Genomic DNA, 288,358 nt, shown 5'->3' with positions numbered 1-288,358 from the left:
CAATCCACTCAAACTGTGCATATGATGGTATGGAAGACCACAAAAATATTCTGTAATTGAATATCTTGGCAGAACTTCAGACTTGAAAATGTAATGGCTCAGTATATTTGTTTATTCAAACAATTTAGAGTCCAAAATTATGGTTCATGAACAAAATTCAAGTTTCTTGTTTCTTACAGGATTTACTTAGAATGTTTACTGTTTCACAGTATTTTCAAATATTTCACTTTTCAGAATTCTAGGATCTCTACAGTTGTCCTGTAATGCTGAGGAATGCACATTTCCAGAACACAGACAGAGTTTGGGGCACTGAAATACAAAGGTTGTGCATCTGTCAAATTCATTAGGACTGAGAATCATGCTTGTAGATCCTAATGGGAGATAAACACAGTGGTGATCTTTGATCACTCTATCTGTGTCAAAACAGTAATCAACACTCAAGGGAAAGGAAGGGCATGATAACAATTATAATGGCTCCTACTCTAGAGTAAAATATGTACCACTGCACCTAACATGAACATTGCCAAATATCATAATCTCATAGGCCTGAGTTTGATAACTCTGTTTTACAGAAAACTGAGCTTTGAACAAATCCAATATAACAGCAGCAGCATTCTCTAATGTGTTGTTGAATCTTTGGACATTAATGATGTTTTAGGTTCAAACTCCGAAACTTGAATAATACTGTCTATAGCAGTGGTCTCCAACCTTTTTACGCACAAGATCACTTTTTGAATTTAAGTGCAACCTAGGATCTACCCCGCCCCACTCTTGAGGCCCCGCCCCACTCACATCATCCCCCCCCTCTCTCTGTCGCTCGCTCTCCCTCACTCACTTTCACCGGGCTGGGGCAGGGGGTTAGGGTATGAGAGGGGGTGCAGGCTCTGGGCTAGGGCCGAGGGGTTCAGAGTGTGGAAGGGGGCTCTGGGCTGAGCCTGGGGCAGGGGGTGGGGTTGCAGGAGGGGTTGGGGGTGCAAGCTCTGGGAGGGAGTTTGGGTGCAGGAGGGGGCTCTGGGCTGGGGCAGAGTGTTTGGGTGCAGGAGGGGGTATGGGGTACTGGCTCCAGAAGGGGGCTCAGGGCTGGAGCAGGGGGTTTGGGGTGTGAGAGGGGGTACTGAGTGCTGGCTATGGGAGGGGGCTCAGCGCTGGGGTGCAGGCTCCTGCTGGGTGGCACTTATGTCAGGCAGCTCCCGGTCGGCAGTGCAGCGGGGCTAAGGGAGGTTCCCTGCCTGTCCTGGCCCCACGCCACTCCTGGAAGCGGCCATCATGCCCCTGCGGCCCTGGGGTGAGGGGGGGCATGTGGCTCCGCAGGCTGCCCCTCTCTGCAGGCAGCACTTCTGCAGCTCCCATTGGCCACAGTTTCCTGTTCCAGGCCAATGGGAGCTACAGGGGCAGTGCTTGCAGGCAGGAGCAGTGCACAGAGACCCTGCCCCTCCACCTCCAGGGGCCTCCAGGCGTGCTGGCCTCTTCCGGGAGCGGCGCATTGCCAGGGCAGGCAGGGAGCCTGCTTAGCCCCACTGCATCACCAGATTAGCGGCTGGAGATCGCGATCTACTGGTTGGTGACCATTGGTCTACAGGATAAAGAAATTACATGTGTTTGTTGTCACACAGCATGATCTTGCTGTTCTGAGCTGCAAAGTACAGGAAGTTTCTTAGTCTTAGGGTATGTCTACACTACGAGAGTAGTTCGATTTTAGTTAAATCGAATATGTGGAATCGATATTACAAAGTCGAACGTGTGTGTCCACACTAAGGACAGTAATTCGACTTTGTCAGTCCACACTAACGGGGCAAGCGTCGACATTGGAAGCGGTGCACTGTGGGCAGCTATCCCACAGTTCCCGCAGTCCCCGCTGCCCATTGGAATTCTGGGTCGAGCCGCCATTGCCTTCTGGGTAAAAAAATGTGTCGAGGGTGGTTTTGGGTAACTGTCGTCATCCAACCATCACTCCCGCCCTCCCTCCCTGAAAGCGCCGGCGGGAAATCAGTTCGCGCACTTTTCTGGTCAGTGACAGCGCGGACGCCACAGCACTGCGAGCATGGATCCCGCTGTGACCATCGCTGCAGTTGTGGCCGTTGTCAACGCATCGCAGCTCATCATCGACCTTTCACTGAGGCAGATAGAGAGAAATCAGGCGAGGAGGCTACGGCACCGGGGTGAGGACCTGAACTCCGAGAGTAGCACACGCCTGTCTGAAACCACAACACCCAGTGCCGAGGACATCACGGTGGCAATGGGTCTTGTGGATACTGTGGAACGGCGATTCTGGGCCCGTGAAACAAGCACGGACTGGTGGGACCGCATAGTGCTTCAGGTCTGGGATGAATCCCAGTGGCTGCGAAACTTTCGCATGCGGAAGGGGACTTTCCTCGAACTTTGTGAGTTGCTGTCCCCTGCCCTGAAGCGCAAGGACACCCGGATGCGAGCAGCCCTGACTGTCCAGAAGCGAGTGGCCATAGCCCTCTGGAAGCTTGCAACGCCGGACAGCTACCGGTCAGTCGCGAACCAGTTTGGCGTGGGCAAGTCTACCGTGGGGGTTGTTGTCATGCAAGTAGCCAAGGCAATCGTGAAGGTACTGCTGTCAAAGGTAGTGACCCTGGGAAACGCGCAGGCCATCATAGATGGCTTCGCCGCAATGGGATTCCCAAACTGCGGTGGGGCTATAGATGGGACTCACATCCCTATCCTGGGACCGGACCACCAGGCCAGCCAGTACATCAACCGAAAGGGCTACTTTTCAATGGTGCTGCAAGCACTGGTGGACCATAAGGGACGTTTCACTAACATCAACGTTGGATGGCCGGGCAAGGTTCATGACGCTCGCGTGTTCAGGAACTCTGGTCTGTTTAGAAGGCTGCAGGAAGGTATTTACTTCCCGGACCACAAAATAACTCTTGGGGATGTGGAGATGCCTACAGTGATCCTCGGGGACCCAGCATACCCGCTAATGCCCTGGCTCATGAAGCCCTATACTGGCGCCCTGGACACAGAAAAAGAACTGTTCAACTACCGGCTCAGCAAGTGCAGAATGGTGGTGGAGTGTGCTTTTGGCCGTCTCAAGGGGAGATGGAGAAGCTTACTGACTCGCTGTGATCTCAGCGAAACCAATATCCCCATTGTTATTGCAGCTTGCTGTGTGCTCCACAATCTCTGTGAGAGCAAGGGGGAGACCTTTATGGTGGGGTGGGAGGTTGAGGCAAATCGCCTGGCTGCTGATTACTCCCAGCCAGACAGCCGGGAGATTAGAAGAGCCCAGCGGGACGCACTGTGCATCCGGGAGGCTTTGAAAGACAGTTTCCAGACTGAGCAGGGTCACCAGTGAATTTTAAGTTTGTGGACTCAGAACCTGAACTTGCCACCGTTTCTTTACCCAGTTACCCTTGACTATCCTCTCCAGTTACATACCCCCTTCACCCCCTTCCCAAAAAATAAAATCTGTTCTGTTTTGTTAATGAACACCGTTGTCTTTATTACTGTTTTCGCGGGAATGTTTTAAACCTGGGACGCAGACTGTGGCGGGGTGCGGGTTTAGTGTTGTGATGCAAATGATGCTTCTAAACTCCAGGAATGACGGGTTCCGCAGTGGTGGACTGGTTGTTTCAACAGAGCCTGCCAGCCCTCCTGGGCGGGACAGCGTGTATGTGTCGGCTATGTGACTGTCTGGCAGGGGGAGGAGGGTTACAGCTCCCCTGCTGCGGGGCTCTGTGATGCATTAGATCTGTAACTGCCCTCCCCCGCCACAAAGTCACAGAGCAACCCCCCCCCCCCCCCCCCCCAGAACATGAAAACCACCTCCCAGATTGAACAGGGTCACTAGTCACTGCACTGGGTATGTGTCCTGATCCTGGACCTGACCCCGCCTCTGTACCCTGGTAAAGGTGACTGTCCTGTCCAATTACCATGCCCCTTCACCTCGTTCAGACAGACTCTCCTCCAAAATAAAATCATGGAAACAGTAATTAACAGAAACTAATATTTTATTATGAACCAGACATGAAACGTGGGGGTTGAAACTTGCACGGGGGCTTCTGTGAGGTGTGTAGGAAAGGACTTTTAAAATTTTGGGGAATGAGAGCCTTCTAGTGCTAGAGCAGTCTGCAGGGGTTGACTGAAAGTTTTAACGGCCCTTGCCGCCCCTCCTTCTTTGTACTTTGGGTGAGGGGGGTGTGGGACTTTGTGGCGGGGGAGGGCGGTTAGAGATAGACTGCAGCGGGGCTCTGTCCTCCTGCCTCCGGTCTTGCAGAACATCCACAAGGCGCCGGAGCGTGTCCGTTTGCTCCCTCAGAAGTCCAAGCAGCTTTTCAGTAGCCTGCTGGTCCTCCTGACGCCACCTCTCCTCCCGTTCCATGACTGCTCGGTGCATTTGGGACAAGTTCTCCCTCCACTGTGTCTGCTGGGCTGCCTGGGCTCGGGAGCAGCTCATTAGTTCTGAGAACATGTCCTCCCGCGTCTTCTTCTTCCTCCTCCTAATCTGCGCTAGCCTCTGGGAGTGTGCTGACAGGCTGGGTTGGGAGACAGTCGCAGATGTGTCTGTGTGAATGGGAAAAATGGAGTGAATTCCTGAGACAGATAAATGAAGTTGTGTACAAAGAACCTAGTCTTTCTCTGTGAACAAGACCATGCACTGCACCTCTCACATGCGCACTCAGGACAAGGTCGAATTTTCGGCCATCGCCTTCAGTGCCTGGGGTCCTGCAGTGGTCTTGCAGTTATCTGAGAAGCGTGGCAGGACACCTGAACTTCTGTAGCGTGCAATCATGGTAAGCCGTAGACTTCTGGCTGCTTAAAACTGTACTAGTAGCACTGGCCTCCTTTCACATTGAAAGCAATGCCAGTCTCTGCTGCCAGCAATCAGGACAGCACGAACTATGCCCCTGTCCCACCCCCTCGCGGCTGTTCCAGGGAAAGATCCCTGTATGCTGCCCCTCTCCCTCCACCGCGTGGCTGTAAAGCAGTCCCAATACTAACATTCCCCTCCCTAATTCAAAGCAGGGCGTAATGAGCGACATCACCCTGCTGAGGATCTCGGAGTCCCAGAGGGAAAGGATGTTTCGAGAAAGCCTTCAGAAACCAGGGCCGTTTGCCGCTATGCTCTGCAGGGCAATGATACCAGAGTATCTGATGGTGTCGTGGCGCGGTAACGCGTCGTACCACGGAGGGCCCACTAAGATCGCCCTACCCAGGAACCTGATGAACAGGCTGGAAATGTACCTTCATGAGACCTACGAGGAGTTCTCCTATGAGGATTTCGCCTCCATCCCCGGCCATATTGACCGGATTTTCGCGTAGGTGCACTGGGACTAAAGAGTGGAGCGTCTTGGGCAGCATAATCATGACTTACCGGACATTGTAAAAAAATTTTTAAATACTTGGGACTAAATTGTGAAGAGCCTAAGGCAGACAAATCATGAAAAACCCTTTGTTACTATTGTAAATATTCCAGTTTTTTTGCAGATAATTGTTTACATGTTTAAGCACTTTAATAAACAGCCATTGTTAATATTATAAATATTTCAGTTCTTGTAAAAATAAATGTTTAGATATTTAAAGCACTTACTGCTTGATCCTTCCCCTGATTCTGTCTCCGGGGTAAGGGATGGGGACGGTTGGTAGGGGATCTCGGTAAGGGTGATGAAGAGATCCTGGCTGTCGGGGAAATCAGCGGTGCCAGCGCTGTCGACTGCCTCGTCCTCCTCATCTCCTTCTTCATCTTCCCCGTCCGCTAACATGTCCGACGAGGAACCTGCCGCGGACAATATCCCATCCTCAGAGTCCACGGTCAGTGGTGGGGTAGTGGTGGCGGACGCACCTAGGATGGAATGCAGTGCCTCGTAGAAACGGGATGTGTGGGGATGGGATCCGGAGCGTCCGTTTGCCTCTTTGGTTTTTTGGTAGCCTTGTCTCAGCTCCTTGATTTTCACGCGGCACTGCGTTGCATCCCGGCTGTATCCTCTCTCTGCCATGGCTTTAGAGATCTTCTCGTAGATCTTTGCATTCCGTCTTTTGGAGCGCAGCTCTGAAAGCACGGACTCATCGCCCCACACAGCGATGAGATCCAAGACTTCCCGATCAGTCCATGCTGGGGCCCTCCTTCTATTAGATTGCACGGCCATCTCTGCTGGAGAGCTCTGCATCGTTGCCAGTGCTGCTGAGCTCGCCACGCTGTCCAAACAGGGAATGAGATTCAAACTGCCCAGACAGGAAAAGGAATTCAAATTTTCCCGGGGCTTTTCCTGTGTGGCTGATCAGAGCATCCGAGCTCGGACTGCTGTCCAGAGCATCAACAGAGTGGTGCACTGTGGGATAGCTCCCGGAGCTATTACCGTCGATTTCCATCCACACCTAGCCTAATTCGATATGGCCATTTCGAATTTAGCGCTACTCCTCTCGTTTTGGAGGAGTACAGAAGTCGAATTTAAGAGAGCTCTATGTCGAACTAAATAGCTTCGTGGTGTGGACGGGTGCAGGGTTAATTCGATGTAACGGCGCTAAATTCGACATAAAAGCCTAGTGTAGACCAGGCCTAATATGTGTCTTTCTATGGAAAGAATAATTTAATCAGTGGGTATTTCTATTCTTCTCATATTATGCAATGATTCATTTTTGGTTGCATGCCTTTCAGTTTTTGACTCTGTATTGTACGCTGTTCCATGAGAACAGTAATGCATTTGTAATATGAGTGTCCTTTGATTAGATTTGACATTTTTGATTATTATTTGTTAGTTATAAATACAACATAATAGCACACACTGAGATTCCCCCATCAGAAATCCTGCCTACAACTATATATCCACTTAGCAGCTTTCTTTTCTTCAGTGTTTAATGAATTAGTAGATGAGCTCATACTTTTCCATCACAGTGATCTACTGCATCAAGAGAAAAAAGCAGGTCACAGAAATATTTGAAATCTAAACATTTTAATAAGCTTTGCTAGAGATATAATTATTCAATCTAGTTAGAGACTAAAAGAAACTGAGTATTCAGTGAGCAATCTGGGGGATTATTTTACTAATCCGAAAAGGAACTGTAAAATACCACTAGCTCTCATAGCATGCTTAATTGTCTAGAAACCTGTTTTAAATTGTTCAATATTAGAATGTTAGATTTGATTATGAAGTCATAAATTGTTAATCTTTCCTGAGGTGAAAACTTTTTTACTGCCTGAAGAGGTTAATACAGCCAAGAATAGAAGGAAGATGAGAAACCATAAACACATATGCCAATTGTTTCCTCTGTGTCTATACCAGAACTAATTAACGATATAATTTCTAACTAGAATTTGTAGGGTAACATGAAGCATAGCAGTATTCACACAGAACTGGAGATAGATCACATTTACACTTAGGATGAACATGAAAGCATTAGGAGGGAGGGAAAAAACACTTTTTTTGCCCTATTACTATTTTATTATTTGTTTTCACTAGTGACCACAATATGCTAGGCACTGTACAAACACAGGAGAAGGCATGATCTCTTCCCAGAAAGCACATAGTCTAATACAGACAATGGGTAGGAGAAAGGAGAAAACATACAGATAAAGGGATTCATGTGGTGACTGACCAAGTTTTGATAGTCTATATATTAAGAAAAAAAAAATGTATTATCTCCAATTACCTCTCATTACCTGTCATTGTTACCTCTCATTACCTGTCATTGTTAGGCAGCTTGGGTGCCATCCACAAAGCAACGTAGGCATCCAAACTCCAGAGTTCAGCGCCTAAGTCACGGTACGCAGCACCACTGCAATCCACGAAACTCCGCTTGGCTTCCACCTACCCTGTAGGTGCCTATACTCACTCAGCACCTTACCGTCAACTGTAGAAGATCCCTTAGCCCCTAAGTTTTATATCCTGGGGCATGCTCACTGCAGCCTCCCTCTAGACATCTGGGTGCTTATCTCCCACCTAAGCCCCAGGTGATTCATAAATTGGAGGAAGATGGGTGGATGAATGCCTAAATCACAAATTGTGATCAGGTGCAAAGGAAAAAAGATGAGATAGAGTCTGATCCAGAGGGTGAGAACCATCCTGTCCAAGATCCCACCAAGGTGACCACTTCAGTGGAATTGGCCTGATTGCAGTACCTGACTGAGCCAAGGAAGAATGCTACCACTAGAGACTGATGGTGAATTGCAGATCAGGAAGACCAAAGCAGCCCAGGACACAGTCAAGACTAACAAAGAAGCTGAGGAAAAAGCCCACCAAAAAACACACGCAACGCAGCAAAGGCCAATGCAGAAGCTGAGGAGTAGGCACACAGGAGGCTGACAGAAGCTCAAGCAATGCAGCTCAAAATAGTGGAGCAGCAAAAGGGGCTTCCCCATCCAGTGAGTACATCTGCTACAACAAAATGGAGAGGGGAAAAGTCTGACCAATTTATAAAGATTATATAGAAGAGTACCTGTCTACCTTTGAGAGGCCATGTGGGATGCACAATATTCCAGAGAATAAACAGATGCCTGTCCTCTTAACCAGATTAGCTGGGAAAATGAGACAAGTTTTTAATGATATGGAGGAGGGTGATGCTAAGGTGCATGAGAAATTAAAAAAAAATGTATTGAAAAAGATTGAAGATTATCCCTGAGATCTATCAATTGATGTATAGAAATCTCAAAATGTTTGACAATATCACTCATGTTGAATATGTACATAAAATAGGTAATGGGGAGGGGGCTGAAGGTGATTATAGAAAACTATTTGATCTGTTGGCCCAGGAGCAATTGTTATAGGTAGTTACAGATGAGGTAAAGGCAGAATACTACCCACGGTTTTAGAAGCTGCAGATTTGCTGATGAATATATAGACTCAAGGGCCTTCAGGGAGCACAGATCCCAGGGGAAGGAAAATCCCCATGTCACCTAAGTTAAGTAGGAAGAGGGGATTGGAAATAAACCTAACCCCAACTGTGATTAAAAAAAAAAATAACCCGCGGGAGCCCTGGGTTTAAAACCTCATATCAAAAGGGAAAGCAATTAATCTGCTATAATTGTGGGGCTCCTAGCCATATAAAACCAAATTGTGAAAGGCTCAAAGTAACCTTATGATCCACACTCCCATCTTCTCCAGTGAATGCCACTACCATTGCTTCAGAGGCAGCGGTGGAGCAAAAGAATATCCTAGTGCAGTGTTTTTCAACCACTGTTCCGCGGCACACTAGTGTGCCGCGAGATGTTGCCTGGTGTGCCGTGGGAAAAAAATATTAAACCATGCTTGAATGTCGGAACTGGTTACTAAAATTTTTGAATCCCACCACTGATGTTAAGGACTATAAATAGCTCAGAATATCAGCTTTGTGTTCAGCCAAACAGGCCCAGGTTGCGCACTGAACAAAGTATTTTATAATTTTTCATATTTCTGTTTACTTACTATTTCATAATAAAGTAATTATAAAATACTTTCTTTGTGTTTATTTGATTCCTATTCAAGAGAATTACTTTATATATAGTCAATATAGGCACAGAGTTAAATTTTTTAACATTTTCTAATGGTGGTGTGCCTCGTGATTTTTTTCATGAAACAAGTGTGCCTTTGCCCAAAAAAAGGTTGAAAAACACTGTCCTAGTGAACTATATTAGGACTAAGTCCTGGGAGGGCAGTGAAGAATTAATTAAAAATGCTAAGGTAAATGGCATAGATTGTAAAGGCTGGAGGGACACTGCGTCCCAAGTCACTTTGGTCAGGAGAAGTTTGGTAAGGAAGGAAGACAGACTTCCTGGCAAAAGGTTAAATATATTAGTTTTGGCCGAATTCTCTGTAACTGTACCTTTGGCCAAGGTCTATGTAGAATGCAAGAATTTTAAAGGAGCTGCTGTGAGTATCAGAAATCTACTTCCCATTGATGTTTTCATTGGGAATGTTATATTAGCCATATCTGAGCAGGTTAATATAATTCGCAGCCAGAAAGAGTATGGATCAGCCTCACTTGGCTTGTCTGTGGACAGCAGGGAGGGCTGTGAAGGTAGCAAAAGAAAATTCCATCAGTCAGTCCTTTGTCAGATGAAAGTAACAGTTTGTTCCCAGAGGAGGGATTTGGGATTCCGTCATTTTGCCAGAATCTGCTCTTAAGTGACACTCAAAAGGAATTTATTGAGGCAAACCAGGCTGATCCTTCTCTGGACAAGGAGAGGGATGCAGCTCAGAATGCCCCAGCTGGGGAAGAAAAGAGTAGATTTTTTTCTAAAAGGAGGTTTGTTGAACAGGGAGGATCCTATAGCAAAAAAGAGGCACCCTGGTGAGATCTGCAAACAGGTGCTTGTGCCTGTTAAGTACAGGACAGAGGTGCTGCAGGTATCTCATGACTGTCCTTTTGCTGGACAGTTAGGTGTGGCAAGAACATGTGATAGGCTCATACAGAATTTCTGTTGGCCTCACATGTCTGAAATGGTGAAAGATTACTGTGTTTTATCTCAAAAGCGTAACAGATTAAAGGGACCCTCCAAGGCACCTTTGTGGCCTTTGCCCATCATTAAGGAGGTGTTTGCCAGAGTTTCTGTAGATATTGTGGGACTCCTAACCAGACCTTCCAGAAATGGAAAGAAATATATACTCGGTGTGGTGGATTCTGCCACCAGCTACCCTGAAGTTACAGCTCTATCTAACATAGAAGCTGAAACCGTGGCTACTGCCCTAATTACCATTTTTTAGCAGGGTAGGTTTTCCCAGGGAAATCCTGTCAGAGCAATTTTAATGTCTGTATTTTCCAAAAAGTTTTATGGGAGTTGTGTGGAATGTAGCATATAAAAGCCACCCCTTATCATCCAGAGACTGAGACCAAGGGTCTGATAGAAAAATTCACTAGAACACTGAAATCTATGTTGAGAACGTATGTTACTTGTCAAGACAATGATTTGGATGTGTTACTCCCTTATTTATTATTTTCTTACATGAGTATACTCCAAGAGTCTATGGGGTTTGCCCCCTTTGACCTCCTTTACAGGAGACAGGTAAAGGAAGTCCTAGATCTAATTTGAGACTCATGGGAGGTGTGGCAGAGTACCTTCTTCTCCTCAGCAGGCGGAGTCCTTTTTAGCCTTGGACACACAGGCTTGGGCAAAGCAAATCCTTGTAGGTAGCACAGGGTCTGGCTATTCCTTCCCTCAGTCAGTCCCTTGTGCTTGTTTATCTTCCCTTCTGGGGGCACAATGCGGCCTTCCTTGCAGGAAGGGTTCAGAGCCTTGCTGCTCCTAGCTTACTGGCAGCTTCCCTGCTTCTCTCGCTCTCTCTCCCCCCTCCCTTCCACGCCGGGGAGGGTTTAAAAAGGTCCCAAGCAGTTGGAGCCAGCTGAACCTAATCAGTTCCCTGGTAACCCCTTGCCCAGCTGAACCTTATTTCCCCACGGTTCTCTCTCCTCCGTGGCTTGGGAGAGGCCTTTTTAACCCCCTGGGACTGATTACTACCCCCCCCCCCCCTTTTGTAGCTGTTTGTCCTGGCTTTGCCACATATCCCCCCCCACTGCTCAACACTACGGGGTTGGGCTACTTGGGTCGGAAAGCAGTGCACTCTCGACGGGCCATCCGCATTGCCATGTTGGGTTCCAGACCTATGTCGTACTGTGAAGTGGAAGGGTTGAAGCGACACAAACCATCTTGTTACTCTTGTTTTGGTGCATCCACTGCAAAGGGGTATCGTCCGTGACCTGGGTAAACCTCCGTCCAAGTAGATAGTAGCGGAGGCTTTCTATGGCCCATTTCACAGCCAGGCATTCCTTCTCCACCACGGCGTATTTCCGTTCCCTAGGTAGGAGCTTCCTACTGAGGAAGAGGATGGGGTGTTCATCTCCGACCATTTGGGAAAGCACCGCTCCCAGCCCTACTTCAGAGGCGTCGGTTTGTAGGATAAACTCCTTCCCCCAGTCTGGGGCTAATAGTACGGGGTCTGTGCAGAGGGCCGTCCTCAGATCCGCAAAAGCGCCTTCGGCTGCAGCAGACCATTTTACTATGTCAGGGCCCCGAGCTTTTGTTAGGTCCGTTAATGGGCATGCCCTGGTGGCGAAGTGGGGAATGAACCGCCTATAGTACCCCACTAGTCCCAGGAATGCTCTGACCTGTTTCTTCCGGAGTGGTCGGGGCCACTTCTGTATAGCTTCTAACTTGTTGAGCTGGGGCTTCACCACGCCCCTCCCCCCTATATACCCAAGGTACTTGGCCTCAGCTAACCCGATCGAACATTTGGAGGGATTGGCAGTCAGCCCTGCCTTCCTCAGGGTGTCCAGGACCGCTTCCACCTTCTCCACGTGCGTCTCCCAGTCGGGGCTATATATGATGATGTCATCGAGATAGGCTGCCGCGTACTTTCCATGGGGTCGCAACAGTTTGTCCATTAGCCGTTGGAAAGTAGCGGGGGCCCCATGCAACCCAAAGGGGAGAACAGTGTACTGATATAGTCCTTCTGGAGTTGCAAAGGCTGTCTTCTCCTTGTCGGCCTTGGCCAGGGGGATCTGCCAATAGCCCTTGGTAAGGTCAAGGGTAGACATAAACTGTGTCTTTCCCAATCTGTCAATCAGCTCATCTATCCTGGGTATAGGGTAGGCATCAAATTGGGACACCTCATTGAGCTTGCGGAAGTCATTGCAGAACCTCATACTGCCGTCCGGCTTAGGCACTAAAACCACAGGACTGGACCATTGGCTATGAGATTCTTCAATGACTCCTAAGGCCAGCATTTTCCTGACCTCTGTCCTAATCTCTTCTCTCTTGGCCTCTGGGATCTGGTAAGGCTTAACGTTCACCTTCACTCCAGGCTCCGTGAGGATGTGATCGTGAACCTCCGTAGTCCTGCCCGGCTTTTCGGAGAACACATCCTGGTTGCGTTTGATCAGGCTGATCACTTCTGATCATTGTTCCGGAGTCAACTCCAGGGATATCCCCACCAGGTCGGGCTGGTTGCTTTTAGGGGATGGCGCCCCCAGCGCAACCACCGGAGCTTCTCTATCCTGCCAAGGTTTCAGCAGATTTATATGGTAGATCTGCTCCAGCTTCCGGCGACCCGGCTGTCGGACCTTATAGTCGACTTCTCCTACCGCTTCTATTACCTCGTACGGCCCCTGCCACCTGGCCAGGAGCTTGCTCTCAGCCGTGGGTATGAGCACCATCACCCGGTCCCCCACCTGGAACTTCCGGGTCGTTGCTTGGCAATTGTAGTTTGTCCGTTGTGCCCCTTGGGCCTTCTCCAGGTGTTCGCGCACAAGGGGGGCGACTTGGGCTATTCTGTCTTTCATCTGCAGCACATGTTCAACAACGTTTCTCCCAGGGTTCGGCTGTTCTTCCCAGCCTTCTTTAGCCAGGTCCAGTATGCCCCTGGGGTGGCGACCATATAACAGCTCGAAGGGGGAGAATCCAGTGGAAGCCTGAGGAACCTCCCATACGGCAAACAGCAGGTAAGGCAGCAGGGCGTCCCAGTCTTTCCCGTCACGACTAATCACTTTCCGTAACAGGTTCTTCAATGTCCTATTAAAGCGTTCGACCAGGCCATCGGTCTGGGGATGGTAGACCGATGTTCTAAGGGTCCGTATGTGGAGCATTGTACAAAAGGTCCTTCATCAGCTTAGACACAAAGGGGGTCCCTTTGTCCATCAGAATCTCCCTAGGTATTCCTACTCTGGAAAAAATCTGGACTAATTCTTTGGCTATGGTCTTGGACGTGGTATTCCGTAGGGGTACGGCCTCGGGGTATCGGGTGGCATAATCTAGTACTACCAGAATGTATTGATGGCCCCGGGCTGACTCTTCCAATGGCCCTACTATGTCCATAGCTATACGCTCAAATGGGACCTCGATAATTGGCAGAGGTATCAGAGGGGCCCTTAAGTGTGGTCGGGGCCCATGTATCTGGCATTCCGGACAGGATGTGCAATATCGCCGGACCACTGCATAAATGCCAGGCCAAAAAAACCTCTGTAGAATTCGATCCAGGGTCTTATCTACCCCTACATGGCCCCCGAACAGATGGCTGTGGGCCAGATCCATTACGGCTTTTTGATGCTTCCGTGGGACCAAGAGTTGTTGTATGACTTGCTCTTGGACCCGGACTACTCTGTATAGCAGGTCGTTCTTAATCATATAATATGGCCCCCGGTCCTTAACTCTCCCCTCCACGGGGACCCCATTTACCTCGACTACTTCTTTGAGAATATTGTGGTATATGGGATCATTGGCCTGATCCTGACCAAAATTCCCGCGTGCGGTCCCCATTTGTCCAAACTCGGGGGGGTCTACCTCCGTCTCCCCCTCGGGGAAAGCCCCTGGGGAACCAGGTCCGGCGATAGGGTTGTTGATCGCCGACTCAGTCCCACTGTCAGTCAAGCCCCTTCTTTCTCCTACAAGTGTAGACTTCTGGCACTGGGTCAGGACCCTCGTCCCCCTCCTTTTATCCGCCCTCCATTCCCTCCTAGTCTTCCTGGACTTCCCCGGCGGGGAGAACAAATCCTGGCTAAATTCCTGGAAGGCCGGGGGAGGGTTAACCATCTGGGCCACACCCTGGGTCCCAGGGTCATTATTTTCTTCTACCTCCTCCCCGGGGAGTAGGCTATCAAACCCCGGGAAGTCTCGTCCGATAAGGACAGGGTAGGGGAGTTTTGGAACTACTCCCACCGTCAACCTAGTGGGGTTTCCGAGAACTTCTATTTTTACGGGGATGGTTGGATAATAGTTGACATCCCCATGCGCACAGGATATTCCCGAGCGTTTGGCCCGGGATAGTTGGTCCTGCTCGACCAGCTTCCCCGAGACTAACGTGATTGCACTTCCCGAGTCTACTAAGGCTGTGGTCTTTATACCATTCATCTTAACTGGCCTAGTGTATCTATGAGGGACCATCGCAACCCCGACTAGACTTATTAGATCACATGGTCCCCCTATATCTCCCAGTTCGCATTGCATAGGCTCTCCTAGATTCGGGCATTGGGCAGCGATATGCCCCAATTCGCCACAGGCATAACATCGGTACCCCGCTTGGGGCAGCCCCCTATTTTTCGGGCTGCTGGGCTTTATCTCTCGAGTCTTTCTCCCCCAGTCCTCAAGTCTCTCCAGGACCGCTGGCTGCTCTTCCGCCTCCTTCCTCCCCTCCATTGTCCGGCCTGGCGCTAGGGCAAACCGGGGCCTCGGTGCAGAGACTGGTCTCCGATTCTGACGCCTTCCTTCCCCGGTGGTCCGAGAAAGTTCTTGGGCTGCTAAGTGTCTCTCTACGAGGGCAACTAGTTCATCATACTAGGAGGGATCATTTTGGCGGACCCACCCTCGTACGCCCGGCGGCAACCCCCTCATGTACCTGTCCAACACCAGGATTTCCACTACCTTCTCCGGCCCATGGGTCTCAGGGCGGAGCCACTTCCGGGCGAGGTGGATCAAGTCAAATAGCTGGGACCTCAGCGCTGTGTCGTCCCGGTACTTCCACTCGTGGAAGCGCTGGGCCCTTATGGCCGGCGTCACCCCTGACCTCGCCAGGATTTCCACCTTCAGCTGGGGGTAATCCATAGCTGCTTCTGTGGTCATATCGAAATAGGCCTTCTGAGCCTCCCCACACAGAAATGGAGCCAGGATGCCTGCCCACTGGTCTTGGGGCCAGGCCTCCCACAGTGCCGTCCTCTCGAATGCAAGGAGATACGCCTCTATATCGTCATCCGTTGTCATCTTCTGTAAATAGTTGCTTGCACGTAGCGGCCGGGTCCCCTGGGGCCCGTGCGTCAGCGTGGTCAGGGCTTTCAACTGGTTCACTACTTCATTCAGGGTGGCTCGATCTTGGGCCGCCTGGTTCATCAGCAATTGGTTTGTCTCTTGTTGGACACGTACTGACTCTTGCTCGGCCACCAGCTTTACTCTGGTAGCCTCTTGTTGGGCCACAGTGGCCTGAATCAACGCCTTCACTACGTCCTCCATTTTTGTGTGTGTGTGTGTGTGTGTGTGTGATTTACCTTGCCCTGAGATAGCTTGCCACAGAGCCTCACTACATCCCACTCCTGACACCACGTGTGGCAGAGTACCTTCTTCTCCTCAGCAGACTCAGTCCTTTTTAGCCTTGGACACACAGGCTTGGGCAAAGCAAATCCTTGCAGGTAGCACAGGGTTTGGCTATTCCTTCCCTCAGTCTGTCCCTTGTGCTTGTTTATCTTCCCTTCTGGGGACAGAGTGCGGCCTTCCTTGCAGGAAGGGTTCAGAGCCTTGCTGCTCCTAGCTTACTGGCAGCTTCCCTGCTTCTCTCGCTCTCTCTCCCCCCTCCCTTCCACGTCGGGGAGGGTTTTAAAAGGTCCCAAGCAGTTGGAGCCAGCTGAACCTAATTAGTTCCCTGGTAACCCCTTGCCCAGCTGAGCCTTATTTCCCCATGGTTCTCTCTCCTCAGTGGCTTGGGAGAGGCCTTTTTAACCCCCTGGGACTGATTACTACCCCCCCGCCCTTTTGTAGCTGTTTGTCCTGGGTTTGCCACAGAGGGTAGTACCGAAGAACCAGCCTGTCAGGGAACATGTCACTCATTTTAAAGCGGATGTAAAGGCAATGATGGACTTAATGCATCAGAACCTTTAAAAGAGTCCGAAATCTCAGAAAACATGATATGACAGGCATGCTGGAGAAAGATCTTTTGATACAGGTGACTTGGTGCTAGTGTTGATTCCAGTAAAGAAAAACAAGATGCAAGACAATTGGGAGGAACTTTTTGGAGTGATAAAAAGAGTGAATGAGGTCACTTACAATGCACTGAAGCCCCATGGGAGGGGAGCACTGCAGACAGTACATGTCCATTGGTTAAAAACTTAGCACAAAAGAGAGATGAATGTGAGTATGATTTGTTGTGCTGATGAGGGAACATTTTCTGTCCCTTTAACTGATTTAGTTACAGAGAGAAAGAACCATATTTCCCTAGAGAGCACTGAGATTTGGGAGGGTTTGGACTCAGCCCAAAAGCAGATTTTGGCCCTCCTGAAATACCAAAGCAGGTATTGTCCAACCTCTCCTGCCAACATAGCTACCACCACCCATTGGGGGTGGTTTAATTATGCCGGTCGGAGAGCTGTCTCCTGTCGGCATAGAGTAGCTACACGGGAGACCTTACAGAAGTGCAGCTGCAGCGGTACAGCGGTGCCACTGTAAGGTCTGTAATGTAGGCATAGTCTATGACTCTTAGGAAAATCAATTGTGTCAGGATGTTAAAATATATGGGAGAAAAATGGATAGTTAGTTCTGGTGAATTTAATTCTCCTCCTCCCCATTTCTTGGTGCTGCCAAACCAAATCTGCCAGGAATTACTTTTATCTCAGGCTCCTAAACAGAATTTTTAACAGCAAGTTTTGTGCCTTTAGAATGCATCAGATTATCCAAAATGTGCCTAGGGAACAATGCTCTTAGACATCCTGCAAGGGTGTTAGCCCAGTATTCTACCTCTTGAAAATGAATTCATTCAAACACTGGCTGGTTGTGAAGTTGGTTTAAAGACTTGATAAAGTGAATGGACAGTCTTTTGAATTAAATCTGACCTTTTTACCTGAAAGTGGGGAATGGAGGGGGACATTGGTAAGGTTTCCCGGTTGTCTCAAAAGCTGTTTCCCATATTTCACATATCCCAATTCCCCTCCCTTTGTTTTCTTTATTTGATTAAAAAAAATCAAGAAATATAATGTAGGATGTAAAGTTGTTCTTGTCTAATCTGTGGAATGAGTGTGATAGCCTATCCTGTCTATTATGGTATAATGGTTGCTAAGGAAATTATTCTTTATTGTTCAATAAGTCAACACTGAATTTAACAAATACAACATCTGCTTCATTTTCATACTATTTGCCATTTCAGAGAAGTTACTAAAACAAACGGTATGTCAACAAAAATGAAAGAGCACATAAAAAACTAGAATAAATTCAATTGTAAGACAATATGAGTTAGCTAAGGCCTGGTCTACACTAGCCTGTTATTTTGGAATTAGCCGAGTTATTTCGAAAAAAAAATGATTCCGTCCACATGACGAAACATTTTTTTTCGATTTAAAGGGCTCTTTAATTCGATTTCTGTATTCCACCTCGGCAAGTGGAGTAGCACTTAAATTGAGATCGCAATCCCGAGTTAAAGGTATTGTGGACGCAATTCGACGTTATTGCCCTCCGGGAGCTATCCCAGGATGCTCCCTTGTGACCACGCTGGTCAACACTCTGAACTCCAATGCACTAGCCAGGTGGGCAGGAAAAGCCCTGGGAACTTTTGAATTTCATTTCCTGTTTGGTCACCATCAGCACAGGTGACCATCAGCACAGTCCACCATCACAGGCGACCATGCAGAGTCCACCATCACAGGAGATCACGCAGTCCCGGATTCGCAGACGAGCTCCAGCATGGTCTAAACGGGAGGTACTGGATCTCATCGCATGCTGGGGAGACAAGTCTGTTATGGCAGAACTACATTCCAAAAAAGGAACGCAAATACCTACGCTAAAGTCTCCAGGGCCATGACGGAAAGAGGCTACTCCAGGGACACAGAGCAGTGTCGTACAAAAATCAAGGAGCTCAGACAAGCATACCAAAAAGCCAGGGAGGCAAACGGGCGCTCTGGGTCACAGCCCCATACATTCCGCTTTTACCGTGAGATCCATACAATTATGGGGGGTGATGCCACCACTACCCCACCACTGTCCGTGGACACCTGCAAGGGGGGAGTTGCACGGAGCGAGGAGGAAGAGACACTGGAGGACGAAGAGGAGGAGGAGGAGAGGACAGTGCACAGGCGGCAAGTGGGGAATCCGTTTTCCCCCCTAGCCAGGAACTAATCTTAACGCTGGATCCAATAGCCTCCCCTCACTCCCAAGGTGGGCTCCTGTTCCATGACCCTGGAGAAGGTACTTCTGGTGAGTGAGAGCCTGATCGGAGCCACGCGGTTGGGGGCGGGGGGGAACCCAGCTGCGCTGGGTTGTTCGCATTTAGAGTAAATGGCTCAGCTCATCCCTGCTCTGAGCCCGATCGGATTCACGTGGTGGGGGGCAGGGGGGGGGGTGTTGTGTGCAGTGATCATCCCAGAGAGCCTGCAGGCCCTCCTTTTATATGGCAAACCCACCAGGCATTGTTGCTGTGGGAAAGGGGGCCCAGCAGTTTGAAAGCATTGAAATGAATGTAGAAGAAGCAGAACCCCGTGTGCCCCTAGGGGCTGCCTGCAAGATGAATTCTGTTGCCCGGCCGTGTGTGATGCCTTACTCATACCAAAGTGCCCCCTTTGTTCTCTGCAATGTATCTTTTAAAATACTACCCTCCCTTTTTCTCCTCCCGCAGGTGCAAATGTTTCAACGCGGCCCCTATCTACTCCGTCCCGGAGGCTGGTCCAGATTAGAAGGCGGAAAAAACGAACTCGGGACGACATGTTCGCCGAGCTCATGCAGTCCTCCCGCATGAATGCATGGCGGCAAACAATTGCGGAGTCCCGTAAAGCATTACAGGAACACGAAGAGAGGAGAGAGGCGCGCGATGAGAGCAGGCAGGATGCTATGGTCAAGCTCAAACTGACATGCTCCACTCTATGGCGGATCTAATGCGGGAAAGGCAGCAAGACCACAGACTTCCGCTGCAGCCCCTGTATAATCAAACTCCCTCCTCCCCAAGTTCCATAGCCTCCTCACCCAGACGCCCAAGAACACGAGGGGGGAGGCTACGGGGACCCACACCCTCAACCCCAGAGGATCGCCCAAGCACCAGAAAGCTGGCATATGCGAACTTTTGATTTGTTTTCTGGACTTGTCCTTCCCTCCTCCACCCCCCTAACCCACTCCCCGAGTCTACCTTCTAATTTCTCTCAATGTTGTGCATCAAATAATAAAGAACAGTTTTAAAACAAGTTTGACTTTATTTCCTTTCATATATATAGGGTGCGGGTAACTTCAAGAGAAACAAACACAACTGTCACACCGTACCCTGGCCAGTCATGAAACTGGCTTTCAAAGCTTCTCTGATGCGCAGTGCACCCTGCTGCACTCTTCTAATCGCCCTGGTGTCTGGCTGTGCGAAATTGGCAGCCAGGTGAGTTGCCACAACCTCCCACCCAGCCATAAAAGTCTCCCCCTTACTCTCAGAGATATTGTGGAGCACACAACAAACAGCAATTACAATTGGAATATTGGTTGTGCTGAGATCTAACCGAGTCAGTAAACTGTGCCAGCGCCCTTTCAAATGTCCAAAAGCACATTCTACCACCATTCTGCACTTGCTCAGCCTATAGTTGAACTGCTCCTTACTACTGTCCAGGGTGCTTGTGCACGGCTTCATGAGCCATGGCATTAAGGGGTAGGCTGGGTCCCCGAGGATAACTATAGGCATTTCAACATCCCCAACAGTAATTTTCTGGTCTGGGAAGTAAGTCCCTTCCTGCAGCTGTTCAAACAGACCAGAGTTCCTGAAGATGCGAGCATCATGCACCTTTCCCGGCCATCCCACGTTGATGTCGGTGAAACGTCCCTTGTGATCCACCAGTGCTTGCAGCACCATGGAAAAGTACCCCTTGCGGTTTATGTATTGGCCGCCACGGTGTGCCGGGGCCAAGATGGGGATATGCATTCCGTCTATCGCCCCGCCGCAGTTAGGGAACCCCAGCACATTGAAGCCATCATCCACAGTGGTCTGCACATTTCCCAAAGTCACTACTCTTGATAGTAGCTGGTCAATGATTGCGTTGGCTACTTGCAGCACAGCAGCCCCTACAGTAGATTTGCCCACTCCAAACTGATTCCCGACTGACCGGTAGCTGTCGGGCGTTGCAAGCTTCCACAGTGCTATGGCCACTTGCTTCTCAGCAGTGAGGGCTGCTCTCATTTTGGTGTCTTTGCGCTTCAGGGCAGGGGATAGCAAGTCACAAAGTTCCATGAAAGTGGCTCTACGCATACGAAAGTTTCGCAGCCACTGGGAATCATCCCAGACCTGCAACACTATGCGATCCCACCAGTCTGTGCTTGTTTCCTGGGCCCAGAATCGGCATTCCACAGCATGAACCTGGCCCAATGCCACCATGATCTCCCAATCGCCACATGCCGTGCATCTAGGAACGTCTGTGTCCATGTCCTCATCAGTATAGTAATCGCACTGTCGTTGCTTCCTCGCCCGGTTTTGCAGGTACTGAACATACTGCTGGATAATGCATGAGGTATTTACAATGGTCAAAACTGCAGCAGAGATCTGAGTGGGCTCCATGTTTGCCACGCAATGGCGCCTGCACGGCTAATCCTTGAAAAAGGGCGCGAAATGAGCTGTTCAGTTCAAGATAGCTGATAAAAGGTGGTAAATGGTTGTCTTCTGTAGCTTCCTCGGGAGCCCAGGACAGGTTCCGCCGCTTTCTCCAGATTGTCCGTGGGCTCTGTTCACGATGGGCGAGAAACAGCAGGGAATTGTTGCCTTCTGTAGCTTCCACGGGAATCCAGGACCGACAACATGGAAAAAGCAGTGAGAGCAGAGTTTGCGGCGGAAGCATTAGCAGAGGTTGTGGCGGAAGCTGTGTGGCTCTATTCACGATGGCCGAGAAACGGCGGGGAATTGTTGCCTTCTGTAGCTTCCACGGGAGCCCAGGACACACAATATGGAAAAAGCGGCAGAAGCTGTGCGGCTCTGTTCACGATGGCCGAGAAACGGCAGGGAATTGTTGCCTTCTGTAGCTTCCACGGGAGCTGAGCACAGACAATCTGAAGAAAGCAGCGGAAGCTGTGCGGCTCTGTTCACGATGGCCGAGGACATTCGAAGTGGATTCAACATACCAGGAGACAGGCGGTGCACCGTGCTGCACCGTCTGCTGGCAGCATGGTGTCTGCTGTAGCTTTCACGGAGGGAAGAGCGAGTGATGGCACACACCCAGAAAAACCCGCGATAATGTTTTTGCCCCATCATGCACTGGGAGCTTAACCCACAATTCCAATGGGCGGCAGAGACTGCAGGAACTGTGGGACAGCTACCACAGTGCACCGCTCCGACATTCGATGCTAGCCTTGGTACTGTAGACGCATTCCGCTGAATTCACACGCTTTAGTGGGGACACATAACATCGAATATATGAACTCGATTCTGGAAATTCAAATAAAATAACTTCAAATTGATTTCGTACTGTAGACGTACCCTAAGTGTTAGCTGGAAGAGATTTGTCTTAAATAACAATTAAAGGGAAGACGCTGATGAGCTCTCATTATAATTGCAAATATAAATAAGTGGTTACCTCTACATTAAAAAAGATAACCATTACAAGTAAATAAAATGAAGACTGAAATGCATTCAGACACAAATTTAGGATTATCCACATTGTCAATTTGAGGGAGTCAGAAAAAAAATGGAGTAGCAGGGGCCACTTCTTGTTAGAGATCTTGTGCAGGATTCACTCAATATGTGACTTCGATGTAGTGACATAGGGGATGAATTTGGCTCCTTGGATCTCTTTTAAATAATAAATTAGTTCCTCCTTTCCCATGAAGTCCATAACTTCCACAATCATTTTTCAAAAGTATGAACCAATTCTTCCTGTTATGAATAATAAAGGATTCAGAGTAAAGCAAGATCAGATGTAAATGTAAAAGTAAAAGCATCTATTAGAAACTCCAAGTAGCATGGGACAATGGTGTTTTTCCACCACTTTCTCAATAATCTTTCCCCCCCAAAAGGGGCTCAATACAGAACAGTAGGTGGAAAGACTGTCAACATCACCTGGTGGTGGTTTTTTGAACCTTACCAGGGCCACCTTTATCATGTCTGACACCCTACCATCACAAACAAGCTGTGACCCAGTAATGCAGGGGTCGGCAACCTTTCAGAAGTGGTGTGCCAAGTCTTCATTTATTCACTGTAATTTAAGGTTTCACGTGCCAGTAATACATTTAAACATTTTAGAAGGTCTCTCTATAAGTCTATATTATATAACTAAACTATTGTTGTGTGTAAAGTAAATAAGGTTTTTAAAATGTTTAAGAAGCTTCATTTAAAATTAAATTAAAATGCAGATCTTATCAGTTTAGTGTGATCCTTCCCCTTGCTTTTCCTTGCTGAGTTTTCCAATGTCTGGCACGTATTTGGATATTTTAAGCTGCACACAGGCTTCTGAGTGATCAGTTGCTAACCGGCTCTGAGAGGGACAGAGGACAGATTTCATGTGTGAAAATACCTGTTCACACAGGTAAGTGGATCCAAATGCTGCAAGCATTGCAAACGCAATTTTCTTCAAATGGTTAAATTTCACTGGCAGGGACGTCCAGCAGGTCAGAATAGAGGCCCCAGGATCTCTCTCGGTATCTTCAAGTGCATTTCGCAGATCTCCAAACTTTGATGCCCACAATTCTGAGCTTTTTAACTGAATGAGCTGCATTTCAAAATCTTCAACACCCATCCACTGAAATACAGACAAATCCAAGTCGCTTTCGTTGAACTTTTCAGGTTTAATTAGAAAAGAAAGCATTGGCCAAATCACTGGAAATCTTGCAATCTGTCAGAAGATTCTGATTCCAGTTCTTGCATGTACATTCCAATCTCATCGACACTGACAGTGCAACGTGTCGATAGCTCTTTTATGTGTTGGAAGTAGCGGAAAGTCAAAGTTCGAATATCCCGAGAAAAAACTGCTAGTTTTACAACAAATGCCTTCCAGGCTTCATAAGGATCCAGAACCATTTGCCCTGCACCCTGGAGACAGAGGTTGAGTTCGTTTAGGTGAGCATTGATGTCAGTTAGAAACATGAGTTTACACACCCATTTGTCATCATCCAGTTCAGGGTAGTTTTGTGCTTTTTCCGACAAAAAGGCCTTGATTGCATCAAAACAGTTTACAAAGCACACCAAAACCTTGCCACGACTTAGCCACCGAATGTTGCTGTGAAGTGGAATGTCGTTATAAGCACTGTCCATCTCTTCTAGCAGTGCTTGAAACTGTCTGTGAGACAAAGCAGATCGAGCAACAAGGAAATTCACAATTCGCACCACTGTATTAATCACATTAGTAAGCTCTGAATTAGAAATTTTAGCATACAGGTTTTCTTGATGGATGATACAGTGAAATTTGACTGTCAGGCGGCCAATTTAATGTTCAAGTAACTTTACAAATCCCTTCTGGGAGGAGCATCATCTGTTGTCACACAAAATATTTTTCTGATGTCAACTCGTCGTTCTTCAAAATGGTTTACAAAACTTTCCACTATATCTTCCCCCTTTGTTGTGCCATGCAGGGGTTTCAGGCAACAAAGTTCCTCTTGGATTTCATCGGAAGCACAATATCTTGCAACAATTGCCAAACGTGGAACGTCGTTTATATCCACGCTCTCATCAACTGCAACGCTAAACACTGCTGTGTCTTTAAATGCAGTCGTCTGCTTTTCATTAATGTTTTCTGCCATTTTGCTTAACTGTTCTGGCAGAGACAGGCAGTTCTTTTATTCTAGATACGATCGTATTTTTATTTGGCAAATCATTGAACGAAACCTCCGAACTGCTGAGAAAAACTTCTTTTATATATTTCCCCATCTGTAAACGGCTTTCCTTTTTTTTGCAATGCACTGTGCAATCTTGTAACTTCCTTCTGTAGCTTGATTTTTAATTACACTTAAGCATTTAAAAACACTGCTTTGTTTCTCATATCCTGCTACTGCCTTTTTGATCGATTCAGTCTTGTCTGCTTCGTCAAGAAAGGTTTACTCGTGCTTCGTTTCAAAATGTCGTCGAACACTTGATGTGTGACAAACAACACTTTTACAACAGAAAGCATGAACAGCACGCTCCTTCTTTTGAATAAATCCAAATGTGTCTGTCCAAGAAGGCTGAAATGAACAGACATCTAACTTTGCTTTCTTAGGAGCTGACATTTTGTCAAATGTACCCCTCAACTCACAGTGGGGAAAAAAAAATCACGAGAGACGGCAAGCACGTCAAACGCAGTGTGCTGTTCCACGTGGCGTGGTATAAGCAGCAAATCAGGACTTAAAAATATCCCAGTGGCACTGGAACAATTTTTAAGGTGGGGGTGTTGAGCTGCGCCCACTCTTGTCCCTGTCTGCACCTCTCACTGCCCCAGGTTGGGGCCAGCGGGCCACAGCTGGGGGCGGCTGCAGAGTGCCAGGCCGAGGCCAGGAGCAGAGCCCCGGGCTGGTGGCTGGGACCCCAGGCCAGCAGCGGGCTGAGCGGGGCCAGCGGCCAGGACCCCGGCTGACAGGGGACCGGCGGATGGAACCCCAAGCCGGCAGCAGAGTGCCACTGAAAATCAGCTCGCGTGCCACCTTTGGCACGCGTGCCATAGGTTGCTGACCCGCGCACTAATAGATCACAATACTGTATGTTTTGTGGAAACTCACTCTGTAGTGTATTACCCTTTTGTTTTGTACAGTTCTGAGAAACTGGGAGATTGACCTACGTATGTCCTTTTTAGGAAGCTGTGACACCATGTATCTATCCTGTTCAGCAGGGGTTAACTGCACACTGTGGGCAAAGGAAGCCACACTCCTCACCCTGCTGGGCATGCTCCAACTGGAATCAGAGTATAAAAGGGAGTCGCTCAGCTCAATCTGGGCTGATTACCAATAAAAGCAGATGTGTGTTGCAGGCTTCTGCCAGGAAGCTACCAGAGCTGAACACTGAAGCTACCAGAACACTGAAGTAGCGGAAAGTCAAAGTTCGAATATCCCGAGAAAAAACTGCTAGTTTTACAACAAATGCCTTCCAGGCTTCATAAGGATCCAGAACCATTTGCCCTGCACCCTGGAGACAGCCAGGTTGAGACTCCAGTGGACCCCCAGCCGACTACTGATGCTGACAGAGGAGAGAGAGCGAAGGCCGTGAGACTACCAGCATCGGAAGGAAGGGTAGGAAGTGGCCGAGGGAATGGAACTCTAGTAATGGGTGACTGAGACGGATTACAGAAGTCCCGGTTCCCTACGACCCTGGGTTGGGACCTGATGGAGAAGGGTGGGCCTAGGTCCCCCTACCCCAGCTGCCCTGCCACTGGGGGCAACTGACACCCTGAGGGGTGAACTCTGAGCAGAAGGACAGTCTTACTGACTGGCCATTGGACCATACTGCCCTGAGCTACAGGGCTTTCACCTAGTTCCAGGCCATCTGGGCCACCAAATAGCCATTTTGATAACCCCCACAATCTGACACCCTGTGACAGAGTGTACCTACCCCATGACAGAAGCATTCATAGATATAAAAAAGTGGCCATATCTTTTTTGCAAACAAAAATAATGAATTCCAAGCATTTAATGAATTTGTCTATATTATACAGAGGTTGTGAGCTCCAAAAAGGGCAAACATCAGCCTTATCCTGTGGTTCTGGCCTTAACGGCTACTACTCCATTGACATTAGATAACTGCAGATATTATTTTGTACCCAAATTATAAAGACAATATATCTAGGAATATAGAATATAAGAATGTGGCAGATCTACTTTTTGAGAAACAGTGGATACTGAATTATAGCTGCTTTTTTTCTGTCTAATAGCAACATGTTAAGATCTTACTATAACTACCAATAACTTACATTAACATGGTACATCATCATGCAAAGCATGATGTTGTCTTCCACAATTCAACAAGGAAGACATCTTAACCAACCTACAAAGATCTACTAGTCTCTTCAGCTACTTAAAACTTCACTGAATAAGGACCTGATCAGAAGCCTATCAAAGTCAATAGGGGTCTTTCCACTGACTTCCATGAGCTTTGGCTCAGACCCCAGATTCTCATAAAGAATCATCCAGGTAAAATGCTAATTTCCATTTTGAAGGATTAAATCTATAACAAGTCACACTGAAGGCTCTCTTTTCCACACTATGATAACACCGCTAGCTGCTGCTCCCTCTGCTTTTCAGTCTACAGAAACAGAGGTGTTGGGAGAGAGAGTATAAGATGCTACAGCTGCGTTCACCAGGCCAAGAACTACACAGTGCAGAACTGCTAATCTTTTGGGAACAATCAATGGCCCTCCTCCACCAAATATCCCAAACAACAGATGGAGAACAGGGACCCCTCAACTGCATTTCCATCACACTAAAAATTCTATTGAGGGGAGAAGGGAGTGGGTTGTGGGCTCCATGTAGGCATTTTGAGTTAGCTGGGTTTTCCCTTCTTACAGTACAGAATTGCTTCTCTTCTTAGTAAAGCCCCACCCTTCATATCTCAATTAAAACATTTGGACAAGGGGAGAGTATGAAGAGGACAGTAGGAGTATCTCACAAAAAATGGATAGCTGGATATTTTCAAATATATTTTGGCATTCTATTTTTTTAGATATGATCTGTTTGCTTTTATGTGTTTTAATCACATATGTAACTACAGTATCTGATATCTTGTTGTTTTTGTTATCCAATATTCAAATTGCATGTGTACAAAGAGAGGCAGCAGTCAAATTTGAGTGAATTAATGTGGAAATTATACTAATTCGGGGAATTGTCCCCTACCTAATTGTATCACCATTTTTTATAATTGATCCAGTTTGGAATAAACTCAGACACTTTCCAATGCACAAGTTCTAACAATATGAAAACAGTGAAATCCTTGCTATGGTAAAATTTCACTCTATTAAAAATTCTACTATAGAAGGCTGGGAGATTATATTGGATTGTTTTGTGCTTGGGTAGCTCCAAATTTGGCAAAACTCTATGGGAAGTAAGGAAGTAAAAATCTCAAATAAATTCTTTGAATGTGTTGGGGACCATTTGTTCTTTCACAAGGTGGAGAAAGTAACTAGGCCACAGCCATTTTAAACTTTATTCTGACCAATAAAGAGGAATTGGTGGTGAATCCATAGGTAGAAAGCAATTTGCATAAGAGTGATCATGAAATGATACATTTCATGATTCTAAAGAAAGGAAGCACAGCGAGCAGCAGAGCAAAGACAACAAGTAAAAAAAAAAGACAGTTACCTTTTCCGTAACTGGTGTTCTTCGAGATGTGTTGCTCATGTCTATTCCAACAATAGGTGCGCGTGCTCGCCACGTGCACTGGTGCCAGAAGTTTTTCCCCTAGCAGTACCCGTAGGGGAGTGCCCCTAGTGACCTCTGGAGTGGCGCCTCCATGGCACGGTATAAGGGGCACTGCGCGCTCCCCCCACCCTCAGTTCCTTCTTGCCAGACAACTCCGACAGAGGGGAAGGAGGGCGGGATGTGGAACAGACATGAGCAACACATCTCGAAGAACACCAGTTATGGAAAAGGTAACTGTCTTTTCTTCTTCGAGTGATTGCTCATGTGTATTCCACAATAGGTGATTCCAAGCTATATCTGTTGGAGGTGGGTAGGAATTCACAAATTCTCGGGACGGAGCACAGCCCTGCCGAACCCGGCATCTTCCCTGGTCTGGGAGACAATTGCATAATACGAGGTGAATGTGTGAACTGAAGACCATGTGGCAGCCCTGCAAATGTCCTGAATGGGGACATGGGCTAAAAAGGCAGCTGACGAGACTTGCAACCTAGTCGAGTGTGCCCTCACAATTGATGGCGGAGGGATTCCTGCCAGATCATAACAGGTACGGATGCACGAGGTGATCCAGTTGGAAAGCCGCTGAGTGGAGATTGGCCGACCCCTCATGCATTCATAGACTCATAGACTCATAGACTTTAAGGTCAGAAGGGACCAATATGGTCATCTAGTCTGACCTCCCGCATGATGCAGGCCACAAGAGCTGACTCACCCACAACAGAATCTTCCAGCCTGCGACCCCTGCCCTATGCTGCGGAGGAAGGCGAAAAACCTCCAGGGCCTCTGCCAATCTACCCTGGAGGAAAATTCCTTCCCGACCCCAATTATGGCGATCAGCAGAACCCCGAGCATACAGGCAAGATTCTACAGCCGGACCCTCATTTTACCCGCGATGGCCCGTTAATGCCTGTTTGACTAAAATCACATTATCCCATCAAACCATTCCCTCCATAAACTTATCAAGCCTAATCTTGAAGCCAGAGAGGTCCTTCGCCCCCACCGTTTCCCTCGGAAGGCTGTTCCAAAATTTTACCCCTCTGACGGTTAGAAACCTTCGTCTAATTTCAAGCCTAAACTTCCCCACGGCCAGTTTATATCCATTCGTTCTCGTATCCACATTACTACTAAGCTGAAATAATTCCTCTCCCTCCTTGGTATTAATCCCTTTGATATATTTAAAGAGAGCAATCATATCCCCCCTCAGCCTTCTTTTGGTTAGGCTAAACAAACCGAGCTCCTCGAGTCTCCTTTCATAGGAAAGGTTTTCCATTCCTCGGATCATCCTAGTGGCCCTTCTCTGTACCCATTCCAGTTTGAGTTCATCCTTTTTAAACATAGGAGACCAGAACTGCACACAGTACTCCAAATGAGGTCTCACCAGCGCCTTGTATAACGGAAGCAGCACCTCCCTGTCCCTACTAGAAATACCTCGCCTAACGCATCCCAAGATCGCATTAGCTTTTTTCACAGCCACGTCACATTGCCGACTCATAGTCATCCTGCGATCAACCAGGACTCCGAGGTCCTTCTCCTCCTCCGTCACTTCCAACCTATGCGTCCCTAACTTATAACTAAAATTCTTGTTAGTCATCCCTAAATGCATCACCTTACACTTCCCACTATTAAATCTCATCCTATTATTGTTACTCCAATTTACAAGGTCATCCAAGTCTCCCTGCAAAATATCCCGATCCTTCTCCGAATTGGCAATACCTCCCAACTTTGTGTCATCCGCAAACTTTATCAGCCCACTCCTACATTCGGTTCCGAGGTCAGTAACGAATAGATTAAATAAAATCGGACCTAAAACCGAACCTTGAGGAACCCCACTGGTGACCTCCCTCCAACCCGACAGTTCCCCTTTCAGTACTACCCGCTGGAGTCTCCCCTTTAACCAGTTCTTTATCCACCTCTGGATTTTCATATCGATCCCCATCTTTTCTAATTTAACCAGTAATTCCTCGTGCGGCACAGTATCAAACGCTTTACTAAAATCTAGGTAAATTAGATCCACCGCATTTCCTTTATCTAGAAGGTCTGTTACTTTCTCAAAAAAGGAGATCAAGTTGGTTTGGCACGATCTTCCTTTCGTAAACCCATGTTGTAATTTGTCCCAATTGCCATTCACCTCAAGGTCCTTAACTACTTTTTCCTTCAAAATTTTTTCCAAGACCTTGCATACTACAGAAGTTAAACTAACAGGCCTGTAGTTACCCGGGTCACTTTTTATCCCCTTCTTGAAAATAGGAACCACATTAGCTATTTTCCAGTCCATCGGTACCTCCCCCGAGTTTACAGATTTATTAAAAATTATCGCCAAGGGGCTTGCAATTTCTCGCGCCAGCTCCTTCAATATTCTAGGATGAAGATCATCCGGTCCACCCGATTTAGTCCCATTTAGCTGGTCAAGTTTGGCTTCCACCTCTGATACTTTAATGTCAATTGCCCCTCCTTTATTCCCCTCTGTCCCGCTCCCTCTATTCCTAAGCCCTTCATTAGCCTTATTAAACACCGATGCAAAATATTCATTTAGATATTGTGCCATGCTTAGATTGTCCTTAATCTCCACTCCATCTGCAAGCTTCAGTGGCCCCACTTCCTCTTTCTTTGTTTTCTTCCTATTTATATGGCTATAAAACCTCTTACTATTGGATTTAATTCCCCTCGCGAGGTCCAACTCTACACGGCTTTTGGCCTTTCTCACCGCATCCCTACATGCTCTGACCTCAATAAGGTAGGTTTCTTTGCCGATCTCTCCTCTCTTCCATTCTTTGTACGCTTTCTGTTTTTTCTTAATCGCCCCTTTGAGACGCCCGCTCATCCAGCTGGGTCTAATTCCCCTGCCTACTGACCGTTTCCCCTTTCTCGGGATACAGGCCTCGGACAGCTCGTGCAACTTCAGCTTGAAATAATCCCAGGCCTCATCTGCCTTTAGCTCTCTAAGTATGTTAGCCCAATCCACTTCCCTAAGTAGTTGCCTTAATTTATTAAAGTTGGCCTTTTTGAAATCGTAAACCTTAGTCACAGTCATAGTTTTATTTCTGTTAACCCTTCCATTTAGTTTAAACCAAATTAGCTCATGGTCACTCAAGCCAAGGTTGTCCCCTACAACCATTTCCTCAACGAGGTCCTCACTACTCACCAGCACCAAATCTAAAATGGCATCCCCCCTCGTCGGTTCAGCTACTACTTGATGAAGGAATTCATCTGCTAGCACGTCTAGAAACATCTGAGCCCTATTATTGTTACTAGCATTTGTTCCCCAATCTATGTCTGGGAAGTTAAAGTCCCCCATGATCACACAGCTCTTATTAGTTTTTACTTCCTTAAAAACATTAAATAGTTCTCTGTCCGCATCCAGGCTAGATCCCGGCGGTCTATAGCACACCCCAAGCAGTATCTCAGGGGAGGCTCTAGTAGTTCTTTTACCCAGTGTAATTGTTGCCCAGACAGACTCCGTCTTATCCATTCCATCACTTATTATTTCTTTACATTTTAGCTCATTATTGACATACAATGCCACACCCCCACCTTTACCTTTTTTCCGGTCATTCCTAAACAGCACATACCCTTCCATACCTGTACTCCAGTCATGACTACCATTCCACCACGTTTCGGTTATTCCTACGATATCAGGTTTCATTTCTTGGACCAGGAGCTCCAATTCCTCCATTTTGTTACCTAGGCTTCTCGCATTGGTGTATAAACATCTTACCGTATGCTGTCTATCCTTTCTCCCATTAGTTATGCACTTTGGTACGGACCCCGTAGTGTCCATCTGCCCCCTCCTTCTTATGTCCAATTCCCTACCCCTACCTATATCTGTGCTTTTCTCCTCGCCCTCTTTTTCAGTGTTGGAATCTGGCGTGGAGATCAACTGGACATCTCCCAACCGTCTCCCCCAAGTTCCTAGTTTAAAGCCCTTTTGATGAGATGAGCCAGCCTCCCTCCCAGAAGTCTATTTCCTTCCCTACTCAGGTGAAGTCCATCCCGCGAGAACAGCTGTCTGTCCCCGAAAGCCTCCCCAGTGGCCATACATCCCAAAGCCCTCCTTATAGCACCACTCCCTTAGCCAGCTATTTATCCTCACAATCCTGTCTGCCCTTTGCTGTCCTTCTCTAGGAACAGGCAGAATCCCACTGAAGATAATCTGAGCCTTGACTTCCTTAAGCGTCTTCCCCAGCCTGGCATAATCTCCCTTGATTCTCTCTAGCGAGAACCTAGCCGTGTCATTCGTTCCTACATGAAGGATGATCAAGGGGTTCTTACCCGCTCCTTTTAGGATCCTTTTCAACCGCAGGTCCACATCCCGTATCTTAGCGCCCGGCAGACAGCACACCCTTCTGTTTTCCGGGTCCGCCCTGGTCACAGGCCTGTCTAACCTCCTCAGTAAGGAGTCCCCAATCACATAAACCTGCCTTTGCCTGGGGGCAGCGCAATCTACCAATCTATCCCGTTCCCTGCGGCCGTAACTCCTGTCTGTCTCTATTTTCCCTTATAGTCCCCCTATTGCCATCCTGTATCCTCCCGGGGCCAAGTGTTGATGCTACTTCCATCAACTCCTCCCCCCTGTGTATTGGACTAGCTGCCCTTCTTTTCTTCCTCTGCCTCCCACCATCAGGTACCACCTGCTGCGTCCCCTCCTCGTTAGCCAAACACCCAAACCTGTTCCTGAGTTCTATTTCCCCCTCACTAGCCCTCCTTTTCCTTGGCCTGCTTCTCACGGTCACATGCTTCCACTGCTCTTGTTCTCCCCCCGACATTCCCCCCTCACAGACCATAGCCCCCGCTTCCATCTGCACCCCTGAGCATGCCCCTTCAGCCACCCCTTGCCTTTGCTCCATTAGCTGCTCAAACCCCCTTCTAAACTCTACCAGGGTCTCTACCTGCATCTCCAACCCCCGAACCTTTTCCTCTAACAGGGCAAGTAGGCGGCATTTCATACAGACATACCTCTGCTCAGGTGCACCTGCTAGGACTATATACATACCGCAGCTGCTACATGCTTTCATCTGCATTGTGTCCCCTGCTGCCTGGCTCATGGCTGCCGTGGTCTCTGCCTGCAGCCTCTGAGGGAACAAAGCACACCGACCACCGCGCCCACCTGCCTCCCCTTCCACCTCCCCCTGTAAACTCCCACTTAAACTCCCCTGTTAGCAGCCCTGTTGGCCGGCTCCTGGGGGCGATGAACAGCTGCAAAGACTTCCTGAATGACTTAGTCCGGTCCGGGTAAAAGGCCAGAGCCTGCCTCACATCCAGCGTGTGGAGGTGGCACTCCTCACTGGATGCATGTGGCTTGGGCACAGGACTGGCAGGAAAATGTCCTGACCCATGTGATAGGCAGAGACCACCTTCGGGAGGAACAAAGGATGTGGGCGGAGCTGGACCTTATCTTTATGGAACACCATGTATGGGGGCTCGGAGGTCAGAGCCCTGAGTTCTGAGACCGGTCTAGCTGATGTGATCACCACCAGGAAGGATACCTTCCATGAGAGGTGCGACCAGGAGCAAGTAGGTAGCGGATCAAAGGGGGGACCTATCAACTGGGCCAGCACCAAGTTGATGTCCCACTGCGGAACTGGGGGCCTAACGTACAGGAAGAGACGATCCAACCCTGTAAGGGATCAGCCAGTCATAGCATGGGAGAATACCGTGTGCCCCTGCACTGGCGGGTGGAAGGTTGATATGGCCGCCAAGTGCACCCTGACAGACGAGGGCGCCAGGCCTTGGGCTCTAAGGTGAAGGAGGTAGTCCAAAATTGGCTGGATTGGGGCAGCCACGGGGGAAACGCCCCACTCAGCTGCCCACCGGGAAAACCGAGACCACTTTATCAAGTAGGCTCGGCTCGTGGAGGGTCGCCTGCTTTCAAAGAGGACGCGCTGAACCCCTTCCAAGCACGTCCTTTCCTCCTGGTCTAACAATTGAGCAGCCACGCCGTGAGGTGGAGTGCCACTAGGCTGGGGTGGAGGAGGCGGCCCTGGTTCTGGGAGAGCAGGTCCGGGCGCGACAGCAATGGCGGGGTGACCACCAGGCTCGTGAGGGTCCTGTACCAATGTTGCCTGAGCCACGCCGGGGCAATCAGAAGGACCCTGGCCCTGTCCATGTTTATCTTTTCTCGGACCTTGCTGATCAGCGGAAACAGAGGGAAGGCATAGAGAAGCTGGCCTGACCAGGATAGGAGGAAGGCATTGGCGATAGCACCCACTCCCAGCCCCCGGAGCAGACCCAGGGACACCGGCGGTTCTGCCGAGTCGTGAACAGGTCCACCTGGGGAGTTACCCACTCTTGGAAAAGCCTGTGCACCACTTCTGGGTGTAGAAACCACTCGTGCTGAGAGGAGAAGTCTCGGCTCAGGTGATCCACCCGCGAGTTCTGGGCACCTGGTAGGTGGTAGGCCTGTAGGCAAATGTCATGGGCTATACAGAAGTCACACAGCCTGAGGGCTTCCTGGCAGAGGGCAGAGGAGTGGGCCCCGTGTTGCCTGTTGATGTAAAACACAGAGACCATGTTGTCCATGAAAACCTTGACCACTCTGCCCTTCAGGTATGAGTGGAAGGCCACGCATGCCAGCCGAACCGCCCTGAGTTCCTTGATATTTATATGCAGAGCAAGGACCTGTGCGGACCACAGACCTTGGGTCTGAACATCTCCCACATGGGCTCCCCCCCCCAGGTCCGATGCGTCGGACACCAGCTCCACCGACAGGGGCTTGCCCCTGAACGGGACCCCGTGGAGCATGTTCCCCAGGGAGAACCACCATTGTAGGGAGGCGAGCGCTGCCTCGGGCACCGTGAGGACCCTGTCCATCCTGTCCCTGGCCTGGGAGAACACCGAGGCCAACCAGAGCTGGAGGGGCCTCATCCCGAGTCTGGCGTGGCGAACCACAAATGTGCATGCCAACATGTGACCCAGGAGCTGGAGATATGCTCTGGCTGTCGTCACTGGAAACCTTGTGACTGTGTCGATGAGTCCTTTCAGGGTCTTGAATCTGTCCAGTGGGAGGGAGGCCCTGGCCGATGTCACGTCCAGGACTGCCCTGATAAACTCTATGCACTGTACCAGGACTAACATGGACTTGGTGTCATTTACCAACAGGCCCAGGGTGGCGCAAGTGGACAGGAGGAGTGCCATGTGATCCCGCACCTGCGACTGGGAGCTGCCCTTGACCAGCCAGTCATCCAGATAGGGGAAGATCTGGACCCCACGATGTCTGAGGTAGGCTGCCACCACAGACATGCACTTTGTGAATATCCTGGGAGCAGTGGACAGGCCAAACGGGAGGACTGTAAATTGGTAGTGCTCTTGCCCAACTATGAAATGGAGGAAGCACCTGTGCCCCTTGAATATATGAATGTGGAAGTAGGCGTCCTGCAGATCGAGGGCAGCGTACTGTGACAGATTTTCATTACCAATCTGTCTGGGCCATAGTTGATCAGGTTGGGCCACAGGATCTTTTTTTGGGGAGGAGATGACGAGGCACACCAAGTGTCTAAATTTTAAAGCTTTATTGATAAAATAATAAAATAACAGCAGAGAGTGCTGGGAACTCTCCCATGTCACTCAGGGGAAGAAAGAAAGCATTAATGCCCCAAGCCCTAACCCACTTTCATACTCACATACGTCCAACCCAAAGCCGTCCAGGCCTGGGTGTAACGTGAGAAGAAGAAGGGGCGGGGGGAAAGGGTGGACGGGAGTGCTGTCCTGGGCCCAGGTCGTCCAAGAATCTGCTGCATTGCTGCGTTCTCCGAATTGCTCCAGCTCTCAGGAGGGTTTTAAGTCCTGGCTCCTCACGAGGGGGGGGGGGCCAGAAGAGTACTCCGTTCGGGGACCTCTGGTCCTGGTGTCATCTGTGCCAGTCCAAACCGGCCTTCCATGGTTTCTTCAGCTTTTCCAAAACACACCGGCTAGACTCTGTTGTCCTCTGTTTTCCTTTGTGCTGGCCTTCGCTTGCCTCGCTTGTTATGGGCTGGCTCGGCAGGTCTGTGTCTGTTCAGCTGAATCTTCCTTTCTCATGGTTGGTCTGTGGATTCCGGGCCCCCCACTTTCTTGGCCGGCAGCCGAGAGTCAGATGTGTGCTGTGGCCTTGAACTGGCTGGAGTTAGTGTCTTATCTTCGGACTGAGCTTGCTAGCTGCAGTGTTGAGTTAACCCATTCTTTGATTTCTTCTTTCTTCCCCCCCTCTCAGCCTCTCGTACCCTGTAAAGAAAACTTCCACTCCCCACTCGCACACTTTTGACCCTCCCCAAAATGCTTTGCATTAGCAATATACAGTGCTGATCTGCCTTCCCAGGGGACTTCCTAACGAGAGGGGGCCATTGGGTTGTGACAGTACCAGTCCACGGGATCCAGGGAGGGGATGATGGAGGCCAGAGAGACCATGTGAAACTTGAGCTTTACCATGTACTGGTTCAGGCCTCGCAGGTCCAAGATGGGCCTGAGCCCCCCTTTGGCCTTCGGGAGAAGGAAATAGCAGGAGTAGTTCCCCTTGCGTTTGAACTCCGCTGGCACCACTTCCACCGCTCCTAAGCCAAGGAACCCCCCCACCTCCTGCTCGAGCAGGGCCTCCTGAGAGGGGTCCCCCAGGAGGGACGGGGACAGAGGGTGGTTGGGTGGGGTAGAGATAAACTGGACGGTGTAGCCCCGGGAGACAGTGTTGAGGACCCAACGGTCCGAAGTCAGCCGCAACCACTCCAGGAGAAAAGCACACAACTGGTTGGAGAAGGGAAGCTTTATTGCTGGTGGATCCCTGGCATGAACTGGTAGGTCCCCCCCAGGCGTCCCGTCAAAACTGCCGTTTCCCTGCCTGTTTGCCCTTGGAGTACCCAGGCTAGGGGGCAGACCGGGACTGCCTCTGCGGGTGTTTTTTATAATCCCACGACTTTTTGTAAGGGGGCTCGTATTTAAAATGGGTGGCCTGGGTGGGAGCCTGCTGCGGCTTAAACTTAGGTCTAACTGGAGCCGGAACATAGAGGCCCAGTGTCTTAAGCATAGTGCGGGAATCTTTCAGGTCGTGCAGCTTCACGTCCGTCTGTTCCGCAAACAGGGCCTTGGCATCAAATGGAAGGTCCTGCAAGGAGTTCTGCACCTCACTGGACAGCCCAGACAGCAGGAGCCATGACACCCTCCTCATGGACACCGCGGAGGCCATGGACCGTGCAGTCGTATCTGCTGCATCCGACGCTGCCCGCAGGGTTGCCCTGGCAACCGCTGTACGCTCCTCCACCAGAGCCTTGAACTCCTTCCTGTCACGCTCCTGGAGGGAATCCTCAAATTTGGGCAGAGAGCCCCATAAATTGAACTCATACCGACCCAGGAGAGCCTGATGGCTTGCCACTCGTAACTGGAAACTTGAGGACGAATAAATTTTCCTCTCAAATAAGTCCAGCCTCCTTGAGTCTTTATTTTTCGGAGTAGGGGCTGGTTGACTGACTTGACTACCATGGAGTTGGGGGCAGGGTGGGTGTACAGATTTCATGCCCCTTGGAGGGCAAAAAGTACTTGCATTCCGCCCTCTTAGAGATGGGGGACAAGGAAGCCGGGGTTTGCCACAAGGCATTTGAAATTTTTGCCACCCCTTCGTGGAGTGGAAGGGCCATCCTGTCCGGTACTGAGGCGGATAGGACGTTGAAGAGGAAGTCCGAGGGCTCCTCCACCTCCTCAGCCTGAAGGTTGAGGCTTGATGCCACCCTTTTCAACAGTTCGTGGTGGGCTTTAGAGTCCTCCTGCGGAACAGAGGGGGGAGGGGCTGTAATCGCCTCATCAGGAGAGGGTGAGGAGGCAGGCGCGGTACTTTGCGTGTCCACCGGTACCGGAGGACCCACCACTTGGTGGCCCTCCGGGCACGGCACCAATGATGCACGTCCCACCGACTCCTTTCTCGGAGGCTGGGACAGGGAGGCTGACGGCTGCTCCGAGGCTCCGGCCACTGGGGGCTGCGTTAGTGGCCACGGGGCCCATTGGTACCATGGCGCTGGCCATGGAGTCCGGTGCCACTGCACCTGCTGTGGCACTGGGGGAGAAGGCTGTTCAGCCTGACTGGCCTGTCTCATCGATCAACGACTATGAAGGGAGGCCAGGCTGGCGTACGACCTGCCGCTGTCCCTGGACCGGGAGGAGCGGTGGTGTCGGGAACGGTGCCGACCACGAGACCGCGATCCCGACGTGGAGGAATGGTACTGCCAGTAGCAGCTGCTCCGCGATCGGCTCCAGCGGGCGGATCCGCAACGGCGAGGCACCGGCGATCAATGCCTGGGACTGCGGAAGCGGTGCCATGGCAAAGTCCTGGAGCGAGACGACTAACGAGAACGGTGTCAACATTCATGTCGTGACTGGCTACAGTAGCCCCCCAGAGACAAAGACCTTCGGTGTCGTCTGTCTCGGTCTCGACGGGGCCTGCTCCTCGAGGCGAAGCAGTGCCTGGAGCCCCTGTCAGTCGGAACCCAGACACACAACCTGGTGGGGGTCAACAGTGACTGGCATGGACTACGCACGGGATGGTCGCTGAGCGGCGAACGGCGTCAGGAACATTACCTCGACCACAAACGGTACCGAGCCGGCGGCAACTGCGGAGATCCCAGCGGTGGCTTGCCTCTGGACCGTGGAGCCAGCGTTGGTGGTGCCCCTGGTACTGGCATGGACATAACATTCCGGGCCGCTTGCAGGGCCTCTGGCGTGGAGGGCATCCGGACATCCGGGGAAGCCTGCTCCGAATGGGCCGGGCTACTCCGCTCGACCTGAGTCGGAGGCCTAGAGGCTGATGGGGACTGAGGACTGCCCAACATGGGTCTAGCCTCTCCCCTGGTTTTGCTCCAGTGCCACGGCGGAGAAGCCCTCTTCTTAGCCTTCTTGGCATGCCCCATGGAGGAGAGCGGTGCCGACTGGTAGATGGCACCGAGGGGTCACCGCGCACCGACGCCACAGTACCGGGTGCCGACTCAGAGTGGCGCACTGGAGTCGGGGACAACGCCGACTCCATCAGGATAGCCCGGAGCCGAATGTTTCTTTCTCTCTTGGTCCGAGGCTTGAAAGACCTGCAAATCTTGCAGCGATCGCTGAAATGGGTTTCACCCAAACAGCGTAAACAGTCCACGTGTGGATCACTCACTGGCATCGGCCGCCTACAAGTGTCACACGACTTCAAACCCGGGGCATGGGGCATGCCCCAACCCGGGCGCACTAAACTAAACTAAACTAAACTAAACTAACTAATCTAACTACTTCAACTACAGGTACTACTACACTGAACAAACAAGAGTTCTGGAGGAAATCTGCAGACAAACTGAAGCAGAGCAGTTCCGAAGCACCTTCACTGGCGGCAAGAAGAAACTGAGGGTGGGGGGAGCGCGCAGCGCCCCTTATACCACACCATGGAGGCACCACTCCGGGGGTCGCTGGGGCGGTCTCCTACGGGTACTGCTAGGGGAAAAACTTCCGGCACCGGTGCACGTGGCGAGCACGCACACCTATTGTGGAATACACATGAGCAATCACTCGAAGAAGAAAAGAAACTTTAACAAATCAGAGAACTGGAGGTAGGATCCCCTGGTAAGAAAATCTAAGGGAAAAATTTGCTCAGGAAAGCTGGCAGTTTCTCAAAGAGACAACATTGAAGGCACAATAGCAAACTAGCCCAGCATAAAGGAAAGATAGGAAGAAAGGTAAGAGGCCACTCTCTTTAGTGAAAATCAAAAAGGAATCCTAGAAAAAGTGGAAACATGGACAAACTGATAAACAAGTATGGAAAAAAATCAGAAAGGGTAAGGCACAAAATGAGTTACACCTAGCATTGGACATAAAAGGCTGTAAGAAGTTGTTCTGTAAATACATTTGGAGCAAGAGAAAGTTACAGGAATATGTGGAACCATTACTTAGTCAAGAAGGATCGCTAATAACAGACAACATCAAGAAGGCTGAGGTGCTTAAGGACTATTTTGCTTCAGTCTTCACTAAAAAGATTAACTGTGACCAGATGCTTAACACAATTAATATTAACAAGGGGGAAGGAACATAAATTAGAGCAGAGAAAGAACAGGTTAAAGAATAAGATAAGTTGGATGCATTCATGTCATCAAGTCCTGATGAAATTCACCCTAGGGTACTTAAGAACTAGCTGCAGCACTATCAGAAGCATATCGGGGGCCATTTAGGGAACTGGGACAAAAATCTGTCTGGGGATTGATCCTGCTTTGAGCAGGGGGTTGGACTAGATGACCTCCTGAGGTCCCTTCCAACCCTGATATTCTATGATTCTATGATTAGCAATTATCTTTGGGAATTCATGGAGGATGGGTGAGATCCCAGAGGACAGGAGAAGAGCAAACATTGGTCCCCTTTTTACACATAGATACTAAGAGAACCCGGGGAATTACATATCAGTCAGCCTAACTGCAACACCTGGAAAGATACTGGAACACATTATTAAGCAATCAATTTGTAAGCACCTAGAAGATAATAGGGTTATAAGTAATATCCAACATGAATCTGTCAAGAACAAATCATGCTAGACCATCTAATTTCTTTTTATGACAAATTTACTGGCCTAGTGGAGTAGAGTGAAAGCAGCAGATATATCTTGATTTTAGTAAGTCTTTTGACAGAGTCCCCTATGACATCCTCCCAAGCAAACTACAGAAATGTGGTCTAGGTGAAATTACTGTAAGATGGGTGCACAAATGGTTGAAAAAACATATTAAAAAAGTAATTATCATTGGTTTGCTGTCAAACTGGGAGGATGAATCTGGTGGGGACCCACAGGGTCTGTCCTGGGTCTGATACTATTAAATATTTCATTAATGTCTTGGATAATGGAGTGCTTATGCTTATAAAATTTGCAGATAACACCAAGATGGAAAGGGTTGCAAGCACTTTGAAGGGCAGGATTAGAATTCAAAATGATAAATTGAAAAATTTGAAAATTGGTCTGAAATCAGCAAGATGACATTCAATAAAGACAAGCATGAAGTGCTACAGTTAGTAAGGAAAAAAATAAAGGCAAAAAATACAAAATGGGAAATAATGGGCTAGGTGGTAGTACTACAGAAGAGGATCTGGGAGTTATAGTGGATCACAAATTGAACATGAGTCAACAACGTGATGCAGTTGCAAACAAGGCTAATATCATTTTGGGGCAGAGTGTCATATGTATCACACGGGACGTAACGGTCCCGCTGTACTCAGCACTGGTAAAGCCTTAGCTGGGCTACTATGTCCAGTTTTGGGTGTCACGCTTTAAGAAAGATGTAGATAAATTGGAGAGAGTCCAGAGGAGAGCGACAAAAATGATAAGAGGTTTAGAAAACCTGACCTATGAGAAAAGGTTAAAAATCCTGTGTACGTTTAGTTTTGAGAAAAAAAGACTGAGTGGGCCACCTGATAACAGTCTTCAATCAGGGCAGCCCAGAGGATTCAGGGGGCCTGGGGCAAAGCAATTTTGGGGGCCCTTCTATAAAAAAAAGTTGCAATACCATAGAATACTATATTCTCATGGGGGCCCCTGTGGGGCCTGGGGCCTGGGGCAAATTGCCCCACTTACCCCCCCTCCCCTCCCGGGCGGCCCTGTCTTCAATTACATTAAGGGATGTTATAAAGAGAAAGGTGATCAATTGATCTCCATGTCCACTGAAGGTAGGACAAGAAGTACACCTTTACCCTGATATAACGCTGTCCTCGGGAGCCAAAAAATCTTACCATGTTATAGGTGAAACCGCATTATATCGAACTTGCTTTGATCCGCTGGAGTGCACAGCCCCGCTCGCCCGGAGCACTGCTTTACCGCATTATATCCGAATTCGTGTTATATTGGGTCGCGTTATATTGGGGTAGAGGTGTATCTGGCTCAATCAGCAGCAAAGGAGATTTAGGTTAGATGTTAGGAAAACCTTTCTACTATAAGGCTAATTAAGCTCTGGAACAGGTTTCCAAGGGAGGTTGTGGAATCTCCATCATTGAAGGTTTTTAAGAACAGGTTAGATAAACACCTGTCAAGGATGGTCTAAGTGCAGGGGCTAGACTAGATGGCCTCTCAAATTCCCTTCAGTCTTACAGTTCTACAATTCTTTAAATATGACGCTCCTTCCAGCTTCTTGAGACCAGGCCACTCCACTTCTGCACACTCACAACACACAATTTCCTTCCTGCTCCAACCATCTTCAAATAGTGACAAACCCCTCTTGTCTGCTTGCAATGCCCCATGTCCTCTTGTGACACCTACTCCCTTTACGTAGCTCAGGAAGCCAGGATGTAGAGCTGAAGTGCAATTGTCCAAGCGAGGGAGGGAAGTTAAGAGATTGATTCTGTCATGGCTTGCTGGCACCAGGGTCAGATGGTACTGCAGCTGGAAAGTTAGGGATGCTGCTGTCTCTTGATAGCAGATCAAGGAGAGCCCCTGGAAGCATAAGGCTCTGTGCAGTTGCATAAATAACTTATTCCTAAGGCAGCTAATATTTATACCTCAAGTAGCTTCAAAAAATATCACAGACACAAACTGCATACTATTGGCTTTCACAAGTCATCCAGTTCACTAGAAAACTGAAAGTCTCTGAGATAATCCTGCAGATTTACTTACAAGCACTTATTACATTTTGGAGGATAGCACTTTGCATACATTTCACTATGTGTAAATTATGAGCACCATATGTATTTATAATGAAATACATACTCTACATACAGAAGAACAGGGCCAAAATTTAACTTCTGGCCAAAACCTGGGGTCCTTCTTCAGACCAAACCCAATGGGTGCAGCTAAAGAAAGGAAAAATGGGGAAAGTCAATCAGGATTTTACCCTTTAAGAGAGTTTCAATGCCTATGTTATTTTTGTTTAAGTACAACAAATCCAAAATCTAGTGTTGAGAAAACTGCCACTGTATGAGATACCAATTTAAAATGTAAAGACCAAATTTACTATTGGCATAAGTGAGCACAAGTCCATTGTTAACTGTTATGGATTTTCATCCACTTAATGAAGCAGTGAACTGGTAACAAATCTCTTAACAGTGTTTCCCTGTAATCTATATCCAGCAAAGCTTTTCTATCTCCAGCAAATATGCAGTCTCAGAACATTTCACAACACCTGCTACTTACTGTTCCTGCTTATGAAACAGCATAAACCATTGAATTAAAGAACTATTCAAAATGACCTTTAATTCTTAGAGCTAAGAAATTCTCAAAGCCTCAAAAGAGGATCAATCAACTCAGCCCTGCTCTATATTATGGCATTCTTGAAAATTTTGAAGGTTTTACTTTGCCAGTATAATAATAAATAAAATGTGTATACAGCAGTTCTCTCTTTTTGTTCCCTTCAATACTTTTAAGTTATTAATACATCTCTTTCAGAAATTACAGTAAGAAAATTTAGGGTTTAAATTCCCCTCACATTGAGTAAATCAGGAGTTACTCTATTAAAATAGAGTTATCCCAGGGCAAAACCAGCAGAAGTGAAAAGAGTATCAGACTCATTAAGTTTAAGTACACACAAACTGCACTTTTAATCATCAGTACTGCTTCTTAATTTCCTCTACTTGCAGTTTATTATTACTCCTGGGGGAAATCTGCACCAAAAAAAAAAAAAAATGTTGTGCTAAAGAATTAAAAATTCTGCACACAATATTTTAAAATTCTGCAAAACTCTGCATATTTTATTTGTCAAAATAACACAATATAATCCTGTCATTTTCAATTATTTTGGTAATTTATTTCAAAATACCTGTCAGCAAGTATGTCTGTAACAATAGAGACAACAAAAAAATTCAATGAATATTTTTTGACAAATAAATTCCTTATTAGGCATTTAAACTACAATACAGAAACATATTTCCCACATCCCTCAGAAGCAGTGCAAAGACTGGGGGAGCCAGGGGTAATGGGGGACAGGGAAGTAATTGCTAGGAAGGAGCCTGGGAGGGGACCTGGAGAGTTGTTGGGTGTGGATGGGAGAAGTATGGAACAGGGTTTGGGGTTTTTTTTGCAGGGAGAGACTGTTAGAGAATTGGGGAGCCTCCCCCATGCAGACCCTGGCTGACCCCTAGCCTCTCCCATTCAGTCAGGCACATCTGCCCCCTCACCGTGTGTCCCTGCACTCTCCCACCAGTGTCCCTGCACTCCCCTCCCCATGTGTCCCTGCACCCCCAATCAGACACATCCTCCCCACATCCCCATGTGGCCCTGCAACCCTTCCCATTCAGCCCCTGGACAATGCTGTTATCCCACTAGTTCCTGTGCCCCTACCTCAGTCTGTCCCTTCCACTAGCCCTTCTGAATCCCAGTCTCTGTTATCCCCCCAACAGCCCCATGTGACCTGCTCTGTCCATCCCCCCATATCCTGTGCCTCCTCACCTGGCCTCTGCCCCCTCCCTCTCTGGCCCGTGAGCTGAGTGTCCTCTCTTCTGGTGCCACAGTAGCCCCTGATGGGCAAAAGGTGTAACTGCAGCGCCTCTCCAGCAGAATGTATTTTCTGCAGGGGAAAAAATATCTGCGGGGGTGTGATAGGGCACCTGCCCCACACTGGCCAGTAAGGGGTTAACAGAGCCCTAGGGAGGCCGCACAAAAAGCAGCCAATAGGAGAGGGGCTGTGAGGAGTGGCCAATCAGGGACCCACAGGCCCATATAAGAAGAGCTGCATGACAGAGCAGGGTCAGTAGCTGTTTGGAGCTTGTGGAAGGAGTACTGTGTCTGGAGCAGGCTGCAATCCTGGAGCACCTTAGACAGAGTAGCGCAGGCAGGAACCCAGGGAGGGGAGAAGGAGCTCTGGACAGGTTCCTGAGACTGAGAAGGGTGCTTCTTGGCCATGCGGAAGTGGCCCAGGGAACTGCAGTGACAGTAGAGGCAAAGGAAAGGAAGTGACTGTGGTTTGGAGGGTCCCTGGGCTGGGACCTGGAGTAGTGGGTGGGCATGGGTTTTCCCCCGTTTGCCACTGGGGAAGTGGAAGGACAACTGAAGAGCTAAATCTTGAACAGAAGGGGGGAACACAGAGAGTGATGTGGCTGGAGGGCTGAGCCATGCTGCGGATCCTGAGGTGGCAAGCGGGGCTGCAGGTAGATGGTGGAGATCAAGTGATGGTGTGCAGATTTGAACGGGGATGTTGACCTTGAGCTAATCTCGAGAATGACTTGGAGGTGCCAGTCGGGTGATGAGTGATGCACACTGTGACAATTTGGTGGAGAATGCTGGCATATGGTCACCCCACTATAAGGGGAGGATAGAGGACTGTGGGGATGATTGCCTGTCATAGGGATTTGGAAGACTATTTGAGAGACTGTAAAGGTGGAGAGACAATGGAACCGCAATATGCGGAAGCATGTTTTGCCGAGGGATCATACACCCTCCCAGGCTGGACTCCAGAGTCGCAGCCCCTGCAGAAAGGGGCTGACAGTCAGCAAGGGTGACTCCAGACCCTGCTGCAGCAGGTACTTGAAACCCAGCAGATAGTGGGAGGCACAGGAGTACTTGCAGGCCTCTATGGCCCAGCTAGCTGAGCAACAGCTGTATGTATTCAGGCTCCTGTGGGAAGAGGTCACTAGAGGCCACAGAGCGTGAGTGGGAAGCACGGCATCAGGCCGGTGGTTGGGACAGGGCTGTGTTATGCCTGTGGGTGACAAGGACACTGGAAGGGAGAAAGCCCCTACCGAGATGGGGGTCAGAAGCCTCACCCAGAGAATGGGAGGAAGAAAGAGCCCAGGAGAGTCCCACATGTGAGGAAACAGGGATGGGCATGTTGGGCCTGTGAGCAACAGGGGCACCTGCAGCGGGAGTGCCCGTACATGAGCTGTAGAGTCAAGGCTAGCCCAGGTAAAGGGGCTGAGCAAAGGAGGACAATGGGAGGCCTATGGCCAAAAGGAGGCAAAAAGGTTGCTTTCAATGCCATGAGGTGGGCCATATAAAAAGACATTGCCCCCTTAGGAAAAGGCAGGATAGAAAAGGCATGCCCGGGAACCAGGCTAGGGTAGAGACTGTCAAGAGGGACCCTCCGAACCACAGTCACTTCCTTTCCTTTGCCTCTACTGTCACTGCATTTCCCTGGGCCACTTCCGCATGGCCAAGAAGCACCCTTGAGCTTAATGCATGAGCCTCTACCACATAAGCTAAAAGCCAACTGGTTGTTAGCTAAGGCTGTAGAGCAGACTCATTAATTGCTCTCTCAGTGGTCTCGGTGCCACTAAATGGGACAGAATACCACACCCAGAAGGTGTGTGGGTTACACTCACACTTTATAGATTGCAAGATCGGGGCCAAAGGATTGTGGGATTGAGGCAAATGTAAGATTGACTGCGTGGTAGAAACTGGTTCAGGTGATAATGAATGAGTAATTGTTACATGGCAGCAGATAATTAACTGGATTCCTCCAGACTTTCTAATGTTTAAGGCAGGGGTGGGCAAACTTTTTGGCCCGAGGGCCACATCTGGGTGGGGAAATTGCATGCAGAGCCATGAATGTAGGGCTGTGGCGGGGGTTGGGGTGGGAGTGCGGGGTGTGGGAGGGGTGCAGTGTGCAGGAAGGGGCTCAGGGCAAGGGCTTAGGGTTCAGCGGGAGCTCAGGGGCAGGGGGTTGGGGTGCAGGAGGGGTGTGTGGTGCAGGAGGGGGCTCAGGGCAAAGGGTTGGGGTACAAGAGGGGTGCGCTGGGGGCTCAGGTCAGGGGGTTGGGGGCTCAGGGCAGGGGGTTAGGGTGCGGCTGGGGGCTCAAGTTAGGGGGCTCAGGGCAGGGGATTGCGGTGCAGGGTGCAGGAGGGGTTTGGGCTCCATCCCGGCGCCGCTTACCTTGAGCGGCTCCAGGGTGGCAGCAGATCACAGCGGGGCTAAGGCAGACTCCCTGGCCCCGCCCCACTCCCGGAAGTGGCCAGCATGTCCAGCAGTGGCTCCTGGGGGTGAGGTGGGGCAGGTGGCTCCGCCACGCACTGCCCTCGCCTGCGGGTACCACCACGAAAGCTCCCATTGGCCGTGGTTCCCTGTTCCTGGCCAATGGGAGCTGTGGGGGGGTGGTGCCTACAGGTGAGGGCAGCGCGCGGAGCCCTCTTCCCCCTCCCCCCCAGGGGCTGCAGGGATGTGGTGCCAGCCACTTCCGGGAGCGGCACGGGGCCAGGGCAGGCAGGGAGCCCACTTTAGCCCTGATGTGCCACAGGGCTGGCATCCCACAGGCTAGATTGAAAGCCCTGACGGGCTGGATCCGGCCCGTGGCCATAGTTTGCCCACCCCTTGTTTAAGGGCTTGTTGGGTCCCTTATCATTGGTGCCTTCCGCATTTACACACCCACACTATGGGACTAATGAAAATTTGAAATATGTGTTGTAGTTATTTGTGTTTTAATTTATTGACATTTAGATATATGGATATTTTATTTGCATTTTTGTACACAAATGGACATGATGAAGTGGTTATTTAAAAAAATACGTGTAATTCATCTGTCAAGTATGGAAAATTCCAGATTTTTCTGACTCCCAGTCCTGAGCTACAGAGAATGTAATGTGATATTGTAGACTCTTATGACTCTTCCCCAATCATTTTAATAACATTCAGCCTTTCAAGAATACGGATGTAAAATTCTTAAAGTCTCATAAATAAAAAAAAAAAGGAAGAACCCGAATGGCGAAGACTGCCAAAATGAGATGACGTTAAATGCCACTGATTATTTAATAAGAAGAGTAGTCAAGTGGTTGGAGAGACAATTTGATTACCTTTTTTAGGTTTGTGCTTTTGTACATATAAATCATGAAACTCAGCAGTATACATGGATATAAACTGATGGATTACTCCTGCACTTGCTTCTTAATGAAGCTGTTTCAATTTTGTGATTGCAGTATACCAGAACTTGTCCTGTAAATCAAGTTTTTCTAAGGACACTGGATACTCATTCATTGACTTAGAATAAGATCTCAGAGCTCGATATGCTTGCAGCATTCATTCAGTCACTGACACAGCACAATACAGACATTGCTAATAAAATCTGCTGTTGGCAAATAACTGGTAGGTAAATTACATATTATATGATTGATTTCAATTAGCCAATGAATTTCATTTCTGGCATACTTAAATATTCCGGGGGCAAGGAACAGAAACCTTGACCAAGTGGTCAGTGCAGAGGATTTTTGTGTCAGAACTTATGTTTTTATTATCAGCTCTGCCACTGATATTTTCCTGTATCATAACTGCTCTCTAGGTGCATGAGTAGGTCAGCTGTGAGTTTGTGGCACAACATGGTCTGTACTCAGTTTCAGATAACTGAATGCAATTTTGTCCCATTTCTATTTTGGAACACAGGACAATCGTCCTCACCCCAGACAAGTCAGTCCACAAACAGGATAAAGAATATACAAACAACATTGCTTGCTAAGAGAGACTACACAACTGCACTAGAAGAAGAGGCTCTTACATCCTTTTCACTTCCCTCCAGCACACCCCTACAGCAAGGGAAATAGTTGGCCTTAATTGTGTAAATTTCAGTTTAACCTGGCCTTACCTGGTATCTTTCCTCTTCCTGGATTTGATAAATATAATTCTTATAGACAGGTTTTCTGGGGTGAACACTCATGGAAAGTGAATTTAATATTTGTTTACCATGAGTATTCAAACTTGCAAGTTTATAATGTATCTTTCATGATAATTCATACTAGTCAAACTCAATTGCTGTGATGTTGGCAGAAAGCAAACACAAAAAGGGCCAAATAAATTGGTATTTGAACTGAAACAAATGTTCCAGATTTTTTTATTATTTGTCCAGCTTTACTAATTCATTTTCACAATACCCCTGTCAGTTAGGTAAGTTATTATCCCTATTTTACATAGGGAATACTGAGGCAACGTGACTTGCCCAGAGTCACTCAAAGTCAGTGGCAGAGTTAGACCTCGGGGGGGGGGGGGGTTTAACTCTCACCCCTGTACTCATTCCTCTAGACTCATGTTACCTTTAATAATGTCAATAATTAGTTGGCAACAAACAATAAAAAATATTGGTAGAGCTTAATAACCATTAAACTAATAAACAAAGCCAACTACTTCCTTCTCCCAAATTACTAAACTAGAAAATAAAAAAACTACTCACTGGTCCTTACTATCATTCCAAAATCTGGAGCAGCTGATCATTGCAACAAGCTCCACACGCACAGGAGTCATCTCTCTCCTGACTGCTAGTTCCTCCCACAACATTCACAAACCACTCCCACAGACATCCATGGATTTGCATATCTGCCAATTTTAAGTACAGAATGGCACATAGGTCAGAACGTACACTGTGAGTATGATTTTTCTTACACACATTAGTAAATCCTAAGGTGCTATTTTTAAAAATATAAGTTGAGGCCCTAGAAGGTAAATTCTGTCACACATTTCTGTTCTCCTCTCTATAAATGTCTATAGCTCCCTCTACCAAAAAAAACCAACACTCCATGGTGACCCATGCCTTATCACTTCCAAGTAGGCAACTATGGAGGATGCCATTGAGGGAAAGCTGAGGTAAAGAGTCCTAGTAGAGCCACATCTGTGTGGAATCAATGGCCCCAAATCCTTCATCTCAACTGTTTGTTTGTTTGTTTGTTTGTTTTTAAGGGTTTTTACATCAAAATGGCTAACTTGAGTAAGCTATTCTTAGAAATTTTATTTATAGGTTTAGGTCTTAGGTTGTATTTTTGTGTGCATATGTTGAAAACAATACTTTAAATGATGCAGTTACTATAATGTTAGACTAAGCATCTTGTAAACATGGGCACCCTGATAGTAGAAGACTGTAGCCATGGACAGTCATCCATTTGGAGGCATCCTCCAAAGATATAAATCCAGTTTAAAAAAATCATAGGATGCAAATGTCTATTTACCAGTATTATATGTAGCTTCAAGCACACAGGCATCTTATGCATTCCTCATATTTGGTACAAAAACCTGTCCCCTTGACCTAGGGTTACCAGGCGTCCAGTTTTCAACCAGAACGCCTGGTCGAAAAGGGACCCTGCTGGCTCCGGTCAGCACCATTAAAAGTCTGGTTGGCAGCACAGTGGGGCTAAGGCAGGCTCCCTGCCTGCCCTGGCTCCGCGTGGCTCCCGGAAGCAGCTGGCATGTCCACTCCTAGGCACAGGGAGGCTCTGCACGCTGGCCCCACCCCGAGCACCAGCTCCGCAGCTCCCGTTGGCCGGGAACCGTGGCCAAAGGGAGCTGCGGAGGTGACGCCTGCAGGCAGCGCATAGAGCCAATGACCTGCACAGTAAAGGTATTGGCCGACACCTACTCATGCTATTTTTGACTGTTACCAAGTTGTAGGATTTTTCTTTTACTGCATATAGTGTTAAATGCTCATGTAATGCTTCAAGATCTATCAGCCCCATAATCGTGGCTATATTTCTTCTGTGACAAACTATCACTTTTTTCCATCAGTGCTACAGATATCAATAATAGATCATCATGAGATTACTCTAGTTGATGTTACATAAACAGATCTTACTCTTGTTTTTCATGTTATCATTAGAACAATCATGCAAGTCTGTGGGTTCATATTTAACAGCAAGTAGTGGATATTTTGTAATGAATGGAATCTAAAATCTCCATGTTGCCTTATTCTTTTCACTGGAAATGTATAAAGTACATTACATTCAAATGCTTCACACTAGCTTGCCATTTAGATTCAAGCTCAATAGCCTGTGTAATTGATTTGGAGGCATAAACAAGAATGACACATTCCAAAATGACACTTACTGAAATTATTTTCTCTTACAAAAATTAGATTTCTTATATATTTCTTACTTGTTAAATTTTTCCACATAAGACTAGGACAGCAGAAGGAAAAAATGAGAGAGTAGCAATCACTAGTGCTAGTGTGGCAGATTACCTCTTTGCTTGATTTGTGATCCCCCCCCTCCCCCCCCATAAGCTTCTCTCTCTTTCCAATCATATTGGTGTTTAGGAGAGCAAAATATTTCTAATTAGTCAATTAACATATTTAATTTAGCAGTTCATGACTGGCTCCATCTCAGCTGCATTAGATGGAGACTGGTAGAAGCAGCGCAGAGTTATGATTTATTGGTGTGACAAATAAAAGATTTACATTGCACACCTTTGAAGTGGATGGGTACATTTTTTTTCTGTAACAGCAATGGCAGAAAACCACAGTACTTAGGTCAGACTAGATGATCTAGTAGTCCCTTCTGGCTTTAAACTCAATGAGTGGTTTGATCTGGGAGAAATGTGCTGGAAGGTGTCCTACACTTGACTCCTTAAGAATCATGGTGCCAAATTCTTCCCTGATACCAAGCTACAGGTCAGATCCTGCCCTGAGTTAAGGCTGATTTGCACTACTCAGGGCAGATTTAGAACTATTGTGTGTGGCCAACCTACCCCTGCATAAAATAGTCCTCGTGTGGCACAGAGAAGTCATAGGAGCTGCTATGTAATTCTCCTTTTTGTGTTGGGAGCAAGACCAAGGTGTTTCTACAGCTATCTCCAGCTGCCAAAATTTCCCCCTGGAGGGTATCGGCAGCTGTCATAAAATAGAGCAACCTTCAGGCTCCTCTTTCCACCAGGGACTGCCCTGGTGGCCAGACAGCCCTAGGACTGAGGTCACAAAGGTGTCCTTTGTGCCATCTCTCCCCAGCTGTGATGAGTGCTACTTGATCACAGATGATTATCTAGCCCATTGACTTCAAATTATACACCAATTTCACCCTTGGTATGTAGAGTGTTCAGTGTAAAACCTTGTAATAGAGTTTTCCAAAATAATCTCCTTCAGCACAAAATTATTTCCACTGAGTTACAATATGGATCTCTCATCTTCACTTTGGATATCTATTGCATATTCTGCATTAATTTAATGTGAAGAACTCCCACTCACATTAATGAGAGTTCTTCATGTGGTGTACATATGGAATATGGAATAAAGATAAAGATATAAGAGAATTTTTTTTGCCCTTAACAGCATACCCATATAACTTAATTTCAACCAAAGTTCTTTCCAAAGGATTATGTAAGAAGCTGGCTCAATGTATTTATATTGTCATATAATTACAAAGTCATCCCATAGGGCCATATGTTCACATGGCTTGTGTGCTGAAGGGTGTAGCTACTTTTTCAAACCCTAACACCAGAATCTACATACAAGATAAAATCTCTTATTTGGCATGGTGCCATATCAGCCTCCAACACAAAAATGATCTTATGCTGAAAGGGCCAAATTATCTCTAGTGCAATTTCACTGATGTGAATTGAGTTTCAGCAGGAATTGCTTTGGTCCAAGATCTGCAAAAGACATGCAGCCTACAAAAAAGGGGTTGTGATATAAAAAGTGTGGGATGAATCAGGGCAAATATATATCCAGTGCTATACATTCTACCCAGGAAAAATAAAGAAACAATTAATCCCTTCCACTTCTATGTATGGAGGGGATATAAACCTGAACAGAGATAATTCCCTACTAAATTTTACACAATATTAAGAAGTCTTTTCTATAGAAACCTGTTGGTTTCATTCCTATTAAAAATCTATTAGATGTTTTCATAAGAGAACCTTTACAGATTTAAGAGTAGCTGTGCCTGGTGTATAGAACAGATTCACACAATGCATCTGAGAAATCAAAATAGGCTACATAATATCCATTTGTCTGATATGGATACTTGAATCCATTGTTATTCCATTTCTGTTCAGGCTCCATTAATATGGAATACCTACATAAAGTTAGGACAAGGCTTTATCAGATACCAGGAGTACTATAAATTTCAGTTCAGATGCTTATTGCCTTCTGTTTTCAAAATAGATTTATCTGTTTTACTGTTACTTTCATTACCTCTGTGAAAAATTATTGCTCCCCCCCACCATTAGTGCTACAGATATCCGTAATAGATCATATGGTTCCTCAAGAGATGACTCTAGTTGATGTTACACAAACAGATCTTACCTACTCCTACTCAAGATTCCCATTTATAATCCAACAAGTGCATTAGCCCTTTTAGCCATACCATCACAAAGGGTGCTCATGTTCACTTAATTATCCACCATGACCCCTCAAATCTTTTTCAGTCACTGCTTTCCCCCGTAGAGTCACCCATCCTGTAAATATGGCCTACATTCTTTGTTTCTAGACATATAACTTCACATTTAGTCATATTAAAATGGATATTGTTTGCTTATTCCCATCTTACCCAGTGACCCAGATCACTCTCTCAGTGACCTGTCCTCTCCATTATTTACTATTCCCCCAATTTCTTTGTCATCTGCAAAGTTTATCAGTGATTTTGTTTTCTTCCTTGATAAAAATGTTAAATACTGTAGGGCCAAGAACTGATCCCTGCAGGGCTCTGGTTAAGGGGCTGTTTAACTGTAGATGCTTGGGTTTGGGCTGAAGCCTGGGCCGTAGGATCCTGCGAGGTGGGAGGGTCCCAGAGCTTGGGCTGTAGCCTTAGCACAAACGTCTACACTGCAGTGAAACAGCCCTGCAGCCTGAGCCCCGCAAGCCCAAGTCACTGGCAAGGGTAAGCTGTGAGTTTTTAATTGCAGTATAGACATACCCTTACGCTCTCTTTTGAGGGTTTAAGTGGTACACAGGCTTGTCTAGGTCATCTGTGCAGGGATGAATCTCACCCAGAACCGTCCCTAGGGTACGGCTAATCGGACCACCCGGGCCCCGCGCTTTGGGGGGCCCTGTGCTTTGTGAGGAGGCAGGCGGGGAGGTGAGGCGGGGAGGTGGGGCAAGGAGGAGCCCCCCTACCGATCTCCTCCTCCCTCCCAGCGCCTACTGCCGATCAGCTGTTTTGCAGCATCTGGGAGCGCTGGGGAGGAGGGAAGAGGAGCGAGGGCACAGCGTGCTCGGGGAAAGGGGCGGAACTGGGCGGGGAAGAGGTGGGGCGGAGCGGGGGTGGGAAGAGGTGGGGTGGGGCCTTGGGGGAAGGGGTGGAGTGGGGGCAGGGCCTGGGCGGAACTGGCAGGGAGCACCCTCCAGCAGATAGAAACACAGCGCCTATGTCCCAGGCCCCACACCTCCCTAGGGATGGCCCTGATCTCACCTAAAGAGAATAAGAATATTCTGGAGTTTGCAGGGGAAGGCATAAACACAGCCAACCAAACTAAGTTAGAACATATTTAAATTTCTGATTTACCCAAAAGCTCATGAAAAAATTCTCTCTCATAGACTGAAATATTTCATGTGGTTTATTTTTGTTTCTATCAAGTTGGGGAGTGGAAAGATTAAAATCTGCTTTACAATTGGAGGTTTGCTTCAACCAAAGCTATGAAGAGATATCTCACTCTCTCCATAATCTTAAGCATTTTAATAATGCTCATCACTGTAGTATTTTACAACATTCATCGCTGGTGCTATTTCATTATATTCTCAAAGTATAAGGGTAACCATACCCATGCAGAGGTCTGGCCAGCAATGCAGAATTGGCCTTATTTACAAATGTTGCAATATGTGTAGTAGTACTATGCTCTTCCTTTTCCTAACACAGTATCCACAGCTTCTTGATAGCCAGTTAGTAGAGCTCATCATACCAAATAATGATTGCTATGTTTTTTCTCATGATTGGATGGCATGGGTATTTGTGCAGCTCAGTATTACAGTATATTTAGGAGGACCATGGCCCTTTAACTCCTTTTTTTTACTATACAAGTATGTGCTATGTAAAGTAAAGCAATTCTCTGCTAATTTTCTGCTTTGTATGCTCTTTATTATTTAACACCAATAATCTTTGAAACCAATAAACACCACAAGGGCCCTGGGGTGTTTCTGGGGCAGGTCTGGTCCTTGCACTGTGTCGGGGTGGGTGGGGAGGGGGCAGAAGCTGCACAGTGACCTCCCAGCTCTGTGCAGCCAATGGCCTGTGCTCCCCAATGCCATGCTTTATTTAACAAATAAAATTTGCATAATTTTAAAATATTGTGTGCAGAATTTTTAATTTTTTGGTGCAGAATGCCCTCAGGAGTACTTGTTACCGCAGTTTTGTTTGTGTTGCTAAAGAACAGGATCCTGACAAGCACTGGGAGGTTTGCAGGGATTTGTAACTCAGCTGCAAAAATTTGCTTCGTGATCAAACTTGACTCTAAGAACGCCACACCAAAAGTATTTTTCTTTTCTGAATTTAAAACAGATTATATATGTTTGGGTTAAATAAGTGTAAAATGTTTGCCAGTTTTAGATGGTCTTTTGTGGTTATGTCACTTTAAAACAACTTTGATAAAAAATAATTTTGTATTCCATTATCCCATTATATGGCATCTAATCCCTTTGGAATTAAAAAGGCCTAAAGTATTGAAGATTGAAAGGAGAGTGTTGTGTATGCACAGCACAGGATTCCTCCCCCACCAACCCGCACATTTTCATGAGAATTTTTTTTATAAAGTATGAACAGCTCAGAAGACACCACACATTAAAACAAGTCAGTGAACTAAATCTAGTCCTGGTATAAGTCCGCTGATTTGAGTAAAGCTACAACAAAGATAAATGTTGCCAATTGTTTTTACAAATTTAGGCACTGTTTCTTGCAAACACATGCATAAATTTACATGTGAGTAGTCCTAGTGAAGTCAGTGTGAGTACTCACATGCATAAAGTTAAGCATATGCGTAAGGGTACATCTACACTGCAGCTGGGTAGAGCCTCCCAGCTCAAGTAGACAGACTCACACTAACTCTGCTCAAGCTAGCATGCTAAAAATAGCAGTGTGAATGTTACAGCAAGGTTAGCCACCTGAGTACAAGACTGCCCAGCTCCCTGGGTCCATACTCAGGTGGTTAGCCTGTGCTGCCCCCCATGCCACAATGTCCATGCTACTATTTTTAGCACACTAACTCAAGCCCTGCTAGAGCAAGTCTGTCTACACTGGCTGTGAGGCATGCTTCAAGCTGTCATGTCTACAGCAACAGGCCCTAACTCTAATTCAAAACTGTTTCAGCTAATCATAGGGGTGGGCAAACTTTTAATCCGGCCCTTGAGCTCCTGCCGGGGAGTGGGGTCGGGGGCTTGCTCTGCAGGGCTCCCAGAAGTAGCGGCATGTCCCCACTCCGGCTCCTACGCGTAGGGGCAGCCAGGGGGCTCCACACGATGCCCCCGCCCCAAGTGCCACCGCCACAGCTCCCATTGGCCAGCAAATGGGGCTCCCACTGGCCAGCAAATGAGGCCAATGGGAGTAGCAAGAGCAGCACCTGCGGATGGGGCAGTGCACAGAGCCACCTGGCCGTGCCTCTGCGTAGGAGCCAGAGGGGGGACGTGCCGCTGCTTCCGGGAGCTGCTTGAGGTAAGCGCCGCCCGGAGTCTGCACCCCAACACCTTCCCGTGCCCCAACCTCTTGCCCCAGCCCTGATCCCCTTCCCACACTCCAAACCCCTCGGTCCCACCCTCCTGCACCCTAGAGCCCGCACCCCCAGCCAGAGCCCTCACCCCCCCACATGCACTCCTACCCCAGCCCAGAGCTCCCACCCGCACCTGAACTCCTCATTTCTGGCCCCACCTCAGAGCCCGCACCCCCAGCTGGAGCCCTCACCCCCTCCTGCGCCCCAACCCCCAACTGAGCATTCATGGCCCACCATACAATTTCCATACCCAGATATGGCCCTCGGGCCAAAAAGTTTGCCCATCCCTGGTTTATCATATAGTTCATTTTCTATGCACATTCCTTTGTCTAAACAAAGTTGATTGAGGCTGTGAACAGCACTAACAGTTGATTGGATCTCACAGAAAACACAGATGGGAAAGAGCTGTTAGGTCTGGAGTCACCTTGTAAAGCTCTTTCCCAAGGCAATATTGTTCCCTGCAGTGTATTCTATCTAGAGTGCTTTCTCCAGCACAGCTTTAAATTGACTGTGCACTACAGTACACATATTGCAACTCTGTCATAGGCTAATCATCAGTTGAAACTATGCTGTTCCATTAGCTCATAAAAAAGGGAAAGGTGAATTAATATTTATTTTAAATTGAATGTAATAGGTAGAGCCCTGCAAATCTGTGGATATCTGCCCATGGATGAAGATGTCTACAGACCGTGTTTGCAGATCGTGGATGAGACGCAGATACAAATTTTGTATCCATGCAGGGCTCTAGTAATAGGGTGATCACGTCTGTACAATATATGCCTTACTATATAACTATCCTACCTCTATCCCTCCCATTCCCCTCCCTTTTTTTAAAATGACCCTCTATTGTTGAGTCACTTCTGAATTTAGGACCCTGATCCTTAAAACATTTAGCTATATGCACAGCTTTTCTTATATGAATAGTCCCTTAGAAGTCATCTGTGGATTCAAAATGAATCTGGAGAAACATGCTTGAGCAATTCAACGCTGAAACAGACAAGTAAGAGAAACTCTTGAAATGCCCTCACTGGAAGTATTCAGAACAGACTATTATCACATTAAAGGGAATGCTGTAGGGAGCAGTTCTACAAAATGCAGTGGATCAGAGTGGATGAGACGTCTGTACACCCCCATTATTGCTTAACCTGCTTTTTTTTTTCCTCTGCTGGTTTTAACGTGTGCGCATTTCCCATCAAACAACTCTAAATAACTTACAATTCAACACAAATGAAATAAGCTCTGAACTGTCTGTAATGCCTACAACAATCACCGGTACTCTTAAATTGCTTGCATACTGCCCAAAAGAGCCCATGCTAAAACATTACTGGCTTGATTCTCCACTGTGCTCAAGCAGAACTTGGATGAACTGGAGGGGGAAGTTGACAGGGAACCAACTGTAGCTTCCTGGTTCTCTGATGGTTCCAAAGTAAGTTGAAGCTGCAGGGGAAGAGCTTTAATTTTACACCACTGGTCTAAGGTCTGGCCATATTAAGACCCTACTCCTCTACACGCCCTGCCAGGACCATTCCCTACCTACTATCTTCTATTATTCTGGAGTTTGGTTTCCAGCACAGGAGGTAACACAGGTGGTGGTGTAGGAGGAAGTGGGGTAGAAGCCAGTTTTAACTGCTAGAGTTTCCATGTACACTGAGGGAATTCTCCAGTGCAAATCGCTGGCTGTTCTAAGCAGCACAGAAGCTGCTGTGAAACACAACAACGAAGGGGCTAAATCAGAGGTGGGCAAACTTTTTGGCCCAAGGGCCACATCTGGGAATAGAAATTGAATGGCAGGCCACGAATGCTCACAAAATTGGGGTTGTGGTGCAGGAGGGGGCTCTGGACAGGGGAGTGGGTTGCGGGGAGGAGGAGGGGGCTCTGGGATGGGGCTGGAGATGAGGAGTTTGGGGTGTAGGAGGGTGGTCTGGGTTGGGGCCAAGGGGTTTGGAGGGCAGAAGGGGAATCAGGGTTGGGGCAGGAGGCTGGGGTGCAGGAAGGGGTGCAGGCTCCAGCTGGGAGTGCAAGCTCTGGGGTGGGGCTGGGGATGAAGAGTTTGGGGTGCAGGAGAGTGCTCCGGGCTGGGATTGAGGGGTTCAGAGGGCAGGAGGGAGATCAGGGCTGGGGCAAGGGGTTGGGGTGCAGGGGGAGGCTCAAGCGACTCCCGAAAGCAGCAGCATGTCCCTTTTCTCTGGTTCCTACGCGGAGGCGCAGCCAGGCGGCTCTGCACGCTGCCCCATCTGCAGGCGCCACCCCTGCAGCTCCCGGTGGCTGCGGTTCCTGGCCAATGGGAGCTGCAGGGGCGGCGCTTGGGGTGGTGGCAGCGTGCAGAGCGGAGCCCCCTGGCTGCCCCTACACATAGGAGCCAGAGGGGGGACATGCTGCTGCTTCTGGGAGCTGTGTGGAGCGGCCCCCGACCCTGTTCCCCGGCTGGAGCGACGGAGCGGGGCCATGCCGGGCCGTAGTTTGCCCACCCCTGGGTTAAATGTATTACCACTCTGCCTATGAATAATTCTCCTGTGCAATTTACAAGTTGTCTGCCTCATGTACTTGCTGTTCTTGAACAGATGGTGCTCCATCTACTAATCTATCCCATGGTCCTCATCTTGGCTAGCCTTGCCCAGTGTGTCTGTTTTTTTTCGACTGTAGATCACTCTTATGTCCGGCAGGATCCTGACAGGTTCCCATGACTTCTGTTCAGAATCCTCTCATGTTGCTCCAGACCTTATCTGGTAATGTCTGGGATTACTGGGGTTTGTCAAAGAAGCAGAGAGTCCTGTGGCACCTTATAGACTAACAGACGTATTGGAGCATGAGCTTTCGTGGGTGAATACCCACTTCTTCGGATGCATGGGGTTTGTCAGTTTCCCCTACCCTAAAATAAGATTAATTTTTAATCTGTGTTCTGGGAGTTTTTCTGCATCACAGTAATTATGTTGATGCACCTTAATTTGTCTTGCTTTTTATAACAGCCTCTTCTTTTTTTCTTAACTCTTACAAATATTCTTCATTTTCCTTTCCGCTAGCTGCTTACTGACTAATCCCTTGCAACTCCCATATAATTGTCAGGAGCCTCTTAACATCATCATCACCATCACACAGCTTGGATCCAGCTATTCCCCATGATCTGTGAATAAGAGGCTCTCCTCTCATGTCTCTCTACTTCCCATGCAGAAAAGGGGTTTTAACCACCTCTGCAGCAGTATTTCCCCCCTTCCTCTAGATCAGTATGGAGGGAGAAGGCAGGCAGTGAGTGGGCTGGAGAAAGAGTGGGCTAGTCAGTAGTGGGACTAAGAGGAACACACTTCAGCCCCCTACCAACCAATAGAGCTCAGGGCACAAATGTAATTCAGTGAGAGGCTGAACTACATTTCTGCTCCTCCCTGCTCTGCCACTGAGCCTTCTTCCTCTAAGTAGGGTGTATGTTGGAAACTGTGACAGGATGGGTCCACTGGAGCAAGGAGGGTTACCAAAGGTGCAACAGCAGCATAGAGGCTGGGGACAGCCCTGTAGACAACCCTGACCTTCTGCTGATGCCTCAGGATCTGCAAGGTGTGAAGGCCTGTTCCAAGATGGTGACTGGGCCCTCCTTTTTAAGAAATGGAATGAGAGCAAGTAATGGAATCAGAATCTTGCTTATAACTACTTGCCTAGCAGCACTGCCATTGTTACTCTGTATGTGTCTGCACAGTGGGGCCCTGATATGTGACTGGGACCTCTAGGTGCTACCACAATACAAACAAATGAATAAATACTTTAAATCCTTAGTGCTTATCTGTTTTCTGTCAAGTGTCCCCGCCCCTCGTTTATCTCCTGGTTCCAGGCAGTCAAATTCTCCTCTCAGTCACATCCATGCGACCAAACTGAAGTCCCTGGTTCAAAGGGGTGGAGAATTTGGTATAAGCCTTCTGCCTTGGTTACAGAGCTTTTTCTCTAATTGAGTCAACATGACCCCAGCTGCCCTCTTAGCTTGTTTTTACAGTCTCTGAGCCAGGGTCTACTTGCACTCCTGATTCTGGCAGATAATGCTGGCTGGCAGTAATGACACCATGCATTACACACTACACAATTCCATCAATGTCCTGTGCCTAGAGGAGCAATCTCCCAATGGTTATGTTATCAAATAAAACTATCTATCCTGTACCATTTGAGCACCTCTCTTCTTGCTTCTTAGAACGCCTTTTCCCTCCTTCCTCTATTGGCCTTCTGTTTTAAAAAGGCTGAAAGCCATCATGTCATTCAGGCTTTCTTCTTGCTATTTTACTACTAATAGTAGTTCATGTTTCAGAGTGGTAGCCGTGTTAGTATGTATCAGCAAAAAGAACGAGGAGTACTTGTGCCACCTTAGAGACTAACAAATTTATTTGGGCATAAGCTTTCGTGGGCTAAAACCCACTTCATCGGATGCATGTTCAGTTACATTTACCATGAATGTATTTCATACTTTATCTACAAGTCTCTTTCCCTTCCAGTTCAAAAGCTTGTGGACAGGGTCACTTCATAGTGATTTGGTGAACATATACTATATTCTGGAGGCTGCCATCTTGTGCTCCAGAATTTAAGCTATCATTTAAAACAAATATGGTTGAGAAGGAAATGTGAACAGATTGTAATGCAGTGATGCCAGACTGAAAACAACTCCGAGAGAGTTGCGAGCTGCCCACTGCCCTATTAATATCAAGAGGTTGTTAGTTCTGAAGTCTAATGATAAGTTAAATGTCATTAACTGTTTCACTGTTCATCAAAACACACAAGAAAAGAGTTTTCTGTTATGAAAATTTACTATGAGTGGAATCTCATCCTTCTGAAGAAGATGGAACTTGATGCTTGGGAAAGTATCACTACTTTTTTTTTTCCTTCTTCAATCCCTACTCATGGACCCCTAGCAAAAGAGGGATCCATTGCTGCTTGCTGCTGCTATTCCACTATCGCAACATTCCTCTGAAGCCTGGTTTACACTAGTCGGTTATTTCGGAATTAGCCGAGTTAATTAAAAAAAAAAAAAAGATTCCGTCCACACGACCAAACCATTTTTTTCAATTTAAAGGGCTCTTTAATCCGATTTCTGTACTCCACCTCGGCAAGTGGAGTAGCACTTAAATCGAGATTGCAATCCCGGGTTAAAGGTATTGTGGACGCAATATGACGTTAATGGCCTCCGGGAGTTTTCCAAGAATGCTCCCTTGTGACCGCTCTGGACAACACTTCAACTCCAATGCACTAGCCAGGTGGGCAGGAAAAGCCCCGGGAACTTTTGAATTTCATTTCCTGTTTGGTCACCATCAGCATAAGTGACCATCAGCACAGTCCACCATCACAGGTGACCATGCAGCGTCCACCGTCACAAGAGATCACGCAGTCCTGGATTCGCAGACGAGCTCCAGCATGGTCCAAACGGGAGGTACTGGATCTCATCGCTTGTTGGGGAGACGAAACTGTTACGGCAGAACTACGTTCCAAAAAAAGGAATGCAAATACGTATGCTAAAGTCTCCAGGGCCATGACGGAAAGAGGCTAGTCCAGGGACACAGAGCAGTGTCGTACAAAAATCAAGGAGCTCAGACAAGCATACCAAAAAGCCAGGGAGGCAAACGGGCGCTCTGGGTCACAGCCCCATACATTCCACTTCTACCGTGAGCTGCATGCAATTATGGGGGATGACGCCACCCCTACCCCACCACTGTCCGTGGACGCCTGCAAGGGGGGAGTTGCACAGAACGAAGAGGATGAGTTATTGGAGGAGGAGGTGGAGGAGGAGGACAGTGCACAGGCGGCAAGTGGGGAATCCGTTTTCCCCCCTAAGCCAGGAACTATTCTTAACGCTGGAGCCAATAGCCTCCCCCCACTCCCAAGGCGGGCTCCCGGACCATGACCCTGGAGAAGGTACTTCTGGTGAGTGAGACCTGGGCTATTCGCGTTTAGTTTAAAGGGATCATCCCTGCTCAGAGCCTCATCAGAGCCACGCGGTGGGTGCGGGGGGTGGGGTGGGAGGTGTTGTGTGAAGCGATCATCCCAGAGAGCCTGCAGGCCCTCCTTTTATATGGCAAACCCACCAGGCATTGCTTGCTATGGGAAAGGGGGCCCAGCAGTTTGAAAGCATTAAAATGAATGTGGAAGAAGCAGAACCCCATGTGCCCCTAGGCTGCCTGCAAGCTGAATTCTATTGCCCGGCTGTGTGTGATGGCTTACTCAAACCAAAGTGGGAGGCACTTCAGTACAAGAGGCAAAATGCTAACTTGTACAGAAAGAACATGTGCTGTGTACTATGAATTGCCTGTTTCACTGAGAAAGAGTGTCCCCTTTGTTCTCTGAAATGTATCTTTTAAAAGTTTTCAACTAGCAATAATCACATCTCAGATTAACTTCATTGGCTATGATACTGCCCTTTTTCTCCTCCTGCAGGTGCAAATGTTTCAACACGGCCCCTATCTACTCCGTCCCAGAGGCTGGTCCAGATTAGAAGGCGGAAAAAACTAACTCGGGACATGTTCACCGAGCTCATGCAGTCCTCCCGCACTGATAGGGCCCAGCTGAATGCGTGGAGGCAAACAATTGCGGAGTCCCGTAAAGCATTACAGGAACACGAAGAGAAGAGGGACGTGCGCAATGAGAGCAGGCAGGACGCTTTGGTCAAGCTCATGGGGGAGCGGACATGCTGCGCTGTATGGTGGATCTAATGCGGGAAAGGCAGCAAGACCACAGACTGCCGCTGCAGCCCCTGTATAACCGCCCTCCCTCCTCCCCAAGTTCCATAGCCTCCTCACCCAGACGCCCAAGAACATGAGGGGGGAGGCTACGGGGACCCACATACTCAACCCCAGAGGATCGCCCAAGCAGCAGAAAGTTGGCATATGTGAACTTTTGATTTGGTTTCTGGACTTGTCCTTCCCTCCTCCTCCACCCCCCTAACCCAATTACCCCCCTCCCCCCAGTCTACCTTCTGATTTCTCTCAATGTGTTGTGCAACAAATAATAAAGAAGGGTTTTTAAACAACTGTGACTTTATTTCCTTTCATATATATATATATATATAGGGGGTGGGTAACTTCAAGAGAAACAAACACAACTGTCACACCGTACCCTGGACAGTCATGAAAGTGGCTTTCAAAGCCTCTCTGATGCGCAAAAACAACAAGGAGTCTGGTGGCACCTTAAAGACTAAAAGATTTATTTGGGCATAAGCTTTCGTGGGTAAAAACCTCACTTCTTCAGATGCATAGAGTGAAAGTTACAGATGCAGGCATTATATACTGACACATAGAGAGAAGGGAGTTACTTCGCAAGTGGAGAACCAGTGTTGACAGGGCCAATTCAATCACGGTGGATGTAGTCCACTCCCAATAATAGATGAGGAGGTGTCAATTCCAGGAGAGGAAAAGATGCTTCTGTAATGAGCCAGCCACTCCCAGTCCCTATTCAAGCCCAGATTAATGGTGTTACATTTGCAAATGAATTTTAGTTCTGCTGTTTCTCTTTGAAGTCTGTTTCTGAAGTTTTTTTGTTCAATGATAGTGACTTTTAAATCTGTAATAGAATGACCAGGGAGATTGAAGTGTTCATTTACTGGCTTTTGTATGTTACCATTCCTGATGTCCGATTTGTGTCCATTTATTCTTTTGCGGAGGGACTGTCCGGTTTGGCCATGTACATGGCAGAGGGGCATTGCTGGCACATGAAGGCATATATAACATTAGTGGATGTGCAGGTGAATGAGCCCTTGACGGTGTGGCTGATGTGGTTGGGTCCTCTGATGGTGTTGCCAGAGTAGATATGGGGACAGAGTAGGCAACAAGGTTTGCTACAGGGATTGGTTCCTAGGTTGGTGTTTCTGTGGTGTGGTGTGTAGTTGCTGGTGAGTATTTGCTTCAGGTTGGGGGGTTGTCTGTAAGCGAGGACTGGCCTGCCTCCCAAGGTCTGTGAGAGTGAGGGATCATTTTCCAGGATAGGTTGTAGATCGTGGATAATGCGCTGGAGAGGTTTTAGCTGGGGGCTGTAGGTGATGGCCAGTGGTGTTCTGTTATTGTCCTTGTTGGGCCTGTCCTGTAGTAGGTGATTTCTGGGTACCCGTCTTGCTCTGTCAATCTGTTTCCTCACTTCCCCAGGTGGGTATTGTAGTTTTACAAATGCTTGATAAAGATCTTGTAGGTGTTTGTCTCTGTTTGAGGGGTTGGAGCAAATTCGGTTGTATCTTAGGGCTTGGCTGTAGACAGTGGATCGTGTAATGTGTCTTGGATGGAAGCTGAACGCATGTAGGTACGTATAGCGGTCAGTAGGTTTCCGGTATAGGGTGGTGTTTATGTGACCATCACTTATTTGCACTGTAGTGTCCAGGAAGTGGATCTCTTGTGTGGACTGGTCCTGGCTGAGGTTGATGGTGGGGTGGAAATTGTTGAAGTCCAGGTGGAATTCTTCAAGGGCCTCCTTTCCGTGGGTCCATATGATGATGTCATCAATGTAGTGCAAGTAGAGGAGGGGCACTAGGGGACGAGAGCTGAGGAAGCGTTGTTCTAAGTCAGCCATAAAAATGTTGGCATACTGTGGGGCCATGCGGGTATCCATAGCAGTGCAAATTTAACACCATTAATCTGGGCTTGAATAGGGACTGGGAGTGGCTGGCTCATTACAGAAGCAGCTTTCCCTCTCCTGGAATTGACACCTCCTCATCTATTATTGGGAGTGGACTACATCCACCGTGATTGAATTGGCCCTGTCAACACTGGTTCTCCACTTGCGAAGTAACTCCCTTCTCGCCATGTGTCAGTATATAATGCCTGCATCTGTAACTTTCACTCTATGCATCCGAAGAAGTGAGGTTTTTACCCACGAAAGCTTATGCCCAAATAAATCTTTTAGTCTTTAAGGTGCCACCAGACTCCTTGTTGTTTTTGTAGATTCAGACTAACACGGCTACCCCCTGATATCTGATGCGCAGCGCGCCCTGCTGCGCTCTTCTAATCGCCCTGTTGTCTAGCTGTGCGAAATTGGCCGCCAGGCGAGTTGCCTCAACCTCCCACCCCGCCATAAACATCTCCCCCTTACTCTCACAGATATTGTGGAGCACACAACAAGCAGCAATTACAATTGGAATATTGGTTGTGCTGAGATCTAACCGAGTCAGTAAACTGCGCCAGCGCCCTTTCAAACGTCCAAAAGCACATTCTACCACCATTCTGCACTTGCTCAGCCTATAGTTGAACTGCTACTTACTACTGTCCAGGGTGCCTCTGAACGGCTTCATGAGCCATGACATTAAGGGGTAGGCTGGGTCCCCGAGGATAACTGTAGGCATTTCAACATCCCCAACAGTAATTTTCTGGTCTGGGAAGTAAGTCCCTTCCTGCACCTGTTCAAACAGACCAGTGTTCCTGAAGATGCGAGTGTCATGCACCTTTCCCGGCCATCCCACGTTGATGTCGGTGAAACATCCTTTGTGATCCACCAGTGCTTGCAGCACCATGGAAAAGTACCCCTTGCGGTTTACCTTCTGGCTGCCCCGGTGTGCCGGGGCCAAGATAGGGATATGCGTTCCGTCTATTGCCCCGCCGCAGTTAGGGAACCCCAACGCATTAAAGCCATCCACAATGGTCTGCACATTTCCCAAAGTCACTACCCTTGATAGCAGCTGGTCAATGATTGCGCTGTCTACTTGCAGCACAGCAGCCCCCACAGTAGATTTGTCCACTCCAAACTGATTCCCGACTGACCGGTAGCTGTTGGGCATTGCAAGCTTCCACAGTGCTATGGCCACTCGCTTCTCAACTGTGAGAGCTGCTCTCATTTTGGTGTCTTTGCACTTCAGGGCAGGGGACAGCAAGTCACAAAGTTCCATGAAAGTGACCCTGCGCATACGAAAGTTTCGCAGCCACTGGGAATCATCCCAGACCTGTAACACTATGCGGTCCCACCAGTCTGTGCTTGTTTCCCGGGCCCAGAATCGGCATTCCACGGCATGAACCTGGCCCAATGCCATCATGATCTCCCAATCGCCACATGCCGTGCTTCTAGGAATGTCTGTGTCCATGTCCTCATCAGTATAATAATTGCGCTGTTGTCGCTTCCTCACCCGGTTTTGCAGGTACTGCACATACTTCTGGATAATGCGTGAGGTATTTACAATGGTCAAAACTGCGGCAGAGATCTGAGCAGGCTCTCTGGCGCCTGCACGGGTAATCCTGGAAAAAGAGCGCGAAATGTAGGAGAGCTGTTCGGTTCAAGATGGTCGATAAAAGATGGTAAATGGTTGTCTTCTGTAGCTTTCACGGAGGCGGGAAGCTCGCTAAAGCTGCAAGAGCGGGAGAGCAGAGTTTGCGGCGGAAGTTCAGTTCACGATGGCCGAAAAACGGCGGGGAATTCTTGCCGTCTGTAGCTTCCACGGGAGCCCAGGACAGACAACATGGAGAAATTAGCTAGCGCTGCAAGAGCAGGAGAGCAGAGTTTGCGGCGGAAGCTGTGCTGCTCATTTCACGGTGGCCGAAAAAAGGCGGGAAATGGTTAGATAAAAGAGTAGATAGAAAGACGAGAGGACATGCGAGGTGGATTCATAGTACCAGGAGACAGGCGGTGGCAATATGGCGTCTGCTGTAGCTTTCACGGAGGGAGAAGCGAGTGACGACACACACCCAGAAACACCCGCAAGAATGTTTTTGCCCCATCATGCACTGGGAGCTTAACCCAGAATTCCAATGGGTGGTGGGGACTGCAGGAACTGTGGGATAGCTACCGCTCTGACATTCGATGCTAACCTTGGTACTGTGGACGCACTCCGCCAAATTCACGTGCTTTAGTGGGGACACACAGCACCGAATGTATAAAATCGCTTCTGAAAATTCAAATAGAATAATTTTGAATTAATTTCGTACTGTAGACGTACCCTGAGTCAGACATCTAAATGAAATATATAATCTGATCACACCTAACATAGCAAGATGCAGTATAGCTAGAAACAGAGCAGGAGGCACTTTGTTAGGAATAGAATATGAAACAGGTCTTCTGAAATAAATATTTCAGAGGTTTCCCTCTCAGTAAAGAAAAAGAATAGTACTACACGTGTACCCTATTACACGGTGTGGTGTCATGGTTAGAGCAGGACATTAATAGACAGACGACCCAGTTTCTATTCCCACCATGCAACTGATTTACTATGTGACCTTGGGCAAGTCATTTAGGTCCAAATTTTCAGATGTGCCCACTAATTTTGTGTGCCTTAGCTCATGAGTGTTCAACTCAAGATTTTTAAAAGGTGCTTTACACTCACAACTCTAGTTGAAGTCAGTGAAAAAAATAGCCTTACGCTCTCTCTGCCTAAATTTCCTCATATTTTAAATGGAAATACTAACATTTAACCACCTTTGTAAAATGCCTTGAAGCCATAGGACAAAAAGTGCTATATAATATTATGTGGGTAGGTGAAAGCCTGTGTCGTTTGACAGGGGTAATTTGTAAAGTGTTTAAAAAAAAAAAAAAAGAGCCAAACATGTCTGGGAACCCCTTTCTAATGTTGTCTGGATTCTAAGCCCCTGCACAGGAACACAATTGGGGATCGGAGAGGAGGTTTCTTATGCTCTCACATACCCTTTCATACACTGACAAACCAAGCCACAATTTGGCCATAAAGCAGTAATCAGTTACTTCGGGGAAGGGATGAAAAAGTTCATGGAAAAATAACAAGTAATAATAGGGATATCTATGTTTATTAGGGATAAAGTGTTAAATGTTTTCTGAATTTATAATCCAGGGTATTAAGTCTGTCTTTACCAAAAGTTGCCAACAGATGGGCTCTTTTTATAACTTTAATAAATTAACACAAGTACAGGTGCAGTAACAATAGCTGATTTCAAGCAGACTTATTTACTCCTAATTTACTGGAATGATAAAGAATGTCAGGTAGATAAGCATAATTACTGACAGTAATATACTGGACAAAGAGCTAAATTCTGCCATCCTTAATTAAGCAAAACTCTCACTGAAGTCACCATCAACTTAAGCAGGAGTTTTGCTTGATTAATAACTGCAGTATGTACCACAAGAAAATTATGTGCCATAGTATATACTCAGCTGATGTACATTTTGTTGCTCTGCTCATTTCAGATGATGTATGCAGGTGTTAGGCTAGAGGTCGGATGAAATCTCATTGAAGTTGTCGGTTTAACAGCTGTCCTTCTTTCAGGATAAATGTTGACAAATTGTATAGTCAATTGCTTGACCACACTTTGGTATATAAAATATACTCAAGAGAGCAAATAATCAATGTCAGTCAGGTTTATTAATATAGTACAGGAACAAGATTCTATATGATACCAGTCTCCGAGAAGCCATCTCATGCAGTGATGTTACATTCACCTTATGCAGGTATGCTCCCAAAGTTACACATTTCAGCTGCTATAACTTATATGATGATTGTACAAGTTACACATCTCTTTAAACATCATTAAAACCAACCCATCATTAGAGGTGCTGGAACTATGAGTGCTGCTGCACCCCCTGGCTTGAAGTGGTTTCCATCATAAACAGGGTTTACAGTTTGGCATCCACACTATACAAATTTTTCCAGCATCAGTATGTTCCAGTTCCCTAATTTCTTGTTCTGTTTCTTCCTTATCTTTGTTAGGATACTAGCATTCTAGGTACTGGTCTGTGAAGGTACTTCCCTAGCTTGTACTATGACATAGGAGACTTGTCAGAATCAAGATACATTTGTTCTATCTGCTTATGACAAATGCTTACTTCACCAAATGCAAGGAGTTATGGGATACTTAGCATAAGTGAAAAGGATTATGGTATAGGCCAGTTGGGCTATATCATGGTTACAATATTTGTGCTTAATATTATTGGTGCTTAATGCTTACTCTGTGTGTGTGTGTGTGTGTGTGTGTGTGTGTGTGTGTGTGTGTGTGTGTGTGTGTGTGTGTGTGTGTGTGTGTGTGTGTGTGTGGTGCAGATTATATATGCTAGCCATTATATATTAGTCAACAACATAAAAAACAATTGGGCTCCTTTATGGAATAAACAGTTGAAACAAAACACAGGCCATTGTGGAAAGCTGGAATAAGGGTTGAACTATGAAGTTTGAGGGGATTTCCCTGGGGTCGGAATGCAAACACAGGGGGCTGGGTATTGTTTGATTGAGCAGCGTGTGTGAGAGAGTGATCAGAAACACCAGAGAAGCACACACAGAACGGAGCAAGGAAGTCTCAGAGACAGTCAGAGAAGCATGTGTAGTGTGATTTCTGAGAAAAAGCTAAGAGAGTGAGTTTTTGGGTAGAGTCCTGGATGGAAAGTGGCTTTAGAATCATGAGCAAAGCAAATGTCTCCTACTGTTTGAGCCCTGCTGTGTTCAGGGAAATAGGACTTTATGTACATTATTTGTTAATAAGCAGGACTGCATTAAATACATAGCCCCATCCCCAACTTCTCTCCCTAACAGAAACAAGCCATCAGACCCTGAATATTAACTAACTGCTTACGTCAAAAGGGCTCCTAGGCACTACAATAATACAAATAATAATGAAAACATAAAAATAATAATCTCTGTTCAGTAAATCTTAAAGTTAAGCTTGTGTTTAAGAAGCCTTCCTGAATAGGGATTGCTCTCCTGAGTCAGGGTCTCTGTGTTGGTTTGGCACTATTACTAATAATTATAATTCATATAGCAGAAATCAGGATCCAGGACCCACTATGTTAGGAACTGTATGTAAACAAAGGAAGTGATGTTCTATTGCTATTTGTTTTGGATAGGCTATATAACTCACTCAGGGCTTCTCCACTCAATTACTAATAATGCCAAACTCATGTCAATAAAAATTTAAACTTCACCATGCCATCATATATACATAATATGGATATGCAGGCTATTGTATCAGAAGTATACAGGGTGCCTCACAGGGCAAACAATGAAAAAATATTCAGTTCCAGTCCAAAACAGTATTAGAATCTAACTCACGCATAAAAAGAAACGGAAGACGGTAGTTCAGGTAGAGTGTGTGGACGCAACATTAGTGAGGAAGAATTTAAAGAATAAGTTGATTTTAAAGAGGAATTAAGATAAAATGATTGGTGGATGGAGATAGGAGGCTATTCCAAGCCTAGGGAGCAGTAGGTCAGTAAAGAGACATTATCAACTATATGTCACAAATCTTGAATTACATCAAAACTGTTATATTTAAAATTGGAATGACAGATTTTATTTATTTAAAAGCAAGTACTTTTTGTGTTTTACTTTCTCATCAATAATCCCCATCCCAGCTGGTGTGCAGCCTTAACTATAGCATTTTCTGACTTCTAGATGTTAACCAATGCAGGTGTAGCATGTTTTTGTATGGAATTCTATCTATTTTATGGAATATATATATATAACTAGTTCTTGCCTTCTTCAATTAGTTGGCATTTAAATGTTAAAAGGTCCAATGGAGAAGAATAAAAAATATTTTGACAGAATGCAGCACAGACAATATTAAAAATTGTATGCCTATACACACACATATATTGTTGGTCATAGAGTCCTCACTTGTTTCTTTAAATATATACAAATGTAATATTTTTCTTAATGCATAATACAGTTCTCAAATTGTGTACAGATCTTTTGCTATTGTTGTACCTAAAGCTAGCTAATAGTGTTTGCTCCTTCTTGTTTCCATCTGATAAATCATATTAAAAGACATGCAATAGTGTATTTTATTTTAATAATACAATAATATTACTGGTACTACTTTTCCAAGTAAGCAAATTGTCCCAAAGATTTCATGCAGTCATGAGGGAAGGTGGTCCATGCATTTATGAGTTGGACAGGAGATGGTCTATGAGAATCTCTTAATTAAAATGTAATCTACACACTAATAAAAGCTATAGACTCCCTGGCATAAGATTTTCTCCATCATAATCCCTTTTAATCCCAAGGAGTCTGGTGGCACTTTAAAGACTAACAGATTTATTTGGGCATAAGCTTTCGTGGGTAAAAACCTCACTTCTTCAGATGCATAGAGTGAAAGTTACAGATGCAGGCATTATGACTTATACATCTTCATCATATGGACCCACGGAAAGGAGGCCCTTGAAGAATTCCACCTGGACTTCAACAATTTCCACCCCACCATCAACCTCAGCCTGGACCAGTCCACACAAGAGATCCACTTCCTGGACACTACAGTGCAAATAAGTGATGGTCACATAAACACCACCCTATACCGGAAACCTACTGACCGCTATACGTACCTACATGCCTCCAGCTTCCACCCAAGACACATCACACGATCCATTGTCTACAGCCAAGCCCTAAAATACAACCGAATTTGCTCCAACCCCTCAGACAGAGACAAACACCTACAAGATCTTTATCAAGCATTCGTAAAACTACAATACCCACCTGGGGAAGTGAGGAAACAGATTGACAGAGCAAGACGGGTACCCAGAAATCACCTACTACAGGACAGGCCCAACAAGGACAATAACAGAACACCACTGGCCATCACATACAGCCCCCAGCTAAAACCTCTCCAGCGCATTATCCACGATCTACAACCTATCCTGGAAAATGATCCCTCACTCTCACAGACCTTGGGAGGCAGGCCAGTCCTCGCTTACAGACAACCCCCCAACCTGAAGCAAATACTCACCAGCAACTACACACCACACCACAGAAACACCAACCTAGGAACCAATCCCTGTAGCAAACCTTGTTGCCTACTCTGTCCCCATATCTACTCTGGCAACACCATCAGAGGACCCAACCACATCAGCCACACCATCAAGGGCTCATTCACCTGCACATCTACTAATGTTATATATGCCATCATGTGCCAGCAATGCCCCTCTGCCATGTACATTGGCCAAACCGGACAGTCCCTCCGCAAAAGAATAAATGGACACAAATCGGACATCAGGAATGGTAACATACAAAAGCCAGTAAATGAACACTTCAATCTCCCTTGTCATTCTATTACAGATTTAAAAGTCACTATCATTGAACAAAAAAACTTCAGAAACAGACTTCAAAGAGAAACAGCAGAACTAAAATTCATTTGCAAATTTAACACCATTAATCTGGGCTTGAATAGGGACTCCTTGTTGTTTTTATAGATAGAGGCTAACACGGCTACCCCCGATACTTTTAATCCCAAAACATTTGACAAATTACAGACAGCCGACCCTACTCAAATGCAGCCTCCTTGAGAACAACCACCCACTAGCAAAAAGAGTTGTAAACTTACCTGAATTGCAAACTCTTTGAGGCAGTGACCATCTTTTTGATGTGTCTGTACAGCACCTAGCACACTTAGGTACTAGTCCATGAACGGGGTTCTTAGGCACCACTTCAATGCTACTAATATAATAGGGAGGAATAATTTGAGCCAAGGATACTGGGACAAACCCACTACGACAGGACGTGCCCTAGAAACGTTAACATCCAGGGTCGATAAGCGTGCGAATTTCCTAGTGTCCCCTGTAGAAGGTCCCACTTGACTACTCGCCTATGCAGTGGGAGGGCTCGTGGCCGCTGCTGCTCCTTTCCGGAGCCCCTGTCCAGTCCCTCTCGGTAAGTCCATGGAGCACCGCACGCTTCTCCTTTCCTCCCCCCGGGCGGGAAGCGCCCGCGCTCCCCTGGCACTGGGGCCCCCGAGGGCTGGCTGCGCCTGGGAGCCGCCCGGCCTTGGCCTGGCGTCAAGAATGCCCCATTGTCCGGCCGGCCACGTGACGCCATTCCCCGCCAGGGCTGCGGAGGCCCCGCCTCTAGCCAGCCGCTGCGCCCCGCCCAGCCCAGGGCCGCCTCACGCTGAGGAGGGGGCGGGGGGCGCATGCGCCGTGCGCGGAGCTGCTCTCCCATCCAGTGCGGCAGCGGCCGGGGAAAGCCGCAGCGGCTGGGCGGGACAGGACAGGAGCCGAGAGGCGTTAATTAGCGGCAGCCCCAAAGGGAGCCGGGGCGCTAGCAGGGGCAGCGGCAGCCGCCCCCTCCCCCACCGCCCGGGGGTCTCCGCTGAGAGGAGGCGAAGGCGCGGGGGCTGCGCCGCGCCCGGAGCCTGCGCTGGGAATTTTGACATCTCTTGTGTCTCAGCGGCGGCCGGGAAGGGCCAGGTCCCTGCTTCCTGCCGCTGCGGGGAAATCACTGCCAGCTCCCGCGGGGGCTCCGTCCCTGCCTGCGGAGCGGGGAGGCCGGGCTGCGGGGGGATCCCCGCGGGATCAGCCCTTGCTGGGGGGTATTTCCCTAGCAAAGGGAGTGGGGGGGTCATAAACTTGTCATTTTGGGGGGCGGGGGCCTTGTCTGTATGACTTGAGACAAAGAGCGAGGGAAGGAGAAAGAAGAGGCTCTGCTACGTTCCTGTGCAGAGGAGGCATCACCCCATATGGACAGCTGAGTTCATCATCACCATCAGCTGCTGCTGCTGCCGCCGCGTCTATTTTTTATAGGGTTTTTTTGGGGGGGAGGGCTTGGGAAGAAGAATCATGTAAATAAAAGAGAAGGTGCTGTAAAAAGATGGGGGATGCTGCAGACCTCAAGGAAATGAGAAAGACGTTTATTGTTCCTGCCGTTAAACCTTTTGACCATTATGATTTCACCAGGGCTAAAATCGCCTGTAATGTAGCGTGGCTGGTGGCCAAAGCCTTTGGGACAGGTAGGTGGCGTCTTCTTCTTCCCTTTCTTTGATGCTGGTTCCTGCCTGGTTGCTTCATTACTGCGGACCTGAGCCATTCCCAAGGGAATTGGACGGGAGAAAATAATCTTGATCTATTGCTTGATCATGTGGTTTTTATTTTCGAATATCTGCTTTTTTTCTTACGTTTGTCAATGCTATTTCCGTCAATGAGTAATTGTCATGTTTTTGTGTCTAATTGCATTTATTTGGGGGTATTCAGCCTTCCAAAACTGCGTGTATTGTTTTTCCATGCACATTTTTTGTTGTAATACAAAAATAGTGTTTTCCATTTAAGAGCTGGGAGGTAGTCGGGGAAATGGATGTGCACTGTTAGTTTTGATATGTATGATGGTAAGCCTTCAGTCATTCAGATAGGTAAAGATTAAACAATAACCTGGATTCTAGGAGAAAGAGCATTTAATGCCAATTGTCACCCAACACTGTATAGAATTCTCTCCGTCTGAATGTATAACATTAGTTTATTTTAATGCTTCTGAAAAGTATTAGTTCTATGTTTCTAAAAACCAGGGCCTTCAGGAATACTATGCTTATTATTCTCAGTAATATTTCTAATATATCTTTTGAGGGCAAACATTTCAAAAATACAAAAATGTGTGATTTAACTATCATTTATTTAATTTTTAATTTATAAAACAGTTTTGTTGGTGTTTTTTGAAAGAGGGAGTGTGCAGGAACAATCAATCATTTCACCCCTGTTCTCTGTAGAATAACAGGAAAAGGGTTCTCCTTTTGGAATTCTGCAACAGTTGCATATGTAGCCAGAGTACGGTTGCATATTGTAACATGGCTTAAAGACATACATCTTTATGATGCCATTAGGAGCTGGTAATACCTGACAACATCCTTTCTCTTTATATTTAAAAAAAAAAAAAAAAAAAAGTTTCCATGACTGCTGAAAGTGCTATATATTAGCAGTTTCTGTATGTAATAACCATTTCTGGTTATTGCAAAGCAATTTATTTTTAAAAATACTTTTATATTTTGTAGGGCTCAGATTAATGATCTCTTTTTAATCAATGCAAATTTGAACACTAAAATGCTAAGGTAGTGAAAATTCTTGGAATAATTTTCTTTGGGGGTTTTCAGAGGTGATGTAATTTAATGTCGTTAGGTGATTCAGTTCTGTAGGCTTGCATGTATATGAACTAAACACATCATTTTATTTTTTGTTAACCCAAAATGATCATATCAGGTGTAAAATATGCACTGTGTCTGCAGATTCAAATATGGCAGAGTTTTATTCTGATGTGGCTTTGCAAATTCTTTATCTTCAGGAGATTGAGATATTTTGGTTTCTATTAGCTGAGTTTGGATTGGATGTGTAAAGCCACCTGTGGGGTTCTTTCTACTTAGCTTTCTGTAAAAATCTTATCCAAACCAAATTCCTTTACTTTCCTTGTCCCACCCCATGGTTTTCATTCTGAAAGATACACAAGAAAATTCAACAAGTAATCAGTTAAGAGCAGATATTCTCTGCTTTTGCCTTTTAAATTCTCTGATGCTAGTATCTGACCCACTTAATGCAACTAATGGAAATAATGTCAAATAGAACTGTATACAGCATTAAAGTGTTCCAGATCATAATTTTGTGACTAGTTTCAAGTCAGTGTTCTGCGTGGTTGTAGTTCCTGGAGTTGCAAAGTAGAATTTGAGGGTGAGAGCATGGAAGTATACATAAAACTTGTAATGTATATATTTCAAACACACCTTTACATGTGAAACAGATGCAGAACTGGAGGATTGACCATCTCCTTTTCATATTTTTTTTTAAAGCTCTCCCTGGAATAGATTACAACTTCTTCTGCACAGTGAGCCATATTTCTACTATCTGCTCTCATATGTTTACCCAAAGGAACTACAAAGGGTGTGTGTGAATGTCTCATTCCCCATATATATCTTGAAGTGGCAGAATTTGAAGTGATCAGTAATGAAATAAGTGGTTTCAAAACTTTGTCCTAAATTCATAGAAAATACTGAGCAATAACTATCTTGCACATCTCCATTCATTCTGCTTTCTCTAGTTAAAATAGTGCTTTCTCCATCAGGTAATTCCTTCTCTTGGATAAAAATCCTATCCCTCCACCCACTTCTATTCTGGGGAAGTTCACATTGTTTCTTTTGTGGTATAAAAAAGCATCTTCAGTTTCTTCTTTAGGCATAGTGTGTACACATGCAATATGTAAAAATGTACATTTGGGGTCTGATAGATATGCTTTGTTTTAAATGCATGGTGCAGCACAAACAAAAATGTGAGTGACTCTTAAGAACAACTTGATTGTGCTATATTAGAGAAACATGTCCTCTCCAAGAGGACTTCTGAAGTATTCTGTGGGGCGCAGTTATTCTTTACCGAAATCGAGTCAGTGCTATCCTTGTTGGAGTGATGTCTATGGGACTGATAATAAACAAACATACGGTCCCAGATTCAGCTCTGTTACATCTGTGCAATGTCATGGACTTAATGAGGTCGTGCAGGGATAAGAGTAGACTTTGTTTAACCAGTATTTGCATTTGGTATGAGCCAAACATACAGCACAAGAACAGAAGATGTATGTGGGAAATAGTCACGTAAAAACATCATGTATGAAAAATGAATGAGATTAAAATGACTTTGAATATAAACATAATGCTAGGAATTCATACTTCCTTTCAGTCTTATTCCATTTCCTTTAGCATCCATTTTCAATTCTTTTAGAGTTAGGAAGAAACACAACCTTGTCCTACGAACCATAGCTGAAATTTAACTGGCTACATCAGTTCATAGTCTTAATTCAACATAACTCTATATCAAGCAATGATACCTAACGTGCAAGCAGATAAGTCAGGAGCCTATGTTTCCCTGATGATACTTGAGAGATTTAAGTTCAAGATTACATTCATTCTTTAAATGTGAAAGAAACAAACGATTCTTTTAGCTTCTGGCTACTGTTTTATTGCAAGTACAGGTACAATGTAACAAGACTCAGACAAATGGAAAAAATATTTCTTTAACAACAAATAACTGTACATGATTTATTTTGGTTCTTAAAATTTTGAGACACCGTTGCAGAGTTCAGGTAATATCACAGTTGATTCATAAATAGAGAAACTTGATGTCCCAGACAACGGTCTATGAGATTATATATTTTTCTTATTTTTATGAGCCATATTTACAGTGATTATTCAGGATTTAATATGCTTCTAATCTAGTGGTCAGTATGTGTTGGTCAAATGAACTTAATGCATTTTGTTTAACGTGTTTAGCTCAATTTCTTTCCTAACATAAGCATAGTGCAGCGAGAGCTTGATTTTCTTTTTGTGTTTGTTTTAGAGCAGGGCTTTGGACCGGAGCCCGGAGCAGCTCCGGAGCAGTGGAGCTGCAGGTTTTTGCCTGGAGCTGGAGCACAGCTCCAAAGCCTTGATTGGAAATCTTAATATTTTGATTTGTTGCATTATGTTTGTACTTAAAACTGCCTTTCCCTAGAGAGACCTTTAAGAAATGGCATTCTTTTGGAGAGTATCTGCATTAGAGATGCATTTTCATCTAACATAATGAAAGGAAGCTTCTTAAAAAGTTCAAGGTGCTGGAATGCAGAGGTGTTTTAACTGTCAAACAATTTAAGAGATGTAGAAGTAGCTTTATTCTTCTAGTATTTCAAAGGGGAGAACATTTGGGTTTAAATCCACAAACAATTACCTTGTATGGTAAAGTCTATTGAATTCAACAGACTACTCATGAGATTAGCGGTTTGGAAGAAAACAAGAACTTGCCTTTAGTTTAGAAAATCTACTTTCCATACCAAATGACTGAAATCTGCTGATATTATGTTCCTCATGTACCTTAAAGGAGGATAGGCCTGACTAGCGAAAAGAATTGAAATACATTGTAACAGTGTACAAGAGACTTATGCCCTTGAGGTCTTTGCCAGTCTTTTGAAGACATCTCCTCAAGAGTTTGTGTTCTTTCTCTCTTAGAACTATAGTCACATTAGAGAATGAACTGTATTCTGGGAGAATTTTAAAAGGCAACTCTATAGTGAAAACAGGTCTACATGGTACAGATGGGGAAAAAATCCTTTCTACAATTAAGAGGAATCAGACTGTTTTTTTTTAAGTTCCTGCATAGAAGCATTTAAGTTGCAAAAACAAATTAGATTCAATATAAAATTTTGGGCCGAATTCATTCATGCTGTAATAATATTGAAGTAACAGACTACAAAGTACTTTTTTCTTGAGCTTGCATTAAGCAGGAATTCTGAAAAGTTTTTACCTGATAATTCACTTTCTCAGAATTATGCTGCAGATGCTCTCCTGATGAGTGGTGGGAGCCAATATAAACAGTCTGGGTCTTTATAAGAGACTCTAGAATGTACTATTCTCATGGAAGACATTTTCAAAGGGTTAAAGTTAATACAGTAAAATAACTGAAAGCTTTGGTTTAGGTCAGTGGTTCCCAAACTTTAACAACCTATCAACCCCTTTCACTAAAATGTCGTGTCTTGCAACCCCCCCCCCCCCTAAAAATGAATATTTCCAGGGATTGTCTCCTTTACCTGAGTATAAATTATAAAAACAGTGATCTTGGAAATATAAAAATTGTTTTTATGACATGCTTATTACACATTACACCTCTACCCCGATATAACGCGACCCGATATAATGCGGTAAAGCAGTGCTCCGGGTGGGCGGGGCTGCGCACTCCAGTGGATCAAAGCAAGTTCGATATAATGCGGTTTCACCTATAACGTGGTAAGATTTTTTTTTTTATTTTTTTTTTGGGCTCCCGAGGACCGCGTTATATCGAGGTAGAGGTGTATTTATTATTAACTATTATTTATCATTACAGTATTTTTATTACATTATGAAAACGGCAACACTCTTCCAAGATCTCACTTTCTTAGCTTGTATCACATTGAATAAGCCTGTTATAAGACAAGGCTCCTATGTTTCATCAAGGAGTATCAGATATGAAACAGCTTGAAGGTATTTAAGAAGCCAACTCAGAGTTCCTCCTACACAAGCATTCAGGTCTTGAGCAGTCCAGGCAAACAACGCACGTTACAACAAAGCTTAAACTTGTTCTTCATAATAATTTTAAAAACAATACTAGCTGCCTATTTAATTTTAAAAACAGCAAAAAATATCTACCTCTTTCCATTTCTTATAAGGAGTCTTGAAGTTTAAATCTCCTCAGTGTGAGAGATATGCTTGTTTTGATCTGCTTAGCTCTTGGAAGTCCAGGGGCTCCGGGCTGCTGGCCCCCTGTGGCCCCAGGTCCCTAGGGACAGCTCTGACTGCCATTAGGGAATTTTTCCCCGAGAACCCCCTGTAACATTTCGCAAACCCCGAGGGGTTCACAAACCCCAGTTTGAGAGCCATTGGTTTAGGTGAAGAAACCACACAAGACTGACACAATGTATAAGAGTACTGATTTTGGTTGGGTAGGGTTGCACATATGTACCAGATGTCTAGCAGGTACACTTCTGTTAAGAGTAGGTATGGTATGAGGCTTTGTTGTCAGCTCAGAAGATGTGAGGTATCTTGGTGTAAAGTTTTCTGATAAATATGAGTAGAAGTTATGTGGCATTATGGTTATAGAATTGAAGTTGTTTGAGCTAAAATACCCCACTTACAGGTATGGAGATAATTCTGTAAATTATTTAAGTGTAATGTTAATTTAGAGTCTTCTAGTACCTAGTTTCTGTGGTGGTAATTTTTTTTTAAAGTGTTGTCTGTAAGACGGTTTAGAAGAACTAATGTGAAACACATTGACGCTTGAACTGGAGCTCTTGATGTAATGGAGTTTTGTAAGGTGCACCAAGGTCTGCATCTACTAGGCTCTGAGTTCAAGTGTGTGTAAATTTTGAACATCTGCCAGCTTCAGTGCAGCTTACAGATTCCTCAACCCAAAAACCACTGTGTGTGGTACAGTTTAGGAGTGCATTAAACCAAATACATTCGACTTCCATACAAAGTTGGGAAAGCGGGTAGAGCCTGCTCAGTTTGCAAGTTAAATGTATATACTGTGATTGGATAAATTCCAGACAGGTCCTTACTGAAAATTCTTTGCCCCCAGCCTTAAAGTTTAACCTAAAGAATGAATGGGGAGATTGATCCTAGTGGACACGGACAAGTAACTTCTGTATCAAGACACAGGAGTTGATCTCTCAGATAACTGGCTCCCAGGCCATTCAGGACTTCATAGATTGTAATCAATATATTGAATTGCCCTCAGAGTTGAATAAGAAGCCATGCAGAGTACAGAATATTGATATTATGGGCATATAGTAACTTGCACCAGTCCGGTTTGCACTAGCTGCAGCTTCAGGGTATTCTTTAAAGGCTAACCTCTTTTGAGTGTACAGTATTGCATCAATTCAGCCTTCAGGTTACAAAGTCGTGGCTCACTATTTAGAAGTTCTTATCAGCGACAATGATCTTAGCCTTTTGACCAACCATAAATAAAAGACAGTGGATCCAGAATGACCTTGAGACTACAAATGTTTTGGGAAAGTAAACTTGCCAGCCTGGCCCACTCCTCCAGATGCTTCCCTCTATTGTTTCACTTCTGTCTGAGCCAGTTTCCCTCCATCCACTTTCTCACCTTTATTAGTTCTTGGAAGGTGCAGAAATTGCCATATAAGTTTGACAAAAGGGAGCTAAAAATCTGAGTAATTTATAAATTGGTGATGATGAAGGTCACAACATTTCATAGTCTTTCCTGGCAGAAGTAATTATACACCTGAACAGCAACAGGGAAAGCATAGAGGCCTGTAAAAACCAATACATGCTTTTCTACTTCAAGATCATGTAAAGGTTTAGGATTTCTCTTAGAAAGGATTGACTTACTAAAGGCCACTATCACAAAAGTCCACAAGCAAGATGATGGTCATTTCTACTGAAGACTGCTTGTCTAGTAACCAACAAGGACACAGTCATTAAAAAGAGTTCATAGAATCTTTTTTTTTTCTGTATGATGCCCTTGCTTGAAACCGGATTGATGTGAGGTGACATGTGAGTACAGCCTTTTTTAACTTCACTCTTTCAGTAACCTTCCTTAGGTTGGTAGCAATAACTGGTGAGGGTAACAGTAAGTGGCCCTGTTACTATGTGGCTGGTATCTGGACTTGGAAAAGAAGTACTCTCAACCACTGTCAATAATGGGCTTCTCATGCCATGAATAATAAGGGTCCAATTCACAAATATCTAACTGCAATTCCCCAAAGACATAAGACGCTGAAGGTCTCAATGGATGAAATTCTACCAGAGAACTCGATAGATTCCTACCTCTTTATCTGATAGTGAACTCATGGCTCTGAACGAAAGTCTGATCCAGTCAACCTTTTCAGTAAAGTAGTTGGGGAAAACTTTTCAACGTTTTGTTGTAGAAAGCAAATGAGCGAGCACTAAACCAACCAACATTTTGAACAGGTCTTTGGGTCAAGACACTGCTGTTAAGCCAGGGGATGGTGTGGTGTGGTGGTTGGTGAGACAGGCTCTGAGTAGTGCTTACCTGGGGGGCTACCCGGAAGCAGGGACATCCCCCTCACTCAGGTCCTAGGTGGAGGTGTGGCCAGGCAGCTCTGCACACTGCCTCCGCCTGCAGGCACTATCCCTGCAGTTTCCATTGGCCTTGGTTCCTGGCCAATGGGAGCTGTGGAGGCATGCAGAGCTGCTTGGCCATGCCTTTGCCTAGGGCCTGAGTGAGGGGGATGTTGCCGCTTTCGGGGAGCCCCCCAGGTAAGTGCTGCCCAGAGCCTGCCTCACCCTGTCCGTGCCCCTGCCCCCTCCCACACCCAAAGTCTGCTGCTGCTGGGGGAGGGAGGCACAGAGCCAGGTAGGGAACCTGTTGGCCCTACCAATCTCCCCTCCAGCACCAGCAGGGGTCCTGGGCTGTGCACCACCCCCCTCTCCTCTTCAGCACCAGCGAGGGTCTTGGGCCACGCGCCTCCACGCCCCTCCCCCCACCCGCCCCAGAACCCAGGCCACCCTACCCCAGCACCAGTGGTGCCCCCAGGAAGCCACCCCCGAAGTTTTAGTCAGGGGTATATAGTAAAAGTCATGGACAGGTCATGGGCCGTGAATTTTTGTTTCCTGACTGTGTCCTGTCCGTGACTTGTAGTAAAAATACCTGTGACTAAAACGTAGCCTTAGTTATAGGATATTGTCACTTTATAAACTTTTTACAGTTGAGCTCACAACTAGGGTAAATTTGTAGGGCCAATTATTATAACAGTGAACACTCTCCATAAACATGTTCCATCAATCTCCTTGCTGATAAGAAACCTACAATGAAGAGCGGTCTCCACAGTCAAGATTATAGGAATAGGTTAAGCCTTAAAATGGGGACATTTTATGCTTGATTTCTAGTAATGTGAACTACCTTCTTTTTAAATGATACCCTCAAGAAAATAGCTGAAGACTTTACTTATTGACTACTCCCATCCTCCTTCTTCTGAACAGTTGTGTACTTATTAATTTAAAACATTCCCAGATCTAAAATGGCTGATTTATAATATTAAACTGTATAACTTAAAGGTGTAGTATCATCCAGTTAGATGCCTGGAAACTCTTTGGAAAACAAGCTTGACATTTTAAAGAAAGCTTACTCTCTTCACAGCAATGCAGGTCATTTTTTCCAATGAATAAATCTTTCCCACACTAGATAGATTCAGTGTGGGAAAGATTATCTACCGCTTTCCCTTTAAATTACATTTATATTCCAAAATGTTAGCTTGTTTTTATTTTACTTCTTTAAAAAAGTTGTTAGTGGGTATTCCTCCAAAATTTTGATGAAGCGGGGAAGGAAACTATTGAGTAATCTCTGTGTGTGAACCTGTAACTGAAATGTTCATTTTGGTATTATCTTAGGTTCTGGAGGTACTCTCTAATAAGAGAATGTGTGGGTTAAAAATGGAAAGCGTGATTAAACTATTAAAAATCTTGGTTAACTAAAATCTTCATGTCTTATGAGAGAGACACATCTTTCAGGCCTGGATCCCGCGTACACAATATATGTGTGCTTATCTTTCGCTGCTGTGAGTAATCCTATTGAAATAATAGGACTACTTGCAGTGTGTGAAGTTAAGCATGTGCATAAATGTGTGCAGGATCATTCCCTCAGTCCATTACAAATTATAGAAGAGAAGAGAATGACACACAGCACTATCATCAAAGTATTGGACCCAAGTAAATGAAGTGAAATAAGCCAGTTAACTTCATTTTGGGGCAGTAGAACAGAAAGGAAAACACAAAAAACAAAATATCGTATGTTGAGCTTGCGTATTTGTTTTGACTGGTCTCCTGGTAGCCCAGGACTGATGAAATCTCTAAACCCAAGTTCAAGATTGGAATTCTCCCTGTGGTTTGTGCTTTCCAAAAATGAAACCTGTGTCCTACTAACAATATGTCAATCCAGCCCAATGTAATGGACAGGTCCTGCATATTTCAGTGTTGGTTTCAAGAACAACTGTATTTTTGGGCAGCAGAGCATAACCACACATCTTTTTTTGAAACTACTCATTAACTTCAAAGCTTGACCTTGAGATCCTTTTGGAGGCAAGTTGTGGGGAAGCAAAAGTATTAATTTACTAAAATTACCATCAGATTCCTACTACATCTAGTAGGACTTCAGTTTTACAGACAAACTCCAGTCCTACTCAGCGCTCCATGTAAACATGGCCCGCTATGCCTGTGTGGAGCCCCATTGACTTCAAGGCTCTACACAGACCATAAATCCACCTGCACACAGCTCCATTGCAAGACCATGGTCTTAGGAAAGCAATGAAAGAAATAGTTATATCTAGCTTATAGTCTATAACACAGTTCTTAATCAGTGGCAAACTGCAAAACTCTTGAAATCCATTGATCTGTTATCAAGACTAGTTCTGATTTCTGTTTTCTTATAATACATACATTGCACCAGAAAAAAGATTTATACATTTCTGTCAGTGAGAAGTAGAATCCTGTTCAGTGGGGGTTTCCTCAAAAACCATCCTTGGGTTTAGTGGCACACTTTTCATCCTGTTCCATCAGTTAATTCCTTCTTTCTATAGTTTCCCAGTGTTCTTGTAATTTTGTATGTGTCTGTGATTATACTTGTTCTGATGGTATTGCAGTAAACAAATTTATCTGGTTTCTACTTTATTTGGAGCATTTATTTTAGTTGCTTTGTACCTTCAAAAAGTGTCCACTTGAATTGAAGCCAGTTTTCTATGGAAATGGGATTAAATCTTGCCATATATGCTATCCAGAATGGGAGCTTATTCTGAGCTTCTATGGCCTGCATGCAGTCTGGACTTTTTGTTATGTGTGTACACCTGTAGTGGCTTGCTTTGAAAATTGGTTTTCTTTCAATTGATTGTGTACTATTCATATTAATGAAAACACATTATAATCTAGAACAATCTTATATCGGTACTAAAAAAAGAAAATAAAATTATGCTGGCTAAATTAAATTATGGAGCTATACCTATCTCATAGAACTGGAAGGGACCCCGAAGGGTCATTGAGTCCAGCCCCCTGCCTTCACTAGCAGGACCAAGTACTGATTTTTGCCCCAGCTCCCTAAGTGGCCCCCTCAAGGATTGAACTCACAACCCTGGGTTTAGCAGGCCAATGTTCAAACCACTGAGCAATCCCTTCCCCCTGGCTAAAGAAATCACTGGTTCCATGGGCAAATCTCAGATAAATCTAATAAAAGCTATAAAGCATGAGGACATTGCTGCATATGGGGAAAGGAACACGTGTGGTGTCTTCGAGAAATGGCCTTAAGATGAAAGGTTCTGCAGGATGTCATGTCCTAATTTTTGTGTTTAAGGAAGGAGGATTATTTTGTGATTGTGTCAATCAGAGTAACTGTAAAAGTTTACGGTTCATTTGGTATTTCGTAAAGGTGATAAGTTCCTTGACAGCTTAAATATATTTATTAAGATGATGCATTTTAGGGCAGAGAATAATCATTAGAAATGATAAAAAGAGTAGCACAACAACTAGAAATGAATATGGCATCCTATATTACAGGGATCGGCAGCCTTTGGCCCGCGGCCTGCCAGGGTAAGCCCCCTGGCAGGCCGGGCCAGTTTGTTTACCTGCCGCGTCCACAGGTTCGGCTGATCGCAGCTCCCACTGGCCGCGGTTCGCCGCTCCAGGCCAATGGGGGCTGCGGGAAGTGGCAGCCAGCACATCCCGCAGCCCCCATTGGCCTGGAGCAGCGAACAGTGCTGCTAACACATCAAACTAATCACAGCACAGTGGTAAGACCCTTTTTATATTGTTTCATTTTTGAAACTATTATGACTCAAAATACACTAAACAAATGTATACAGTTAAACTGAAGCTTCAGTCAAATAGGATTCATTGTGCTATATATAAAATGTTCAGACATCAGTATTGTACAAAACCATTTATATAAATGTAGGTCTGAGACTTACTATCTTTTAAGGAAGGCATAAAGAACTTTACCCCCTTTTTTGTTTTGTTTTGTTTTGTTGTTTGCAAGGTAGTAGTTAGATTAAAATTGGGAAAGCCAACAGATAATTGTTTAATTGTGAAGAGAGAACTTTTGTTTGCCAGTGGACTTAAAATGTTCTTAAAGGGCATCGATTAGTTTTGCAGACAAATCATTATGATCTGCATTTTAAGCCTAAAATGTTAAACTCCTAGCCAAACTTTAGCTAATGGTAACTTTTTGTTCTGTTTATTAAATTAGAAACAGTTTCTCTTCCCTCTTGATATATAGAATCTGCAAATCAGAAGCAACATCTCATCCAACATTACCTTTATCATGGTGGGGGACTGAGGGAGGCATTTAAGAAGTACACATTTTGTTTAAAATCTAGAAAAACATCGGGCTTCTATACCCCTTATCTCCTCCCGGAACCAATTGATAAAAGAAAGGTAGTTCTTTAAAAGCTAATTAAGGAAGCACTTTGACTATATAATAGAATAAATTTTGACTTGGTGTTATAAATGAAAAGATAATCCGATGGTATTCTGTTGTTCCCACTCCCTCCCACCCCCCGTGTGGATTAAGAATATAAGTATGGCCATATTGGGTCAGAACACTGGTCCATCCAGACCAGTATCTATCTTCCGACTGTGGGCAATGCCAGGTGGTTCAGACTCCCAGTCATGTATTTCTTATCACATCACATAAACTGGAAAAAACCTGCAGTTTTCTTTGCTGTTTCTTCTTGGCCCTTGGCTTCTTGGCTCTTGTTTCTCCCTTCCCTGTCACAAGTGAATGGGTACTTATGTCCAGTCTTTGGACTGGAGTTTATGGTCCCTTGTCCCACAAATGATACCAGTCTAGCATGCTTTGGGGTGACTGAGATTGCACTTCTCTGAGTAGACCAGGGGTCGGCAACGTTTGGCACGCAGCTCGCCAGGGTAAGCACCCTAGTGGGCCGGGCCAGTTTATTTACCTGCTGACGCAGCAGGTTCGGCTGATCGTGGGCCACGGTTCGCCGTCCCGGGCCAATGGGGGCGGTGGGAAGCGGCGCGGGCGAGGGATGTGCTGGCCGCGGCTTCCCGCTGCCCCCATTGGCCCGGGACAGCGAACCGTGGCCAGTGGGGGCCGCGATCGGCCGAACCTGCCGCGTCAGCAGGTAAATAAACTGGCCCGGCCCGCTAGGGTGCTTACCCTGGCTAGCCGCGTGCCAAACGTTGCCAACCCCTGGAGTAGACGATCACCAAATGCCATTGTAATGCTTTCCTTTTTACATATGGGAATGGAAATCCTGAGGCAAGATCTAAGTCCTATCTGATATTAGTGCCAATATTACTTGATTTGATGTAATGACATTTTGAATTCTTTTATAGCTGTTCAGGTATACTTGTAAATGGGATATTATTATTATTATTTGATTCAAACATCTTATGTCTTTCATGAATGATGCATCTGTAATAACTGGCATATGGTACTTGGAAAAGTTGTCATGGCTTTTCCTGTAAAGCTTGTAATAGACATCATTGTGCCAATTTTGGGTGAAAACCTTAGCATAATTTGACAAACTCTTGTGTAGCTTTTTGTTGGCTCTGCAGCCATTCATTTGAATGAGAAATGCACTCTGTTAAAAGGAAGTCAGTTACACACAGTTCCAGAGACAGCGTTTACATATTTTAGCAAATGGGTGTGGCTTTCTTTTTTCCTCCAGAAGTGTTATGTACACTAGAACGTATTGTTCTATTTCCATAAAATTCTGGAGTGAGACAGACAGCTTGTTGTGTTTAATCACAGTTGTCTGACATCATTTTGACTTTGTGGCTTGAGCTATGATATATGACATTAAAAGGAGGAAGGTTTGGCCATAAACTTGGAAAAGCCAAGACATTTTTGAATTAATGCTGCTTTAAAACCACATCTTGGCCATGTTGTGCTTTGCAATGTAAAACCTCTGGGTTTTCTCCCCAAGCTAATATCTGTGGCCTAATTTTGTTTAACAATATTACATTTATAAGTAACTTTTGCTAACTGTTTTGTTCAGTTCTTATTCTGTAATGGGGTCCCCCATAGATTTGTGTTAAAATAATATAGAAATAGTTATATAAAAAGGGATACTTCCTAGCTGCTAACAACTTTAAATAATTAAAGTGTGTGTATAGATTAGGTACCTTTCCTAGTATTGTGAAGTGTTGTTTATCTGATTATATCTTTTGGTTCTTATAGAAAATGTTCCAGAAGAATTGCGAGAACCATTTTACACAGACCAGTATGACCAGGAACACATTAAACCACCTGTTGTTAACTTGCTGCTATCTGCTGAACTCTACTGTCGTGCTGGAAGTCTTATTCTCAAGAGTGATGCTGCAAAACCACTTTTGGGTCATGATGCTGTTATCCAGGCCTTGGCACAGAAAGGTCTTTATGTCACTGATCAAGAGAAGTTGGTAACCGAAAGAGATCTGCACAAGAAACCCATTCAGATGGTGAGTGTGGCTTTTGTATTTTTTTTTTCTTGGTGCTCCTAATAGCAGTATAATTAAAACTTTATTCTGTCACTGGGTTTGTTTACATGTGATTGAGAGAAAGGGGTTGCTGTTGGTTGGTTGGTCATGCAGCATATTAAAAATACAGTAATGAGATGTAGCATGGCTGTCTGTTCACTACAAAAGATAATTTAGAAGCAACTCTATTAAAGAAATAATCACAATGTGACTTCAATACATAAAGTCGAGCTGCTGGAGACATCTTATTTTATTTGTATTCCACTAGTGACCATACTCCAATCAGTGTGCTAGAAGTTATATAAATGAGTAAACACAGCCCATGCCTTGTAGGATTTGTGGACTCCCTAAATAAAATCCTGGCCCCTGTGAAGTCCATTGCAAAACTCCCCTTAACTTCATTGGGACTAGGCTTTTGCCCCGGCCCCTAGATCTAGTGAAGATAATCTACAGGTTATTTCTGTTTCTCTCCCTCTACTTAGAGAGCAGATTGGCTACGAGGAACCATCTCTTTTGTTTTTCATAATTACTATTTCTAGATACATAGTGGGGGGGGAAATGACTTGATAAAAGTCATCAGCCCAATAGCTGAACCTACAGTTTCAATTTTCCCTGGATCTCTTTCACTTGGAATCTACTTTCTGAAATCTGCTCACCACTACATTTGGTAGTCTTCATGGTCCGAGCACTTCTGCAGCATTGGTCTGGGAATACAAATATCTCTATACAATAAATTCATTAGAAACCTGAGTTGCTAAGATTTTTTTTTTTTTTTTCATTCTAAAGTGTGAGATTATTAGCAAGCAGTTAACATGACTTAGGCCTGGTCTACACTAACCCCCAAATTCGAACTAAGGTACGCAACTTCAGCTACGTGAATAACGTAGCTGAAGTCGACATACCTTAGTTCGAACTTACCGCGGTTCAGACGCGGTCCACACGCGGCAGGCAGGCTCCCCGTCGACTCCGCGGTACTCCTCTCGCCGAGCTGGAGTACCGCAGTCGACGGCAAGCGCTTCCGGGATCGATTTATCGCGTCCAGACCAGACGCGATAAATCGAACCCGGAACTTCGATTGCCAGCCGTCGAACTACCGCGGTAGTGTAGACCTGGCCTTAATCTGCATCATGTTTATATTGCCAGGAAATATTTAGGCCTATTACTTAGTTGTTTTAAAAAATTCACAGAACTAAATTCCTTAAAGCAGCTTCAGGTTTTTTTTTTTTTTTTAAATGGATAACTCCCTTCATTCTTGTAGAGTACTCTGTTTTGAAGACACCAGTGTTCCAAAGGTTGTAGTAAGATAAGGATTTAGCCAATTGAGTTGTTTTCTTCACTTCATGTTCTATATTACTGTGAAAGCAACCTAGAGCAGTGGCTCTCAAACTTTTTTTTTACTGGTGACCCCTTTCATCTAGCAAGCCTCTGAGTGCGATTTCCCCCCCCCCCCTTATAAATTAAAAACTCTTTTTGTATATATTTAACACCATTATAAATGCTGGAGGCAAAGCAGGACTTGAGGTGGAGGTTGACAGCTTGCGACCCCCCCCCCATGTAATAACCTCGTGACCCCCCAGTTTGAGAACCCCTGACCTAGAGACTTTATTGTAGAAGCCTGCTGCCTGCTTTCTCAGTGACCTGGATCACAACAAGCACGCAACACCTGTGCTCAAAATTCTGCACTTCTGGGAGGCAGGGACACGGGCTGGGGCTGCTCAGGCCCCACTCCCAGGGCAGGTGGAGGGATCTAGGCTCCCCCTCAGCTGCTAGCGCAGCTCTCCGGCTCCAGCAGGGGGGGGTGGGGCTTGGAGCCACAGTCCAGCCACGGGAACAGCTGGGCAGACAGCTGTGGGGAGCTGTGTGGTGGACCCTCCACCTGTCCTGGTCAGGGGACCCGAGCAGCCCCCAGCCCATGTCCTTGTCCCCCAGGCTCCCTGCCCAGGGCAGGTGGAGGGTCCATGTTGCGGTTCCTCATAGCTGCACACCTGGCTCTTACTGTCAGAGCCCTGCGCGGATACAAAATTTGTATCCGCCTCCGCCCTGCTATCCGCAAAAATGGTCCACAGATATAAAGCAGCTACCCGCAGATTTGCAGGGCTCTATGGCTTGGGTTTATTATATTTGGAGATTCATCATCATCATTTTGTATTGTTTCTAAAATTATGTAAAAGTGTGGCAGATGCATTTGTAAAAATCAGTACATAAATAAAATAGCCATAGATACAGACAAGATACCTGAAACCTTTCTCTTCACCACCTTCTCTCAGAAATCGAAAAGGTAATTTTTATATTGGCTAGTTACCTATCTAATGGAGACCTGAAAACAAATAACTCAACTGTCCTTTTTGCAAACATGAATTAAAGGAATCATCCCCAACCTTTTAATAGTATGGGAGAAAATAGTTCTGACATTCTCTTTCTGCTCAGGGTAACTTCCTCCGTAGTAAGGAGTGAGTTATGTGGTGTAAGACAACTGGTAACATACTGTTTTGAACAATGCACTGATAGTAGCAAGGGAAGATCATGTCATAGAATTCTGGAGCTCCCACATAGTCCAAAGATGGTTTTCAGACACATCCAGTATTCTGGACAAAAGGAGAGTGAAAAACACCCCCATATAGTAAACTAACTAATAAAGAACAAACTCTGCCATGCAACTGACATGGTTCAAGACATTTGTAATGTCCAAAGCTTGATAGAGCCTCTGAGAACCACTCCAGTAGCCAACGATGGCTCTCTTAACAGTCTCGAGGGAGCTTACACACATATCTGTGTTTAAACTAATTGTCAGTGGCCTTTGTTCATTCTACATGAATGGTGCTTCCTATCCTCTCCCTCCCATTCAATGTAATTTCAACACCATAAATGTTCAGTTTACAGACCTAGTGATTGGAGCCTGGAGGACAGAAAATCTATCTGGTCATCTACCTGGATTCTTCAAATCTTAGGAAAAAAATCCCCTCAGTACTTAGAGGCTTTAATGGTTTTGTTTTGAAGTCCCAAACAGGTATAAGGCCTTCATGTCCATGAGAAGTAGGGATGGGCTTGTGTCTAGGAAATGTATAAAGTGGTAGATGTTCAGCTGTGTGTGCTTAGAGCAGTAGATTAATTCAACTGTGTGAGGCTTAAGAGAGCATGGGAATCTTTTTTTTTTTTTTCCCCCTTGTTACCTATAACTTGCCTCCTTAACATCCTCACCTCTCACCATAAACTTGAACTTTAATTCAGAACGCCTATCTCTTAACAGTTTTCTGTGATGCAACTCCACCAGGATAGAGGGGCTCTAGTGCAAAAAATGTTTGAAATCGTCATGTGGTGGTTGCTCTTCTGTATTTGAGTCAGAAGATATGTTAGAATAGGCTAGACCTGGTTCAGTTTTCAACTGTAGAAAGAATTAATTGGGGAACAGCTGCAGAAAGGGAAGAAGTTAAAACACAACTGAGCCTTCTGTTGTATGTAGTGGAGGGTTTTTTTGTTTTTTTTTTAATTTATGACTGTCTTCCACCAGTTGAACTAAAAGCAGGAAGCAGAACCACTAGTTGAACCAAATCGCATAAAATGTTTGACATTTTGTTTTTAATGCCTTCTGCAAAAAAGTCTTATGAAGCATGACTTTCCTCTAGTTTTGATCCCTTTAATGTAGGGGTCTCAAACATGTGGCTGGCCCGCGGAGTTATTTCCTGCAGCCCGCCATAGGCACCGACTCCACCGACAGCCAAGCTCTCCTCTTCCCACCAGCGCACTGCATCCCCGCTCCTCCGCCTACCTCCCAGCACTTCCCGCTGCCAAACAGCTGTTTGGTGGTGCTTAGGACTTTCCAGGAGGGAGGTGGGAGGAGCGGGGATGCCACACGCTCAGGGGAGGAGGCGGGGCAGGGATTTGGGGAAGGGGTTGGAATGGGGGTGGGGCTGCATGTTTGAGACTCCTGTGATAGACTGTTAGGGGCACCGGGCACCATCCCCCATCACCCAGGGGTCTCTCTGTTAGGGGTGTTGAGCACCCAGAGGTCTCCCCCTCTCCCCTCCCCCCCCATTGCCCAGGGGTCTCTCTGTTAAGGGTGCTGGGCACCCAGAGGGTCCCTCCCCCCCATTGCCAGGGGTCTCTCTGTTGGGACACTGGACAGTGTCTGTGACGAAGTGGAAATTTTCTGTAACATTTTTATAATTCCTAGGTGAGCCTCAGTTTCCCTCTTGACTTTGCGCTGTGACTGGGGGGTGGAAAGGGTTACTCCGTGCGGGAGAGAGTCAGCGCCTATGGCGGGCTGCAGGAAATAACTCCGCGGGCCGCGTGTTTGAGACCCCTGGTGTAGATCATCATAAGTGTTAGTGACTACATAAGGAATAGTTACAGGTGTTTATATTTTATTAAAACACCTCTTTGCATTACAGTTTTAAAAAAGTTAATGCATTGACTTTTAATAGCATACTATATTACTCTTCATTTTATTTCATTTTTGACTATACTTTTGTATCATTGTATGAAAAGGTTTCAGTGATGCGGCCCTCGGGCCAATGTACTAGTCCTCATGTGGCCCTCATGGTGATTTGAGTTTGAGATCCCTGCTTTAATGATTGGTTTATTTACATGTATAGTACTTGCCTTTATTTTTTCCCTAGGAAAAACAAAGTATTCTTCAGGTCTATATTAATACAGTACTTGTAAAGGGATTTTCTTTATTCCACAGAGAGATCATGTCAGGTGTATATTTTGTTTTGTTTAAGGAACTGTGTAATATTAAACTTCAGTGAATTTTTTTTCTTCTGGTTTCAGAAAGCGTGTCACATAACATTTCATAATTATTGTAGACAATTGGAACTTTGTTATACAATTTTTTTCTAGATGTTATGTTTTTGCTGTACAATAGCTACATATTTTCTCGTACTGTAGTAGGCTACAACTTTATTGAGCTGCATTTGCCTCACCAATGTTGTCATTGTTCTAAGAAAGGGCTTCTCAGTTGTTTACCTTTAATCTGATATAAACCCCAGGACCAGCACTATGGCCTGGCTTATTATAAAAGCAAACTCGTTGATGATCTTAAGTATTTGTATGAGCCCCAATGGGATGGACTCTATGAGAGCAGGAAAAGTAAATTCCAACCTTAATTCACACTTACAGGTAGAATTTTAACAAGGGCTTCCAGGGACACCCACAGTAATTCTTCATATTACCATGCCTCTCCACAGCAAATCCTAAAGGTTTCTCTTCGATGAAAAAAGGTTGTTCACACTTAAATTACTCTAACTCTGTTCTCACCAAACAATAAAGGATAAAATGTAGAATCCAGAATTGGGGAAGAGAATCAACTTTTTTAAAAAAACTAATATTTTTTTCTCATAATAGAAACTTTATGCTCTTTAGCAGTATAATTTTTTTAAAGACTTTCAAGGTGGTCACAGTTAAGATGCAGAATTGCCTGTCTTAAATGGGCAAATTCCATTTGTAATAAACTATCCTGGCACTGGCAGGCTTAAAGATGGACAACAGTGCATTTTTTCCCCCTGCATAATACAGTTGTTACAACAGGACAAATTATTTTTATATTTGGTTATTTAAGAGTTCAGGTTTACTAGGTAAAATAGTGAAATAGATTTATTTAAACATTCCCGTATATATTCGTTCATAAGCCGAATATTTTTGGTAAAAAAGTGACACGTCAAAGAGCGGGGTCGGCTTATAAACGGGTCTACACCAAAATTTGATGATTTTAAAATATATGGAATCCTTGAATATCTAATACATTGTCGTTTTGTTTACCTGGAGCGTCTGCAGGCATGGAGCCCCCCTCAGTTCCCTGTGGCCACAGGGAGCTGAGGGGCTCCATGCTTGCAGACGCTCCAGGTAAACAAAATGTCCCAACCCACCAGCGGCTTACCCTGATGGCCGGGAGCCAAAGTTTGCCAACCCCTGAAATATAGGGTCAGCTTATGAAAGGGTCATAGAGTTTTTGCTATTTTTACCTAACCATCTGGGGGGGGGGGGTGTCGGGGTCGGCTTATAAACGAACGGGCTAATGAACGAATATATACGGTAATCATTTAAGACACAATGTACATAGATCAGTATGTGAACTGATCTTAATTTTCATAGTCCCATATTGGTTGTACTTTCAAAAAAGAAAAAAAATGTTTAAAAACTTTCACTTACAAAATTGCCATTTAAAATATTTTAGGTTTTGGCCTTTAAAAGTCAGATAATAATAGAATACTGAAATTGGCAGGAAAGGTGGACTTAGTTATTGTATACTCCCACTATTTTGAGTCATTTTATGTGAAAATATATCCACTCTAACAGTGGGCCAGAGCCATATTTGGAGGAATAGAGAATTTCATGTTCTATATTAGTACTGAATTATCTATATAAAAGTATTTATTATTGCAAGCCCAATCAACTTACTAGTATTTTTAACATAAAGTGCTCCATTATGTATGTAGGTCAGTTTATCCTTGTCCTGTGAGTAGGAGGGATACTCTTTTCTGTTGTAGAGTTGATAAAAATCTACATAAACACTTCTTTTTATGGGGTCCCTTGGTGTGGTGTATAGACCCCACACTGATGAGGGAGGTGTCTCCGGCAATGTCAATCATGGATGATGGCTAAGGCTGTTTTGGTTGGATATTTTCAGTAAAAGTCATGGACAGGTCATGGGCAATAATGAAAAATTCACAGAAGCTTTTGACTTTTACTAAAAATACCCATGATAAAATGGGACGGGGGGGGTCCAAGCTCCTGGGATCCCCCCTGCCGCCCACAACAGCTGGGAGCTGCTGGGGTCCCCCCTGCTGACCACAGCGGCTCGGGAGCGTAGGGGGTCCCCCCTGCCAACCGTGGTGGCCCAGGAGCAGAGGGGGTCCCCCCCTACCGCCCGTGGTGGATGGGAGCAATGGGGATCCCCCTGTTGCCCATGGGGGGTCCCCGCCACCTCCTGCGGAGGCTGGGAGTAGTGACAAGGTGCTGCAGCTCCCAGCTGGTGCTGGCTGAAGTCATGGAGGTCTTTGGAAGTCACGGATTCCGTGACCTCTGTGACTAAATCGCAGCCTTAATGATAGGCCTTTAAAAGGGAGGAAACTGCAGTCAGTGGGGGCAGTGGAGGAGCAGGATGCCTAAGCAGGAGACTGCTGAAGCTACTCCTGGAGCCATAAGAGGAACTTCCATGCAGGAGATCTTCATCCTGACCCTATGGGGAGTGCAGCAAACTCCCAGGGAGAGACTTTAGAATGCTCGCAAGAGGTAGGCATGATATACCTGGACTTCAGCAAGGGTTTTGACACAGGCCCACATGATCTTCTGATAAGTAAGCTGAAAGAAATGGGGGCTCAGTGGAACTACCATTAAGTGGATACATAATTGGTTAAACAACCACGAACACAGAGTAACTATTAATGGAATGATATCGGATTGGAGGGGGGGGGTCTCAAATAGGGTTCCACAGAGATCTGTTCTGGGTCCAGTGTTTAAAATCTTTATTAATTACTTGGATTTAAGAATAGAGAGCGTGCTGGAGGATAGAGCTAAAATTCAGAGGGCTCTTGATAAATTGGAGAACTGGGCTATCGACGACAAAATGAAATTCAACAAAGACAAATGAAAGGTGCTACACTTCGGGAAGAAAAATCCATGCATAAATACAGAATGGGGGATAACTGTCTTGGCAGCAGCACTGCTGAGAAGTATCTGGGAGTAGTGGTGGATCACAACCTCAATATGAGTCAACAGTGCGATGCAATTGCAAAAAAAGCAAATGCAATTTTAGGTTGCATTTACTTAGGCATAGCATGCAGGTCACTGGAGGTGATAGTACTGCTCTCCTTGCCGCTGGTTAGGCCTCAGCTGGGCTATAGTGTCACCAATGTATGGAAAGGATGTAGAGAAACTGGAAAGGATCCAGAGGCAAGCATCAAAGATTATCAGGGGGATGGAATGCAAGCCATATGAGCAAAGGCTGAAGGAACTGGGTATATTTAGTTTGGAAAAGAGGAGATTAAGGAGCGACATGATAGTGGTCTTCAAATACTTGAAAGACTGCCATATAAAGGATGGAAAAGTTGTTTTCTCTTGCCACAGAGGGCAGGACAAAGGGCAATGGGTTCAAACTGAATTATAGCAGATGTAGATTAAATCTCAGGAAAAACTTTCTAACTCTGAGAACAGTAGGACTATGGAACAGGTTGCCTAGGGAGGTTGTGGAAGCTCCTTCACTGGAGGCTCTCAAAAGGAGGTTGGGTAGTCATCTCTCTTGGATGGCTTAGCCACAACAAATTCTGCATCTTGGCAGGGGATTGGACTAGATGACCCCTGCAGTCCCTTCTAACTGTAAGGAACCAGGTGGAGCCACCCGGTGCAAGTAACTGGGTTGTGGTCAGGTTCTCCCATCATCTGGGAGAAAAACCTCAGGGCAGTCCTTTTACAGGGTCACACATTTGACTGGTCTTCTGCTTGCTCTGTCTGATCCTAGACATGAGAAATCTCTAAATTATCCAATTTACATGTTTTGAGCAAAATGAGCCATGTGAGAAAGCAGAATTGTAGCATGGGAACCATTTGGATTCATTTGTTGACTAACCTTTCTCCTTCAGGGGAGAAGGGATTGAGAAGGGATAGTAAGGATCCCTTCTTTTGCTCTCTGCATCCAGGAAGGAGTTCTAGGGATGTGAAAAGGATATTATAGCATGATGTGGCATCATTATATGATGCCATTTTTCTGACAACACAATTATGTGATAATGCAGTATTACAGTAGAACAATAAATCATCTTGATGTGACTTAGTAGCTTTCTGAAATTCTGTCAAATGACAGTGTATCTCCTCAGGTAAATAAAGAGAGTTTTCAAATACTTATAAATTGCAAAATTTTCATATGAATCTTCCCATGTATCTGGTTAGAGAAAAATTCTTAAACCACTTTCCATCCAGGTGCAGGGGAGATGCACTGGAGAGAGGGGAGACAAGCCTGCGCATGTTTTGTGGAAGGTTAAAGAGCCCAGAGTGCCCCTACTGCAGGCCTGGCATTTTGGGGAGAGGGAGCCAAGGATCCACACAGTGGATCATCTGGAAACACCTCCCACCTGTCTTCCTCCTCCATACTGAAATGTAGACAATTTGGCTTCAAAATAAATTCTGGAGTCTAGAAAATTGCGAACAGAGCATACTCTGCATCTAACTTCACCTATCTTTAGAAAAATGAGCCATGTCTCCAAATATTTCCATGTATAGTCATTCAAATACAGGAAGATGGGAGTGAAGTATGTACTTTGTGTCCTAAGTATCATCTAATAAATGTATTTATAAGGTCTGCTAAATTTTGAACTTTTATCTGAGAAGATACTGCTCAATTACTCAACCCTTTATTTACTGTAACAATAATCTTAAATTTTCACACATGCACAGTGATTTATAAAATATTTTTGTGACGTTGTGCAGCCTATATGGTTTTATAAAAACATGATAATAAGTGAATATAATGTAACTGGGATCGTTTTAGAAAAATATGGTAATAAGTGATATGCTTCATGCAAAAGGTCTCTTGTAAGGTATCATTACAAAGCTTATAATCTACTGAGTGTGATCATCCGATTTGTATAAATGTACCACTCTTGTATCTAAAACTAGAAATATAAAATGTAACTCTGAGGGCCTATTGTAATTATGTAAAGTGTGGGCCATTAATGATGGTTTGGAATCTTGATGACTCCCATTAACCAGGACCATTATCTGCAGATGGCTGTGTTTACCTGTGAGTCTTCCTGTATATGTTTGTGCTGGCAAGTGGGCAATGAAGACTTGCAGTGACATGTGATCATGTCACCTGAACTGGAATCCATCTTTAACCTGGTGCTTTTCCAGTGGGGGGGTGGAAACCCAGAGGGACAAAGGGTTCCCGCCTTATGCAAAAGATATAGAAAGGGGTGGAACAGAACAAAGTGGAGAGAGGAGCCATCATGAAGAATCCCCTAGCTATCACCTGAGCTGCAACAAGAGCTGTACCAGGGGAAAGAGTTGTGCCCAGGCCTGGAAGGTGTCCAGTCTGAGAAAAAGATTACTGAAGCATCTCTGAGGGTGAGATTATCTGTATTCAGTTTGATTAGACATAGATTTGCGCATTTTATTTTATTTTGCTTGGTGACTTACTTTGTTCTGTCTGTTACTACTTGGAACCACTTAAATCCTACTTTCTGTATTTAATAAAATCACTTTTTATTTAGTAATTTACTCAGAGTATGTATTAATACCTGGGGGAGCAAACAACTGTGCATATCTCTCTATCAGTGTTATAGAGGGCGAACAATTTATGAGTTTGCCCTGCATAAGCTTTATGCAGGGTAAAACGGATTTATCTGGGTTTAGACCCCACTGGGAGTTGGGCATCTGAGTGCTAAAGACAAGCACACTTCTGTGAGCTGTTTTCAGGTAAACTTGCTGCTCTGGGACAAGTGATTCAGACCCTGGGTCTGTGTTGGAGCAAACGGGAGTGTCTGGTTCAGCAAGACAGGGTGCTGGAGTCCTGAGCTGGCAGGGAAAACAGAAGCAGGGGTAGTCTTTGCACATCGGGTGGCAGCTCCCAAGGGGGTTTCTGTGATCCAACCCATCACAATTTTAACTTAAAACTGTAAACACTTCTGCAAACATTAATCCTCACTACACTCTTATAAAAGCAATCAAGTATTATTCTCCCATTTTTGCAGTTGTATAAACTAAACAGAGGTTAAATGAATCAAATAAGGTACCAACAGCAAGTGAGCGGAAACCTTGGGATGAGAACTCAGGGCTCCCTGATTTCCAGTGTTCTTCTACACTGCCTTTCATGATAAATTTTGAACTAAATCTTATTTTTATATTTTGTAAGTGGCTGTATACTATTATTACTATTAAAACAATTCAAAAACCTGTGAACATACTGTTTCCTTTTTTTAATTGGTTGTTTGTCTACAGTAGACAGAACCATCATTTTTACATGTTTAATGTATTTTAATAGCTAGGAAAAGGTTAAGGTTCTCTCTGAATTAGCATACTTTTGAGGCTCCAAGCAAGATGTTAATAACACTTTTACGCACACGTACACATACACGCACAAAAGTATTTCTATACTATGATGCTGGTTTTATCAAGGCTTGATTTTTAAATTTAAAAAAAAAAAAGGCTTTGTAACAACCATTCTAATATTTGTTATCCTCCATTTAGTTGCAGCTTACCTTCTTTTAATACCCTTTTTAAAAAGTGCATTCTGTGAAGAAAACTGCTTAAAATCATTCTCCCAACACAGTCTATCTAGATTTATTTAAGAATATCTCTTGGTATGCTAAAATGTTAACTTCTATGTTGAAGTCTCCAGTGGTCATTATTACACTTTTGTTTACCAACTGGAATGGAACTTTGAATGTGCCACTATTGATATCTGTAGCCCGGGTCTATAGCTCTCTGTAATCCAATAAGAAAATGTATGCCCCAATGCAGATTTTGGTCTCTTCACAGAATGTTTCCATTTGAAATGACATCCCTTTTCTCCATCTCATCAGAGGAATCTGTATCTCATACCCTGGGGAAAGACTCTAGAGGTTATATACCCCTCACCCAGAAAGTTTGCAACTACATGCTGCAGATCCTGGAGTTTCATGTAACAGTGTAAATTGCTGTTGAATTAATTTAATTTTTACAGCATCAAAAAGCGTAACAGATACTTGACAGAGTGAAAAATAAGGCATGGTTCCTGCCCTGAAGAGCTTACAAGGGTGGGCAAACATTTTGGCCTGAGGGCCACATCTGGGTGGGGAAATTGCATGCAGGGCCATCAATGTAGGGCTGGGGCGGGGGTTGGGGTGTGGGAGGGGGTGCAGTGTGCAGGAAGGGGCTCAGGGCAAGGGGTTGGGGCGCAGGAGGAGCGCGGGGTGTACAGGGGGGCTCAGGGCGAGGGGTTGCAGCGCAGGAGGGGTGTGGGTGTACAAGGGGGCTCAGGGCAGAGGGTTGGGGTGTGGGGTGCAGCAGGGGGCTTAGGGCAGGGGGTTGGGGTGCAGGAGGGCTCTGGCCCCGCACCGCTTACCTGGAGTGGCTCCGGGGTGGTAGTGGCACGCACCGGGGCCAGGGCAGGCTCCCTGCCTACCCTGGCCCTGCGCCGCTCTGCTCCACTCCCGGAAGTGGCCAGCACCACATCCCTGTGGCCCCTGGGGGGCAGAGGGCACCGCATGCTGCCCTCGCCTGCGGGTACCTCCCCCAAAGCTCCCATTGGCCGCAGTTCCCCTGCTTCTTATATAGAGAATGTGTTACCTTTTTCTGTCATGTGTAAATGTGGGTGCCGCCCGCTTCTGGGAGCGGCACAGGGCCCACGGCGCCACCAGGATGGCAATCCTGCCGGCCGGATCCAAAGCCCTGACGGGCTGGATCCAGCCCGCGGGCCGTAGTTTGCCCACCCCTGTGCTAGATTCTCCAGAGTTTAATCCACCACCTTAACAACTGATGATAATTCCGTCTGCTGTTACCTCTCTCCGTGTAGCGTACATGTTGACATATAACCTGGGGAATCTGTTGTACCATGTGACACTGCGGCATGATTCTGAATTTGTCCGTTTCTTGTATAGAAAATGTGTTGCCTTTTTCTGTCATGTGTAAATGTGAGTACTTGATTTAGGATGAATGTTGCAGTAATATCTAATTAGAATTCAACATCTATAATATATATTCAAATGAACAGTCAAACAGATCAGTTTGGATATTGAAGTCTCTATATTATGCTGAGGAAGGATTTGAAGAGCATAATATTCTTGGTCTGTTTTTGGCTGAAGTTATGCATTGTATACTTGCTGAACAAAAATTGATTAAACTTAATATTTTTTTGCACTGTAAATACTGCCATGTATAAGTTATTAAATAAAGAAGCTTTTTTTGTGTTTCTGACAGCCTACTTTGAAGGGAAAACAAACAAACTTGAATGAAATTATAGCTTTACAATGGAACTGTTCCAAAATAATTTAATTTATATGTAATCTGTTGTGTCTCCAGGAAGTCTGCTATGAAATCACTTACCGGAGAAATTGCAATATTTTCTCTCTTTGTAGTCACTCATAACAAACTATTTCTCATTTATTCCAAAGTTCTCTCCTGGACAGTAGACTTTTGTGTTAGAGTATAAATTTTGGAATCAGTTTAATTCAGGGTTGCATGGGAGTAATGGTAGCAGCAGTGATGCCACAGAATGATGCATTCTTTGGTAAACTAGTCAGAGTTTCACAGAAGATTATATTATTAAAACAATTAACTATTTTTATGTATTCAGAGCCCCCTGTAGCCTGGTTTGTGTGAGAACTCTGTAAGCTTGTGGGCTTGAATTTGAAATTTATATAAATTGTGAATGAGCCTTGCTTGAAGAAATTGGCTTTGAAATACAGTTGTAGATATTTGCGAATAGTTTGCAGACATAGTTTGCAGTACTGTAGTACTTTCCTATTTCTTTAATTGGATGCTGCCAAACAGATTGAGCCACGTGTCTAAGACTGAAATCAATATAAAGGATTTTATAAAACTTCATATAAAAAGAAAATTAAAATTTCAATGAAAATAGTTTATTTTTAATTTAGTTATTTTTCTAACCTTGTTTTAAATGGGCAAGCAAAGTAGTATTAAACCAGAAAGTGAAAACTAACTCATGACAGGCATTAACTTAACCAGGTCAGCATATATTAGTCTACCCTGCCTTGTCTCTAAACTAGGATATTCGTTAATACATTCCAACATCTAATAAAACACCATAAGGCTTTGTCTAGAGGAGGACAAAAGTTGAGTTGTGCTGGAGCAATTTAAATTTGTTGGATACAAGTTTTTAACTAATACATTTTTAAAACCCTAATGTCGCCAGGGCAAGTTGTGTTGCTACTTGATTTAGCTGGTAGAGCTGAATCCTAGGCTCCCACCTAGGAGTTGAAGCTCCTGCATTAGTAAAGTGCCATATTTGTTCTTCATGGTACAAACCTATTTAAATCCTTCTCCATTTAGATTGCCTTTATGACGGGAGTGGGAACTGTTTCCTGTATTTAAACTCTTTTTCAAAGAAAATGCAACATGAGTATTGCAAAACCACTGTAAAGTGCCTTATTATGCAAATGTTCTAGAGCAATGAACACATTGTCTACACTAATCAAATCTGAGCAGGGCCGGCTCCAGGGTTTTGGCCGCCCCAAGCAGCCCCCCCCCCCCCCCCCAAAAAAGCCGCGATCGTGATCTGCGGCGGCAATTCGGCGGGAGGTCCTTTGCTCCCAGCGGGAGTGAGGGACCATCCGCTGAATTGCCGCCGAATACCTGGACGTGCCGCCCCTCTCCGGAGCAGCCGCCCCAAGCACCTGCTTGCCAGGTTGGTGCCTGGAGCCGGCCCTGAATCTGAGGGATGTCTAGGACTTCTGTTGTAGAAGCAGAGAAATGAGTACTAGTACATTGTATATCAATATGATTTAAATCTTGGCTATTTTAACATTGAAATGTATCCCTTTGTTCACTCTAGTTAAATGACTAACCCAGATCTATACTGAAATATGTTGCTAGTCCAATTTACTAATCACTTGCTAAGTACAAGAAAAACTATTAGACTAAAGTATTGCAGATTTTAAAAAGTGACTCTTAGGCTTTGTCTTCACTACCCGCCGATCCGGCGGGTAGCAATCGGTTTTTCGGGGATCGACTTACCGCGTCTAGTGAAGCCGCGGTAAAATCGATCCCTGATCGCTCTGCCGTCGACTCCGGAAATCCACCTCGGCAGGAGGCGGCAGCGGAGTCGGCGGCAGCGCGGCAGCGGTCGACTTTCCCGCGTCCTCACCGCTAGGTAAGCCGACCTAAAATACGCAACTTCAGCTACGGTATTCACGTAGCTGAAGTTGCGTATCTTAGGTCGGACCCCCGCTGCAGTGTAGACCTAGCCTTAGAGACTACATTTATGACCCTTAATAATAGGAACATAAGAAACCATTTTAGAAAAATCTTACTAAAGAGTGTTATAGTGTTTGTCGTAAAATATCTTGGAAAGAAATATTGAGGTCCTTTCCGTATAATATAAAATGAAACAACTGTTCCAATCTCCCATACCACTTGAAGTATTGTATACATTGTTTGGGATATATTGGCTGACAGTTTAGTAATTATCATCAATGTTCAGCAAAAGTAAAAAAAACTTGGAAACTTTAAAAACGTCCAAACAAGGTTAACTGTGTAAGGTACAATATAAGTAACAGATAGTAGATTGAGTACTTTAAGACTAACATGAGCAGAAGATGGTAAAATTGAAAGTGAATGAAGACTAAGAAACATCATACAAATAAAAAAATTGTTTTGAAGAACTGCCTTAGCAGTATATAGAGAATTTTCCATATTGTCTTCAAACTTGTTACCCTTATAGTAGCATTTTGAGAATTACTACACCCATCAGCCAGCCATAAAATCAAATGAAGGCTAAAAAAAATTCACAACTTGAAGTGGGCAACATGTACAAATCGGTGATGTACAGCTGCATGAGCTAAAGTGTTACCAACCTTATCAGACCAGGCACAAAATCTAGTCTGTTGCCTTTTATCATGATGATGATGATAGTGGGGGAGGGGAGTGAAAGGGAGATGATTACTTTTATTCGTGTGCTGAAAAAAAAATTAACTTATCTTGGATAAATCTGTTAGAATTTTACAAGGGTGAGCTAAATGATTCCAGTAGGCCTGCTGTGCCTTTCAGTAATTTGGTCATCATTCTTCACTGTGCGCAAACTGTAGCATGCAATAGGGGGTGCAGGGATCTGGTTGCACGAAGGTGTATTTACTGGAATACTAACGTAAAATATTTTAAAATACCTCTGCCAAAATGGTATGGACATATTATTAGCATGGAAGGCCAATGAATTATGTAGCGCATTTACCAACTGTTGCCATTACAGGAGTAAACAGACTAGTCTAGCCAGGGAAAGTCCGTTTCCCTCTGCATCAAACATAGCAGTGTTTTGCATATGGAAGAGTTGCAGATGAATCCTAATTTAGTCACTTTCTCTTTGCATGTTTCCACATGCAAAGAACTGCTGCAAAACTTTGCAAAGAACCAAAAGTAAGATGGATCACAAGAGCATAAATGACAGAGGGGGTGAGGGAGGAGACAAAAGTGACTGTCAAAATGGTGGAATAAAAGGAGAAAAAGATTGGGTAGAGCAGAGAGATAAATGGTGAAAAAAGGATAATAAGTAAGGCCCTACTTGAATCGTGGAATGATTGTCAAATAATTGTGACTGAGTTGCGGACAAGACATGGAAAATCATGAAAATGTAATAATGGATCTTAATTATTTGTGGCAATTTTGGAGGGGCTGACAGCGGGAGCCCCTGCCCTTGGTCACTTGGGGCTCTTGCTGTCGGCCACCCAGGTCTGACAGTGGGATCCCCTGCTGTCAAAATAGCGGTGGACGCCTAATACTGCAGGATCCGCAATATCGCGAATTAAGTAGGGCCTTAATAATAAGTAACGTAGTGCACTGGAGATTGTGTCAAGAAGCTCATATATAGAGAACAGAGTCCCTGGGTTTACCAGTAAGGCCCAGCAGTGTGGTAAATCTTCCAGTGTCAGTTGGCTATTAGAAATCTCCTTTCAGTAATGCAGCTAAGAAAGCCACTATTCACCACTAGACTCTAACCTAACCTGCCACCACAGGTCTTCTCAAATGTCCTTTCTCCCCTGGGAGAACATAGGCGCAGCCAGTAGGGAGATTGATCCACTGAGGTGGGGGTAAGGTACAAGAGTCTTGAGAGCTGCAGCCAAGGACCTGTTAAAACTAATCAGTTGGGAAGATTTGCGAAAGGATATGCTTGCCTGCTGAGCACCTAAGCAAAAAAGGATTTCTACAGGACAAGCACATCTTCAGCATGGAGTAATGAAGATGTGCAGAAGAGAGACCTGACAGCCCATTTTGCCTGGTCTCTAGTAGAGTTCTTATGGTTCATGGAATAGAGCCCCTTTCCAGGAGAGCAGGGAGTTCTCAACCTTTTTCTTTCTAAGGCACCCCCAACATGCTATAAAAACTCCATGGCCCACCTGTGCCACAATAACTGCTGTTTTTTGCATATAAAAGCCAGGTCTGCCATTAAGAGGCAGCAAGCAGGGCAATTGCTTGGGGCTCTATGCCACAGGGGGGCCTTGTTAAGCTAAGTTGCTCAGGCTTTGGCTTCAGCCCCAGGTGGTCGGGCCCCAGGCTTCAGCCCTGCACGGCGGAGGTTCAGCTTTCTGCCCTGGGCCCCAGCGAGTCTAATGCTGGCCTTGCTTGGCAACACCCCAGGGGACCCTGGACCCCTAGTTGAGAGCCACTGCTGTATCGTGTAGGAGCTCCACAAGTAGAAAATCTGCTTGTCCTATCAGGTTCCTAAACTCTGCTGCAGCAAGGGCTGTACTTCAGTAGAGCTCTCGAGGGTAAGCGCATCCTCCAAAAACCTCCCTCAGCTTGTTGTATTTACTTCTGCTTCCTCAGATGCTGCCTAACTTCCTCTTCTCTCCAAACTCTGGGGACACAAAGCACACACAGGGAAGCTGCAGCATTGGAAAATATACACAATAATATATCTAAGTCTCTTACTTCCCTCGTCTTTGGCTGCATAAATACATAGTATGTGCAACCTTGATAATACTTATTACTGACCGTATATTCAGCTTTACATTTTCAAAATGTTGTACAAACATTAATCCTCTCAACACCTTGTGAAATCTAAAATATTTTTGGGTATAGGGATGATAGCTGTTCTAAAAGAAAAATTCCTGGGTTGTCCTGTACCATATGTAAAAAGACCTTTTCAATATTACTTTGTGCCTTCAGTATTCACACTGGTGTGCTATTCTTTCCTAAAATTCTGGCGGAAACCATGCTTTATGCAATTTTGACGTATATCAATAAACTAAAAATCCTGGATGTTTGTAGCAGGCAGTGACTTTGTTAAAAGAGCAGTGGTTTCTTCCTATTATGGGAAATCATGAATTGTATTTAGCAAGAGGTATGGAACTATAATATAAATGTTCAGAGCTTCATTTCCAGCTTTGTGTAATGTGTACACATAGCAGTAAGGGGTCAAAACCATATTGAATGCTTAAGGAATACAATACATACCATCTAGGCTGGAGCAGCTGCTTTATTAGTTGCACAATGGAATATTGCTAATCTGCATTTTGCTAATCTGCAAACACAAACCTGGCAGTCTGTCCTCACCTGTCAGCAATGGTTTACTGTGATAGCCCAGAGCATTCTAATGAGATCTCATAAAAGTAACTCATTTTTTACAAACTCTGTTGCAGATAGTTCAATAAGTAATTAAAACAGCTTTTTTTAGAGTAAATTTTGTGAGATGTGTTTTGTTTGCTCCATTGTTTGGTAGTTAACAAAATGCAGTAAATTGCAATGGGCTTCCCAGTCACTGATGTGAGCTAGTGAAGTTTTAATCAGTGTTTTATTTGAATTTTTACTACTATGCAATAAAAGAGCATACTTCCAACTCTTTGGGCATCCTTGACAATCTTTTAAAAATATAGTAGTAAAGAGATCTGTAAGTTACCTCAAAATCAAATACAGTAGTAGCATGTTTGTCTTTTCTACGCATAAAATGATACATTCATGACTTTTGTATTACCCACGGTTGTTAAATGATTTAAAATAATCATTTAAATAGTGATTTTGTTATACCAATAGAATAAAAACCAGCAGGATCTTATTAAGAGGGATAAGGCAAAGATGCCACATTTATTGTAAATATACTGATAAAGCAAAAGATAAAAGTAAACAAAGTTGTTTGATTACTTATTTCTTATACACACACACACACACACACACACAGAGAGAGAGAGAGATTCACACAATCATTCATTCAAGTTCTGTATAGGTGTTATAGTTACCAGCCTAGAAGTTGCTCATGCCAAGTTACTGGCCAGGTAGCTTGGTCATGAGGATGGAGCCGAGTCTGTGTCAGGTGCACCTGATGCTCCTGGAGGTTGGCAGCAGAACCAAAGAGACTCAAAGTCCTCAGTCTTGAGAGTCCATTCTTATAGGATTTAATTCCTATGTTAGTCTATGGGAGCTGTTTCATCCTGCTGTTGCTGACTCAATCAGCAGATGGCACATTCCTGTCCAAAGTGGCACATTCCTGGTGGCTCCACACTGTCCAAAGTTTGTGTTTCTCATCCTTCCAGGTGATGGGGTGGATCCCAGTTTACCCTCCGGGGGTTTTCTGGTCATCCACTTGACACATTCTTCGGCCGATGGATACTCCCTTTCTAGGCTGGCACCTCCCTAACCATTCATGTATATCAAGCATTCATCAGCATACATTCCATATCTTAACCATATTTTAATTTACTGTTTCCACCACTTTCAGGGTGTGTGCTAATTCATTTGAGACTCCCGGCCCTTTAATCACTAGGGTTACCATACGTCCGTTTTTTCCCAGACATGTCCGGCTTTTCGGCAATCAAACCCCCGTCCGGGGGGAATTGCCAAAAAGCCGAACATGTCCGGGAAAAATGCCGGCCGGGCACTTCCCCTCCCGCGGCTGCTCTGCTCCTCCCCTGACACTTCGGCTCTGTTTAAGAGCTGAGCCGCCCGAGCGCTATGGGCTTCAGGCAGCCCCCTTGCCTCCGGACCCCAGCCGCCGGCCGGGCACTTCCCCTCCCGGGCTCCGGCGGCGCAGGGTCCGGAGGCATGGGGGCTGCCCGAAGCCGGTAGCGCTCGGGCAGCTCGGCTCTGTTTAAGAGCCGAGCGCTACGGGCTTCAGGTAGCCCCCATGTCTCCGGACCCTGCGCCGCCGGAGCCCGGGAGGGGATGTGCCCGGCCGGGGGCGCAGGGTCCGGAGGCATGGGGGCTGCCCGAAGCCCGAGCGCTACCGGCTTCACGGTTTGCCGGGCAGCCTCCAGACCCTGCGCCCCCGGCTGGGCGCTTCCCCTCCCGGGCTCCGCTGCGCTGGGGAAGCGCCGGCCGGGGGCGCAGGGTCTGGGGGCTGCCCGGCAAACCGTGAAGCCGGTAGTGCTCGGGCAGCCCTTTTCGCGTGGCTGGGAGTGGGAGGGAGGAGGGGTCGGAGTTAGGGCGGGGTTGGGGCGGGGAAGGGGCGGAGTTGGGGCGGGGCTGGGGTGGGAAATGGGCGGGGCCAGGGCCCCGTGGAGGGTCCTCTTTTTTTTTTTATTTGTTAAATATGGTAACCCTATTAATCACAGAGGGTGGGAGTCTGTCCTTGGAGCCCTTGAATGAAGTGAAAGTCACTTAAGGGCTTATAGTGTTTGTTTGCATTGTATCACCAATTACTTCAAGAACAAAGTCAGTTAACTTGTTTGTAAGTTTTACATAGTAGTAAAGTATCTTTCACAGGATAGATATAATCAATGGTTTCTACAGACAGTAGCTTACAAGTTTTAACAGAAGACCCAAGAGATTTTTGTACTTGGTGAAACTGTTGGATTTTAAAGTGTGAGGGACAAATTATGAGGGGGTCACTGTCACTTGGGGGAATCACTGTTAGTACCTTCTTTAATATCCCTACATAATCCCCCTTTTGACACTACAATATTTATATAATGATTAGTGTCACTTTCTTTTTAACCTGTTTGAGAGAAGGTACTGTGAGGCAACATGTGTTTGTGATTCCAATTTAGCGTACCTTATTTTTTATCTGAAAACACATGCCACACATACCAATTATACAAATACAACTTAATATCAAGACTACTATCAAGGGGTGTAGCATTACTGATAGGATGCCAGTGGTAGGTTGTAATTTGTTTCTCTGCAGTGGCAATTTGTAACATGTCCCCATTGGCATGTATAATATGAATAGTTCAATTTCCTACTTGGTCATTTGTCTGTTTTAAAAATTTGGTTACTTCTTTGCTTTTAATTAGGCTATCAGTAAGATCTTGCCATCTAATTCCAAGGTCAATCGAGAAGTCGGCCAGCTCAACTGTTAGTGTTAGCTGGGACCTTTTTGGCCACGGTAAATAGTAAGTGTGATTTTTAGTAAAAACAGTACTGACATTGCATTTACATTCATCTACTGGGGGGTTGCTAACACTCCCATCCTCCCAAAATTCTTGCTTCCACGAGTGGATACATACACATTGTCCATTGTACAATACTTTGGTGTCATTGTCCAATTTATCCCACATATATGATCCCAATGAAACATGTTTACTACAAGGCTCTGGGGCAACAGGTAAGGTGAGGCATACCCACTTTTGAGGAGTCCATTTGGTACATAGTACCTTCTTTAATATTCCTACAATTTGAGTGTAGCAATCTTTCCTCTGACAGAGAAGGATTCTCTTCTGAGTTACATACAGATCATTGATGAAAGTGTGCATGAGTTTATATTAGAAGACTTTTAAAATAAAGTTGCTTTCTCATATATCTGATTCCTCAATTTGGACCATATGGCTTTCTCTCTTCCTCTGTTTGTATTAACTTAATGATTACAGACCTAAAGAGAAGTACTTTAATGTCTCTTGCAATGCTTGATGGTCAATTGGCGCTTCCATTTGTATTCATTCCAAATGAAGATTGGTTAGGAAGTTTGAAGTTTTGAAAGGTGAATAAAACTGAGATAAAGGTACTCTGTCTCCATTTGTTTGTCAGCATCATTTTGGGACATTCCACTATAGCACTGAAAGGAAGCATACAGTCTAAATAGAACTGCTATACAAGTAAGTGGTAGCAGGTAGGAGTACTGGTCTCTTGAAATTTGTTTCCTGAAAATTATTGGCAACTTTTTCTGTTACTGTTCTGTGAAAACTGTTGGGTTTGTTCTCCAAATATAAAAATACCATAATTTTAGCATTCTGATTGGTGGAGAGGCAGTTCTCTCTTTACATTCAAACAGTAAAACAACAATCTTAAGTTTCTTATGTGAATAAACTAAATCTTAAATAATCAACTTGTCTTAGTTTAAAAAAACAATATAATTTATAAGAAAACTTACAAAAACAAGTGTGTGTGCATGTGTGTGTGTGTGGTTTCAATTGGGTAGGTGGAAAAAGCTAGGGCTCTCTGCACCTTTGGTGTGTATTAACAATGCACTTGTATTTGTACAAAAATAATTAAGACCCCCAGCCTTCCCAAAATCAAGATGAGAATCACTCCAACTGCAATTCCCAGCCCTGGCGCACACATTTCAGTCCTCAGTACACTCCTATCTTCCTCAAAAGCCTGATAAAGATATGGTAGCAAGGTCTATATCTGAAAGAAATGTTTGCTACCTCCTGGACTGATGAAGACAGAAAAAAATGTTCCTGGTCACTTAACATATCTGAGTACTGTTGGACCAAACAGTGCAGCACGTCTTGTGGAAAATATCCTGCCAGTCGCTCCATCTCTTTTAAAATGAGGGTGCTGAATCTTGAACCCTCCATCAAGCAGTATGGCATGGGGAGAGATTTAGTCCATTGGGTGAGCAGCTCCCAAACCATTTAGAACTTTAAAGGTTAAAAGGAACTTCTTCAGTGCCACCTGGAAACTTACAAGAAGCCACTATGTTGAATACATTCATATTGTGTCACTTGGACTGATGTCACTAACAACTGACGTGCAGTAGAAGTATTTGCATGCATACATGCATCAGCTTTCATTTGTTTTGTATATCAAAAAACTTGAGTTCTGTCATCTCTTTAGATACTTTGATTTATGCCTTTCTGAAATAATTAAAACTTCAGTTTACGGTATTTTAATTAGTTTGTGCTTTTCCATTCTTCTTTTCTCTAGTGACTTGCTTTTCTCGCGGACCTGTAAAGACAGTTTAGCTCAAATGGTTCCTCAAAATTACCCTAATCTGGTAGTTTTTGATCCCAAAATGCAGTTCTTAGACACAAAATTATATCCATGTTAGAAAAATTTTAGATTGGGCATATTTTATGGGTCCTAAAATATAATAAATACTTTGAGTTCCCCCACTCTGTCACAGAGAAATTTATATTTCTGTAAACAGCAATTCTTATAGCACACTTCTGTAGTGTTATTGTTCGAGAAAATAACCCGCTTACAGAAGCAGCTCCATTAACCAACACAATTTGCTAAGACTGTGACATACTGGATGGTTTGGGCAAACAGAGATTAACAAATGGAGTGCAGGACCATATAGGGTTTTATCTAATAGACACAGAAGGGAAAATATCCAATTCCTACATATAAAGGACAAAATTATTTGGGAAAGAAATGCTATTTTTACAATTTCTAGCAGATTTTGTAAACAAAACAGAACTTAAATCCTTTTTTCAAAGGTGGGGCCAGTGTCCCTTTAAATATATATATGTGTGTGATAAAGAAGTGGAAAGCAAGCCTGTATAAACAGAGTGGAAAAACTAGAGGTTGAAGTGAGTCCCCATGCCATACTAGCATTTTGTTTAATAGCGTAGCTCTTTGTGGGAGCAGGAATAGCAAATTGAGATAACAAAATCTGCTCAGCTTGTGCATGAGTTTAAATGGAAGGGCTAGGGGCAAAAGATGTGCAACAGGTGGCTGACTTTGAGGTGCTGCTGATGAGAGTAATTGAATAAAATTAGTCCTCTGCCACTTTACTTCATGTGTAAAGAAACATAATGAGATTCCAGGACCCAAGAAGTTTTATGATTAGTCTATAAGTACCTACACTGAGGACAAATATTTGATAATGGGATTTTCAGTCTAGCCGAGAAAGGTATGAGTCCAGTGGCTGGAAACTGAAGCTAGATAAATTCAGACTGAAGATAAGGCACATATATTTTTAACGGTGAAAGTAATTAACCATTGGAACAATTTACCAAGGGTCAGGAAGGAATTTTGATCACAGACAATTTTTAAATCAAGATTGGATGCTTTTCTAAAAGATATGCTCTAGTAAGTATTGTGGGGAAATTTTGTGGCCTGTGTTTATACAGGAGGTCAGACTATATGATCACAATGGTCCTTTCTGGCCTTGAAATTGATGACTCTATAAGCTAAAAGTAGGCTAATGGAGAGGAAACAAATTAAAAAGTATGGAAAAGGACATGATGATGAAAGGAAAAGAAAAATTGAAGGAAAAGGGAAAGAAAGGAGAGAGATGGGGAGAGACCAACAACAACAAAAAATTTGAGAGAGCGGGAAATCCTAGTGTTCACATGACACAACCGTTGCCTGCTAAGTCCGGTTACTGAAAACTATATTAAAACTAGCATGTATTGCTTGGGCAGTCTCTAGTTCGTAACTGCATCAGTCAGTGGAAGGCCTCAGACTAAATGAGCATTCCCAGTAGCTGCCAAACCGTTCAACTTGTCTCTGGTTGCTCCCCAGTGTTTTCTTATTGTTGGTCAGAGCTGTGAAACCTGAATTCTGTAAGCCAGGAAATTTATACATTTGGCAAATGTTCACTATTGGGGGCGGAGGGGAGGAACCATTGTTGCTGGTGGTACTCTGTGCATATCCTCTAGTTGCTCTATCCCTGCTGAGGCACTATGGGATAGCTGCCCAGATTTTCCCAGAATTTACCGATACCTAAATACAGTTAGGTGTCATGGGAGGTATGGCTATACATAATTGACACATGTCTGTTGTATGGGGAAAAAAATCTTGTGTGGACATAACTCAACCAAGTTTGTTGTAACCACTTCAGATGACTTAAATAAACTCAGTTATGCTTGTATTGTACACAGGGTCTTAGTGTGGAAAATAATATATATTTTAGATAATTTCCTTCAAACAACTCTTAACCTTTCCCAAAACATCAACTGAATCTATAAAAATAATGAATGAATTACAGAAGACTTGTTGGTAGTCCCAATATTTAAAAAAGAAAAGATAAATGAAAATCTCACGCTTCTTTTAAGATTATTTCTGTTTTCCAGTGTACAGTATTTGCTGTAATTATTTTGTATTTAATTTGTGTTTTTTTTTTTAAGTTGAGTTTCATAGTTAAGACCTATTTTGAAAAAGGATGAAATTGTTAAAACAAGTGTCATCCAAAAACATAGCTAGCAATGTACGTTAAATGCAAGGCCTAAAACTTTTTATTGTTTCTTTCTGAAAGTGGTGTGTATATAATTTCAGTTTGTTTACCAAGAACTATAACCTTTAGCCTTTCATATTCAGATTACAAAAGTAAATGTTATGGTGAATTTAGCAGTACAGTTTTCCAAACTCATAACTCTGAAAACATTTTTGTGAATTTCTTATCTGTATTAACTATGTGACGAATTTTTTTATTTATTATTTAGTGGGGGAAGGAAACCATCAGATACTAACTACTTTTATGGTTGGATGGCTTTGTGGGATTCCAAAAATGAATCTGGTTAATACAACCAATCACAATCAATAGCATCTCTTGTACTTGTATTTCAGTGAGACTTCCATTACAGCACAACCTGAGTTTCTCCAGTATTGTCATTTTGGGAGTCAGTCACTGGCTTTCTTTAATGGAGACTGGGTTAATGTTTTCTTTCTTTGTTGGTCTTCTCCAGTATTTAATGTCTTTTTCTTTTTATATTTTTTTCATCCAGCATATATGTTATGGCTTCAACATAGTTCAGGTGAAAATTCTTTGTTGATGTAAGAGATATAAAGGGGTATCAATACACAAATTGCTCTGTATGCTTCCTCAAGAAAGTGCTCATTTGCAGACGTTAACATTTCTGTTTTCTGACTGTGATGTCATCACTTGGTACTTCTGTGCTGAGGCGGACTATGTTAGTCCTGATTGCTGGCACCAACACAGATATGCAAACATTTAAAGAGCTTAGCTGGCCATTTAACTCCTCAGAGGGCTCAAATGTGGAAGATTATTTTTGCAATATTTCATTGTCTGTCTCTGTTTTCACCTTGTGCGGGCAATTCTCAGAGCCCATTTGTTCTCCACCACATTTTTCATCATTGTATATAGAGTTCCATCTTGTGACTATGTATTGAAGTAGCTGTTTAATGACAAGGTCCATTTCTAGTTCCCGTGTAGTTTGCAAACAAGACCAAAATACTTTAATGGTTGCTTCTGGATGACCATAAGCATGTCTCACTAAAACTTCTTTTAATAATGTATCCTTAGTAGAAAGTTGCAGGATGAGAGAGAGCCACCTGAAATGTTGCTATTTAATTAAATAACTTTTCACAATTATTGTGCCATTCACTTGGAAATCTGTCACTTATTAATCATGCCCAGATACCCAGTCAGTATGATGGGAACTATGTGCCTTTGGTCTCATGTCTTATAATACAGATCCACTCATTTTTCTGTTAAAATCTTCTGTGATTCAGGGGTCTGTGAGTCTAAGGAAAGACTTTGTGATCATGGTCTGAATCCACATGTCTGCTGTGAATGAGCAACAGCTCAATGTCTTGCATTCTAGTACAGCTTGCAGGTGAACTCGTGTGTGTGTGTGTGTGTGTGTGTGCGCGCGTGCGTGATATAATAGATATCTGACTCTATCGGGGGGGGGGGGAACTTATAGGAGAGTTAGTGCTAAGGTCCTAAGTCTCTTTAATGTACTAAAGCCCCCAAGTACTCCACAATAGAAATTGACTACTTATCAACTATTGTAATTTCCCCCAGGATATTATGGACCTTGCTGGCCTTTGGAAATGTATTTTCCATAGTCTACTCTGGACTCCATGTGTCTGCTCTGGTATTTGCCATGGCTCTTGCTGTTGGCAGCTATGATACCTATTTGACCCCCATTGCCATGGTATGTGAGTGATTCATAGTCTGTAATGGACTTATCCTCACAACATCCTGAGGAACTAAAGTATGGAGTGTAAAGCCATGTCTACACTACCACTTATGTCAGCAAAAGTTACGTCGCTCAGGGGTGTGAAAAAACAAACCCCTGGACGGCATAAGTTTTGTCAGCATAAGTCATAGACTTTAAGGTCAGAAGGGACCAATATGATCGTCTAATCTGACCTCCTGCACAACACAGACCGCAGAATCTCACCCACCCACTCCCGCAACAACCCCCTAACCTATGTCTGAGCCATTGAAGTCCTCAAATCCTGGTTTGAAGACTTCAAGGTGCAGAGAATCCTCCAGCAAGTGACCCATGCCCCACGCTGCAGAGGAAGGCGAAAAACCCCCAGGGCCTCTGCCAATCTGCCCTGGAAGAAAATTCCTTCCCGACCCCAAATATGGCGATCAGCTAAACCCTGAGCACGTGGGCAAGACTCACCAGCCAGACACCCAGGAAAGAATTCTCTGTAGTATCTCAGATCCCACCCCTCCACCTATATCCCTCCGCCACCCTCTCCCCTTTGCCCCAACCCTCCCACCCCCATATCCCCCCACCACCTTCTGCCCCTTTGCCCAAATCCTTCTGTCCCCATATCCCTCAGCCACCCGCTGCCCCTTCGCACCTATCCCCTCTCCTCCCTTTGCACTAACCCCGTGACACACCGTACCTCAAAATAACACCCTCTAACCCCCATGTTCACCACTTGTATATAGTTATGTGTTGTACAAAGTCTGCCTCGTGAGGTATCATTTGAGAAATCCTGATCTGTTGAGCGTCATTGTCCTGCTAATACATGGGTGTCATGGAGTGTGGGGGAGTCAAGGCCCTGCACCCCACTTCCTGTGATTCACCATGACTCTCAGCCAGCCAGTAAAATGGAAGGTTTATTGGATGACAGGAACACAGTCCCAAACAGAGCTTGTAGGTACAACCAGGACCCCTCAGTCAAGTCCTTCTGGGAGGCAGGGAACTTAGAGCCCAGGCCTGGGGCTCCCTCCGTTTCCCCAGACCGCTCCAAACTGAAACCCCCTCCAGCCATCTCACACCCCCGCCCCCTAGTTCCTCCTCCAGCCTTTGTTCAGTTTCCCGGGCAGAAGGTATCACCTGCCCCCAACCCCCCTCCTGGGCTCTCATGAACAGGTATCTTCCCTCAAGGAAAGTCTCCCATCCCACACACAGTCCCAGTAAAACTCCCTCGCAGCATTCCCAGGTCAATACTCCCCACTCACCCACTGTGACGCAGCAGGATCAGCATCGTCTATGAAGTTGTGAAAATCTGCTCTGTCACTGAACCATGTTGTGAGTCTGGGGAAGGGACGCTGACTAGCCCCTCACAAACAACAAAGGGACTGAGCACAGGTGTTGAGAAACTGTGAACTGCTTAATCAGAGAGTCACTAGCAGGGGAGTTGTAAACAAGAAATTGACAGTCCCCCTGAAGGACACTTGGTAGCTCACACAGGCCATGGGACTGCCTGGCCCTATGACCTAGCAGAGACTTTTCCAGGACAAAGGGTCAGAGTATAAACAGGGGGAAAATCAACCTCTGCCCAAGCCGCGTGACCCCCTGAAAGGCAAAGAGCTAACGCTGAACTGGGGGGAGGGGTCTTGGGCCGAAAGGAGACAGCCTGTGAAATGTATTGCAGCATACGGTGAAAGCAGCTTGTTCTGCTCTTCTAATGACTAGCCTTGGCAAAGTGTAAGAATTAGAAAGCAGATCTATCTTTTATTTCTGTTGTAACTACTTCCGACCTTCTAGGCCCATACTGCTTATAATCACTTCACCGCGCTCGGGCCCTCGTTCATACACTTGGTTCAACGTTTGATCTAAAACAGCGTGAGATGGGGAATATCCATTGCCCTTAGGCAGAGTGACAGACTAATGAGCCCACTTTGAGCCGTGTGAGATGCACATTTCTGGGATGCAAGGCTGGAGGGTTTGTGGGTGTCTCCCTGGATACAGGTCATGAGTGGCACTTCGCTGGGGAGCCTCTACATGCAGATGGCTCATCACTAGCAGAGCCGTGCTGGAGCCAGCCTGGGCTAGAGGGTTAAGGGGACAGCAGTTCCACAGTCTAGCTTGTAACCTGGGAGGTGTCACAGTCCCCCCACCTCCTGCCCCCTTTGCACTAACCCCTCTACTCTCATATTCCTCTGCAGCCTCACTGTCCCTGCACCACCTCTCAGCACTCAGGGCCCAAGCGAGGCCGTGACCCAGAGGCTGGGACACCCAGAGGACTCACCTGCAAGCCGGAGTAGTCGAACTCCCCGGCCTGCCCTATGGAGAGGCCCCCCGAGCCCAGGATAAGCACCTTGCGGGACCGGGCTGCATCCCTGTCCGCCGGGGGCTCCTTGTAGGCCAGCCACTCCCGCAGTCTCTCGCGCACTGTTCTGGAGTTAATATGCAGAGCGCTATGTTGCTGGGAGAGCTTCTCCTTCCGATATAGCTATCGCTGCTCATTGAGGTGGTTTTATTATGTCGATGGGAGAGCTCTCTCCCATCGGCATAAAGTGGCTACATGAGCAATCTTAAAGTGGCGCAGCTGCATCGGTATAGCTGTGCTGCTGTAAGCTCACTAGTGTAGACATGACTATTGTGACTTAGTACAGGAAGCCAGTGGCAGAAAAAGGTATTGTATCCCAGGCTAGCGCTCTCACCACTAGTGCCTATGTCCTTGTTCTGTTATTTTCTGTTTTCTGAGTCTTTAGAGTTCTCTGCAACCATGAGGGAATGGAATTTTAAGGGGGGAAAATCACGGTACTTAGGATAAAATCACAGAAGTTGGAAACACTATGTAGCTTTGTTTTAGACATCTTGATATAGCTTAGAGACTAGAGATGTGAACTGCCCCATTCATCTCAATGAAGCGTTTACTCTTAGCCAAAATGAAGACACCTTTCAATAGGCAGATTTTAAATTTTAGGTTTATCCTTATGCACATATTTTAAACATGCTACTACTGTAGGTGTGGCAAGTTGCAAGCACAAATGGCCAGACCAAGGGAAAAAACAGCTTTGGTCTAAAAGCCCTCTCCTCTTCCCATTGTCTGCATTGGCTTTGCCATATTTCTTGAGAGAGGAAAGGTGGCTTTTGTGCTGTAAACACAGGATTCAGATCTGGGTTCAGTTCCTGGTTCTGTCACATGTTTCTCTGAGACCATCAATTAATCTCTTTGTGCTTGAGTGGAAAATGGAATAACAATACTTCCCTGGCTTGCAGGCATGTTTTGAGGAAAAATTGATTAAGATTTCACTGTCGTGAAAGGGACCATAAAAGTACCTAAAAAGGCAAATGTCTTACTGACTACCTACCCCGAGTGGTGCTTGATTCAACAGTAAATTTAGTTATCTAGTTGCCTTAATCTATCCTCAATCTTTGTGCAAACCTCCCATCATAGTTGGTGAGTGTAGTGTTCTGTACCTCGTGGGAACACCTTACATCCCTATGTTCATCCTTATAAAATGATTGTGTGGTATTCAATACAATATTTGTCATGTCGGGTGCCTTCAGAAGGCTCATGATGCACTGAGCATTGTTATTATAGTGATGTTATAGTAATTGTTGTTACAGTAATGTTATAGATTATAATTTCATGTATATAGTTATGAGGTTGAAAATGTGACTTCATGGCTTAAAATAAGACCAGGCAAAAACTCTCCAAGAGCTGAGAGGCAGTTCACACCTCATCAGGGCATGTATGGGACAATCCCAGCCCAGCCTCAAAGGAACAAAGGACCCTGGCCTAGGCAGCAACAAAAGGATCTGTTGGACTCTCGAGTGAGTCACCCCCCATCCTTTGGTCAGTTTGGGACTGCGATGACTCTGAAGGGGGGTCAAAGCCAAGAGGGAAGAAAGAACATGATGAAATGTTTGCCATGCTCTTCGTCTCTCTTCCACCTACATCTACAGACACATCAAGTGACTGAAGCCCTGATCAAAGGGGAGAGCCTGGCTGAAGAGCAACCAGCCAGCCTGTGGTGAGAAGCATCTAAGTTTGTAAGGACATTGAAAGTGTTAAGATCAGCTTAGAATGCGTTTTGCTTTTATTTCATTTGTTATGCTTTGACTTATAATCACATAAAATCTATCTTTATTAATAAGTTAATAAATCTGTTTGTTCATTCTACCTGAAGCTGTACGTTTGGTTTGAAGCATGGCAGAGACTCCCCTTGAGATAACAAGCCTGGTACATATCAATTTCTTTGTTAAATTGACAAACTCATATATAAATTTGCAGCATCCAGCGGGCATAACTGGACACTGCAAGACCCAGGTTCCTAGGCTAGTGTCGTTCGGTTGCACAATCCAAGGAGCAGCTTACATGCCAGAGGCTGTACGTAAGGCTGGCTGGCTCCCAGAGTCAAGGATTGGAGTGACCTAGCAGATCACCGGTCCAGATAACACCAGAGGGGAACGTCACAGTGGGAAAGCCATTGTGGATTGATGCAATTTAAAAATATAATTCATTCCTCTCTACACAGTGTTACAAACCTCTGTGATATATAGAATGGTCTGACACACCATCCTCTTAAAATTCCACCTTACAGAGCTTAGTCAGTTTTGGCATTTTTACTTCTGACTCACTGAGAAACTCCCATACAATGCTGCTTTCTTTCCTCGCACAATTGAGCATCAGAGACTAAAAATGTAGGGTCTGCATGAAACAGGCAGAGATATTTAGCCTATTTATTTCTGCTATCCCAAATTTTAGCATTCTTCTATATTTTTCTCTTTGAAAAAGGAACTACAGGAAGAAAATGGATCTTTAGAACCCTTCCATTCTAGCAATTAAGCTATTACAATGTTAAATTTTCATCCAAAAAACAGCAACATAAAATTGTGTTGTGTTTTATGATACTGGCAAGCAACAGTGCATGCAGTGTGAGAAGGGGGAAATAAATCAAGTGAACTCCTTACTTAGCAACTGAAGCAAATGGAACAGAAGAATAAGTAATTAATTTTTAATCTTGAAGTGGGATTATGCCATGGTTTAAACATTTTCAGTAACTCTAATCTCAACTATAGTTTAAATTTGAATTTCATTGATGAAGTTAGTTTAATCTCTCTTTAAAAAGTCAATTGACTTTTTTCTAAGAAATGTCTACAGGTAAAGTTAAGTGACTTAAAAGCAGGTAAACTTCTAGTGCCTAATTTCCTCCAGTGGAATGCGACTATGTGAAATTATTCAACTCTGCATTCTCCCATCACACATTAATATCTTTCAATTTTTAAAAAATAGTTTACCATTGTGCAATGCTTTTCAACCAGAAGGATGCCGAAGCAGGTCATAAACTCATATAAGGAGTAGTTTCTTCACCCATAAAAGTATAGGGACCTCTAAGAACAACACTACCATCACTACTGTAACCTCACAATCTGTAGCTTCCCTAATACAAATATTTCCCACTCCACCCCCTCCTCAGTTTGTACAAAATACAGTCTATTTGATCATATTACTCCCTTCCTCACGTCCCTTCACTGGCCACCGGTCTGCTGTCAAATCAAATTTAAGCTCTTGTTACCTTGTTCAAAGCTCAATATAACTCTTCCTTCCCTGCACCCTCCCTGGTCAAGCTTTCTGTTGGCCCCATCCAGTTTGTTCCACCAATGTTCCCTGTCTTATCTGCCCATTTGTCAGCTTCTCACACAATTATCTCCATGATTTTCCATACAATCCTGCAACTCCATCCTTATACAGGGTATCATCTCTGACCTCGTCCACATGGTTCCTACCCTGTCCATATTAAGTCCTTCTAAAGACCCATTTCTGCCATACCCCCTACACTGAAATGGATTGACTCATAATTGCCCGCTCTTGCTCCCCTTCCTCTAACCTTGATCTATTTGTCAGTCTATTTTTTGTTTTTGGATTGAGTTCATCAGAGCAAAATCTGTTGTCCTCTTGTGTTTGGGAAGTGTTTAGCATAATGAACTCTACCATAATTAAGGATTTTTTTAAAAAAAAGTATTACGTACAGTTTTTAGGGAAAGTTTGCCAAAGTGGCTTCTCTTAATATAATTAATTGGGGGGGGGGGGGGAAGAGAGAAAGGAATGGTTCCTATCCCTGGACACTCTTAATAGATGAACTTCTTGTCAGGTAACACTGACTGGGCAGTATTTTCAGATGTGGTTTTTCTGGGTAACAGCTGACTGAAATTTTGTTTCTTGTGTGTCAGATATATGGACTAGATTTTGAAAAGTCAGTAGTGGTTTTGGGGAGCAAAAGTAGTCACTTGTGCCCAACTTGACACCTTAAAGGAGCCTGTTTATTCAGAAAGTGCTGAACACGTGTCCTGTAACAATCAAGTTCTTGTAAGCACCACTTGGCCACCAGAAACCACGTCAACCTGAATCACTTATCACTTTTGTAAATATTAACTGATAACTGACTGAAGTTGTTGTTGTTGTGTATCACCGAGGAGTATTGAATGATTTTTTTTTTAAATGACACCAATTGTAACTAGCACTTATGTCATTCACATCACTCCCTGTCCCATAAATCATTCTTGATTGGATGATCATCTTTTAAACAGTACTCAGCTGCAATTCCTGTGTGCAAGTTGACAAAATATCCAAACAATGCAGCAGTGGTTTCATACTGTTTTAAAAAGACTCATGCTCCCTTTTTTTTTATATATATATATATAAACGTTTTTACTCCTTTTGTCTTTCTCCAAACTGCACCTTTGTGTTTTTGTTCCCTCTCCTCCTTGCTGCCAATAACACCTGGAATAACCTCTAACTTGTCCCAGTACAATAACCTGCCACACTCTTCTTCAAACCCTCATAAAAACTCACTTTAGTTTAGCTTTCCCCTGTTAGTCTTTGTTCCAGTGCTTCTGCTCTTCCTATCTTTCTCTACCCTTATCTTAATTTAAGAAAAACTTGTGATGAAGTAGTAGTTTTTTGTAATATTTTTGATTCTTATGCATGTCTCAGTTTCTCTCTATACCGTTCATTGCTACCCAGTGGGTGCAAAGAGGATAAAACTGCTTTGAGGCAGAACAGGAGACACCAGAACAATTGTATGTCACCTAATTGTCTGGGGTGGAATGAATGGGTCCTTAAAGAACTGGTTGAAAGGGATCCAAATCAACAGAGCATCTGAGAAGACAATGGAAGCCTCAACCACTGAACAATCCACACTTAGCCACCTGCTGGAGCTTCTTGCTGTTATGTGAACTCTGCAAGGCTCTGCCTGAAGATAAAGGACAGAGAGGAAGGGGTTAAGAGTAGGCTTTTGGGAGGGACTCAACAGCTCTCACCTGGGACTGAGAAAGGGGGAAGAGAGCTGGAAATTGAATTCATAGCAGCTAGGCTAGCAAATGGCATTGGCATGGCCAGATAGACTAAGTCGCGGTTCTCAAACTTCCTTGCGTGTGACCCCCTTCTGACAACAAAAATTACTACACAATCCCAGGAGAGGGGATCAAAGCCTGAGCCTACCCAAGCCTCACCACCCTGAGCTCTCCCGTCCAGGGTTGAAGCCCTTGGGACTTGCTGGGAAGAGCTCAGTGTGCAGCAGGAGTGCTAATGCCCACAGGCTCAGTTTCAGAGGCAGCGTGGCCTACCCTGAAGGAAAAGTAGTACCTGTGGGGGGTCTGCCATACAGAAGGGGTTCCTCCAAGAGACTGTTTAAGAGTTGGGACATAGCACAGCTCCTGTGGATGCATGATGGATCTGAAATTACGAGGTTTATACAACATAGCAATACTAATCATGCCATCTTATTTATCATAACCCTGGTCCAACCTGTCCCTCACCCACTTTTTGTTGGCTGTTTCTTCTGTTCAGCTAAATTTTTTAAATTAAAAGAGGGCATTTTGTCATTGTCCACAGGAGCGGGATACAGTTTTAAGTTGTACTTAATTTGTAAAGAAAGAGGTGCCGGGGCTCAGCCCTGGCGAGCCCCAGCACAAATTAAACTCTGATGTATCCCTTATCGCACATATTATATACACCCAACCCTGCCTACCCCCATGCACCCCCCCATCCCAGACATCCTGCATGCACCCCTATCCCGCATGCACCTCCAGCCCCACCTATCTTCCATGCACCCCACAACCTACACCCCATCACAAACACCCATGCCAAACATACCCCCACACGCTGCACTGTTGGGCAGGGTGCTTTGGTTTCCAAATGAGGATGTGGGAGAGCAGCGCTACCCCACCAGCCACCCTCATCCCCATTACTCTCTCAATGCCTGGAGGAGGGTGTTAATTTTCCAACCTGCCCGATCCATCGCTCCTGTACAAAGGGGCTGCGGGCCCCACCACCTGAACGCAGATCACTCTGCTCTTAGCCTGGATCAGGGCATGTGCTCGGCTGGAATCGCCTTCGGGGGGGAAGCACCCCACCTTTGTGCAAGGGGATCCAGGATCAGGACCAGCTTTCACCTTCTCCCAGTGTGGGGGGGATGGGCAGGGTAGCCCTCCCTCCTGCCCTGGTGACTAGCTCCTCCTGCCCTTCACTATGCCCCAGCTGCACAGTCACCTCGCCAGTCCCTGACACCGTACCTCTCTCCTGACTGCCAGCACGGGGAAGTCTCTATCTCTCTTGGGCCTCCCAGGGGCGCTGGTGGAAGGACTTGTTGCCCAGGGTGCAGGAGCTCAGCTTGCACCGATTTAGCTGCAGGTACACCTACTGGGCATCGGGCAGGCTTAGCATGCTGCTGGCCTTGTGCAGGGGTGTGGGTGAGGCAGCAGTGCTGGAACCTGCGGGTGAAGCAGCTGGAACCCCAGCAGAGAAAGGGCACTCTGTGGACAGCATGAGCTGCCTGGGCCGGGACCAGTAACTGAAATGGCAAGCCCAGAAATGCTGGGGCTCAGCCCTGGCAAGTGCTGGAACAAATTAAGCGCTGCCCAGAGGTGCCAGGGCTATGCTCTGCCAAGCCTAGAGATAGCAGGGTTTAGCCCCGGCACAAATTAAGCACCGAGTGTAAGATGTTTTGGGGCAGGGACTATGTCCTGCATACACATGGCACTGTATAAATATTAAATATATCCTCACACAGGAGAAATAGATCTGTTTTTATGTAATCTTTTGGGCAACAAAATGGGTCAGGTTCAATATATTTAAGGTCCTTCTTGAAAAGTAACTAAGCAAGCTGGAGCTCCCACCCAGAAACCTAGGAAAATGAAACATTCTCTGAGTGTCCTTAATAGGCAGAACTTCCTCCCCGAGAAGTGCTCAGACTGTAAAATATTACCTCACCTTGTCTCTCTAATATCCTGCGACCAAATATATTGAACTGCTACAACACTGCAAAATAGAAGCAAGGAAATTCTTATTAGGGGAATGGAAGCACGGTCATAAACTAAGGAAAACACTACAGAATGTATATGCAAATAAAGAATAAAATACCTCTCCCCTCCCAGTAACTTTGGCAGTAGTCCATCTAATTCCCTTCCTACCTGCCAGGACAATGTCCCACAGGTAATGGTCCTTTGATCACACCACCTCACTCGTTCACCAAACTCACTCAGGGTTAGGGTCAGCAAGTAGCAGTAGTCAAAGTGTTCCTATGCTGAGCGGAGCTGTCTCTAGTCCCAAGGGAGCTGCTTGCATGGCCCTGCCTAGAAAGGAATACATCCAAGTATCTAAAGGGACAACAGAACTCAAATAGGTATCTTTTCATATACAAAACAAATGAAAGCTGATGCATATATGCTTATTCTACTTCTTCCACTGCATGTCACTTGTTAAATACATTAGTCTAGATTATATAGTATGCACTTACGTAGCACTTTATATGTTCATCAGGGCCGGCTCTAGGTTTTTTGCCGCCTGTAGTAGTTTTGGGCTGCGGTTCGGCCCTCAGCAGGGCTGTGGGGTAGCCACCGCCTCGCTACAGTCAGGAAAGAGCCCCGAGCCCTCAATCAGGGTGGGGCAGCAATCACGCAGTCAGGCAAATACCCAGGCCCTTAAGCAGGGGCTGGGTCGGAGTATGTAGCAGCCTAGGTCAGGGCAGCAAACCAATAGTCAAGCAAATACCCAGGCCCTTAAGCAGAGGCTGGGTCAGTTTGTGGCAGCCCAGGCCCTAGGTCAGGGTGGGGCAATAATCAAATAGTCACGCAAATACCCAGGCCCTTAAGCAGGGGCTGGGTCAGTTTGTGGCAGCCCAGGCCCTAGGTCAGGGCGGGGCAATAATCAAATAGTCAAGCAGGCACCTAGCCTCTCTAGGCCAGGCGAAAAGGGGGAGTCTGCCACCCAAGGAGTGGGTGGCAGGGGGGACGCAGGCCCTCCCACTCCACTGCGTCCCAGCCCGGGGCCCTAGCAGCGACGGACGTTCGCTGCTGTCAGTGGGGATCCTGGCCGCAACACACTGACATCGGCTCTGGCAGTGCAGCAGCCAGACTGGGGTCGGCTGCCCCCAGGCTACTTCCACTCTCCCCCTCGTATGGTACCTGGGCCGTCTTGGTGTCGTCGGTGCTCTCCACCAGCATTGGCTCCTCTGGGTAGGTAGCGAAGGGCAGGCTCGGCTCCTCCTCGGGGTAGCTGGCACGGGGTAGGCTTGGCCAGTCCTCCTCGGGGTACCTGGCCCGGGGCAGGCTCAGCTCCTCCTCGGGATAGCTGGCACGGGGCAGGCTTGGCCAGTCCTCCTCGGGGTACCTGGCGAGAGGTAGGCTCAACCGGCCCGGTGAGTCAGCAGGCTGCTCGCGGCCTGCGGCTGTCTCCCAAGCGGGAGCTCGACCAGGGACGTCTGCTCTCTCCGCCGGCCTGGGCTCTACTGAGCTCTGCAGGCAGGCTTTTATACTTCCGGGTCGGGGCCGTGACCTCGGAGGGGCGGGGCGCTGGACCCGGTGGCTCCGCCCATGTTGGTAGTAGGGGAGGTTCGGCCCTCAGCGGGGCTGTGGGGTAGCCCACCGCCTCGCTACACCGCCCCAAGCAAAAAATTTTTTGGCTGCCCCCCACCCCAGCCCTGGGCTGTCTCCCCCGCCACCATCCGCACCCCCTGCCACCTCAGCCCTGGGCTCTCTCTTCCCCCCCCCCCCGCACCCCCTACCGCCCCAGCCCTGGGCTCTCTCTCCCCCCCCCACCCGCACCCCCTGCCGCCCCAGCCCTGGGCTCCCCCCCACCAGTGCTGACTCCGCCCGCTCTCCCTTCACCTCCAGCCGGTCCGGCACTGGCAGGGTCGGGGTAAGCAGCGGGGCTCCCAGGCCGCGCCTCAGCCCAGGGTCTCTCCAGCCAGAGCTCCCGCCTCCAGGACCGGCCGGGACCCAGGAGGGCAGAGCCAGGGGACTGACCTGGCAGGGGGCTGAGGAGCCGGGGCAGGGTAGCCCCAGAGGGAGTGGAGCCCTGGAGAGTGGGACGCGGGCCCCGCACGGCAGCGCCCCACCCTCTATGGCCCCGCTGCTGCTGCTTCTGGCCGCCCTACCGCAGTCCCTGGACAGCTCGGGCTGCTTCGCCCTGCGGCGCTGGGGGGCGGCCAACCTGCGGCACCTGCAGGCGGCTCCGTGCGCCCCGTGGGGCGGCCCCCAGCCTGAGTGTCCCCCACTCGGAGCCTGCCCGGCCCAGCCACAAGGTGCGGGTGCTGCTCCCCTGTGGCGCAAACTGCAATGGCCCCAGGGCACCCCCCGTGCACGATGCGCTGCTGCTGCCAGGTCTGGCTCTAGGCTTTTGCCGCCGGAAGCAACAAAAAAAAAAAAATGGCCAGAATGCCACCCTTGAAAATGTGCCGCCCCAAGCATGTGCTTGGTTTGCTGGTGCCTAGAGCCGGCCCTGATGTTCAACATTAACTAATTAATTCTCACAACACCCCAGGGCAAGAGGTCAATATTGTGATCTCCATTGAACAGATGGGAAAACTAAGACAAAAGTGACTAGTTCAGGGTGATGTAGTAAATGAGTGACAGAGCCAGGATTAGAACTCAAGACCTTTCAACTCCCAAGCATGTGCTCATTCAGCTATACACACTACCATAGACTATTATTATTCTGATTACTTCTATGTGTTTTTTTCCCCTGAACAACCTACTTTTAGAGAAATGCTGACACATAAAACCTATCCACACAGGCTGAGAAACATACTGAAATGTTATGGCTATCATTTTAACTTAGATATGTGGTTTCTGTAACTTAAATCTACTAACTTGGAGGACTCTCCCTGCTTTATAATGTGTATCTTTTCCTAGAGAGGAGTTTGTGTTTAGAGAGAGGGTGTCCTTGAAGAAAGTGTACCATTTTTATAACTTTTTGAAAAAACTTGGACCATTGCCTGAAGATTGGTCCAGAAGTAGAATTAACACCATCTCAGAACCTACTTTTGCAAATAACAAATATTACCTTTTTTCCACTGTAATAATTAGTTAGCTTGAAATTTTCAAACTACCGGTATTTTAAAGATAATATAACAAGACAATTTATATTCCAGGTATCTGCTCCATTTAACTTGCAACAACCAAGATTAAACTTCTCAAATCAGGACATATAATGGAAAGTTAACTCAACTGTAGCAATAGAGTGACTACAAAACCTATATCACTTTAATATGACCTCACAATATTTGTAACCAGTTAAAATAGTTATTCCATGATGAATATAATTCTATGCTGTGCAGAGAAAATATATGCAACATGCAGATGTTTGTTCATTGGTATAAGATTTTTCCTTTTGACTATTTCATTCAATTGAAGTGTAGTGTATATTTTTAAATCAATGATTCTTCTAAAAATGCCAAATACTCTGCCTGTGTAAACTAACGTAGCTCCATTGACTTTAGCTGAGCTGTGCCAGCAGAGAATTTGCAGTTTCTAAGGATTACGTGCACATTGAAGGCACTTGCTGTATACTTAAATATTTCCCTAGCTTGTGGTCAGCAAAGATTCTACAGCACTTCTTGCAGGATGGGTGGTGATGTTGAACCCTATTTTCTAACCAGATTGTAATGGATAGTATTCTGCCTTACAAAACTCACTCTGCAGTTTAATGTAAATAAACTGTTCATTGCTTTATGTCCTAATCTTTGACATTGAGTTGTGAATTGAAAAACCTGTTTTCACCGCAGGGCTGGCTGAAGTTCAGTGGTGAGTTGAGGTGATCCCTTTATATAGTTGATATATCAGTTTAAGCTCAGTCTTCACATGCACACGCACAAAAACAAAACAAGGAACATTATCTCCTTTGCTGTGTGAATAACACTTAAGAGAGATTTCTGTTCTCTCTGTGGATTATCTGTGGTTGCCCTTTGTTTTCAAATGTTTGCTCAAGAGTTAAAAATAAATTTTCATCTGAAGTTTTTAATCTCTGAAAATGCCTTCCTTTCCAGTTGGGCAAAAGTGAATAAAAAACATTGGTTACTTTCCTAATAATGTATTTATAAATCATTGAATATTAAAAGGTTGTGAATGCAGATTTACATATATACTTTCTCAAGAGAAGATGTTTGAGCCCTGGTTTTCAAAACATTGCTCTGTCTCACTTTCCATATGTAAATATCTACATTTATAAATCATACAACTGTTGCAAAATTGGAATTAACAATAAAAAAAATCAGTAATTTCTACTCAGACCTTTTTGGTTACATATGAAGGGAGGATACTCTTATGATTAAAGCACAACTTCGGGTATCTAAAGATCTAAATTGTTTTCCTATCTTCTAATGTGACTTTGCAAGCCATTTAAAGGGACACTCAGTTTAAAAATCATATGATACAAACACATTTCTTTGTTACTAATACAACTTTAGATTATTAGATGTACACTTTTTTAGAGAATGGACTATGTTAATTTGAAATTATATGATAAGAGATGATGCTATAAGATAAATATTGTTAAGAGGAATAGTATGATGGGTATGTTATTGGATGAAAACTAAAAGAACATATGTCACTAGGTGCACAAAGACAGAAAATTGACTCCTGGGCTCCACCCAGACTGTTGGCTTGGACTTTGGGGGTTTTGAATTTGAGTGTTATCAGTTGGCTCTTGAGGAGAGAGGGGACAGATCCACAGAGCGGGTTGGAAAGCTAGACTGTGATCAAAAAGGGAAGCTTTGTTACCAGTGGTGTGATGTGGCATTTTTAGTAAGGCATGCAATGACTTTTTAGATGACAGAAAAAAATCTTTTTCTTATGTAGACATAGCGATTTATAAGCCAAATACATTTTTTTGGCAAATGCTAGTCAAATATAATGAAAGCTGAGAATATACAAATAAGTGTGAGAGACTAAGCACCTCTGTAGTCACTCTCTACACAACATTGTAATAATCTTTGTACAAAATATGCTTTGTGAGGTATCATTTGAAAACTAATAACTCACTGATCATTAATATTCCATTTCAATCCAGACCACTGAGGGGTAGCCTTGGTGCCTCACATTGCTTTGCTGTTTCAGCTCACAACCTGGGCCGCTCACAACCAGCCTACCAGCATGCAGGTCACACTCAGAGTGTCTGTGTGCTAGACAGCCCTGGTTCTGCAGCTCTGACCCCAGCAGCCTGTCTGCAGCCCTGAAGCTGCACTCTGGCTTCCACCAGCCTTGGTTACTACTTACAGGGTGATCCCGGCACACTCCCAGTCCCATATTTTCCCAAAACCCTGTGCTCTGCAATGTCCAGCCCTCTCCTGGACTGTTCAGGGAGATAATAAGGTTTGCTTGTTCCTTTAAAGTCACAAAACACATCACAGGTTATTAATGTAACGGAGTAAATATACCTGTCCCTTTAAATGCCACACTGAAAAATTGTTTATGGTAAAAATGAAATAAATTTATTAACAAAATATACATAATATTAAATGCCTTTTTTTTAAAAAATGGAGATATACCTATCTCATAGAACTGGAAGGGACCCTGAAAGGTCATTGAGTCCAGCCCCCTGCCTTCACAAGCAGGACCAAGTACTGATCTTGCCCCAGATCTTTAAGTGTGCCCCTCAAGGACTGAGCTCACAACCCTGAGTTTAGCAGGCCAATGCTCAAACCACTGAGCTATCCCTCCCCCTCTTTAGTCTTTTCAAGTATAAAGAATGAAGATAGAAAGAGGTACAAGTAAAACAAATAAATACGCTTCTAAAGTTTTAAAACTTAATTTACCAAGATACAGGCTTTGTTCAAGATGGTTTCTCTCTCCAGTGGTGGTTCTTCCCAGACATGGCTGACTTTTCCCTAGTCAGGACCTTCCACAGAAGTACAAGGTGCTGGCTTTCTTTGTCGTCTTAGGTGAAAGATCTTTGCCTATGCAGGTTCCTCACTTACATTCAGTTCCAGAGACTTCAACCCCTCCATCCTGGGTTGAAGGACTCATCTTTCTCAATTTGCAAGAGCTCTGGCTTCATGTGTCTTTCTAGTGATGGATGCCAAAGATGGCGTCTGTTCTTGCTTGTATCTTGCGAAGTTCAATGACCTTGTTTCAAGAGGCAGGATGTCCTTATGTTGTTCTTCTGTTCCTGTGTGCTTCCCATCCTCCTGTGTGATTTCTATGTAAATGGGGCTTCCATACAAAGCATATTTTGTACAAAGATTATTACAGTAGTGCGTAGGGTGTGAGTACAGGGGTGTTTATTGTCACAATGTGATTACCTAATCTTTCTACTGAAATAAAAAATCCATTCTTCTATTTTTTTTTACACTGCTTGGTGACTAGTCATACTGCGCAGATACTGAAGCAGTTCCTTTTTAGATGGTTAGTAAAGCCAAGTTGGTTAGTCATTTGTTGCCCTGTGTGCGTGATTGTCTTAATGTGCTCTAAGACTGAAAAAGATCTTTCCTCCATGGCCATAGAGTAGGGGATAGTCAGAATTAAGGCAACCAACTTGTTGACCTCAGAAAGACACTTGTTAATACAGCATATGAATAGTTCTGTGCAAGTGAAATGCACCTTCCCTTTGCAAATGTTCTCAGTTGTACACAGCACACCAGTTCAGAAAGCAACAAATGTCAAAATTATTCAGCTAAGATGCTTCCAGATATTCAAGAGCATCAACCAAAAATGTGTCTGGAACTCCTTGAATCTTTTTGGAGTCAGCATCTGGACAAATTCAAGTTCATACCTTCAAAGCATACTAATAGCTGTTTGCTGACATTGTCGATAACCTCAAAGAAGAGTCACTTATGTTGATTGGCTTTCTCTTGATTTTTCCCCCCAAGGTCCTGTAACCTAGCTCAGAACACCTCTTTCCAAAACTCATCAAAAATAGGTTGTTTTCAGCAAATTTGCTCTATTGCGTCTCAAATCTGCTGAATTCAAAACCTAGTATTATACATCTTTGAAGAATGTCAAACAACACTTCTGTTACTTCAGATGTGTTGCTGTAGAGGCAAAGGAGAAATAGAAACTGAAAATCATCAAGTATGATCAGAAAACCCTGGGCTGAGGAAAAAGCCTGAGTGTCCCAGTCTGCTGGATTTTGCACCACACTGGATTTTGCACACTTTGACGAGTGCAATCAGAACTTCTCTGCTCTGCTTCACAGCTTGTACAAGCCTTGAATGAAAATTCCCCCTTGTGGCACAAAGAGAAGGCAGTCTGTTTAACTGTGTTTTGAAGAAGTTCAGCCCACTTTGGAGATTGAGAGAAAAATGCAGATATTCCTTCTAAATTTTTGAAGAAAATCTCTGATAGTTTGCTGCAGAACCGAGGACATGATTTAAAACGTAAGCGTAGCAATGAACAAAAAGTGCACAGGGAACTTTTAATGAGCACGTTTCCGAAGCCCACTTACATCATCTGTCATAGATTCATAGATTCTAGGACTGGAAGGGACCTCGAGAGGTCATCGAGTCCAGTCCCCTGCCCGCATGGCAGGACCAAATACTGTCTAGACCATCCCAGATAGACATTTATCTAACCTACTCTTAAATATCTCCAGAGATGGAGATTCCACAACCTCCCTAGGCAATTTATTCCATTGTTTAACCACCCTGACAGTTAGGAACTTTTTCCTAATGTCCAACCTAAACCTCCCTTGCTGCAGTTTAAGCCCATTGCTTCTTGTTCTATCCTTAGAGGCTAAGGTGAACAAGTTTTCTCCCTCCTCCTTATGACACCCTTTTAGATACCTGAAAACTGCTATCATGTCCCCTCTCAGTCTTCTCTTTTCCAAACTAAACAAACCCAATTCTTTCAGCCTTCCTTCATAGGTCATGTTCTCAAGACCTTGAATCATTCTTGTTGCTCTTCTCTGGACCCTCTCCAATTTCTCCACATCTTTCTTGAAATGCGGTGCCCAGAACTGGACACAATACTCCAGCTGAGGCCTAACCAGAGCAGAGTAGAGCGGAAGAATGACTTCTCGTGTCTTGCTCACAACACACCTGTTAATACATCCCAGAATCATGTTTGCTTTCTTTGCAGCAGCATCACACTGTTGACTCATATTTAGCTTGTGATCCACTATAACCCCTAGATCCCTTTCTGCCGTACTCCTTCCTAGACAGTCTCTTCCCATTCTGTATGTGTGAAACTGATTTTTTTGTTCCTAAGTGGAGCACTTTGCATTTGTCTTTGTTAAACTTCATCCTGTTTAACTCAGACCATTTCTCCAATTTGTCCAGATCATTTTGAATTATGACCCTGTCCTCCAAAGCAGTTGCAATCCCTCCCAGTTTGGCATCATCCGCAAACTTAATAAGCGTACTTTCTATGCCAATATCTAAGGGTATGTCTGCACTATGAGAGTAGTTCGATTTTACTTAAAGCGAATTTGTGGAACCGATATTAGAAAGTCGAACATGTGTATCCACACTAAGGACAGTAATTCGACTTTGTGAGTCCACACTAACGGGGCGAGCGTCGACATTGGAAGCGGTGCACTGTGGGCAGCTATCCCACAGTTCCCGCAGTCCCCGCTGCCCATTGGAATTCTGGGTCGAGCCCCCAATGCCTGCTGGGGCCAAAAATGTGTCGAGGGTGGTTTTGGGTAACTGTCGTAATTCAACCCTCCCTCTCGCCCTCCCTCCATGAAAGCGCCGGCGGGCAATCAGTTCGCGCACTTTTCTGGTGATTGACAGCGCGGACGCCACAGCACTGCGAGCATGGAGCCCGCTGCGATCATCGCTGCAGTTATGGCCGTTGTCAACACCTCGCACCTATCATCCACCTTTTTCAGAGGCAGATGCTGAGAAATCGGGCGAGGAGGCTACGGCAGCGCGGTGAGGACATTAAGTCTGAGAGTGGCACAGACCTCTCACAAAGCACGGGACCCCACGCCGCGGACATCATGGTGGCAATGGGTCATGTTGATGCTGTGGAACGGCGATTCTGGGCCCGGGAAACAAGCACGGACTGGTGGGACCGCATAGTGCTGCAGGTCTGGGATGAATCACAGTGGCTGCGAAACTTTCGGATGCGTAAGGGAACTTTCCTGGAACTTTGTGAGTTGCTGTCCCCTGCCCTGAAACGCAAGGACACCCGGATGCGAGCAGCCCTGACTGTCCAGAAGCGAGCGGCCATAGCCCTCTGGAAGCTTGCAACACCAGACAGCTACCGGTCAGTCGCGAATCACTTTGGAGTGGGCAAATCTACCGTGGGGGTTGCTGTGATGCAAGTAGCCAACGCAATCGTTGAGCTACTGCTCTCAAAGATAGTGACCCTGGGAAACGTGCAGGTGATCATAGATGGCTTCGCTGCGATGGGATTCCCAAACTGCGGTGGGGCTATAGATGGAACTCACATCCCTATCCTGGGACCGGCCCACCAGGCCAGCCAGTACATTAACCAAAAGGGCTACTTTTCAATGGTGCTGCAAGCATTGGTGGACCATAGGGGACGTTTTACCAACATCAACGTCGGATGGCCGGGCAAGGTTCATGACGCTCGCGTTTTCAGGAACTCTGGTCTGTTTAGACGGCTGCAGGAAAGTATTTACTTCCCGGACCACAAAATAACTGTTGGGGATGTGGAGATGCCTATAGTCATCCTCGGGGACCCAGCCTACCCGCTAATGCCCTGGCTCATGAAGCCCTATACAGGCGCCCTGGACAGTGAAAAAGAACTCTTCAACTACCGGCTGAGCAAGTGCAGAATGGTGGTGGAGTGTGCTTTTGGACGTCTCAAGGGGAGATGGAGAAGCTTACTGACTCGCTCTGATCTCAGCGAAACCAATATCCCCATTGTTATTGCAGCCTGCTGTGTGCTCCACAATCTCTGTGAGAGCAAGGGGGAGACGTTTATGGCGGGGTGGGAGGTTGAGGCAAATCGCCTGGCTGCTGATTACGCCCAGCCAGACAGCCGAGCGATTAGAAGAGCCCAGCGGGACGCGCTGTGCATCCGGGAAGCTTTGAAAGCTAGGTTCCAGAGTGAGCAGGGTAACCTGTGACTATTACGTTTTTTTAATAATTAATGGAGATATCCCATCTCCTAGAACTGGAAGAGACCTTGAAAGGTCATCGAGTGCAGCCCCCTGCCTTCACTAGCAGGACCAAGTACTGATTTTGCCCCAGATCCCCAAGTGGCCCCCTCAAGGACTGAACTCACAACCCTGGATTTAGCAGGCCAATGCTCAAACCACTGAGCTATCCCTCCCCCCCAGTTTGTTTAAACAGAAGCTGAACCTGCCCCCGTTTCTTTACCCAGTTAATGTTGACTATCCTCTCCAGTTACCAACCCCCTTCCCTCCCTTCCAACACACCTTTAACAATAAAATAAATGAAACTTTGTTCATTAACACTGTTTTCTTTATTAAGGATTTTGTGGTAAAGTGTTGAAACTGGGACGCAGACTGTGGTGGGGAGCGGGTGTAGTGATGGAAAGGACGCTTCTAAACTCGAGGAATGACAGGCTCCTGCTCCTAGAACGGTCCGCAGTGGTGGACTGGATGTTTCAACGGAGCCTGCCACCCCTCCTTTTCGGGACTCTGTGTGTGGGGGCTATGTGACTTTGTGGCGGGGGAGGACGGTTACAGATCCCCTGCTGCGTGGCTCTGTCATCCAGGCTAAGGACCGCTGCATAAGATCTGTAAGCGCCCTCCCCCGCCACAAACTCACATAGCCCCCCCACACAGAACATGAAAACCACCTCCCAGACTGACCAGGGTGCCTAGTGACTGCAATGTGTGTGTGACCTTCTGCTGAACCTGCCCTCGTGTCTGTATCCTGGTAAAGGTGACTGTCCTCTCCAATTACCAACCCCCTTTTCCCCCCTTCAAACACACTCTCCTCTAAAAGAACATGACGGAAACAGTAATTAACAGAAACGTATTTTTTATTAACAACTACACAGTTAGGGGATGAAACTGGGACGGGGGCTTGGGTGAGGTGCTTTTGGAGTGAAGGAAAGGACTTATCACATCTTTGGGAATGAGAGCCTTCTGTTACTTGAGCAGTCTGCAGGGGTGGAGTGACTGTTTTCACGGCCCCCGCCGCCCCTCCTTCTTGGGACTTTGGGTGAGGGGGGGATGGGACTTTGTGGCGGGGGAGGGCGGTTAGAGATAGAATGCAGCGGGGCTCTGTCCTCCTGCCTCCGGTCCTGCAGAACATCTACAAGGCACCGGAGCGTGTCTGTTTGCTCCCTCATTGTCCAAGCAGAGTTTGAGTCGCCTGCTGGTCTTCCTGCCGCCACCTGTCCTCCCGTTCGCTTTGTGATCGCTGGTATTGTGACATGTTCTCCCTCCACTGGGTCTGCTGGGCCGCCTCGGCTCGGGAGCAGCCCATAAGTTCTGAGAACATCTCGTCCCGTGTCCTTCTCTTTCGTCGCCTGATCTGCGCCAGCCTCTGGGAGGGGGATGCCGGGGTAGCTCGGGAGACACTCGCAGCTGTGGGATGGGAAAAAGGGAGTGAATTCCTCACAAAGATACAGTTTTGCGAACAATGAATATAGTCTTTCTCTGTGAACAAGACCATGCACAGTACCTATCACATGCGCACTCAGTACAAGGTCGAATTTTCGGCCTTCCCATTGAGTGCCTGGGGTCTTGCTGTACAGATCACACAAGCGGGGCCGGACAACGGAATTCGGCTAGCAGGCGGACATGGTAAGCCGTAGACTTTTGGCTGCTTAAAGCTTAATTTATAGCAGTGCCCTCTTTTCACGTTCCAAGCAATGCTCCTAGCGTTGGCCAGTTCCTGCTGCCGGCAATCCGGCCAGCATGAACTCTGCCCCTGTCCCACCCCCCTCGCGGCTGTCCCCGGGAAAGATCCCTGCATGCTGCCCCTGTCACGCCTCCACCGTGTGGCTGTAAACGGCCGGTTACAGTTATGTAAAGGAACAGGCAATCAGTCCCAATACTAACATTCCCCTAATTCAAAGCAGGTCACCATGAGTGATATCACTCTGATGAGGATTTCGGAGACAGAGAAAGAGCGCATGCTGCGTGAATGCCAGCAAGCACCAGGGCCGTATGCCGCCATGCTTTGCGAGGCAATGATCCCGGAGTACTTGCTGCTAGCCTGATGTGGAAAAGTTTCCTACCATGGAGGACACAATAAGGCCACTCTCCCCAGGAACCTGATGCAAAGGCTTTCACAATACCTCCAGGAGACCTTCGTGGAGATGTCCCAGGAGGATTTCTGCTCTATCCCCATACATGTTGACAAACTTTTCCAGTAGCTGCACTGGCAAGGACTAGAAACTAAAGCGCCTAGGGCAAAGTAATCATGAAAAACCCATTGTTAAGATACCATTCCTATTCTGTTCAAAATAAATGTTTAAAACACTTACCTACTGATCCTTCTCCTGATTCACGGTCCGGGTTACCGCCTTGGGAGGGTTGGTAGGGGATCTCCGTGAGGGTGATGAAGAGATCCTGGCTGTAGGGGAAATCAGCGTTGAAAGCGCTGTTGACTGCCTCGTCCTCCTCATCTCCTTCCTCATCTTACCCGTCCGCGAACATCTCCAAGGAAGCGGCCGTCGACAATACCCCATCGTCAGAGTCCATGGACAGTGGTGGGGTAGTGGTGGCGGCCGCACCTAGAATGGAATGCAGTGCCTCGTAGAAACGGCATGTCTGGGACTGGGATCCGGAGCGTCCGTTTGACTCTTTGGTCTTCTGGTACCCTTGTCTCAGCTCCTTGATTTTCACGCGGCACTGCGTTGCATCCCGGCTGTATCCTCTCTCTGTCATGGTTTTTGAGATCTTCTAGTACATCTTCGCATTCCGTTTTTTCGATCGCAGCTCCGAAAGCACGGACTCATCGCCCCACACAGCGATCAGATCCAAGACTTCCCAATCAGTCCATGCTGGGGCCCTCTTTCTATTCTGTGATTGCATGGTCACCTCTGCTGGAGAGCTCTGCATCGTCGCCATTGTTTCCCTTTATTCCCGTAGCTAGTTTGAGCTCATTTTGTGCCTTTGCCTTTCTCATCTTGCCCCTGCATTCCTGTGTTGTTTGCCTATATTCATCCTTTATAATCTGTCCTAGTTTCCATTTTTTATATGACTCCTTTTTATTTTTTAGATCATGCAAGATCTCGTGGTTAAGCCAAGGTGGTCTTTTGCCACATTTTCTATCTTTCCTAACCAGCGGAATAGCTTGGTTTTGGGCCCTTAATAGTGTCACTTTGAAAAACTGCCAACTCTCCTCAGTTGTTTTTCCCCTCAGTCTTGATTCCCATGGGACCTTACCTATCAGTTCTCTGAGCTTACCAAAATCCGCCTTCCTGAAATCCATTGTCTCTATTTTGCTGTTCTCCCTTGTCTCTATTTTGCTGTTCTCCCTTCTACCCTTCCTTAGAATTGCAAACTCTATGACTTCATGATCACTTTCACCCAAGCTGCCTTCTACTTTCAAATTCTCAACGAGTTCCTCCCTATTTGTTAAAATCAAGTCTAGAACAGCTTCCCCCCTAGTAGCTTTTTCAACATTCTGAAATAAAAAGTTGTCTGCAATGCAGTCCAAGAACTTGTTGGATAGTCTGTGCCCCGCTGTGTTATTTTCCCAACATATATTTGGATAGGTTGAAGTCCCCCATCACCACCAAATCTTGGGCTTTGGATGATTTTGTTAGTTGTTTAAAAAAAGCCTCATCCACCTCTTCCACCTGGTTAGGTGGCCTGTAATAGACTCCTAGCATGACATCACCCTTGTTTTTTACCCCTTTTAGCCTAACCCAGAGACTCTCAACTCTTCCGTCTCCTATGTCCATCTCCACCTCAGTCCAAGTGTGTACATTTTTAATATATAGGGCAACACCTCCTCCCTTTTTCCCCTGTCTATCCTTCCTGAGCAAGCTGTACCTATCCACACCAACATTCCAATCGTGTATTATCCCACCAAGTTTCAGTGATGCCAACAATGTCATAGTTGTATTTATTTATTAGCACTTCCAGTTCTTCCTGCTTATTACCCATACTTCTCACATTTGTATATAGGCATCTAAGATACTGGTTTGATCTTGCCTCCCAGTTTTGTCCTGACCCTCCTTTCTCTCTGCCAATATAGCCCACACTCCCTCTCGTTTCTGACCCATCTCCCAGGTCTCCATGTTCCCCACTTACCTGTGGGCTTTGCTCACCTGTCCCCGTCGAACCTTGTTTAAAGCCCTCCTCACTAGGTTAGCCAGTCTGTGTCCAAATAGGGTCTTTCCCCACCTCGAAAGGTGAACGCCATCTCTGCCTAGCAGTCCTTCCTCAAATAGCATCCCGTGGTCGAGGAAGCCAAAGCCCTCCTGGTGACACCATCTTCGCAGCCAGGCATTCACCTCCATGATGCATCTGTCTCTGCCCGGGCCCCTACCTTTGACAGGAAGAATCGAAGAGAATACCACCTGCGCTCCAAACTCCTTCACCCGTACTCCCAGAGCCCTGTAGTCACTCTTGATCCGCTCAGTGTCACACCGCGCAGTATCATTTGTGCCCACATGGATGAGTAGCATGGGGTAGTAGTCAGAGGGCTGGATAATTCTCGACAATGCCTCCGTAACATTTCGGATACGGGCTCCCGGCAGGCAGCATACCTCCCGAGATGAAATGTCAGGGCGACAGATGGGCGCCTCCGTCCCCCTCAGCAGAGAGTCTCCGACCACCACTACCCTATGTTTCCTATTTGCAGTGGTGGCAGCAGACCTCCCAGCCTTAGGGGTACGAGGCTTCTCCTCCTTTACTGTAGGGGGTGATTCCTTCTCTCCTGTATCAAGAAGAGCATAACGGTTACCTATTACCACGGTGTCATTACTGGTGTACCATCATATGTCTCAGCTGCCAACTTGTCACTTAATTTAAACTTCGGGTACACTGTTTCAACATGCTGGTAAAGGATGATGTTGTTAGATTGATACTAACCTCAGTAAAACTAGCAAAGTGTTCGGCAACATTACCATTCTTGATCATATAACGCAGTACAATTGAAAGCTGAGACTTTTGGCAATATCTGAGGTTTTGTCAAATAAAATAGCAACAAAGGGTGTTTCCTCAACTTCTTTGGCAATGCCATTAAGTTGGGCATTACTTACTGCTTCAATGAGGTCATTCTGAATTCTGCTAGCTGTTCCAGAAAAAAGAGTAGAGGTTTCCAAATGCTGCTTGAGTAAAGGATCGAACTCTCTGACTAATCCTAAGGTTTCTGTATAATTGCCCTGATTCAGAACATCATCTGATTTGTTATACCTATGAAATACCAGCTCTTGTTCTCAGAGATGAGAGAAAACACAAATTAGTCTTTGCAAAATAACAAGATTCTGGCAAACTTTTTCATTGTGTTTTCACAGCAGTTCTCCATTGCTCACCTAACTGAAGATAAATAGGATCTTGCCCAAAACTTTGTAACTTCATACAGGCTGTTAGATGTTGTTGGCCATGCATCTGTAGGAATTGTGTAGGTTATTTAGGTCATTGTATCCTGCTTTATTCCACATATTCTTTTCATTGACGAAAAGTAGACAGGGCCAGCAATATAGCTTGCTTGTTTCCATACACCCATAGATCCATTCACATTTGTATACCTCATTTCAACTCTTCTCCTGCTTCTCTGTAAGTACTCACTAATTACAGTTTTGGTTTTGTCCTTCAATTTCTTATTTGTGTTTTTTATTGCCTAGTCTGTTGCACTAAATGAATTAGTGAACAAATTTTGCACTAAACTTTCCATCCTCATGAAGAAGTTGTGCCGCTAGATCTGTTCTATCAGACAGTTCAAATCTACACTTGCATGTCTTAGCTTCTTTTTCCAACACACAGCCAGTCAGGAAGTCAACTGCCTGCAGAGTCTTGTTGCCTAGGCAACCTGATGCAACTTGGAGCATTGTACGCTTTTCCAGCAAAACAAGAAGATAGCCAATGTGAACAGATTGATTACATGTAGGACTTCCAAATTTTTGTAGGATACAACATTTTTTGTGAATTCTTGGCGTGCAATACATGAGTTGCATACATAGCTGGCACAACACTGCTGGGCTTTATAAGATTACTCCCTGAGGAAAAGCCTAATAAGTAGAAGGGTTGCTGAAAGCTTTAATTTTCACTCTGGTCACCAAAAATTTAGTGTTTTTTTTCAACCCCTGAAGTTGGATATGTAGTAAAATGAAGAAATCTGAAGAACCTCCAAAATAGAGTTAGGAAAAGTAGCTAGGATCATCAGATGTTCACAGGCAAATGTCCTGAGAGGAAGCTTAGAGGAGTAAAGAACCATAGTAGTGACCCAGAGATAAGGTGTTGAACAAGCTGTGTGCCCAGGAAGAGGCAGGTTGAGACAACTTGTTGCTTTATACTCAATGAAGTTGATTTCATTTTTCTTTATTCTTTCAGGTTCATAGTTGTACAGTGTCTGAAATCCAAATACTGCAGTGGAATAATTTTGTTATAAAAATGACTATTTTCTTTGGACTACTTTTTTTCTTTCCATTTTAAATCAAAACTCTCCTATGAGTAGAAAGAATGGGGTTTAGATTTTCTATATTGCTGTATTGTATCTTTGGTGGTTTGGAGTAGCTTTAACCTGAGCCTTCAGCTTCATTCCTCATTACTGACCTCAGGATTGATTTCTCAAAACAAATGAAAACACCATATACATGCAGAAATGCCTATAAAAAAAAGTTTTGAACTTGGCACAATTCGAATACTGCTATAATTGTTTGCTAGTAGAGTGATCTAAATAGTTTTATTTTAGTATTGTAACATGAAAAAGTAGATCCTATGTTCTTTATGTTTTAACTTGTTTGTTTAAAGGTGAAACACATTTGTTATTCTACCTCATTTTAGTTGCAGCATAATGTTCCTGGCTTCCAATACATTTATCTCAGTATGTAGCTTCTTTCTAGCTTAGGGAGTAAATTAGGACAAAGAGGGCTAGGCAGTACTAGGCTAGGCAGTGAGGACAAAGGTTTGCTGGTCATCTTCTACTATATTTATTTGTTGTATTTGATTGTGGTTTAGTATTTTTTAATTGAACTCATTACGCAAAATGTGTTTGTTTTTGAGATTATAGCACTGTTAATATTTTATTTCAAATGCATTTTTTCTAGAGTAGAAAGACGGTCACCAGGAGTTTTGTCTTATACTTGCTGCAATGAAAAATGATATCACAGTAGACTCTACCCAGGCATAGACTACTATGGTATCTGTCTGCTGAAGCATTTTTGCAACCTTTTGCATATGTAGCAACTCATACTTTTCCAAGGCTGCTGTCTGCTGAATTTGCATAAGCAATTTAAACATGGAAATTCTTGTGCATAGAAAATTAAAGGATAGGTTGAGATACCATTTGAAAAATTAGCCTTTTAAATAGTTTTACTGATAATTACTATGCTGTAAATTTAATTGTATGCCATAGCTGGCATTTAAAGTAGTGCTGCCTTACATAGTCCAGATGAATGTATTTAGTTGCAGTTTTAAGTATAGATGTAAAATTTAAAGACCAATTTGGGATAAGAGGATAATGTTTGGTTTGATTTATTTTCCAGTTTATGAGCTAATTACATTTGTTTTATACCAGGAAATAGAGAGAAGTGGGGTGTCATTTCTTGCAATAATTTCATAGTTGAAGGACATAATGGTTAAAGCAAATACCATTACATCTCTTCAGGTTTGGTATGTTGTATGTATGTGTGTCGCTCATTTAACTTGTAGATTAAAAGATTAGACATGTTTTCCTTTTAACTGTTTTTTTTTTTTTTAATTTGTAAGAGCTCATAAATGGCACACTGGAACTGTGTATCAAATTGCACACGACATTCAGAATTAAAGTAGTCCCTTTTCAGACATAATGAATCATGTCACCATAATGATCAATACAAAAAGTGCAAGGAGGTGCTCTTATCTGGTATTTCAGGGTAGAAATAGAAAAGGAAGGGTCCCTGCTTGAAAGATGCAGAGATAAGCAAGTGCAATCTGTTCATAGATGTGCATGTTTCTGTGGTTCGTCCATAGCTGTGCTTGCATGGCCTCTTCTTCTCACCACAGGCTTAGGAGATCTAATACCTCCTGTCTACTCCAGGCAGGAGCCCATCTAGCTTGACTTTACAACCTCACCTAAGACCTTAGTTCATCCTGTGCCATTGACACATCGGGCAGTCCAGTTCCTCCACTGATTAAGATCGCTTGCTAGTTGTGGTGCTTCTTCCCAGGTGTTTCCAGCACATTCAATATCCTCTGTTATTGTCTTCTGCCAGTTCTTCCTTGGCCTTTCTTGTTTTCATTTTCCTCCTTGGGGTACCCAAGTCAATGCTAGCTTAGCATGCCTCCCATCTTCTATACAGTGTACGTGCCCCAATCTCTTAGCCTTCTTGCTTCAATGATATTTTCTAACATATCCTGCTCTGTCAGCTCCCTTACTCTCACATTTGTTATTTTGTCTTTCCATGAAATGTGTAATATCTTCTTCAGATGTAATGAGCAGCCTCCAATCTCTTTTTGTTAGCCCCTATTCTTGGCCAAGTCTCTGCTCTGTACAGTAGCACATTCAGCACAATTGGATGGTATAATCTGACCTTTAATTTGGTGTGGAGACTTCCCAAAAGTGGGGGGGCCAGGGTCCCCTGAAGCCCTGCCCCCTAAGACTCCTTCCCTTCCCCCAGGGGTCCTGCCCTTCCCCCAAGGCCCCGCCCCCAGCCAAGCCAGAGGCTGGACTGGGGCCAGGACTAAAAGCAGCCTCCTGCTTGTGTCCCCACCGCCCAAGCCCCCTGGCCAGGGCAGGTGGAGGGGACCCAGACTCACCACAGCTGCGCAGGCAGCTCTCCCTGACCCAGCTCTGGCCGGGGCCTTGGAGTCGCAGCCCGGCCATTTAAGAACCGCATGAGCAGCTGTGGGGAACTGTGGTGGACCCTCCACCCATCTGCGATGCAGAGGGCTGCCAAGAGCAGCACCCAGCCCATGTCCTCGCCCCCCAGGCTCCCTGCCCAGGGTAGGTGGAGGGTCCGCGGCTCCCCACAGCTGTCCACGTGGCTCTTACTATGTCTGGGTCGCAGCTCCAAGCCCCCTCCTCCGGCTGGCCAGAGCCGGGTTGGGGAGAGCTGCACAAGGAGCTGTGGTGATCCAGCACAGAGTCGCGGACCCTCCACCTGCCCTGGGCTAGGCATTGAGCCCAGGAGGTGCACCACAGGCAGGTGGAGGGTCTGTGAGGCTCCCACAAGTGCCCTGGCTCCATGCTCACCTGGCCAGGTGCGGGGGGGGGGGGTGGACTCGGGGGAAAAGGAGGGGAAGGGAGCAGGCCAGGCACATCCACTTTCAAAAAGTGGGAGGGCTATGGCCCCCCTGGTTCCAGTGCCACTATGTGGAGACCTCTGTTTGACCAGATGTTGTTCATCTTTCCAGAAGTGGTATTTGCTTTTCCCAATTGTGTATGAGTATCTTAATAGCAGCCATCTTCAAAGTAATATCCCTTCCCAGATAGCAGAACTTTTCTTCCCATTCAATTTCTTTCCCATCCACATACACCTTTGTTTCTGTTATCCATTTTTCTACCTTCATAATCTTGGTTTTATCTGCATTTACTTTCAGTCCAGTTTTTGCTGCTTCCTGTTCTACCTCTGATGTAAAGGCAATCATTCTATTCCATGTCATATGTAGTAAAGCATTGATGAGGTCATGCAACCCATCTCCACTAACCCATTTTACACCATCCATTCTGTCTCTTGTTGTGCAATTCATCACCTAGTCTATTGCCAATGCTTTGAGGATTGGTGATAACACACACCCTTGTGTAACTCCAGTCACAATATTGAATCACTCATCTAGGCCTATATCCGATCTTACTATATCTCATCTACTTCAACATAATAAAGAGTTTATAGGATGGATCAGCTTGTCTGGTATCCCATAGCTTCCAGCCAAATTCCACAGGGTCTGTTTGTGGACACTATAGAATATGCTCTTAATTGTTGTTAATGTTAGAATGAGTTTTTGCCAACCAGTAGCTTTTTCAATGATCTGTCAAAGAGTGAATATCTGTTGATAGTATGATCCACCTGGAAAGAACCCAACTTCTTGTTCTCGTAATATTCCATTCCCCTACCTTTTTCATTCTGTTCAGCATAATGGTAACCAATACTTTGCCCCGGAGTGATAGTAATACAATACCTCTCCAGTTGATGCACAGAGTAAGATCACCATTTTTTGACAAGGCCACAATGATGCCATCTTTTCAGCCTTGTAGCACTTGTTCTTTCACCCATATTTCATTATAGAATTTTGTTAGTTGCTCAATCAGAATTTCACTTTCCACCTTTAGTACTTTTTATCAGGGTGGATTTGATTTAAATCAATTTGATTTAAATCATGCTTTAAATCACCAGTCAGGAAGACTCGAGTTAATCATGGATTTCTACATAAAAGTGCATTCTTGTTTGGTTGTTATAACCTTAATACATATTCTTCACAACTCAGAGTTAGATGTAGGTTTCATTTTTAGAAGGTACACACTATACATTTTTAAAGTGATTTATTTTGAAAATTTTTCAGATTAGTTTTACAGCTGTATCAGAAAATGAATGATTGTTTGGTTATTTCATTTACCAAAGGCAATTGAAGCAGATATTTATGAAGTCATTGGGAGATGAACTATCATTAATAGGTTAATCATTAATATTTGGAGGATTTTCTTGCCATGCTGTATTAGGAGGAGAACATCACCAGACAGACATTTAAATTGTTTTATTTAACTATTTCTCATCTCGATATATTATTTATTTATTTAAAAACATTTTTTGCTGTTAACAAGCATGTTATCTCTGGAGACACAAATCCACAGTTTGAGAACTGCAAAACTAAGCATCTCTGATGGTATCTTCTAGACTGAGCACTGAGTTCCAGTGGGTAGATAGAAAGATTAACCTAAATAATGTATACAGAAGCTCGTGGAACCCCATAAAATTGGGTCCCTAGTCCATGAACTATTGGAACTCATTAACAGAACTTTTCTTAAACATTACATGAATATATTGTCTCATACTATAGAATTAGAATTTATAATCCCTATTCCATGATGAGATATCTTTGAGCTATAATGTATCTTAATTAAAACTATCTTTAGATAAAATGATTTTTGAGGGAAAAAACCTATCAAAAAATCCGATTTAAATAAAAAAAATATGATTTTTTTATTTTTTTTAAGTCATTTATTTTATCCACCCTGCCTTTTATGAATTCTGTCAACTTTTCTCTTGTTTGAGGCCTTTAATGGCTGCTTTAATTTAACTGAGTGTTATTGGTCCCTCTTCTCTTTCTTACTTAGCATTGGCATTTCTCTTGAACCAGTTCGTGATCATCAGCTCTGGTCAGTTTGATATGGAATGGAAATGTTTTTTGCCATCATCTGGCATGTTGTTAATGAGTTTTCAACATCTGTCCATGAAAATCCCTGATCAGCATCACCTGTGATGGTCTAGTTCTTCCTGAGAGGTCTTTCACTATTCTGTAGAGCTGCTTGAAGTCTCTCTTCTGCAGCTGCTTCTGCCTCTGCAGCCTTCTCCTGAACTCAGATATTTCTGTCTTGCCCGTATCTCATCTTTACTTCTTTCTTTTTCTCTGTTCTTCCTGTGTCTTGCACTGTTCCTTTTTGACCTTCAGAGCTTTTGATTAATCTATTGATGCCTGTGTTCCAGATATAATCTGTGCATCTTTCTTCAACCCTCTTCAGAGGCCCACTGCTTCCTCTTCTGTCTTGACTACTGTTTTCCACCAGTTTAACCATCTGTCTTCCTGACTTTCATCAGTCTGGTCCTGTAAATCAGTGATTCTCAATGAGTAGTCTGGGGCCCCCTGGGGGGGCTGTGAGCAGGTTTCGGGGGTCTGCCAAGCATGGCCAGCATTAGACTTGCTAGGGCCCAGGGCAGAAAGCTGAAGCCCTGCCATACAGGACTGCAGTCTAGGGCCCTGAGCCCCAACACCTGGGGCTGAAGCCGAAGCCTGAGCAACTTAGCTTCCCGGTGCCTCCTGTGGCATGGGGGCCCCCAGGCAGTTTCCCTGCTTCCTACCCCTTAATGCCAGCCCTTGCTTTTATATGGAGAAAAACAGTTGTTGTGGCACAAGTGTGCCGTGGAGTTTTTATATCATGTGGTGTGGGGGCCTCAGAAAGAAAAAGGTTGAGAACCCCTGCTGTAAAACACTGGAATGGTTGCTAAGTGGAATGTGGAATCTGATCTATGTTTCTTTGTCCTTGAGCTTCTCTATTGCTATATAACACTCTTTTTGTCTGTCTTTGTGATATTTTTGAGTTGAAGTTGAACATGGCCACTAAAAGATAATGCTCTAAGCCAAGATTGCTCCTCTGCCATCACTCGAAGATGCCCCATCTCTTAGACATACACACATGGTCTCTCTAGTTGACCTAGTGATTTCTGTCTGGTGATTTCCATGTAAGCTTGCAAATCCTTTTGTGCTAGAAGAGACTGTCTCTCTGTAGTATAAACACCCTAAAGAATAGGATTCAAGAGCTGTTCGCCATTATCAATTCAGATGCCTTCCACTGTTGTGCCAATGATTTCTTCCCAGCCCAGTAGAGTTCTTGCCAATTTGTGCATTGAAGTCACCTATCATCAACTTGATGTCATCGTTAGGTACATAATCCAATACTTGCTGCCCATGCTCATAGAATGTATCCTTTTCACTGTCATCAGCTGTATTTTGTTGCATATACTTGGATTATTGTATATTTGATATATTATTTGCACTCTCATGGTTGTTCCGTCGCTCACTGGCTCCAAAGCCGGGACGGTCTTCGCTGTGTTGTTATCCAGCCTGATTCCTACACCTCTTTTATATGTTCCTCCTTCTGAATATAAGAGTGTAGCATCATCAGACACCATCTTGCCACTCCCCACCCATCTTATCTCACTAATGCCAAGTATGTTCAGTAGTTATTTTTTTTCATTTCTCATGTAATTTGTGCCGGCTTTCCCATTCTATACAAAGTACACACATTCCACATGCCTACTTTTGTTACACATTTGGTCGTCAGGATTTGATGTCTCGAGATCTGAGCTTCCTTTCGGCTTTCATTGAGATGTTGGGTTTTGAGCTTCATCTGCACCTACCATGCTCGAGTTTTGGTTTAACCAAACTCTTCCTATTGCAGTAAGGTTTAACTTGAGTGGGTCACAAATGGTCCTCTTTTATCTGGACATGGGACTGACATTGTTGCTAAGAGTGGCAATCTTACCTTAGTAGGTCTTTATTCTAGTTTTTTATGTGTAGTTTCCTAGGCTTTTAAAAAAGTAAACTGAAAAAACCCAGAAATTCAGAAGAGTTTTTTTTACAGACAGACACTTCTGATGTAGGCAGTACTTTCACAAGAGGTGAATGGTGAGGAGCACCCAGTCTTGTACCTAAGTCGAAAGCTGTACCCCAGGGAAGAGGCCTATTCCATGACTGGAAAGGAAGTACTCACAATCAAAAGAGACATATAGAAGCCCTTAGTTGCTATTTACTAGGTAATACTTTCTCCTTTGTTACGGATCACACCCCACTCCAGTGACTAAATACAATGATGGAATGAAAGCCATGCATCATGCAATGATGCGTGTCTCTCCAACCCTATAGTTTTAGAGTGCAACGTTATGGAGGAAAGAAATACAGCAATGCAGACTTCTTTTAGCAGGAAGTGGGTGAGTCAGGCTTGGATGATGAAATCCTGAATTCCATCTTGAAAGGGAGGCTGTGTAGAGGTGTAGATCCCACCCCAATGAATAAAGAGTTAAAGAGCTCCTCTGGGCACAGGCAGCCTGAGTCTGGTGCACCTGTGAGGCTTGTTGAGCCTGGAGATGGGTGGATCCTTAAAAGGGAGGATCCCTGCTCAATGCAGAGCTGCACTTTTTGAAAGACCAGGTCTGCAACTCAGAGCTCCCCAGGCCCTGGAAGTAGAAGTTGCTGACTGGGGAAATGGCTTGAGAACTTTGGCCTCTTACAGATGAGAACTTTTAAATAGCAAAAGAGGGATGGATTTTACAGGAATAATAGTGTTCTTTTGCTCTTTCTGGATTATACAGTAATTATTACACCAGACGTAAGTTTTGACGTTCAGTATGTATTTCACATCCAAGTGCAAAGAAAATTAAACAGATGCGTAGCAGGCCTGCAAAATTGTACTAGTAGTAGTGCCCCTTCCTGTTGCCAATAAAAGATGTAGGTACCGTACCTGGCATTCAGAATTTAACTAGATTTATTCTATTTTAAAACCTTATTTTTTTAGAACTCCAGTTTGTTTGAACACATATTCAGAAGAAGGGAATGAGTTATACTCAGTGTTTAAAATGGGATTCAGCAGGTGGTATACCTGAACATAGTTAAATTCTTTGCCTCAATATGTTCAACTATATGACTTATTTTAAAAAAGGGTATGAATTTAGTGCATATGAAACTGCTGGAAGTGGAAGTTTTCTGTTTATTCACAAAACCGATACAGCATAGTCAGTAACAGTTTCCTCACACTGCCCTGCCAATGTACCTCAACCCTGACTTAGCTAGCAAAGTAATCTGCTTTCTGTGCCCATTCAGTCATTGGCCATTTGGCTTCGATTTTCAAGAAGGGAATTGTAGTGGCGGTTTTTATGAAGTGGATATCCATTCACTAGGAAATATACTGAGATGACCAATTTATTTTGCATGGGCCACTAAACAGCTGTTGGACTATGACTTTGCCCCGGGGTCCTGAGCTGTTTGAACCAGTGACCAAGATATTAGTAGAAAATGGGTATGAGTATTTTCCTGGTGTAGTAATTTGTGTTTCCCTGCATGCCCAACATCATTGTTCCTGTGCACTAGAAAAGAAGGATGTATATTTAAAAGGATCAGGAGTTGCTCCTCTAGGATAAGAGCTTAACTCTACCAATTCATCTCTGTGGTTTTGTAGACTGGTTTGATTAGAAATTGACCTGAAAAAGCTATTAATCTCTTCCTCTTTTCTAGGGAGTTGCACATTCTCACTCCTGAAACTACTTCCTCTTGAGTCTACCATATAATAATGAAACATTGCTGTAGAGGAGTAATTCAGTTCTAGCAGATTGAGATATATTCCAAGTTACCTATTTTCCCGTAAGAAATATGTAGAATGGGAGCTCCTCTATTCTGAAAGAGGAAACAAATACTTTTCACACTTTCTCTGGTAAACTTGGCTCTTGTTTAGTCTGCTTAGTTGTTTATTAAGTCCTCTTTGCCTATTCTTAGAGCCAACTATGTATATATTCATTCAAAATGTAATTCTAGAGAAAGCTATATATCAGAATTTTCAAGCAGTATATTTCTCAAAATAGTGCCTTGTCTACACTTAACAGCATGAATAAAATAAAAAGAAAGCAATGTTCACATAAGAAGTAATGATTTGAGAAGCGAGCACTAAGAGAGAAATTCAATCATGATGCAGTTCCATTGATTTCAGTAGTTACACTAATGATGAATATTCCTAAACTCTGTAAAAAGTGTGATGCTTTTTCTATATAATATCCATTTAAATGTGACTCAAAGATAAGAAGCTCATTGATTAAACCTGTGTTAAAAATGTGAAAATCTGATAATGTAGTCCTTGTATAGGTGCAAGATGAAAGATAGGGTTGTAACAAAATGTGAGAAATAATGTAATGCCCTTGGTCTTGTCCCCTTCAAATAATGTAGACTTAGTTACTGGATAATTTGTGACTAGATAATGTGTGAGAAAAGACAATTGAACAGATCTCAGGACTTCATGCACTGAGATAATATTGCCAGATTCTGAACAGGTTCTTTGTATGATGAGGAAAAGAGTTAAACTACTGCAAGAAAGATGTGTTTCAACCAGGGAGATGGTATACAGAGCTGGTCTTCACTTAATGGTATTAAGCAGTGATAGTAATTTTATGTTAGTTTTTGTAGCTAGCCACTTAGAGGATATTGTTGTCTGTTGTCAAATAAGCATAGTGACTGCTAATTATTAAGGTGGAAAATATCTTATTGGAACTCATGCAGAAAAATAGGATTGTCTTATCAGTATTAATATCTGCCAGGTATATATTGTCATCCCAAACTGTGACCAGGGATGGGATATTGAGAAATTCTGGTGAGAACTAACTTTTTCTATGATGCTGCATTACTTCCAATCAACCTTTTTGCAGAAGCAGAGGATGACGTATCTTTGAGGCAATGGAAGGTATCAGTAGCTTTCCCTATGACTCATGGCATGGCAAGATATTTCTAGAAATTACTGCAGATAACTTGGTAAGGAAGCAATTGCTATGAGTAGCTATTTAAATTTGATGCAGCCAAGAGATAAGCCTAAAAATGAATTGAAAGCTGTTAAAGTACAGTATCTTATTCTGTTTGGAATAAATATTCAGCAGCTGATATAGAAAGTAAGAATTTGAACATTTGCAAAAGCTTGTGTTTCAAAAGACTCCTGTAATCCTAGGAGCATTGAGATAATACAGCATAACACATATAAACACCATATAATTACTTGCATTGGAAACAGTGTGACTTGGGAGGTGGGAGAACACTGAAATTTTAGGGACCATGCAGGACCATTGTGATTAACACACTGTCTGGAGTGGTTCACGAGCATGAGTACCAACCTCAGGGTACTGTGAAGAAGCGGGGCACAAACCCCAAACTGGTTGTGAGTTCTATACTTAGATTTCACCAACCAAGTAACAAGTATAAACTTCTCAGGCACTATACAGCCTTAAAGTGGAGTCACAGACATTCCCTTTAAGTATTCCGATCTATCTTGCCACCCAGGCAAGCTTGACTCTGGAATAGGTGGTCATTTTACACCAAAGACCACAAAATATTCAGGTTACTCCCAATCCCAAAGGACCAGTCACTTACCCCAGGTCAGTTTGCACCTTAGATCTCACATCAAAGTCATTGGCTTGTAGCCCATCCTATAGTAAACTAACTAAAGATTTATTAACTAGGAAAAAGAAATAAGAGTTATTTACAAGGCTAAAGCAGGTAAGCATACACACACAAATGAATTACAATCAGGCTTCAAAAGATAATAGCAGCTTCTGTGGTAAGCAGACTCTGTATATCCTTTAGGGCTAACCCAAGCTAAATGGTTGGGGATTCCTTGCTTATGCTTAGAAATCCTCACCCCTCCACCCCCAGAGTTCAAGCAGCAAAGGAACAATAAGTTCTCCTTAACAGGCATTTAAATTCCCTTCCCCCAGCGTTCAAGCTGTGATGGGACGAGGGCTTGGGTACATACCCTCTTCAGGGCTACGGGGGAAGCAATCCACCAAGTCTTTGCTCCACAATGGCCTATTCGGATTCAATAGTCCTTCCTGATGGGCAGGAGATAACATCCCTTGTGGTGAACTTTTGTAATGCTTTTCCCCGGCTGTGGAGGATTTACAGTCTTAGCAAACATTTAAACATTACTTTATAACATGGGATACAGATATTATAAGTAGGATTAATACATGCAGCATTCTATAAGCAGACCCACCGCCGCAGTGCCTCCTACTGGTCGTGCTGAGAATTAGCTCTCTTGGACCACCAGGATGCCTTTTACTGGCCAACTGCAGTCTCTAGTCCTCTACTCTGGGTCCCAGCCCAGGGATCCTATAGCTGGCAGGCACTTATTGCCCCTCCTATTCCCACTGCCTCCTTTCCCTGGGCCACTTCCCCCATAGCCCTAGCACCTTCCCTGCCCTTGCTTCAGGGCTTTAGTCTGGCCATGGTCAGCCAAGAGCTCCCCTATTGCTCCACTACCCTGCCCAGCACTGCAGTATCTCCGGTGCTCTTCAGCAGACAGTTCTTCCCCTTTGCCCTCCAAAAAAAACCCTGCCCTTTGCTCTGCTGAGCAGCCCTTTATATATGGGCTGCTCCAGCAAGCCTTCTCCTCATTGGCTCTCCCAATAACCCCTTTCCTGATTGACTGGGTTCTGCGCAGCCTCTCCAAGGCTGTCTTAACCCTTCTCCTGCCTGTGTGCAGTGGGCAGCCACCCCACCAAACATTCTTATAACACTAATACCTATTTTAACTATTCTAACCCCCAGATAAGCCAGACTGGTTTCCAGCTATGCATTTGTCAGTGTGCAGTGAGGCAGGGGCCTTGGCGTGACCTGACACCTGGTCTGCTAGCATCACAGTGATCATCTAATCTGACTTCCTGTATAACACAGGCCATAGAACTTTCCCAAAATTATTCCTAAAGCATATGTTAGAAAAACATCCATTTGTGATTTAAAAATTGCCAGTGTTGGAGAATGGTAAATTGTTCCAATGGTTAATTACTTTCACTGTTAAAAATATATGCCTTATTTCTGGTCCGAATTTGTCTAGCTTCAACTTCCAGTGGTTGGAGTGTGTTATACCTTTCCTGCTAGATTGAAGAATCCATTATCAAATATTTATTCCTCCACATGTAGTTACTTACAGACTGTAATAAAGTCACCCCTTAACCTGCAGTTTATTAAGCTAAATAGATTGAGCTCCCTGAGTCTGTCATTATAAGGCACGTTTTCTAATCCTTTAGTCATTGTGTGGCTCTTCTCTGAACCCTTTCCAATTTAACAAAATCTTTCTTGAATTGTGGACATTGGAATTGGACACAGTATTCCAGCAGCAGTCACGACTGCTAAATACAGAGATAAAATCACCTTCCTACACCTACTTGAGATTCCCCTGTTTATGCATCCACGTATCATCTTAGTCTTTTTGACCACAGTGTAAAATTGGGATCTCCTGTTCAGCTGACTACCCACTGTGACCCCCAAATCTTTTTTTAGTCACTGCTTGCCAGGATAGAGTCCTTCATCCTGTAAGTGTGGCCTACATTCTTTGTTCTTAGATGCATACATTTACATTTAATCATATTAAAACAACTATTGTTTGCTTGCACCCAGCTTACCAAGCCATCCAGATTGCTCTGTATCATTGATCGCTTCATTTTTTACTACTTCCATAATTTTTGTGTCCTTTACCATATTTATCAGTGATTATTTTGTTTTTTTCATGGGGCAAACTTTATCAATGGTGATTTTATGTGTTTTTTCCATACAATATCTCTCATAGGAATAACATGCATCTTAAGGGGCTGGAAGACTTCATTTTTATTTTTTAATGTTTTCATCTTGAAAATACATGTCCTAGATAGGTAGATTGGCAATTATATCACCTACTGAAGAGAGAAGAAAAATTAGATTCTTCAGATTCATTCTGATGCCAAAAAACTATCTGTTTAGAAACAGACTTTACATACTCTTCCTATTGACAGTGTGTGATCTCTGGCATCTGCTTCACCTTGTTGGCCAATTAATTAAGGAGCCTTCTCCACTTCTTAAGATCTCCTTCAATTCTGTTTTGCTTACATGGAAAATGGAAAGGCCTTCTAGTTGTTTAAAATATCATTTAAAAGAAACAACATGTGGGCCCAAACTAATTATCCCCTTCATTTTCAACAAAGAAAGGCTTCTGGGAAAAAATGTGCTTACTGAAGATGGTATTACATGAATTAATCACTTCAGAATTTAATGCCTTTATTAAAATAATTTAAAAAAAAAAACTAGAATTTGGTGTTAAACTTTTTTGGAAGTTATCAGTTTTGTGAAAAAATTCTTTATCAGAATAAGATTCCATCAGTGACAGAAGGATAAATTGTATACATTTCAGCATACTAAAAAAAGGGGGGGGAGACTCTTGTGAACATAAATCTACGTAATAATTTTGTTTAAAAATAAACAAGCAAAAATCCCTCTATTATTTTTGATTGCTTAATTAGTTTGCCCTCATCCACTGCATAAATTGAACTCTACATCATAGGAAAGCAGAGTATTGAGACCAGCTAAATTTTGTTTTCTTGGAAACTGTTTATCAAGTCTATAATCATGGAAAAGATCTTAATATATTTTTCTTATATGTCCACTGGCTCTTACACCTGCTGCAGTCTGGCGTTGGAATTTGTGAATACTGTTAAGCTACTCTTTTAGATAGCATTCCAGATTTTCATAAATGTTGTTGACAGGTTTGAGCAATCTCTAGTACAGTAAATGTTCCTGTGATGAGGTGAACAGACTTCAAATAGGAATTTGCAGAGATGGGGTTAACACTTTGTCCCATATAAGCAGAGACACTGCATGTGTGCAAATGAAATTGAGCCCCCTGGGTGCCTGTACTCTTATTAAAAAGGGTTAGTGGCACAGCAGGATCTCCAGGGAGGAATCTAAGTCCCTCTTCCTTCAACGCAGACTATACACTACTAGAGCATGAAGGGAGTTTATTTTTCGAGGGGAAGGGGGAGGAATGGGGGAGGTGCACATGAAGTCTAGAGGCTCACAAACTGTTATGTCTTGCTCTTTGAGGATTATTATAGCTGAGGAAAGCCTATTTTATTTATGTTTGACGTTTGGTCTCTGGCTGAGAAAAGCTTTTTACTTAGGAGGTTTGGACTAATGGGCCAGAAAGGGGGAAGACATTTTAATATATTTATAAAACAGACCAACTCCACCCCCACTACTTGAATTGTATCCCAGTCTTAGAGTGTTTCCTTTTGTCTAACATCCTCTGTTCTGGCTGGCCTGTCACAGTCCTTTATTTCCTAGATGGAAATGAATAGGGCAGCTGTCTGATTTAGGAATTCTCTTAGTCAGCAGCTTATCACTTCCAAGGTTTTTATTACTGTAATGACAAAAGGGAAACAAGCTTATTGTGATTGGTATAATTTTGTGTGTCCATTTTCATTTCGCTCATGCTACTGATACATTTCCTTTAAGTAGGAGGCTGGGAAATGTTTCCTGACAAGAACATTATAAGAGGAAATTGTCTTTGAGGAGGTTCAGTCTCCCTGTCGTCCCTTCCTAGTGCTATATGATGCTGTGTGGTTCTGTCCCTCCAAAAATATAGAAAACCAAATAATCATAATGGCTTACATGACTGCCATTGCATTGATGAATGGGATAGCATTTTTTTTTTTTCATTTTTCTGTGCATGGTGTTAAAAAGAGCAAATAAGGAAATTGTAAGGAGTCGATTCATTTGAAAATTTGGAGGGAAAATACTTCAAGGTAGTTTTCCTCCTTTTTAAAGACAGTACCTTGGAATAATTAGAAAAGATATACTCTGAATTCCTTTAGCTAATATTTTCCTAGAGCAACAAAGAAAGCTAAACCTAAAAAGAGATTCTGGTCTTCCTGTCCTAAGAGTAGTAGTTCCTGAATCAACAGTTAAACAAAAATGAATATAACTCTTCATATATCCTTGAACAGCAGCTTTTTGACATTTTTACCTAGTTAGTATATAAAGGAATGTTGTCCTTCATAGTTCTCAGATGCTCAAATTTTTGAGGCCAGTAACTCTAAAACTAAAGCTCTCTATCAATTAAAAGACATAAATGCTCACTGAGCCCAAATGAATAACTCTAATCTGAAGTTATTCCAGGGGGTTTGGACATGATCCTCCAAAAAAAATAAGATTACTTTTGCAAAAGTAAAATCCACTTACGTTTCAAATTCTCATTTTTAAACTGCCTTGCCTGATTAACCTGAACCTTCTCTCCAATATTCTCTTTTGGCAAGAGGAGAAAATTTTCAACTGGAGGCATGTTTCCTGAGGAAGTTGGGTGGAATACAGTTGTTAAAATCTTTCCATGGAAAGCTTGTTACAGAGCTGTGGAGACACTGCCACCTCACCATAATGTTAGTAAATTAAACATGTTTAAAATGATGTGTATATATAATAGAAAAAGTAAAGAAAGCAAATTCTTTTTTCCCAAGTACATCAGCTTTTCATTCCAATTTTGTGACTAATAATTGCTCTGGAACTGTATATATGTGTTTTGTTCTACACATTCATTGTGCCCTATGGAGCATTGTTTATACTGTTTCAAATCTTCAAAAGCAAGTTTACAATAAAATTTTGAGTTCTACAAAATATTTATAAATTCCCTTTGATCCCAAAATGAGTGTCTGTGAAAAATATGTGGAACACAGCAGCTGCTTAACAGCGCATGGCAACAGAACACAATTACTTAAGAGAGGGAGTGGAAAAGTACTATATCCAATTAAAATTGCAGGGGGAATTTAGTCTAGCAGAAAGTAATTACCCAAATTGGAATTTAGGGCCTGATCCTATTACCGCTAAAGTTAATAGCAAAACTCCAGAGGCGCTGAGACAGGTCATCAGATTTTGATATCCCCACTTTTCAATAGTACTAGATGATCTTTGGCCACAGGTTGGTAGGATCTCAGTTTTATATGACAACTGAATTATAGTGGGACAAATTCTGTTGTATTTACTCCTATCTTCATTGGACGCACTCTCTGGAATTGCACTGTAGCAGAGAGCAGGACTTTGTTTCTGCAAGCAGCACAGTGCACCTTTACACCATGCTGGGGTACGGACACTATCAGAGGAATATTAGCAGCATACTAGATTTTTCTTGTAAGTTTCATATTTAAGCACTGACCTTAACTCGATATATTTTACTTGGAGAGCTGATGAGATCACAGCCTAAAGTGTTGGAGCTGCAGGAATATAGATTTCCTGTTTTTCAAAAGTAGACTTCTCTGTTAGGGAGTCTACTGTTTTACCTTTTAACAATATGCTTTTTCTGTGAGTTTAGAATTAAATAAATTCTGAAATGATCAAAAACTTGATTAGTATTGAGCAGCATTTTAAAAACTGGAATGGTGTGAAAACAATTCAATCAGTTATTTGTGGAAAGGTGAATCTTCTTCTTAAGTACCTTGTGTTATTAGCTATTTTAAGCTTAATATGGCTGAGATAAAATCATATGATGTGAATGGTAATAAAAGTGAAGGCTCAATACATGTAGTCCTCTATGGTAGGGAATGACAGCTATGCTGTCTGATGTTATAAACACATCATAGAATTATTTAGTTTCCATGGAGATGGGCTTTGGAGGTGAGAAGGAAACCTGCCAACATTGAAATAATGGCTTTAAGAGCACTCAGCAATATTTGCTGAAAATGTTAGTGACTGATCTTTGATATGCTGTTGGAATATTAAAAGTCAGAGTTAGGAGTTTAAATATAAGCAATCCAACCATATTAATTAAACAAAGGAGTTTTTTGTCATAGTCTACTGTTGTATCCAGTTGTCCCCCACAGCAAGTGGTTTAATTTATTTTGACAATGGTACTACTTTGAGGTGATTTCTTTTCCCATCCTCTATCCTATGTATCCAATATTTCTAGTCTTGATTACAGAGCCAACAAACTATACATCAATGTCTAGAGAGAGAAATTAGCTTGTAACTGTTGTCTGTCGTTACTGCTAAACAACATTCATTCCAGTTTAGTTTGGGACATAGAAAGAGTTGTTCCAAGAATCAGAACTGTGCCAGATCAGTATTTCTCCTCTGCTTGTGGAAACTCCTGCCACTAAAATTTATCCCTATAGAAAACAATATGAAGTTCAAAAACTTACTGCATTCTGAGACTCCTACTTGTTTGTTGAAACAAAAAGATCTATCCACCCAGCCCAAATTTTAGTATCTTACGCATTGGGCCACTTTAGTGAGCATATGTGACTCAAAAACCCCTCACTGCCAAGATTATCCTGATCTTGGTATGTACATTGTGGTTCATCAAATAATGTCATGTGAGGTCTTAAATGAAAGCCAGGGTCACACTGGTGAAATGAACGTAGAGATGCTATGTAAGGAGTTATGTATGTATACTGAAAATGTGTTTCAAAGTCTGTTTCAAGGCAGAGTTGACAAACAGGATTTCTGTCAGACAAAAGGTGTTTATTCACCTTTCTTTTTGTCAGCATGTAAATTAAGCATTGTAAGCTAACACAGTGGATGTGAAATCAACAGGGCAGCCGCAAACAGGAAAATAAACAGCGGAGGTTATCTTGACTCAGTACAGCCAATGAACTTTGGGGATATAAGTAGAAGGCAAAACCACTCCTTTATCCTGCACTTAGAAAGTAAATGGACAGCGCATTTACATTCTTGAAAACAGGATCTCTGCCTACCTTGCAAAAGATTATGGGTAATATAAGACTTTTTTTTTCAGGAGGTTAGCCTGTTAAGTTTAGTCTCTGGAAAGCATGTTAGGATTTTGTTTTATATATAACCTTTTTCTTTCCATTATCCTTACTCACTATCTCTTGAATCTTTGATAATAAACATATTGTTGTTTTCACTATAAATATATCTCAGTGCTGTGGTGTTAAGTGAGGTGCTGATCCTGAGTTGAATCATACAAGCTGGTGTGTACACTCTTCCCTTGGGGACAGCAGACATTTCTGTGAGTGTTCAGTGGATGGGGGCTGGATGCTGCAGGGGGACACTTCAAAGGGACTCACACATTATTAACATGCAAGGCAAAGTAAGAGCTGGCATACCCCAGAGAAGCATTTTTGGATGGCTAACAGGTTGGTTGTGTCATGGAGCTGACACCCAGTTAAACACAAGCAAGTATTCCTCAGGCTGGAGGCAGTGGGTAACAAGGTGACTCTCAGTTCTTGGCACCCCAAGAACAGCACAGCATATTAGCATACTTTTTTATTATTAAGGATAATTTTGCTTGTTACATTTAAACAGCCCTATTTATGGTTACTGTTTAAAAGTGACTTGCAAAGCTTTTTAGCTTAAAAAAAAATTTAAATAGCATTCATATTCACATGTTTTTAAATTGTCCTAATTTTAGAAATAAATGAACCTTCTTGTGGTTTGTCTCTTGGGGCACTTCTTCACTACCCGCCGGATCGGCGGGTAGCGATCGTTCTATCGGGGATCGATTTATCACATCTAGTGTAGACGCGATAAAATTGATCCCTGATCGCTCTGCCGTCGACTCCGGAACTCCACCGCAGCAAGAGGCGGAAGCGGAGTCGATGGGGGAGCGGCAGCGGTCGACTCACCGCCGTCCTCACAGCCAGGTAAGTCGACCTAAAATACGCAACTTCAGCTACGCTATTCGCGTAGCTGAAGTTGCGTATCTTAGGTCGACCCTCCCCCCCCGTAGTGTAGACCTAGCCTTGGACATGTTTTGTCACCAGCAACTCATGTAACCTTGTTTTCTGTTAAATGACATCACAAATCCCATGGATGTGTTCATCTCTGACAAATCCAGATCTGAGTCTTTTTCCCTTTCCACACTACTGGAAAGCAGCAATGTAACAATTTTTACTAAAACAATGTAGCGAGGGAAAGAAAGGGGGAAAACTATTGGTATCTGCTTGGCATGCTGATAGCCATGATGTTAGGAGGGGAAAAGCTGAAGTCCCTCTCACTCAAGTTTTTAGATGGGCAGGGTGGGGTTAAGATGGTTAAAAGCAGCATTTTTCTTTGGTATAGTAAAGTTTCAAAGCTGTATTAAGTCAATGTTCAGTTGTAAACTTTTGAAAGAACAACCATAACATTTTGTTCAGAGTTACGAACAACCTCCATTCCCGAGGTGTTTGTAACTCTAAGGTTCTACTGTAAAAATATCGGAGAGGCCATGGATTCCTAGCTTTTGTGTGTGTGTGTGTGTGTGTGTGTGTGTTTCATGAAATCTGTTTCCACTAAGGAAGATACTTACTAGCGGTAAAATATCCTCCCCAAATCTCACTAGGTTATGTGGTTCATGAAAGAGATTCCCAAATTTCTTTGAGACTAGTATTTGCCACTTACTCCATTGTAAAATAATTTAAGCAGATAGTTCAAAGTATTAAATTATTTAGCAAACTGAAAAAAAAATCTAAGATAACATTTTAATGTGCTCAAGAAAAACATGACAAAACCTGGGATAAGGGAACTAACAAATGATATTAAAGAGCTTATCACAGCAAGCAAATATATTTAGCAAATCCACTTTTTAAAATGAGCTATAGCAGGGATCGGCAACCTTTGGCACGTGGCTCGCCAGGGTAAGCACCCTGGCGGGCCGGGCCGGCTTGTTTACCTGCCGCGTCCACAGGTTCAGCCAATCGCAGCTCCCACTGGCCGCGGTTCGCTGCTCCAGGCCAATGGGGGCTGCGGGAAGCGCCGTGGGCCGAGGGATGTGCTGGCCGCCACTTCCAGCAGCTCCCATTGGCCTGGAGCAGCAAACCGCGGCCAGTGGGAGCCATGATCGGCCGAATCTGCCGACGCGGCAGGTAAACAAACCGGCCTGGCCCACCAGGGTGCTTACCCTGGCGAGCTGTGTGCCAAAGGTTGCCGATCCCTGAGCTATAGTTATGCTTGAGATGGGAAATAAATCAAATGTTAATGTTTTCCATAGTAATGTAATCAATAACCAATTACTGAATTTTAAAAAATCTTTACCAAATAGCGGAAGCAAACTTTTTGTGTTATAGTTAAGGCTGCGAATTTGTCATGGAAGTCATGGATTCCATGACTTTCTGGGACCTCCGTGACTTCTGCAGTGGCTGGTGCAGTTGGCCCAGGGGCCACCTGAGCAGCTTTGGCAGCCTTATGGCCAGCCACACCGGCTGCTGCTGGGGCAGTCTTGGGCCACCACACCCCTCCCGCAGCAGCAGCAGGAGTTTGGGTGTGGGAGGGGGCTCAGGGCAGTGGGTTGGGGCGTGGGAGGGGGTGAGGGCTCTGGACAGTGCTTACCTTGAGGGGGCTCCCCAGAAGTGGCGACATGTCCCTCCCTCAGCTTCTAGGTGGAGGCACAGCCAGGCAGCTCCATGCGCTGTCTCTGCCACAGGCACTGCCCCCGCAGCTCCCATTGGCTGCAGTTCCCGGCCAATGGGAGCTGCAGAGCCAGTGCTCAGGGGGAGGCAGCGTGCAGAGCCCCCCTGGCTGCGCCACTGCCTAGGAGCCAAGGGAGGGACATATCACCACTTCCAGGGAGCCACGCAGAGCCGGATAAGGAGCCTGCCAGCCCCGCCAGCCCACTTCCCCCTGAGCACCAGCAGGGGTCCCAGGCTGCTCCCCATAGAGCACCCACGGCGTGTGTCCCCCCACAGCACCTGCGGTGGCCCCCCCCCGAGCACCCAAGATTTAGGGGTATATAGTACAAGTCATGGACAGGTCACGGGCCGTGAATTTTTGTTTACTGCCCGTGACCTGTCCATGACTTAATAAAAATACCCGTGACTAAAACGTAGCCTTAGTTATAGTAACGGTTATGGTGTGTTTGGAATGACTCAGTAACATGCATTCTTGCTGAACAAGTAAATTGCCAGAGTTCCTGGCTCTTCATGAAAATGCAATAAGCCCAAATTCTGCTTTGCCATATTGGTGTAAATCAAGAGTAACTAAATCAGGTGAGTTATTAAAGAATTACAATGGAGAATGAAAGCAAAAATTGATTCTAAGGCTGCATCTCTCTCTCTTTGGGGGGGGGGGGGAGAGAAAACTGTTTCTTTTCTGAAGAAAATTAAAACAAATGGCTTCATATGGCTGTTTCACCTTTCCGATTAAAAAAGGTGAAAAACCCCCTCCTCGCTGTATAAAATAAGAAGTGTCATTGCTTAACAGTATGGTCTTGATAGAAACAGCAATGGGTTTGAAGTTGAACCTGATTGATAACTCTTTCTTCCCATCACTAAGTTTTTTGTGTTGGAAGAAGTTCTGTGGTGAGGCATTGGTAATGGAGCTTTATACTATGTACACTTGATAATACTACAGAAGAGAGTTGCCTGGAAGTCTGACAGATTGATGTTAGACCACTGTGGTTTTGCTTTAACTGAAGTAGGAAAAGTAATCTAGTGATTAAGGCACTAACCTAGAATTTTGGAGACCTGGTTTCAAGTCCATACTCTGCCACAGACCTCCTGTGTGACCATGAGCAAGTCACTTAGTCACTCTGTGCCTCAGTTTCCCATCTGTAAAATGGGGATGATAGTACTTCCATATCTCACAGGGGTGCTGAGGATAAATCCATTAAAAGATTGTGAAGTGCTCAGATACGATGGTGATGAAGGTCATATAAATAACTTAGCTTAAAGTATATAGAAAATTAACATTAAATTTTGGTTTTACTGGATTTTACTGAATTTCCCTACTTTTGCCTGATACTCCTGTACTTCTGTGAATATTGTCAGCTAATTTATAGTTTTTACATTCCATATTTCCTAGTACCATCTTAGAAGCCTGAAATTAACTTACTTTTTTACCAGTTTTTGCATTAGAGTCAGTGTTTTAGCAATGCCCCACTACAATAGTGAAGACCTTTTTGATGACCTCTGTCCCGCAGAAATGTGTGTGTAATCTCATGGAACTCTTGCAGAATTTTGGGTTGTTATCTCCAGTGGCCTGGCTAAGTTCCAGATAAGGTAATTGTTTTACCCATCTAGATTCTTCAGTAACTTCAGCTGGTACCCAGGGAAAATAAACCAAAACCTATTCTGACACATCTGACAGTGCCAAAAAATCCACATATATAACAACTCACTTTTCAGTCAGCAGTTGATTTAGCACTTTTTAGTCCCTCAACTAGAACAGTTGTTTTTCCTGCTGTGGGACTGCTTTGAGGTCTAGTACGTGTAGTTCCAACCAGCTCAAAAGGAATAGAACTTATCCTAAGGATTCCTTGGACTCCTTGGACAAGGACTCCTCATTGTTTTTGCTGATACAGACTAACACGGCTACCACTCTGAAACCTATCCTAAGGATGTCTTCCTTGGTGTCTGCTTCCTTGATGATCAGGACAAATCCTACAGAATTGTCTGTTTTTATCAATACCCTCTTTTCGAACCAGTGTTCAGTTGAACCTGGCTACCTTTTGGGCATGTTGAAAAATAATCTAATGACGTTCATTCTACCAGTGGTAGGTATTGGAATCTGTTTAGCAATTCAGTCTCCTTGCTGTAATCCTCCTGCTTCTGATCTGTTCAGCATAGCTAGTTCATTCAGCTACTATAGCATGTGATGTATGTGCTCCTAGTTGACAGGAAATATTTCTCTTGAACCAAATTATGTTAACTGCATCCAGGTACTACGTTGCTGGATGCTTTATAAATGTGTGTATTACTAAAAAGTTAGATAAGAGTGTTTGAAAATTCCTGCAGGAGAAACCTGGCGGGTACTTTCAGCTGTAGCAAAAAGGGAACATTTGTTGTCAGGTTCCAGCCAGGAATACAATTACTGACAAGCCAAATTCTGTTTTATAAGGGCTTTTAAGACAGGGAATGCTGGCTTGGCCTTAAGACATTCAGCTGTTTCTTAAGGGGAAAAGTTCAAAATATTAACAAAAAGAACTGGTCTGTTTGTTTTGTACTTCTAACAACTGAAAAAACTTGATATTTAGAAACATTTACATTATTCAAATTAGTCCATGATATATTCTTATCACTTTTGTTTTAAGAATGACAACAGCACATGTGAATAATCTGTTTTCTAAAGAAATATTTTAATGTTATTTACTCTTGATAGCATGTGTACTACAGTATGTGTGACATAGGTGAGTAAAGTGGGACTTGAAAGAGAGATTCAAATAATAAATGGTATAGTAAAGGTCAATCTGGGCTCCTGTTTACCCTTTCTGATAACATAAGGATGAGAGAACAGCGAATAACAAGGAAACACAAAATATGTATAATGATAAAAGGAAATACATTTTTATACAATGCATAATTTAATGTGTGGAACTCCTTACCATAAGATATGACTGAGGCAAAGTGCCTGATTAAAATAAAAAGGATTGTGCATTTCTATGATTAGGAGAAAATTTGCAGCTATATAAATTATCATAAAGAGGCATTTTAAAATCTTAGGCTTCCAGGTATAAGCCAACCACTGGATGTCTCGGGTTAGGAAGAAAATTTCCTTTTCTATTTTTACATAATAATCTATAATGGGGTTTCTTGCATCTTCCTGTGAAGCATCTGTTATTTGCCATGGTCAGAAAAAGAATATTGGACTAGACGACGCACTGATCTCAGTCAGTATGACACTCATCTGTTATGTTTTGCTAGCACTTAGCTACTACAGTGATAAGCACTTCATAAATTTTTATGCATAGTTAGATTTTACATTATAAACAGTAGGTGTTAAGGTGGTCAGTTCATAAATGTACATTTTTGATAAAATACCTAAACTTAAATCTACACAACAGACCGCGTTTTACAATGTGAGTAACTACTGTAGTGTACTAGAAAAGTTCAGAGAAGGGCAACAAAGATGATCATGGGTATGAAACAGCTTCCATACCTAGAGACACTAAAAAGAGTGGGCTATTAAGCTTAGAAAAAAGAGAACTAAGGGGGGAATATGAGAGAGGTCTATAAAATCATGACTGGAGTGGGAAAATTGAATAGAAAATACACAATACAAAACCAAGGGTCACCCAGTGAAATTAGTAGGCAGCAGGTTTAATACAAACAAAAGGAAATATTTTTTCACACAATGCACAGTTAACCTGTGGAACTCATTGCCACAGGATGTTGTGGGGGCCAAAAGTATAATGGGGTTCAAAAAAGAACTAGATAAGTTCATGGAGGATAAGTTCATCAATGACTATTAGCCACGACGGTCAGGGATGTAACCCATGATTGAGGTGACTCTAAACCTCTGACTGCCAGAAGCCAGAAGGGGAAGATGGAGTGGATCACTCCAGCTGCCCTTTTCTGTATGCTCCTCCTGAAGCTCTGGTACTGGCCAGTCTTGGAGACAGGATATTGGGCTCGATGGGCCGTTGATCTGATCTGGCATGGTCCTTCTTATGGTCTTAACTGTATGTGGTTGGTCTCTGGCTGCCTGGCCAGAAGAAAAGGGATTATTGCCCCTTTAATGGCTCCCTGTGTAACTGGTAGCAGAGGGAAAGTTTACCCTGACAGCCAGAGATGAGCAGGAAGCAGCAGGACTAGGAAAGAGGAGAGTGCACTGCCCTTCCAACTGACTGGAAGAGTGGTAGGGTATTTATACTCTGTGTAGTGCCAGAGAAGCCCTCTTTTATCTGGATTGTGCTGGTAACACCCACCCACAGGATCCAAAAAAGGGCTAGATCCATTCATAATCCTCTGTGGGCATCACGCTTGTCATGCTTTTTCCTTGGGGGCTGGGGAAAAAATTGTCTCTCATCACCTTATTGGCTGAGATAGGGTGGGTGTTTTCTGCCTTCTCCACAGCAGATTTGAGATCCGGTGGAGTGGAGCATGGGGATTAGTTTACTATGTATAATTTGTGGCAGATGGCCAGTGCAGGTACTTGTTATGGAAAGCATATAGTTATTGGATAAAATGGATTGTGAAAGGATTTGAAGGAAAGTATCCCTTAAGGGAGCTGAGGAAATGGGGTTCAGGTCTCCTATGTCTGGAACACCAGAAAGCCAACCCCCCTCCTTTTTCTAGCGCCCCTCCCTTAAGGGAGCGGAGGAAAGGGCCTTGGAACTCCTACATCTGGAATAGTAGTGGGAAGCTGACCTCCCTCCTTTTTAGCCCTGTTAAATCCTCATACAAGGGGAGGGCAGCAGAGTCCCAACACTGAGGTGGCTGTGACCAGGCTGGGGATTATGTGGAAATAATTAAGGAATTGTGATGACCTGCGCTGTACAATTTATTGCCAGGCACTCCCAGATCTTTTAAGTGAATAAAGTTGCAGCCTAATTAAACCACATCCATTACCTCCTGTCTTTCTTCTGAAATGTCTGGACAATGGTGCAAGTCTTAAGTGCTTTGAGACATTAGGCTGAGGTGAAGGACCAAAAAATTGTGTTCTATCTTATTTCTGTTTATAGTATGTTTAAAATAGTGTGGAACGTTAACAGTGTTTCATTTTCAAAGATTAAAATACGTTTTTTTTTCCAGGAAAAAGATCTCAAAACAAACTAAGGGCCTAATCCTCCAATTCATTCCTTGGTTCTTTTGTCAACTAATTCTAGTGAGCTGTTATGGATTTAAGTGTTATAAGATTCCTGCTTTGTACAGCATCTGTAGATTAGGAATCTCATCAATTTCCATTTTCTGCTGATTCTTCAGAGAAAGAACAATTCAGTTGCTAAAAATTACTAGGTAAAAATGGTACCTTCTGACTCATCAGAGATGCTTCTCTGTGCATATTCAGTCATAGCTGGTGATTTACATGACAAAACTGATTCCTCCCCCCATTTTTTCCTCCTGTTAGCTCTGCAGAGCCTACACACCAGGGAGAGATAGACATTGATTCGGTTCAGTCTTGTGCATCAACAGAACTGTTTAATAAATTGCAATTTGTTATGCTAGTAAACCCAGTAGCAATAGATTGGCACAGATGTAACTGAAGGCCTAATTTAACCTAAAGACCTTTTATTACTGGTGCTGATGCATGAAAAGGAAAGAATATAGTTTGACTTTATAATCCCAGGATTAATTTTAAGGATACAACAAAAATATTGATATTTATTTTTTTTGTTTATAAGCAGCAAGTTTTGGATGTAGTGAATCCTCTAGGATTACATAAAATCTAAATTACACACCTGGTTTTGGTTACTTGCAATTTTTTGAAAATTATCCTTATGGGTGAAAATTGCTATGCTTTTTATCAACCCAAAAATGACTCCTTGTGGCAAAGTTGTTTTCACTGTGTCTACAATACAAAATTTGGTCAATTTAACTTATGTTGGCTTATAGCCATGGACTCTTGTATGTCACTCAGGTGCATGCACACTTTGGTATTTGAGTTGGTACTGCATGTCCTCACCACAAGTTGTTGCATTGATTAGAAAATGCGGTGTAGCATGGGAAGATATCGCAGTGTGCCCCACACTGCTGTCCAATGCAAAGCCCTTGTGGGACATTTTTGAAGGGTTTTTTTGTAGGATACCAGTAATTTGCCTAGGGATTTCTGGGAACTAAGTGTTGAGTTCCCATAGTACTTATTCCACTCCATAATTTTAATGTAATTTAAAAAATTCACCACAGTCCTGCCCACTGCTTTTCAGTCACCAACATCTCTCTGGCAGAAGCATGGATCCTACATGGCTTAGTGCAATTCTTATTATCATTGCTAATGCAGAATACACAATTTTAATTGTATTCCCAGTGCTGGCTTTAAAAGTAAACTGAGGAATTAGAAGTCCATTTCTTTGTTCTATAAGCATGGGTGCCATTTTTAAATAGGGAAGAAAGGTTGGGGGAGAAGGAGAGGATTCAGGCACCAAAAAGGGAAACAATCATGCTTATAGGGAATAAATGAATCTATACATTAACCTGAGCTACTTGTGTATGTGATGCTGTAAGCTCGCTAGTGTAGACATGGTTTAAGTAAGCAATGCAGTGTCTACACTGACACTGCATCGACCTAAGTATATCTGCTTAAGTGCTACGCCTCTCGCGGAGGTGGAGTTATTAAGTTGATGTAGTGGGCGAGTTACATTAATGGAAGCTGCATTTTACTGTAGACACTTACAGAGTTAGGTCGATGTGAGCTACCTTATGTTGACCTAACTCTGTAGTGTAGACCAGGGCTACGTCAAAACAGGTTGGTTTAAGTCAACAAAACTTAGTAGTGTAGACCAACCTCACTCTTGTAGGACTCATAGACTCATAGATTTTAAGGTCAGAAGGGACCATTGTGGTCATCTAGTCTGACCTCCTGCATGATGCAGGCCACAAAAGCTGACCCACCCACTTTCCCTTAACTCAGCTGTTGAAGTCTCCAGATCGTGAATTAAAGACTTCAAGTCGCAGAGAATCCTCCAGCTTGCGACCCCTGCCCTATGCTGCGGAGGAAGGCGAAAAACCTCCAGGGCCTCTGCCAATCTACCCTGGAGGAAAATTCCTTCCCGACCCCAAATATGGCGATCAGTAGAACCCCGAGCATACAGGCAAGAATCTCCAGCCGGACCCTCATTTTACCAGCGATGGCACGTTATTGCCTAATTGACTAAAATCACGTTATCCCATCAAACCATTCCCTCCATGAACTTATCTAGCCTAATCTTGAAGCCAGGGAGGTCTTTCGCCACCACCGTTTCCCTCGGAAGGCTGTTCCAAAATTTCACCCCTCTGACGGTTAGAAACCTTCGTCTAATTTCAAGCCTAAACTTCCCCACAGCCAGTTTATATCCATTTGTTCTCGTGTCCACATTAGTACTGAGCTGAAATAATTCCTCTCCCTCCCTGGTATTTATCCCTCTGATATATTTAAAGAGAGCAATCATATCCCCCCTCAGCCTTCTTTTGGTTAGGCTAAACAAACCGAGCTCCTCGAGTCTCCTTTCATAGGAAAGGTTTTCCATTCCTCGGATCATCCTAGTGGCCCTTCTCTGTACCCGTTCCAGTTTGAGTTCGTCCTTTTTAAACATAGGAGACCAGAACTGCACACAGTACTCCAAATGAGGTCTCACCAGCGCCTTGTATAACGGAAGCAGCACCTCCTTGTCCCTACTAGAAATACCTCGCCTAACGCATCCCAAGATCGCATTAGCTTTTTTCACAGCCACGTCACATTGCCGACTCATAGTCATCCTGCGATCAACCAGGACTCCGAGGTCCTTCTCCTCCTCCGTCACTTCCAACCTATGCGTCCCCAGCTTATAACTAAAATTCTTGTTAGTCATCCCTAAATGCATCACCTTACACTTCTCACTATTAAATCTCATCCTATTATTATTACTCCTCCAATTTACAAGGTCATCCAAGTCTCCCTGCAGAATATCCCGATCCTTCTCCGAATTGGCAATACCTCCCAACTTTGTGTCATCCGCAAACTTTATCAGCCCACTCCTACATTCGGTTCCGAGGTCAGTAATAAATAGATTAAATAAAATCGGCCCCAAAACCGAACCTTGAGGAACCCCACTGGTGACCTCCCTCCAACCTGACAGTTCACCTTTCAGTACTACCCGCTGCAGTCTACCCTTTAACCAGTTCTTTATCCACCTCTGGATTTTCATATCGATCCCCATTTTTTCCAATTTAACCAATAATTCCTCATGCGGCACAGTATCAAACGCTTTACTAAAATCGAGGTATATTAGATCCACCGCATTTCCTTTATCTAGAAGGTCTGTTACTTTCTCAAAGAAGGAGATCAGGTTGGTTTGGCACGATCTGCCTTTCGTAAATCCATGTTGTAATTTGTCCCAATTGCCATTCGCCTCAAGGTCCTTAACTACTTTCTCCTTCAAAAATTTTTCCAAGACCTTGCATACTACAGATGTTAAACTAACAGGCCTGTAGTTACCTGGGTCACTTTTTTTCCCCTTCTTGAAAATAGGAACCACATTATCTATTTTCCAGTCCAACGGTACCACCCCCGAGTTTACAGATTCATTAAAAATTATCGTTAAGGGGCTTGCAATTTCTCGTGCCAGTTCCTTCAATATTCTAGGATGAAGATCATCCGGTCCGCCCGATTTAGTCCCGTTTAGCTGGTCAAGTTTGGCTTCCACCTCTGATGCTGTAATGTCAATCCCCCCTCCTTTATTCCCCTCTGTCCTGCTCACTCTATTTCTAAGCCCTTCATTAGCCTTATTAAAGACCGATGCAAAATATTCATTTAGATATTGTGCCATGCCTAGATTATCCTTAATCTCCACTCCATCTACATTCTTCAGCGGTCCCACTTCCTCTTTCTTTGTTTTCTTCCTATTTATATGGCTATAAAACCTCTTACTATTGGATTTAATTCCCCTCGCAAGGTCCAACTCTACACGGCTTTTGGCCTTTCTCACTGCATCCCTACATGCTCTGACCTCAATAAGGTAGGTTTCCTTGCTGATCCCTCCCCTCTTCCATTCTTTGTACGCTTTCTGTTTTTTCTTAATCGCCCCTTTGAGACGCCCGCTCATCCAGCTAGGTCTAAATCTCCTGCCTACTAACCGTTTTCCCTTTCTCGGGATACAGGCCTCGGACAGCTCGTGCAACTTCAACTTGAAATAATCCCAGGCGTCATCTGCCTTTAGATCCCTAAGTATGTTAGCCCAATGCACTTCCCTAAGTAGTTGCCTTAATTTATTAAAGTTGGCCTTTTTGAAATCGTAAACCTTAGTCACAGTTTTATTTCTGTTAATCCTTCCATTTAGTTTAAACCGAATTAGCTCATGGTCACTCGAGCCAAGGTTGTCCCCTACAACCATTTCCTCAACGAGGTCCTCACTACTCACCAGCACCAAATCTAAAATTGCATCCCCCCTCGTCGGTTCAGTTACTACTTGATGAAGGAATTCATCTGCTAGCACGTCTAGGAACATCTGAGCCCTATTATTGTTACTAGCATTTGTTCCCCGGTCTATATCTGGGAAGTTAAAGTCCCCCATGATTACACAGTTCTTATTAGTTTTTACTTCCCTAAAAACATTAAATAGTTCTCTGTCCGCATCCAGGCTAGATCCTGGCGGTCTATAGCACACCCCAAGCACTATCTCAGGGGAGGCTCTAGTAGTTCTTTTACCCAGTGTAATTATTGCCCAGACAGACTCCGTCTTATCCATTCCATCACTTATTATTTCTTTACATTTAACCTCATTATTGACATACAATGCCACTCCCCCACCTTTACCTTTCTTCCGGTCATTCCTAAACAGCACATACCCTTCCATACCTGTACTCCAGTCATGACTACCGTTCCACCACGTTTCGGTTATTCCTACGATATCAGGTTTCATTTTTTGGACCAGGAGCTCCAATTCCTCCATTTTGTTACCTAGGCTTCTCGCATTGGTGTATAAACATCTTACCGTATGCTGTCTATCCTTTCTCCCATTAGTTATGCAATTTGGTACGGACCCCGTACTGTCCAACCGCCCCCTCCTTCTCATGTCCAATCCCCTACCCCTACCTATATCTGTGCTTATCTCTTCACCCTCCTTTTCAGTGTTGGAATCTGGCGTGGAGATTAACTGGACATCTCCCAACCGTCTCCCCCAATTTCCTAGTTTAAAGCCCTTTTGATGAGATGAGCCAGCCTCCCTCCCAGAAGTCTATTTCCTTCCCTACTCAGGTGAAGTCCATCCCGTGAGAACAGCTGTCTGTCCCCCAAAGCCTCCCAGTGGCCATACATCCCAAAGCCCTCCTTATAGCACCACTCCCTTAGCCAGCTATTTATCCTCACAATTCTGTCAGCCCTTTGCTGTCCTTCTCTAGGAACAGGCAGAATCCCACTGAAGATAATCTGAGCCTCAACTTCCTTAAGCGTCTTCCCCAGCCTGGCATAATCTCCTTTGATTCTCTCTAGCGAGAACCTAGCCGTGTCATTCGTTCCTACGTGAAGGATGATCAAGGGGTTCTTACCTGCTCCTTTTAGGATCCTTTTCAACCGCAGGTCCACATCCCGTATCATAGCGCCCGGCAGACAGCACACCCTTCTGTTTTCTGGGTCCGCCCTGGTCACAGGCCTGTCTAACCTCCTCAGTAAGGAGTCTCCAATCACATAAACCTGCCTTTGCCTGGTGACAGTGCAATCTACCAATCTATCCCCTGTTCCCTGCAGTCGTAACTCCTGTCTGTCTCTATTTTCCCTTATAGTCCCCCTAGTGCCATCCTGTATCCTCCTGGGGCTGAGTATTGATGCTGTCTCCATCAACTTCTCCCCTCTCTCTATTGGACTAGCTGCGCTTCTTTTCTTCCTCTGCCTCCCACCATCAGTTACCACCTGCTGCGTTCCCTCCTCGTTATCCAAACACCCAAACCTGTTCCTGAGTTCTATTTCCCCCTCACTAGCCCTCCTTTTCCTTGGCCTGCTTCTTACGGTCACATGCTTCCACTGCTCCTGTTCTCCCCCCGACATTCCCCCCTCACAGACCATAGCCCCTACTTCTACCTGCACCCCCGAGCATTCCCCTTCTGCCACTCCCTGCCTTTGCTCCATCAGCTGCTCGAATCCCCTTCTAAACTCCACCAGGGTCTCTACCTGCATCTCCAACCCCCGAACCTTTTCCTCTAACAGGTCAATTAGGCGGCATTTCATGCAGACATACCTCTGGTCAGACGCCCCAGCTAGTATCATGTACATACCGCAGCTGCCACATGCAATCATCTGCATTGTGTCCCCCGCTGCTTGGCTCATGGCTGCCGTGGTCCCAGCCCACTACTTCTGGGGATACAGAGCACACCAACCTCCGTGCCCCCTGCCTCCCCTTCCATCTCCCCCTGTAAACTCCCACTTAAACTCCCCTGTTAGCAGCCCTGTTTGCCGGCTCCTGGGAAACTGAGAAGTTGATAGACTTGGTTTCTCAGGATCTTAAGGAGATGCTGGTGGTTATTTTTTTGTTAAGCAGTTAACCTTTTTGGAAATCCGGTTTGAGGTTAAAAAAGAAAAGAACATTTGCAGTTCGCTTTCAAAAAATTAAATATATTTGTATTTGAAAACTGATGTAGCAGAAGAATTTTGCAACATGGATTGTTGTCACTGTAGGTAAAGGGCTGGTCCACACTAACCCCCCAGTTTGAACTAAGATACGCAACTTCAGCTACGTGAATAACGTAGCTGAAGTCGAAGTATCTTAGTTCGAACTACAAGGTACTTACCACGGGTCCACACGGGCAGGCAGGCTCCCCCGTCGACTCCGCGTACTCCTCTCGCGGAGCAGGACAAGACGCGATAAATCGATCCCAGAAGATCGATTGCTTACCGCCGAACCCGGAGGTAAGTATAGACGTACCCAAAGGGTGTTATTAAATCTGGACTTGGTATTGCATGGTATTCTCTGTAGATTAACCCTTCTATGTCTGTTCCCCTTAATTTGTTTATTAATGAACTGTCAATTGCTTAATTTATTAGAAACACTGAAAATATGTGACACAGATAAATAATTTTAATTGAGGGAACTGTAAATTTATGTTGAGAACTCAACCAGATTACAGGTCAGAAAACAACCTGAATTAAATCTGTGTGCATGTGTTTCTTAAAACTATACATAAAATGTAACTGATTAGAAGCCTAAATTTATTAGTGATGGTAATTTTGTGCAGTTAAAAATGAATAAATTATCAAAATAGCCATGGCATTTTATTTAATTTTCCTGCATTTTGCTAAACTGCACAGAGCAGAACAGGCAGGGAGGGTGCTTATGAGCAGCTGAAAACTGCAGGTAGGAAAGGGCTGGGAAACATTAGTGCTTCCCTCCTTCTCCAGCTGATGGACCTGCTTTGACTTGTCAGGACACAGTCCTAGGGTATGTCTACACTACGAAATTAGGTCGATTTTATAGAAGTCAATTTTTAGAAATCGATTTTATACAGTCGATTGCGTATGTCCACACTAAGCGCATTAAGTTGGCGAAGTGCGTCCTCACTACCGTGGCTAGCATCGACTTACGGAGCGGTGCACTGCGGGTAGCTATCCCACAGTTCCCGCAGTCTCCGCCACCCATTGGAATTCTGGGTTAAGCTCCCAATGCCTGATGGGGCAAAAACATTGTCGCGGGTGGTTTTGGGTACATGTTGCCCCTCCATCCATGAAAGCTACAGCAGACAATCGTTTCGCGCCTTTTTTCCGCACAGACGCCATACCATGGCAAGCGTGCAGCCCGCTCAGCTCAGCTCACTGACACCAGCGCTGTTGTGTCCTGGGTGCTGCTGGCAGCAGACGGTGCAGTAGGACTGCTAACCGTCATCATACACCGCTTCCGCTGCAACTCTGCTCTGCTGCTATTGTCTCAATAGTGAATTTCTCCATGTTGTCTGTCATGGGCCCCCGGGTACGTGTTCTTCATTGGGAAATGTGCGCGGTGCTAACTGTTGTCCTCCACCGCTTCCGCTGCAACTCTGCTCTCCTGCAGACGCCATACCACGGCAAGCATGGAGCCCACTCAGCTCACCACTGCTGCTGTGAGCATTGTAAACACCTTGCGCATTATCCTGCAGTATGTGCAGAACCTGCAAAAGCAGGAGAGGAGACGACGACAGCGCGATCACAATAGTAATGAGGACATGGACACAGACTTCTCTCAAAGCACGGGCCCTGGCAATTTGGACATCATGGTGGTAATGGGGCAGGTTCATACCGTGGAACTCCGATTCTGGGCCCAGGAAACAAGCATAGACTGGTGGGACCGCATAGTGTTGCAGGTCTGGGATGATTCCCAGTGGCTGCGAAACTTTTACATGCATAAGGGCACTTTCATGGAACTTTGTGACTTGCTTTCCCCTGCCCTGAAGCGCAAGAATACCAAAATGAGAGCAGCCCTCACAGTTGAGAAGCGAGTGGCGATAGCCCTCTGGAAGGGTGCAACGCCAGACAGCTATCGGTCAGGCGGGAATCAGTTTGGAGTGGGCAAATCTACTGTGGGGGCTGCTGTGATCCAAGTAGCCAAAGCAATCACTGAGCTGCTGCTATCAAGGATAGTGACTCTGGGAAATGTGCAGGTCATAGTGGATGGCTTCGCTGCAATGGGTTTCCCTAACTGTGGTGGGGCGATAGACAGCACGCATATCCTTATCTTGGGACCGGACCACCTTGGCAGCCAGTACATAAACCGCAAGGGGTACTTTTCAATGGTGCTGCAAGCACTGGTGGATCACAAGGAATGTTTCACCAACATCAACGTGGGATGGCCGGGAAAGGTGCATGATGCTCGCATCTTCAGGAACTCTGGTCTGTTTGAACAGCTGCAGGAAGGAACTTACTTCCCAGACCAGAAAATTACCATTGGGGATGTTGAAATGCCTATAGTTATCCTTGGGACCCATCCTACCCCTTAATGCCATGGCTCATGAAGCCATACACAGGCACCCTGGACAGTAGTAAGGAGCAGTTCAACTATAGGCTGAGCAAGTGCAGAATGGTGGTAGAATGCATTTGGATGTTTAAAAGCTCGCTGTCACAGTTTACTGACTGGGTTAGGCCTCAGCGAAACCAATATTCCCTTTGTTATTGCTGCTTGCTGTGTGCTCCACAATATCTGTGAGAGTCGGGGGAGACGTTTATGGCGGGGTGGGAGGTTGAGGCAAATCACCTGGCAGCCGATTACATGCAGCCAGACACCAGGGTGATTAGAAGAGCACAGCTGGGTGCCCTGCACATCAGAGAAGCTTTGAAAACCAGTTTCATGACTGGCCAGGCAATGGTCTGACAGTTCTGTTTGTTTCTCCTTGATGAAAACCCGCCCCCTTGGTTGACTCTAGTTCCCTGTAAGCCAACCGACCTCTCCCCTTCGATCACTGGTTTCAGAGGTAATAAAGGCATTAATTCATCACACAAATAGGGGGAAAACTCGCAAGGTAGCCTGGGAGGGGTGGGTGAGGAGGGAAGCACCGGGTGGGGTGGTGGATGAGGGGAGGAGGGAAGGACAAGGCCACACTACAGTTCAAAACTTATTGAATGCCAGCCTTCTGTTGCTTGGGCAACCCTCCGGGGTAGAGTGGCTGGGTGCCCGTAGCCTCCTGCCCCCACCCCCTGTTCTTGGGCGTCTGGGTGAGGAGGATATGGAACTTGGGGAGGAGGGCAGGCGGTTATACAGGGGCTGCAGCGGTAGTCTGTGCTCCTGCTGCCTTTCCTCCAGCTCCACCAGACGCCTGAGCATGTCAGTTTGCTCCCCGATTAGCCTCAGCATTGCATCCTGCCTCCTCTCAGCGTGCTCTTCCCTCCTCTCATCGTGTTCATTTAACGCTTTCCTGGTCTCTGCCATTGTTTGTCTCCACACAGAGTGGGAGGACTGCATGAGCTCTGAGAACATGTCGTCGTGAGTGCGTTTTTTTCGCCTTCTAATCTGCGCTAGCCTCTGGGACGGAGATGATAGGGGGAGCGTAAAAGCATTTGCAGCTGTGGGAGGAAAAAAAGGGAGAGTAGTATGCAAAAGATACATTTTAGAGAACAAAGGGAAGATTATTTCACACTGAATCAAGCGATTCACATTATATAGCACATGTGCTTTTGGTACAAGGTCGCATTTTGCCTCTTATATTGAGTGCTTGCCGGTTTGGTGTGAGACATCACATGCTCGGCTGGGCAACAGAATTCGGCTTGCAGGCAGCCATGGTAAGGCAAAGTGTTTCAGCTTCTGTTGTAGCCTCTGTCCATCATGCCCTTGGAGATTTTGGCAAATATATTGGCATTTCGTCTTTTGGAACGGAGTTCTGCCTGCATGGATTCTTCTCCCCATACAGCGATCAGATCCAGTACCTCCCGTTCGGTCCATGCTGGAGCTCTTTTGCGATTCTGGGCCTCCATGGTCATCTGTGCTGATGAGCTCTGTATGGTCACCTGTGCTGATCAGCGCGCCACGCTGGCCGAACAGGAAATGAAATTCAAAAGTTCCTGGGGCTTTTCCTATCTACCTGGCCAGTGCATCTGAGTTGAGAGTGCTGTCCAGAGCGATCACAATGGAGCACTCTGGGATAGCTCCCGGAGGCCAATACCGTCGAATTGCGTCCACACTACCCCAAATTCAACCCAGCGAGGTCGATTTTAGCGCTAAACCCCTCGCCGGGGAGGAGTACAGAAATAGATTTTAAGAGCCCTTTAAGTCAACAAAACAGGCTTGGTCGTGTGGACGGGTGCAGGGTTAAATCGATGTAACACTGCTAAATTCGACCTAAACTCGTAGTGTAGACCAGGGCCAAGTGTTGAACACAGAGTATGCTGAAGCTGGCATTCCTCCTACTGAGTCTGGTGAGTCTCCAGCTTTTCACACAACAGCCAGCCCAAAGACTGGATCATCCAGTACCTGTAGGCTGGAGATTGAGATAGTTCACCAGCTGGTGTCTGAGGAGGTAGGGAACAACTAGGTTTTACAGGAAAAATGCCCAGCTGCAGTAGCAAGATGGTTTCTTGGGAGCCATAGCAGGTCTATTAACAGAACAATAGTTAAGGCTAAGATTATGTCACGGAGGTTGCGGAAGTCACGGAATCCGTGACTTCCATGACCTCCATGACATTGGGGGCCCCCACAGCTGACCAGCCGCTCTCTGCAACGGAGGACCCCGGAGCAGCCCAGAATCTGTGAGTAGCTGCAGGTGGTGGGTGCCACCAGCGGCAGCGACCCCTGAGCTGCCCAGCCACCACTGCTGGCAGTGGCTCAGCCGCCGCAAGCAGCCAGGGCGCCCCTGCAGCTCCCAGCTGCCAGTGGTGGCAGAGGGACCCCGGAGCTGCTCAGTGGCTGTGGGCGGGGACCCCCCCGCAGTCCCAGCTGCCAGTGGCGGCAGAGGGACCCTGGAGCTACTCCCCAGCCTCCGCCGCTGGCTGGGGTCCCCCTGCAGATACCCTGCCACTACAGGTGGCGGCAGACCCCCCTGCAGCTTCCAGCTACGCAGGGCGGCAGGGGGACCCCTCGCACCCACTGGGCAATAGGGTCCCTGCAGCTCCCAGCTGCTGCAGGGGCGGGTAGGGTGCTTGGACCCTCCTACCTCCCCATTTTGTAAGAGTTGTTTTTAGTATAAGTCAGGGACAGGTCACAGCTTCTGTGATTTTTTGTTTATTGCCTGTGACCTGTCCTTGACTTTTACTGAAAATACATGACAAAATCATAGCCTTAATAATAGTAAAACAGCTTCTGCTCCCTGCAGAGCTCATCTGCTTCTTGGTTCTTTGCTTGAATCCCTTTCCTCCCTGTAGCGCACGTTGACCCTCAGCTCTGGCTCTCAGCTGACCCCTGCCTCTCCATCCCCTAGGCAAACACTCTAGAAACCTTTGCATCAGGGACTGTTACATTATATGTTTGTGCATCTTGTCAGCTGGTCATGGGTGAACCCGATTAGACCCAAGGCTTTCCTGTGACTGGCTGATGTGATGTTAAATATGAATAATCCCTGCCTAGACCTGGTCCACACTAACCCCCCACTTCGGACTAAGGTACGCAAATTCAGCTACGTTAATAACGTAGCTGAATTCGAAGTACCTTAGTCCGAACTTATCGCGGGTCCAGACGCGGCAGGCAGGCTCCCCCGTCGATGCCGCGTACTCCTCTCGCCGAGCTGGAGTACCGGCGTCGACGGCGAGCACTTCCGGGATCGATCCGGGATCGATTTATCGCGTCTAGACAAGACACAATAAATCGATCCCAGAAGATCGATTGCCTGCCGCCGAACCAGGAAGTAAGTGTAGACGTACCCCTATACTGAAGGTAAAGTTGTGTTTTAATATCTTATTTAACATGACTCCTTAAGACTGTGTTCTACCTCAATGTAATTTTCAAGTCTTTGGGGTTGGTGGTGCTGATGGACACTCCTCCTGCCTCCAGTCTTGAAGGAGACATCAAGGAGGAGCCACTGTCCACCATTCCCCTAAGTCCCAGAGCTGGAACAATATATTCAGAAGTAGAGCTGCTGTCCTTACCCCCCCTGTTGAAACCTAAGCCAAGCTGGCACACTGACCCAGCAGGGCATAAGTTCAGCCTTTTATAGGCAGAGCCCAGTGAAGCCCCACTCACCAGTGATTAGTAATAACAGACTTTTCCAGCACAAGACTGTCAGTAATATAAATTCATCTTGCTACGGTTGGGGTTATGGGTATGTGTTTGGGTATGATTTTGGGCTGCTGGGCATGTACATTGTTGGTGGTTGTAGGTTGGAGGTGATGTGCATTTTGGATGTGAGAAATGAGTATGTCTCTCGGCCATGATTATGGCTCTACCAAATTCACGGCCATGAAGAATGCGTCACGGACCGTGAAATCTGGTCTTCCCCTGTGAAATCTGGTCTTTCGTGTGCTTTTACCCTATACTACACAGATTTCACGGGGGAGACCAGCGTTTCTCAAACTGGGGGTCCTGACCCAAAAGGGAGTTGCGGGGGTGGGGGTCGCAAGGTTATTTTAGGGGGATCATGGTATTGCCAGCCTTACTTCTGTGCTGCCTTCAGAACTGGGCGGCCGGAGAGTGGTGGCTGCTGACCGAGGGCCCAGCTCTGCAGGCAGCAGCACAGAAGTAAGGGTGGCAATACCATACCATGCCATCCTTACTTCTGTGCTGCTGCAGGCAGCGGCTCTGCCTACATAACTGGACTCCCAGCCAGCAGCTGCTGCTCTCTGGCCACCCAGCTCTGAAGGTAGCACCATTGCCAGCAGCAACGCAGAAGTAAAGGTAGCAGTACCGCAACCCGCCCCCCCCACACACAATAACCTTGCAATCCCCCCACAACTCCTTTTTGGGTCAGGACCCTTACAGTTACAACACTGTGAAATTTCACATTTAAATATCTGAAATAATGAAATTGAGAACTTTTAAAATCCTATGACTGTGAAATTTACCAAAATGGACTGTGAATTTGGTAGGGCCCTAGCTATGACTTTTGAGGGATAAAGCATGTGACTGTAGTTGGTCTGGATTTTAATATTTTAATAACATGAATTTCTAGGTTTGTAGTGTTTGCATTGAAAAGAAATATTCTTCTGCCACTATAACTGTAAACGCATAACGCTTTTGGTGTGGAAATAATATAAATGTTCATCTGAGGAGGTAGGCAGTAAGTACAAGAGGAGGGGACAGCACAATGCAAACGTATTCATCATTCTCATACTACAGATGGTAATAAGATGTGGAATGATGTACCTATGCTACCCTAACTATAGCTCTTAAATATTACATAGTATCTTTCTCTGTGGCTTGTTATTCATCAGTGTTGCCAAGATATTAGCTGCTGTAACATAATAAGAACATAAGAACATAAGAAAGGCCGTACTGGGTCAGACCAAAGGTCCATCTAGCCCAGTATCTGTCTACCGACAGTGGCCAATGCCAGGTGCCCCAGAGGGAGTGAACCTAACAGGCAATGATCAAGTGATCTCTCTCCTGCCATCCATCTCCATCCTCTGACGAACAGAGGCTAGGGACACCATTCTTACCCATCCTGGCTAATAGCCATTTATGGACTTAGCCACCATGAATTTATCCAGTCCCCTTTTAAACATTGTTATAGTCCTAGCCTTCACAACCTCCTCAGGTAAGGAGTTCCACAAGTTGACTGTGCGCTGCGTGAAGAAGAACTTCCTTTTATTTGTTTTAAACCTGCTGCCTATTAATTTCTTTTGGTGACCCCTAGTTCTTGTATTATGGGAATAAGTAAATAACTTTTCCTTATCCACTTTCTCAACATCACTCATGATTTTATATACCTCTATCATGTCCCCCCTTAGTCTTCTCTTTTCCAAACTGAAGAGTCCTAGCCTCTTTAATCTTTCCTCATATGGGACCCTCTCTAAACCCTTAATCATTTTAGTTGCTCTTTTCTGAACCTTTTCTAGTGCTAGAATATCTTTTTTGAGGTGAGGAGACCACATCTGTACACAGTATTCGAGATGTGGGCGAACCATGGATTTATATAAGGGCAATAATATATTCTCAGTCTTATTCTCTATCCCCTTTTTAATGATTCCTAACATCCTGTTTGCTTTTTTGACCGCCTCTGCACACTGCGTGGACATCTTTAGAGAACTATCCACGATGACGCCAAGATCTTTTTCCTGACTCGTTGTAGCTAAATTAGCCCCCATCATGTTGTATGTATAGTTGGGGTTATTTTTTCCAATGTGCATTACTTTACATTTATCCACATTAAATTTCATTTGCCATTTTGTTGCCCAATCACTTAGTTTTGTGAGATCTTTTTGAAGTTCTTCACAATCTGCTTTGGTCTTAACTATCTTGAGTAGTTTAGTATCATCTGCAAACTTTGCCACCTCACTGTTTACCCCTTTCTCCAGATCATTTATGAATAAATTGAATAGGATAGGTCCTAGGACTGACCCTTGGGGAACACCACTAGTTACCCCTCTCCATTCTGAGAATTTACCATTAATTCCTACCCTTTGTTCCCTGTCCTTTAACCAGTTCTCAATCCATGAAAGGACCTTCCCTTTTATCCCATGACAGCTTAATTTACGTAAGAGCCTTTGGTGAGGGACCTTGTCAAAGGCTTTCTGGAAATCTAAGTACACTATGTCCACCGGATCCCCCTTGTCCACATGTTTGTTGACCCCTTCAAAGAACTCTAATAGATTAGTAAGACACGATTTCCCTTTACAGAAACCATGTTGACTATTGCTCAAGAGTTTATGTTTTTCTATGTGTCTGACAATTTTGTTCTTTACTATTGTTTCAACTAATTTGCCCGGTACCGATGTTAGACTTACCGGTCTGTAATTGCCGGGATCACCCCTAGAGCCCTTTTTAAATATTGGCGTTACATTAGCTAACTTCCAGTCATTGGGTACCGAAGCCGATTTAAAGGACAGGTTACAAACCTTAGTTAATAGTTCCGCAACTTCACATTTGAGTTCTTTCAGAACTCTTGGGTGAATGCCATCTGGTCCCGGTGACTTGTTAATGTTGAGTTTATCAATTAATTCCAAAACCTCCTCTAGTGATACTTCAATCTGTGACAGTTCCTCAGATTTGTCACCTACAAAAGCCAGCTCAGGTTTGGGAATCTCCCTAACATCCTCAGCCGTGAAGACTGAAGCAAAGAATCCATTTAGTTTCTCCGCAATGACTTTATCATCTTTAAGCGCTCCTTTTGTATTTTCATCGTCAAGGGGCCCCACTGGTTGTTTAGCAGGCTTCCTGCTTCTGATGTACTTAAAAAACATTTTGTTATTACCTTTGGAGTTTTTGGCTAGCCGTTCTTCAAACTCCTCTTTGGCTTTTCTTATTACACTCTTGCACTTAAGTTGGCAGTGTTTGTGCTCCTTTCTATTTGCCTCACTAGGATTTGACTTCCACTTTTTAAAGGAAGTCTTTTTATCTCTCACTGCTTCTTTTACATGGTTGTTAAGCCACGGTGGCTCTTTTTTAGTTCTTTTACTGTTTTTCTTAATTTGGGGTATACATTGAAGTTGAGCCTCTATTATGGTGTCTTTAAAAAGGGCCCACGCAACTTGCAGGGATTTCACTTTAGTCACTGAACCTTTTAACTTTTGTCTAACTAACCCCCTCATTTTTGTATAGTTCCCCCTTTTGAAATTAAAGGCCACAGTGTTGGGCAGTTGAGGTGTTCTTCCCACCACAGGGATGTTGAATGCTATTGTATTATGGTCACTATTTCCAAGCGGTCCCGCTATAGTTACCTCTTGGACCAGCTCCTGCGCTCCACTCAGGATTAAATCTAGAGTCGCCTCTCCCCTTGTGGGTTCCCGTACCAGCTGCTCCATGAAGCAGTCATTTAAAGTATCGAGAAATTTTGTCTCTGCATTTCGTCCTGAAGTGAAATGTTCCCAGTCAATATGGGGATAATTGAAATCCCCCACTATTATTGGGTTCTTAATTTTGATAGCCTCTCTAATTTCCCTTAGCATTTCATCATCACTATTACTGTCCTGGTCAGGTGGTCGATAATAGATCCCTAATGTTATATTTTTACTAGAGCATGAAATTTCTATCCATAGAGACTCTATGGAACCTGTGGATTCGCTTAAGATTTTTACTTCATTTGAATCTACACTTTCTTTAAAATATAGTGCCACTCCTCCCCCTGCACGGCCTGTTCTGTCCTTCCGATATATTTTGTACCCCGGAATGATTGTGTCCCATTGATTGCTCTCAGTCCACCAGGTTTCTGTGATGCCTATTATATCTATATCCTCCTTTATCACAAGGCACTCTAGTTCACCCATCTTATTATTTAGACTTCTGGCATTTGTGTACAAGCACTTTAAAAACTTGTCCCTGTTTATTAGCCTGTCTTTTTCTGATGTGCCAGATTCTTTTTTATGTGGCTGTTTATCATCTGATCCGGCCCTTACATTATACTTTTCAGTCCTCTGCTCCTGACTATAACCTGGAGATTCTCTATCATCAGACTCTCCCCTAAGGGAAGTCTGTGTCCGATCCACACGCTCCTCTGCAGCAGTCGGCTTTCCCCCATCTCCTAGTTTAAAAACTGCTCTACAACCTTTTTAATGTTTAGTGCCAGCAGTCTGGTTCCACTTTGGTTTAGGTGGAGCCCATCTCTCCTGTATAGGCTCCTCCCATCCCAGAAGTTTCCCCAGTTCCTAATGAACGTGAACCCCTCCTCTCTACACCATCGTCTCATCCACGCATTGAGACTCTGAAGCTCTGCCTGCCTACCTGGCCCTGCGCGTGGAACTGGGAGCATTTCTGAAAATGCCACCATAGAGGTCCTGGATTTCAGTCTCTTCCCTAGCAGCCTAAATTTGGCTTCCAGGACATCTCTCCTACCCTTCCCTATGTCATTGGTACCTACATGTACCACGACCACCGGCTCCTCCCCAGCACTACACATAAGTCTATCTAGATGCCTCGAGAGATCCGCAACCTTCGCACCAGGCAGGCAAGTCACCATACGGTTCTCCCGGTCATCACAGACCCAGCTATCTACATTTCTAATAATCGAATCTCCCATTACTAACACCTGCCTTTTCCTAGAAACTGGAGTTCCCTCCCCCGGAGAGGCAACCTCAGTGCGAGAGGCAACCCCAGAACCATCTGGAAGGAGGGTCCCAACTACGGGAAAGTTTCCCTCTGCTCCCATTGACTGCTCTACTTCCCTGGGCCCTTCTTCCTCCTTAACAGCACAGGTGCTGTCTAAGCGGAGGTGGGACAATTCTACAGTGTCCCGGAAAGCCTCATCAACATACCTCTCTGCCTCTCTCAGCTCCTCCAGTTCCGCCACCCTGGCCTCCAAAGTCCGTACATGGTCTCTGAGGGCCAGGAGCTCCTTGCACCGACTGCACACATACGCCACCCGCCCACAGGGCAGGTAATCATACATGCAACAGTCGGTGCAATAAACTGGATAGCCCCCACTCTGCTGCTGGGCTTCTGCCTGCATTGTATCCTAGTTAGTGAAAGGGTGGTTTACAGAAGGGAGTTTTGGAATGTGGTTTGGTTTATAGGTTTTAGGGGGGGGCCACGGGGATGGGGTTACGGCTGGCGAGGGACTCCCACTCCCTTCCCACTCCCCTTCTAAACTCCCTTGCGAAACTCCCTGTTAGCAGCCCCTGGTCGCTTGTGCGCGGCTTTATAAAGCCCTGGCCTGAGTGAATGCCCCACCCACTGAGTAAGGCTCAGCCAATTACCAGAGGCTTCGAGCTTTCAAACCTGCCTCCAACTGCCAGCCAGAGCACACGGTCCCTCAAACAACCAAACAAACAAACACAAGCTCAGCACACAGCAAGTAACCCCCAAACACAAACAAACACACACTACAGACAGTCACTTACCCCACAGATGCTGTATTAGCTCCTCCTTCACCTGGAGAACTCCCTTGCGAAACTCCCTGTGTTTCATGAAATGTTTGTATGAATGCTGCACTATAGAATTTAGTTACAGTGGTAACACTACTGAGTGCTCAGAACCTTCATTTTCATCCTGAGATATTACTTTAAAATACAGTTGTAAACTGGTGGATCAGCTCCCCATCTTGGGACACACCCAGTTTCATTTGTAGCCCCTTCCTCAGGGCTCTGTTTATTCTCCAGCACAAAACAAAAGTATCAGCCCTGTTCTTGACTGAGGTTGTGGGGCCACTTCTGGTAACTGAAGGCTCTGGACCTCCGCAGCCTACCAGGGGGGAGGAGTGGTCTGAAGGGCCTGCTTGCCCTCTTGCAGCCTTCTGCTGCAGCCACAAAAGAGTAAGCTTTCAGTGCGCTCTTGGTTCCCAGCCCCCTTATGGATTTGGGGCCTTGCTTTATACCCTCCAGCTGGAAATCTGACCCAATAACTAGGTGTTGCTCAGTTGGGCCTGGGTCAGTAATTCCCAGCACCGTCCTGCTGGTCTTCCCTCCAGAAGAGGGCTCTCTGTTGTCTGTCACCCCTGCCCATCGAGGAAAGGTCTCAGTAGCAAGCCTCCCAGACCTGGTCTACAGACCTGGTCTATCAGGGCTCATGCTAGCACTCTAAAAATAGCTGTGTAAACAGCACTTTGTAGTTGCAGCATGGGCTGAAGCTCTGACTTGGAAGCCTCAGGAGGGGTGTGGGCTTCAGATCCCCATGGTATTTTTAATAAAATTTAACATATATCATACAAAATCTAACATACCGTAATGGGCCATACTGCAAAAAGATTATCATTTGGAAATTATTCTAGTTTGTGAGAAATGTCAATCCTAATTCTAGAAAATGATTACTGTCTTTTTACAACAAAAGGCATAAATTAATCTGTTTTATTATGAGCGCTGCTGCCACCAACTCCCAGAACTCCCACATTAATCAAGAGTCAGATGAAAATCTCTGCAGTTTTCTTGTTTGTTTGCGTGTTTGTTTGTTTGTTTTTAATAGTTATTGATAATGAAACTGCCACTCTCAATCTGTAGACCATAAAATGAGGAGAAATTGATCCCTTCCATATAAATACAGAAGGCTATCTTTTAGTTTATGTCCACATATGTTCTAGTTTAAGCCTAATTGTAACCTATGTAATGATATTTCAACTATAATTTTCTTCTGACATCTTGAATCTTTTCTCTCACAATGCACTAGGTTATAGTGAAAGATTTATTTTAATTGTGTAGCTTTGATATTTTAAATAAATTTTAACATCATACAAAAATAGAATTTCTATTTCTAAATTCAGTATCTTGGAGGTAATCAAAGTGAGTTTATTGTCCAGCTCTACCCTTTTCCAGTACAGATAAAATTGGTTAACAGATTTTTTACATATGGATATTTATTTTATTAAGGATATAACAAACTTTAAAATGATTGCATGTATCTTTGTGGTGACATTAAAACTTAGTGAATATTCCTACATTCTTTTCATTGCTTTTACATCTGACCTCACATTCACAGGTTTTTGTTGTTGCTATGTTCATTATCTGGCTGTACAGATCATTTACTTTTCAAAAACACATTTTTTTTCAAGCGCATGTCCTTGTGCTTTGTGTTGTCCTTGTTAAAACTGTTATGTATGTTTCCAGCATTATCCTTTGGCCTAAAGCTGGCAGTCCGTTATCAGACGTCTTGTGGAGGTTAGTTTTTTTTGGTGGTTTTGTAGGTTCATATACATCTAGTAGAAATTTAATGAAAAATAGAGAAAGAATAGAGTATTTAATTTTGTAAAATAAACAAATGGTCTCTTATAAAATAACTTCTTTCTTGCAGAGTGCTCATTTGGCCATGATTGATACCCTGATGATGGCATATACAGTCGAGATGGTCAGTGTTGAAAAAGTGATTGCATGTGCTCAGCAGTATTCAGCCTTCTTCCAAGCCACAGACCTGCCCTATGACATTGAGGATGCTGTCATGTACTGGATAAATAAGGTATGAACAAAGCAAACGTATGCTTAGATTGAAAAGACAATCAACGTGATTCTGCAGCCATGAATGGAATTTATGTATATTCCAGACTTCATCTAACATAGGATGTTCATTGTTCACTTTCAGCAAGGATAAGAAAAAGGTAAGTTTTCATAATCAATTAAAACGTTATTGAAATAAAAATTTTGACTGCAGTGTAGAGTATGAAGAAAAGAAAAGAATGTAAGAGAGAGATGAAACCTGACCAGTTACTGATGAATTTTGATGACATGATAAAGTTGTTGATAAATCATTTAGCAGAACCTATAGGTATCCTTGGCTTTCTCTAATGTAAAGGAACCCAGTTGGAAACTGGGGTCTCTGTTGTACCTAAACATATATTGAGTATGAGGTTTTCAACCTGATTACTTACTACATAATAAACAAAATTTTCAGATATAATAGTAGCCTATTGTAATAAAATGTACCTGTCAGCAGCCAGCATATTCAGAAACAGATCTCACGCCGCTGCCAAATCTGCTGGTACAGATGGCCCCAGATTTTTGTTTCAGTTCTGTCTGATGTGAAGTAAACATTGCTTCATGCTTTCAGTGAGTCCTACGATGGTGATAATTTAGTGGCCCCTGAAAAATTGTTATTTCTCCCTTTTATATTGGTCATAGCTGGGGCATATCACAGGTTCCTTCTCAACATGTTTAACTGGCAACCTTAATCCAGCATTCCCTAAATCAGGGATTCCCAAACCTTTTACTAAGGAGACCCACCAGCTGCATTTTGTCTTTTTCTGCAACCCACCCAGGGTCCAAAATTGTGGGAAAGCCCAAAATCATAGGCCAGCATCCTTCTCCTTGCCTCACTGAGGGGGCACAGACCAACTACAGCAGCGCCCTCCACCCTGGCACTGCGACCCTAATGCCAGCCCGCTGCAGCAGGGAGACCGAGGGGGAAAGGGGGCCCAGGGATGAATGGAAAGTGAGCCTGCCTTACACTTACGCTGATGCGGCAGGTCCTGTTCTGTGGGTTTGGGCCTAGCTCCCCACCCTGGGTATTGCAATGGTGCATAGGATCATAGCAGCACTCAGGTTTGGCCCAGCTGCTCCTCTGCCAGGTTGTAATATTTGGAGCACAGAAAGTCAGGCCCAGTCCAGTGGAACTGCAGGGTGAGTGTGGGGCAGGCTCACTCTCCAGCACGTGCACATGTGCACAGATGCCCTTTGGGGCCTCCCCTCTACACCGGGTCCACAACCCACTGAGAACCTTCCCTTGACTCAGTGGTGGGTTGGGACCCACCAGTTGGGGAACAGAGCCCTAACTCTCTCCATAAACATACACTGATTCTAGGACAAAGCATCACCATCTTAGGTGTTTGGGGTAGATAAGGTTGGAGGGAGGTGGGGTTGGATAATGTTACACCCTGAATCTTGAGCCTTGCAGCCAGGGGTCCAATTTCATGTCTTTGATTTGGGCCCTAGGTTGGTTTCAACAGACCCTGATCTTATTGACTATCATGTTTCAGTTGTAAACCCAGTCAGAGGACTGCTTCTTTTAAAAACAGAATAGGTCATTTGAAAAATTTGTCTCTTTAGGTAAATGAACATTTGAAAGACATTATGGAACAGGAACAAAAACTAAAAGAGCATCATAGTGTAGAAACTCCAGGAGGTCAAAAGGTAGGTGTACAAGTTTAAATATTTAACTGTGAGGATGCGCATACATATGTAAACAAGACTTACTTTTGTACAACATGTAAAGTTACATTGTAAATTCTTTATTAAATCTAGCCAACACTACAGTTGAATTGAGCACTCTAATGGTGCTCAGTACCCAACACCAAATGTTTCTGGGGATTCCTGGTAATCTTAGGAGCATTTTGCTTTTTAACAAGCCAAAACAAGCACATATGAACACTGCTGTAGTCCTGATATGTCTGCTAAGAGCAGGGTGTACAGTATGTTAAAGTAAGAGAGAAGGCTTTTAGTTCAAAATTGCAACAAGCTATCAAAGTTTCACTTCTTCAATTAAATCATTTTAAAAATGAGTTTCATACTTTGCGTTCCCTGTGGTCCTCTTTGCCAAAGCAAAGTTTGACAATGTGGAAAGATCTTTGTGGCAATATACATATGACACATTAGTCCTAAGAACAGTATATAATAAATACTACTTTTAAAAAAAAGAGGCTACAGACACATCTAACTCTTAAAAAGCAACATACATTTTTAGAAGTTCTTTTTGGCATAGCTTTTAGATATCTCCTTTCTATTACATAGGGTTTTTTTTTTGAAAGATTCTAATAGTATGGAATAGCAAGAAGCATCACTTTGGTTACAGTCCATAATAATGGTTGGTTACTAGCCTAAACATGAATACAGTCAAATACATGGTATTCTATACTTTTTTCTGTCAGGAGTTTTTCCCTGATGTTCCTGGCACTGACTCAGTTAAAAAGCATCTTAGTCAAACTCGTGATACAAAGGAAGGATTATGTGGGATTCCAGAGTATGGAAGCTGGTTTGGGAGCTTGCTTCTGAATGACACAATTCACCCTGTGGAGAAATGCTTATTATTGAGGGGAAGGATTCATTTTATCTCTATACTTGCTTTGGTATTGACGTAAAAGAAGCTGGTATAGTTACCATACAACTCCAACCCTACTTTAGTCCCCATTCTCTTTTAATGTAAGGAGTAATTTTCCTTCCACCCTGTTTTGAAGGAGCCATAATTATGCCTAGCTGTGTGAATTATTTGGTTTTAAAAAAACTGAAAATGGTTCTTTTAAAAATTGTAAATTTAAATTAGAGTTTAGCACAGAAAAGTTTCTGGCATGTGAAAGAAGGGCTCTTGTTTGTTCTTTAATTCAAATAATGTAAGATATGCCAAGTAGAGAAATTCTTTGACTTTTTCATACTTTAAAAGGTGGTCTTGTTGATGAGGTCAAAATAATTGTAACTGCCCCTCACTTACGTTTTATCAATATCTGCAAATAAGGCCCTATCCCAGGAACAGCTTAAATTTATAGCAATAGCAATGAAACAGTGAAATAATAAAGGATTAATTTCTGACATCTTCAAAATACTGATTGAAATTGACATGCAGTAATGTAGTAAGTTTTATGAGCAGATGGATTAAAGATTTTAATAGGAAGAATGGCTGAAAATGTAGTAGAAAGGTCAGTCATCTCATATTTGTATTACCAATATGGAAAACTGCTTAAGACTCTTTACCAATGGTATGCTGTTAGCTAACTGAAATGCAATATTTTCAAAGTAGGAACAGCATGCTGGAGGGAATATGGAGTAAAAGGAACTTTTTATCAACATATAATCATTGTGCCCTTATTCATAGCCTCTGGTCCAAAATTAGAGAATAATTAAGGCTACTTACTAAAAATAATATGACTTAATGATATAAGGCCTCCCTGAAAAAGAGACCTCTTACAATGGAGAGATCTCTTACAACAGTAAAAGTAGCCTGGTAGCCCATCTGATCTTGACTCAGTAATACGGAGGGAAAAAATTATCCCCCTGCTTTCTTTGCATAGTGCTGTAGAGTATGGGATGTCCTTGCCATAGAAAAGCTCACTCATCAGATTGGGTTAAAACAAGCTAAATATTTGGATATATTGTTGTCTTCCATTAGAGTCACAAAAAGGAAATTAAATAGCAGGAAGGACTGCATGACTTTAGGCTTTCTTGAAATACTGAGGGGGTGCCAATGTGGTTGAGATTTTTTAAATAATGAACGGACTAAAAGATGTATAGAAACAGAAATTTGTCTTACCAGGAGAAATATGTTTTGTTATTGTTAACTATTTAAAGACTATTAAATTGCATATTAAAGCTTCAATTTGTTATGAAAAATTAAATCAGCTTCTGGAAAAATAAATCTTGCACCTAAATATGAGAGTTTTAGCACAGATTACACAGATAAATCTACCCACAATACATTGCTTGAACGCTAACACAGATTCACAAACAAACCTCGCAAATTAGATTTTCATAAAGGTTTAAATGCATGATCTTCCAAATGTGTTGCATGAGACCCATAAATCCCTTTATGGAAGAACTGAAGCTTTTTCACACTTTATAGAAGTGCTTTGGCATGCCGTATCTTTTAATCGTGCTTGTAATAGTGAGGTTCAGAGCTTTATAATATTGCTTGTACCTAAAAATTTTCATGTAAAAGCATTTTACAGTGTATTTATATTCACCTGAAGTATTTCCTGAGTTTTATAATATATAAGAGTCTGCTAGCTTCATTTATGTTAATTTATTTGAAAAAAATGGCATTCAGCCAACTCTATGAGCAGTATCTAAAGGTTATTTTTTATGTTAAATGCAGAAAGATAAAGTATAGTATATTTTGTACTCATTTGTATCACATTTTACCCAAGTTATCGAAACTCATTGCTTGTTACTTAAATATCGCCACCTCCTAAGCTCTCACTGCTCTCCTAGACCAGTGGCCAACCTGCACAGTTGAGTCTCTGCCATTCATTACTCCTGTTACATCCCATTTCTGCTAGAAACACACTCCTTAAGTACAGTGTGTCTCACTGTACTTTGACTATCACTTATTACTAAAGTTAATAGCTCTCACACGTAGACACTGCTGCTGAGATTTTGAAACTCAATCTCAGGTAGAAATTATATTTTCGTCACGTGGAACATATTGAACCACTCTACAGAACACTAAAGTGTTTTTTTTTTTTAATTGTAACTCAAGCCACCCTTTTAACCAAGTTGACTGGAATTTCCATCAACAGCTTTCTATTAAGGTGCTATGATCAGCTTAATTGTTCAGTATAATGCTGCCACTATCAAACGTCTTTCAGTATTCACACACACACTTTGGTGCAGCATACTGTTCCTCTGTTTCCAGGCTCTGACTTGTCATCCCTGTACTCCATTTCTTTTTTCACAGCTCAGTGCCAGTGAGATGTCATTTACAGTTTATATCTTCGTTGACCCCCAACATCTAATACTGACAGCTGTGCAATAGACTCAATTATGCTCCTGGGCCACTATTCTACTGCTGCTGACATACAGTTGCAGCTGTTACTACTGACTACTCTGTGTGATGTTACTTTTTTCTGTCATTTTCATTCCCTGCCTGGGAACTAAGTTACTGGTATCAGTAGGCTTTGTAATTAGGTCAAACACCCAACATTGAATTCTCCTGTTGTAATATCCAAAGCACTTTTTAGATTATTCAAATACATTACATACCCTTTCTAAATAAGCATTGTTCCAAATACTTAAACAAAACAAAAAATAAAAAGAACTCCACATTTACACTGAAGTTAGGCACCTAAGTGTAAGTGGCATGATTTTCAGAAATGCTGACAACCCAGACTCTATTGGACTGAGAGCTCAGGATTGTCACCACTTTGAAAATGAGGCCACTTATTCGGTTACCTTAATTTAAGCATCTACATTTTGAAAATGTTGGCCTTAGTGTTCACATGCAGTTCTAGCTCTATGTTTACATCTGGAGCCCATCACTACCCTCCTTCCTTGATGCTTCTTATATCCTTCAGCATGTTGCTTCCATTAGGACTTGAAAACCTAATAAATCAGGGGGTTGATATTTCCATTGTGCCTCTTCTGCTTCTTTCCATCACCCTTTCCAGACTGAGGCGCTCTGCCGTAATGTGGGTTCTCCAGATGGCTGGCATAGTTTGAAGTTCAAAAGTACCTTGTTCTATAGCTTTAAGCATCATTGAAGGTTCTTCCTGTTTGTATGGGCTGCTACTCCAGCCATATACTGCTGAGACTTCTAATTTCCTGAGTTTTTTTAAGCTGTAGCTCTCAGGGATGGGCATGATCTTGGAAAGCTGTTTTTCTCTCACTCTGGAGCTTGAACTGGAAAAGGATCAGGGAGCGAGAATGTTTCTATCTCCCCAATAAGCACAAATAGCCAAGTAGGCCTGGGAAGAAAAGATCTTTATAAAGATTTCAAGGACCTGAAGACCTATTTTTCATTTTAGTTTCTGACCAAACAGAAGCAAGATTGCTTATGCTAGAAACAGGCAAAATTATTCAGTAAACTTTATAATTCTCTTCTGTTTCCTACTTTGATAAATTTCACTCTTGCCAGGAACAGTAGAAAACTGAGCTCATAACCCTCAAAGCCTGCCAGACAGTTTTACTTTAGTTTATTTAGAAATGCTACAATAAAGAGAGCAAACAACTAAATTAGTGTTTTGTTGAAAAGAACATTAAAATGATTATTTATTATGAATTAATAATTTGATTGTCTGGATTAGCTAACATATTAGATAGCCCAGACCTAACTTCCGCCTCATTCCCCAATCTAGACAAACCCAACAGTAAGCATTCATTACATATAACTGGGAGTTCTTTGAGTGTAATGAATTTGCAAATCCATATGCATTTTCCTTCTTCTTTGGGTTTTATTAGATTTCAGTGAGGTGGGGAGGAACTGGACCCAGTTGGAAGGGGGTGTTTTAATAAGAATGGTTGGAATGTTCAGATCCAGGGGTGGTTGTGCATGTATTACCTAAAACTTAACCACTTCTAAATGGTTGTGGGATTCTCCAAATACAGAAGTCCAATCTTACACAGTGGCTTTGCAGAGGAAATACACTGAGTTCTCCCACTCCTCGTACACAGCCTTTCTCAAGTAAAAAATTATTTCATATTCAGACTAAATGAAATCTGTTTCCTTGTTACAGTTACTTTCCACAGTTTAAAAAGTATGTAGTAAAGACAATATTCCGTACAGCAAACAACTATGTAAAATAACAGAGCTTTAACATATTTTGACTTTTTTACAATCTTTCAGTGAATAAACCTTTTATAATAATGCAGCATGTCTAGATCATTTAAAAAACTACATAAACATACAAAATATATAATTCCTTTGCAATATATTTTCTGCTTCAGTATAAAACATATGAAAATTAGCTTCATCTGCACTTATAAATAACCATTCCTTAAAATTTTTCATTTGTACAATCAAGTTAATTTACCCTTTCGTAGAACTTGCTCTGTGTATTTGCTATACTACAATAACAATGGTTCTTCTTCGAGTGTTTGCAGACATGTATTCCACTCAGGTGCGTGTGTGCCCAGCGCACCAAAGCTGGACAACTTTCCCTTGCAGTACCCAAAAGCACAGCGCTGGAGTCTTCTGGCCCTTAGCTCCTCCTCTGGCTATTTTAAAGGTAGCACTGCCCTGACCCCCTTCCCCACCCCCCTTAGTTCCTTATTACCACCCAGGGCTGGAGTCAGAGTATTCTGTGTCTTATTTTACCTCATGCGTCTCTCTCTGTCTTTCTGGGATTTTATCGTCTCTAGTTACTGACTAGTTAGTATAGTTAAGTAGTACCCATAGGTTTAGTTTGTAATAGTTAGGATAGACCATTATCCTGGGTGATGCCCTCACTAGGATTTAAACATGATCTGTGGTGGCGGGTGGCTATCCCCACTAGTGACCCCAACACATGGTGTTTGTTGTACCTGGAAGGACACCAGGGACGGCTATTCTGTTGCCTCTGTTGACAACTTGGAAGATTCCTCAGGGTTGGAGACATCCTCCTCCTCTCTGTTGCCTTCTAAGTATCGCTTTTGAAAGACACTGAGATTTCCTGGGGATCACCATTGGTATTGATATTGTGAATGCTTTCATAGTTGAGAGAGGACTTCTTGGCCCAGTTCCTACTGGCCATCTATGCCGTATCCCTACCCACTATGGCCTTGTTGGAATCCCTGGGATGTTCCACAGTCAGTGAGGTTCTGATCCATGGTGCAGTCCAGAACAAGGTCTCCTATTCTGCTGGGAGCCTCTCCTCCTGAGCCTCTATCACTGCAGCCACAAATGGCAGTTGCTCCAGTGGAATTGGTTCAGTCTGAATTGTTGTTACGGGCATCACAGGAGATTCCGCTGGCTTTGCTTCCTTCCTCTTCTTCATTGCTAGATGACTCTGTAATGCCAGAATATTCCTCCCCTGTATCTGAGGATTTTAAATAATGTCAGGGCCTCCTGAGGCTCATGGTTTCAGCCTTTGGTATTCAGGAGAACATCCATAAGTTACTGTATATTCTCCTGTCCTCAGCTCCAGGGAAAGTGGCTCTCCCCATAAATGAAGTGATCTTGGAACCAGCAAGAACTCTATGGAACACTCCAGCTTCCTTACCACCCACAATGAAGCGTACAGATAAAAGATGTAACATGCCTATGCATGGTTTTGAGTGCATCTATTTGCATCCAGTACTTAAATTTCTTGTTGTAATGGCAGCTAATGAGAGGTTAAGACAGGGAGATATAAATTAACACCCAGAGAACAAGGATTTTAAAAGATTGGATGTGTTTGGGAGGAAAATGTATTCTACCTCTTCCTTACAAATGCATGTTGCCAATCAGCAGGCACTTTTATCAAAGTACGACTTTTGTAAATTGGGAAGCAGTGGCAAAATTAACAGATAAGTTGCCCAGAATCCTGTAGAGAAGAGATTAAGGCTTTCCTTGCAGAAGACCGTCGAGTGGAAAAAACAACACTACGGTTAGTTTGAGACATGGCTGATGCTTCTTCTAGAGTTATGGCCTCTGCTGTAACAATGAGAAGGACTTCATGGTTGCAGAACTCTGGTATCACTCCTGAGGTCCAACAGACAATTGAGAACCTATCCTTTGACAGTCAATTTTTATTTTCAGAGAAAATTGATGAAACATTACATTCCCTTAAAGACTCATGTTATGTTGTGTTTGTTGGGGGGTTTTACCTCAGTGGTAAAGATGCATCACTTCCCGGAACAACAATAGCAGCAATATCACCCTCAGCAGTTTTTTAGTTCAAATTATCCTGCTAGACAGCAGAACTTCTCCAGAAAGGGGCACAAGTCTCATAGAAGTAGGTCTTCTGGTCCCAATTTTAACCCATCAGCCTGTTCTTTATCTGTTTTGGGAAAGCAGTCTACTCAACACTCTCCCCAAGGTTGGCATTCCAGTTCTCAAGCTTCATGCCATTTCCCTTTCATTTGGGAACAGGCTATCCCTTTTCTACAGGGTTTGGGAGTCAGTAACTATGGACGAGTGGGCACTAAGCATTGGGACTGGGTTATGCCGTTCAGTTCCAGTCTGTTCACCCTTCCCACTCAACTACTCTTTCCCTTTTCAGGGACCCCTCTCACTAGTTTCTTCTCCTTCAACATGTGCAGACTCTCCAGGTTTTGGGGGCCATAGAGGAGTTTCCACTTCAAAATCAGTGAAAGGGTTTCTACTCATAGTATTTCCTGATCCCCAAGTCCAAGGGAGGGATGAGACCTAGCCTCAGTCTCTGTGGTTTCAACAAGTACATCGAATACATGAGACTGTGCATGGGTACCCTAGGGACTATTCTCCTGCTTTGAATCACAACAGCCGGTTTGCAGCCCTCAATCTTCAGGATGCTTACTTCCATATGGTGATCTTCCCAAGTCACAGGAGGTTTATGAGATTTGTAGCGGAGGTCAGCCTTATCAGTACACTGTGCTTCCCTTTGGCTTTTCCTCCACTGCATGGGTATTTACCAAATGCTTCACTCTGGTAGCAACATATCTTAGAAAAAGAGGAATTCTTGTCTGCCCAAACCTGGACAATTGGTTAGTGAGAGGCAAGTCCAAAAAACAAGTCCTCTGTAATACCAATTCACACTATGTCTCTTTGATCGTCTGGGTCTGATTTTGAACAAAGGGATGTTGACATTAATGCTAACTGGACAAATTGATGAATTAGGTCCCTACTAGACTAATAAAGTTGAGAGTGATTCTGCCAAACAAACAGTTTCAAGCAATTTGTCACCTGTGTCTGGCACTTCAATCCTAACCTTCAATTACAGTCCATGTATGCCTGAAGTTCTACACCATATGGCTGCATGCACTTATGTAGTCCAGCCTGTGAGATTGTGCCTTCATCCTCTTCAAACGTGGTTGAAGTTGATTTATTGCCCGAGTTTTCAGTTGTTGGACAAGCTTGTCCAAGTGTCTCCAGTGATCCTGAACTTCTTACAGTGGTGGACAGTTGGGAGCAATATATGCCAGGGAATTCCCTTCGGTTGTTTTCCAACAACCGGGATTATAGTCACCAATGCCTCCTCAATAGGTTGGGGAGTTCATCTAGAAACACTGAAAATTCAGGGCTCGTGGTCGAAAAGGAGGCTTCCTTTCATATCAACATCCTGGAGCTTCAAGTAATTTACAATGCCTACCCAGCCTTTCAGAATCACATTGGGGTGCAGCAGTTCATATACTCACCAACAACGATACCACAATGTATTATGAGCTTAGGATACAATAAAATTTTGGCAGTTCTGCATCAAGGAAAGTATAATTCCTGCAGCTGCTCATTTACCTGGGGTCCAGAATCACTACTCCAATCATCTCAGCAGGAATTTCTCCCAGAATCACAAGTGATGTGTTGAGCTCCATCTTCTTACAAGGGACATCCTGATTATAGACCAGTTTGCAACAAGAGACAACTAGAAGTGCCATCAGTTTTTTGTTCTCAAGTAGGTCTCAGTCCAGGCTCCTTAACAGATGCCTTCCATCTGAATTGGGGATCAGCACTGATGTATGCCTTTCCCCTGGTACTACTCATTCCTCATTATTCTTAAACTGAAGTTGGATCATGCCAAACTAATTCTTATTGCATCAGGTTGGCCAAGGCAATGTTGATTCTCTGACCTACTCAATCTGTCGGTTTGACCTCCCATCGCTCTTCCTCTTTATCATAAATCTACTGACTCAGCACCACAGTTGAGTTTTGCATCCAGTGTTCAGAAGTCTACACCTCGTGGTATGGATGCTGCATGGTTAGATGAGGAGGAGGAGGAATGCTGTTTGGAAGCTGTTAAGCAAGTGCTATTCAGTAATAGAAAACCGTCCACAAGAGCTACCTATTCGACCAAGTGGAAGTGGCTTTTGATGTGATCACTAGCCCGGGGATTCGACAAAGGCTAGCCTGCATTTGGGACATTTTGAAGTATCTGCTACACCTTCAGTCCTCTGATCTGTCTCTCAGCTCCTTGAAGGTCCAGTAACAGGTGATCTTGGCGTTTCATCCTCTGATCCAAGTGAAGTCAATTTTCTCTAATACCATGGTAGCAAGATTTCTAGGAGGAGTCATTAGTCTCCACCCGGCAGTGAAAGAGCCGGTTCCCTTGTGAGACCTTAATACTGTGTTAACTGCTCTTATCGGGCCTTCACTTGAGCCCCTGGCAACCTGTTCTCTGTCCCTCCTGTGCCAGAAGACAGCCTTTCTTCTTGCTATAACATCTGCAAGGAGAGTAAGTGAACTGCAGGCCATAATGACATATGCAGTTTATGCAGTTTTTCAAAGACAAAGTGGCCCTATGGCCACATCCAAAATTTTTGTTGGAAGTGGTTTCCCAATTTCACCTTAACCAAGTAATATTTTTGCTATTCTTTCCTAAACCACACTCAAATACATATGAACAGCAACTTCATTCATTGGATATGAGATGATGCTTGGCGTTTTACCTAGAGAGGACTACGCTTTTTCATTCATCACCTCATTTTTTGTCTCCTATGCAGATCAAAGGAAGGGTCAGGCAGACTCTAGGCAGATTTCCAGGTGGATAACTTCCTGCATTACAATAGCATATAAAGTAGCTGTTCCTCAGACCACGCTTCCTCAGAGATTATGGACTTATTTGATGAGGGCCCAACCAACATCGATAGCGTTCCTAAGTGCTGTTTTGATACTGGACATTGGCAAGGCTGCCGTCCAGTCTTCGGTATATACTTTTATCAAGCACTATGCTGTTAGCTCTGCATCTAGGTCAGATGCAAACTTTGGAAAGGCAGTTTTGCAGTTGTTCTTGAAGTAGACTCCATGTCCCACCACCTTAAAGTACGGCTTGTGAGTCAACTGAATGGAATACACATCTACAACCACTCAAAGGAAAAATGGTTACTTGTACTGTAACTGTTGTTCTTCTAGATGTGGGTGGAGACATGTATTCCACAACCCAACCTCCAGCCCCTCTGCATCGGAGTGTCTTGTCTTGACATTTGGAGCAAAGGAACCGAGAGGGGTTGGGGTGGCATTTCCATTAAATAGCCATGGAAAGGGGTTAAGGGCCAGAGGGCATGAGCGTCATCCCTACTGGTACTGCTAGGAAAAGTTTCCAGTGTTGATGCACTGGGTGCTCGCGCACCTGAGTGGAATACACATCTGCACCCACATCTCAAAAAATCAACAGTTACAATACAGGTAGGTAACTGTTTTTTTTGTAATAAATATTTTTCTGAAACCTATAAGCACAATTAGGGACTAATCTAAAACCCTTTGAAATTAATGAAATAATTTCCATTGTTTTTTTTCAATGGGTTTGGGATTAAGCATTTAGAGTGAGTTTACTTTGATTCTTTGCAAATCTAGTCACTTGGTCTCTCTTTTATCATATATATTTTATAGACTATTTGATTATGATTAAATCCACCAGTTCTGATTCCCCCCTCCTCCCCTTCCCTAGAAGTAGCTGAAAGAAAACTACACACATGAAAACTAGGTTGTACATTCAGGTCGTTGCCCATCATGTAGCTGATGCTAATGTGACTTGTAATTGCAAATACATGATTTCCCACACCCCTCATTGTCATAGGACTATATTTACAAAATATTTTTAAACTTGTATGAAACGTTACTTGTTGGCATTGGAATTAACGGTTAAAAACCACACTGGAATTTGTAATGTTGCTATACAAGCATGTTTAGACCTGTTACTATACATTGCGTTACCTTTTTTGCTTGCTTGCATATTCTATGTTCTGAGTCACTTCATTTTGATCATAGTCTCAGATGAATTCCTCATTTGGTAAAATTGATTGCATATCCTGGGCGCAATTAGATGTGTGAGGACATCAAATAAAATAATAGTGATTTAAAAATCTGTGTCTTTTTAGTGTGGGGAAATTATTCTGTTGATTGACAGAGACTGAAAACTATCATTCCATTATTAGTTTTACTATTAAAGAATTTCATTTTATCATGTATGAAGGTTACAGTGCCAATAGCATTTATTATGAAATTATAATACACCATTGTACGAAACTGACAGTTTATAGCAAAATTGCTATGTAAGGATAAACTATAAAATCTGATAAAAAAAATTTCCTTTTGCTTTTTGTTTTTCCTTTTTTCTACTGCTTCCTCTGAAGTCTCCTACCAAATGGTTTTGGAAACTGGTTCCTGTAAGTTTGCCTAATTGCTTCACCTTTGATCTAATAGTTTTATATGAGAATGGGTTTGTCCATGTCATGCTGGTGTACTCATTCATTTCATTTATCTCAGATAGATTAGATTATAGTATAGTAGATTGCTGTCCATAGGGTTCACATAGTTTAGAATCCAGTCTTTCAAGATAATCTGGGGGAAATTAAAATTTAAGGTATGATATTGGATCAAAAGTTGCTTTAAGAACAGTTGACATGCATCTGTAGTGGTTATGATATTTTACTTTTTATAGTGCAGTGTGTTGCCTTCTCTTACCTCACCTCAGAATATAAAATACCCTCTCTGTACTCTCTCTAGTAAGGTTCTTTGCTTGGTTCATATGCAAACTCCTATTCAGTGTGAATCAGAGCTGCTTGTGTACTTTATTAAGAAAGTTGATCCACAGAAGCCAACCTTTGTGGCATTTGAAGTTTTTAGACACTTATTAAAAGTGTATATCACACACACCATTTACCCCAGTTTCTCTCTTTTCAATTAGTGATGAGTATTTAGGGGAGCAAAACATTGGTTGTCCCCCTATTGTTAAAATTATAAAAGCATAATAATGTAAGTCTGTGCTTCATTAATAACAAACTAAATTTATTTCCTTGATACTCTCTCTTCTGGGGATGATCATTTTCCTTTATCGTATTGTAATTTGCACTAAAATTGTATGCAGTTTAATTAACATATCCCCTTGCTACACTTCAACAATAAAGATAATACGCTCTTTTCTCTGTCATCAATAAATCCATACTATAGGTATGGAGCTGCTTTGAGATTTACTTAGTCTGTAGATGTTCAAGTAAATGCTGTACTGCATTTTGTTCTGTTGTCCAAAAATGTACTTTTGATCTTTCAATCAAATCACACATGTAGCACTTGGGCAGGCCCTCAGATAGTTTTGTTTTAATTAATAAGAGATGGTTTATATATTGCAAAGAGAGAAAAATGCGCTTAGGCAACTGCTTACTGTAAATAAAGTTTGGCCATTGCCTAAAGAACAGCATTAAAAAACAGTTTGTAATAGTGACTACAGCTGTTCTATTTCTAGCTGATTGAACCCAAATTCGTAAGAGTCTGTAGTATAAAAGTAATTCCTCTGAAGTGTTGTCTTTTTTCCGCTCTGCATTGCTATCTACTTATATTTAAAGAGAATATTCAGTTTTGGACTATGTAATACCATTTAAATGTTCTTATTTCAGGAATGAAAGGACAACAACATAACTAACATAGAGGAGTAAAGCCACAAGTGCGCTGTGTATGGTCATTACAGACCTACGAAAATAAACTACATCTCACATCATAATCTGACATACAGTATTTCCATTAAACCAGAATGCTAGTGAAGAGCTGTTTCAGAATAAACCTTTTGTTATTGCTGTTTTTGCATAAGGTATTAGTTTACCGATAGTTCCCCAGCAGTATATTAGAAACATCATATATATTTGCCGTGCAGTTATTAAAAGCAGTGCTGTACCAATCTTTTGATAAATATGGTACTAGCATGTTGAGGTGTTATATTTTGTTATGACCATGTTTATCATCACGCTTTCTAAATGATTAAAAGAGATTTTCTTCCAAATTAAAAGTAAAAAACAGTCACTGGTGGCTACACAGTAACTTGAAGTAGCATAACATCTGTTGCCTTCTTTATCAAATGCTGAATAAATTCCTATTAAAACACGATACAAAATATACCTTGAGCAACCTAGTAGATTTGACTATATTTTAACTTATTTTTCCTGAAGTTGGGTATTTCTACTCTCTCAAACAACCATCTTCTTCCAGGTCTACCTTAAAGGTTTGACATAGTTTCCAAGAGAAGTCTATAGACAATGTTCCTAAGGCAACCTGAATCATAATTTAAGTGACAGGAAGCTTTCTCCCAGAAAGTCATTGTGTGGTGGCATATCGTGATATGCTGCTAAGCCAGGCATTATACTCTATATTTAAAACAACTTTAAAATGTTCTTTAAACAAAATTGAGAGACTTTGTTTTTAAAACAATATATTAAATTCTTGGGAGAAATTTTTAATTATGATTTTTGAGCCAGTCTGTATATTATTTGTTATTGTATCTTCTTTGCTATTGTTGTCTAATAATAAAATCAAATCTAAGTCAAACATTTCTCCTTACACTTCATTGCTAAACCATTTCCATGGAGGAAAAGCATAATTCTATATTTGTGACATTATAGTGATTTCCATGACAATAGATTAGATTGTCATGAGTAAAGAATTGCAAGTTGGAGGGGGAGGAAAAAGCTCTGACAGTAAGAAAAATGTCTTGCTTAAATATAGGTAATTTAAAGTGTTACTAACATATGCAAATCAAATATTAATAATACATGAAAGATAAACACATTTTGTTTAGCATTTTCAGAAGTCTGCCATAGCAAGGGGAAACTGTCTTCTGCCATTTGTATCTTCATACAACATACTTCATGCAATAGTGTCACCACATTTCAAGCTTGAAGTAAAGCTTTAAAACTTACTCTTTAAATATTAAAATACTAACTGGTTAAAAGTTATCTGGACCATTCTGGTGTGCTATAATAAAGACTTGTCTTCAGTTCAGAGTACTGGTATTTCTCCACAAGGTAATACAGTTTGGGAATTCTACATCCCTCAATAATCCCCCATTTTGGCCAATTTAAGAGAGACACGGAAATGCACCGAATGGAATCCCATCCAGTTCTCACCAAAAGAATAATTTTCAGGGTTAGAGTGAGTGAATTCTCAGAACCTCAAAAGAGAGCCCTCGGATTCCATCTAAATATATACATAACTTAAACATAAAATTAGTTAGCTCAGGGATATTCTTGACATCATAATTAGCATCATAATTAGCACTTAGGTATGAAGACAGATTGTAAACTTCCTGTAGTATTTGAAAATTAAAAGGTCAGTTACTCAGTAAGTCATATCAACAAGTTAGTAAATACATCTTATATGTTCTTTTTTTTTTTAATCTGCCACCCCAGAGGATGTGAGAACTCACATTAAGAATGACCAATATGAAATTAGAGCAAAAAAAAAGTTTCTTTTCTAAATGTTTTCCTTTTGTAATGTTCTTTTACCCTAGTAATCTTGACCATAAATCCTTTCCTAAATGCACTGTTGTCTGTATGACACAGAGTAAAATTAAAATGGAGCTGATCAAATCCAGATTTCTCTACTTTTGAACTTGGCAGCAGGTCTGTTATAACTGAAGCACGTATTGGCCCAGATCCTCATGTGGTGCATATTGCATAGCTCAGTTCACTTTCAAGGAGCAATGCAGAGTTACACCAGCTGAGGATTTGGCCCATTATGTTAGACAAATAAGTAATTTTTGAATGCTTATGAAATTGAATTCCACTATTTGTAGGTTATTCTCCTAATAGTGATAAATGAATTATCTGATTTCAGAGTGAATTAGAATATTGTATGTATTTGATCAAACTTTGGTAGCACAGTAGTTTTGAATGAAAGTTGCAATATTATCATATGGGCTTATTTCCTTTTAAATCTATCTACATTTTGCCTATTTGTTTAGCATAAATATTAATCTACAGAAAGTAACCACTGACAAAATGGTGACTCACTTGATATTACTTAATGCCTTTTCACTAATGGAACACAGAATCTACAGTACAAATCTGTTTTCACGTATGTTTCTGAGCATATGTCTATTTTAATCTCCTCTTTCTACATGGTAGGCTCGTTACAGGAAGGAGCAAACACTGCTTAAGCAGCTGCCTTGCATTCCATTGGTAGAAAATCTGCTGAAGGATGGTACAGATGGTTGTGCTTTAGCTGCTCTGATCCACTTCTACTGTCCTGATATTGTCAAACTGGAGGGTGAGTGTGTATGTTAGATGATTCTCTGCCATTAAAAATATGGTGATGCAAGTTAAAATGGCTTTTTCTTCAGTATACATTAGAATGGTGGCATTGAATAGCATAGATACAGAAGAGGTAAAATTTGAGAGTTTCTTAAAAGCTCTGACTCGTGCATAAAATTTCAGTTTTTAAAGAGAGAGCACTACTCACCATGGTATCTCCCAATATTATGTTTACCATTACTGTCTATAAATCACCAAGCAAATATAAGTTTGTAAAGATAATTCCGTAAGGAACTGTTTTGGCAGATTCCTCACTCTTGCAAGCACATCCTTCGGTGCCTAAAGTGTCTTGGCATCCAGTCCTCCTTGGTCATTCTCTAGCCTTCTGTTCTCCCCATAAAAGCTTCAGCCTTATTGGGATCATGCACATGGATCTCAGGCTTGTTCAGATCTGAAGTGTGAAATCCCTATGCAAAACCATTCCAAAGAATGCCTTCAGTACTACAGGCCTCCAGATTTAAGAAAGAAAAATTCCAGTCGCTCTTGTTTTATGAGATGGAAAAAGTTGGCTTTCAAGTTATGTGTCAAATCCAGGCACGTGCTGTTATTGTCTAGTGTGTCTGATCAGAGAAGGGTTGAAAGCAGGACTGCCGTGGATGCTAACGCTTTGGATCTTTGCTTCCAGTGCTAACAACTTGCCCGCTTACTGTTTGAGAACAGACAGAGATTCAGAATTCCTGACTGATGCATTTTTTAGGCCTGGAGTTGGAATCTCATGTATGCCTTCCCACAGATTCCTCCACTCTCTGTTTTTCAGAACAGTGAAGCAAGACAGGGCTCATGTCATCCTCGAATCCCTAGCTTAATATCACCAGTTTTATTGTTTGGATCTCCTAGCCATAATATTCCATTTACCCTTTTAAAATATGCATGTGAAGTCTCCCCTTTTGTCTCGAAAATAAAGTCAGAGGTGATCAGGTCCTACTATGAGAACCATAGAAAACATTAAAAATATAAAGTTTTTATTGATGCATACAGTATTATTCTTGACACTTATTAGATTTGAATGTTCACATGGGAAGCACCAGGTCATTTTGGAATTAAGGACACCAGCTACCAGAGGGGTATGCACTAAAATGGAGAATCTTTAATATATAGGGAAAAAGCAGAAACATAGACCCAATGTCTTCTCATTCATTGTATTCTGGACTACTCGCTTTCTTTTAATTAAAAAAAAAAAAAAAAAAAAGACCGTACCTGGCTGCTTTTAGCAATTTATCATAATCTTCCACTCCAGGGAACAATAGTTTTTCTTCATCTGACTATGAATAGGGCATTATTTTTGTATATCTTCTAGTGTGAGGCTTTACCTTCCTGAGATTAGAACTCAGTACTGACAAGACCACTTTTACTCCCCTGTCCCTCAAAGCTGCATTCTCAGTAGCTATTCGATCAACAAACAGGCTGAGTGAGGCTGCTTATGCCAGATCCTCCTTTCATCTTGTTCTTTAAGGTAAAGTAGATGCTACGTCCACATCCTAAATTCCATCTTAGTTAGTTGGTCCGTTGTGATCTTTATCCCAAACCAAATTTAACAGAAGAAATTAAACCTGAATATTTTCAGTTTAAAAGTGCATTGATTTGTTGCCTGATGAAGAAAGAATTTTTTTGTTGGTTTCAAGATTTTTTTGCATTTGCGGCCATATTCAAGTTGGTATCCGTTTCAGTTGAAAGATTTATCTAAATGATTAACTCCTATCTATGACCAACATAAGTCCCTCTACCGGGTAGCCCATCCTAATAGTTGTAAGACAGTTTCCATGGAATGCTGGAGAAATGTCTCCACCCTGAAATCTGTAGAGCTGCCTGTAACAGGGTCACACTCACCTCTCGCGAGCACCCCCTGACCGAGTGCGTGTGCCTACACTCTCTCTAGGGTGACCAGATGTCCTGATTTTATAGGGACAGTCCCGATATTTGGGGATTTTTCTTATCTAGGTGCCTATTACCCCCCACACTCTGTCCCGATTTTTCATACTTGCTGTCTGGTCACCCTAACTCTCTCTCTCTGTTGGTGGTGGGTCTTTGGTGACTCGGCCCTCCAGCCAAGTCATATACAGTCTGTCTGTGAGATAAAAGCAACACAAACCCCTTTCAGGGTACGAGTCCAACAGGGGCCTCTCTTAGTGCCCTCTGTAATGTCTCTCTCAGTTTGTCCCTGCTCCAGAATAGAGCAGTGCCCCAGGGCTCCTTCCCTGGAGGCAATGTCTTTGCCCTCTCAGGGCCTTTCTGGCCCCAGCTCTTCACTTGGGCCATTAAAAGAGTTTAGTTCCCCTTCTGGGGTGTATCAAAGTCCAGGCCACTTTTCCAGTGGCTGGTAAAGGGGAGCTGGGTCCGCCTTTTACTCCGGGTCCCAGTCCAGGGACCCTATAGATAGCAGCTGTCCACGATGTCCCTTTAAATAAACTGTGTTGCTGCTATAATTCCCTGGGCCCCTTCCCCATGGCTCCTGCATATTCTTCACCCTTATCTCAGGGCCTTGTCCTTGTGGAGTCCCAGCAGCCAGCCTGAAGCATCATCCACTCTCCAGCTGTAGCAAAGAACTGAACTCACTCTGGCCCTGCAGCTCTTCCTATACTGACCTGCTGGGCCCTGATTGGCTGCTTCCCACACAGCCGCTCTAGGCAGCTCGGAGGACCCTCTCCTGCCCTTTTCTGGGGCGGGGTGTGGCAGGGCCACAAGGCCTCCAGCAGGGGACCTCAGGACCTAGTCCACCCCATCATACTGCCACATAAAACTTGGTTCACATCTTCACTTAGCTATACTCCCTCAATTTAGTAATAAAGTCTGATGCTTATATTCTTTCCTTTTTATTTCCTTCAGGACCTCATTCTTTAAGAACTTCTCTAGGGAGTTATTACTGCTAGTCTATCTCTTAAAAGACAATTATTGAAGGAGAAAGGAAAGTTGCTCAGCTGTACATGGTATGTAGAGTATATTGCAGCATCAGAACCACACTGACCTACCCACCATTACCACTTCTGTGACTATAAATGGTATTTTGAATAGTAAAAGGAAATGAGGGCATCAGGGCCTGCAATTCCTTGTATTAAACTCATTTTGAACAATTGGCTCCAAAAAAGAGAGTATATGGTGCCCAAACTCATATTGCTTTTATAGATGGAGCCAGAGTTTGTGATGTTGAGGCACATTCTCTCAAGAGTGGCCGTTCAGTGATAAGAAATAAATATGCTTGGAGAACTCCAGTAACAGATGTGTAATTCCATTTACCTTACTAATAGTATCTGAGCATTTAAAACCTAGTTGCAAGAGGGATACTGTAATCAGTACAATATATTTAAGTTATACAGTTATGTTTGTGATGGTCTCAAAATAATAAATGGGTCAAGAGTTAGATCATAACTTATTTTCAGCAAGGGTAATTAAAAATCATAATTTATAATTATCATTTCCCAAAAAACCCCAATCATAGCATGTTTTGGAAAGTATTCAAGATGTTAATCTACTTCGATAGCATAAAAACAAACCTATAAAAATGCAATGGAATAAAATGTAAGATGACGTAACTCAAGATTCTGAAATTAAAATCTAATTCAAAACTTGATTTTTCAAAAATTCTTTTTGACAAAATGTTTTCATTTTTTAATCTACCTCCAAAATGCTTAGCACTTATTATATTTAAGGCTTTTATTTTCAGATCTGTAGCTATGCTTAACTTTTTCTGTTTCTGCTTTCATTTTAGATGTTTGTTTGAAGGAGACCATGTCATTGGCTGATAGCTTATATAATCTACAGCTCATACACGAATTTTGTCAGGAATATTTGAACCAATGTTGCCATTTCACTCTTGAAGATATGCTCTATGCTGCTGCTTCAGTAAAGGTAAAAAAAATATATATATTTTTTTGAACATGTGATTTCTTCTGATCTGCTTTAGTAATGTTATTTTAACTGCTTTTAGGTCTATTGCTATGTGGTTCAGCGAAAAAGGATACTGCATTTGTTGGGACATGGTGATTACATTATAATGTGCATATAAATGAATGTTTGAGCTGCACGTATCACCTCATTTTTGATGGTTATTATTGACCTTGAAATGTAAATATATTTTTAAAAGGAGAACAGGTAAAACTTTAATTTTGGGCAGACTGTCATAACTTTGTTCTCTCTTAATTAAAAACACACAATCTGCAATATTTCTTTAAAAATGTAATTGAGAGTTATGATGGCTGTGACTTCCTAAGTTTTTCAAACTATAGTGTAATTTAAAGTTATAGTTTCTAAAATAACTAACTCATGTCCCCTTGTCCATCTATACAGAAATATAAAATATATATACACCTCTACCTCGATATAACGCTGTCCTCGGGAGCCAAAAAATCTTACCACGTTATAGGCGTTATATCAAACTTGCTTTGATCCACTGGAATGCGCAGCCCTGGCACCCCGGAGCACTGCTTTACCGCGTTATATCCGAATTCGTGTTATATCGGGTCGCGTTATATCGGAGTAGAGGTGTACAGTGTTAAGTTCTGTGTTTTACATGTGTATGTGCTATCTTTATTTGATAGGCTATGGTTGCTCTGCAAACCATAACTTGGAATTTCCTGAATTAATTTAATTTAAAAATCTAACACTTATGCACATAATTTGTAGTTGTGTATATTTCATTTCCTTACCTTAAAACAGAAAACTGTACTGAATTTCACAGTATGTATGTTCATTATAAAGTATGGTATGAGATTCAAGTAAGTGTTTGAGTCTTCTCATAGGTATACAGAATTCTACGTATAATTGTAATTAATGTGTGTGGTGTTATCTGAATACCTGCATTTAGGGCTCATTTCTGCTAAGTGCTGAGCACTTCAACTACCACTGACTTCACCCAGATGAAGGTGTTTAGCAGTTCACAGGAGCACTTAGCATCTTCCAGATTTGAGCTGTTGCTGTGTACTTCAGCCCTCATCTGCACACACACATTGTAGTTAACATGAGGCAGTGCCTTCCCCATGCCCCCGATTGTGGATGCACTGATATTGGCATAAATGTGCTTTTAATAGGTATAGCTTGTTCCATTGGGGAAGGGGAATAAACTATACAGCTATAGGGCACCTTTGTACCTATATAGCTGAGTTCACAATAGGGGTCATACTGATATAATTGTAATGCTAAAACATCACATCCCTAGTTGACATACTACCACAAAATCTGTGACCGGACCAGGCCTTAGTCACTAAGGGCTTGTTTACATGCAGCATTATACCAGTTTAACTTAAGGTGTGATTTTAAACCTTTTCAGTTAAGCCAGTTCAAAAGGCTGTGTGGACACTCTTAGTTTGGTTTAAACCCAGGGTTATTTCGGTTTAACTAAGGCTACGTCTACACTACGGGGGGGATCGATTTCAGATACGCAAATTCAGCTACGGGAATAGCGTAGATGAATTTGACGTATCTGATCCAACTTACTCTGCTGTGAGGACGTCGGCAAATCAACCGCCGCGGCTCCCCCGTCGACGGCGCTTACTCCTACCTGGGCTGGTGGAGTACGTGCGTCGATTCGGGGATCGATTATCGCGTCCCGACGAGACGCGATAAATCGATCCCCGAGACATCGATTTTCTACCGCCGATCCGGGCGGGTAGTGAAGACCAGCCCTTAGAAAATTAAAAACAGATTTAAGCTAAATTAAAATAAGCAACTCTTAAATCAAAATAAGACTTGGTCTACACTTAAAAGTTAGGTTGACATAGCCGTGTCAGTCAGAGATGTGAAAAAAACAACACCCTCACCTACATAGCTATCCTGACCTAATCCCCAGTGTACCCAGTTGTATCGATGGAAATGTGCTTCTGTCGACATAGTTAACTTCGCTTAGGAGGATGGTCTTCATACGCCAACAGAAAAACACCTTCTGTCAGGTAGGCTGCATCTACACCTCTACCCCAATATAACGCGACCTGATATAACATGGGTTCACATATAGTGCGGTAACGCTGGGGCTCCGGCAGTGGGGCTCAGGCGGCGCTTTAAAGGGCCCGGGGCTCCAGCTGCTGCGGGGAGCCCCAGGCCCTATAAATCACCGCTGGAGCCCTGCCGCTGCTACCCCAGGGCTGCGGCAGCGAGGCTCGGCCGGCGATTTAAAGGGCCCGGGACTCCCCGCGGCCGGAGCCCTGGGCTCTTTAAATCACCGCTGGAGCCCTGCCACCGCTACCCTGATATAACGGGGTTTCATCTATAACACGGTAGGGATTTCTGGCTCCCGAGGACCGCGTTATATCGGGGTAGAGGTGTACTCTACAGTTTTATGCCAGCATAGCTACGCTGACATAGTTGCCTTAGGCCAGGTCTCCACTACACTCTTAGGCTACGTCCCCCCTAGGGGGGGGGGGGGGGAGGTCGATTTAAGATACGCAAATTCAGCTACGCAAATAGTGTAGCTGAATTCGACGTATCCGAGCCGACTTACCCCGCTGTGAGGACGGCGGCAAATCGACCTCCGCGGCTCCCCCGTCGATGGCGCTTACTCCTACCTGCGCTGGTGGAGTACAAGCGTTGATTCGGGGATCGATTGTCGCGTCCCAACGAGACGCGATAATTCGATCCCCGAGAGATTGATTTCTACCCGCTGATTCAGGCGGGTAGTGTAGACGTAGCCTTAGTTTGGTATAACTATGTTGCTCAGGGGTGTGAAAAATCCACACACACACACAAGTTATACCAACCTTAACCCCCCCACGTAGACAGCGCTTTATTGACGGGAGAGCTACATAGCTGCTACCTCTCTCTGCCCTTAGAATATTGATATAGGGGATTGCACTGGCTCTTGCTGATTATTCTGTTACTTCACATATTGAAACTTCATCAGTTGCTACTAGAGGCAGCCAGTTTCATCTACTTGAGTCAGCTTTTGGCATTTTCAAATTTCCACATCACAGACTGCTCCCTATCGACATGCTTGTTATACTGTTATCTCTTATTGCTTAGAATATCTATTTGCTTGTATTGTGGGAGCAGACAAAAGGAAGTGGACAACAGGCTTGCCCACTATGTCAAATTTCTGCTCATCCCATCTTGAGTTGAACTTCTTCCATGCATTTTGATCTCTTTCCCCCAGCCCTGGTTATCTGGAATATATGGAATCCATGACTCCTTATTGCTGTGCTAAGCTAATCCATGACAATGAGTAATGCTGTTTTTGTACAGGAGGTGCATAGTGTATAATGATTCAAATAAGTATCCAATATAAAGCTTTGAGAACAAATATTTGAATATAAATATTTTCTTTATAAATTAATTTCTTATATTGTACACTTTAAAAATGCTACAGACTAAGTAATTTTCCTGCTTCTGAATAATTTCTTTAGAGTGGATTTAGGTCTTTCATAGGTTTAGGACATTTGTAAATTGAAAAAGCTCATTGTGGCCATGCTTTCACAAGCTTCTTGTGGCACGGATACCTATTTAGATGTAAATGGTACACAGAATGGTACACAGAAAAGCTGCCAAGTTTTCCTCCTAGGCCTTGGCAAGGGAAACACTAGCTGGTGCTGTAAGCTCTGTTCTGCATGTGTGGAAAAGACATCTGATTTAAAAATAAATTCACAGTTAAGATGAGGGCTTTCCAAGTTTCCCAGGATATCCATTGGGAGTAACTTCTAATAAGAATATATGCTCCCTTGACGAATCCCTTTGAAAAAGCTCGTGTTGTGAGCAGAAACCTTAAATATCGCACAACATATTAAAATGCTGTATAGTACAGAAAATTGTTTTCTCATTCTAGAAACTGACTAGGAATGATATCAGTGTGTGATGCAAACCTATAAAATTATTTTCTATTTGCTGACTCTTCCAAAGAGAATTTTCATGGAAAAAAGTAGTTTTTAAATTTAACTGCCACATGATAGTATATATTATTGTATAAGTTTAAAACAATAGCCTGCTTTTGCAGCTTTTTGCTCTGATTTTATCAATGTATCCTAGTCCCTGTCCTGCTCATACAGCTTGTTTTCCTTATTGAATCTCTTTGACTAGAAGGGTATAATGGAATATGCTGTTTCCTTTGAGTAATGCACTGCCACTTGCCAGCAGGGGGATGGTTTGCATCATTTCTGCAGTATACACAGCCTGCAGATCACCAGGCTGACGTATTTCTATCTCCAGCTTATAAAATGCAGTGTGATTCCTTTGTACCTCAGGGAAACTATCATAAATTGATTATCTTTTAGCTTGTAGTTTTGATCCCTTTTCTGTATAAGAAGCAAAGTGATTTAAAAACAAATTATATATGTTAAGGGCAGGATTAAATGCTTGATATAATACATTTTAGAATAGTTATTTTAAAAATTGCTAACAGATGAAGTATAACATAAATATATGTAATGTACATATCTTCAGAAGACTTAATGCAATCCAGCAGTCTGCTTCCTCCCAATTTCATCTTCCACCAGTTGCAGAAGCAGCAAACAATTTCCTTGTACTTGTTGAACTTCACTCCTTGGGCTTAGTAACAATCATTAATACAGTAAATTAGGATTTCTAACATGCTTACACCTTTCTTTGTGAAAGGGCAAAAGGTTGGGCAGAAGTTTCAGTACATTTCCTGGCCTCAATGTGTATGGCCTAGCTGTTGCAACTAGTCAAGTGAATAAGACTGCACAGCAGGTAGTGATATTATCTTATAAAAAATCAGTTAATCTCTGATATTGTTGCCATAAGTAACAAAAAGAAGCAAACTGCCAGCAGAAAGTGCATTTTAGGGGAAAGCAGTGGTACAAATCACAGTTGAGCCTCCAGGATGGACATGGAGTTTCTAGTGCAGCCCTTGAATGGAAGCAAGGTACTCTACTCTGACTTCCTGTGTTCTGTTGTGATTAAATATATCCACCTTTCCAAACCATCTTGTTATGGTCTGAGGCTTCACAGTTAAACAGGAGATTCAGGGAATATTGCTTCAGTGTCCTACAAAGGCTACCCCCCTTTAAAGCTAGGACATATACTTTAAAAATATAGCATGCCTATAGGATGTTGCCAGGTCTGATCAACAAGATTCCAGTCAGTAAGGCTATATCCACACTTAAAATGCAGCAGCAGAACAGCTGCTGTGCTGAAGCTGCGCCACTGTAGCACTTCCATGTAGACACTCACTACAGCAGTGGTCCCCATGGCGCCCGCCGGGGCATTTATGTGCGCCCGCCTAGTGCCCAGCAGGGAAGAGAAGCCACGGTCCCGCGCATGACGGGGACAGAGAACTCAGGCTGAGGGTGCGGTGTTCTCTATTCTCGGCAGGCGCGGGGCCCGCCTAGTGCCCAGCAGGGGAGAGAAGCTGCAGCCCTGTGCGTGACAGAGAGCCGCAGGCTGCGGGCACCGGTGTTCTTGGTCCCTGGCAGGTGTGGGGCCGCGGCTTAAGCCGGAGAGAAGCCGCAGCCCCGCGCCTGCCGGGGACAGAGAACTCCGGTGCTGCAGGCTGCGGGCGCCGGTGTTCTCAGTCCCAGGCAGGCGCGGGGCCCGTCTAGTGCCCAGCAGGGGAGAGAAGCCGGGGCCCCGCGCCTGCTGGGGACAGAGTGCTGTGGGCGCCGGTGTTCTCTGTCCTCGCGGCTTCTCTCCAGCTTCTCTCTGGATTCATATATTATGTTATATTAAATATGATGTTTTTAGTATTATTTAATGTACAAATACAAAATAAGCCTTGAAAAATTGTTGGCGCCCGCCACACTCTTCTGAAAACATGAATGTGCTACTGGCCACAAAAAGGTTGGGGACCACTGCACTACAGCGACGGGAGGGGTTATTCTGTTGCTGTAGTTAATCCACCTCCCCAAGAGGCAGTAGCAAGGTTGATGCAAGAATTCTTGCATGATCTAGCACTATCTACACCAGAGGTTAGATCATCTTCACTATGTTGCTCAGGTGTGTGGATTTTGCATACTCCTGAGCAATGTAGCTGGCTTGACCTTACTTTTTAGTGTAGATCCGGCCTAAATCTGGAGAAGAACTAAGTAGAATAGCCTTGTGCTTAATTTACATTTTGGACGCCAGAACAGTTCTCCCTCGTGTCTGACTTTTTCTGCGATACCCCATGAAGCCTGAGAACTCAGAAGTGTGTCATGTTCAGTCATTGAAGGTATGTCTACACTGCAGTGTGAGCCTATGCTTGAGCCTGGGCTCAAGCCTAACTCCCCTTGTGTCTACACTGCAATTGCGTTAATCCAGGGTCCCAGGGCCCTGCGAGGATCCGAGCTCGAGTTAATCCAAGAGTCAGGATCCAAGCCCTATTGCTTTGCAGAAGAGATGCAGGCCCACTTGCCTGAGGTCCCGGGAGTCACCTGGAAGTATTCCACAATTCCCTGGGACAACGTCCTTAGTTCTCGCTATCTCAACCATCTTCAGTCCACTCTAATGAAAACAGAAGCCATTCCCCCTCCTCTTGACAAATGGCAGCAGCTCAGGTCAGCGTTAACCCATTCTCTTCTGATCAAAGATCTGCAAGCACACTATCAGACAGCCTCCTGGATTTGCAACGGAGAGCAAATTGATCAAGCCTTTTGCAAAGCGAGCTGCTTCCTGGCAAGGTACAGGACAGGCAGTATAGTTTTCCCACAGTGCACCACGGTCTTAGGCTAGAGTGGCCACATTTCGGGGTTGGGGGGAGGAGCGCTAGGGATTCTGGGATAAGATTAGTTTGGCTTGGGTCTGCTCATTGCAGTGTGGACACTAGAGCCCTAAGGTCAAGGAAGGATTAGAAAAGTCTTAACATAGGGTTAAAATACAATGTAGATGCTCAGGTTCAGGGTTCTCTAACACAGGTCAGCTGACTAAAGTCCTACTAACCCTGGGCTTACACTGCAGTATAGACATATCCTGAGAGTTAAATATTTCAGAGATTCCCACCACCCACTTCTAACACATGCCAGACTTACAGTCTGCCCAAACAGTTCTCAGATAATTCACTGCTGACCTAAGGGGCATCAGAGTCACCGTCATCAAGTTCCTGTCCCAGAAGACTTCAGTTCCTCTAGCTGGTTGGCTGAGAACAATAGAAAATGGTCTCTGATTTAAAATAAATAAAGGAGCACAGGGAGTAGATTATGCCCTATTTCTCTTGAAGCATGTCAGGTCAAAACTGTGTATTTTGGGTTACATTAATGTGCTCATTGCATCCTCCAGTTACACAAAGACAAGGTAGTTCATGAATATGTGTGAAATAAGAATTCTGAGTTTGACTTAAACCAAGAAGGTAATGACCGTTTCTGTCTCTGATATCAACAATCATAGAAACGAAGTCAAACAAATAGTAGGCTTCAGTCATTAATCATCCAAAGTGTTTTATGGTGTGTACACATTGTACTGCCTTTCAAGTGATTCAACAGATAGTTATTTGTTTAGCTTACTTACAGTATAAAAGGCACGTTGGCTTCTAAAGACACCATTTCCAGATGGATTAATTATGAAGTAGTTGGAGCATATGAAGCCAAGAAAAAAGACACCCTTTTCCCTCCCCCATTCCAAAAGATCATAACAGCACACTCACTAAGGTAACGGCTAGTGATGTTGCAGAAGATATCTGAATATGTTCCATGGATGTTTGAGGCACTTCACAGTGGATTAGTAGCTATTGGCTTATTTACTTTGAGACCCAAAGATAGTAGGTAAAATCTGATGAAATGGTGAGGAATAAAAAATAATCAGATAGTGGAATAAGTATTACAGAAATTTCTTTTCTAAAAATTCCTATCCTAGTCAGGATCAACCCTTCCATCAAACAAGAAACAAGCAAGAATAGAAGTTTGGGTCTCTTTTATTCTTAGCAAAGTTTGGTTGTGTCAGGTTGCCCTTTTTTCCCTTTGCCCTTTCTCTTCCCCCCACCTCCTACAAGCTGTTTTCTCCTGTGATGATTTTCTCATATTTTTCTTTACACGTATCTGGGAAATCACTTTGATCTGGAAAAGAGGCAAAAAGGGGGAGCTCTCATTATGTCTTCTCACAGACACATGTTCCACCTGGTGGAAGAATGAGTCCATGCAGGTGTGAAAATTTGCAGAAAACCTTTACAGGTAAAGCTTAAACTGTCACAGAAAAATCTCTTTACTTGCCATATATTGTTGTCAACTTGAGTTTAAGGCATCCTAGAATTTGCACTTCCTAGCCTAATTAACACTAAGAGTGTATCAGAGGAGACATGTTTGATCTGTTATGAAAGATCACATGCTCCATCTGGCAGGTGAGACATGTTAAAGGTATTGCTCCAACCATATTTGCGGTTTTTATTGCTGTCATTCTTTACCTAATTGCTGGGAAGTTTACAGCTGGCATTGAAATCACTTACAGAATGGATGGAAAGCTTTTCAGGCTTAGCAGGCTGAAAGCCAAGAGTAAGATTTCCACAACATCTATTGTGGAACTTCAGTATGCTGATGACAACACAATCTTTGCCCACTCTGAGAAAGATCTTCAAACTATCTTGAATGTGTTTGCCGATGCCTACGCATGTCTTGGTCTCACTCTTAATATCAAGAAGCCTAAAGTGCTCTATCAGCCCTCTCCAAATGAGGTATTACGTGCCCCATCTATCAAAATCAATAGAGTGGCACTTGGAAGTCATCTTTCATCCAAGGCAGATATTGATGCAGAAATTCAACATCGCCTGAGCTGTGCCAGTGTAGCTTTTTCTCATTTATGGCACAGGGTCTTTGAAGATCACTACATTCAAACAGACACCAAGCTTCTTGTTTATCAAGCCGTTATTCTCCCAACACTGTTGTATTGGTCTGAAACTTGGACAACCTATAGACACCACTTGAAAGTCCTTGAGAGGCACCATCGACGTTGCCTTTGTAAGATTCTGAAGATCAAATGGGAAGACAGGTGCACCAATATTAGTGTTCTGGAAGAGGCAAAGACCACCAGTATCGAGGCAATGATCATCCATCAGCAATTCCGCTGGACTGGTCACATCTGGATGCCAGACCATCGCCTCCCAAAACAGGTCCTGTTCTCTCAGCTGAAAGAAGGGTACCGTAATGTGGGTGGACAACGGAAGCGTTATAAGGACTTGCTGAAGGACAACCTAAAAAAATGTAATATTGACATTAATACCTGGGAGACACTTGCCCAGGATCGCTTAAAATGGAGTGAAGTCCTACATGATGGTCCCCTGCATTTTGAACTTGCTCGCCGACAAGCCGAAGAGGACAAGAGGCGCAGGAGGAAGGAGAGACTGTTCTCCAGTCATGGTCAACAGCTTCCTGCTGAGCCTGAAAACATCTGCCCTCATTGTAATAGAACTTGTGGTTCAAGGATTGGCCTTATTAGCCACCTGAGGACCCATAACTCCCATGGAAGATGATCATACTCAGTAATGAGTGATCGCCCATCATTGCTAAAAGAATCATATATGTACATAGTATGAGTGGAAAAGACATTTTGGGTCAGCTAGTCTCATTTTTGGCATTATATGTAGCTATTTCCCTTACTACTATTGTTCCTTCTAGTAGTGTTTTAGGGCTTGTCTACACTTAAAGCACTGCAGTGATGCAGCTGCACCGCTGTAGCGCTTCAGTGAAGACACTACCCATACCAACAGGAGGGCTTCTCCTGTCAGCGCCAGTAATCCACCTCCCCGAGAGGCAGTAGCTAGGGCGATGGGAGTATTCACTTGTCTACATAGCGCTGTCTACACTAGGGATTAGGTCAGTTTAACTGGGTCGTTCAGGAGTGTGGATTTTTCACACCCTTGAGCAATGTAGTTATACCAACCTAATTTCCTAGTGTAGACCAGGCCTTAGAGAATATTTTTCTTAAGTCAGGAATCTTAAATGTATCTGACCTGCTTGACTTGTTCAGATCCAACAGAATGGAAGCTTTATGTTGTGAAGTCAAACTTCTGTATGTGAACGGATTTAACATTGTTTTTGTCTGAAACAGTTATGAAAGGTCTGAACTCCCCACAGTCATCTAAACAGGGTGTTAAGTCTGAAATCTAATATGGACCAGATCTTCAAATAATTTAGCTGTGAAGTCGCACACATGAAATGGATGCCTTATTTCTGTATGTAATTACTAAATTAAGCATGCAAAGTGTGTAATTGCGTGTACAAAAGTCCAGATAAGCGAAGGGCAGAAATAGCGGTGGTGGAATCAGTTTTTCCCACTAAGCAATATTAAATGCAACAGTAACAGTATCTAAGGGCTCATTTGTATTTGAATACAGTTTTGAACAACAGTTTGCTGACATAATGCTGACTGATTTGCTAACCAGTAAAAAAACATGTTCAGCATCATGTCATCTAACTCAGGGCTTGTCCATACAGAGACGTAGTATGTGGCACATGAATGTAAATCTATTGTGCACTAGCTTGCTGCATGCTAAATCGCCGTGAGGACCCTGCTGTGACATACTGTGCAGCAAGCTAGTGCCTTGTAGAGTCATGCTCTGGTTTGCCATGCGCTAAGTCTCCATGTGGACATGCCCGCAGTGGCTCAAAATCATGTTCATACTTTAAAAGTTTGCAGTATAGGTGAATCCTAATGGTTGTGTTGCTACATAAGGGCCACGTTTTATCCACAGTCTTAGTACAACTCTCCTTCTGATGTCAGTGGGAGAACTACTGTTGATCTAGGTGATATATTGGGCCTAACATTGTAGTCCAAGCCCACAGTCCATAATTTAAAAATGTAATTTGGCCTTCTCCACAGAATGTTTGAAACACCTCAACTCTCTCCCCTTTCACTCTGTCTTCTGATCTCTCTGTTGTATACTTATATTAACTATCGACTCAAATTTGAGGCAGCTCGTTAATATGTATTTTACATGAATCGCTTTTGAAAGACTGATTATGTTTGCATCCGGCTACTTCCCCTCCGGAACACAAGTTGATTGAAGTTTGGTTATAAAAGAATTGTGGATTTTTTAATTATGTTATGCTATTAATTAAGCTTTAATATTTAAATCTGCAGTTCCAAAATTAATAAATATTAAGACAGCCAAAATTCTGTATAAACATTAAGATTAACTATTTCTGGACGATCTGTGAAATTTTCTGACATGTAATGCCTTAAGTATATGGATTCTTTAAAATTAATCTTAATCCTAAAACTGTGTATGGGGAAATAAAGAGATTCTAAAGGAAACTTAAAAGATCATTTATGTAAATTTTGCTGAACCATAAAAACCACCCTTACATTGTTTGCCTTTTATACAGAAACAAGAAATGCAATTAGTAAATTTTTGTATAGAAACTTGTATTCATTTACTCTGACAACTATATCTGAACAGTAGGATTATTTCATTGTACTCCATTAAAAGTCATGAGTAAACTAATTTTTCTATCATCAAGTTAATTAATAGCTTTTAGGTAGGCATGAAATGTCAAGAAGGGGAAAGACATAACTAAGGTCAGAATCGTTTAGAAAATGAGAGAGTAGAGCTATAAACCCGAATGTTTACAGCTGCAAGTCTGCCATCTAGTGTTGAGTAATTTTTGAACCAGTCTAAAATGTGTTCAGAGCACAGTTATGAATTATCATTAACATGATGTCATGCTTCTGCACTAACTGTAGATTAGTATGCAGATGATATATCAAAAAGCAGCCAAAAGCTTGGTTGGGGGAGTAATGCTCCCAGAAGTGACGCAAGAGCATGAGTGACAACCTCAGGGCAGACTGTTAGAAACCAGGGTACAAATCCCTAATTGGTTGTGAGTTCTAAACTTAGATTTTGTCCACCAACTGCACCAAATGCAAACTCCTCAGGCACTATAACAGCCTTCACACAGAGTCAAAGACAGCCTCGTTGGGTACTCGGGTGTGTCTTGCCACCCACGTGAGCTTATCTCTTTGATAGATGGTCCCTTACACCAAGAATCACACCAATATTCATGTTATTCCTGATCCCAAAGGGCCAGTCACTTACCCCAGGTCAATTGCACTTTAGGTCTCACACCAAAGCCACTGCTTGTAGTCAATCCTATAGTAAACTATATGAAGACTTATTAATAGAGAGTTATTTACAAAGTTAAAGCAAGCAGACAGACAAACAAATGAGTTAGGCCATGTCTACGCTACTAAATTATGTTGACCTAACTTACATTGGCATACAGCCACCACAGTTATTAAAGTGCTTGTGTGTGTGCACATTTGGCTCCTTGTGTCGGTGGTGCGCGTTCTCACCAGGAGCGCTTGTATCGATTCGTATTGTCAGTGTGGAGGATTGGGGGATTGTTCCTGGAGGCTAGTAACAGTCGATGTAAGCAATGCAGTGTCCACTAGGGTTGCCAGCTGTCTAATCGCAGAAACCCAAACATCCTTGTCCTGCCCCTTCCCTGAGGCCCTGCCCCTTCCCTGAGGACCTGCTCCCTCCATCCCCACTCCCTCTGTCGCTCGCTCTCTCCCACCCTCACTCACTCGCTCATTTTCACAGGGCTGTGGTGGGGGGTGGGAGTGCGGGCTGGGGGGTGGGGCTGAGGGGTTCAGAGTGAGGGAAGGGGCTCTGGGCTGAGCCTGGAGCTGGGGTTGGGGTGCAGGAGGGGGTGTGGGCTCTGGGAGGGAGTTTGGGTGTGGGAGGGAGCTCAGGGTGTGGACTCTGAGAGGGAGTTTGGGTGAGGGAGGAGACTGGGGCAGGGGGTTGGGATGTGGGAGGGGGTGACGGGTGCAGGCTCTGTGCGCTGCCCCTGCCTGCAGGCACCACCCATGCAGCTTTCATTGGCCGTGGTTCCCGGCCAGTGGGAGCTGCAAAGTCGGCACACGGGGCAGGGGCAGGGGCAGCGCGCAGAGACCCCCTGGCTGCCCCTGCACCTAGGAGCTGGACATGCTGGTTGCTTCTGGGAACTGCGCAGAGCCAGGGCACGTAGGGAGCCTGCTTTTAGCGGCCTATTAAAATCTCCCGTATTGGTTTCAGGAGCTACCGGGAGATCGATGCCAATCTGGGAAGGTTGGCAACCCTAGTGTCCACACTGACACTCTGTCGACCTAATTATGTCGACTGTGACTCTATGCTGCTCAAGGAGATGGTGTTACTAAATCAGCATAGAGAGGCACTTACGTTGGTGGGAGCCAAATTTAAGTGAAGATGCTTCCACAGTTCGGTCATCTAACCATAATAGTGTAGACCAGGCTTTAGTCTTGGGTTTCAAAAGGTAATATAGGCTTCTATAAATCAGCAAACTCTATTTGGCCTTTAGGGTTAACATAGGCTTAGCAGCTGAGGATATCTTGCTTCTGCCTAAGAAAACCTTGGCCCCCTCCTCCACCTCCCTTCCCCCCCCCCCCGAGAGTCCAAGCAACATAGAGATACCTATGTTTTGGTTGAGGTTTTTATCTCCCTCCTGCCATGTGCTCTGAGCTGCAAACTCAGCTGATGGGAGGAATCCATTTGCATGACTCATCTTCATGGAGAAGAGAGCAGAACAACACTAAGAGTCTTGAGTCCTTTTGTTGATGATTCCTCAATGCAGATGTCTGGATTTCCCAGTTGTAAGATTCACCCATAGCTAAGGCCCTACCAAATTCACGGCCATGAAAAATACATCATGGACCGTGAAATCTGGTCTCCCCCTGTGAAATCTGGCCTTTTGTGTGCTTTTACCCTATACTATACAGATTTCACTGGGGAGACTAGTATTTCTCAAATTGGGGATCCTGACCCAAAAGGGAATTGCGGAGGTGGGATCACAAGGTTATTTTAGGGGGGCCGCGGTATTGCCACCCTTACTTCTGCACTGCCTTCAGATCTGGGCAGCTGGAGAGCAGCGGCTGGTGGCCGGGAACCCAGCCTTGAAGGCGGCACCCCACCAGCAGCAGCACAGAAGTAAGGGTGGCAATACCATACCATGCCATTCTCGCTTCTGCTGGCGGTGGCTCTGCGTTTAGAACTGGGCTGCTGGCCAACAGCTGCTGCTCTCCAGCTGCCCAGCTCTGAAGGCAGTGCCGCCGCCAGCAGCAGTGCAGAAGTAAGGGTAGCAGTACTGCAACCCCCCCCAACAATAACCTTGTGACCTCTCCTCCCCCACACACAACTCCTTTTTGGGTCAGGACCCCTACAATTACAACACTGAAATTTCACATTTAAATAGCTGAAATAATGAAATTTATTATTTTTAAAATCCTATGACCATGAAATTGACCAAAATGGATCATGAATTTGGTAGGGCCCTACCCCAAGACTGCCTGGTATAGATGGGTCTCCTCTTTCAGGAGGGGTGTAACAATTTCTGTAGAAGAGCAGCTCTTCATGCTAATTAATGGCCCTCTTCTGTATTGGACATTACAGTCACAGAGGGTCACAATACAACCACTCAAATATAACATTACGCTATGGAACACCAATATTACAAGTAATATTACTGCATGCAGCAACTCACAAGCATTCAATAGAGACTAAACACTTTCTTATAATTCTAATACTTATTTTATCAATATTAACCCACAAGTGAGCCAGACAGAGTCCTGCTATGTATCTGTCACTGTCCAGCTAAGACATGTGGACCCTGGCATGATCTGGTGCCTGTTCTGCCAGTGTCACTGGGATAATCAAGGCAAAATGTTCAAAGGGATAACTCCTGTCCTCTAAGCTTGGATAGAAGCGTTTGGTACAGGAGTAGAGCTCGATGAATAACTGATTATCAGTTCAGCCAGCAAACTGAAAAATTAGAAAAAATATTCAGTTAGATTCTGAAAATGTTCAGAATTTGTCAGGAAATCAGAGAAGTGTTTTCAGTCATATGACTGTGTGTGCATGTGTCTGCCCCTTATAACTTGTAGGCAGTGGTTAGAGCACTTGCTTGGAATGTGGGAGATCCAGGTTTGACTCTCCTCTGGAGAAGGGACTTGAAAACTTTTCTCTGCCTGAATTAGAGAAGGGATTTTAATCCATGTATCCTACCTCCAGGTGAGTGCCTTAATCACCAGCTGAAGTCATTCTCTCTCTCTCTGGCTCAATTTATACGAAGTATGTATTTATACAAAGTAGAACAGATTTAACAGGAGAGACTGAAAGACTAGCCTATAACCAGGTGATTAGGATGCTGACCTGGCCCGGGGGATATCTGAGCCCTGGTCTACACTACGAGTTTAGGTCGAATTTAGCAGTGTTACATCGATTTAACCCTGCACCCGTCCACACAACGAAGCCATTTTTTTCTACTTAAAGGGCTCTTAAAATCGATTTCTGTACTCCTCCCCCGACAAGGGGATTAGCGCTGAAATCGACCTTGCCGGGTTGAATTTGGGGTAGTGTGGTCACAATTCGACGGTATTGGCCTCCGGGAGCTATCCCAGAGTGCTCCATTGTGACCGCTCTGGACAGCGCTCTAAACTCAGATGCACTGGCCAGGTAGACAGGAAAAGGCCTGCGAACTTTTGAATCTCATTTCCTGTTTGGCCAGCGTGGCAATCTGCAGGTGAGTGCAGATCTCATCAGCAGAGGTGACCATGATGGAGTCCCAGAATCGCAAAAGAGCTCCAGCATGGACTGAACGGGAGGTACGGGAGCTGATCGCTGTATGAGGAGACGAATCCGTGCTACCAGAACTCCGTTCCAAAAGACGAAATGCCCAAACATTTGAAAAAATCTCCAAGGCCATGAAGGACAGAGGCTATAACAGGGAGCTGCAGCAGTGCCGCGTGAAACTTAAGGAGCTGAGGCAAGCCTACCAAAAAAACAGAGAGGCAAACGGCCGATCCGGGTCAGAGCCCCAGACATGCCGCTTCTATGATGAGCTGCATTGCCATTCTAGGAGGTGCAGCTACCACTACCCCAACCCTGTGCTTTGACTCCGTCGAATGGAGTAGCACGCAACAGGGATGCGGGTTTTGAGGACGAGGAAGATGATAGCTCACAGCAAGCAAGCGGAGAAACCGTTTTCCCCGACAGCCAGGAACTGTTTCTCACCCTGGACCTGGAGCCAGTACCCCCCGAACCCACCCTAAGGCTGCCTCCCGGATCCGCCAGGCGGAGAAGGGACCTCTGGTGAGTGTACCTTTGTAAATATTATACATGGTTTAAAAGCAAGCATGTTTAATGATTAATTTGCCCTGGCATTCGCGGCCAGTACAGCTACTGGAAAAGTCTATTAATGTGTCTGGGGATGGAGCGGAAATCCTCCAGGGACATCTCCATAAAGCTCTCCTGGATGTACTCCCAAAGCCTTTGCAAAAGGTTTCTGGGGAGGGCAGCCTTTACCACGCCAGGCCAGTAGCACGTAGTCTGGAATCATTGCACTGGAATCATGGTCCCGGTGTTTGCTGGCATTCAAACAACATCCGTTCTTTATCTCTCTGTGTTATCCTCAGGAGAGTGATATCATTCATGGTCACCTGGTTGAAATAGGTTGATTTTATTAAGGGGACATTCAGAGGTGCCCGTTCCTGCTGGGCTGTTTGCCTGTGGCTGAACAGAAATGTTCCCCACTGTTAGCCACGCGGTGGGGGGAGGGGTGAAGAGATCATCCCAGAGAATTGGGGGGGCAGGGGGGGTTAGTTGGGTTTGTGCTGCACGTTAACCCGAAAACCGCAGCCCCTCCTTTTAAATTGCCAACCCATTTTAAATGGCCAACCCAATGGCTGCTTGGTATGGGAAATGAGTGCGCTGCTGTTTGAAACCATTCCCACATGTTATGAAGGTTAAAGAAGCCAAAAGATTGTGTCTTACCATGGCTGCCTGCAAGACGAATTCTGTTGCCCGGCCCTGCATGAGTGATCTCTCACACCAAACCAACATACCCTCAATAAGAGGCAAAATGCGACCTTGTACCGAAAGCACAAGTGCTATGTAATGTTAACAGCAAGGTTTACCGTGAAAGAGTCTACCCATTGTTCTCTAAAATGTGTCTTTTTAACTACCACTCTCCCTTTTTTTTCCTCCACCAGCTGCAAATGTTTCAACGCTCACACTATCTTCTCCTTCCCAGAGGCTAGCGAAGATTAGAAGGCGAAAAAAACGCACTCGCGATGAAATGTTCTCTGAGCTCATGCAGTCCTCCCACACTGAAAGAGCACAGCAGAATGCGTGGAGGCGACAATGTCAGAGTCCAGGAAAGCACAATATGGATGCAAGGACAGGTGGCGGGCTGAAGATAATAAGTGGCGGGCTGAAGATGATAGGTGGCATCAGCTTGCTGACAGAAGGCAAGAGGCAATGGTGAGGCTACTGGAGGAACAAACTGATAAGCTCCGACGTATGGTTGAGGTTCAGGAAAGGCAGAATGAGCACAGACCGCCGCTACAGCCCCTGTGTAACCAACCGCCCTCCTCCCCAAGTTCCATAGCCTCCTCACCCAGACGCCCAAGAACGCAGTGGGGGGGCCTCCGGGCTCCCAACCACTCCACCCCAGAGGACTGCCCAAGCAAAAGAAAGTTGACATTCAATAAGTTTTAAAGTGCAGTGTGGCTTTGTCCTTCCCTCCTCCCCCACCCCACCTGGTGCTTCCCTCCTCCCCCACTCCTCCCGAACTACCTTGGCAGTTATCCCCCTATTTGTGTGATGAATTAATAAAGAATACATGAATGTGAATCAACAATGACTTTATTGCCTCTGCAAGCGGTGATTGAAAAGGGGGAGGGAAGGGTGGTTAGCTTACAGGGAAGTAGAGTGAACCAAGGGGGGGGATCATCAAGGAGAAACAAACAGAACTTTCACACCGTAGCCTGGCCAGTCATGAAACTGGTTTTCAAAGCTTCTCTGATTCGCACTGCGCCCTCCTGTACTCTGGTAACCGCCCTGGTGTCTGGCAGCGCGTAATCAGTGGCCAGGCAATTTGCCTCAACCTCCCACCCCGCCATAAACATCTCCCCCTTACTCTCACAGATATTGTGGCGCGCACAGCAAGCAGTAATAACAATGGAAATATTGGTTTCTCTGAAGTCTATCCGAGTCAGTAAACTGTGCCAGCGAGCTTTTAAATGTCCAAATGCACATTCTACCACCATTCTGCACTTGCTCAGCCTTGTTGAACAGCTCCTGACTACTGTCCAGGCTGCCTGTGTACGGTTTCAGGAGCCATGGCATTAAGGGGTAGGCTGGGTCCCCAAGGATAACAATAGGCATGTCAACATCCCCAACAGTTATTTTCTGGTCTGGGAAGAAAGTCCCTTGCTGCAGCTTTTGAAACAGACCAGAGTCCTGAAGATGCAAGCATCATGTACCTTTCCCGGCCATCCCACACTGATGTTGGTGAAACGTCCCTTGTGATCCACCAGTGCTTGCAGCACCATTGTAAATTACCCCTTTTGGTTTATGTACTCGCTACCTTGGTGCTCCGGTGCCAAGATAGGGATATAGGTTCCGTCTATCGCCCCACCACAGTTAGGGAATCCCATTGCAGCAAAGCCATCCACGATGACCTGCACATTTCCCAGAGTCACTACCCTTGATATCAGCAGCTCTTTGATTGCGTTGGCTACTTGGATCACAGCAGTCCCCACAGTAGATTTGCCCACTCCAAATTGATGCCCGACTGACCAGTAGCTGTCTGGCGTTGCAAGCTTCCACAGGGCTATCGCCACTCGCTTCTCAACTGTGAGGGCTGCTCTCATCTTGGTATTCTTGCGCTTCAGGGCAGGGGAAAGCAAGTCACAAAGTTCCATGAAAGTGCCCTTACGCATGCGAAAGTTTCGCAGCCACTGGGAATCGTCCCGGACCTGCAACACTATGCGGTCCCACCAGTCTGTGCTTGTTTCCCGGGCCCAGAATCGGCGTTCCATGGCATGAACCTGCCCCATTAACACCATCATGTCCACATTGTCGGGCCCTGTACTTTGAGAGAAGTCTGTGTCCATATCCTCATCACTCTTTTTGTGTGTGAATCCGTGACAAGGGAGGTAAAGTTTGGGGGTACGGAGCATACCCCTGAGCCCAAGGTGATACCAGAATGGCCACTTTCATTTTTTTTCACTGGCTTCCTCCTTGCTTATTTCCAATGACATGGCTGCTCATGCACCTGTTACTGGTCCATGGGGTTGCGAATCAGGAGGGATGGGGTTTGTGGTCAAAAACACTCACGATCTGCTTCCTCCTGGCTAATGTGGTTTGGGGGTATGGAGCATGCCCCTGAGCCCAAGGGGATACCAGAGTGTCCCCTTTGATCGATCTGCTTGTTCCTGGCTAATGTGCCAAATTGATCTATTCATCTATTGAGGCGTGCAGTTTCACTTTTTTGTGTGTGAATCCATGAAAAGGGAGGTAAGGTTTGAGGGTACGGAGCACGCCCCTGAGCCCAAGGGGATACCAGTGTCCCCTTTGATTGATCTGCTTCCTCCTGGCTAGCATGCCCCTGAGCCCAAGGTGATACCAGAATGGCCACTTTCACTTTTTTCACTGGCTTCCTCCTTGCTTATTTCCAATGACTTGGCTGCTCATGCACCTGTCACTGGTCCATGGGGTTGCGAATCAGGAGGGATGGGGTTTGTGGTCGAAAACACTCACGACCTGCTTCCTCCTGGCTAATGTGACAAATTGATCTAAGCCTTGAACGAAATGTGAGAGAGATATCCGGCCCTGGGCCCTGCTGATGGAATCTGCGTTGGCAACGGCACCGGCACGCCGATCGGACTCGGCACTGGGTGCCTCATCCTCGGTGCGGAGCGAGGCGTCCTCCACCGGTCGGCACCGCTCACCTGCTACGAAGCAAGGGAAGACTCAGCAGCGCCGACAAAAGGATAGGGCTGAGGCCGGACTCGCGTTGGGCAGCCCATGATCCCCCCCCGGGACCCAGACCTCTGACTCGTGCCGAGTGTAGTAGTCCGGTCCCGTCCACGCGTGCCTCTCCCATGGTGAGAATGCCGTCGACGCCGGAGGCTGCACAGGCCGCGCATGACATCCTTTCCTTCCCGGTGCCGGGTGCGCCACCCGAGACAGGCCCCCGGTCCTGAGGGAAGTGGCCATTGGGAGCACACCAGCCCTCCCCAGCAAGAGACAGCCCGCGCTCCGAGGACCATGCGCCCCGTTCACTGAGGTCCTCACATAGCTCGCGTCAGTCCTCCACTCCGATCAGACTGGCTGATTCGCCTGCACGGGAGCCTCGAAGGTCCTCCACTCCCCATCGGGAGTGCAGGCACCGAAACAAGCGGCGTCGACGCTCCTCTTTGGATAGGAGCTACAGGAGAAGATTCCAACGCCATCGTTATGATCGCTCGGGCTCGAGTGCCCGCTCCGCTAGACACCATAGACGGAGCTCTCCTCGGGCGTTACCGGCACCGAAGCGTCGAAGCTACGATCGCCGGGACGACTATGAGAGCAGCACTTCGGTCGAGTACCGCTCCTCATCATCGTCGAGGTCCACATCTTGAGGTCGGCACCGGCACGACCGTAGACGCTCCAGTCGCTCCTATGGCACCGTGCGGTCAACGGCGACCTCGGCACCCAGCCACCTGTCCCCGAGCCGCTCCAGGCCCCAAGAGCAACCTGCACCGCTCGGCACCCAAGCCAGTTAGTGGCAAGGGGCGCCGTGGCAGGGCCAATGGTGTCAATGGGCACCGTGGCCGCAATTGCCTGCCCAGGCGAGACCCCGCTCGGTAGCCAGGGCATCCCAGACCCATTCGGTGTCCCTCCCTCGACAGAGTCAGAAGTCGACGGGCACCGAACTGGCGGCACCAGGCCCAGACTCGGTCTTGGGAGTCGAACCAGCGGCACCTCCCGATGCCCTGGTAGCCGGACAGGCCCCCTCGCCAGCACCGGAGACCATAGTGGCACCTCCGTCCGTTGTACAAGAGGTCTTTAAAGCTCACCAGGAGCTCCTCAAAAGGGTAGCCTCGAATCTCCAACTCTAGGCTGAGGAGATGGAGGAGCCGTCGGACACCCTTTTCAATGTTCTGTCCTCCTTGGCACCGGGCCGTGTGGCCTTACCCCTTCACCAAGGTGTGGCCAACATATCGACTGCCCTGTGGCAGACCCCAGCTTCCTTGGTGCCCATCTCCAAGAAAGCAGAAAAAAAGTACTTTGTTCCGACTAAGGGATATGAGTACCTGTACTCCCACCCGGCACCTAACTCCCTGGTGGTGGAGTCAGTCAACCATCAGGAACGCCATGGCCAGCCTGCACCCACCCCCAATGACAAAGACGCCAAGAGACTTGATTCTTTTGGCAGGAAAGTTTATTCTTCTGCGAGCTTTCAACTTTGGGTGGTGCTAAAATTTGCCATATTATGATGGTCTCTTCATATAGTGGTAGAAAGACATACAATATTTGTGGTGTGTTAGGGCACTGGCTCTCAACCAGGAGTACACGTACCACTGGGGGTACGCAGAGGTCTTCCAGGGGGTACATTAAATCATCTAGATATTTGCCTAGTTTTAAAACAGGCTACAGAAAGCAGTAGCAAAGTCAGTACAAACTAAAATTTCATACAGATAGTGACTTGCTTATACTTATTTATATGCTATACACTGAAAAATAAGTACAATATTTATATTCCAATTGATTTACTTTAGAATTATATGGTAAAATGAGAAAGTAAGCAATTTTTCAATAATAGTGTGCTGTGACACTTTTGTATTTTTATGTCTGATTTTGTAAGGAAGTAGTCTTTAAGTGAGGCAAAACTTGGGGGTATGCAAGACAAATCAGACTCCTGAAAGGGATACAGTAGTCTGGAAAGGTTGAGTGCCACTGTGCTGGGTGATTGAGTTTATTTCTTTACTGAGTGTGGCATGTCTGGTTGTGGCAAGGCATAGTTCAGTTAAATCATATTGCACGTATATTTTGATGCGTAGTTGAGGGACACTTGCTTTATTTCTGACACAATCTATAAAAAGTATAATGATTAAAGTTAAAAATGAACTTTAGTTTCTTCTTCGGGTATGTGTCTGTATGAATCCCACTGTAGGTGCATATGTGCCTTGTGAGTGAGGTCAGGTTTTTTTTTAACAGCATTGTCTGGGGGTGCACATGCACCCTGTATCTCCTTAGGCTCCCGCGTGAGGGCATAACGGGTAGAGTGGGTGAAATTTATTTCTCCCCTTGCAGTTCCCTCTTATCAACCATGATAGTGAAACAAAACCTGGCGAATGTCTGACCCACTGCTTTCTCTGATCTTCAAAGGCCTATTCTCAACTAGTTTGCTGGGGAAAAAAATCTCTTTTCACCCTCCTTATCCCTTTAATTTCTTTAATTTGGATGTTCAAAAAAAAAATACAACCCCCCCCCCCCCGATAAAGGGGGGACAAGATGCTTCACGACAAACAGACTCTAAACCTTCAGGGTTTGAAACCTGCGAGAGACTCATCCCCCCTGGTCAATGGGCAGAGCTGATGCCTGTTCTTTCTGGGGGAGGGTCAGATCCTTAATAAGTGTTCAATTTCTAAATCCTCTTCAGGGATTCACAAATTGAGAGCCATGCAGCTGAAACTGTACCTGCTTAAGCAATGCATGTGCATCATCTCAGACCTGGCCTGCCCCAGGCCCCCTGAATCCTCTGGGTGGTCCTGGAATGTCTCACTATAAAACACTGGAAAGCTGTAAAAAAGTTGGAGGCTACTATATACTGGCATTGATCTATGTCAGGGATCGGCAACGTTCGACACGCGGCTCGCCAGGGTAAGCACCCTGGCGGGCCGGGCCAGTTTTATTTACCTGCTGACGCGGCAGGTTCGGCCGATCGTGGCCCCCACTGGCCGTGGTTCGCCGTCCCGGGCCAATGGGGGCGGCGAGAAGCCGTGGCCAGCACATCGCTCGCCCACGCCGCTTCTCGCCGCCCGCATTGGCCCGGGACGGCGAACCACGGCCAGTGGGGGATGCGATCGGCCGAACCTGCCGCTTCAGCAGGTAAATAAAACTGGCCCGGCCCGCCAGGGTGCTTACCCTGGCGAGCCGCATGCCGAACGTTGCTGACCCCTGATCTATGTGCAGACCTCTCATGGACATCACTGGTTTTGTGCAAAAATTTAGGATAGAATGTTAAAGACTTTTTTTTTTTTTTAAAGAGAGAAATACTTTAGTGCACTCTTTTATACACAAAGTGTACTCATTTCCATGAGACCCAGAAGTGTGACAGATACTGTGGATCAGATACAGTAGGGGTCGGCAACCTTTCAGAAGTGGTGTGCCGAGTCTTCATTTATTCACTCTAATTTAAGGTTTCGCATGCCAGCAATACATTTTAACGTTTTTAGAAGGTCTCTTTCTATAAGTCTATAATATATAACTAAACTATTGTTGTATGTAAAGTAAATAAGGTTTTTAAAATGTTTAAGAAGCTTAATTTAAAATTAAATTAAAATGCAGAGCCCCCCCCCACCCCCCCCGGACCGTTCGCCAGGACCAAGGCAGTGTTAGTGCCTCTGAAAATCAGCTTGCGTGCCGCCTTCGGCAAGCGTGCCATAGGTTGCCTACCCTACCCCTCTCTAAGGTGCCACAAGTACTCCTGTTATTTTTGCGGATACAGACTAACACGGCTGCTACTCTGAAAAGTATCTAAACTGTGCTTAATGAAGGAAAGAGGAGTAAAGGTGCTTTAAGGTTCGAGTTATGTCTCCTGCGTCTCACTGCTGACTAGCTGCAGACCTAGTGCTCAGAATTAAGGAATGTTCTCAGGGCTAGCTACATAACTCTATACTAGTTTTCAATGGCCTGCTAAATGCTTCAGACATGCCACCTTTTCACTTAGCTATATCCTGAATAGTAGAGCCGCCCAGAGGGTTCAGGGGGCCTGGGGCAAAGCAATTTCGGGGGCCCCTTCCATAAATAAAAGTTGCAATACTACAGTAACATGTATTTGGAAATGTAAAAAATAACCAGAGAAATACATTCAAAAATTAATTTGTAATAATTTGAAAAAACACTAAATACATTATTTAAAAACATTAAATGCTTTAATGGTATGTATACATTTGCAATTACATAATGGGCTGTTGCTGGGTGATGGTGATGGTTGGGATGGGGTCAGGGGGGTGCCCGGCCCCTACCTTACATGCCTCTTACCCCCTCTCCCAGAGCCTCAGCGCACCGCATCCAGGACGCCGGGGGATGGGATGGGGGAAGACGGAGGCGGGGGGAGCCTCCGACATACTTGGGGCCTCTGGGGCCCCCGGGGCCTGGCGCAAATTGCCCCACTTGCCCCCCCCCCCTCTGGGCGGCCCTGCTGAATAGTGGTGACTGGGAATTGGGGGAGGGGGGAGTGTAGCAGATGCCAATTTGAGGTGAATATTGTCTTGGCCAGATTCTACTGGGTTTATGGTGCTTCGTGCTATGGACTGGAGCAAAGTGGCTGGTGAATAACTAAGAATCTGGTTAATAATTATTCTCTAAATTCAGCTTTTTTCTTTCTCTCTCTCTGAATTATCACTAATTCAAAATAGTAGTCAAGTATCTGGGGGTAGCCGTGTTAGTCTGTATCTACAAAAACAACAAGGAGTCTGGTGGCACCTTAAAGACTAACAGATTTATTTGGGCATAAGCTTTCGTGGGTGCATAGCATCTGAGGTTTTTACCCACGAAAGCTTATGCCCAAATAAATCTGTTAGTCTTTAAGGTGCCACCAGACTCCTTGTTGTTTTCAAAATAGTAGTGTGCAAGTTGACTGGATAATGGTAATAGCATAATCTCTTGTTATAACATTGTAAACCCTACTACCTGATTTTTATATTAAACACTTACTATACATAATACAATAAATCCCTGATGTTAGAACCTGGCTATGCTGCTGCTGTAGAGGGCTCATCACCCAGCAGCTGGGAGCCACCATGTGGGCTCGGCAGGGCTGCTGGCCACGGGGCCAACGGGTGTGGGTGGGATCTCGGGAGTCACGTCCCAGGGATCTGCCCCACTCTCCAGCACTGCTCCAGCTCTGAGCTGTCTCCACTGCCTGGGACCTGTGGGGCCCCACCTGCCTCCCCAGGGAAAGAGCCACCTAGGACTGGTGCAGAGGCTGGGCCAGTCACAGGGGACGGCGCGGGGGGAGGGGGCGCTCAGCTGGGTCCTGCCAGGCATGTGGGTCCTGAGGGAGCCTGGCCCAGGTAGGCTCTGCTCCTGCCTGGCTGATTGCACCCCCAAGGGGCCGGAGTTATCCTGCCAGAGGACCAGCTCTGGATGCGCTGCCGGCTCAGCCTGGCAGACACAGTCACCTCCCATCAGGGCCGGCTATTGTGGCTGGGGATTAGGGTGTGGGAGAGTAGGTCTCTAGTGGGTCTGGGGGGGGGGAGTGCTGTGCAGTGGGGGTTGGGGAGATCTGTGTGTGTTGGGGGGCTGTGCAGTGGGGGAGATCTGTGTGTGTCGGGGTGGTGGGAAGTGGGGGGGAGGGTCTGTGTGGGGCACTGTGCAGTTGTGGCAGTGGGGCGGTGGGGGGCACTGGGCAGTGAGGGAATCTGAGGCCCTGGGCGGGGAGGTGCAGGGCACTGTGCAGTTGTGGGAGGACTGGGGGGGGTCTCCAGCTAGGGGGCACTGGGCAGTGAGAGGATCTAGGGGGGGGTTCTGAGTGGGTGGGGGAGTGGTCTGTGGGAGGGCACTGGGCATGGGGGTTTGTGGGGGTCTCTGGGTGGTGTGGCACTGGGCATAGGAAGTCAGAGGGGTGCTGGGCAGGGGGGTAGCATGGTGCAGCATGGGACTGCCCCGAAGGGGAAGAAGCACGATGGGAGCACAGGGCCGGGCTGGCCAGTGTGCGTCTGGCAGCTTCCGGTTTGTAAACAGTTCCCTTGTACTGCGCTGGGTGGAACGGGGCTGTCCCTGCCGTGCATGACCCATCTCATCTCCCATTGTCCCCGGCCAGCCCGTCACTCTGAGGACTCTGCCCCATGTCCCCATTTCCCCCATGGGGGCTCACAAATATGTTTAGCACCAGGCCCACAAAAGGTTAATCCAGCCCTTTTTGGGGTGCAGGCTCTGGGATGCAGGAGGGTTGCAGGCTATGGGGAGTTTGAGTGAGGGGTGCAGGCTCTGACCTGGGGCAGGGGATTGGGGTACAGGAGGGGGTGCGGATATGTGGGTTCTGGGAGGGAGTTAGCAACTCAGCACGTTATGTAAGAGAAATGAGCTGCAGTGAGTGATTTCATATAGACATAGAAACTGATAGAAGACACTTTTACATATTCAAAATGTGAGAGGCAGAGTTTGAGGGAGGGAGTGTCTGTACAATATTTCACCGCATTCAGTCTCCTGGCTGGAGCAGTAACGTAGCCCTGCACAGGGCTGCCCAGAGGATTCAGCGTCCAGGAGTGGCGTCGGACAGCGTTGGAGCCACGGCGCTGCAGCGCGCCAGGGCCGCTCCCGGATGCGGCGTGCTGAGACACAGGGGCTTGGGGGAAGACAGAGGCGGGGGCAGCCTCCGATATACTGGTGGGGGCCCCTGTGGAAAATTGCCCAACTTGCCCCCCCCCCGGGCAGCCCTGGCCCTGGCCCTGGCCCTGCAACACTTGTATACGATAGAGAGGAGATGCAGTGTCTAAGCTTTGACAGGCTAGGAATTGGAGGCCTGTGCCTTTAAGACCCCAGTCCCAGGAACCCGCCCTCTGCTCCGGGGCTGACGTGCAGCGTCCTGTGAGCAGAACGAAAACCTCTTCTGCACCCCCTACACCCCTAGATTAGCGAGCACAGTGGGTGCCTCATCCCATGGGGTCACTGTTCCCCCCCCCCTCAACGGGGGTTTTGTCCCTGCACGGGGTCTGGCAGCGTCTCCCCCCCCCCCGGCTTAACCCTGGCTCCCACTCCCCACCACCGAGTTTCCCCCTTCAGCCCCTCTTCTGCCGCTAGCTACAGTAGCTTGAGCCCCCCTGGCCAGTAAATTTCTGCCCCCTGCTCAGACCCTGACAACCCTCCGCTGCGATTTGCCCCCCTTAATCCTTTTAAACCCCTCCAAAGAGGAGGCAGCAAATCGTAAGCAGAAGTAAGGGCAGAGAGAGGGCAGTGGCAACAGCGAAGGTTACTGGGCATGCTCAGTTCAGGTGAGCATGCTCAGTACACCCAAAGTATGACTGCTAGCCGTTGTCGTCTCCTGGGTGCTCGCCAGAAGACGGTGCAGTACGATTGCTCGCCAGAAGATGGTGCAGTACGACTGCAGGCAGGACTGAATCTCCATGAGACAGAACTTAAAAAGAGAATGACCTGGAGTCACTCCCATTTGTGTCCAGGCACCCCTGACAGACCTCACCGAGGTCTGTCAAGAGCACCCATGTCTGCCCAGGCGCCCCTGACCGACCTCACCGAGGTCGGCTAAAAGAGCACCCAGGAGACGACGACGATGGCTACCAGTCGTAATGCACCGTCTGCTGCCAAAAGGCAATGAGCTGCTGCTGTGTAGCAATGCAGTACCATGTCTGCCAGCACCCAGGAGATGTACAGTGACGGTGAGCTGAGCGGGCTCCATGCTTGCCGTGGTATGGCATCTGCACGGGTAACCCAGGAAAAAAAGGCTCAAAACAATTGTCTGCCGTTGCTTTCACGGAGGGAGGGAGAGAGGGGGGGCCTGACGACGTACCCAGAACCACCCGCGACAATGTTTTTGACCCATCAGGCATTGGGATCTCAACCCAGAATTCCAATGGGCGGCGGAGACTGCGGGAACTGTGGGATAGCTACCCCCAGTGCAACGCTCCAGAAGTCGACTCTAGCCTTGGTACTGTGCACGCACTCCGCCGGGTTAATGGTCTTAAGTGGGGGGGGACACAATCGACTGCATAAAATCGATTTCTAAAAAATCGACATCTATAAATTTGACCTAATTTCCTAGTGTAGACATACCCTGAGTCTCAAGTCTCTGATCCAATGAATATTTAAGTATTTATACCAAGTGGAACAGCTTCAACAGGAGAGATGGAGAGCAACCCACCCCATAATAGCCTGTAGCCTCTTGGTTAGGATACTCACCTAGGAGGGAGGAGACTGAGTCTAAATCCCAGCTCCAGAGGTGGGATTCAAATGTGGGTCTCTCACATCCCAGGTAAGTGCCCTAACCACTGGGCTAAAGGTCTCACTGTCTCTAGCACACATTGCTGCTCTCCTGCAGCTGGCCCTGAAAAACTTTTTCCCATAAGACACTAATTGGGTCAAATTCACAAATAGTTTTGGGTTGATTGAAACTGCATTTTTCAGCAAATAAACCGATGGTTTGAAAAACTTCACCTAGCTGTATGCAGGAGTTCCACGTGGGCTACAGGAAAGGAATGCTCCCTCTTTTCCCAAAGTGTGGAGCCAAGCCCAGCCACTCAATACCTGTTGCTGTAGTTCTGAAGCTGCAGTCATCCCTGCAGCCCCCCCACTCCCCAACACTATTCTGCCGTGACCTTAAGAGACGCAGAGGGACTCCCATAGAACAAGTTCCATGGCTTAACATCCTGGTGCAGCAGAACTGTACCATTTCTGCTGTACCACAAAGGGTATGTCTACACTACGGGATTAATCCGAATTTATATAATTCGAATTTAGGAAACCGATTTTATAAATTCGAATGTATTCGGCCACACTAGGCACATTAATTCGGTGGTGTGCGTCCAAGCTACCGTACTAGCATCGATTTCCAGAGCGTTGCATTGTGGGTAGCTTTCCCATAGCTATCCCATAGTTCCCGCAGTCTCCACCCCCCTTGGAATTCTGGGTTGAGACCCCAGTGCATGATGGGGCAAAAAACATTGTCGCAGGTGGTTCTGGGTACAGCCCCCCCTCCCTCCCTGAAAGCAATGGCAGACAACCATTTCACGCCTTTTTTCCTGAGTGAACTCTGCAGACTCCATACCGCAGCAAGCATGGATCCCGCTCAGCTCCAGAACGCAGTCATGAACATTGTAAACACCTCGCGCGTTCTCGTGGAGTTTATGCTTACCCAGGACCAGAAAAAAGAGGCGAGGAGGAGGAGGCGGCGACTGCAGCGCAGCGACAAGCGTGATGAGGACATGGACATGGACCGTGAATTCTCTCAGACCGCGGGCCCCGGTGCTTTGGAGATTATGATGTTAATGGGCCAGGTTATAGGCTTGGAACACCGATTCTGGGCCCGGGAAACAAGCACAGACTGGTGGAACCGCATAGTGTTGCAGGTGTGGGACGATTCCCAGTGGCTGAGAAACTTTCGCATGCGTAAGGGCACTTTCATGGAACTTTGTGACTTGCTTTCCCCTGCCCTGAAGCGCCAGAATACCAAGATGAGAGCAGCCCTCACAGTTGAGAAGTGAGTGGCGATAGCCCTGTGGAAGCTTGCAACGCCAGACAGCTACCGGTCAGTCGGTAATCAATTTGGAGTGGGCAAATCTACTGTGGGGGCTGCTGTGATGCAAGTAGCCAAAGCAATCACGGAGGTGCTGCTACGAAAGGTAGTGACTCTGGGAAATGTGCAGGTCATAGTGGATGGCTTTGCTGCAATGGGATTCCCTAACTGTGGTGGGGCGATAGATGGAACCCATATTCCTATCTTGGCACCAGAGCACCAGGGTACCCACTACATAAACCGCAAGGGGTACTTTTCAATGGTGCTGCAAGCACTTGTGGATCACAAGGGATGTTTCACCAACATCCATATGGGCTGGCCGGGAAGGGTTCATGACACTCGCGTCTTCAGGAACACCAATCTGTTTAAACGGCTGCAGCAAGGGACTTACTTTCCGGACCAGAAAATAACCGTTGGGGATGTTGAAATGCCAATTGTTATTCTTGGGGACCCAGCCTACCCCTTAATGCCATGGCTCATGAAGCCATACACAGGCAGCCTGGACAGGAGTCAGGAGTTGTTCAACTACAGGCTGAGCAAGTGCAGAATGGTGGTAGAATGTGCATTTGGCCGTTTAAAAGGTCGCTGGCGATCCTTACTGACTCGCTCAGACCTCAGCCAAACCAGTATCCCCATTGTTATTACTGCTTGCAGTGTGCTTCACAATCTCTGTGAGAGCAAGGGGGAGACCTTTATGGCAGGGTGGGAGGCTGAGGCAAATCGCCTGGCTGCTGATTACGCGCAGCCAGACACCAGGGCGATTAGAAGAGCACACCAGGAAGCGCTGCGCATTAGGGAAGCTTTGAAAACCAGTTTCATGACTGGCCAGGCTACAGTGTGAAATTTCTGTTTGTTTATCCTTCATGAAAACCCGCCCCCTTTATTGACTCATTCTCTGTAAGGAACCCACCCTCCCCCTTCCCCCAGCTTGCTTTCAAAGGAAATAAAGTCACTATTGTTTAAAAATCATTTATTCTTTATTAATTGATTATAAAAAGAGGGAGAGAACCTGAGTGGGGTTTGGGAGGAGGATCAGCGGGAAGGAAAAGCCCACTAAAAAAAGGTTTAAAAAATGGCAGCCTTTTGCTTGGGCTGTCCACTGGGGTGGAATGGGAGGGTGTACGGAGCCTCCCCCCCCCGTGTTCTTACACGTCTGGGTGAGGAGGCTATGGAACATGGTGAGGAGGTAGGGGGGTTATACAGGGGCTGTAGCGGCACTCTGTTCTCCAGCAGCCGTTCCTGAAGCTCCACCAGACGCCGGAGCATGTCTGTTTGCTCACGCAGCAGCCCCAGCGTTGCATCCTGCCTCCTCTGATCTTCCTGATGCCACCTCTCATCTCGAGCGTCTCTCCTCTCCTCACGTTGGTCCCTTCTGTCCTCACGTTGGTCCCTCATGTCCTCACGTTGGTCCCTCCTGTCCTCACGTTCACTGGCTTCTTTCCTATACTTGCAAACCGTCTCCTTCCACTCATTCAGATGAGCTCTTTCACTCCTGGTGGATTGCATGATTTCTGCAAACATCTCGTCTCGCGTCTTCTTTTTCCGACGCCTTATCTGGGATAGCCTTCGGGAAGGAGGAGGGAGGCTTGAAACATTTGCAGCTGCTGGAGGGAGTGAAAAAAGGAGAGAATTTTTTTAAAAGATACATTTTTCAGAACAATGCTTATACTCTTTCACGGTGACAAATACTATTCACATTACATAGCACATGTGATTTCTGTGCAAGGTCGCATTTTGCCTCTTAATATTGAGTGCCTGTGGCTTTGCTGCTAGAGATCACAGACGCAGGTCCGGGCAACAGAATTCAGCTTGCATGCTGCCATGGTAAGCCACTGTCTTTAGGCTTCTGCGCCCTGCTTTCCCACATACCAAGCAAAGCCCGTTGTGCTGCAGTTTTCCTGTTAACCTTCAGCAGCAGAAAACAAGCTAACACCCCCCCACCATCCAATTGTCTGGGATGAGTGCTTTATCCCTCCCCCCACCGCGTGGCTGGTATCAGGGAAGATCCCTGCAGGAACCAAACTAACACCCCCCCCAACCCGCCATGAATTCTCTGGGATGAGTGCTTTATCCCTCCCTCCACCGCGTGGCTGGTATTAGGGAAGATCCCTGCAGGAACCAAACTAACACCCCCCCCAACCCGCCATGAATTCTCTGGGATGAGTGCTTTATCCCTCCCCCCACCGCGTGGCTGGTATCAGGGAAGATCCCTGCTAGCAAAACGCGAAAAGCTCTGGGCCAATCCTCCCCCCCGCCCCCCCTTTGCACTTGGCTAAATGCAGGGAAGGATTTCTTTTCAGCCACAGGCAAACAGCCCAGTAGGAACGGCCACCTCTGTCCCCTTAATTAAATTCCCGTATTTCAACCAGGTTATCCTAAGCGATATCACTCTCCTGAGGATTACACAGCAAGATAAAGAACGGATGTTGCTTGAATGCCAGCAAACACCGGGACCATACGCTGCCAGGCTTTGTCATGCAATGATACCAGATTACTTGCTACTAGCTTGGCGTGGTCAAGTGTCCTACCATGGAGGACGGAATAAGGCTGCACTGCCCAGAAACCTTGTGGCAAGGCTTTTGGAGTACCTCCAGGAGAGCTTCATGGAGATGTCCCTGGAGGATTTCCGCTCCATCCCCAGACATGTTAACAGACTTTTCCAGTAGCTGTACTGGCTGCGAATGCATCCCAAGTGCTCAGGGCAAATTAATCATTAAAAATGCTTGCTTTTAAACCATGTTTTATATTTTAAAAGGTAAACTCACCTGAGGTCCCTTCCATGGGGTCATGGTCTTGGGTACTGGCTTAGGAGGCTTGGGAGGGTACTTCAGTCAGGGTGAGAAACAGATCCTGGCTGTTGGGGAGAACGGAGAGCTGGGTGCTCTCTGCCAGCTCGTCCTCCTCCTCCTCCTCTTCCCCTTCCGCGGAATCATCAGGTGTACCTGATGAGATTATCCCCATCTCGGAATCCACAGTCAGAGGTGGGGTAGTGGTGGCGGCCCCCCCTAGAAATGCATTTAGCTCGGCATAGAAGCGGCATGTCCGCGGCTCTGACCCGGAGCGACCGTTTGCCTCCTTTGCTTTTTGATAGGCTTGTCTGAGCTCCTTGACTTTCACGCGGCACTGATCTGAGTCCCTATTGTGGCCTCTCTCCATCATGCCCTTGGAAATTTTTTCCAAAGTTTTGGCATTTCGTCTTTTCGAACGAAGTTCTGCTAGCACTGAATCCTCTCCCCATATAGCGATCAAATCCAGTACCTCCTGTATGGTCCATGCTGGTGCTCTTTTTCGATTATCAGCCTGCATGGTTACCTGTGCTGATGAGCTCTCTGTGGTCACCTGTGCTCTCCACGCTGTGCAAACAGGAAATGAAATTCAAATGTTCCCGGGGCTTTTCCTGTCCACCTGGCCAGTGCATGCGAGTTCAGATTGCTGTCCAGAGCGGTCACAATGGTGCACTGTGGGATAGCTCCTGGAGGCCAATAACATCGAATTGCGGCCACACTAACCTTAATTCGGATTGACAATACCGATTTTGACGCTACTCCGCTCGTCGAGGAGGAGTACAGAAATCGAATTAAAAGGCTCTTTAATTCGAATTAAATGGCTTCGTTGTGTGGACGGGTCCAGCGTTAATTCGATTTAAAGCAGCTAAATCCGAATTAAAGTCGTAGTGTAGACCAGGCCAAAGGGGTTCAGGATTTGCCCCCAAAGATAGCATTAGCATCCATTAAAAGGTGCAATGGTACCTACTAAGGCACATAATTGTGGACCTGCAACATCAAGTTTTTCAAAACAAGTCTTTTTCTATTCATTTGGAATGTGAGAAATAGCTGCTGTGGTGTTGTAATGTTTTTTCCTAAGAATACAAATTAATTTTTATCTGAGTATAAATACTAGTGGATCAGTTACTGATACATTATTTAATAACTAGAGCTGATCCGAAAATGGAATTTCCACTGTAGGAAATTCCAATATTTTGAAATTTGATTTCCTCCTAAATTGGGAGGAAAAGTAGAATTTTTGCAGAATGGAAATTCTGAAAAAAAGTTGATTTGGGAACATTGAAATGACCATATTGAACCATAATGATGTAATATAAAATATACATAAAATATTAAATATAATATAATATAATATAAAAATCAAGATGACACAAAATGAGAAAATCAAAACAAAATACTCCATGTTTATTTCAAATCACTTTAAATTTTCAATAGAAAAATTTCAATCAAAATCACATGTTCACATGAAACGTTTTGATTTCAGTGAAACAGCATTTTCTGACAGAAAACTGTTCCGTCAAAAAATTTTGGTCAGCTCTTTTAATAATGTTTGGTACTTAGATTGTTCTATAACTCCTTATGCTATGTCATCTATATTCATTTTCCCTATTTACATCAATGAGAGCTGCTGGTTGCCCAGCACTTTTGAAAAACACCATATTTTATCAGCCAAGGATGAGGTAGAAAATATTTACAGACTTATAACATTTGAGTTCTTCACAATATGTTCATACAATATTTCAGTATATAAAAATGAAAAGTACTTAACTTATAGGTCTCTTCCAAATGAGGGCAAAACTATCACTAGGAGAGTAACTGACATTTTAGTTTATAGTAAAAATGTGCATCTGCAAGGTAGGAGCTGGGGTTTTATCCCTGGTGTAGAAATTATCCCAGTAAGAAAATCATATTTATTTTGAAACTTAGGTCTGATTTTTTCCTCTAATATGTGTTATAGTCCAAAAGATACCCTATACTAAACCAGAATTGCTGAATAGAACACTTTTCTTCAATGGAAAAGATTTCAGTATATTTTTCCCTCATTTAATTATCATGCTGAATGGAAAGGCAGGGCTTTTTTCTAATAATATTTGTAGTTTGTATTCCATAACTATGACAACATCCGGATCAGCTGTTGGCCACTAAACCTTTTTATTCTGTGAGGTGTATGAACAGCTTTCAGTTTAAGCACATGTGATCAGCTCCCAAATCTGAGCATTGGGTTTTCCTACCCCGGGTTGTGAGCAGCCGGAGTAAGACTAGTTACTCTGTCCTTACTATTAATAGATGCACTTACTTGTGTGTGTTGCTAGGATTTCTGGATATATCCAGTGGTCTTTAGTAAGGTGAGTCACTGTATAATTTATTTCTGATAAATAGTGGGATAACTTGTCTGTCCTTCTGCACTCATGGGGGGAATTGTGGAATGCTTCGGAGGACTGTCAACATTCAAGTGATTTAGCCTGCATCCTCACTGCAAAATGTGCAGGTTACTAGTTCGAGTGAAAGCAGCACTTGGGTTTTAGCCTATAGCCCCAGATAAGATGGCTAGTCTGGATTAAAATCACGCCCAAACTCAGGACAGAGGTTTTTATGTGTGGGTGGGAGCAAAGTTAGGGACAACACCCAAATAAGAGCCCAAGTTAATTCTGCGGTAAAGATATATCCTGAAACAACTTTAAACAGTTTGAATGTACCATTAAGTTAACATGTCTTTCTCCATATGGTTTGAATGATGTGTCAACTTTCAACTGCAGCTATTAAACTGTATCTGGGAGAGTATGAGGATGCTGCTTATTTTTATGTTAATAAGCATCAGAAGTCATATTTTGTCCCAGGTGCTGGATGATAAGGCAGCAGCTATAATTTCATATTTTCCCGATGTAGTTCTATACTAACAGACTACCTTCAGTTTTGTTAATATACTGTACAAAAAATGGACTGTTTATTAACCTTGATTTGTCGTCAGGCTGTCTTAATACCTGGAACTCTCAGAAAAGGATCTCAAATATCAATATGTGCATTCTTCCATATGCCACACCAGATCATTCGTGATGTTCTCCTTCTCGTTCACTTTACCACAACCCAAGTTAAAGAAGCCATGGGGTCACCACATGAGATTTTCACATTGATCCCCAAAACCATGAAGCCAAGGGTATTCAAAATTGAAAAATCAAGCTAACAGTCCTTTTAAATTCAACTGCCAGGTGGTGAGATAGGCTGTCCCATATGCTGTTAGATGCTTTTGTATTTGAATTGTTTTCTTTACGATATTCTCATGTCTAAGATATTCTGTCTACACTACGAAATTAGGTCGAATTAATAGAAGCCGGTTTTATAGAAATCGGTTGTATACAGCCGATTGTGTGTGTCCCCACATAAAATGCTCTAAGTGCTCTAGTCGGCGGACCGCGTCCACAGTACCGAGGCTAGCGTCGACTTCCGGAGCATTGCACTATGGGTAGCTATCCCACAGTTCCCGCAGTCTCCGCCGCCCATTGGAATTCTGGGTTGAGATCCCAATGCCCGAATGATGCAAAACAGTGTCGCGGGGGGTTCTGGGTACATGTCGTCAGGCCCCTCCCCCTCCATCAGAGCAACGGCAGACAATAGATTCGCGCCTTTTTACCTGGGTTACCTGTGCAGACAACATACCACGGCAAGCATGGAGCCCGCTCAGCTCAGCTCACCGTCACCATATGTCATCTGGGTGCCGGCAGACGTGGGACTGCATTGCTACACAGCAGCAGCAGCTAACTGCCTTTTGGCGGTAGACGGTGCAGCATGACTGGTAGCCTTCATCGGCGATCTGGGTGCTGGCAGCTGTGGGGCTGGCAGCCGTAGGGCTGCATTGCACCAGCCCTTGCCTTTTGGCAGTAGATGGTTTATTACGACTGGTAACCGTCCTCGTCGTACAGCAGTGGCTGGAACTCCGTATGTCCCCCATCCCCCCAGTCATATTCTGCTGCCTTCACAATGACGATGATGGCTATCAGTCGTAGTATGCCATTTTCTGCCAAGCGCCCTGTTGGATCATTGCACATTAGCAGAGTCTTCCCTGAGCAGCAGATCGTGCAATAGGCCTGAAGGCCATCGTCATCATAACTGCCAAGCGCCCAGTATTTGCTGCCAAGCACCCAGAAGATGCCGAGGGCTATCAGTCATGCTGCACCGTCGTCTTAAGATGTAAAAAATAGATTTGTTCTGTATTCATTTGCTTCCCCCCTCCCTCCGTGAAATCAACGGCCTGCTAAACCCAGGCTTTTGAGTTCAATCTTTGGGGGGGGCCATTCTGTGTGACAGTTGTTTGTGTTTCTCCCTGATGCACAGCCACCTTTGTTGATTTTAATTCCCTGTACCTGTACGCCATGTCGTCACTCGCCCCTCCCTCCCTCCCTCCTTCCCCTGGTCCGTCAGATACTAGTTTCGCACCTTTTTTCAGACCAGACGCCATAGCTAGCTCTGGGATCATGGAGCCCGCTTAGATCACCGCGGCAATTATGAGCACTATGAACACCACGCGCATTGTCCTAGAGTATATGCAGAGCCAGGACATGCCAAAGCAAAACCAGGACCAGCCGAGGAGGCAATTGCAGCGCGGCCACGAGAGTGATGAGGAAATGGACATGGACATAGACCTCTCACAAGGCACAGGCCCCAGCAATTTGGAAATCATGGTGTTCCTGGGGCAGGTTGATGCCGTGGAACGCCGATTCTGGGCCCGGGAAACAAGCACAGACTGGTGGGACCACATCGTGCTGCAGGTGTGGGACGATTCCCAGTGGCTGCGAAACTTTCACATGCGTAAGGGCACTTTCATGGAACTTTGTGACTTGCTTTCCCCTGCCCTGAAGCGCCAGAATACCAGGATGAGAGCAGCCCTCACAGTTGAGAAGCGAGTGGCGATAGCCCTGTGGAAGCTTGCAACGCCAGACAGCTACCGGTCAGTCGGGAATCAATTTGGAGTGGGCAAATCTACTGTGGGGGCTGCTGTGATCCAAGTTGCCAGGGCAATGAGAGACCTGGTGATATCAAGGGTAGTGACTCTGGGAAACGTGCAGGCCATAGTGGATGGCTTTGCTGCAATGGGATTCCCAAACTGTGGTGGGGCCATAGACGGAACCCATATCCCTATCTTGGCACCGGAGCACCAAGCCACCGAGTACATAAACCGCAAGGGGTACTTTTCAATGCTGCTGCAAGCCCTGGTGGATCACAAGGGACGTTTCACCAACATCAACGTGGGCTGGCCGGAAAGGGTACATGATGCTCGCGTCTTCAGGCACTCTGCTCTGTTTCGAAAGCTGGAGGAAGGGACTTTCTTCCCGGACCAGAAAATAACCGTTGGGGATGTTGAAATGCCTATCGTGATCCTTGGGGACCCAGCCTACCCCTTAATGCCATGGCTCATGAAGCCGTACACAGGCAGCCTGGACAGTAGTCAGGACCTGTTCAACTACAGGCTGAGCAAGTGCCGAATGGTGGTGGAATGTGCATTTGGACGTTTAAAAGCGCGCTGGCGCAGCTTACTGACTCGCTCAGACCTTAGCGAAAAGAATATCCCCATTGTTATTGCTGCTTGCTGTGCGCTCCACAATATCTGTGAGAGTAAGGGGGAGACATTTATGGCGGGGTGGGAGGTTGAGGCAAATCGCCTGGCCGCTGATTACGCGTAGCCAGACACCAGGGCGGTTAGAGGAGCACAGCATGGCGCGGTGCGCATCAGAGAAGCTTTGAAAACGAGTTTTGTGACTGGCCAGGCTACGGTGTGAAACTTCTGTTTGTTTCTCCTTGAAGAACCCTCCGCCCCTCCCCCCCCACCCGGTTAACTCTACTTCCCTGTAAACCAACCACCCCACCCTCCCCTACCCTCCCCCCTTCGAGCACCACTTGCAGAGGCAATAAAGTCATTGTTACTTCACATTCATGCATTCTTTATTAATTCATCACACAACTAGGGGGATAATTGCAAAGGTAGCCCGGGATGGGTGGGGGAGGAGGGAAGGAAAAGGACACACTGCAGTTTAAAACTTTAACTCTTATTGAAGGCAAGCCTTCTGATGCTAGGGCAATCATCTGGGGTGGAGTGACTGGGTGGCCGGAGGCCCCCACACCGTGTTCTTGGGCGTCTGGGTGAGGAGGCTATGGAACTTGGGGAGGAGGGCTGTTGGTTACACAGGGGCTGTAGCGGCGGTCTCTGCTCCTGCTGCCTTTCCTGCAGCTCAACCATACGCTGGAGCATATCAGTTTGATGCTCCAGCAGCCGGAGCATCGACTCTTGCCTTCTGTCTGCAAGCTGACGCCACCTATTATCTTCAGCCTGAAACTTGCTCTGTTCATCCCGCGATTAAGCACGCCACCTCTCCTCTCGTTCATATTGGGCTTTTCTATAATCAGTCATTGACTGCCTCCACGCATTCTGCTGTGCTCTGTCAGCGTGGGAGGACATCTGTAGTTCTGTAAACATGTCATCACGTGTCCTTCGCTTTCTCTTTCTAATCTTCACTAGCCTCTGTGAAGGAGAAACATTTGCAGCTGGTGGAGGAGAAGGGAGAGGTGGTTAAAAAAGACACATTTTAGAGAACAATGGGTACACTCTTTCACGTTAAATTTTGCTGTTCACATTACACAGCACATGTGCTTTCGTTACAAGGTCGCATTTTTCCTCTTATATTGAGGGCCTGCCGGTTTGGTGTGAGAGATCACTCATGCAGTGCCAGGCCACAGATTTCAGCTTGCAGGCAGCCATGGTAAGACACAGTCTTTTGGCTTTTTTAACCGTCTTAACATGTGGGAATGGTTTCAAACAGTAGTGCTCTCATTTCCCATACCAAGCACCCGTTGGGTTGGCCATTTAAAATGGGTTTGCAATGTAAAAGGAGGGGCTGCGGTTTCAGGGTTAACATGCAGCACAAACCCAACTAATTCCCCTCCCCCACACCCAATTCTCTGGGATGATCACTTCACCCCTCCCCCCACCGCGTGGCTAACAGCGGGGAATATTTCTGTTCAGCAGAGCAGGAAGGGGCACCTCTGAATGTCCCCTTAATAAAATTGCCCCATTTCAACCAGGTGAACGTGAATGATATCACTCTCCTGAGGATAACAAAGAGCGATCAGGAATGGATGTTGTCTGCATGCCAGCAAACACCGGGACCATACGCTGCCATGCTTTGTTATGCAATGATTCCAGACTACGTGCTACTGGCCTGGCGTGGTAAAGTGTCCTACCATGGCGGACGGGATAAGGCAGCCCTCCCCAGAAACCTTTTGCAAAGGCTTTGGGAGTACATGAAGGAGAGCTTTCTGGAGATGTCCCTGGAGGATTTCCGCTCCATCCCCATACACGTTAACAGACTTTTCCAGTAGCTGTACTGGCCGCGATTGCCAGGGCAAATTAATCATTAATCATTAAACACGCTTGCTTTTAAACCATGTGTAATATTTACAAAGGTACACTCACCAGAGGTCCCCTGTGGACCCTCAGGGTCTTCGGTGAGTTCGGTTCCAGGTCCAGGGTGACAAACATATCCTGGCTGTTGGGGAAACCGGTTTCTCCGCTTCCTTGCGGCTGTGAGCTATCTACATTTCCTCCATCCTCCTCTTCCGAACCCTCTTCCCTGTGTGTTTCTCCAGTGAGGGAGTCATAGCACACGGTTGGGGTAGTGGTGGCTGCACCCCCTAGAATGGCATGCAGCTCCGCGTAGAGGCGGCATGTTTGCGGCTCAGCCCCGGACCTTCCGTTTGCTTCTCTGGCTTTGTGGTAGGCTTGCCTTAGCTCCTTAATTTTCACGCGGCACTGCTGTGCGTCCCTGTTATGGCCTCTTTCCTTCATGGCCTTGGAGACCTTTTCTAATATTTTGCCATTTCGTTTACTGCTTCGGAGTTTGGCCAGCACTGATTCATCTCCCCATATGGCGAGCAGATCCCGTACCTCCCGTTCTGTCCATGCTGGAGCTCTTTTGCGATCCTGGGACTCCATCACGGTTACCTGTGCTGATGAGCTCTGCGTGGTCACCTGTGCTCTCCACGCTGAGCAAACAGGAAATGAAATTCAAACGTTCGCGGGGCTTTTCTTGTCTACCTGGCCAGTGCATCTGAGTTGAGAGTGCTGTCCAGAGCGGTCACAATGAAGCACTGTGGGATAGCTCCCGGAGGCCAATAACGTCGAATTCCGTCCACACTACCCCAATTCCGACCCCCTAAGGCCGATTTTATCGCTAATCCCCTCGTCGGAGGTGGAGTACAGAAACCGGTTTAAAGGGCCCTTTAAGTCGAAAGAAAGGGCTTCGTCGTGTGAACGTGTCCAGGCTTAATTCGATTTAACGCGGCTAAAGTCGACCTAAACTCGTAGTGTAGACCAGGCCTTAGGCACTTTTGAAAATTTTACCCAGGATTTATAGGCTAGACGTTACCTGTAAAGAAAATTTTGCTTTTGAACCTATCTTAACCTTTGATTTACTTACATACAAACAGCCAGCCATGGTAAAAGTACTGTCTGTGGAATGTGGTAGTTCTTCAAAAGACACGGTAGAAATAGTTACTCATAGTGTCTGATGCTACAATTATATTCCCCAAAGTAAAATTTATTGTAGTGGAACTCGCACTGATCTGTAAAATGTTTCTGTCAAAGGCTTGGGAATCAGCAGACTAGGGTTATGTGCCTGACTCAAAAAGTTGGAGCGGTAGCAAAAATGAAAGGATAAAACTAGAATGAAAAGTGTTCTAGAGAATTGAGGATTTGAGGCCCAAAAAAGGGAGAACTTGGTGCTGTTAATAATAATAAATTAAAATACTCCTGGCACTGAACTCCCATTGACTCCAGTGGTGCTGGATTGAGCATTTGGGCACACAATTCCTTTTAGCTATAATAGTTAAAAATAATAATCCAGTGTCGTGTCTGAAAGTTATCAACCAAGAAAGCAGCGCTCCTCTTTATCTTCACTCTGCAGTAGGTATTAACCAAAAACCCCGCAAAAAAGTCCCAAAGAAGAAATTAGGTACACTATCATGTGATATGCTAGCAGGGTTGCAACCAGTGCGCTATGATGCTTCTCAGAAATTAATACCAAAAGAACATAAGAATAATCATCCTAAATTACAGATTCACATAGCACCCAAATACTAAAATGGCTTCACTTTCCCCCTACACTGACCTTTTGTGGTCTGTTTATATGATGACAGATATATATGTATGTATGATGGATGGATTAATTGATGGTGAAAAAAGAAAAGCAATGCATGAATTGACATTTGCTAAGTCTTTTTGCAAAGTATGCTCTATAAATTTATTTGTACAAACTATCTGAAAGTTGCCTGTAGATAAAACAATGTCAATGTTTACAAAAGAGAATTTTCAAAAAACGATTTTACTGATTTACACCCAAAGCATCCTTTTAAGCTCTGAAAACTCATTACATTTATGTGGTTTGTGTGTGAAGTGGCATTATGTTTATGGTAAAATGTTGAACTCATTAATAGATGTAGCACTTTTATTATTTCATACAGTGAGTGATCCTGGTGCTTTTAAATTTCATTTGTAAAATTATAATTAACAATCCTACCACTCCAATTAAAAGGAAAATATGGAAATTTTAACTATTTTAAAATTATTTTCTCTATAAGCTTAGTTCTGGCATTTCCTGACTTTTGAGTGCTTGACTTCACAACCTTAATTTCTTTTAACATAGAGCTGTGTCTGTGTGATTTCCTAGCTTTTTAACAAAGCAAACTGAAAACAGATTCCAGCAGGTGCCATCATGTTGACACCCAGGTGGGTCATCAGGTTGGAACCTTTAGATTCACTGCACAGACATCTGCCACTAATAGAGTGACTTACAGCAATAGTAGGTTGTCATTATCTGTGTAGAGCAGCATTGGGGGAGGGTAAGATGAGATACTTCGCCAGTTTGTTTCATGATTTGCTGGTAGCAGAGGAATGGTCAGACTCAGAAATCATGGATTCCATTCCAGAGTCTGGAGGAGACTCTTCTGCTTGTTCCCTCTCCCCTTGCCAAGCTTGACTGCCCTCCACCCGCAATTCCAACTCTTGAGCTTTTTGTCTAGCTATTCCCAGTTTCATTTCTCCTCTCCCCAGTCTCCTTGTCTGTCAGTCCTAGTTTGCCCCCATCCCAGCTCCTTGTCCAATCTGTTTCTCTTCACCTGCCTGCCAGGTACATTCCCTGTCCGAACTGGCTCCCAGTCTCCCACCCTGGGCTCCTCATCCAATCTTCTTTCCCCCAGCTCTTTGTCCCAATCTCTTTGCCCAGTCAGTCTCAGTTGTCCCTCTCCCTTTCTGCTTCCTTCCTTTTGCCCCACTGGTTCCCAGCCTTTCCCACCAGCTACTCATCCAATCTCAATCTCACCCACTCATCTCTGGCTCCCAGAACCTCCACCTCCATTTCCCTCCTGGGTTCCCAGTCTCCTCTGAGATCAGACTAGATTATGTAATGGTGACTTCTGGCCTTGAAATCTATGAATCTTCTGCCCCTCCATCTCCCAATCCCAGTCTCCTTCCCTAGCCAGTCCCAGTCTCTCCACCACACCAGCCATGTGTCCTTCCTTGTCCCAATCTAACTCCTCCACTGCTCTCTCCAGGGTGGCTCTTGTCCCCTCCATATTCGATTCAGGCAATTTCCTCTTCTATGCTCCAGCAACGGGGGGAGAGGGGGAGGGGTGTCATTGAGAGCACAAAATTGACAAGCTCTCTGCTCAATGTTCCAGTGCCCAGTCCAAGCACATGCTTGCAGCAGGCCCAATCTGCAGTTGCAGGGAATATTCTGCTCATCCCTAAACTTCAGCATTCCCCAGTGTAGATGGAATCTTCAGAGTTTTTAGCTGCAACACTCTAGCAAGTCTCTAATCAGCATGTGCTAACTGTGATTTTTCAAAAAGCCTGTAACTTGGCCAAAATTGAGTGGAATTTCATGGAGAAACCAAAAGGCACATCCCTGACACAAAGACCACCACCTGCCAATTTTCAAGTCCTTGCTTCAGGAACGAAGGCACTAGAGAGGTCCAAATAAAAGGTCACCAGAATTTTTTAACATGGGCAAAACAAAATATTTTTCAATAGTCTCATTCTCAGAAATGGCTGAGAACTGTTTTGGCTGAAACTTTCCAGTAAAATTCAGCCTGAGGCAAACACACAGCATGGAAAAATTCAATCCAGACCGAGTCTGGTAAAGTTATAAGCAGAGTCTTATAATGGGAAGTGTCAGGCAACCTTAATAATAGGTTGTGCTGCCAGCCTATGATACATATATACATATACACTGCTAATCTGACCATCTAAGTAGTTTAACAGATTTGGAAATGAAGACTGGACAAAATATGGATACCTCTTCTGAATGTTATATGATTATTTTATTTAGGATTAAGATTTGTATGGTTTTATCTTTACCTAAATTTCCTTGATTTCTTGTAGAGTAATTATTTGGTGTTCATGGCAGAACTTTTCTGGTGGTTTGAAGTGGTGAAGCCATCATTTGTACAGCCTCGTGTTGTCATTAATCCCCAAGGTAACAAAGTATTTGTTTTTGATTTCATGTTAACTAGTGCTGTACAAGCCCCATAGAGTTCAGGTTTCTATAGTGTAAACAGATTTAATCTACAATTCAATTCACAGAGCTTGGCTACAGACCAGCCCCTTAAAGAGCTGGAAAGTGACCATGTAAACAGGAAACCTTCCTTGTATGAAATTTGAATGCATTTCTCAGGAATCAACAAAGCTGAGAGGCAGATTCCTCTTCCTTCTCATACATCATCAACAGACATGTTGATTAAAGTCTTTTCTAGACTAGGAAGATTTGCCTAGCTGTAACTACATTGGTATAATCTAGATAAGCCTTAAATTCCACTCACTTATATCTGTGAAAACCCTGTAAAGGCAGTGGGATTTTGTAGACATACCTGAGGGCAGAATTTGACCCATATAATATTTTATTGGTGAGAATGAGACACAAAAGTGAAAGAACTCAGGGCAGGATGGTGAACAGACCAAACAACTACAGGGAAGAATGACAAAACTGTGCACCTGCATAGCAAAAATCATTTCAGGCACAATCTTTCTTCAGCAATTTTTCAGATTGATAAATCTGCCTCTCAGGCAGACCTTTTAGAGGCTGTGGAGGCAAGGCAAGAATTATGTGCTATAGTACCATGGTCTCAGCACTGACACCTGGGATCACAGTTCTGTTGTGTAGGCTTTTACTGCCTTAAGATTTTTTCATGCACATATTGTATAATAAAACATCTAGAAAAAAATAATAATTTAAAATGGTGCTAAATAAGTTAAGATGTAACCCAAATATTTCAAAATGAGAAACTTACAAAAATCATTTTTTCCTCTTGAAATTTTCCTCAGAAAACAAAATACTTGGTGGCTTTTTAATTTTTTTTGATTTATCAGCCTTTCTTTGTTCCTCTTATTCTTCCTCTCCCTCTGTTCAGTGGCAAAATGGGGAAAAGGGGACAGAAGAGGGGCTAAGAAAATAAAGAACACTTTCCATTGAAAAAATTTAAAAAATATTGGTTGTGTAAGCTTATGGAATAAAAATTACTTCAAAATATTTCAACCAGCTTTGTTGATAAGGTTTTGAACTGCATGATAAACTAAAATAATGTGGAGGTTTTGTCTTCTATTGCAGCTGAACCTGTGAAAGATGCATCTTCTGTTCCTATTTTGAATGCTAATAGAAGAAATTATATGGATAGTTCACGTGGTTCTGACTTTATAGCCAGGTAATATCAGTCTCTTTAGTACCGTTTTACATTTCTCCCCCATTCCACTCAAATCAAGCACAAATATTTGTATATTTTCTGATGCCCTTTCTAGAAATGTCCAGAGGGTGTATTACCAAATAATAGGGGAAGCCATATTTCTCATACATGATTCCATAAACATAAAGCAAAAGACTGCTAACAACTATTATAGAATTTTCTGAACCGGGTCCCATTGATTCCTTTTCATTCTGTGTAAGAATACATATGAAAAGATTGAGAAACCTTGTTAAATTCTGAAAATAAATTTAGTTATGAAAGTGCAAGACCGATAGTTCTGGCTAGAACCAGAATTGCTTGTAATATGGAAGCCTGCCCCACATAGCTCTGACAGTGTGCCTTAGCAATGGGATTCATTATCTGCATTTCCAGTTCTGGGCTTCACTTTCTCACAATCTCTCAGTCCTGCAAGTCATGAAGGCACTCAACTCTCATTTAAGTCAGAGGGAACTGAATCTACTTAGCACCTCACAGGACTGGCCCATTCAGAGAGATTGCAATTTATCACCATCTGTACAGTGGAGACTAGAATGGAAATAATAAACTCTGATTTGCTTGTGATCTACAATATAGAGGATTTGAATTCTGTCACCAGTGCACTAACATACTGCACCACAAGGAACCCTTGAATCTGGAGATTCAACATTCAAACCAGCCAGTGTTTTCACCTCCAGCAGCCCCAAAACTTGAATCTATGTTATCAGGCTTCACAGCCTGTCCCAGTAATCCTATTTAAGCTGCTATGTAAAATAATCAGTAATTTGTTTTGTTGCTTTTTAGTATTCTTGCAATATCTGCACTTAAAATAGTTACTTAGAACTAGCCATTCAAAGCAGAGGAATGAATGCCTCGATGGAAGAGCCTCTTGAAGTACTAGAGATCACATTCTTGGAGATGGAAAAAGAATAAAACCTTTTCCTTGTCATACTGGTAGTGCACCTAGATATTGTGGTGATGGGTGCCTTTAAAAAAACATTTATAATGCTTCCTCTGGTGTTAGGTAGATTAATTATAGCAGAAGGGGATTTAGACTCTTAATATCACACACAGAAATTACGATGACTGAAGAAATTGGGAGAAAATCCCAGGCATGACTTTTTCTGGCTGGCAGCCATTGTTGAACTATGTTAAACTTTGTTCAGCATATGTGAGGCCAAGAAAAGAGCTTGTTTTCCTGAAATCCAGAGTGACTATTTCTAAAGTTTATAAAGAAAGTGAAGTGAAAGGAAAAATACAGAAAAGACCAAATGCTGATCTCTCAGTGGCACATCTTTATACTAGCTCTTAGGGTCATGAAATCTTAACTGAGGGAAAAATCAAAATGTGGCATAGTTTATTATGAGGAAATCCTTAATTATGAAACCAGTGGGAGTCCAGAGTAGCGAATACACTTAAATATGTTTTGGTTTTGTTTATATTAAAAATAGGTCTGTCAATTTCAGTTAACTCATGCGATTAACTAAAAAAAAAGAATCATGATTAAAAAATTAATCGCGATTAATCGCACTTATAACAATAGAATACCAATTGAAATTTATTAAATATTTTTGGATGTTTTTCTACATTTTCAATATTGATTTAAATTACAACACAGAATACAAAGTGCACAGTGCTCACTTTATATTATTATTTTTATTACAAATATATGCACTGTAAAAATGATAAACAAAATCAATAGTATTTTTTAATTAACCCCATACAAGTACTGAAGTGCAATCTCTTTATCGTGAAAGTGTAACTTACAAATGCAGATTTTTTTTTGGTTACATAACTGCACTCAAAAACAAAACAGTGTAAAACTTTAGAGCCTACAAGTCCACTCAGTCCTACGACTTATTCTGCCAATCGCTAAGAGAAACAAGTTTGTTTACATTGACGGGAGATACAGCTGCCTGCTTCTTATTTACAATGTCACCTGAAAGTGAGAACAGGCGTTCATATGGCACTTTTGTAGCCAGCGTTGCAAGGTATTTACATGCCAGATATGCTAAGCATTCGTATGCCCCTTCCATGCTTTGCCCACCATTCCAGAGGACATGCTTCCATGCTGATGATGCTCGTTAAAAAAAAAATGTGTCAATTAAATTTGTGACTGTACTCCTTGGGGGGAGAACTGTATGTCTCCTGCTCTGTTTTACCCGCATTCTACATATATTTCATGTTATGCAGTCTTGGCTGAAGACCCAGCACATGTTCGTTTTAAGAACATTTTTGACAGCAGATTTGACAAAATGCAAAGAAGGTACCGATGTGAGACTTCTAAAAATAGCTACAGCACTCGACCCAAGGTTTAAGAATTTGAAGTGCTGTCCAAAATCTGAGAGGGACGATGTGTGGAACATGCTTTCAGCAGTCTTAAAAGAGCAACACTCTGATGTGGAAACTACAGAACCCGAACCACCAAAAAAGAAAATGAACCTTCTGCTGGTGGCATCTGACTCAGATGATGAAAATGAACATGCATCAGTCCACACTGCTTTGGATCATTATCAAGCAGAACCTATCATCAACATGGAAGCATGTCCTCTGGAATGGTGCTTGAAGCATGAAGGGACATATGAATCTTTAGCGCATCTGGCACATAAATATCTTTCAACGCCAGCTACAACAGTGCCATATGAACACCTGTTCTCACTTTCAGGTGACATTGTAAACAAGAAGCAAAAAGCATTATCTCCTGCAAATTGTAACCAACCTTGTTTGTCTGAGTGATTGGCTGACCAAGAAGTAGGACTGAGTGGACTTGTAGGCTCTAAAATTTTACATTGTTTTATTTTTGAATGCAGGTTTTTTTTACATAATTCTACATTTGTAAGTTCAACTTTCATGATAAAGAGATTGCACTACAATACTTGTATGAGGTGAATTGAAAAATACAATTTTTTTGTTTTTTACAGTGCAAATTTTGTAATCAAAAATAAATATAAAGTGAGCACTATACACTTTGTATTCTGTGTTGTAATTGAAATTAATATATTTGAAAATGTAGTAAACATCCAAAAATATATCAAATAAATGGTATTCCATTGTTGTTTAACAGTGTGATTAATCGCGATTAATTTTTTTAATCGTTTGACAGCCCTAATTAAAAACTTTAAATTTATTTTGACTTTAGTCTCCCAGTTAAGTTGAGTTACAATTGTGGAGTCAGTGTATGTCTTCTTTTCATTTTGTTCTCTTGCTACAGTACAATAGATATTGTGGAGAAGTTTACCTTATCCCTGCTTAATCTTTCGTTTGATAGAGCCAGAGAAGGCCTTCAGTTGAACAGAAGTGGAATATGTGTTGTATGACAGTCACATTTCAATATGGGTTTATTGATTATGACTTTGGAGCACAGAAGGAGGATAAAATTAGCATTTTAATTGGCTATTTGGTATATTCTTTTTATTTAGCTAACCTGGTTAATCATGTTCAGTCTCTTCTGAGAGATAGAATAGAGAAACCTGTCAAGCAAGGAATGATATTTCCTACTACCATTAGGTGGTAGGGCCTGATTCTCCTCTCACTTACACTGATGTAAATCAGGAGCTATTCCCCTAAAGACAATGGGGCTACACCAGTGTATATCCAGTATAAATGAGATAAGAATTGGAGCCCTGGTCAGGGATGTCCTTTATAAATTCCATAAAAGACAGCAAATGGCTTCACTTATACTTAAAATATTGAGCTTTGTGCTACTGTATATTAATATGGAGGCAACTTTATTTACATTATATTTTAAAGAAAATGTTAGCTTAAAACTGAATCAATAGCAAAGAGAAGGAAGTATATAGCTTGCAGTTATAAAAAAACAAGAGTTGAAGCCCTTCATAAGGGATTTATCTTCACTCTGACAGAGTTCTTCAATGACATAAGCACCTTTGTTACACCAAACAGAATTCCCCACATTGGATAAGAAGAGAATCTGTCTGTGTAGATGATTTTGGCTTCCAGAGTGAAGAGGATAGATTGGAATCTCTAAGATAGACATTTGAATTCCATTTGTAGAAGGCCCCTAGAGATCTCAGATCTTAAAGGGCTTTACTTTTATTACTATCATTAGGACTTCAGAGTTAAGTATTGCCTGTAAGCTGCCCCAGATAGGTGCCTTGACACACATGCTGAACTTGTAGTAGGATCTGTTTCTTGAGACCTGTTCAGAACTGTAGTACAAACCATCATCAACATTGTATATAATGGGGTAGCATATTGTTCTAGTTCATCATTGCAACAATAGTTTTATTGTCTCTGTAAAGATTAAGTATAGTTTTTGTGTTGGAATATTATGAGCCCACTAATTGATTATCTAATTGTAGGGTCTCTTGTTTTTATCTTCAAATGCAGTACTTTGGTATGAAAATAGTGCACAGCACTTCATAGTAAATAAATAGATGGCCTCTCCCCAAGGAGTTAGGCTTATAATGCTAGAAAATTAATAGCTCGTGCCAACATCAGGCTTTTCCTGAGTGGATGATGTGATTGGGATTTAAGCAGATGGATTTTCTTTCTGATGGACAAAATGTTTTACAGATCTTTTCCCAATGAAATTTTTTTTTGAAATAATATACAGGCACTGGAGTATGGAATTGGCATTTTTTAACTGAAATCTAAAATAAGGGTATAAACCTCTATGCCAGTTATCCACTGCTTAGAGAAATCTGCAGAAATAATCAAATAGGAATTTTTATTCAATTTTCTTATGTACCCATGGAAAATGCTTTATTTATTCATCCATATTTTCCATTATCTCACAGTAATGTCCTTCTCATGAAGGTTATTTAGATGCCAGTATACACTACACATTAGGCAAAAATCACATGAGAGCTGCAGATTGTGCCTGTGGTGCTGGGTTGTCTTTGTCTTATTGCTAGTCATGTGTTTTTTTAATTAAATAATGAAAAAGTGGTTGTAACTTTTGTTGTATCGCATTACATTAAAAAAGCAAGTTGCAAAAATCTATAGAGGTATTTGTAAAGAGCTTATCACTATAGTACGTAGGAGGCTGAAATAAGGCATTATATAAATAAATTAGATTACATGTCAGCTCTATTGAACTGACACAACACAATAAAAAAAATGTTTTGAAGTATGCTTTTTTGTTCAGATTAAACACAAAAAATAGTAGCATGTAACCCCTACAGTTTGATTGGGAATGTGTACTCACCAGAGGTGCCTTCCCCGGCATCACGCTCCACCACCAACTGGTCCTGTAAGAGGATGGGCTCCAGAGTTAAAAACAGTTCTTGGCTGTTGGGGAGAATGGATCCTCCGCTTGCCTGCTTAACATTCTTCTCCTCCTCCTCAACAATGTCCTCATTGTTGCTCCACAGACATGCCACCCGGGGCTCCTGGGAAGTATCCACAGAGCGTTTTGGGGTAGTGGCAGGGTCACCACCGAGAATTACATGCAGCTCCTCATAAAAGCGGCATGTCTGTGGGGCCTCCCTTGTCTTCTGGTCCGCTTGCCAAAGCGCCTTTATTTTCATGCGGCACTGCTGTGTGTCTCTAGTGTAGCCCTTCTCCCTCATGCCCTGCGCAGTCTTGGCATAGATATCAGCATTTCTTCTGCTGAATCGGAGCTCTGCCTGCACGGACTCTTCTCCCCACACAGCAATTAGATCCACCACCCCCTGTGTACTCCATACTGGAGCTCTTTCCTGTGTAACTGGCTGATGTGCAGTGAAATTGAAAGTGCTCTCCAGAGTGCTCACAGCAGAGCACTGTGGGACGCCTACTGGAGGCCAATTCATTCAAATTACACAATGCAGTGTCTACACTATCCCCATGTCAACCTGTGGATGTGAAATCAAGTGCTACATCTCTTGCGGAGGTGGAGTACAGAAGTCGACTTTATAGGCCACTTAGGTTGGCGGAAGGGACTTGGTAGTGTAGACACATACATTGGAATGGGTTACACCTAGGAGGTGGTGGAATCTCCTTCCTTAGAGGTTTTTAAGGTCAGGCTTGACAAAGCCCTGGCTGGGATGATTTAGTTGGGATTACATCCTGCTTTGAGCAGGGGGTTGGACTAGATGACCTCCTGAGGTCCCTTCCAACCCTGATATTCTATGATTCTATGATTATTAGATCAACTTAATGCAGTTTATGTTTGCCTAAGTTTGTAGTGTAGACCAGGCCACTGTATGCTGTGGATATCAGGAAACCTCTACCTTTACATTATGTGCTGTAGTGTGTGTTGCCAAGATCAAACCTAAAGAAGTGACCTTCATGCGAAGAACATTAGCATGGAATAAGTGAAAAGACAGATGTTTGTTGGTAAAACAAACATTTTCAGTAGACATTTCTGAAAACTACAGAAAAGCTTTCTATTTTAATTTCTGTGCAGGTTTCTTTTGGCTCTAGTGGTGGTAATTAATATGCTTGTACTTTTTTTTTAAATAAATTAATAATATTTAAAAAGCAAAATTACATTCAGCTGTATTCCTTCACACAAAAAATAAATTACTTCTTGTACTGTCCTAATATACAAAGTTTGGCTGCATTCTTCTGATGTGGCCTCTGTCTATTACTTTGTTTTGCTTTACAGTGTGGAGGGTCCAACTTTTACACCATCTCATCAACTTGTGCCTGTTAGGCATACACACCATCAGCCTTATTCAGCTGCTCCAGGTAACAGCATAGCACTGGGTTTTTTGGATAAAATATTATCTATCTTGTTTTGTTGATACTCTTGCCGGATATCTTGTTGCAGAACTCTCATTGACTTCCGTGGGAGATCCACACATGGATAGCTTACAAGGTTGGGTCTATAACTTCTTGTGATAAGCACACACTCAAGACAGTGGTTTTTGTAAAGACTTACTGGCTGTATACGTTTTATGAAGTTTGGTTTCCACTCTAAGTGGAGTATGGCTTTCGACAGTTATTTATAACATAATTAATATTGTATTCAGTAATAAATTTACCTTTATCTCTTTACTGAGTGATGGGTACTGTGTGCATATGATATAATTCATGTATATGATTGCCATACTCTTGTTTACATGAAAATAAAGATCATTTTACATAAAAACAAAAAACCTCCAAAAATTTGATAATTTACCATTGAAATATTCAAAACAATGAAAGCAACTGATTTGCTGAACTAACTTGTTTATTTTTAAATGATTTTCCAAGTATTTCCATAAGTTGTAACTTAGTTACATTATATTCTATTTGAATTCCAATTAGGAGTCATTAGAAGATCCACATCTATGTCTTATGTGGGTGGATATGTAGGGACTTGGCCCAAAGAGAAAAGGTAAGTCATCATTACGTAGAAGCTGGTTTAAGAAGTAACTATGGATCAGCCACTAAACAATACTGAACTATAGTTAACATAATTTGGACTTTCAAAAAGCCTTTGACAGGAGGCTTTTAAGTAAACCCAAGTCATCGCAGAGTAAGAGGTAAAGCAATATCATTGAGTAGAAACTAGCTAATAGAAAAGAAAACATAGGAATAATTGGTCAATTTTTCAACCTGGTGAAAGGTTAACATTGGGGTGCTCCAATATTTCATATTATAACTGGTGATGTTAAATATATTTGTCTGCACGCAATATACTTGAAGTGCCAATAGAAGTCATTGAGATCAGGAGCTGAGTAGGATTTTTTTTAAAAGGTACTTTTCTATGGATAATGAGAATAGGCTGATGAGAGAGGATTTTAGAACAAAATAGAGGCGATATAAACTCTTACATTGTAGGTATAAACCATCACTGTATGGCTTCTTGTACTTTCCTTTGACGTATCTGGTACTGGCTGCTGTCAGAAAGGAAGGATGCTGGATTACATGGACCACTAATGTGATTCAGTATGACCAGTTCCTGTATTCCTAAAATTCCTTAATTGTATTACAAGATTGGCAGGAATATTATTATTTTCCCTCTAAAGTTACCCAAAATGAATAAGCATATTTTTCATATGAAAATACAAGCATACATGTGGTTATAATTTAATACAAGCAATTAGAACAAACAATAAAAGCATGAGCCTGAATAAGATGTTATATTCAATTTAATTTTGTATTTTCGTAATGCTAGCAAATGAAGCTAATCATATCTCATTAGTACACGTAGCCCTACCATTTTAGATTGTTTTTTCACATTAATATATGTTTGTTCATTGTATTAAATATGAGTTGTTTAACAGCTTTCTTTATTTTAATCCCATTTAGATCTTCGATGCATGGAGTTTCATTTGACATTTCTTTTGATAACGAAAACAGTATTCAGACATCTACTCCAAACAGAGGAATTACTAGATCTGTTAGTAATGAAGGCCTTATGCTAAATATCAACCACATGCCCAAACATATTAGGAAAAACCTGTCCTTCAAGCCAGTAAATGGAGAAGAGGAAACTCAAGATATTGAAGAAGAAAAGGACATAGTATCTCATATCAACCCAAAGGCCAGTGCATCTCTTAATACAAATGAAAGGAATGCCAATGAATACAGCCAATACAAGCTTCCAAATGGAGCTCTGCAAAACAGAGTAGTTATGGATGATTTTGGCAATCAGATTGAGACTCCAAGCATTGAAGAGGCTTTGCAGATAATTCATGATACTGAAAAATCCCCCATTGTTATCCAGCCAGACCAAATTACAAATGGGTTCTTTCTTCATAACCAGGAAATTAGCATCTTGAATTCAAATATTAAACTAAATCAGCCTAATCCTGATATCATTACAGACACAAAAGTTGCCCTAAGTCCTGTGACTGACAATACTGAAGTGGATACTGGAATACATGTTCCTTCAGAAGATATTCCAGAAACTATGGATGAGGATTCTTCTTTGAGAGATTATACTGTAAGCATGGATTCTGACATGGAAGACCCACCTAAATGTCTTCAGGATTATGATATACGAGCTAGCAACCACAGAGAGCTATTAAGTCCCTGTCCAAGCTCAATAAGTACCAAATCGCAAGCTGGCAGCAGTGCTTCTTCAAGCTCGGGAGTCAAAATGACCAGCTTTGCAGAGCAGAAATTCAGGAAACTGAATCACACAGATAGTAGAAGTAGTGGAAGCAGTTCTCAGAAAACTACCCCAGAAGGCTCTGAGTTGAATATTCCTCATGTTGTTGCTTGGACTCATATACCTGAGGAAACACCTGTTCCTCAAGGAAGAGACACTACACAGTTGCTTGCTTCAGAAATGGTCCATCTTAGGATGAAGCTGGAGGAAAAGAGGCGAGCCATAGAAGCACAGAAGAAGAAAGTAGAAGCTGCTTTTACTAAGCAGAGACAGAAAATGGGAAGGACGGCATTTCTTAATGTAGTGAAAAAGAAAGGTGATGGAATATCACCTCTTCGAGAAGAAGCAGCTGGAGCTGAAGATGAAAAAGTATTCACCGATAGTAATAGATTGAATGAAAAAGACACACAAAAACCAGTTGAACAAATTAATAAGACTGCAGAGGTAATAAAGGAAAGTGCTGAAAATTCTCAGGCCAAGTGGTTAAAGTCCCCTAATACACCTATGGATGCTGAAAAGCAATGGAACTTAGTGAGCCCCGCAGAAGAAACCTTAAATGAAGGGGATATTTTAGAATATACAAAATCTATTGAAAAGCTAAATGCTTCTCTACATGTCCTACAGCAGGAAATGCAACGCCTATCCCTTCAGCAAGAGATGTTGATGCAAATGAGGGAGCAGCAGGCCTGGGTTATTTCACCTCCTCAGCCTTCACCTCAGAAACAAATCCGAGAGCTTAAATCTTCAATGAGGCAAACAGGACTGTCATCTCCTATTGCACCATTTGCTTTGGAACCTCCTCGCCCTACTTATCAATCACCACAGTCTTCTAATAGGAAGAATGCCTCTTTCCCCGTTAAAATGCAAAGGACTCCTAGGCCAAATGAACTGAAAATAATACCTTTTAATCGCACCTTAACTGCTCCACGGTCTGTGGATAGTCTTCCTCGTTTGAGAAGATTTTCTCCAAGTCAGGTTCCCATTCAGACTAGATCATTTGTATGTTTTGGAGATGATGGAGAACGTATCTCTGAACCTCAATTAAAAAGAAATCTTTTGAAAGAAGTCAAAACTACAGAGGATGGAGCAAAAGAACAACAACAACAAAAAGGTACTTTGGAAGAATGTGAACAAAAATTGAAGGAAAAGGAGATCAAGCCTTTTGAATCTAAGGTTTCTGAAGTATTATCTCAGCCCATCACAGAAACTGTCTGCCTCACCCCAAATGAAGATCAGATAAGCCAACCTGTTTTGCCAACACCGATTCCTAAAACAGCTAACCTAATTGAAGTTTCCCTCTCAGATTTGAAACCACCTGAAAAGGCTGAAGTATCTGTTGAGAAATATGAAGGTGAGAGTGATAGAGAACAATTCGAGGATGACCAAAAAGTGTGTTGTGGATTCTTTTTTAAGGTAGGTGAACTAGAACAATGCATGAGTCTATTGTAGGGTTACCATTCGTCCGGATTCTCCCGGACATGTCCGGCTTTTTGAGTTTAAAAATAGCGTCCGGGGGGAATTTGTAAATGTCCGGATTTCCCCCCCTCCCTCCATGCAGAGCGCGGCATGGCTGACAGGACAGCCAGCCGGATCGAGCCACTCGCACGGGGCTCCGGCAGCCAGAGCCCCTCCTCCGCTTCCCCCCTTCTCTCCCCTGCAGCTTCAGATCACTCCCCTCCTCTCTCTCCCCCCATCCCCCTCCCTGCATTCGCAGATCGCTGGCCATTCACATCGGGCCTCCAGCAGTCTGGAGCTCCTCCCCCTGCTCCCCCTCCTCTGCTGCCCAGAGCGCCGCTCAGCAGCACTCTGCGAGGGCAGGATCCGGGCTATGCACTCCCTGGGGGCGCACAGCAGCATGTCGGGCTCTGCGTGGAGCCCGACACGCTGTTCTGAGCGGCACGGTAAAGGGGCCAGGGGGTCGGAGAAGGGGCAGGGGGGTTCTGGAGGGGGCAGTCAAGAGACAGGGAGCAGGGAGAGGGTTGGATGGGTCAGGAGTTCGGGGGGGGGGCTGTCAGGGAGTGGGGATGTGAATAAGGTTTTGGGCAGTCAGGGGACAGGTAGGGGGTAGGGTCCTAGGGGGGCAGTTAGGATGGGGGTGGTCTCAGGAGGGGGCAGTCAGGGGACAAGGAGCAGGGGGGCTGGGAGTTCTGGGGGGGCTGTCAGGGGGCAGGGGTGGGGAGAGGGATCAGAGCAGTCAGGGGGCAGGGAGCAGGGGGGTTTAGATGGGTTGGGAGTGCTGGGGAGGGGGTCTGTCGGGGGGGAGTGGTTGGATGGGGTGTGGGAGTCCCGGGGGTCTGCCAGGGGGTGGGGGGGTGGATAAGGTTTTGGGCAGTCAGGGGACAGGTAGGGGGTAGAGTCCTAGGGGGGCAGTTAGGATGGGGGAGTCTCAGGAGGGGGCAGTCAGGGGACAAGGAGCAGGGAGGCTTAGGTAGGGGGTGGGGTCCTGGGGGGCAGTTAGGGGCAGGGGTCCCAGGAGGGGGCAGTCAGGGGACAAGGAGCAGGTGGGTTGGGGATTCTGAGGGGGGCAGTCAGGGGGCGGGAAGTCGGAGGGGCAGGGGCGGGGCTCCCACCGTCCTCTTTTTTGATTGTTGAAATATGGTAACCCTATCTATTGGAAACACTTTACTTTTTCAAAGGGAGTCTTTTATTTCATAGATGACTTTTCAATAACCACTTTCCACTGAGGCCAACTGCATGTAGTGATTAAAAGTGTGTCTCAGCCTTTGTGACTCCTGATTGATTTGGGATCACAGAGACTGTCAAAATCTGCCAGCAATTTTCACCACCTCTTTCAATTCATAAAGTTTAAAAGATGTTTGGGGATTTTGGGAGGAGGGGAGCATATTGAATATAGGCACACTTTTTTTCTTTTAACACAAGCTTTAGTGCCCACACATAAACAAATTTCTTTCATGTCCTTTACCTCCTGACAAACAGTTATATAAGATTTTGGAAATTTCTTCTCCTTAGAGTACTCTGTGTATTTTAAAAGTGTCACATTTTATATGTGTTGTTAAAAAAATGAACATGTTGTATACTAAAATGCTTATGTGTAGGCAGAATCTTTTAATCAAAATGTGCATTTTAAAAAGGCAGTTTGGATGCCGAAAGCCACTACTGTTTTGACTGCAGGCGTCAAAATTTTTCTTGCATTGCACAAAATCTTGCATTGCACTGTTTGAATACCATATATTTAAAGTGATACCGAATTGAGACTGCCCTCTCATGGCCCAGGAGCACAGTTTTAGCATATTTTATTCCCTTTTCCATTCACCACTGAAACTGCTCCATCCACAATATGCATACCCTATCTCCCTCTGGAAACCAATCCATGGTGCTAACAAAAGATACTGACAGGTTTCAGAGTAGCAGCCGTGTTAGTCTGTATCCGCAAAAAGAACAGGAGTACTTGTGGCACCTTAGAGACTAACAAATTTATTAGAGCATAAGCTTTCGTGGGCTACAGCAAACCTTTGTATCTCCTGTTTTAATATGCCCTGAATTCACCATTTGGAAAGAAATTAGAATTATTTGCATCCATCTGATGAGCAGCAATTTGTGCACATTCTTCAAGATCTTTCCCATTACAAATTCTGTTCTGTTTTTGGTTGTTTTTTTTTAAAGAGTTTGTGAGTGTGTAGAGTGCAATGTAAGACCCCAGTCCTGCACTAAGGTCCACTAATATGGACACCTCCACTCATGTGGAATCTCATTGAAGCTAGGGACTCTGCAAGTGTTTGTGCCGTTGGATCTGAATAGGATTATGTAACTGCAGGAGATAATGTGAGATGGCCTTTAATTTAATTTAACAAATATAAACCCCCTGTAGTATGTCAGAAAAAGTAAATACTGAGTTATTTCTTCTTTCCTTTTTGTGGTATTCTTCTGCGAATGTTTAGATTTTTGTTATTATAGAAATAAATCAGTTGGGCCTCAATTCTGCAAACAGGCACTGAGAACCTGATTTACAACCCATTGAAATTAATGAAAATACTCCCATTGACTTCAAAGGGCTTTGGATCCAGACTCCTGAGTTTAGTATGACTACTCAGTGCATAAACTTAAGATAAGCATGTTTTCAGGATTGGTGCCTTATTTTATGCTTTAGTCATCCTCACCTGCATTCTGCCTGTTGACCATCTTTGCTTACATTCAAAACCTCAGAGCAGCTTTCAGTGAATTTTGAGTAGACAGCCACTTTCACACAGATGAACTGAAAATCTGGGACAGCTGAAATATAATGAAAGAAGTTCCTAAAGCACCAATACATCATAAAAATAACCAAGACTGTCACTTTAGCTGTGCAGCACTTGACAAGTTCAATGCATTATATGAACATTAATAAAATTTCGTAACTAGCTTTCTTGTAAGGATATGTGATATAAATGGCGGTAACACATTTTTTGAATTAATGTTGGGATAAACTTCATAATGCCCCCTCTTCCCCCCCCCCCCCCCAATCAACCCCTGGTTGCTCTTTTCCCCTTTTGTTTTGGAATGGAATGAGATCTTTGAAGCTTTTTTGTCTTCAAGGGCAGAGAGATGTGCTGCTGATCTAGCTGGGGGGTGCCCTCATAAACAGGTCCCAGTGACTTAAGTTGGAGGCAGCTGTTCGTGTCTCCATGTGCTACTCCTCAAGTGGACGTTTCCTCCTGCTATGGTTTGATAGTTAGATCTGTATAGGTTTCACCACTTTAGTCATTATCTCCATTGTTGATATAAGTGAAGTATAAATACTTCTTTGACATAACTAAATAATCTCCAAGTGTGTACTGGTACGGTTTTGGGGGTTGGTTTTGGAGGTTTGGTTTGGTTTTCCATAGGGTAGGGGAAAGATATTGGAAGATTTTCAATAAGGATATTTAATAGATTATATCAACACAATCTAAAAAATGTAGACTTTTAGTGACCTGAAGTATACCATATGCAGAATCAAATTATCTTAAAATCTCCTAATCTATTTCTTCCTAAATATTGTTGCTACTAGGATGATCAAAAGGCAGAAAATGATATGGCAGTGAAACGGGCAGCATTACTGGAGAAACGATTGAGAAGGGAAAGAGAGACTCTACTTCGAAAGCAGCAGCTGGAAGCAGAGCTAGAACATAAGAAGGAAGAGACAAGGTAAAGCTAATTGCATATTCTAATTGCAACATAAGCAATAATAATAAACATGAGAATCTTTGCTATGGCTAAAATTATAAAAATTGTAATCATAATGCAATGAGGTCTCCCTTCTTTGTTTTCCACAACAAATCCTTTTTCCACTGTGAGCCCAATACTTTATTTAAACCAATTGATTTCAGGGAGTTCTGGTACTGGCAAACTGAGTTAAAGACTAAGAGGATATTCTGTCTTATCTATTCACAATTCCACTTGAATGAAAGAATAATTTTTCATATGTATTTGAGGGTAGGGTTTGAACCATACTATACAAGTAGATAACCTTTTTCATCCCGTTATTTACATCTACAGTGGAGGTGAGAAGTTGATCCTCTGTTGATGTAAACTGGCAAATTTATATCAGCTGAAGATCTGGACTCAAATCTTCTGATTTCCCTGATACAATTTAAAACACGTCCAAAATCTATGGTGAAAAGAAAGACAAGCTCTCAATAAATAAATGGAAAACTTTTTTTAAAACAATTAAATCCAAAAATTCCACAATCTGAAGTATGGCCTTAATTTTTCCAATAATAACATTCAAGTGTGTTAAGTTTTTAAACTGTTTGAAAACTGAGAATAGACCAGTTCATCTTACTTGTATATGAGAACTCGAAGATTCTGGAATAGCCATTTTTTCCCTGTCACTAGTATTATGGTGGTTACAACTGCTAGTCTTTACAAGGGAAAGTTTTCTACTAAAACTTTATTTCATGATTTCTTAGGCGCAAGACAGAGGAAGAACGTCAAAAGAAAGAAGATGAAAGAGCACGTAGAGAATTTATTAAGCAAGAATATATGAGACGGAAACAGCTGAAGCTCATGGAAGAAATGGATACTGTAATAAAGCCACGCCCACACTCATCCAAACAAAAAAAGCCACGTCCAAAATCTATTCATAGAGATCATATTGAATCACCCAAAACTCCAGTTAAAGGTCCACCAGGTAACAAATATCGGTGTAGAAAAAGAGTCTGTTCATGCTAAAACACCAGCTTGAATTGTGGTACTAACTAAAATATGCATAGATTAGCCTCCTGCTAAACTGATGTACAATTTTTGAAGCTGCATGTGACTGAATTGGAAAAAGTAGAATTTACAAATGGAAGCTAATGATGACAAATGTTGCTGATATATTATGCATGCATGCATATAAGAAGAAACACAAAGGTTTGCTAAATGAACACCAGCAAAAGCACTAATGTCTGGCACGATTTTGTGCACGCTCATGTATTCTTTCCAGCCACTAACCTCTTCCTTGCACCTGTAGAGCTAAAAATGAGTAGAACATTTGGGAGATGTGAGATTAATAAATAAAATGGTGACTATAAGGTAAGAGTCCTTAAGCTGCTGCTTCATCATAGACAAAATCTAAAGTACATCTGAAAAGTTACCTTTATGTTCTGGTGTGTTTTTATTATGACTACTTCACCTACTTGCCTGACTTAGTGCATGTGTAGTTGTGATCCCTGTGAGAACAGTCCTATGGAAAAGTGTAGCATGTCATTAATTATTTAATAATTTAGAATAATGATTTCAAAGAAAATATTAACAATTTACAGATAGAGGAAAGTGCAATGTCCTCATTTGTGTTTTTAGCAGTAAGGTTTCCATATCCTTCGCTGTCGTCCCATGTGTGCTATGTCATGGCTGGTTGTTACCCTCCACCTTATTTCAGTGCAATTTAAAATGCTCCATAACAATCCATTCAAATTTCTAGTTTATAATGGGAAATTAATTCCATTGTTACTAGACCTGCTTTGCTGATTTTGCAACTTTAATCCCATATTTCAACTCTATATTTCACATTAATGCTTAGCCTCAGAAAACTCCAGATTCAAATAAGTTCCATTGGTATTGTGTCTGTAAATACATGGATTAACTGTGCGACATATGCATGCAGGCATACTGTATATAGAAATAAGAACACTTATCAATTTCCCTCTGCTGGTGTTGTGTCTAATGAACAGACTCTTTACTATTTGCCTGGTTTTTCATGAATTTTAACTTTGTTTTTATCCAGGTTCACAACTTTATCGTGTTTTTTCAGTATCTAGCCTCTCACTGGCATCACTGAACACAGGAGACAATGACAGCGTGCAGTCAGGCAAGAGAACGCCAAGGTAAAGCTGCAATAACACCTTTATTTAATATAAATTGGTGTTTATCTTCAGAAAACCGGCATACGTACTAAAATGCTTAAAGTACCCAAGTTGCATATTTTGTATTCTGACAACTGATACTCTTTCTTGATCTGAAACACTGATCCTTCACGCTGTCGGCTGATGAAGAACTGAGTTATGTGTGTTAATTTTCACAAGTGCTGCTGATTGTGCAGCTGTGAATGAGTGCAAAAGTAAAATCCAGTGAATGTGCTATCAGTGCTATCTCTTTAATTCACCTCCTTGAGATTTGGGCTCAACCTATAGATTCTTTATTCACATGTTGTCAGTTTATATGCCATAGTACTTTTTTGCTGATTTGATAGTTGTGTTCTTTGTTTTTCTTAGTGGCTGTACAAAAGTAGTCAGGAGCTCACCAGAATTTAACTGGCATTTTTTTCACCAGCCTAGGCTGAATACCAGAATTTATTGTGAGTTAAAAGCCAGTGTGGTGTTTTCACTTGAAAATGATATAATGAAAGATTGAATTAAATAAACAGAAGTTCATACAATTACATTCAAGAAGAGAGGAGAGAAGAAAAAGGAAAGGTAGTTATTCCGAGGCTCAGATCAGACTTAACCCAACTCTATCCTGTATTTACTGCCACCGTGCTTTACTTCTCAACTGTGACCAGCCCTGTAGCTTTTATGAGCTGCTGCCTCACTTTTCTTCATGCTTTGAGCACTGGCTCATTGCTTGTCACAGTAGTGCATAAATTCTTTTAATTAAATGTATTGTGTATTTGACATCTCTTGAAACTATTGGTTTTATTTGAGAGGAGGTGTACTGTAACTATATTTAGCTATTCTACAGAAAAAAATAAAGCCTTGTCTACAATGGTTTTATTTACACCAGGTTAGCCACATGGATGTACCTGTACTTGTGCAAAACCTTAGTGTAGATGTGCTGCACTGAAGTAACAATGACTGGTACCCATGCATCTTACTGTGGCTTCAGATGTGATTCAGAGCTTGAGTTTCAGAATGTTGTAGAATCCAGTAAAAATTGATGAGAGGCATGGAATTTTCAGGATCATTGATTTTATTTTTGCTTGGGGTAGGGAAGGGGGGGAATTGCCATAATTTTCTCCTTTTTCCTCATGTCAGAGAGTTAAAGGGTTTTGTTTTTGTTTTTTTGAGGATTGTACTGTGTGAATTTCATAAAGACATTTTGCAATCTCCCTCAGGCACAGGCCGAGTAGAGTGAAGGTACAGTGATATTACAAGTGAAATGAAGCTTAATTAGCTGCTAAGATTCTACCAGATGTCAATTGAATGTGGTCAGAAAATGTTTTTAAAAATCACTTTTTTTCTTAATTTCTTCAACCAAGCAAGGCCTTTCTCTTGTTCAGGACCACATCCCTGCCAAGTTTCAAACTTGACCAATTTTTGTAGTAGTCCCATTCAAAGAAATTTAGAATTTAACTGAAAAAATATAGCTGAAGGGATTTTGCTCACACTTTCCACACATAAAAATATTCACATTTGGAGCAGAGTGTCATTTCATAAAAATTCAGGGGAGGCTGAAGGGGAGGATAAGGTGGTGTCATCATATAGAACATTATATGTAATTACATTATATCCTGCAAAATCTGGGGGAGGGCAAAAAGTGGAAGACTTATAAGCCTATGAAAAGTCAGGGGGAGCAAATAAAGGTCAAGGGGGAGAACTCCCTTCCTTGCCCCATAGCAAATGACTCCCCTGATTTAAGGACAAAGCATTGATTATTTCATCCCCAATGGTTAGTGTTTGTGAAAACAAAAGGTTATAATATAAACTGTTTTAAGAACATAAGAACATAAGAACATAAGAAAGGCCGTACTGGGTCAGACCAAAGGTCCATCTAGCCCAGTACCTGTCTACCGACAGTGGCCAATGCCAGGTGCCCCAGAGGGAGTGAACCTAACAGGCAATGATCAAGTGATCTCTCTCCTGCCATCCATCTCCATCCTCTGACGAACAGAGGCTAGGGACACCATTCTTACCCATCCTGGCTAATAGCCATTTATGGACTTAGCCACCATGAATTTATCCAGTCCCCTTTTAAACATTGTTATAGTCCTAGCCTTCACAACCTCCTCAGGTAAGGAGTTCCACAAATTGACTGTGCGCTGCGTGAAGAAGAACTTCCTTTTATTTGTTTTAAACCTGCTGCCTATTAATTTCATTTGGTGACCCCTAGTTCTTGTATTATGGGAATAAGTAAATAACTTTTCCTTATCCACTTTCTCAACATCACTATTTTCCCTATGGAAAATTCTCAAATGTTTTGCTCAGTATAGTTTTAAATGATTCAAGCAAAATTCAGTGCGACTGTTCTACAGTCTAATAGATTTTGTTAGAACTCTTTCCTTGATGTATAGTCTACAATTTCATACTACTGTTAATCTTAGTAATATCTTTTTGGAACACCTTAAATAATACATGTGACAGAAGGTAAACATACAGAGTTGCTCCTCTAATTCTTCTGGTAGCATTATGGCTTTTGGCTTTTAGTCTACATTTCATATCCTGCTGTCTTCTATCATAGTAATATATTCTAAGCACAGTTGCCAATTTTCACATGGTAAATAAGCACCCCAACTTTCACAGTAAGCCAAAAATCAAGCTAATCCCATTTCAAAACAAGGCCAAAACAAGCCAATCCCTAAGAACCACAACAGTCTATGTGACTAGATCCCCCCGGCGTGCAGTCTGGGACTGTCGTGGGCCTGCTGTGCAACCCTGACCCTCCCCCTGCTTGCCCCCCGGTTGCCGGGAGCTGATCAAAAAAAAAAGAAGCAACAAGCTGCAACAAGCTACAAGCCAAAAACTAGCCAACAAGCAACTCGGAAGCCAATTAAGCCAAAAACAAGCCCAATTTCTGTTTTTTTCCCCTGGGTTTGGTACATCTGATTCTAAGTTTTCTTTTGATCTTAAAAGGCCATTCTGCTGAAAATAAGGGGACTTTTCCATAGATATGTTCTACTCAGTTCTGAAAGGAAAACATATTTTTGTACATTTTTAGGTCTGAGTCTGTGGAAGGATTCTTATCTCCAAGTCGTTGTGGTAGTCGCAATGGGGAAAAAGATTGGGAAAATGCATCTACAACTTCTTCAGTGGCCTCTGCTACAGAATACACAGGTCAGTGTTGGTAATGTTCTTAGGGAAATGTTTGGGTATAAGAAGGGTCTGTGTATGGAGAGTTTTGGTTCTCCTTTATTTGCCATTCCTACAACGTGACTCTTCCTTAAATACTTGAAATTAATCTTCTATAATAAAGAAGCAAATGTCTAGACTGTCTAAAAATGGCATAATTTAATATATAAAATAAAAAATATTGATACAATAGGAAATGTGGTATATTAAATAAACAGACTAAACTACAAATTTAGGACAAATCCTGCAAACACTCACATAAGTAACTTTATGCAGGTCCTATTAAAATTGTTTCTATAGCAAGGGGACGAAAGTGTAGAAAATATGAGATCAGTCTGTAACCAAAAGCTTCAAAGAGAAAAATATAATTGCCATAGGAGAAAAAAATCTATTCAGTAATATAAATTTAAATATAAAAGAATTGAAGAATTGTTTGAAAGCCAACCATACACCATAGTTTACATCTTGTTTCAAAACAGACCCCTCTTTAAAAACTAAAGACATATTAAAAACTTTCTACTGCCTTGCTTCTAATATTTCAGTGTCCTATGAGTCTAACAATAGTGACATCATTGTCATCCTCTTTTTCCGTGTGTGTAGCATGTGATATTACAAAATGTCTTGTATCGTTATAATAATAAAATCTGTGTTTTTGTCCATGTAATATCGCTCAGTCTGGCAAAGAATAACTCTGAAGTATCAACAGGTATTCTAGATAAACAAGCTTTTAAGGAGGTTAATTTTGATCTATGAGGCTGTGCAGCTCTAGCTATGCTGGGAAATTTGTATGTTCTGAAAATAAACTATTTTCCTCTTCAACACTACTGCAATAACTACAGAAGAGGCCAAATTTACAATCTGGATACTGCACAGTACTTATCTACCAATCTTTGAGAGCACTTTCAACCAACTTAATCGCTTCCTCGCATCTCCTCAGGATTAAGTCTAATACAGGTACTAATACTGGACTTAGGTTGTCTCCTTTAGTTCTCTCAATTAAGACCCATTGCCTAAAGGTTGGGTTTTTGTTTTTGTTTTGTTTTTTTAACTTTTCAGACTTTGTTTTTAAATGCAGCATGATTTTTTTAAGAAACTCAATCAGGGTCTTTTGCCACATAATTTTGAATACTCTGTGGTTTATAAATCGGATTTCTTACATCTTTTCCCATTCTGTTCTTCCCTCCAAACAGTCAGTTAGTTAGTCTGAGACAGTGAAAGTTAATATTGATTTTAAATCATTGGTGGCCTTTAAGATTATGTTGCTTTTTGTCTTCATAACTATGCCTCCTTTCAAAGTGTCTTGACTCAAATAGGAAGATAAATTGCTGAATCTATTCTCCATTGACCAATCCCTCAAAATTATTGTTAGGGTGAAGAGCCAAACATCTTCTAGAGGGCCTCTGGTTCTTAGGCTTCACATGTTGCTTTGATGCCAATAGGTTACATCCCCACCCCAAAGAACAGTTTATACAAAAATATACTTGATACAGTTTTCATCTGGGGGAATTGGTTTTTGGTTAAACTTTTTGCAGTAAAATTTTCTTCCAATTTATGGCTTTTCCATAGGACTGGGTCACCAATTAAAAAGTCAGCAAGAGGGGGATACTATCAACCTCTCTACAGCTCACAACCCTACACTGCACACCTGTCAGAAACCAAAGCAGAGACAGTTTCTAGTCATTCCAGATGGAACAAGCCCTTCAGGCAGCCTTGAATTACCTGTCAGAATCAGCACCAAGACCTTCTGCCTTCATTATGGGCAAGTCACAGTTGGGGTTCCACAAGACTCAAATCCCAGAAGGCAGGAGACCAGTAACTCTAAACACTGCAGCAACTCACTGTTATCTGTTTCACGCTTCAAAACTAGGGGCAGAGGAAGAAATGAAACTACTACTCCTCCTAGTTGGTTGAAGGATTTTTTTTTTAAATACAAAGTATTTGATCATTAGTAGATTATCATATGAACAGTTTTTATGAGGCATATTCAAGATAGTTCCCTAAAATGCCCCTATGATGATCTAATGCTGAAGGACATATCATTGAGTGAATCTAGTAATATTTAAAAAAAAATCTTTTTTCAGTTTTGACAGTTGTACCACATTATATTCATATATAATCCTGTGATACAGTAACAGAAGAATAGCAGTCAATCAATGCATGTGTGTAACAGGTCTGATCTCTACTTATTTCTTTTGTGGGTGCTAGGATTGTATTGTTACATACAGAAATGATACATGGAAAAAGTGTCTCATGGTGCTCAAGACTGCTTTCTGTATAGCTTATTGACTCACTTAGCTGATTTGTCAATTCTGTTTCATAGGACCAAAGCTCTACAAAGAACCCAGTGCAAAATCCAATAAGCATATTATTCAGAATGCTCTGGCTCATTGTTGCTTGGCTGGAAAAGTAAATGAAGGTCAGAAGAAAAAAATATTGGAGGTAAGGATATTTTCCTTCTGATGATTAAAAAAAGGATTAAATCCAGCCACCTTTGGACATTAGGGAGACATGCCAGTGTTGAGGGAAGAGTGGAAAGGAATCTTCCTCCCAAGGCTGTGTAAATGCTTTGTGGATGGCTAGAGTAGTCTCAGTGATCCCGAGCCTGTCCCCTCTGTGAGTAAAGGACCAAAAGAGCAAGCGGAATTATGGAAACAATTATATAGGATCATGTAATTAAAGAGTATCATAATGCTTATGCTGAAGGAGACTGAATTACTTATATGCACAGGCAATCTTAATTCTGGCATTTGCTAACTTTTAAATGCTTGATTTAGCAACCTAACATTCTTTAAAAAAAAAAAAAACCAACAACAGGTTTGGGGGGTTTTTAAACATGATTTTCTAAGTTTTTTTTTAATAAAGCAAACTGAAAAAAAGCAATTCCATTTTGTGGAACCTATATGGGTCATCAGCAGAGTCGGGATCTTTAGATCCATAACACAGATCTCTACTATTTAACCTAATGGAGTAACTGGTAGTAACAGTAAACTGTTATCCTCAGTGTACACTAGCCACCAGAGTGGTATGAGACACCCACTTTGCCAGTGGGCTTATAGCTATTTGCTGAGAGCAGAGCAATGTCAAGATTTAAGAGTCCTGGGTTCAATTCCAGATTCTGAAGGGGTGTGTGCTCTAGTAGATAAGGCCTTCTGCCCCATCCCCTCCCTCTACTCCTCACCTCTCTGTATTCATGTCAGAATGCTTCCTTCTCCTCCATACTTTCTGGGTGAAAGCAGAGGGGGCTCCACGAGCACAGGAAAAACAGTCTCTCTGCTGGCAGTGTTGGTGCCTGGCACCATAACAGCTCCCAGCAGTATGAAGGAGCAATTGCAGAGAAGGTCATGCTCCACTCCTGCAGCCCTAGAATTGAGCAGGCTCAGTCTAGTCAGCAAGTAGGAGCTGTTTCAGATGGATCATGATCCGTGCAACTGGGATCTTTAGACCATAATGCTTACAGCCTCTAACAAGCCTCTACTGGCCATGTGCTAACTGCAATTTTTCAGAAACTTATAGATTGGCCAAATTGGGGTGGATTTTTAGGGAATGGCAACAAGCATATCTTTAGTACTAGGGCAACCTCCCTTGCAAATTGCAAACCCCTGCTCCCAAGTATGGAGGTGCTAGAGCTTCTCAATTAAACAGTTGTAATAATTTTTAACCTGGGCAAAAAAAATAATTTTCCCCTTACGTCCATCTTAGGAACAACTGCAGTGTTATAGCTTAATTTTTTATAAAAAATGAAAATTCTTCCTGAGGCAGACATCCAGCATGCAAAAATTCAGCTCTAATAGTGGAAGTTTGGGAAAATTTTAATCAACTGAAAACAGGGTCTTATGGAAAGTATTCTACAACTTGAACTATAGTTCAGCCTATAATGTGTTTAAAATAAACCCCCCTACAACTTAGAGTTGAGGGTTTCCTACATGTAATATAAATTTCACATTGTAAACACGTTTTTTCTTTTTCTTTTAAAGGAAATGGAGAAATCTGATGCCAATAACTTCTTAATCCTATTCCGGGATTCTGGCTGCCAGTTCAGATCTTTGTATACATACTGCCCTGACACTGAAGAAATCAATAAGCTGACTGGGATAGGCCCCAAATCAATCACAAAGAAAATGATAGAGGGGCTATATAAATACAACTCTGACAGGAAGCAATTTAGCCACATACCTGCTAAAACTATGTCTGCCAGTGTTGATGCAATTACCATTCACAGCCATTTGTGGCAAAGCAAGAGACCAGTAACTCCTAAAAAACTCTTACCTACCAAGGCATAGTGGGGAAAATATTTGCTTCAGACAATTGTGGTAAACTTGCACTTCATCTTTACTGCCTATAGAAAATAGGTTTCTAGTTGCCAACAAGACTTATAGAACTTGAAATTGGACAAGCTCTTTTATCATCCACAACTGGAATGTAAACACAGTATTTAGGAGTACAGAAGATTGTCACTTAGGTGATACAACTACAAGTGATAATGGAAATGTCTGATTCATGTGTGGAGATGTGTATGTGCTAATAGAGACTATAGGGTACATTTACTCTATATTTTGATTAGATACGTAAGCACTGAATGTTGTTCATCTGCAATTACATTTTTTACATTTCTTGCCTTATGCTTTTGTGTTTGTGCTTGTCTTGAAATTTAATTTTCTTGCTGTTTTTTCCTTCACTTTTCTTATTATTTTCAGTGTCATTGAATTTTACCTAATGAATCCCATCATGAAATACAAACAAAAAAGTGGTCTGTTATGAGGTACAGAACACTCTATAGTTATTCTAAGACATCCTGGTCTTGTTCCGAAAGACCCTCATTGTATGTTCTAATCATTACTGAAAGACCCATCCCACTGAGTATTTCCAGTTCCATTTCAACATCGTAATACTGGTTTGTTTATTTTTTTTTTAATTAAATATTAAAGGAATTCTTTGAGCTGCTTAAAGGGAGGTTTCCTTCAGATTAAATTATTTAGCAACTAAAATATTCAGGAGAGTCACAGTATTCACTAACTAAATCTGTTTTTTTCACCTCAGTTCTACCCAATTCAGCCTTAAACAAATGTTGCTGTGGATAGACATCTGATATGGGTTTCAGTCTGTCCAGCTTTTGAAAAAGTAAATCACTTTTTTTACATACTCTGACAAATGACATTTTGAGAATCTCTTATCCATTTAAAATAAGTATGGCAAAGAACCTGGTAGACATTTCAATCTTTATAACAAATATAAACATTTTTTAAAATAGCCATTGGAACATATTTCAGTATTATTTACAAAGGGCTGCATTTTGATTTCATAACAGTGTTTCATTATTTTGCACAAGTCACTATTGTGCTTAGTGTTTTTCTTTTGTATAATTATTTTCAGTGTAGCACTGTTCTGAAAAAACTACAAACTTGAAACCTCCCCCAAATCTGTGGTTTTTTTGACAACGTGTACCAGATGATTAGTTGGTGGGAGGGGGGCGAACTCATTCTCAGGAAAAGATTTGAATGATTTATGATCCTGTTTTGTTTGTGTTGTGACAACTGTGTAAATATAAAGACAGTATTATGCTATAACTATGTAGTTCATTCTGTTTCATGGGGAGTAGAGACTAAAATTATGTACATTTCTCTCATTGAACTGCTTAGAGAGAAATAATGCCTCATTACTATGATGTACTCATTTACTTATATAAAAGATTCACAGAAATGAGATGTCCTTAAACAGTTTAGAACAGTACTTTTTTAATTATTATAAGGCCTTAGGCATAAATGCATTGGGTTGTTTATCAACATTTTATCAAATGCTGTCAATATTTTACTATAATTTATGTTCTTATATTTATGTATATTTGTTAAAACTGTAAAAAAAAGAAAAAACACTTTAAAATACATGTTTAAGATGTATGTGGCTCAAAACTACTTGTGGCTAGCTGATTCCTACTGTTTGCATGTATATGATCAGGATATGTAACTCTTATATTTCAAGTGTATACATATTATGTATATATTATATAAAAATATAGAGGGGAAAGAGGGTTTGCACATTCTGCCTGTTAGCTCTTACAACTACTGTTATATGAACTTTGTATAGTAAAAATTAGTTCAAGAAAAGTCAGTGCTGGAGTAGGGTGCGGGTAGATGGAATTAATAGACGTGGATATGATGAATATGTTTATAAAGGTTTATCATGGGAGGCCTTTTTCTTTCTAAAACTGACCTAGGATTTGACTGAACACTTGCAATACTCACTAGTACATGCACATCCATCTAAACAAAGTGAGTTAAAATACATGCCACAGGGATTCTTTGAATCATTTAAAATATGACTGAATGTATTATGTTCATATTTGTCTACAGGTTAAAAAAAATGTGCAGTGTCTAAAGGTAGAATATGAATAATGCAGTTGAAAAGTTCATTGCTCAGTCTAAAATTTTTCTTAATACAGGGAAAGTGAAGACGGACGCTTTTTCTTTTTTAAGCCTGCAAAATTTTCTAATTACACTGTATCTTTGGTTGGGGTCATGTTTAAAAAAATAAAAAAGGAAAAAAGCTTTTCATAAGGCCAGCATTTATCACTGATCTTTTCAGAACACACTGGTGCTTTCATCAGGGGTATTATTATTATTGTTGTTATGACTGAATTTGCCAAACACTCATCTTAATTTCCAGAGCAAAACTTCAAATTTTAACAGTCATAATTGCTACTGAAACCATTTTTTAAAATTTTAGTATGACTGTTCGTTTTTATTGTTTGGCTGTTTAAAGCCAAATACAGCTATTTAATTATGATTTAATGGGCACTGTTGAGAAATGTACAGTGTATTGTGTGCTTACTTGTCCACTTCTGTGGATCATTGCTTCCATATTTTTTCAAATAGTGTGCTGTAAAATATTGTCATATTGCTACTTATGTGGTACAGTGTAGTTTTTCCTTTCAGTTAAATAAAAGCATGGCACCAAAAATCATACATTTTCTCACGCTCTCTCGTATTATGTTTAAATATAAACAAAGTGTGATTAATCAATTTACCTATCTGTTCAAAGCATGCTCATCATGGTAGCTGAACACCTTACAAATTTTAGAAAAAATGCATACAGATTTCTATTTTCTCTTCATCCCCCATTTATGTTTATTTTATTTAACATGTAACTCAGTGTTCTATTATCAGAAGAAAGCTGTTGAAGAATTGGATTTAACAACTCTTTGCCTTCAAGAATGAAATGTAATCCTAATCTCTTCCAAAAGAAAGTTCACAGTTGCAGGCCAGTTACCAAGAAAATTTTGTCTCCCACGCACACTAGTCCCAATCTTATGGTTAACTTTCACTGTTTCAAAGGATTGGTCTAATTTTGGGAGGTTATCATTCAGCATAATGTGTTCATGTCAATAGCTTTGGTTCAGCCTGTGGAGGGTTTTTCAATATAAAATGAAGCCTTGTACTTGACTGCTGTTTAAAGGGGAAATGGTACAAAAGGCAGAACATGAGGTGAAGTGTTCCCGGTTATCTGTGTTGGAACATAGAAGGGCTGCTGCCTTTTGAATGAACTAAGGCTTCTTAAGCGTTGTCAGCTTTTTGTGAAATCACTTGTACTTCCCAACTGTCGTGTATATCTTGGTCAGAAGAAGTTTCCAAAAATTAAGTTAAGTTCTCTTTTTCCATATATGTAAATTAGCAATTTAAATATTTAGGGCTAACCTATGCCCATTTGATGGACTCTTGCATTTGTTTTTTAGCTTTATGGTCTTTGTTCTGCATACTTTTCTGTAATCCCAGTGGCTGCCAAATATACAAAATTTAAAACTCACTGATGGATTTTTCCAGCCAGGTTTAGAGACTTAACTGAGGTTTCAACTCTCTCCTGTTGACCAAGATATCATACCTCAGGTCACCTGTTAAGCAAAGTTTCCTCTTGCTTTTTATTATGGAGCTGCTAAAAATATGAGGAGCCAGGAAATCTAATGTCTGTTACAATACTAGATAAGACATTGGAAAATAAGGCACTGGTTCAGAAAAGCACTTTAAAATGTACTTGTCCATCACTGAATCAGGGCTGAAGCTCCTGCATGAATGTTGTAAGAAGGGTACCTAAACCACCTTGATCAGGCAGTGCTTCAAGATGACAAAGCTATAAACAGAAGAAAAGTATGTTAAAACAGTAAATGAAATAAATAAATTACTTAACTTTGATTACAATTACAATTGATTACAACTTGAAAACCAGGTGCAGGATCACATTCAAATTCTTGCATTGCAGACAAAAACAAATATGATCTAATCTTATTCTTGGAGAAATAGACACCAGAGACATTCCAAAAAAATATGCCAGATAATCTGGTCATGGCAGAAAGAGCCTGCTGTTTCACCACTATAGGACAGCATCTTTTTACCAATCTAATGGACTGAAGAGTGAATTCTGCAAGAAGATAAGGAACTGGATTAAAGGGACACAAACACATCCCCTTTTTCCAGATCTGAGGCCCACCACACAAAGTTAAAAGGTGATGCTTGGCCTCATTCAAACAAGACTTTAAAATAAGCAGAAGTGTTTATTATATTCTAGAATATTCAAGTTCAATTCCATGGGAAGTAATGTCACAGCTATTGAATCAGAAAGACAACTGTTAAACCTATTGCAAGTGGATTCCTTGTCCAGGCTCATTAAACCTTAACATGATGACAATGATGGCCAAATCATCTCTAGAATACTTAAATGCATTTCTTTTAGAATTTGGTTTGGAGATTCTTTTGTTTACAGTGCTTGTATCATTTTCTTCATTTATAATTTTCTTCTCGCTACAGCAGATGAAAGTAAGGTAAAAATCACATTATTTCACCTGAGATAGTAGTAAATTTATATCTATACTGACATACTGCATACAATAATTGTCAGCATGACTGACCATGTAACCAAAGAATCAGAAACTTCCTTTCCAACACAATTACAATTTTAATCACACAGCCCATGATAGACCTTTTACATTCTAAATTGAAATTTATATTTAATCTTTGGTCTGTCGGAAGTTGTTTCTATAAATATGCACTATAAAAACCTTTCTTCAAGGACCATTATCTTTACAAAAAAGAGCAAAATCACCTCTGCATGATGATCCTGGAAAAACAGGAAATATTTTGGTTCCTTGGCCTGAGGCTTCTACTCATTCTGCAAGATAGCATACTCCACTCTCTAAACACAACAGTGAGGAAAAAAAGCCTACTGAGTGCAAACCCAATAAATTCCTCTTATACAAAGGAATAATCTGTAGAAGAGACAAATGGGTCCTGAGATATTTTTGTTCTCCGCCATATCTGCAAATTTGGGGGACAAATTGTTAGCTAACTACCAGCAGACAAAGTCTGTCAATGACTTTCAAAGGAATTGAAAAACAATTTTTATTTCTCGTGACTGAAAATTTTTTAATTTTGTAATTTAGAATTCGGAGAATATTCCCACATAAAAACATGAATTCTAAAATACGCACATTTTTATTTAAGCTATTTAAAGCATTCATGTATTTCAACATGTTTCATAGGAATTCTAATTCCACCATGAAACTCTACTAATACAATTTGGATAGTTCTCTAAGTCTGAGAATATAAAAAATGAAGACAAACACTATAAAGTTACTTTAATAAGAACATCACTGTTCCAAAAATTGTGAAGTCAATTTTTTTCCTTTAATTTGGCAGAACTACTATAAAGACCTGAATTTCATAGATGTTGAGCACCTGAAAATCTCATTGGCTACAAAGGGCAAATGGGATGCTTGGTAGCTCTCAGAGTGCACTTACACTGTTAAAATGTCTTACTCTCCTCACAATTTGGTTAAATACAGAGAGATTCTATGAGCCTGATTCTTAGCTCCACTCAAGTAACACTAAGTAGCCAGGAAGCCATCTTATCTGGCTTCCTAAATAGTCCCTTTAGGTGGGGGATGCTGCCTCTTGTGGCCTGAGCAGTTAGCCAGCAGTTCCCAATATTCAGGATCTTATGGGTTGTTTCTGTTAGGAGGAGAAATTGATGAATACAACCGATACTTCTTTGATGCAATCCTGCTCCCAGAAACACTTCCATCAAACAATGCTCAGCAAAACCCTTCTGCCCCCATAGTTCAGTTTCTGACCAGCCTTGCATGAGGCATGTGTCCTGGGGGATGGCTCTTATTTTTTCAGCTATCCTACTCCAAAAAGGAGCTTAACTGCTTCTTGCATTTATCCTGTATGAAGGGCGGCTGTCATACGCACCAGCTTCACAGAGGTTTCACAGATGGCATAGCAGCTTTATGCCACTCGCTAACACCATTTCCTGGAGCAGAGGGCATTCCTGCAAGAAAAGGGCAGAATATCTCTACACCTCAGTGATCCTCAGCAGACAGAATGACCCTTTTGGTCGATAGGCAGCTAAGTGTAACTTAGAGCACCACTGTGGCTCAGTTCTAAGTTATAATAGGGAGAGGATCAGCCCTGGGATCAAGAGAAACACAATGGTGATTTAGAACTACCTTTATTTCCCCACCCACAGCTGTGCAGAGCCTATCTTGCCTGTAGATGAGGATCTAGCCCTAGCTATCTGCAGATATCTTTTTCCAATTCCTCTATTATTTTTATTAAAGATGCTAAAACCTTAGCCCTTGCAGAGCTACCTAGTTGTGTCATCTCTGATACTAAAACAGCATTTCTTTGCCACCTTCTGGTGTTTTTGAGAGCTGAGCAAGCAGTCCTTAAAGAAGTGTGGCCATAAAGTGTGACCTTGAGATCCATAACCCCTTCCAAGTGTACTGTCAACTTACGTTTAGTTAGCTAATCTTTTCAAACGGTGACATTCAAGTATCCTCCATTTTAAACAAGACTTCAAATTATCTTATTCTAAATTTGGACTTGATAGAAGTCCAACAATTTAAAAGAAAACATTCTATACCTCCACAGCTTCTCTCTCTTTTCTTATAAAGAAATCACAATTTAATTTTTCTATAGCCAAACACAGCAAGTCTAGGAAAAGATCAACACATTACTATTGTGGAATCAAAGCTGATGTCTAAAGTGAGGTACATGCAGACTCTTAAGACCTCCTCACCTACACTTACTGATGTAAAAGGGAGTCTAAAGAGTGCATTTTACATGTAGAGGAGCCAGAAGAAGGGGTAAGTTACAATTAGTGATGGGGCTGCTTTAAACTTACACCTTCCTGCTAGAAAGAAAAGCAACTACATTCTTATCTTCTTATGAGTTACACCAGCTAAGGTTCCCTCACAGTCAGCCTCATTGGGCTGTGTAAGTTACATGTTGACAATAAGTGTGAATCTAAGAGAGCTAAGTAAGCCAAGGAAGCCATACAAAAACAATGAAAGAGCCAGAAGAAGACTCACCTTCAATTTGGCCTTGAGATTCTAGGTCAGTCCTAATTGATCAGCAAGATTTGAGAACACTGGATCCAAAGCATTCAACTCTTGACTGTTTTTTAGGAGAGGGAGTTCTTCAGACCTTACTCTTTAGTGACTCCCATGGCTAACTGAAGAGCAATATTCAGGGATCCTAGTTTTCCATGATATAGAAACCAAAATTCTCTGATTAAAAAAAAAAACATAAAAATCTGTGTTTTTGCATGATTAAAATTAAACACAACTTTAGTTTCCCTAGCCACAACATACATACCTATATATCAGTTGAACACGTCTTATTGCTATACTTACAATTTTCAAGCAAGTTCAAAGCCTATCAGTGCCATCAATCATTATAATAAAATTAATAGAATTGCAATGTGTATATCTTACATATACCAAATACTTCTGTCTGTTCTCCATTTTCAGAAAATTATTTTTTTTTAAATGCTGGAGTGATCTAGTCACAGTGTATTGTTTCTTTACCGTTGTCAATAGCCCTGCTGTTTCAGCCTCTTGTTTTCATTTCTTTTCATTCAGTTTGTTTAGCACTTTCCATGTGTTCCACAACTGTTTGCTTTCTAACGTAATTTACAGCACTGCTGCATACGGTACAGAACAGCACATTAACAGCAACATGAAATTTGCCCTTGCCAAACTCAATGACACTGTCTTTAGGGATAATTTTTATAGTTTTCGGCATCTTTTCATAACTTTAATTAACTTATATGTGGCAGCTGAAGTGAAATTTGAGATGCATTAAAACACTAAGCTGTATATACCAGAAACAGTTTATTGGCATATGTTTAGCTATGTAAATTTAAAGCACATTCAAAAATCAACCACAAGAGAGGGAGGTTGCGTGCATTCAATAACGGACATTGGTACTTTCAGTAAAATTTAGTTAATATATGTTTTTATTTTTTCACAAAATGTAAAAACTAAAGATTCTCTGTAAAGACGCAAATTCTGCATTCTTCTGTGGCAAATGGATTTCCAGGATCCCTGGACAGAGCTGTCCCATTGGCCAGAAAGACTGCTCAAGCTATGGGACTTTGAGATAGAGGGCAGAAAAGTGGACAATAGAATTAACAGTTCTACTAAGAAATTTTACAAAAATAAGTCCCTCTAAGCTCTTCCCAAAACTCACTAAACGTGTGGATGCGGTATATATACATGAAATATATCATCCACACATGAAAATTAATCTGGAATAAGGTAGGGTGTGAATTTAAAGTACATCAGCTATTCCTGATTAACTCCAACCGTAGACGTTCTTATTCTGGAATAAGAGTGCTTTATCTACTTTGTGGATTAAGCTAATTCAGAATAACGCACTTTATTCTAGAATAAGAGCATCCACAGATAGGGTATATCTACACTACGAAATTACTCCGATTTTACAGAATTCGATTTTTGGCAACAGATTGTATAAAGTCGAGTGCATGCGTCCACACTAAGCACATTAATTCAGCGGTGTGCGTCCATAGTACCGAGGCCAGCGTCAACTTCCGGAGCGTTGCACTGTGGGTAGCTATCCCATAGTACCCGCAGTCTCCTCCGCCCATTGGAATTCTGGGTTGAGATCCCAATGCCTGATGGGGCAAAAAACATTGTCGCGGGTGGTTCTAGGCCCCCCCTCTCCCTCCCTCCATGAAAGCAATGGCAGACAATCATTTCGCGCCTTTTTTCCTGGGTTACCTGTGCAGACGCCATACCACGGCAAGCATGGAGCCCACTCAGCTGACCGTCACCGTATATCTCCTGGGTGCTGGCAGACATGGGACTGCATTGCTACACAGCAGCAGCTCATTGCCTTTTGGCAGCAGACGGTGCATTACGCCTGGTAGCCATCGTCATCATACTCCTGGGTGCTCTTTTAGCCGACCTCGGTGAGGTTGGTCAGGGGCACCTGGGCAGACATGGGAGTGATTCAGCCAGGTCATGCCCATCTTCTAGCGAGCAGCCAGGAGATGACAGTGGCTAGCAGTCATAATGCAGCATCTTCTGCTGAGCACCCAGGAGATGACGATGGCTAGCAGTCGTACTGCACTATCGCTGCCAGCCTAAGATGTATAAGATAGATGGAGTGGATCAAAACAAGAAATAGACCAGATTTGTTTTGTATTCATTTGCTCCCCCCTCCCTCCGTGAAATCAACGGCCTGCTAAACCCAGGGTTTTGAGTTCAATCCTTGAGGGGGCCATTCTGTGTGACAGTTGTTTGTGTTTCTCCTTGATGCAAAGCCACCCCCTTTGTTGATTTTAATTCCCTGTAAGCCATGTCGTCAGTCGCCCCTCCCTCCGTCAGAGCAATGGAAGACAATTGTTTCGCGCCTTTTTACAGTGCAGACGCCATACCACGGCAAGCATGGAGTCCGCTCATCTCAATGCAGCAGTCATGAACATTGTAAACACCTCATGCATTATCGTGCAGTTTATGCAGAATCAGAACCTGAAAAACCAGGTGAGGAGGAGGCGACGGCGACACAGAATTCTCTCAAAGTGCAGGCCCTGGCACTTTGGAGATCATGGTGTTAATGGGGCAGGTTCATGCTGTGGAACGCCGATTCTGGGCCCGGGAAACAAGCACAGAGTGGTGGGACCGCACAGTGTTGCGGGTGTGGGATGATTCCCAGTGGCTGCGAAACTTTCGCATGTGTAAGGGCACTTCCATGGAACTTTGTGACTTGCTTTCCCCTGCCCTGAAGCGCAAGAATACCAAGAATACTTTGTCGGCTTGACAAAGCCCTGGCTAGGATGATTTAGTTGGGAATTGGTCCTGCTTTGAGCAGGGGGTTGGACTAGATGACCTCTTGAGGTCCCTTCCAACCCTGATATTCTATGATTCTATGAGAGCAGCCCTCACAGTTGAGAAGCGAGTGGCAATAGCCCTGTGGAAGCTTGCAACGCCAGATAGCTACCGGTCAGTCGGGAATCAATTTGGGGTGGGCAAATCTACTGTGGGGGCTGCTGTGATCCAAGTAGCCAAAGCAATCACTGAGCTGCTGCTACCAAAGGTAGTGACTCTGAGAAATGTGCAGGTCATAGTATATGGTTTTGCTGCAATGGGATTCCCTAAATGTGGTGGGGCGATAGATGGAACCCATATCCCTATCTTGGCACCGGAGCACCAGGGCAGCCAGTACATAAACCGCAAGGGGTACTTTTCAATGGTGCTGCAAGCCCTGGTGGATCACAAGGGACGTTTCACCAACATCAACGTGGGATGGCCGGGAAGGGTTCATGACGCTCGCATCTTCAGGAACACTAGTCTGTTTAAATGGCTGCAGCAAGGGATTTACTTCCTGGACCAGAAAATAACTGTTGGGGATGTTGAAATGCCTATAGTTATCCTTGGGGACCCAGCCTACCCCTTAATGCCATGGCTCATGAAGCCATACACAGGCAGCCTGGACTGGAGTCAGGAGCAGTTCAACTATAGGCTGAGCAAGTGCAGAATGGTGGTAGAATGTGCATTTAGACGTTTAAAGGGTCGCTGGCACACTTTACTGACTCGCTCAGACCTCAGCGAAACCAATATTCTCATTGTTATTGCTGCTTGCTGTGTGCTCCACAATCTCTGTGAGAGTAAATGGGAGACGTTTATGGCGGGGTAGGAGGTTGAGGCAAATCGCCTGGCCGCTGATTACGTGCAGCCAGACACCAGGGCAATTAGAAGAGCACACCAGGAAGCGCTGCGCATCAGAGAAGCTTTGAAAACCAGTTTCATGACTGGCCAGGCTACAGTGTGACAGTTCTGTTTGTTTCTCCTTGATGAAAACCCACCCCCTTGGTTGATTCATTTCCTGTAAGCCACCCACCCTCCCCCCTTCGATCACAGCTTGCTTGCAAAGGAAATAAAGTCACTATCGTTTAAAAACCATGCATTTTTTATTAATAGGGAGATAACTGACAAGGTAGCCCAGGTGGGGTGTGGGAGGAGGGGAAGAGGGAAGGAAAAGGCCACTTCAAAACTTGTTGAATGACAGCCTTCTGTTGCTTGGGCTGTCCACTGGGGTGGAGTGGTTGGGTGCCCGGAGCCTCCCCCCACACTTTCTTGGGCGTCTGGGTGAGAAGGCTATGGAACTTGGGGAGAGCAGTTAAACAGGAGCTGCAGCAGCACTCTGTGATCCTGCTGCCATTCCTGAAGCTCCACCAGACGCCGGAGCATGTCCGTTTGATCCCACAGTAGCCCCAGCGTTGCATCCTGCCTCCTCTGATCTCCCTGCCGCCACCTCTCATCTCGATCGTCCCTCCTGTCCTCACGTTCATTGGCCGCTTTCCTGTACTGTGATACTGCGTCCTTCCACACATTCAGATGAGCTCTTTCATTGCAGGTCGACAGCATGATCTCAGAACACATTTCATCACGCGTGCGTTTTTTTCGCCGCCTTATCTGAGATAGCCTTCGGGACGGAGGAGGGAGGCTTGAAAAATGTGCAGCTGCGGGAGGGAAAAAAGGGAGAGAAGTATTTAAAAAGATACCCATTGTTCTGTAAAATGTATACTCTTTCACGGTGAACAACACTATTCACATTACATAGCACATGTGATTTCGGTACAAGGTCACATTTTGCATCTTATATTGAGTGCCGGCGGCTTTGGTGTTAGAGATCACAGATGCAGGGCCGGGCAACAGAATTCGGCTTGCAGGCAACCGTGGTAAGCCATAGTCTTTTGGCTTCTGCAACCTTCATAAAAGCAGTGCCCTCCTTTCCCATACCAAGCAAAGCCCGTTGAGTGCTGCGGTTTTCGTGTTAACGTGCAACAGCAGAAACCAAACTAACCCCTCCTCCCCCATCCAATTCTCTGGGATGATCGCTTTACCCCTCCCCCCACCGCGTGGCTGGTATCAGGGAAGATCCCTGCTAGCCAAAGGCGAACAGCTCAGCGCCAATGCACCCTCCCACCCGCCACCGCTTGGCTAACTGCGGGGAGGATTTCTTTTCAGCCACAGGCAAACAGCCCAGTAGGAACGGCCACCTCTGAATGTCCCCTTAATTAAAATTCCCGTATTTCACCCAGGTTACCATGAACGATATCACTCTCCTGAGGATAACACAGAGAGATAAAGAACGGATGTTGCTTGACTGCCAGCAAACACCGGGACCATATGCTGCCAGGCTTTGTCATGCAATGATACCAGATTACTTGCTACTAGCATGGCGTGGTAAAGTGTCCTACCATGGAGAACGGAATAAGGCTGCTCTCCCCAGAAACCGTCTGCAAAGGCTTTTGGAGTACCTCCAGGAGAGCTTCACGGAGATGTCCCTGGAGGATTTCCGCTCCATCCCCAGACACGTTAACAGACTTTTCCAGTAGCTGTACTGGCCGCGAATGCATCCCAAGTCCTCAGGGCAAATTAATCATTAAAAAACGCTTGCTTTTAAACCACGTTTTATATAACAAAGGTACACTCACCAGAGGTCCCTTCTACAGCTTCATGGTCCGGGATACAGCCTTGGGAGGGTATTTCAGTCATGGTGAGAAAAAGATCCTGGCTGTTGGGGAGAACGGTGTGCTGTGTGCTCTCCTCGTCTTCCCCGTCCGCAAAATCCTCAGGCATGGCTGAGAGTACCCCCTCCTCGGAATCCACGGTCAGGGGTACGGTAGTGGTGGCGCCCCCCCCCAGAATTGCATGCAGCTCAGCATAGAAGCGGCATGTCTGCGGCTCTGCCCCGGAGCGTCCGTTTGATTCTTTGGTTTTCTGATACGCTTGTCTGAGCTCCTTAACTTTCACGCGGCACTGTGTTGAGTCCCTGTTGTGGCCTCTCTCCATCATGCCCTTGGAGATTTTTTCAAATGTATTGGCATTTCGTCTTTTGGAACATAGTTCTGATAGCACGGAATCGTCTCCCCATACAGCGATCAGATCCAGTACCTCCCGTACAGTCCAGGCTGGAGCTCTTTTTCAATTCTCGGACTGCATGGTTACCTGTGCTTATGAGCTCTGCATGGTCACCTGTGCTGATGAGCTCGACTGGCCAAACAGGAAATGAGATTCAAAAGTTCACGGGGCTTTTCCTGTACACCTGGCCAGCACATCTGAGTTGAAAGTGCTGTCCAGAGCGGTCACAATGGTGCACTGTGGGATAGCTCCCAGAGGCCAATACCGTCAAATTGCGTCCACACTAACCCTAATTCGAACTGGCGATATTGATTTCAGCGCTAATCCCGTCGGGGAGGAGTACAGAAATCGATTTTAAGAGCCCTTTAT

At 44.1% G+C, this 288,358-nt stretch overlaps 1 protein-coding gene across 4 annotated transcripts; it reads left to right on the top strand.

The window, feature by feature from the left end:
* Nucleotides 1–73,588: 73,588 nt before the first annotated feature.
* Nucleotides 73,589–275,051, top strand: CAMSAP2 (calmodulin regulated spectrin associated protein family member 2). 4 transcript variants are annotated; one of them, XM_065409318.1, is made up of 18 exons: nt 73,589–73,727; nt 87,418–87,677; nt 185,419–185,580; nt 187,164–187,247; nt 198,759–198,791; nt 202,518–202,659; nt 206,407–206,546; nt 249,989–250,063; nt 251,192–251,304; nt 257,921–257,955; nt 258,517–258,586; nt 259,504–261,721; nt 265,296–265,432; nt 266,197–266,417; nt 267,522–267,594; nt 270,641–270,756; nt 273,092–273,210; nt 274,746–275,051. In XM_065409318.1, the coding sequence occupies exons 1-18, from the start codon at nt 73,589–73,591 to the stop codon at nt 275,049–275,051; spliced, it is 4,443 nt and encodes a 1,480-aa protein (XP_065265390.1). The 4 variants fall into 4 exon arrangements, with proteins under 4 accessions (XP_065265390.1, XP_065265388.1, XP_065265391.1 ...); XM_065409316.1 differs by having other exon boundaries at nt 257,873–257,955; XM_065409319.1 differs by lacking the exon at nt 198,759–198,791.
* Nucleotides 275,052–288,358: the final 13,307 nt, after the last annotated feature.

The sequence above is a fragment of the Emys orbicularis genome, chromosome 8 (assembly GCF_028017835.1).
Source record: "Emys orbicularis isolate rEmyOrb1 chromosome 8, rEmyOrb1.hap1, whole genome shotgun sequence".
NCBI classification, from domain to species: Eukaryota; Metazoa; Chordata; order Testudines; family Emydidae; genus Emys; species Emys orbicularis.
Note: the sequence above shows the minus strand (reverse complement) of the source record. Positions and strands in the feature narration are given on the sequence as shown.

Excerpts from the sequence above, each read along its gene's own strand:
- CAMSAP2 (XM_065409316.1), top strand. The coding sequence starts at position 73,589 with ATGGGGGATGCTGCAGACCTCAAGGAAATGAGAAAGACGTTTATTGTT. Across the intron at positions 73,728-87,417 it reads GGCCAAAGCCTTTGGGACAG|AAAATGTTCCAGAAGAATTG; the intron begins GTAGGTGGCGTC and ends TGGTTCTTATAG. Across the intron at positions 258,587-259,503 it reads ACTTGGCCCAAAGAGAAAAG|ATCTTCGATGCATGGAGTTT; the intron begins GTAAGTCATCAT and ends AATCCCATTTAG.